General features: G+C 36.4%; 1 protein-coding gene across 7 annotated transcripts; it reads right to left on the reverse strand.

Annotated features, from left to right (window-relative positions):
* Nucleotides 1-15,603: 15,603 nt before the first annotated feature.
* CBLB (Cbl proto-oncogene B) lies at nt 15,604-231,362 on the reverse strand. 7 transcript variants are annotated; one of them, XM_032852097.1, is made up of 19 exons: nt 231,224-231,360; nt 229,649-229,830; nt 216,890-217,140; nt 141,751-141,897; nt 122,812-122,968; nt 113,545-113,666; nt 110,315-110,452; nt 106,755-106,842; nt 103,841-103,972; nt 92,015-92,218; nt 75,113-75,298; nt 72,599-72,964; nt 63,468-63,562; nt 51,329-51,475; nt 48,218-48,315; nt 47,971-48,102; nt 45,253-45,393; nt 37,288-37,407; nt 15,604-16,544 (listed from the first exon to the last, which is right to left on the reverse strand). In XM_032852097.1, the coding sequence occupies exons 2-19, from the start codon at nt 229,814-229,816 to the stop codon at nt 16,285-16,287; spliced, it is 2,952 nt and encodes a 983-aa protein (XP_032707988.1). In that variant the 5' UTR covers nt 229,817-229,830; nt 231,224-231,360; the 3' UTR covers nt 15,604-16,284. The 7 variants fall into 7 exon arrangements, with proteins under 7 accessions (XP_032707988.1, XP_032707989.1, XP_032707991.1 ...); XM_032852098.1 differs by lacking the exon at nt 231,224-231,360 and adding an exon at nt 230,167-230,623; XM_032852100.1 differs by lacking the exon at nt 51,329-51,475 and having other exon boundaries at nt 231,224-231,361.
* Nucleotides 231,363-288,358: the final 56,996 nt, after the last annotated feature.

The raw sequence follows: 288,358 nt of genomic DNA on the forward strand, positions 1-288,358 counted from the left end.
TACTTTTAAAAATATATTTGTATTTTCAGGAAAGAATTTTTTAAATGAATGCAATTAATATGTTAAAAAAATAGTTGATACCTGGAATTTATAAAAGCAAGTCAAAGACAAAGTCAGTATTTTTCTTAAAGGTTTTACTTATTTATTTGACAGAGAATAAGCACAAGCAGAGGGAGCATCAGACAGAGAGAGAGGGAGAAGCAGGCTCCCGCCAGAGTGAGGAGCCTGACACAGGGCTCAATCCCAGGACCTTGGGATCATGACCTGCGCCAAAGGTAGACACTTAACAACTGAACCACCTAGGTGCCCTGAGAAATTCAGTTTTAAGGCAGATAAATTTAATCTTAAATATTCAATAGTTGTAAAGGATATGTATTGTAATCTCTAAATTATTTTTAACTACCAATAGACTAGTAAAAAATTGTATTAAAAGCTGAATATGGAAGAAAAATTGGAATAATTTTGAAAAGTTTTATTTATGCAAAGAAAGGGAAGAAAACAAGCACGTAACCAAAAACATATGGAGACAAACAGCAAGACCACAGACTTAAAGGATCTGAGCAATTATAATTCTTCTGGAGTAAACACTCCAATTAAAAGACAAAGATGGCCATACTGGCTAATAAGATAACTATATATATACTTAGATGAACTAATCATTATGTGGAAAAAGAATGGTTGAAGGTAAAGTACTTTTTTTTTTTTTTAAGATTTTATTTATTTATTTGAGAGAGAGAGCATGAGCGAGGAGAAGGTCAGAGAGAGAAGCAGACTCCCCGTGGAGCTGGGAGCCCGATGCGGGACTCGATCCCGTGACTCCAGGATCATCACCTGAGCCGAAGGCAGTCGTCCAACCAACTGAGCCACCCAGGCGTCCCGGTAAAGTACTTTTTTAAAAGATTTATTTATTTTAGAGAGAGAAAGTACACACCTGGGAAGGGGAAAAGGGGAGGGGAGGGGCACAGAGAGGGAGAGAGAGAATCGTAAGCAGGTTCCTTGCCCAGTGCAGAGCTTGACACAGGGATAGATCTCACAACCCTGAGATCATGACCTGAAGCAAAATCAAGAATCAGATGCTTAACTGACTGACCCACCCAGGGGCCTCTGAAGGCAAAGTATTTTTAGAGTGTACCATGAACATGTTAACCAAAAGACAGCGTGTGTGGCTTTATTGATATATGAAAAATATTTTTTAAGAAAAAAATATTATCAGAGATAGGGACATTTCATAATGATAAAGGTCAATTCGATAGGAATCTATAACAGCCCAGACTGATATGCATTTAATACCATAGCTGCAAACCACGTGAAGTTAATAAAACAAAAAGGAAACTAGAAAAAACACAGCTAAAGATTTTAATGATCAAAAGATGAGTAAATATGTATAAAATATGAAAACAGAGGACTAAGCAACTTGACTTCATTGGCATCAGTTAGAGTTAAAGAACATTGCACTATGTAATTGCAAATATTCTTTTCAAGTACACATGGAATATTCATAAAAATAGTGTATACACTGGCATCAAAGCAAATATAGCCAAATTTCAAAGGATCAAAATTATTCAGAGTATGTTTTCTAAGTACACTGAAATTAAAATAAGGAAAACTACCTAGAAAATTTCATTTGTTTGTAAATTAAGCAATGTAACTCTGAATAACCAAATTCACTCAAGAGAAATGAATGCATACGTTCACTAAGAGACATGTGAATGTTTGTAACAGCTTTATTCATAATACTCCCAAACAGAAAATAATCCAGATGAGATCAATGAACAAATTATATTCCCGTATAGCAACTCAAAAGAAGAAACTAGTGCTATGTAGAAGTATTTGGATGTATTTTATAGATATATTGTTAAATAAAATAAGCCAAACACAATAGAATACACACTGTATGATTTCATTTATATGAAGTTCAAAGACAGGCAGAATTTATCCTAAAAGAAGTCAAAATAATGGTTATTTCTTGAAGAGAAGGTAGTGTTGATTGGGATTGATTGGGATGGCACATGATGGAGCACTTGGGGTGAAGGAAAAATTTCTAGATTTTCTAGGATGAAGTCACACAGGTGTGAATGTGTTTGTGTATCAATTTACTTTCAGCATGTTAGTCTCCCTGTTATGGACTGAATTGTGTCCCTTCCAAAATTCATATGTTGAGGTCATTAACTCCCAGTACCTCGGAATGTGATTGTATTTGAAGATAGGGCCTTTAAAGAGGTGATAAGGTAAAATAAGGTTCTGTGGGTGGGATATAATCCACTCTGACTGCTCTACTTACAAGAGAGGAAGTTTGGACTCTGTGTGTCCAAAGACACTGTGAGGAAACAGTAAGAGGACGGCTATTTGCAAAACAAGAAACAAAGCTTGGTGATACCTCAATCTTGAACTATCAGCCTCCAGAAATGTGCAAAAGTACATTTCAGTTGTTTAAACCACGTCATCTGGGAATTTTGTTATGGAAGCCCTGGAAAACTAATACAACCCCGTATTAGGAAATTAAAGTTGACATTTTTTAATTTTTAATTTTTATTAACATATAATGTATTATTTGCCCAGGGTAAAGTTAACATTTTAAGTGTTTATTATGTGCTCATTTAATCCTTTCAACAATGCTGTGAAGTATATCCAACGGCCTTTATTTTACAGATAAAAATACTTAGGATAAGTAACTTGTTAAAGGTGATGGAAGTATGCAGTCCAGCGATTTAATTACATGTTGCCTGACTCCAAAATCCCTGTGTTTAATGTCTAGATCATATTCATGAGTTTCTTTTATGTCATTAGAGAGCAGTGGTTCTGCAGAAATTTCCATCAATGTTCTTGGACATGAGCACTAACAAAGTAAATTCCAGAGCATGAGGGATTGTCAAAAAGAGTAGTGTTAAAAGGACCTCTAGCTTTGTGAGTATGGGTGACGGTAGATGCTCTGAGAGGGCCCATCCTCTGCGTGCCTAACCGCAGCAGGAAAGAGGCTGTTCACACTTATAAACAGATACTTGACTCATGCTATTCTAACTAGTTATGACTGTTTCCCACCTTAGCCCTACATCATTGAGGTAGGAAGGTACCTCAAGAACTCTTGAGGTAAGGACTGTCTCATTTCCATTATTTTATATAATATGGGACATCAAGTAAACACTCAGTGAGTGTATGTTTAATTAAATGGAAAGAACTGACAGATCTTCCCAAATGACCTTCTCCACTTTACATTTTTCCCTTGAAACTAGTCCTCCTCTCATCTCAGATCTCTAATGGTGGACAATAAATCGCAGACTCACATCCTACTTCGCGAGTTCTATTAAGTTTTATTCGCTAATGTTAATCAAGTATGCTGAATCTGACAGATGTCCCTGTTGAAAATAAAATGTGATCCAGCAGTGGATTTTGGGTGCCATATTTTCTCTGTTCTTTTAATATCTTTATTCTCCTCTAGAGCTTTGTTTTATCTGTTTCTTGCATTCCCCAGTTCCCTTCCCCTATCTGCAGTTGTCTCTCTGTCTTTTTCTTCCATTTCCTCTGATTTACTCTCTTTTTTGGTGGATGTCACTGTTTCAGCATGTAGAGATTGATAATAATGTCTTGTTCTTGCACTGTAATTGCTGTGTCAAGACGGCAGGCACAGCAGGCGGCCACAATTTTAACACTGACTAAAGAGCAGATTTGCTGCGTGCTGATTAATTTCAGGGGAGGGAGGATGCCTCAAATGAGGAAATGGCTTGCAAAAAAAAAGCCTCCTTTCTTCACTTTAGAGACAGTATTACTAACTGTGCACTAGTGCACTCATTCGCAGTGGTCAAAGTAATGTATCTTTCAATATGTTATTATTAATTGGTCTTGAATCACCTTTTCAGAACTCTCAAAAGATCGTGCTTACTTAATTTTTCCCAAGTTCTTTTTTTTTAATATTTTATTTATTTATTCGTCAGAGAGAGAGAGATCACAAGTAGGCAGAGAGGCAGGCAGAGAGAGAGAGAGAGAGAGAGAGAGAGGAGGGGAAGCAGGCTTCCTGCTGAGCAGAGAGCCCGATGCGGGGCTGGATCCCAGGACCCTGGGATCATGACCTGAGCCGAAGGCAGAGGCTTAACCCACTGAGCCACCCAGGCGCCCCCCAAGTTCTTTTAAATAAATGAGAGATGTACTACCATTTTTCTGTGTAGCCAAGGAGACAAGGTCACAAATGGTGCCTTATCTTTCTCACTGTCATGTGAAGAATCATCAGTGATGACTCAGCGAGAATTGAAGGGTATTCTTCCATTAAACCAGTTTTGGACTGCACATCCCCAATTTCTTTCTGTCTGTCTGTCTATCTATCTATAAAATTAATAGAGATAATTTATGATAATTTGTCTCTAATGAAGTTTTCCAGTAAAGATCTTCCTTATGGAATTTTGTTAGGCTAATGCACACATTCCATACCATTAGACAGTGAGTCCCTAAGGTAGGTATTTTTGAGAGAAGCAATTCTTTGGGGCCTTTAGCAGTAGAAGTTGTGTTTGCAAACATGAAGCATGGGATTGTAGCTGGCACCGTGTTGTAGTCCTAGTTTGTGCTGAAGTTTGCACACCACCACTGACAGTATCTGAATTATAGGTAGCCAGAATATCTATTTTAATCTAAGGGAAACTTAATTGTGTCTAAATATACATAAAAATTTGCGTATGACCTCAGTGTTGGATAGTCTTGCAATATGTCAATGTTTCTTTGCTTTCGATTTACATAACTGAAAAATGTTGAGTGCTTTGAACACCCCTTTAAAGTTGGAAGGAATATTATGAAACGACCAAGAATAGCGATAGAAATCCAGGCAGGCTTGGGTCTGGCTTGCACATGGTGTGTCTATCTCTTAGGATGACAAGGACAAAGCAATGAGGTCAGGAAGATGAACACAGTGAGCTCTTGAGGGCCCTTCCAGGTCTACCCATCGATGAAAATAGCTCATCAGTAACTCAAGTAAGTTCACATTTAGCACATGGGCTTTAAAGGTTTCTTCAAGTGGGTAGGTTTTGTAGTGTGTGCTGTGGGTGTCTTCAGATAACACGAGTGAATGTAAAGCCCTTAGCGGCTGCTTATCTCTAGGCTTCCAGATTTTAAGACTTGGGGATTTATAGCAAACCCACTGCCCTGATGGAAACAAAGGTCAGTCATCCTGTTCAGAACTAAACCAGTAAGTGCTTAAAGTTAATCTCCCTAATAATATACCAAAGACAGCAGCACAGTGAGCTGAAAGCTGATGCAAAAGTCTCCCAGAAATTCTGTCTTAAACTTTGTTGGCTTTCAAATTCCTACATTACTGGAGTTCCACTGAAATTATATCCTCATCCAAAGAAGTTTCACACATATTGCTTCTGCATTATCATTCATGGGGTACCAACAATCGGATGTAGGTATGTATGACTCATGTGTCATTAAGATAGCCCTAGGAGTCCTCTAATGGAAAGGAAAATACACGTTTTTAACCTCAAAGAAATATAAGGTTTGATTGTCTTCACAATTCTGATCAAGAGATGAAGTAGTTTATATAGAATATTTGCCCCCAATTAGATTTACATTTTCACATCTCTATTTTTGTCAGGTTTGAGGTATAACTGACAAAGTAGTATATTTTAAGTCTACAGTGTGATTATTTGCTATAGACATTATGAAAGGATTCCTACAATTAACACAGCCATGCCTCACATATTTACCTTATTTTTGATAAGAACATTGAAGTTCTAGCAAATTTTAATTATACAATTCATTATTACCAAATGTTGTCACATTAGATGCTCAGGCCTTACTCATAACTAAAAGTTTGTCCTCTTTTACCAACTCCTTTACTCTTCAGGGTACAGCTACAGGTTAGGAGTTCCCTCTGAATTGCATGATGCTATGACTGATGTGGGGTTTATGGCAAGAATGCATCTTAACTTGTCCTACCTGTTTAGATGTAGGTATTTAGGTATTTTCTCACTTGTCTGCTCTATGGGAATAACTTATCTAGTTTTTGGAATTCTCTCAGAGAAAAATGATCCATGTGTAATGGTATAATCAGTGCATCAATGGGAATAGGGAGACTCAGAAGCCATTTACATTGCCATCTTGGTGTTCTCCTTCCATATAGATTTAGAACTGAAAGAATATATAGAAAAAAGTCAGTCTACACTTGATATGTTGTAGTTGCAGAAATGGGCCCAGAGAGATAATATGACTTGTTTATATGGGTCAAAAACCAAAATGACAGTCACCAATTTGATTAACATTTCTCCTGGGTCTTTATATGACAAGGCGTTAATAGTGGAATATCATGGACTAATGACTTCTGAAGTTATGGGCGAACAACATGGTGATATCATGGTATGATGACTTCTGAAGTTATGGGTGAACAATTCTTTCTGGGGGCCGTTCGCCCTTAAACACACACACAAACACACACACACACACACACACACACATAAGATTTTAGAACTGCTGAGAACTTGGATGAGATGAAACTATATATGAAAACCATGCATTAGGGAAGTTGGGGAAAAATGAGCCTGTAAACAATGAAAGAGAGTCTCAGTTCTTGATCTTTGTAAAAAATGTTAAGAATTTAATAATATAAATATATTTTTAAAAAATGTAGAGAATAGCACTGTAACCATTGAAAGTCCTTTAAACTCAGTGCAGATTTTCACAGTATCCTGTGGCATGTATTTTTCATTGTAGATGAAGACATTTGTGCATGAAGTAAAATCTTAGGATGGTAGAGTTTAAAGAACATAAAATAGAGTCTGACCACTGGTAATTCTACGCTGTGATTTAGAATTCTATCAGTAATGTTTTATCAAATCCTTGACCATTCTTCTGAGGAAAGCGCAGTTTGAATCTCCATAGTCCTATCTGAACAGATCGTAATCAACACTGGAGGGTTTGAATACTTTTGCATGCTTGTGAATTTTCCAGGTGGAATGATAGCGTATGATCTCTAAAGGGAAACAAGTGCTCTCGTTCCAATCTTCAACTCCAAGTGAATTTAATTTAAGGGGTTAATACCACAAAGGATTGACAAGTCACGCACTAAAGTGGTGTAGTGGTCCTCTGAGAAGAGAATGAGAACATTGGTCTCCCCAAGGCACTGAAGTGATGACAAGAGACCTAAGTGCCCTTACATGCCATTAATGTGAAAAGCAAAGTATATTCAAGCTGGATTTGCGGCGTCCTTAACACGACAAGTTTATAGCCTCTCAGAGATTAATAGCTTGGTGGCCAAAAGTGCTTCTGTGTTACATGTTGAAGCTTCATAATGAAACAGCTGCTTTTGATTTAACCTGTGAGAATATTTATTTGTTCCCCTTCCCTGCTTTATTGGCTTTTCACTGAATCGACCAAGTATCTGCTTTGCTTTTGTGGAGAGATGGTATGCTGTCATGTAATTTTTTTCTTTTCCTCTTTTTCATATACACAGTAACAAATAGGTATTTATACACATTGAAAATGGCTAGTTCAAATGACCCGCAGTATGGAGCTAAGCCCTTTTGGAATGCAGAGGGATTCACTCCTGCACGTTTTCAAGTGGCTGCTGCATTGCAGAATTTGCAGCGTCTGGTTCAGCTTCAGCTACACGAGCCGGCTCACTGTGCAGAATAGTGTTGACCAATTGCCAAACCATTCTTAACACAAAACAACTGGTTGATAAACATGTTTATCTTTCTGGCCCACACTGCTGCCATATGCAATAATGGTAGCAGGTGAAAGTCATCCTTGCTCCTTTTCAATTTCCGTTCTTGCCCACAAAAAGATTGCTTAGCTCTTGCCTGATTGTTCTGAGGTCTATTTTTAATATTGAATGTGCAGACTGGGACTAATTGATGGGTTATAATTCTAGCCCTTCGCGTGAACTGTTGAGTGACCCAGGGAAAGTTATTTTTGACTCCGGCCTTATAAATTCTCCTAATGTGCAAAGAGAAGATGCCAAGTGGAATGTACCTATTTCAAAAGAGTTTTGAGGACTAGAACTTTGAAAGCAAAATAGAACACTGTCCCAAATCCAAAGGACTCGATAAATGTTTAATTATGTCAGCACTGGTTACAAAGCCTGAAAGAGATACATTAGTCTTGCTTTCAACTTTTTATGCCACCCCTTTATTTGTAAGAAATTCCAGATAAATAACATTGCACATTGTACTTGATTAAGCATTTATACAACAACTCTCTTGCCATTGCTGTTTTTGATTCAAGTCTGAAAAGCCTAGAGCCTAGATACTTGTGTTGTTTAACTGTCTGCAAAGGTATTTTGTATCTTACACAGGCACATTTCTTCAGGGAATTGTAGAGTTCCTTTTGAGAGTATATCACAGTCAGTGATATTCTAGTTAAGTGGATGCCAGATGTTTTATTTCATGCCCCACATATTTACTCCATAAACCAGCTAACAAATGAGGTTTGGATAGTCTACTGGGAGAAAATGAGTGTCCGCAGTGAAGGGAGACTAGGGGACGAGGCTGGACCCTGCCCTGTTGGGTGACAGAGCAGAGTCTCCACTGCAGAGACTGGGGGGAAGATAACCTGAGTTTGTAGCTCCAGGGCTGGACAGAACTGAGGTTGCCAAGCAGGAAGTTTCTCCAGAGAAACAAATGGATTTGCACAGCCCGCAGCTTCTTCCCGGAGAAGCACCCTGTGGTGGTGGTTATAAGATTTTGAATATATATATATATTTTTTAAGCTAAGGAAACCACCAAAGTCCATTTTAAATAAAATGATTTTTGTTTTCTTTTTAGTAACCAATTTACTGAACACGTTGAACCTGATGGGCTGCCAACATGGTTATAATTTTTCTCCCCCTAATATCACTATGTTTGACTATTAGTTCTCTTTCTTATTTGGTCATCAAGGTTCTAATTCAGTCCAGCTGGTCCAGTGTCAGGCTTCAGTCTCAGGGGCCAGAATAGGAGCAGCAAGACCTACTCTTTTCTATGGTTCCTCTAGGTTTCTGCTGCTTCAGGGTTGGGACAGGAGAACGAGACTTAATGGAGCACATTCTTTTTCTTCACAAGTGCAATTGTAGTTTTTAATTTCTTTCTTTCCTGTGTGTGTTTGTGTGTGTGCGTGTGTGTGTTTGGTAAATTGTTCATTGTGCTCATACGTTCTTTAGGAAGTCACTCACTAGGTTATTGTCTGACTCACAAGATATCCATTGGCTGCACTCCCTCATGCCTGCGTTGGTGGCATACACCACAGTCTTTTCCTGCTTGGGTTACTGTGGCTTGTCGGTGGCCTTCTTGGGTCCCATCAAGATGGCTCAAGTTCAGCTGTCTTGGAAAGGGTCTGCTTGCTCCGTGAGAATGGGGCATCCTTTCATCCTCGCCCCCACCTCGCCCCCGCACACCAGGGGTGGGGCTGCTTGTCAGTGACTCACTGCAGATCATTTTGTTCTTATTCGCTCAAATTCTCACAGATGGCAGATGGGGAAGCCCACTGCCCAGACATCTAATAGGAAGAAATGACAGTTTTCTAATCTCTGCAATCGGTTTTTTGGAGATATAATGACTTGGATTGGGAGAGATGGATTCAGTCCTTAACATTCTTATCCATTACTAACTTCTCCCAGGCCAACCCCTGAATCAGCCCATCTTCTGTTTATATACTTTGGAGCCTGCAGAAGAAAATTCTGCCACCAGCCTCTTAATGGGTCCTACAGAGGTTTGTCCGGTGAGTTTTTAGAGTATGGATGCATTTCATATGTTGTTTTCAGCTTTGGAGCGTTAACTTCTTTCTAGGAGAAAAGGAAAAGTCCTTTCAACATCTGGCTACATTTGATATGATGGCACTAAGGAAACTCACTAGTTTTGCCACTTTTCTCTATATCCTAGAGACAAAATTATTTTTTGTGCACGAAATAGATTTTAAATGAAGAATAAAACAAAAACCAAAAAAACCTTTTTGTCTGTAAATAAAGAGGTTTGGTTTAGGTTGTAGTCAATGGGGAAGAAAGCAGATCTCAAGGAACCCAGACTGGGGTTGGCAGTCCAGCCATCTCACCATCTCTAATCTCTACCCTCACTGTACAGGGCTTTGAGTAACAAGCTCAGGACAGAATGCACGATGGTAGTAAAGGTTCTGTTAAAAACTCCTCTCTGCAACTTTTCAGCAGCATGTATAGACCATTACCCTTAAGGTTTCAAATTTCCTCAGTTTAGCCACACTGGTCTTGTTCCACTGTTGTCTACCCTTTGCTTTGTGAAGTGATGGGACAAAGTGATGATTCTCTCTGGAGTCCACTCCAGGGATTCTAGGAGATGAAATGGGGCTTAAGTTCCTAGGTAGGAGGGTATATGGTAATGAGAGCTGCCATTTATTGAGCATTCAGTGGTGCCAGGCATGTTCTGAGTCCTTTATTCGGATTCGCTCATTGAGTCTCCCTATCAATCCTTTACGGTAGGTGTGGTTGCCATTCTCCTTTTACATATGGGGCAACTAGTGGACAGGGAGGTTAGGAGACCTGCTTAAGGTCACATAACTCAGAAGGGGCAGAGGTAAAGATTGATTGTGGGCATCCTGGTTCCACAGCCCGTACTCTTTAACCACTGTTCTGTTGCCATATGAATGTGTGAGCAGTGATCCCTTAAGTAGACATTTATCATAATCTCCTTATGGAGAACCAAGTATTCTCTTAGCTTCTCAAGTTCCTAAAAGGCACATTTGAGATTTACCAAAATAAATTTTAAAATCTCCCAGTTTTTACTTGGTGAATCTGATTTTTTTTCTTATTAAGTAATGTGTTCCCCATCCCAACAGTGACCCGAAGCTGAAGTCTTTACTGTAGTCACTTTAGTGAGTAGGCTTATATATCTTCCGGTCCATGGGTGAAGAAAGCCGGAGCGAGAAACAGAGATACCGGTCCATGCAGAGAGTGGCAGAGCTGAAACCAGAACTCAGGACCGTTTCTAGTATTGGCTATTTAAGCGTACAATTTTTATTGATTTCAAATGTTTTATTGTGCACTATGATGTACTGGCTTCTGTAATAGGAGCTTGGGACACAGCAATTAGATATGCTACCTCTACTAAGGAAGTTCAGTCTAGTTGGGACAACCCATGGAATGAAGTGATTGCAGAACCACTTATGTATGATGGGACTATCGTGTGTGGCATAAAAAGATGACCTGCTCAACTCAGCCTGTGCCTTCTCCAGAGGCAGCACTTGAGCTGGATTTTGAAAAACGAGAGTTGGGCCGGACTGAGAAAAGGGAAAGGCATATTCCAAACTAGCATGTACAAAGACATGAAGAATGTCTGGGCAACTGGAAGCTCAGCAGAGGTGAAGAGGGCCGAGGGAGGGAGGCAGGGGTCAAGAGGACTGCAGACAGGGAAGTCCCACCATGGAAAGCCATAAAGAGTTTTACATTGAGGAGCAACATCGGATTTGATGTTCAGAACCTTCTTTCTGTCTTGCACTGGAGCCAGGAGATCAAATTCTAAGGGAGTCATAATTCAGACCTAAGAGAGTGTCGTGGCAGCAGGGATGAGAAGGAAGCAAAAATAGGTAATTAAGAATACTGTTCAAGGTTCATGTGCCAATCAGACAGAAGAGGGACGTGAAGAAAAGGCATGGAAACTAAATTTTCCTCAGCCTGTTGCCTGCCATTTGATGTGCCAATTCCTGGGAGGCACACCCTCATCCCTCTGGGTATTTTCATGGTTACTGTCAACTCTGACTTCCAGCAACTGATTGCTAATCTTATGGTTCCTAGAAATCTTAGATGTCTTGTGTGGTCCTTTATCAACGGGCACCAACGTCCTCTCCCTAGCCCTTTCTGTGTTCCTCGTCCCACTACTTCTCCTCTTTGCCTAAAATAATTGTTCTATGATGTGTGCCGCTCTTAGTTGAAATGTCTTACCTCTGGAGTTGTTTTTTTTTTTTTAAGATTTTTTGTTTATTTATTTGACTGACAGATCACAAGCAGGCAGAGAATCAGGCAGAGAGAGAGAGGGGAAGGGAAGCAGGCTCCCCGCTGAGCAGAGAGTCCGACGCGGGGCTTGATCCCAGGACCCCTGATCATGACCTGAGCCGAAGGCAGAGGCTTTAACCCACTGAGCCACCCAGGCGCCCCACCTCTGGAGTTCTTAAAAACAAAAATCGTGATCCTCCTTTAGGCTGCCAAAATGCTATTCAGCCTTATCATTCATCGAAATTTCCAGAAGGAATGTATCATACCCTCCTTTACTTCTTTGTCCTAGAAGAGGCCTAATGGATGTTGAGAGGATTAAATGTTTTATTACTAAGTTCCTTGCAAAAAGTAAGGGCCCAATAAAAGTTCTTTAGCACGTACTGTAAATACATAATTCCAGTACAATGTGAAAATTTATATATGGCATTTATTGTATTGGAATTATTTGCTTATGTATAATCCCCCAATTTTAATTGTATGTGCTTTGAGAATATAACTATTACTACTATGTGTGGGATATTGCACGTATCAATTACTTTCACATTTTATGGTTCTTTATATGGTAGTAGTTATTAACATTTTTTTTTAGTCTCCATTGTTCCCTCCCCGTTTTATACTGGCCCATTTTATATATTCTTCCTTATAAAATAAATGATTAGAAAAACCAAGAATTTAGAGAACAGATGTTACAATTGTTTAGGAATTCTGATTGTCATCTGAAGACATTCAGCCTTTCCCAGATATGGTTCTTACTTGGAACTTTAATAGAACTTTTGCAGTTCAAAGACAAGGAAGGAGCTTATTTATGTAAATATCTTAAAATGATATGGTTGGTATTTAATAACCACCTGGGATGGGTATTTTATACCACTCTGTCCACTCAACTCTTGAATCCAATGTCTTTTTCCTTAGCACCAAAAAGAAAATATAGAAATGCTGTGAAAGAAATGTTTGTGTTCATTTGAAAAATAAAATACCACCTCTGCATTTTGTTAACTCATTTTATAAAATACCTTAAAAGAACAGATAAAGTACTTGAGTTTACATAATAACCAGAATTGAAAAAAGATGAATATAAATTAATTGAACACATAGCTATTTTGCCACATTAGACAAGTTTAAAAAAGGCATTTAAAAAAAGTAGTAATTGGGAAGAAAACCCTTCACTCTATTGCTGTCTTTTTTTGGAAACTTTTCTTAGAAGCACTACAATTCCAGGTCAACAGACAGTGCCTATGTTGTTGAAAACACACTGTAATTTGCTTCCAAATCTGTCAGCTTAAGAGAAAAAAATTAAAATTTTAACCAGGTCTGATAATTCAGTGCAAATTAAAGCTTCAAGTTGAAAATTCTAGAGGAAAAGTAATGTCCAAACTGTAGGAAATGCTTCTGGAACTGAAAAAGAAAAGAGTTCACATTATGAAGAAATCTTTGCAAGTGTTCTTGTGTGTGAGATATTGAGTTAACAAACGGGCCCTTTGAAGTTGCAATTAGGGCTTTAGTAAGACTATTTGCAATGTGGGCGACAGAAGAGGGGACAGGGAAGAGCTAAAGGTCATTTTGTGGAAGGAAGCTCAAGTTAACCAGAAGGACTGCTCTGATTCAATTCTAGAAAATTTGGCCAGGATATTGTAGACATCAAGAGGAAAAAAAGAACTTATGGAGACTAATTTACTGGACTGTCATTGAGGATAAGTACTTCTATCCTCAGAACATGTTGGGGGATGAGGGAGAGCAGGTTAGTGTTGGCCATGATTTTGTTTTAATTATATGGATTATACTGTGCACTGGCTTAATGCATGACCAAGTCTTGAGAAATGGGAGGAATGTCTTTCTGGATAACAGTGAAACCAAGCGTTGATCATTTCCAACAATTAATGGATAGTCATTTTTATAATTTAAAATATTTTTAATTATTTCCACACAAAAAAATTTTGAGGTTATCATTGGTAATAGGTAGCAATGGGATTTTCATGACCGTGTTTGATAAAAAGTTTTCCTCTTTCCATTCTATTCCATAGAAGTTTCTGATTCAATCTTTTAATGATAGAACTAATGGTTGCTATTGAATACAAGATGCAGAGATTTTAGTGGAGGCTAATGTCTTCTTTGCAAAACAGAATTTTTTAAAAAAAGGTCTAAATTTCTATCATCTTCTTCTAATTCTCATTGGAAATTTTCACATAGTATTTGAAAACTGTTTGAGGACGTACTATGTTTTTCCTCACATTTGTATTTTATATCACTCTATTAAGTTATAACAATATTTTCACAATGAAGTGGCAACTTTTGGCTTTTAGTTGTACCTATGATCAGCAAGTCATAAAAAACACAAAACATATAGTGCTATTCCAACATGACATCAGAGACTGATAAAAAAAAAATAATCACGATGATGTATGCAGAGTTCCTAAATCAATGAAGAATTAGCTGATGCCATTTAAAAATGGACGCATATATCTGCTCACAGGTGAAACATCTAAGAAAAAGTGAAAATTCCTCTCTGAGGACACTGACCAGTGTGAAATCACTTGAAAAATTAAAACACCCAAGCCCGTGACTCCTCTCTACCTCCTATCGTGACAGCCAAACCATCAAGGGCACATGTCACACATCACTTTGCAAAATAAGGCAGTAGTTCCTCTCCCTGGTCAACTTGGTGATCGCTCCAGGCTTGAAGATTAATTTCCATGGCATCCTGCTGGATGTTTGGTCCTGTCCTTCTGAATCCCAAAGACAGGCTCAGTGTCAGGTGCATCCTTGTACATCACACCCGGGGTGAGGCTGAAAGAGGAGTGGCGGAAAGGTGCTCAACCCTGCCACGAGTCCCTATTTAGAAAAGCTTCTGTGGGCTCACGCATTTCGCACAGACCTGGGTTTTGTCCCACTTCTCCACTAACTTCTCATTAGGCTTTTTCAGAGAGAGACTTTTGCCATCAAAAGCACAGATAAAGAATAACAAAACATTATATCGCAATCAGCTTGTGACAGTTTGTGCTTTGAAAACACAGTGCATCAAGCACATCATAGATGCTCAATAAATATTTGTAGATCTATTAAAAGTAATAACATGGTTTCTGAAGGACAAACTTCCATTTTGGGGGAAAAAAAAAAAACAAAACTATATAAATTTCTTTTCCCTGACTGGATGGAACAATGAGAATCTACAAATTAAATGTGAACTCTGATTTGATTGCAGAGACTTTGCCCAAAAGGGGGGGTGGGGAGAACACTGCCGCAGTAGCATTGGCACTTAACAGTGCATCAAAGATTTAACTTTTTCCACTGCAGTATGTACTGGTTCCTACATTTGTTAGGTACCAGCGTGTAATCACTCATATAGGAAATGAACTCTATTCCACTTTGGGAAAGGTATGATCATAATTTTATCTGAAAATTATTAACACACTTCAGGGAGACGGCCCTCTTATTAAGCATGCCTCGAAGTAATGCAGGCGTAACAGTCAAGGGACCTCATTATATAACTTCAACATGGCATTGTCATATGCAAGTGTATTTCTCCCACATCTGCAGTAGCTGCTTCCTAATATTTTGTTTTTTACAGAGTCGTGACACCCCTGGGATGACAAAGATGAGAATAGGGGGTGGGGGTTAAAGATCACAAAACTTACATTAAAAAGGGATGTTCCTCTGTATCATATGAAAAACCCCTTATCAAAAATCAGTGAGTGCATGGATGAAAAAATGCTTTATACATTCATAACTTTCCCATCTCACAACAGCAAAGGTTTCCAAAGAAAAGACTCAGTAGTGAAGGCCACACACTTTTCTTTTTCTTTTCTTGCATTAGTTCAATACGTTGAAAATCAGAACCTTTGAAGCATCTTGTAAATGGGAGAAATGGAACTGGACCCAGCTGGTCATGGGGGGTGGGGTGGGATGGATGAGATACAAATGAACGTGTGACTCAGCTGCTGGCGTGGACAGCAAGGGAGTTGGTGGGAAATGTTACAGCAGACCTGACCACTCTACCAAGGGTCTGTCAAGAACACAGTACAGGGATCAAAAAAAAAAAAACCCCAAAAACCCTAAAACAAAACTAAAAACAAAAACAAACTGCAACTTCGCCAACTTGTAAACAAGGAAAAGCACTTCACAGATTCAAAGTTCAAGGGAAGTAAACGTTTTTAAATTATTTTTGTCAGTTCAACCCTGATTTAAAAAGTATGGCTAGCGGAAATAAGGAAGCACAGCTGTGGCCATCCTGCGCGAGCAGCTGTCTTCTGAGAAGCAGCCCTTCCAAGCCTCTTCTCAAGGTGCCATGCCAAGGAGACACCTTCTCTCGCTTGTCTCTTTTCCACGATCCTGGGATATTGACTGCTTGCCATTTTGGTGTGGACAGGTCCTGGCTGCTATAGATTTAGACGTGGGGAGACTGGAGGCGGGTAGGCAAATTCTCGGAGGATGCTCCGGGCCACTTCGACATTATTCTGGGCTATTTCTAAGGCTCTCTTCACTTCTTCAAAGGCATAACCCTCTCCCATGAGTTTCGCAATTTTTGCGTCAACATTTTCCAATGATGCGTCGGGACCGTGGGGTTTTCTGTGGTGGATTTCCGGTGCAGTCCTGCGGGGTCGTGGTTTAGGAGGTCTGGCTGGTGCCTGTGAACCATCTGGGTAGATTTTGAAAGAGGTATCATGTCAATAATGGAATAAATATACAGATATCATATCAGCTTGATCTCATTTTAGATGAAAACCCTATTTTTCATTATCCCCAGAAATAAACTTTTCCCCCATTTTTATTTATTATTGCAGGGCAGGCTGTATTGTCTCCATTTTGAACATTAAAGAAACGGACTAAGAATGTGTGGGAAGTTTAAAAGATTAATGCAAATTTATTCCCAATTCCAAGTATTATTCTTTAAGCCATAGGGACTAACAGGTATGGAAAGGAAAACAATTGAAAAAGAAAGGCCTTCATTATAGGGACACCAGCTTATTCTTTCCTACGATGGTGGAGGCTCTTTTTTGGGAAGTTTCTACCAGAGGAAAGTGTTAGAAGGTTGTCGACGTTTCTGGAAGCACATCCCCAGCAGGTCCTCCATCCCACCCTGGCCACAGCACAACTACTCTGAGCAGCAGGCTTTGTGGTATCTCTGCCGGTCTATTTTTTCAAGTTAATCATCCTGTCAACTGATTCTGAGGTGTGGAGAAAAATAGTTGATGCTTTGAGTCTACTGTTAGTTAACAGGCTGAACAGAAGTAAACTCACTGTTTTGCTCAAATACTTTACCCAGATTCCAGTGTAGGAAGTTTTGCTAGAGAAAAGGCAAAGCCAGCAGAAACATGAGCAATGGAGATTTGGGCTCTGGATTAGTCCTCTGACAAGTTTCTTAAAGTTCAATCAAGTGACACTGGCGCCCATGAATGGAAAGCAACCTTATTAAGAGGAAGAACTAGAGACCACCATCCCTCACAGATCACCGGGGCATGGGCTGGTAACTTGAGAAGGTACTTTTATTATGGATGTCCATAATAGCTATATTTGGTACTGTATTTCAAAAGCCTAAATTTAAAAAAAAAAAGATTAAAATAAAAATTACCAAATTTATGCCATGCAACACATTTATGTGTTTAAGACTATTTAGACTTCGACACTTCTTTAATAACTTTCTCAGACCACTGAAAAATGCCAAACACTAAATCTAAGGACATAAGTTAAGTAGATGAGGAAGTGAGGCTACAACCCAAATGCCTTGTGACTCTTGTCCCCATCCTTGCCCTCCTGGTCTCTGCTGCTTTGCCAACTTCCCTGATATCTTCATGAGAAATTGTAAGCTGATACCTTCAATAATAATCAAATCTAAATACAATAATTGTCTAATGTGTTTTTCTCATAAGTCTTCTTCTATGAGAAGGTAAGTTGCTAAAAACATCCTCTTCACAATTCCAGCAATATAGTGGTATAACATAGGCACATGAAAGCCTCCAGTTTGAAGATATTTTCTTCCACACCAAATTAGGTGATAGTCTTCTTTTTAATTTTTCCTTTCTTATAGAATAATTCCCAGTTTGAAAAAAATATATAGCTATAGATAGAGCTTATTAAATTATGCTCATATATAAGAACACACATTAATTTCTGGTTCTCGCTCAAATCTGTATGTGCTGCTTCTTGTACCTATAACTAAACATCTCAACCTACTATGGTCTGATGAATTTCATTTCTTAATCTGTTTTCAGGTTCCATTTATTTTCTATTAAGTATTTCCATTATGTCATGCAGGGCTGGGCAATAAATTTTACTTTGCTTCTAATCATTTCCAAAATACTGTGAGAAATTCTAGCAAGCTATCCTTTAATCAATCACCAAAGAAGTCATACATTGAAATCTTATCTGTTCTGATTTAATTTTTGGTTAGAAAAAGTACCTACACTTAAATGCAAGTCTAAATTCCCTGTTTTCTACAGGTAAGTCTCAAAGAGTTTTTCTAATACAATTGTTTTGCTTTTGTCCAAAATACTGAGAAGGGCACATGAATGTCAAGTGTCATTGAAAGAACAGCTAAATATGCTCCTAGAGTGGGAAGGATGCTATGGCAGCCGGAGACACATCTGATGGTATAATTGGCAAGGAAGTGTTGAGATTTAGAAATTTTAAATGTAATAAGCATATGTATTTTTAATTGAATATACCTGACACACAATACAATACTTGTTTCAGGTGTACAGCAGTAACTTGACATTTATATACATTATGAAACATCACAGGAAGTGTAGTTACTGTCTGTCACCATACAAAGTTATTACAGCATCACCGACTCCATTCCCAACGGTGTACTGTTCTAACACGGTGTACTGTTCTAACTGCAAGTCTGTACCTCTTAATCCCCTCCAGCTATTTTGCCCATTGCCTGAACTCCACACAACCACCAGTTCTCTGCATTTATGAGTCTGGTTTTTTTTCCATGTTTTTTTAGATTGTACACACAAGCGAAATCATATGATATTTGTCTGACTTATTTCCCTTAGCATAATATCCTCTAGGTCGATCCACGTTGTTGCAAATGGCAAGATGTCCCCTTTTCTGGCTGAGTAAAATTCCAGTGTGTGTCTCTGTGTGTGTGTATGCATCTTTACTCATTCATCCGTTGATGGACACTTACATTGCTTCCATGTCTTGGCTACTGTAAATAATGCTGTAATGAACAAAGAGGTGCATATATATTTTCAAATTAGTGTTTTTGTTTACCAATGTCTTATAGTTTTCAGAGTACAGGTCTTTCGCCTCCTTGGTCAAGTTTACTCATAGGCATTTTATTCTTTTTGTTTGTTTTGGGGAGACTTTTTTTTGGCATTTTGTTCTTTTTGATGCAACTGCAAATGGGACTGTTTTCTTAATTTCTCTGATAGTCCATTAGTAGTATATAGAAATACAACAGATTTCTATATATTAATTCTGTATCCTTCAACTTTACTGAATTTATTTATCCTAATAGTTTTTTGGTAGAGTCTTTAGAGTTCTCTATATATGGTATCATGTCATCTGCAAATGGTGGTAGTTTTACTTCTTCCGTATGAATTTGAATGCCTTTTGCTTCTTGTCTGATTTCTGTGACTAGGATTTTTGGTACTCTGTTGAATAAAAGTTGTGAGGTGAGCATCCTTGTCTTGTTCCTAATCCTAGAGAGAAAGCTTTTAGCTTTTTACTGTTAAGTGTGATGTTAACTGTGAACCTGTCATAAACAGCTTCACTATTTTTTTTTTTCCCAAAGATTTATTTGACAGAGAGAGACAAAGCTAGAGAGGGAACACAAGCAGGGGCCGTGGGAGAGGGAGAAGCAGGCTTCCTGCTGAACAGAGAGCCCGATGCGGTGCTTGATTCCAGGACCCTGGCATCATACCTGAGCTGAAGGCAGACACTTAATGACTGAGCCACCCAGGCGCCCCTAGCTTCACTAAGTTAAGGTATATTCTCTACTCTCTTTGTTGAGAGATTTTATCATGAGCAGATGTTGAATTTTGTCAAATACTTTTTCTGCACCATTGAGATGATCATATGATTTTATCCTTCATTTTGTTAATGTGGATCACACTGATTTGCAGATACTGAATCATCCTTGTATCCCTGGAGTAAATCCCACTTGACTAGGGTGAATGATCCTTTTAATATATTTTTGAATGTTGTTTGGTAATGTTTTGTTGAGGATTTTTGCATCTATGTTCTTCCGGGATATTGGCCTGTAATTTTTTTTTTTAAATAGTATCTTTTGTCTGATTTTGCTATCAGTCATGCTAGTATTGTAGAATGAATTTGGAAATGTTCTTTCCTTTTCAATTTTGGGGAATATTTTGAAAAGGACGAGTATTAATGCCTCTTTAAATGTTTGGTAGAATTCACTCATGAATCCTTCTCATCCTGAACTTGTGTTCCCTGAGAGTTTTTAAGTCACTAGTTGAACTTCATTACTAGTAATTTGTCATATTATCTATTTCTTTCTGATTCGGTCTTGGAGGGCTGTATTTCTAGGGACTTAGCTATTTATCATTTCTTCTAGGTTGTGTATATTGGTGGCAAGTAATTTTTTGTAGCAGCCTTTCATAATCCTTTGTATTTCTCAGTTGTAACTTTTCCTCATTCATTTCTGATTTCATTTGAATCCTCTCTTTCTCTTGATTAATCTGGATAAAGGTTTATCAGTTTTGTTTCTCTAAGAACTAGCTCTTAGTTTTGTTCTTTTTTATTTTTTTCTTTTTTAGTCTCTATTTTATTTCCACTCTGACCTTTGTTATTTCTTTCCTTCTTCTAACTTTGAGCTTTATTCTTCTTTCTAGTTGCTTAGGTGTAACGTTAAATAGTTTGAGATTTCTGTTGTTTTTTTGGGTAGATTATAATCTTCCCTGTTACAACTGTTTTTTCTGCTTCCCAAAGATTTTGGGAATTTGTGTTTCATTTGTCACAAGGTATTTTTTTTATTCCTCCTTGATTTCTTCATTGACCCACTGGTTGTTTAACGGAATGTTGTTTAGCCTCCATGTGTTTGTTTCTGCCAGTTCCTGTAATTTATTTCTAAATTCATACTGCTGTGGTCAGAAAAGATGCCTGATATAATTTCAATCTTCTTAAATTTATTTAAAGTTGTTTTATGGCCCAACATGTGATCTATCCTGGAGAAAGTTCCACGTGCACTTAAAAAACATGTACCTTGCTGTTTGGGGATGGAATGTTATGTATAAATCCTAGTCAATTTGGTACAGTATGTTGTTCAAAGATACTGTTTCCTTATTGATTTTCTGGATGAATAATCTACCCATTGATGTAAGTGGGGTATTAAAATTTCCTGCTATGATTTCATTAGTGTCAATTTCTCCCTTTATCTCTGTCAATATTTATTTAAATGTTTCTATGTTAGGTGCTTAAATATTTACAGTTGTTATAACCTTTTATTAAACTGATCCCTTTATCCTTATGTAATGCCCTCTTTTACATCTTTTGTGTATGATGTCTGGTTTTTTTTTTTTTTTCATTTTCATGGAATATCTTTCTCCCATGCCTTTACTTCCAGTTTGCCTGTGTCTTTAACGTGTGAAACCTCTTGTAGGCGGCATAAAGATGGATTCTTTTTATGCTTTCATTCAGCCTATGTCTTTTGGTTGGAGCATTTAGCTTATATTTAAAGAAATTGTTAAGTATGTACTTATTGCTATTTTGTTAATTCTCTGTTCCTTTCTTTTGCTCTCTTACATTGTGATTTGATGACATTTTTTAATGTTAGGCTTGGATTTCCTTCTCTTTACTTCTTGAGTATGTATTATAGGTTTTTGGTTTGTGATTAGCATGAGTTTCCAATATAACTCCCTATTTATATAGCAGGTTATTTTGTTTGTCCCTTAAGTTTGAACCCATTTTGAAAGCACATTTTTATTCTGTACCCCACCTTTTATGTATTTGATGTCATGTTGCACTTATTTTCATTATGTGTATACATTAACTAATTATTGTAGATACAGTTGATTTTACTACTTTTGTCTTCTGATCTTTGGAGTAGTTTTATAAGTAATCTAGTTTTACTATATAACCCCACCCCCCCAGCCCCCAGAAGTCCCCTTTAACATTTCCTGTAAGGCTGGTCTAGTGGTGAACTCCTTTAACTTTTGTTTGTTTGGGAAACACTATCTCTCCTTCAATTCCGAATGATAATGCTGCCAGGTACAGTATTCTTGGTAGTAGGGTTTGTTTGTTTTCTAACCTTTCAGCACTTTGAATATATCATTTCATGCCCTTCTGGCCTGCAAAGTTTCTGCTGAAAAATCAGCTGAAAGTTTTACACGTGTTCCCTTGTACATAGCTAGTTGCTTTCCTTTTGTTGCTTTTAAGTTCCTCTCATTATCTTTAATTTTTGGCATTTTAATTATGTCTGTGGGTGAACCTCTTTAGGTTCATCTTGTTTGGGGCTCTCTGTGTTTCCTGGGCCTGAATAGGTTTTCTTTACCAGGTTAGAGAAGTTTTCTGCTTTTATGTCTTCAAATAAGTTTTCTGTCCCTTTCTCTTCTCCTTCTGAGACCCTTATAATAAAAATGTGAGTATGCCTGATGTTGTCCAAGAAGTCCCTTAACCTGTCCTCATTTTTCCTTTTTGCTGTTCAGCTTGGGTGATTTCCACTACTTGGTCGTTGAGATCACTGATCCATTCTTCTTCATCCTCCGAGCTACTGTTGACTTCCTCTAGTGTATTTTTCAACTCAGTTACTGTATTCCTCAGCTCTGACTGGTTCTGTTTTATATCTTCTTTGTTGACATTTCCACTGAGTATCTTTAAGACCATTTATTTGAATTCTTCATCAGGTAGATTGCATATCTGTTTCATTTAGTTTCCCTCACCTCTCCCCCCCCACCCTAAGGTTTTACCTTGTTCTTCCTCTGTCTCCTAATTTTCTCTCTGTGTTTATTTCTGTGTATTAGGTAAGTCAGTTACATCTCCTGGGTTGAAGGTAGTAGCCTCTTATAGACGATTGCCCAGAAGTACAATCTCCCCTGGTCATCAGAACCAGGTGCTTCACAGGTATTTCATGGGTGAGCTGTGTGTGGGGGGATGTCCTCTAGGCAGTGTGGGAACCACTTCAGGGGGACATCTGTAGAGCAGGGCAGGCTGGGTCCACAGGGAATGCCAGAGAAGTGAGAAGTGCTAGGAAAGTAGATAGAGAGGATCCAAACTGGTGGCCACCAGCATTGGGCTAGCTAGGCTGAAGGAGGGTAAGGAAAATGGTGTCTGCCAACACTTCCATTCCAGGAGAAAAGTTTCTACAGATGTCTGCCCCTCCTGCACATACCCTAAAATAATCAATAAATCTTCACTAATGGCCCTCGTGCTTTTCAAACTGCTGCCTGTGTTCTGGCTCTTGGTGTAAGTTTATGTATAAGCCCTTTAAGAGATTTCCTCATGGCCCTCTGGCTCTCCTGGAGTGAAGCTCCACTGATTTTCAAAGACATTTTGGGGTTTCATTTTTTTTTTTAATTAAATTAATTTTTTTCAGTGTTCCAAGATTCATTGTTTATGCACCACACCCAATGCTCCATGCAATACGTGCCCTCCTTAATACCCACCATCAGGTTCACTGCCCCCCCAACCCTGTTTGTTTCTCAGAGTCCACAGTCTCTCATGGTTTGTCTCCCCCTCAGATTTCCCCCAACTCACTTCTCCTCTCCTTCTCCCAAAGTCTTCCATGTTATTCCTTATGCTCACAAGTATTCTTGACACAGATCCCTAAGGTGTTGGGGGTACCCAGTGTGGGGCATGAACTGCTTACTCCTCAGAGATGACCTCTGTACCTATGATATCCCTTCTGCTTTTGGGTTGCTGTGTCAGGGGTTTGGTTCCCAGACACACTGCATCTCTGCCCCTTCTACCCTTCTTAATGTGGAAGAGTTGTTTTGCTGATCTTCAGGTCATTCTCAGAGTTGCTCTATATGTAGTTGCAGGCCTAGTATGTCGTTGGGAGGAGGTGAGCTACGTACTCTACTATCTTCTGTTACCCTAAACATATGTATTTTTGGATCCTGGTAGATGACACTAAAACAAGGCACCTTTCACCAGGAAAACCCCCAAGAAACCCATCTGTTATATAAGGCTGCTATAATTAATACTGGCAATGGAAGTTGCAGATGATTATTCTTTTCTTGAAAAAAATTAGTAAACATAATTTAGGAAACCTAAGATAACAAGGAAAAACACATACACAGACCTGATGATTAAATCAACTCTAGAGTAGTGAAGGTATCTCTGATCCTGGAACTGTTATTACTATTAGTTTTTTGCATACAAAATATATTTGAAATATTAACTATGGAAAGTGATTCAAAAAACCTCTGTAAAGAATAATGATAGATTTTGAAGACTTTTCATTAAAAAAAAAAAAAAAAAAAGACCTTCCTAAAGTAAAGATTTATTTTCCTCATAGGTATTTTCTCTTGAACTCCAAGTCACATATCCCAGCTCATTTAATCCTAGTCTTCACTGCCCTAACTCAAAATTTATTTCCTCAAAAGAGTACTGACCTCTCTTCAGAATCTTACAAATGCTTGGGAGTTTAATTGTATCACATATTTGAGCCTACAAATAGGAATAAAATGGAATCTGCTACAACTTTGGCCACTTGCTATAAATTTCTACTTACTGATGAATATTTATTCAGTTTGGCATATCTTAATTTTTTGTTCAGTTGTTTTAATTGGGTAGAGTAGCTCCACACCAGGTAATTGACAGCTACAACTGAGACTTTTCTGGATGTAGACAAGGAACATCACAGAGAGATAGGATTGGTTAGGTGCATCAACTTTGGCAACTAAGATTTTGAGTGACCTTGAGTCAAATCATTTATTTGCACAATTTTCACTCTCTAAATCTACTTTCCTTTCTCATTTTTAGAGATTTTATTCAGCCCTTCTCATTGAGGTACTATGCAAATTAATTAATGTAATAGTCTTTTCACATGTATTGAACATTAAAAATAAAGGGCAATGAATTCACACCTATGAGAACTGCTATACTTAAATGCCATGAACAGCAATTACTACAAACAGTAATGTCAGAAGTGTGGAAGAGGAAAAAAACATGGAATTTCTTGTGAGTGCTAATTCCATAGAAAGCTTTTAAGCAACATCTTAAAAGAAATATGTTACAATCTGAACTAAGAGTAGAAACTATTTTTAAAAAGGGAGGATGGGGTGCCTTGGTGGCTCGTTTGGTTCAACATTCAACTCTTGATTTCAGCTCAGGTCATGATCTCAGGGTTGTGAGATCGAGCCCCTTATCTGGCTCTATGCTGGGTGTGGAGCTTGCATAAGATTCTCTTCCTCTCTCTTGAAGGATCCTATTTTTAATTAAAAAAAGGGGGGGTTGGAGAACAGATCATTTTCATGCTCCTCCTTAGAGCAAACTGCTTAAAACTAATCCTTCTTTCTACATATCACTTCCCAAAGCACCTTCCAGCTTTTTCTTTCTTTTTTTTGTTTTGTTTTGGTTTGGTTTTTTTCCCCCACAATGTCTAAAAGAAACACCAGGTCCTTTTGCCCTTTAGAATGGGTAAGTAATAGAAAGGAGCAATGAAACAGAAGATGAAACTATCTTATAGTTCCCCGAAAGTTATTATACTTTTGGAGTACATTGGAATTACTATGAATCTTACCAACTCTATGGGAATTTTTGTACCCAAATAAATGTCCTTTCAATATCTTCTTAAAGATGCCTGTGTTTATGCCAGTGCTGCTGCCCATGCTCATCCTATTTTTGAGCAATGGCAATGATATAAAAGTAAGTGCAAGAATACACAGAGCCATATGATATAAAAAGTACACCTTCTTGAAGCACCAATTTTACTCAAGGACTACAGAATTACCAAAGAGGAAAATATAAAATTTGCACAAGTTTTTAAGGTAAAACAGACTTGGAATGACACTGCGCTTTAACCAAAAATGGACAATCAGGATATTGATTCACAGTTAACTCCTTGGGCTGAAAAATTTGAGAAGCGGTGGTTTAGGGTTAAATCCTGATTCGATTTTCATTTCTGAGCATATAAAAGAGCAAAGCGACATTGAGAAAAGTCCTGGATGGCATGGGAATTATCCCGATGAACACATCATTAGAATAATACCTTAAATTATTACTCTAGGTCATGCATTCTAAATGAGGGCAGTGTCCCCAGGAGGGCGAAAATTGGTCCTTGAGGGACAAGAAAAGGTCTTAGATGCTAAAAGGATGCACAGAAATAGTATATCTGTGGTATTAAACTGTCATTGTTGCAGGAGAGCAGGAGTGATTAGGAAAAAAAGAACAGTCTGAAAGGGTCCTTAGGCAGATTATGATTAAAAAAGCAAACGCAAAGTCCAGCTACACTGCTGTCGGTCACATTCCTCAGGGCTGATGGCACTTCTACTTCAGAGGCTACCAACTATTTCACTCCAAGAGTTCCTTATTACTCCCTTCATTGTCTAAACTTTGGTGGTCTTTTAAGTCCATATTTTGAAAGCTGTGTCTAATAAGGAAATGTCATCACATTGACAAATCCATTTCCTATCTTTTTATATTAAGCCTTATTTAACAATAGGTATAACACCAAGTTTCTGTATTTCCAGACAAAAGCAGAGGCACTTGATTCATTAATGTTCTTGCAAATAAAGTTAGTTTCTATTACACTTCTAAAATACTAGTCTGTGACAGCTCATAAAAATGATGGACCATCATACAATAATTTAAAATGACACTTATTTCAAAATTTAATGATGAGGTGAGATACTTATAACACTATGTTAAATGGAACTGAGATAGGATTGATTTACTGAGTATGATCAGGATTGACTTACTTAGTATGATCACTGTTGTGAACATGTACACAGACAAACATTAGAAGGAAGTACGCCAACATGGCAACAATGTTCCTGACTGATGACAGGTTAGAAGTGACTTCTCTTTGTTTTTGCATTTCATTCTCTAATGTGCAGGTACTACTTTCATAATTAGAAAAAAAAAATAGTTTCAGATCCCCTCTGCTAGCTTTACAGGTCTAAGCTGCTCAAAGATCTAATATGGAGAAATAGCATGATTCTGTGGATATAAAAAAAATAGAAAGCATATTGGGGGTGGCTACCTAAGATCCTGAGAAAAATGACTAGAATCCAGGTTTTGAAATCTCCACTACCACTTCTAATACTCTCTTCCATCCCTCTGTCATCATTACTATTCCTTTGCTTCTATCAGACTTTATCATTAGGCATCTCCAAACTCAGTTTAACAATCATTGTTATATGCATGTGTGTGATTTTTTTAGACTTAATTTTGGCTTCGCTACTGGCAGGTTAACAACAAGCTTTGTTAACAACAACAAAAATGGACACATAGCTTACTGATAAAACACAGAATTCATACATATCCTATTACATGGATACTGACTAGCTGTTGAGACCCTGGGTAATTTACTTTCTTTTTCTATAAACTGACATTAATATTATTTCAGATTCATAGGGAGGAATAAAATTATGTCTATTTATATAAACTACTCAATATATCCAATAAATGATATATATATACACATACATAATTACATAGTTATATATATTAAATTATCTCTAATCTATATGTCTATATTGAAAATTCTGAGCTTAACATTTGGCCCATAGTAACTGCCTAACAAATATATGTACAATCTGAGACATCATCTCTAAGTTATTTAGAGTTACTAGTTCATGGATATTTGAGACTGACATCAAGTCTTTCTTGAGTTACTTACTACTTTGTGGATAATATTTGAGGATAGACATCAGGACTCAGATTATTGATTTTTTCAACTATAACAGTATCAGAATTAAAATATAAATTTAACTGATCAAGGCATTAAAAGAAATTTTAAATACATCATTATGACTCTGTTATTCTACTGGAAGTTGGATCAATTCTAGAACACATTTATGCCAAAAACTTCAATTGCTATTAGTACAGATGCATTGATTTTATAAGGTCATGTTTTAATATAGTTTTTACTAACTTACAAATCAAAAAATCTTTGCATATATAGTGGTAGATAATTATGATAGTTAAGGCTAAAGTTACAAAATTTTGTAATACATCCAGAAAATGGCTATAATAGAACTATATTACTATTAAATTTGTAAGAAAAAAGACTCCAGATAGTGTGGTTTGAAAACTACAGCTGTGTGTAAGACATCTCAGGTTGTTGAACTGTGGTTAAAATCTCTAACACTGCATTTTCCTTTGTGGAGACACAAAACAAAATGTTATAAACACAATTTATCTTCAAACATCTTATCACTAATGACCATACACAATTCCAACCCTTGAGTGAAGTGAAGCCATGTTTTCAACTGAGATCTTAAGAATCTATCTATGGATTGATAGAAGATCTCTATAGAGATCTCGATAGAATATTTGGTCTTATAATAAAATTCATTCAATATTCCATTACTTTTCCTTTAAGCTAGTAAAAAACACTGTATTGGAATTAATTCCTTTTGTGATGGGACCTCCTTTATTTTGTCAGTGTATTTGGTAATAGAGATATTTTACCAGTTACAGACACATTTAATGTAAGTCATGTGCTAAAATTCTAGGTGTTTCTTTAGCGTTACCTTGAACTGCCTTCTAAATACCCAAAACATGAAAAAGGTTCCCATGAGGTAACGTAGCACTTCATCCGCATGAGCACAAGCACTTCATTATGACTATTATTCTATTACAAGTTGGATTCTCTGGATTTTTAAAGAATGGTATACACACCATAGCACATTATATCTTAAAACAAGAGAAAAGCAAACCAGAAAATTTACAGAAACTCACATGTAGCTGGTGTAGACATGAACCCCATGTGACTAATATCCCCATATGAAGAAATGAGATTATTAGCAAAAAAAAGTTTGCCCCCCAATACAGGTATATGTGAATTTAACAGAGTCTAGTAAAATCCACTTTTTAAAAAAACCCACTTATTTCTGATTAACTGCTGTGACATTCATATCATTAAATATCAATTGTTACATCTAAGAGTATTATACTTTTGGGGGAGGAATAAAATATTTGGAAGGTTGTTGGTATATCTAGACATACATGCATACATTCTTCTTAGGTAAGATAAGGAAATATTTTTAAGACAATGAAAAAATATTTTTTAATTTTTTAAAATATTCTTTTTCACAGAAAACCTATATAAATCACTATAATTCATTTAGAACATCATAAAAGACAAGAGAAATTGAATTTGTAATATAAAGCACTTATACCAGAATCCTTAAAGGTCATCTTAAAAAGACTTTAATAAGAACACGTCATGCAAAATAAGAACTTTTAGAATCCTAAAAGCACATGGCACCCCGTCTCCAGTTTTTAATAGACTTAATCTGAAGGACAAGCCCAGCCCCTCAGCTGGTGTGAAACAGACCAGTGGGCAGCCTCTTCGTCCTGTAAGCAGCACGTCAGCAAGTATCTTGATGGAAAAAAGTATCTTATTTTCTGTGTTCCACTGTGTTTGTAAAGAGAGTTCAGGGAGTAGGTTGAAATATTTGATGTTACGGCTAGCTGAGGCCCTCAGAGTAATAATCAAGACGATTTTATCACTCAAGTAAAAGCCAGTTCAGGCTTCTGGCAAATGCCTATTTGGGGATATTTCAACAAGGTTGGGACTCGAAAGTTCTTCCTTGAAATTTCTAGTGTAATGCTAATCAGAATTCCTACCATTTGAAATCATATGTGAATGATGTTCCTCTGGGCTCTACAACACCTACATATTATGGAGCAAAACTGTAAAGAAGCTGTGTAAATACAGCCTTTTGGCCACAACTCTTCAAGAAACCTGAATGTATGTTTCTTTTAATCTAGAGTTGGTGGCAGTGAATAGATTATTTTAAGTCAGTCATGGTACTTTCCTTGAAGTTATAGTTTAATGTTACTTCCTTAAAGGGATTTGCTTCCTTCTCTTAGGCAGAGGCTGTCAGATAATGTCACTCCTTCTTGAGTTCCACATTTTTTCATCTATCTGGAATTCTACCCTTTCAACTGGAACTACAATGTTTCAATAGTTACCCAGGGATATATCTGACATCCTGGAAGGACTAAACGTAAATAGGCAAGACAGCATGGACCAAAATTTGAACAGGTTAATAGAATTTTCTATACTTTTCTGAGATCTCTTTAAATGTTAGAACATGTAAAACCACAGAGGGGCTTACATGTCATCAAGTACATAAGAACTACTGTGTTCATAATTCCCAAAGCAACTCATGAATTACTTTGATTCAGACATTACAGAATGGATGGCTGTCATTAACAACACATCTTTTTGAAAGAGGACAAGAATCTACATAGGAAAAACCTCTGATGTTTATAATTATGAGGCAAAAATATTGCTCGAAAAATAGATGTGTTCAGTTCTGGTCCAAAATGACAATATAGGAAGACACTGAACTCACCTCCTCCATGCACACACCAATTCTGAACCTACTTATAAAGCAATTCCTCCTGAAGAACTGTGGGCTGACTGACCAGCTTCTGTCCAACAAAACAGATCACAGACAGAAGAGCAAGAGAGACGGAGACACAGTCATGAAGGGAACCACCACCCCGATGCTGCCAGCTGCTGTGTGGAGGGATGGTTTTGAGGGACCATGAGCAGATCTGTCTGCCCTAGGGCACAGAAACAAAGCTGTGGCTTAAGCCTCTTTTAAGAAAGCAACTAGAATATAAAGGGACTAGACCTAGAGCCCTGCCAAACAATGGGAGAGCTGCTAAAACTCTCTCCAGGTTGGAGAGGCTGGTGACTAAACAATTTCCATCCCCCCTCCACCTTGACTGAGCGGATGGGAGTGGGGTCCAGGCACCTTGACTGTACCTCATTGAGCCCAGGGACCCTAGCCCACACCTGCCCTCACTGTCCCACTGAGGCAGCCCCAGAGTGGCGCACCCTGGTTGGCACTTGCTGCAGCTCCAACTGTTGCACTGAGGGGACACAGGTGCAGAGAACCCAGGAACACTTCCCGTACCACTTCAGCTTCAGACAGTTTGCTAGGGCACCCCCCAATATGGAGCACCTTAGGAATCCCCAGCCCATGCCCATCTTAGTTCCAGATGCCCTGCTAGGGCACCTGCTGAGAGGGTATCTTGGGCCTCTGCAGCCTGTGTTGGCTTCAGCTCCAGCCAGCCCTTCAGGGCACATCTGCACTGAGTACCCTGTGACACCCTGGCTTGCACCCACTTCAGCTGTCCTGCCAGAGCATTCTCTGCTTGAAGAGCCCTAGGATCACCCAGCCCATGCACACTTCAGCCTGCAGCTAGCCAAATCCACAGGTACACAGTCTATACAAGGGAGGACTATACATAAGAGTGTTCATTCAAGTTTAGGAGAAGTTGTGGTTCTACCTAATTCATGGGCATAAAAATCAACCAAAATGACAAGACAGAGGAACACGCTCCAAGTGACGGAACAAGACCAAACCTGAGGAAAAGAACGAAATGAAAAGTAGATTATCAGCTATATTGCTTTAGAGTTTAAGGTCATCATAAAAATGATCATTGGGCTGCAGAGAAGAGTGGAAGAACTTAGAACTTCAACGAAGAGATGAAAAATATAAAAAAGAACCAACCAGAGCTGAATAATACAATAATTGAAATGAAAAATACACTAGAGGAGATTCATAGTAGTTTAGCAGATGTAGAAAAATGGGTCTGGAAGACAGGGTAATGGAAAGCACCCAAGGTGAACAGCAAAAAGGAGAAAGAATTTAAAAATGAGGACAGGTTAAAGGATCTCTTGAACAACATCAAGCAAACAAATATTTACATTATAGGGGTTCCACAGGGAGAAGAGAGACAGAAAAACGTATTTTAGGAAATAGCTGAAAACGTCCCTAACCTCCAGATTCAGGAAGCACAAGGAGTTCTGAACAAGTTGAACCCATGGACGTCCACACTATGACATGTAATAGTTAAAATGTCAAAGGTTAAAGATAAAGAGAATTTTAAAAGCATCAAGACAGAAGCAAAAAGTGATATACCAGGGAAACCCCACAAGGCTTATCTCTCAGCAGAAACTTTGCAGGCCAGATAGGAGTGGCATGATATATCCAAGGTACTGAAAGGCAAAAGACCTACAACCAATAATACTCTACCCAGAAAGGCTGTCATTCAGAATTAAAGATAGAATTTCCCAGACAAACAAAAGTTAAAGAAATTAATCAGCACTAAACCAGCATTACAAGGAATATAAAAGGAACTCCTTTAATAAAAGGTCAGAATTAGAATAAAATTATGAATAAAACATATACATAAAATTTAGAGGAGGGGGGAGTAAGAATGCTTTTTTAGCATAGGTTCAAACATAAATGACCATCAACTTACTATAGACTGGTATATACTTAGGATGTTACTATAAACCCAAAACCTGTAATAGATACACAAAAAATAAAGGGAAAGAAAGCTAAGCATAATACTATAGAAAGTCTTCAATCACAAGTAATGAGAGAAAGGAAAGAAGAACATAAAACCAATTAACAAAATGGCAAAATGCACATACCTATCAATAATTAAAGTAAATGATCTAAATACTCCAATCAAAAGAAATGGGACATCTAAATGGATAAAAAACAAGACTTATCTATATGGTAACTACATGAGATCTGCTTCAGATCTAAAGACACATATGGCCCGAAAGTGAAAGGATGGGAAAAAATATTCCATAAGAATGGAGATTAAAAAAAAAAAAAAAAAAGCTAGGGTAGTAACTTACCAGACAAAATAGACTTTAAAACAATGACTGTAACGTAAGATAAAGAAGGGCACTACATAATGATAAAGGGGTCAGTCCAATAGGAGGATTTAATGGTTTTAAGTATCTATACCAGCAACACTGAAACACCTAAGTACATATGACAAAGAGAGACAGACATGAAGGGAGTACGACTGATGGTGCTACAGTAATAGTAGGAGACACTGACACTCCATTTACATCAATGAATAGATTAACCAAGCAGAAAATTAGTAAGGAAATAATGTCTTTGAACAACACCTCAAACCGGATGGACTTCAGATATATACAGAACATTCCATGCAAAAACAATAAGACATATTCATTTTAAGTGCAAATGGAACATTCTCTAGAACAGATCACATGTTTGGCCACGAAACAAATCTCAGATTTAATAAGAATGAAATCATATCCTACATCTTTTTAAACCACATGCTATGAAACTAGAAATCAATCATAAGAAGAGAAAAACTGGAAAATGTACAAACACATGGAGGCTAAACAACATGCTATCAAACAACCAATGGGTCAACAAGTCAATGGTGAAATAAAATAATACATGGAAACATGAAAATGAAAACATAACATTCTAACATCTTTGGGATATAGAGAAGCAGTTCTAAAGTGAAATTTATGGTGATACGGACCTATCTCAAGAAACAACAGAAATCTCAATAAACAACCTAAACTTGAACGTAAAATTTTTGGAAAAAGAAGAGAAACAGAAACCAAGTTAGTACAAGTAGGAGACAAAAACAACCAGAGCAGAAATAAATGAATTAGAGACTAAAAAAAACACTGTAAAAGATTAATGAAACCAAGAGCTGGTTCTTTGAAAAAAAAAAAACAGACAAAATTGATAAACCTTTAGCTGGATCATCAAGAAATAAAAACACAATAAAATCAGAAACAAAACAAAAGTAACAATTGAAGTCACAGAGTACAAAGTATGAGTATAAGAAACTATTACAAAAAAATTATGTGCCAAAAATTACATGCCAAAAATTTATATCGTCACACAGTGGACAAACTAGAAGAAATGGATAAATTTCTAGAAACACCAGATCTTCTGAAACTAAATTAGAATGAAATAGAAAATCTGAATAGATCAATTACTAGTAATGAAATTGAACTGATAATCAAAAACCTGCCAACAAAAATCCAGGAACAGATGGATTCACAGGAGTTCTACCAAATATTTAAAGAAGAGTTAATACCTGTTCTCCTCAAACTATTAAAAAAAAAAAAAATTGAAGCTTCCAAATACATTCTGCAAGACCATCATTACCCTGATTGCAAAACCACCAAGACAAAGACACCATAAGAAAAGAAAATTACAGGTCATTATCCTTGATAAACATAGATGCCAGAGTCTTCAAAATATTAGTAAACTACATTCAAAAATACATTAAAAGGATAACTCACCATGATCAAATGGAATTTATCCTAGAGATGCAGGGATGCTTCCATATTTACAAATCAATCAGCATGATATACCACAACAGAACAGGATAAAAATCTTAATAGATATAGAAAAAAGCCTTGTACAAGATTCAGCATCTGCTCAGGATAAAAACTCCCAACAAAATGGGGTTAAAGGGAACATATCTCAACATAATAAAGGCCATATGTGAAGAATACACAGCTAACATCATACACAACAGTGAAAAACTGAGCTTTTCCCCTAATACCAAGAGGAACACAAGGATGTCCACTCTTGCCACTTTTATTCAACATAGTCTTAGCCACAGCAATCAGAGAAAAACTGTCACTATTTACAGATGACATGATACCATGTACAGAAAACCCTAAAGATTCTACCAAAAAACAGCTAGAATAAGTGAATTCAGTAGAATTGCAGAATACAAAATTAATCCACAGAATCAGTTGCATTTCTATATACTAATAATGAAGTAGCAGAGAGAGAAATTAAGAAAATCTCATTTACAACTGCACCAAAAAGAACAAAATATCTAGGAATAAACTTAACCAAGAAAGAAGTGAAAAATCTGTACTTTGAAAACCACAAGACACTGGTGAAAGAAACTGAAGATGATACAAGAAATTGAAAAATATTTCATGCTCATGGATTGGTAGAATTAAAATCTCATACTACTGAAAGCAATCTACAGATTCAATGCAATCTCTATCAAAATACACAAAGCATTTTTCACGGAACTAGAAGAGATAGTACTAAAATGTGTATGGAACCACAAAAGACCACAAATAGCCAAAGTGATCCTGAAAAAGAAAAATGTAACTGGGGGTATCGCAATCCTAGATTAAAGATATACTACAAAGCTGCAGTAATCAAAACACTATGGTAGTGGCACAAAATTAGACCCAAAGGTCAATGGAACAGAATTGAGAGCCCAGAAGTAAAGCCGTGGTTATATGGTCAATCTGCAACAAAGGCAAGAATATACAATGTGAAAAAGACAGTCTCTTTAACAAATGGTGTTGGGAAAACTGGACAGCTGCAAAAGAATGAAACTGAACCATTTTCTTACATGATACACAAAAAAGAAACTCAAAATGGATTAAAGACCTAACTGTGAGACCTGAAACCATAAAACTCCTAGAAAACTTAGGCAGTAATTTCTCTGACATCAGCCTAGCAACATTTTTCTAGCTAGGTCTCCTCAACTAAATGATTGGGATTACACTGAAATAAAAAGCTTTTGTACCATGAAAGAAACCATCAAAAAACCCCCCAAAAGTTAACATACTGAATGGGAGAAGCTATTTACAAATGATCTATTTTATTAGAGGTTAATGTTCCAAATATATAAGAACTTCTACAACTCAACGCCCCTCCCCCCAGATAACAAGAGGCAGAGGACCTGAGTGCATTTTTTCAAAGAAGACATAGAGATGGGCAACGGACACATGAAAAAATGCTCAACGTCACTAACTGCCAGGGAAATACAAGTCAAAACCACAATGAGATCACCTTGCACCAGTCAGAATGGCTAGAATCAAAAAGAGAAAGAACAAGTGTTGGTGAGGATGTGCAAAAAGAAGCCCTCCAGCACTGTTGGTGGGAATGTAAACTGGTACAGCCATTGGGGAAAACAGTCTGGAGGTTAAAAACAGAAGTACCATATGATCCAGTAATTCCACTACTGTTATTTGCCCAAAGAAAACAAAAGCACTAAATTGAAAATGCACCCCTATGTTTTTTGCAGCAGCATTATCTATAATAGCCCAGGTATGGAAGCAACACAAGTGTCCACTGATCAATGAATGGGTAAATGTGTGTGTGTGTATGTGTGTGTGTGTCTGTGTGTATATATACAGAATATTTCTCAGCCATAAAGCCATAAAAAAGAATGCTATCTTGCCATTTGTGACAACATGGATGGACTTAAACACTTTATGCTAAGTGAGATAAGTCAGAAAAAGACAGATGTATCTGATTTCACTTATATGAGGAATCTACAAGAAAAACAAATGAACAAAAACCCTAAAAGCAGAAACAGGCCCACAGAGAACAAACTGATGGTTTCTAGAGGGGAGGGGTGTAGGAGGATGGGCAAAACTGGTAAAGGTGTGTGGCTTCCAGTTATGGAATCAGTAAGTCACAAGGATAACAGGTATAACACAGGGAATATAGTCAGTGGTATTGTAAGGACACTGAATGGTGACAGAGGGTAGGTATGGTGAGTATACCATAAGGCATGGAGTCATCAAATCACTATGTTGTACACCTGAGACTAATGTAACATCGTGTCAGTGGTACTTCAACAAAGAAAACTGTGTGTCCGGCGTAACACATACATCTGCTACTCTCCTTTCCTTCTACCCATCCACTCCCCAGCTATCCACCTATGCAACAATCATGCGCTGGGCACTCTTGTGAACATACGGGGACAAAGCAGTGAAGCAAGCAAGACTCCTATCTTCAAAGCATTAATATTCTAGCAAAGAAGAGAGACAAATAACAAATCAAGCAAACAAATGAATGGCATTGGGTAGTGACAGGTGCACTGAAGAAGAAGCACAAGATCCATACAGAAAATGACTGCATAAGGTGTAGGGAACCATCTGAGCTACGGTGTAGGGGAAGGCCTCCCCAGGAAGCACAGCAGCAGCATTTCAGTATCAATGGCCAGGAGCAGGACCGGTATTTACGAAAATGGAACCTCCTCCTCCCCCATTCTGCTTAATAGTGGCCAGTGGAACACTGTGGCACAGCCCTTTGAAAATTAGTAGTTTGGTGCTGATAGTAATTCTAGAGATTTCTTCCTTTAGTCAAAAAAATAAGAGAATGCAGCATTTTGATGCACAAAGAGATTTTTCCCACTTCTCCTATCCGGTAAGGCAAAACAAAAGTTAGAGAATGAATAGATTCTGAATCAGAATATGTGCTTAACTGAGTGAACAAAGAAAATATGAAGGTATCTTTTTTTTTCCTATTTCATGAGGCAGTTTTGTAGGCATTCCTCTCATCACACAAGCTTTATAAGCAAATTGTAAAGTGATAAAAATACTTTTTTTAGGCTGGCAGTGCTTATTAAGTTATATAATGAATAGAAAGGTGCTCTGAAAAGCAAAGAGCACTATATGAACATTAAGGAAGCATTATTACTATTATTAGCCAACTCACCTGAAGAGGAAGGAAGCTGATCATAGTCCTGTGATGTTCTGTTGGATTTGACATTTTCACCTGGTAATCTCCTAGCAGGAGGCAAAGGAACTTGGCCACTTGCTGGATCAAAAAAGGGATCTTAAAAGTAAAGATAATTTTCAAATTAAAATGATTATCTCTACAAAGTGGGTGAAGAAAAACATTCTAGAAAGAGTAAAGGTTTTGAAAATAAATTAGAACAAGAATTTCATGACTGATATTAACCATCTTCTAATCCTATTTTCTAATTTATTCATTACTTGCTCAGATAGGCTCTTCCCATTTATTCCTAGACAATACGAAGTACTAATTATATATTTTTCAGATCTTAATTATAAAATTCTTGGTGATAAAAGCTGCTTTGAATTCTTATTTTCTGTTCCATTCTGTCCTGTACTATGAATAGAAACTGTTGCAAAGTAGGGGCGCCTGGGTGGCTCAGTCAGATAAGTGTCTGCATTCAGCCCAGGTCAGGATCCTGGGGTCCTTGCATGAAGCCACAAGGGTCCTGGGACACACCCTGAGTCTGGCTCCCTACTCACTGGGGAGTCTGCTTCTCCCTCTGCCCTTTCTCCTGCTTGCTCTTTCTCAAATAATCTTTTTTTTTTTTTTTTTTAAGGAAACTTGCATATTTAAAAGGGAAAAAATGTTTTGAATTTTGCCTATAAGAGTCATTATCAAATCAGTTAATCTCTAAGTGTTAGGCATAATCTGTAAAATGAATCTGACATTTGGGATTTGTGAGGATTAAATGAATCCATGTGTGTGAAATCTCCTGTATATACAAAGTGCCTTTTAAACTACTACTACATTGGGCTTCTTATGCTAAAAGTCATTTTTAACTGGGTCACTGGAGAGTAGACTCAATTGTTAAAAATTGTGCTATTAGTAACATTAAGCTTTGCATATACAGTAAAAAGTGATACTTTTAACCACCTTGGTAATCAGAGTGGGGGCTTCTGCAACAGTGCAAATTATAAATTATACACAAATTAAAAATTATTTTGTTACTTTTAATGACATTTATTAACTGGAACCGAAGGCAGAAAAATAAATTTTGTCAGTGGTACCATATTAAATTGTTAGGACAATAAATCTAACTGGTTTAAAATTAGTAGTCTATGGAATTAAATCCACAGAACTGGTTTCATTTCTGAGTACATACACATCACCTCTGCAATGTCTGGTTCACTGGTAATTTATTTAGCTATCACTTCTATCTCTGCTCCTCTGTTTTCTTCTCTCATATTACTTTCGTTTATGTCTGCCAGTATCTCCAGAGGTATAATAAGAAGGAGTGTTATGTTACTCATCATGTTTGAATTATATCCCCTGACACAGAGTACCGAGCACACTGCTTGGCAAGTAGCCTAAATATTGTAAATATTTGATTTTAACTATCAAAATAAACCAAAACCAATTTATATTTTTCATAAATTCAAAATCAGTGAAATCTGAATTGCTACCATAAGCTTAAGATTGTAAATATTAAGGATCCATTATATTTCATTTTTTAAAAAAAATTTATTTATTTATTTGACAGAGAGAGAGAGAGAGAGAGATCACAAGTAGGCAGAGAGGCAGGCAGAGAGAGAGGGGAAAGCAGGCTCCCTGCTGAGCAGAGAGCCCGATGCGGGGCTCAATCCCAGGACGCTGAGATCATGACCTGAGCTGAAGACAGAGGCTTAACCCACTGAGCCACCCAGGTGCCCCTATTTCATTGTTTTAACATCCCTTGAAGTTTATCATTAAGAATACATAAGAATTTGATTATTTAAGAAGAAAATGAACACATATTTATGCTAATTTTTAACTAGATAGCCTAAGTCAAGAGTTGAAGTCTTTGATTATTACTTTCCCCATTTTGAGTACAATAACTATCCCTAGGTTTGCTGGAGACTTTTTGACCTAAGTAAGGTTACTTAACTTGCTTTCATTAAATTCAAGCTTAAAATTAGTGTTAGATTTTGCACTTTTGGAATTTGAAGAGTCAATGGTTCAGCCTCATTAATTTTGCTGAAACATTTTAGGAAGCAATGAGAAGATAAATCAAATCCCATGCAACAAATGTTAATCTTTTGATTTGGAAGAGTAAAGTATTTGGAACTAGGTATGGTGATTTCTGCCCAAGTTTAGAAATTTCTCCAAAGATTTAGATTAGAATATTCAATAAAACCTACCCTCCGTTATTGTGCATTTTAAGCATCACTGATATAACATTAGGTCTGAGGAAAGATTGCTTATTACAATAATACACTTTAAAAAAATTTCTTTAGGGGTAAATGTAAAGGTTTGTCAAATATACTTATGCTGTTACTAATCGTGCATTTAAGTTCCAGATATACTGCAGGGTCATAAATAGACTACAAAATATATAGTTGTAGGATATTGCTCCATTAAACTATTTTACTTTAAAAGTCACTAAGTACACTAAAAATATTACCATAAATAGCAAAATGCTTAGTTTAGTTCTGTCTCACTACCATATGTGTCTTCCTTCATGCTAAGTTTGCTACTGGTCAGGTATAGGGCATACTGAGCTTCTAGAGCAACTTGTAAAGTCGAAAGTATTCATGCTTCAATGGGAAAAGATACACAACCCAATTACTACAAACAGTACAATAACCACCGTCTCCTGATAAAGAAACTTTGAAAAGCAATCAAGTTTTTAAAAATAAGTTCTTCAAAAACTAATTAAAGTAAAATGTTATATCCACAGTTAGAATTAAAACATACAAATCAAAAATACCATAGCCAATGCACCATTTACATAGTAATAAATGTTCGAGAAATGAGTGAATAAACACGATGGGATTAATCTGTTCTAAAAAGTAAAGTACTATTGCCTGTGATTTACAGTATGGTAATGCTAAATTGAAATTTTAATACTTAGAGATTATAAAAATCTAAGGAAAGACTGGGAGGAAAGGTTTGCTCACTATAAAAGAAGTGGGAAAATACGTATTGATTGAAATTATGCTGTGTAAGAAGGAAACCTATCAAATGGTTATAGGCGGCAGCACTATGGAATGTTTTTCTTAATTCCTTTTTTTTTCCTTCCCATTATCTGAAACACTTCCCAAATATTTACTCAAGTGTAGAAAAAGAGGCAAATAAAATTGGACAGTTAAAACAGCGGCATCTTTCCTGCAGGGCTGTCCAAAAACCATCTGGAAGATTTATCTGTTATCCTCCAAATTAAAAAAAAAAAAAAAATTAAAGCAGACTGTAATTGTTAGAGGGGTCTGAAGAGTATTTAGGTGAAACAAAATTCCTTCCTCTCTGTGGCCCTCACTCTTTAACTTGCATTCATAAAATCCCTACTAGGTAGTGATCCGCCCACTGATTAAATCCTTCAGTGTTAGAGAACTCACTGCTCCTCTGACACAATAATTCTTTAAAAAAATGTTTAAGAATTCTTACTTTAGGAAATTACAATGACATTTTTATTCTTAATCATCCTTCTCACTGGTCTGCCCTTCAGAGGAAACACTGAGGAAATCCAGCCCTTCCTTCACAAATACAGTAACTAGACACAACCCCCATATATATATCTCCAAGGTCGTCTTGCTCATTAAGCACTGCAGTTCTTTTAATCCAGTCTGGTTCCTGCAGTCAGGTATAAATTCCCTTTACCACCCCGGCTGCCCTCCACCATGAATACCCCAACTCAGTATTTCTCAAAATCGAGCATGCCTCACAGTCCCCCAGAAGGCTTGTGTGAAGATTGCTGGGCCCTACTCCCAGAATTTCTGATTCAGTAAGTGCTCTGTGGAGCTTAGGAATTGTAATCTTAGGTAAATCCCCCAGTGACACTGATGGGGCTGGTTTGCAGACTACAATCTGAGAACCCACCACTGCTCTAGCCCGTCAGTCCTTCAACATCTCCCCACAGTGGTCTCCATGCCAGCAGAGCACAGGACCTCACCTCATTCCTCCTCGGGTCTGAACTCTGAGTGCAACCTTCAAATGGCAGGAGCTCCCTTGGTAGCCACATGGTGATGGTGGTTCATAAAGGTCAGAGTTAACCACCTAAATCCTCTTCAGTAACTCTTGCTAATGACCTAAATATCCTATTTTACTTATGACCTTGCATTTCTGGATGGAACTGGAAAATATTCATTTAACTGTAATCAAGTCAAATGTTTTAGCTTTTCGAATTGAATTGTGACTTGAAGATCAGATAAGGAATTCAAAAGAGATTCCAGGTTAGAAAAATAGTGGAAGCAATGAGGGCTGCTGGATATGTTGTGTATTTTGTGCACTGCACAAAGACATATAGTTATGGGAATGAGCAGACTGTAATACAGCCTTGGCTTTGTTCCTGGAGCACTGGCCCTGGCACAAGGGGGAAGGATGGGGGCCGCTTTCAACCCACTGGCACAAAAGAAGTGCCTTTTTGTAATCTGAACAAAAGCACAGATACGCTAGCAAAGTATAAAGCCTTTTTTTGAAGATTCTTCAGGTTTTGTTAAGATAGGACTAGCCCATCCGGAATAGATGCTCAGGCACAGCAGTGGGCATGACTATTTGCTGAAAGAAATCTCACCTGCAGGCTGAAAATGGAAAACAGATAAAAGAAGCATCAGAGCCGTGCTCCTGCTTTGTTTGCCCCCATCATCCTGCAGGAGTCCTGAGGCTCCTTCGCAGAAACACAGGACCCTGCAGTTTGAAAACTGTTGCTACACAGAAGTCAGTGGGCTTAGAAGGCTGGAAAGGTGAACCTGACTCAAGTGTGCAAGGGCACTAAATGCTGGGAATAAAGAGGGAGGTTTGATCAGGGGTTTAACACAACACCGAGAGAAAAGCAATCTTTTTTTTTTTTTTTTTTTTTTAAGACCTCTATCTTTTGTCTTCAAGTAGGGACAATTATTTCATTAAGGAAATCAAAATCTCAAACATGCCCCGTAGAGGTTTACCATTATACTAGACTAAAATCTTCCCGAATGAACAACAGGGAAAGCAACAGCTGTACAAAACTCATGCAGTTGCCTTTAACACAGTGAATCCCCTCTACTTCCCCTTTATGGCTCTACAACTAGTGAGTCAAACGTTCATTTATCATTTATAGAGTGTTCTTTAATGAAGTTCACTGAAATAAGAGTGAAGAAAGGCCACAAATCTTCTACTTTAGATGCATAACGTATTAAATCATTTGCAAAATGATACTTAAATATTTATTTATGGGTCAAAAGAAACCTTCATGTTCTATTAGTATGTAAGAAGAATTAAAATAGTTCTTTGAAAAGGAGGAGATCTAACAGATGTGGTTCAAGGAGATTAAGAGAGTACAAACTTCCACGTATAAAATAAATCACAGAGACTCAAAGTACAGCATAGGGAATAGAGTCAATAAGACTACAACACTGTATGGTGAGAGAGGTGACTACATTTATTTTGGGCAACACTGAATGGCATATAGAATTACTGAATCAATGTGTTGTACACCTGAAACAGTGTAACACTGTATGTTAATTATGCTTTAATAAAATATAAATAGAATTGAGTAAAAGCAGTTGTCTTTTAACGCCTCGGTGGCTCAGTCGGTGAGGCTGCTGCCTTCAGCTCAGGTCATGATTGCAGGGTCCTGGGATGGAGCCCTGCATGGGGCTCCTTGCTCAGCAGGGAGCCTGCTTCTCTCTCTGCCTCTGCCTGCCACTCTGCCTGCTTGTGTGCTCTCTCTCGCTCTCTCTGACAAACAAATAAATAAAATCATTAAAAAAAAAAAAAAGCAATTGTCTCAATGGATCTCATATAGGATCTGGCAACAGACTAGAAGTTTGTCACGTTATTGCTAAGAAAGGCTGGAAGAGGAAAAGAAGTTACTATCTTTTTTTCTTAGAAGTATTTATTATCAAGAGATGTCAACATTATGGAGAGTGGAATTAGACTCCCCACATGTACGAAAGGAGGTCAAGAGATGGTCAGCAGGTCCCAGTGACAACACCTTGGCCCCATACAAGCTTCATATTGTAAGTCAAGGATGACTGTTGATGAGCTGCCTGCAGCCAAGTAAAAACAAAACAAGCAAACCTTTATATGAAATAAAACGGTTTATACAATTTATCTAATAAAAGGGGCATTTTCATTTTGTAATTTTTTTTAGTAATATCAACAGCATTTTTATGAAGTTTTTTTATGTAAAGCACAATAAAAAATAACTAAAACATTTTACAGTTAACTCTTTTGATTAAAAACAGGTAAACGTGTTTATTTGTGTAAAATGTTCTCTTCCAACTCCTGGAAAGCTTGACTTAATTTTAAAAAGAAGGCACTACGTTGGTTTTTATTTAATGGGGCTTAAATCACATAAATAAAAGGTGATAGGTACCTTGTAGGAATCTGACCAGAGACTTACACAGAAGTTAGCCTTGGTTTCAAAAGGTTAACTAAGGTTTAGAGTGACTTTTTTTTTTTAATGTTAAAATCCATGTATAAAAGATTTGAATAAGTGAAAAAGATAGCAAATGTTATTGGTGTTTATAAGAATGAATAGGAGCCCAATAGTTGCTTTTTTTGGTTGTTGTTGTTGTTTTTTTTTTTTTTTTTGTAAGATTTTATTTATTTACCTGAGAGAGAAAGCGCCTAGGAGAGGGGGGAGGATTGAAGGGGGAAGCAGACCCCCCACTGAGCAGGGAGCCTGAGATGTAAGATTTATAGGAGACTCGATCCCAGGACTCTGGGATCATAACCTGAATAGAAGGCAGATGCTAAACCAACTGAGCCACCCTGGCACTCCTAGGAGCCTAATAGTTACCATGCTTTCTCCTTGGATTAGAAGGGGTATGGCCCTCGCTCTTTGATTGGTAGTATCCAGTGAATTCATGGATGCCAGGAGGGGAGCGAGGCATCTCATGGTGCGTGTGACACAGAGGACAATTCAATCAATATTTACTGAAGAAAAACTAAATTCAAAATTATATCTTAAAAAATTAATCTCTTTTAGAAGCTGAAGCTACCTATTCCAAGTTATAGGTGTATAATTTGTGTGTCTCATCCATAAATCACCTCAAATCTTCTAAGTTATTAAACTGAATGGAAAAAAAATCTAGGAACATGAATACCAAAGGAGAATGATAATGGCTAAGTTTCCCAAGTTTTCACTGAGATACAAAGGCAGCCCAAGGTCAAACTGAGCACTTATTTTCAGATTTATTTAATATAAAAATGTAAAGTAATTCTTAAAAACAAAATTTTTACCCTATGTTTATCCAAACCAAATTGAGACAAAGGTTTCTGAGCACCGATTACAGTCTCACCAACATGACAGATCGGAATAGTTAATACCAGTAGATTCAATGTAACTATTTTTTTCTGACAGTTCTGACTAGTGGAGTGGATGGCTTATGATAAGTCTCTTTGTTTTTATTTCTATTCCTCACTTTAAAGGCTAAAAAAAAGAGTTATGTTTTAATTTTTCCATGAAAAACAATAATTTGAGTTAAGATATTAATAACAATGGTAACAATAAAATGCAGATATTTCAGAAAAACTTATCTACTGATGTTGTAATAATGCAATTTACCAAAATGTTATCTTTTTGAATACAATTATGACCCGAAGCCATAGCTAGTAAAATTAAAACTTACTAGGAAAAAAATACGACACTCAGGATTGGGAGAGTCTGAATTCTGTCCTCATCACTACTCGCCCAACCATGGAGCCCTTTCGGGTCTCAGGGATGCCTTCTGTGGCACAAGGATGTTATCTGGATTGGACGAGCTCTACAGCATCTATGACTCCTACTGCTTCTGACATTTTTGTAATCCTTTGCATTAAATCAACCAATTGACAAGCAAAGCTAGACAACTGCTGGTTTTCTCTACCCAGATTTTCCTGCTAGAGAGTTAGAAACTGGTACATTACTGATGTTTATTTGACAGTATGATCCTAGAAATATTCTTGCTTTAGGTGAAAAGTTTTCTTTGGCTTTTCCCCTCTTACCTGAAGGAAGAAGGAAAAGGTCCTGTCCTGAGGATGGTCGGCTGTTGGAGCCGGGAGGTTTTGAGTGTTCGATGAGGCTGTGTCTTGCGGGAGGTGGGGGAGGTGGGAGGGATGGGGGGAGGGCATCAAAAGCATCTTCACCTGCATTTGAAGAAAGGTGAATATCAACAGCAGAACTTCATTAATGAAAACACAGCATCAGGCCAAAGTAATGATTGATTTTCTCTTGCTGCTCATAAAGAACTTCACCTGCAGGGTTTATCTCGCAGTTTACCAACTTTGAGAACGAAAGCTGCTTATTTTCTGGGAGTGTCTGAAGAGAAACATAGGCACACAAACACACATGTACATGTGCGAGCTTTTCAAACTCCCAGGCCTTTCTGGTAAAAAGCACCACTGCAGGTTATGAAAGAGCTTATTATCTACTTGTAACCTTTATCATGTTAAGACACGAAGTTTGAACTAAAAATTATTATAGGTCATACCATCAAAACAGAACTTATGTAACAATACGAGTTCACAGCCTCTTACTAGAAAATCACACTGTGCACAAGAAATTTAATGTCACAGAACAGATTATCTTTTAAACTTTATTCTTCAGGATTTTAATTCATTTAAACTAATGTTCCATATATTTCATTGTCAAAATACAGAAAATGTACCTATAGTAGAGGAATGTATTTTTCTATTTATCAGATATCTCTAAAGAGGAACAGTTAAATATAGAACTCTCTTCTGTGGTCCCCAAACTACTTATATTTGCATATTTCCCAGCTTTAGTAACTACAGAATATTGTAGCATGCTTTTATGTCTACTTATTTTCCCTTGCCACATCTTACTATTCTACTCATATTTTCCCCATCTCAATTCTTTAAAACAATAAAACTGCAATGTATGTATTTTTGTAAGTAATCTCAAATACTCTGTGAATAAAACAGGGTATAAGCAAACACCTACATATTCCAATAATAAAAATTCATGTATTTAAATTTATTGACTTAAGCCAAAGGTATATTTTATAGAAAAATAGTTTTTATCATTCATCCAACTTGCCTTATAAAACATATTCAAAATATTTTCTCTAATGATCATAAGTCTTTTCCTAACTTAAAATATTTGAAGGTGTGGGGAAGGGGGAAGAGAGCTTTGCTATCCTTCCAACCTTCAGCTATCTGCTACACTCATTATCTTATTCATCCAAATCTTTTTTTTCAGCCCCTAAATGTCAGGTACCATGCTAGGCACATGGGTAATGTGAAGATCAAAATCACAAGGCCCTGATGCAAGGAGCTTAGATTCCACAAGAAGATTGAAGAAAAACTCACAAAGAGGTATGATTCACAGGTGAGAATGCCTCAGGTCTCACAGAGAGAGCTCTGCATTGTCAGGGGGACAGGAAAAGTAGAAAGCGGTACTCAGCCAGGTGTTACAAGGATGGAGAGGTCTGGCTATCAGAGGCTCAGAAACATTTACTCATTAAATGCAAGGACGGTGTCTTCCAGACAGAGGGAATAGCATAAAGAGTATAAATAAAGCATGAGATGTGCGTGAAGAGCGAGAGGAAGGCTGAGTTAGAAAGACAGGCTGGAGTACTGATCTGCATGGTCTGATACGGTAGTCACCGTCCGTATATAGCTGCTTCATTCAAATTAAAAGTCAGTTCCATCCACAGTCGCGCAGGTGAATGTATAGATTCTTTACATCACCACATAAAGTTCCACTGGACAATGCTGATCTAGGTCATTTAGACTTGGGTAATAGGTCAAAAACCGGCACGCAGGAAGAAGTGGGAGGGAGGAAAAAACAAAACAGAAACACCCCATAGGTAAAGAAGTTAGCAGTTGCCTGTAATTGACGTAGGTGGGAACGAAGCACTGAGTACGGAAAGTGCAGGAACCAAAGACACTGCAATTACGCAACTAGAAACACGAGGTGATGGTGTCGGGAAAACATCATGAGGGTCATTTGACAGTTCTGGGTGTCTAGCAATCGATTCAGGGAAGCTTATCGATGGACCTTCATTAGACATTATGTTATGGTGACTTGTTACTGTGAAGCCTAAAGGTGTGCGGAGATTCTGTCTTCCTCTAGAAACAGGGTGAGAAGCTTCCTACCTAGATTTAATAAACACAGATACCAGCACCAGCCAGCTTTTACATACACGTGTACCTTCCCACATGCACACACACATGCACACACACACACTTTTTATCAAAATTCAAACCAAAGAAGACGGAGATTCTCTGAATGTGTAATTGATTATAAGACAGAATGTATTTCTCAGTTCTTTACAATAGAATATTTAATTTACCATAATGTAATTAGCTAAGTAAGTGGAAAGGGACCATGTTATGCTGAAAGAAAGAGTAAGTACACATTCATTAGGAATTGTACTTAAATCTCAGATGAACACTTCAGGTCTACTAGAACACAAGGGCTCAAGGGAAGAAAGGATGCTCTCACAGGTTTTTTAGACTACATTTAGTACGTGAAGAGAGGACTTGATAAAATGCAGATTGATGGCCAGCCCTGTACACCACTGCTTCAATCATGTAAATGGAATGAACCCGAGAGCCACCACTACCTAGAGAAGCCATTCTAATTCAGACAAATTCATACCCTTGTAAGTCTGTGTTACACTGAAATCTGATAATTCAGATATTAACTGAAAGAAGAGGCAGGGTGGCTTGTTTGAAAATTGTTTTAAAGGTTTCAACCTAATGGAGGGATGAGAAGATCATAATCAGAGGGCGTCCTGTTGAGTGAAGAACCATGCTTTGGATTGTCCCGAGTTGGAGGCCTGGCAGGTGGTAATGGCACTGGATCAGAGGCTGAATCAAAAACATCTCCTAGAGGATAACACAAAATCTTAATGTATTTTCAGTACAACAATGGCATGGAATTTTGCCTTTAAATTCTGACCATTAAGATGTAGAGCACAAAGAGAATATGTTTTATACATACCCTTTAAATATATGCCTAATTCAGGGATGTTTGATTTCTTCATCTCTGAAGATGTACCATGGGTTCCATTCAATATACAGTGACCATTATCACAAGACCTAAGGCGGAGATCAAAGGACAAAAATCATAAGGGAAACTATTTTCTTTTTAAAAGTAATTTGGAGGGGTGATAGGAACTAGGAATCCTGCTCATATGCTACAGCTTGAAAAAAAATATAATTTCCTTTTTTGGAAAAAGAATAAGAATACCTCAAAGTATTCTTATTCTTATTTAATTATTTTTACAAAGAAGAAGTAAATATCTTATGGAAAACAATCTTTTTTTAAAGTGAAATCAAGAATTACAAAGGCCACAAAAATTACTGATAAGCTAAACAAACCTGTGAAAATTAACATATATTTGGACAAGTTCAATGATACCTTGTCAAGTTTTTGCAGAAAAACATGTAGTAAGGCAAAAATAAATATGTAATAGTCCCAATGACTTATTTGTTGATGGTATGTAACATAGTATTTCTGTAATTTAAGCTTTCCTTATAATAAACTAGAGCCCATCGAAGAATTATTAAATGTTCTGAAATTTCATTAAAATTCTGATAGGCATATTTGAAGACCTAGAGTCTATGTTAGAATTTCACTACTGCTATGACCGAAACTCCCAGCACTTCAGATAGCTGTAGAGAAATGACTTTGGCAAAGGCCTTGGGTACACAACAAACATTTTAATCTGTTTGTCTGCAAAGAATAATACTTATTAAGAAAGTATTTTTATTGTTTGTATTCATTACTGGAATCCTACCATATGCATAATGGACAAAACTGGGGTACTAGAAGATAGCAGGAAGAGAAAGTACAAAGCACATTTTGTCTTGAGAATATAGCTGTGTAACAATCAACTCTCTGTCCACCAAGTTATTCTGTTCACAAAAAGCTATAGAAAGCAGAGTTTATATTTTCCTTTACTCTGGTTTACTCTGAATTCTTGGGGCATAGTAAAAGTACATACATAATCGAGGAGATAGTGGACATTTAAATAGTTACTGCAAGAAAGCTTCATCTGAAATTCATTTCCATTCTCTCTGGTGGCCACGTCTGTTTCAGGGGCCAGAAATGGTTCATTTTAAAATAGTTATCATGTATTGAATTTTCATAATAATGATGGATTTTTACTGAAACTGAATTGAATTATTCATCTACTCCACATATTGACAATTTATTTCTTCTGATGTTCCAAAGGGGGAAAACACTGGGAAAGGAAACGTTTAAGCTTAACGAGTGCTCTGTGGAGGACATAAGAAGTTACTTCATCCCTCGGCTTTCGAGAACAAATTAGATAAAAAATCCACTCCAATTAAGTTTAGGGATTATCAACATTTATTACTTCTCTGTAACAATAGGAAGATAGTAATGGTGGTCATAATTCAAATTTATTTTCAGGATTTGGGAAGCCTGCCACCAAAAATCTCATCCAATATGATCTGACAATTAAAATTTAAAGCATTTAAATTATACCTCTCACTTTTTCAGCAATGGAAAAAAAAATGAAATCCCAAGGAAACCAAAAAAGCTCATCTTATTTCAGTCTTTAAAAATTACTATCCATTTATCAGGGCCAAAAGGACTAAAAATTGTGACAATTTGTATTTGATGTGAAGGAATAACTTCCCTCTCTAATAAGAGTAGTAGACATTTGGTTCTTCTGATATAACAAATTGCCTCTCAGTTATTTATCTTCTCAATGATACCGTTTTATCAACAAATGTCTTAGACACCACTGATTAGCAAGAAATGCTTTGGTTTTCTTGTTTTGAAATATGAAGCCCTAGATGCAGAATGTTAGTAATTCTGGTGAAGAATACTGCAGAGTGTTGATAATTCTAACCAGGATCACTCATGCAGACAGCTCTCTGGTGAAAATGAAGAGTTGTTCCTCTTTTCCAAGTATTGCATTTTCACCTCCATGTGATACTCAAAGAAAGGCACTAAAACATTTTTTGGATCTTTCATCTGTAAAGAAGGAAATACTTCACTCATAAAATGCTTTCCACTGATTGACTTGACCTTGAAAAGGAAATAGCACACAAAGTAGAGATGGCCAAGATGGCTGAAGTGCTGGGCAGTTCTATCCTCAATCAAGAGCTGCTGGAAGGCAGGAAGGCTGGGCCACCAGCCACGGTCGACCCCTAGGCTGTGTGCCGAGCATCGCTCCAGGGATTCCGTCTCACAAAGGCAGCGAACTCACAAAGAAAGTTTTAAAACCGGGATTTGACTTACTGAGTACCTCACGTACGTCAGATGAGAGAAAAGAAAAATACCTGAGATTACAGATTACTAAATCAATTATGTAAGGGAAGAATCACCCTTCTACTTAAGCACATACTAATATTTCAATATATGCCACCCATTTTTAATAACTGTTATATACCTCAGTGGAGCTGCCACTTCAAAGACCAAGGATGTCTCCGTTATGAGGAGAACAAACAACTGACAAGAAGAAAAAAAAAAAAGATACGATCCCTCACGATCTTATTCAATCTAAGGAAAAAATAGTTTCTGATTAAAAAAAAAATAGCTAAGGAAAATACTTTTTTTTTCCTCCTTTTTACTTTAAGATCTGACGAGTAGAAGTAGGTAGCATATCAAGAAGGGAAATGAATATATACTAGTCTTTATATCATGAAAAAAATTCTAAGGAAGGTTCGGTAATACTTTAGTGTCCGAGCACTGATTTTCTTCATGAGATATGGGCTTAGAACTGATAAAATGCACCGAAAATAGTGTATTGAAAGCCACAATAGGTAATACACAGCAAAGCCTTATTAGGCTATGACTTGTTTTGGGGGGGTGCAGGGTGAGAGAAGGGCAACAAAATGTTCCATTAGATTTACTAGTCAATTAATTTAGCTAAATGACTTTCTGATTAATGAGAAATCTGTATCTTTTAGTACTCTCTGAAAATAATGCAGAAAATCCTATATAGGAAGAAGGGGCTTGGACCAAGAAATCAAGGATTTTAATTAAATACATGTGATTCAGCTGCTTAAAAACAAAAACCACATATGATAATGCTTATGCAGGCATGAGGTGATAAAATGCTGCCCATATGCTTACCTAGGAGGAGGTTTTACGTTATGGCAATGAGATGGTTGTGAATTCAGGGAAACAGGATGGGATGAAGGAATCTTGTATTCATCGTCATCTTCCTCTACTGGGTCTCTGGTTTTCTCTGAAAGGGAATTTGCTAACGGGCCAGTACACCTACCAGAGAGGGAAGAAAATCCAGTCTGCTTTAAGCATAACAATTCAGAACAGGTAAGTCAGATGTGATATAATCAAATCAATAGAGCCATTTTGTCACTTGTATTCATTTTTCAATTACAGGCTAACATCAGAAGGACTGTTCTTCGACTAAATATAGATGAAAAGGATTTTTCAATCTTTTGTTAAGATTCCATTGATGAACTAAAAGAATTTTCATACTTATAATTTTAAATGGCACAGTAAGAAAAACTAGTATCCTGTCAAATTAAATAAAAAGGTCTTGAAGTTAAAAGAGAATGTATAAAATTATCTATACCAAAGCTATTAAAATATTAACATTTTGTTCCAATTTAACTTAAATGGGTAAATTAAGATAATAAATATATACACATGGTAGTTTTATGTATTAATGAAGTCTTTATAGAAAGGTCAAACTTTCTGTCTCTTGTGAATATTACCTATAAGCTGAAAAAAAAATCCAGTTCAATTAAATGAATTCCTTCTCCTACAAAGTTCAAGTACAATTCAAATTGTTAATTTTTTTCCCCAAGAACTACTAAGAACTAAAAATGATTGGAACAATTAGAAGTAGATAATAAGCGAACTTATTAAGTCTTTGAGGTATAGTACATTATTTTTATGGCTTCAGTTCTCTGGCTAAATAAAAAAGAATGAAGATGAGTACAACAATCGCCTAATACCGAAAGAAATTTTCAAGTATTTTACTCATCCATGAGAGTAAATAAAAAAAAAATAAAACAAAGCCAAACAAGGAAGCAAAACCTGGCTGATTTTCACAGTTGTTGCTAACGGAGTTTAATCTAATCCTTGCTTATGCAAGTGAAAAATATAAAGTAGTAACACATGAACCTACCCTAACTTTCTGACACCCAACCAGTTTGCAAGACACTGTTGGTATATATAAACCCAAAGCTTTTGTTAATCATGGTGAAACCTCGGTTTCATTAAAGGTATTTTTTTTTTTTTTAAATGTCTGTGACTGCAATTTTGAAGCACCTTCTGTAGAGGGAGCAAAAGTCCTTTGGTATATGTGCCATCGAGCCTGAAATAACTTTTTCATTTTGATTTTTTCTCACTAGTTAGAATGAGAAAATTTTTAAGGGCTTTTCTTTGTGCCCATTACAAGAAGACATTGTGAAAAATGTATAAGTTTTCAAGTTTCTACTATGTATTTGAATCCTAAGAAAGTTCATAGATTAAAGAGAAATCTCTCCTAAGACTTTTCAAAAGCATATTTTTGCCTGTCTTTGAAGACTTTTTCAGTACTGATTTTTGAATTCTTGTTTGTTTGAAAAATCTCCAAGTTCAAACAACAGTTTACAGTCAGGTGAAAGCACAGTGACACAGTGACAAAAAGCCTGCCGTCACTGCCCAGAGCCCAAGCTAATGACTTGATTAATGACCTGAGGGTTACACCTCCTGTCTGGTGTAACCTTAGAAGAGGTATGTATATTCTAAATGAAGGTGGGGAGTACGTGGACTGCCAAATGGGGACCTGAGAGGTATTGGGGTAGGAATTTCAAACAGGACCTTTCTATGAAGTCTAATAAACATGGACATCGATTTACCTAACTCAAGGATCAGAATGGGTCCTACTGACAAATGAAACAATATACATCCTTTCTATATCCTAATATACTTTCATTCATAATAAATTCTTTTTTCCTTTGCAATTCAAGCATATCTTGTATAAAAGAAAAAGACGTATTAACCAAATGTTCAACAAAATCGACGTCAGAAATCTACCATCTGCCTGTTGTGTTACTTCCAAAGATTTAAGAGTTCCCAAAGTAGCACTACACATTGAGACAAGAATGGACGGTTTTTAAAATCACATCTGTCATGCCTGAGTCTCTTCAGTGATAAAGAATTTCATCTGGGTAACTCCTGCCCCTACTCTTTTGCTTTGCTGCAAATCAACAGATGGAATGTTTCTGAAGAAAATGAAAAGTAAAGCCCACCTAAGATTTTATGGAATAATAAAGGCTTACTGCTAAAATTTACTAATCATAGATTATTAGCTTAAATGGATTTTAGTGGATTATATCCAGAAGTGGAAAATGTCTTCAACTGGCATTTGTATCCAAATCCAAAAAAGTGATTAAATATTCTATTTATCACCATTTTAATAAGTTTGAAAGTCAAATTTTATTTTTCATCTTTGTGTTTTTAAGGCAAACTTCTTGTATCAGTATAATATTCTACTTCAATAAGCCAGTTTATAAGAATATCATTCTAGTGCATTTTTTAAATTGTTTGAAAGATTTATCTTATTTATTTTACAGAGGGAGAGAACACATGGGGGAGGGGCAGAAGGAGAGGGAGAGAGAATTTTTTTTTTTAAAGATTTTATTTATTTGACACAGAGAAATCACAAGTAGGCAGAGAGGCAGGCAGAGAGAGAGGGGGAGGAAGCAGGCTCTCTGTGGGGCAGAGCCCCCGACTCGGGGCTCGATCCCAGGACCCTGGGATCATGACCTAAGCCGAAGGCAGAGGCTTTAACCTACTGAGCCACCCAGGCGCCCCGAGGGAGGGGAGAAATTTTAGCAGACTCTGTGCTCAGCAGAGAGCACGATGCCAGGCTCGAGCTCGCAATCCTGAGATCACGACCCCAGATGAAAACCAAGAGTCAGACGCTTAATGGGATGTTTAACTAGCGATGCCACACAGGTGCCCCTCCTTCCAGTATATTTTATTCAGCATATGTTTTTATATCAAATTAACCTCATCCAGTTTTTTTTTTAAAGATTTTTATTTATTTGTCAGAGAAAGAGAGAGCTAGAGAGCACATGCACAGGCAGAGGGAATGGCAGGCAGAGGGAGAAGCAGGCTCCTCGTTGGGCAAGGAGGAGCCCAATGCTGGACTCGATCCCAGGACTCTGGGATCATGACCTGAGCCGAAGGCAGATGCTTAACTCACAGAGCCACACAGGTGTCCCTAATCTTATCTAGTTCTGAAGGTAAAAATAAAAGCAGTTTCTATCATAAAAAAAACAAAACAGGAATGTACAGTATGAACTTTGGGTGATTATGTGTCAATACGGGTTCAGCTGTTTTAACGAAGGTAGCACTATTGTGGAATGTTGATGATGGAAAGGCGAGGCATGTGTGGGGTAGTCAGTATAAGGGAAACTGCTGTACCTTTGCTTTAATTTTGCTGTGAATTTTGCTTTAATTTTGCTGTGAATCTAAAAAAAAAATAAAGTCTCTAATTACACTTCTCTAAAACGTGAAATTTTATAAAAAAGAGAAGGTACAAATAAGATAAAGAATTTGTATATAAGATACCAAAAGAGAAATCTTGATTCATGTAAATAATTACACTACTTGTAGTTATATGTGGGATTTTTTTTTTCCCCTTCACAAACTAATTCAAAAAGCAGGTTCAATTTTACTTGCCACTAAGTAAGTGGTAAAAGAATTAGTTTCACAAATTTCATTGGCTATCGTGTATGTTTACTTTTGGCAGTGGAGAAAATACCAAACTTATGGGACACAAGAAAATTTTCAGTCATTGATATGGCTTCTGGGAAATGTTTAGGATATCAGAGGAACAAAACAGAGCAAATCATATTTGGCTGGTTCCAAGTTAAAGCTGCCAAGTAAACCAACTTATCATTTACACCCATTACTTCATTCCCTTTATATCATCATCATACCCAGAGCGGAGTGCTTTGCACTGTGGCTGTCATTCGGAAGTTAATACGCTGGTAATGTACAAGGACACACCCTCTCAAAGATGCACAGCCATTCTCTCCCCAACCTGCACCTCTTGTTAAACCCACTGTATGTTAGTTATCGGAGCCTTCAGTGAGAAACACATCCATTTTCTGCAAGTGCACACTTGAAACAAACCAAGAATATATTTTCCAACGCTGTTCTTAGTGATTGTACATTTCAAAACGAACTCACAGACACACTCCTCCACAGCATTTTATATTCTTGGTATAAGGCACATAATCAGAGGGGTGACCTGAGGATCCCACTGGCTTTATTTATGTAACTTATAACTCAAATACCACCATTGCCACGTACTTCCTTTCCTTCAATTGAACAATTCTTGATAACTCACTTAGTCCATCAACTTTTCCAGAAAAAAGGCAAAGTAGAAATATTCATTTTCACTGTCTATGAACCCCCTGTGACATTGCCTGACAAAACAGTTTTCTTTCAACTTTAATTTGTTCAATTATAAGTATTTGGTACATGTTCTTTTACTGACATTGTGTTTTGTATATATTCACCTACACCTGTCACCTATTTCTGTCCTGAACTGCAAAATGCTTAAGGGTCAACAAAGGCCTGGCATGGTATGTAACCAGGGGAGCACTCACAGCTTTTAGACAAAAATGAGTGCTTATCGGAGAAACAGATGACCAAGCCGTTAAGGGGAAAAGAATGATCATTTTTATGATTCTTTCATAATCTAGAAAAGGATTTTGATATATTATTTATATATTATTTTATATATTGTTTTCTACATGGAAGAATGTTTATTTAATCATATCTGAAGGCAAGGTTTTAAAAAATAACTTTTCTTAAAACTGACTCTTCAGAACCTGCTGTATACATCAGTCCATATTTCTTGTATTAATTATCACAAGCCTAACAGGGAAAATACTTAACTCCCAGAAATCATAGCTTTGGTAAGTGGTGACACTAAATAAAGCTCTATTTGAAATGATGGCATGTATGCCACAAAATAGTAACTTCCCCAGTATATCAGAGTGAGTTTTATAATACATACTGATTTTGAGGTTTCTTTCAGGACATCAAGAAGAGTTGGTGTGGCATACTATCACGTTTAACAAACCTTTCCTGTAAGCTTTAATTATAAGCATTTCATGGACTTAAATATAAATTGGAGAAACAAATTTTAAGTTGTATTTTTAAGTTAACTTATTCAGAACCAATGTCTACCTTTAAAATTTTTAGGGGATCTGCTTTAGAAATCAAAAAGATACTGAGGAAACACATACCTTCTTGAGAATCTACTTTTCCAGTATATGTTGTACATGAAAGACTTCATGATATTTAAAGTGGTATCATTCGTAATCACCAAAAACTAGAAACAACCCGAATGTCCCTCAGTGGAGGTGGATAACCAAGCTACAGTATGTCTTACAATGGAATACTTAGTCTGGAGCAAGACAAGGAAGAAACTACTCATACACTTGATAACACGGATGAATCTCAAATGCATTACACTAAGTAGAAGGCAGCCAGACTCAAAGGACTAGGTACCACATGATTCCATTTACATGACCTTCTAGAAGAGGCAAAACTGTATGGACATAAATCAGATGGGTAATTTCCACGGGTTTGGGATGAAGGGAACTGACAAAAGGCACAAGGGGACTTTTTGGAGTGATGGAACTGTCCTGTATCTTGATTGTGGCGGTGATTAGGTGGCCACTCATTAGAACTCACAAAGCTGCATTTTGCTGTACATAAATTACGCTTTAACCAGGGAAAATTTTCATTTTAAAATTAAAAATTCATTTGACTCACTTTAAATATTAGTGATAAGCATCTTTCACAAATATGCTGAATATTCTTAGTGGCCTTCAAATAACCTATTGAATTCTACATGAGATGACAGAAAAATCTTAACAGAAACTAAGAAATGCCTGAATGTTGTGGAATATGCAAAGAGGCCCTCACTTAATATGAAAATGAAATCTCATTCTAGCCCCACATGTTTTCTATCAACAGATTGATATGTTCATGGAGAAATGGAGAATATATGCTAGATTATGCCGCTGTGAGACCAAAAAGAGACAGTATAAGGAGTATATTTTACATTGTATATTTAAATAGCATCCAATTTTCTTTTGTTTGAGATGGAGAGAGGGAGAAAGAGAGTGTGTGAGCAGGGGAAGGAACAGAGGGAGAGGGACAGAGTCTCACGCAGGCCACACGCTCAGCACAGAATCCAATGTGTGCGCTCGATCTCAGGACCCCAAGATCATGACCTGAGCTGAAATCAAGTCAGACACTCAACCAACTGAGCCACCCAGGCAGCCCTAATGGCTCACATTTCTACGGCTACCTAATTTTTTATGATCATAAATGAGTTCTTTTTGTAAATTATAAGTAACAGGTTTGTCAGACCACTAGGGCTAGTGTTATATCAGTTCTCATCATAGTTTTTAATCAGAGAAAATTAAAGATTAGTGGAATTAGTGGCATTCCCTCTATCCAGATTATAGCCATCCACCAAATATTGCTTTCCACAAAAGATGAGAAGGGACTGCCATTCTGTGTGAATTTAGAAATTATAATATTATAATAAAAAGGAGAAAAATAATATTCATATATCTTTTATACACTTTCCACACATTATTGCTTTTCTGTTGAGACTGGTTTAAAATAATAGACTTGCAACCCTCAACTGTTTTTTCATCAATCTTTCAACAAGTAGGTTGTAGAGATTCACCAGAAAACCTACATTAGGATGGTTAAACTGCTTTGCAGGAGATTTGAACACTTCTTCTTGCATAATCTCATTGATTTACAAATTAAGTCTGAGTTTCAAATATTAAGTCATATCAGCAAGTCCAAATCAAATGCACAAGCATTCTGCACAACACAACAAGAGAAGGATGCCGCAGCAATCCTAGTGGACACATTGAAAAGAAGGACCCTCTCCACCGTCCCTATGCATCATGTCAATTGTTATTTATAGGAGACTGTCGTCTTCAGGAATAGTGCACCTTTCCATTTATTCAAGGTAAAACAAACAAACAAAAAGTGCAGTATCTTGGCAAGCCTTAAAAAGATTTTAAGGTACTAGAGGAAAGTTGGTTCTGAAACTAATAAAAGAGCAATCATATTCAATTCACTTGCTATGATTAAGAAAATAGAATAGCTCTTAATTACAGCTTTACTTTCCATTAAGAAGTTTTCTACCACAGTTTCTTATATTTAAATCAATAATACTGATTTCTTATCACTAAGAAGGGATTCATGTAAAACTGAGGTACATATTGTCTATACAGATCCTCAAGGGAACAACAACAGAACATGTTTTCCTGCTCTTTTGATGCTAAGCACACATAATAAGCCTGGTATGCACCATCTACAAAATGAAAAATTCCAATCCAGCTCATTCTCTTTAAGTGTTTTTAAATGACGATGAGGTATTTGTATTAATCTCTTCCGTGGCTTAGTACTTTTTCCTTTTCTATGTCATCCACTTTCTAGTTAAAAACAAAGCAAAACAAAACAAACCTCTCCCTCTACCATGAATTCACCAGATCATTTCATTCACATAGAATGAAATATAGCTTTATAGTTTTACACTTCGACTTGTACACAGACCATTCTGGCGACAGTCTAAAGACAACCACAGTCATATGCGCGTTCACATGCACAAATACTGATGTTTGGAAGCGTGATCTCTCTGGGAGCAGTCGAGGCGACATTCACAAATCTACATTTCTAGTTTATTTTCCCTTGCAATTTGGCATATAAATGGAGATTTTTTATAATAACCTATAATGCTTACTAAAATTTTACTCTACAGCAGTGTTCTAAACATATTTTCTCCAATTAACATTTCAGGGGTAACTGGTATAGTCTACTTCAAACTAATACTTTAATAGTTATCAATCTATCAAACTAAATTTGAGCATTGGTATGTAGTAATAAGTTTATTGGCTTTCGACAGCACCTACTGAAATATTCACCTGAACATAATACAAGTTTTAAGCATAGATGGTACGTTTAATTGTTCCCTCAAAACTTCTACTTTCGTGTGTGTGTGTGTGTGTGTGTGTGTGTGTGTGTAATACGCATCCCAAACTCAGCAGATCCCTAAGTCTCAATTTTACACCTCTGTCCTGTTCCCACATCTGCTCTTCACCAGTTTCCCTCTTTGGAAAATGGCACTGATTTACTCTGTTTCTTTAGCCAAAAACCTATGTAGGGTTTGTCACTGACTATCATACCTCACAGATATCCAGGTTATTAACAGGTACCATTGGATCAAAATATGCCCCAAAGCTGACCCAGTAACTCCATCACCGTGACTCCAAAGCCCTGACCATCTCTGACGGGTCTACCATATCAGATAACAACAGTAGTCTCCATTGGTCTCCCTGCTTTCATTTCTGTTGTCCTAAAGACAATTGTCCACAGAGCAACCAGGGAAATTCTTTAAAAATGCAAGTTAGTATCATGTCATAATGCCAATCAAAACTTTCTGAAAACCAAACCAAAATTCTCATCTCGGCTTTAAAGGCAGTGTACTATTTAACCCTGGAATACCTTATTCAACTCTAGTCAAATTATTTCAAGACAAAGATAGTTTAGTAAAAATTTACACTACAAAGTAAAAATAACCCACATAGGATTTTTTTCACTCTCCCCTAGAAAATAATAAGTACCCATGCTTTAAGCTTTTTAGAACTTTACACTTATAGCTAAATATCAATGATGTTAAATAGAAACCATTTAGAAAAACTATTTAAGAAAAAAAATAAATCTATGTACACTAGTACAGTTTCAGCTTGCTTCAGCTTGCAACAACATTTTTTAAAAAAATAAATTCTATATTCTTCTAGGTCTCAAGATAAGTTATACAATAAAAGTCACATAACTGCAACATACAGTTTCATAAGTAAGTAACGCTATCAGACAGTAGCCTCTTACATCAAGTAAATGGGAATCATGGTAACATCAAATAATTTAACAATTATGCTTTAGTAAATATTTATAACAACACAATGTACATTTAAAAAGGTAAATGCTAGCTGTGACTTTATTGAATTCAACACTGGGATTTTCAGCATTTGTGAGAACTATAAATCTGCGTTAGGTAATAATTTGTGATTTTGCTTTGGGCTGATTTTGAAACACGCAGAAAGAGTCTAACATGGAATTAGGCACTTGAACATCCAACATCCCGATTTCATTCCTATTTGCGGAGACCTCTGTTCTATGCCCCTGTAGTGCTAAGGGTCCATACTCATTGGACTCTGGTTATATACTCTAATGAGGCCCAAGTAGACCAAACATAAAAAACAAAACCAAAGAAAACTAGAGCAGTAATCCAACTCATACTGGCTTCAGCAAAGAGATGCAAACAGCCATCTACAAATGCACACTTAAATTGCCAAATGTTTCACATATAATTAACATTATAGATGAGCACTCCTTAAAAAACATATTGCACAGAATCTAAAAAGTTGAAGCTCAAAAGTTGATTTTGGAGATCATTTAAGATAAACAATCCCTTCATTTATCAGATGGAGAAAGTGAAGGCTTGAGAAGTTACCTTGTTCAAAGATAGACAAATACTTAATATGCTGGAGTCACGTCTGATTATTTTAATGTTCACTTCAGAATTCCATGCTGGTTTTATAATAATACAGCCCATAAATGATTAAGACAAGTGCTTATTAAAATGTTAAGTAACAAAGAAGGGCATGACATGATCTCTACAATATAATGTAAATCATGTAAAAAAATCTGAAAAAAGGTCAAAATGTTAAAACTCTGGACATTGATATTTTGAGTATGCAGATGCTTGTATTTACATATTTGTTAATTTTCTTTTTTCCTACAGTTTCCATATTTTATACAATGAAGAACTGCTACCTATATAGTCAGAATAAAAAACTGAAGAGATAAATGTAACATTAAAAGTCAACACTTGTTAAAAAGAAAAAGTCAACACTTGTATTGTTAATTATGGTTAATTTGCAGCATGCAAAAATCAAAAACTAATTTGCTGTTAAACCTACATTGTTAAAATATTTCTCTGGGTAAGCAACTAACTGCACTCTTTCTGAGGGAAAAATCAAGAATAAATGGGGACAACATATATTCACATGTACTTACAAACTGAGGGACTAGAAAAACATTAATGAAATACATTATGCTATGAATTTATTCTTAACTTATAGGAGAAACAGGTATCTAATATCAGATATATAAGAAGGAAACTACAACTTCTGTTTCTCATTCCACTCGATGGTATGAATTTAGTAAACAGAATATACAAATTTAATTTCTAATTGGCAAATTTTTATTTACTTCATTTTCTGAATTATCAGAGTTAACTGAACTTAGATGTTTTATTACATATGTGTATCTATCTACCTATCATCTATCTATATCCAGAGTTCATGTGAGGCTAGGATATCATAAGTTCTTACTGATTTAGAGCCTACTATACAGAATATGTACATTTGCTTCCAACTTTTATGTCAGCTGCATTATCTGGCAGTTCCCAAAGAAGTTACCACTGGAGAATACTCCAATTAGCTTAGTTTCCCACTGTTTCCTGTCCCCTGAATGATGTCACATTTCACACTCTTGCTTTTCTTGTCCACTCCCTTTTTGAACTGTGTCTATTCTCTATGACTCAGGAAATTTCCATCCTCTCTATGAAACATCCTTGGACTTGGAAAGTCTGTAGCAATCTTTCCTCCAAGCATAAGTAAAAACTAACAAGTTAGAAATACAATTTAGTGCGTAATGTTCTCTGGGGATTTCATGTATGTTCATTTTATTTTCTAAAGTCGAGTGTAAATTTCTTGGGGGCCGGGATTTAGCTTATCCTTCCTTTTTTATTCCTATGTATAGGGGAGGTCAGTGACCAGCAGAGGAAGGACTGAAGATGCTCTAAGACTTTCAGTTAGAAGTGAGATCTTAACCAGATAATCAACGAAGCAACCAGGTACCCTTGGTGTATTTAATACACAGCAAAAAGAGTAAGGTGTTATGGAAAAATCAGAAAATTTAAGAAAAAGTTTTTTGCCTTTAAAACCTTATAATCTTTTTTAATATGGAAAAACACTTTAAAATTAGAAGACAGTGAAGCAGAGTTCATAGTTAAATGTGTAGGACATAAACTGTAGGAAGAGAAATGAGAATTAGTCTTAACACTTACTATCATTGCTAATGAAGATGTTATACAAGTTTTCATAAAGAAATACAGCCTGAGACACGGACCTTTAGAATAAAGATTCTGAAAGGTAGTGCATAGGAGGAAACAGCTTGAAAAACTCACCAAACCAGGAAAAAAAAAAAAAAAATCAAGACAAGATTGGAGGGCAAGCATTAGGAATTATTTTAGGAAAAATATTTTAGTTGGGTAAAATCCCATGGATCTTACTGCTAGGAGAAGAACAGAGAATTAACTTAAAAGGAAAGAAAAAACAATGCCGGGTTTTAAGTAGGAAAGTAACCTGGGGAAAGCAGAATTTAAATTCATTCAGCTGTGTAAACAAAATATATTACAGAAAAGGCAGGTAGCCTAATGTAACATGAAGAAAAGGAAAATGGGAACCAGAAGACTTGGTTTTATCCTGGTTTAACTTGGGTAGATCTATCACTTAACTGTTCATTGTGTCTCATGTCCCCATTTTTCAAATGAGATAACCTGGATTAACTTATTTTTCAGTTAACTCCATTTTAAAAATCTGTTAATACGAATTCTAAGATGATGACGTATCATCATGTGTAAGATTCATCCTTTAAGTTGTCCAGCTAGGAGGCAACGGGAAAGATGAGCAGATTATAAAAAAACTTTCAAAGAACAATCAATGGGACTTGGTGGCTGAATGGGTTTGGGAATTGGGAAAACTGACAGACTCAAAGACTATTTTCTGATATCACACTGGATAGTTGGGATAAATGTGACACCCCTCAGGGAGAGAGATAAACTGGAGGGGAAAGCTCATTGTGCTACTCTGTTCTCTTCTCGGATACAAAGAAGACAAGTTTTCTCTCCCCGAGCTCCTTGCTTGAAGTTTAGGTAAGTATCCTAGATGCTGTGCTTCCCAGCAAAGAACCAGGAAGGATCTTGATTGCTGGTATATTAGTTTATAAATCTGACTGGATCATTTTTACTGATGTGTTTTTATTCACCTTGCACTTTCTGTACTGAGTACCTCACATCCACTATTACCATCACTTAATGCACGGACAAGAGATGTCCAAATTCAACAGAACTCACTTGATGCTAGGGAGGAGAGTGGCTGCGGGAGGAGGAGGAGAAAGCCGGGGAGGAACATCATATTCTTCACTTCCCAGGTGACCATTGGAAAAGACCTGAAAGGAAATCAAAGGGCTGGTTTAAAATTTAACTTCTGGAGGACCTAAAAACAGTAGCAGCTCTTAGGAAAACTGTAATTTTGAAAAGCAAGGGTAATGTCAGTTTATTTAAACAAGCGAAATATCATATAATTTACCTAGGTGTCAGTAGCACCATAGCGATCATTCACCATTACCCAAAGGAGTACAACGTTATACATAAAAAATACAATACAACATGATACTTGAATACACTGAGAAGGGATATGTACGATAATTTCTATAAATCTGAAACAGGTAGCTAGATACACAGACAGTAACATTTCCCAAATACCAATCAGTTTTTATGGAAAAGTTACCATTCTCTATAGGATTCCGTGAAGAGAAAATGGTGCTGGTGCAATTCTTTCAAATAAAAGTGTTCTAAATTATATCTCTCTGGGGTTAACAGAACATTTTTAAACTTCTTGATAAGACAGTACATGAGTACTATCAGAAATGCCTTTCATCTTCCAAGGCTGAAGCTTCAACACTATGGGCAACGAGAGACCTGTTCTGGCTTTCAAAGTGCATGCAATTTTAAATGAAATTTTCCATGTGAACAGCACAAACTAAAACTGTTACCTTGCTTATAAGGTACTTAATTACTCAGGGTAAGAAATTCCGATTTCTAGGTTTCTCAGTTACACTACAGAGACTGAACAATTGCTTGTTACTAATGCAACAACTTGAAATTAAAGTGATTTAAAAAAAGAGAGAATAACATTGTATATTCATACACATATGGAAAAGGTGAAGTGTATTTTAAAATCTTCAAGTAATCGTTAAAGTTTTATCATGAGGCTCTTACTTAAATTCTTATTAATTCATAATTAAAAGGTAGGCTAATGAGGGGGCAAAAGGCTGTACTATGACCTGAAAAGCCCGATAGCCCCATCAATGACCTACCAATTTCTTTTCCTCCACTGGTATTTCTAAAATGGTATCAAAGCTTTTAGAATGCAAAATGAAAGTCCATGCCCTTCTCTATCTGTTTAAAATAAGAAACATAGTTTAAAGAACACATTTGAACTATATCAATGATTGCTTTTCAGAGTTATACAATCTCAATTTTAAAGCATTGAGGTGTCACTCTAAAAACTAGGACCTATGCTGGAGTTCCATTCTCTCCTTTGCCTGTTTCCCTCATTAGAGGTGATATTAGAGTTACATGGTGACAAAACAGATCCCAACACCACTTCGTTCTGAACGCCCTGCTCCCACCTGCACACATTCCAGCAGACTTAGAATCATTTTAGCTGCCACAACCTGAGTGAGTGCAATAAATTACAGGTTGAGCTAAAAATAAATATTTTATGTTCTCTGGGAATCTGAAAAGCCCGTTTATAAATAGGAGAAAAAAAACTGTTCCTCAAAAGTGCAGATTGATAGCACTGATTGAGAGTTTACACTGAACTTCACGGATTCAGGCCTCTTCCCCCCCCCCCCCCCCCCCCCCCCCCCCGCCGTTAGGAGAGGCAAGGGAGTTGGGGGTGGGGAGTAGGGATGGGCAGAGGAAGAAGGAGAATCTTCAGATCTCAAGCAGGTTCCACCCTTGGTGTGAAGCCCCACAAGCGGTTCGATGTAACAATCCTGGGATCATGACCGGAGCCGAAATCAAGAGTCAGACCCTTAACCAACTGAGCTACCAGGTGCCCCAGATTCAGGTCTTCTTCTTCTTTAATTCTTTAACTAAGGAGACATCTTTTTTCTTCTGCCTTCCCAGCTGACTGTCCCCAAACTACCACAATTTCATTGAAAATGCCACCAATGTAAATATTCTGATCCTATTACTCTTCTGCCAAAAAGCAGTAACAACAACAAAAACCTTTAAAACCTCTTTCCTGTCTAACAAATGAAAGACAACTGAGTGTAGAATTCAGGACACTATATTATTGGTTTCAGTCTGCACTGCTGTAATTTCATCTACCCTGACTATAGTTTCTCTACGTCGTATCCATCCCAAATGGACTTCCTTCGCTATACCCATTCTCCCTTCCTTCATGCCATACTTCCCTGTCATGTCTACAGAAACACCCTCCAATCTTTTCATGTCTATAAGCCAGTGACCTTCTTGCACACAGCTTTCTTTATTCCTTCTTTTACACTGCATCTCAATTAGATTTGCTTTTCTTCTTGAGGAGCCCGTATTGTTCTTTATGAATGCTTCTCCTATGCCTTATCTTTCAGTGAACTAATCATACACCCATCTCATTCTCACTAGACTTTTGCTTTATTCATTTCATATTTCCCCTGGTGTCTTGAACATTCTAAGTACTCATAGAGCTAAAAGAGGTTGAAGAAATAAAAAGACATTAGGGGAAGCTTAGACTTATGGAAGAAGTTAATCAGAGTTATCAAGTAACTTATTATAAATTTTAGGTTATCCTAGATTAATATGTTTTTACATGCCTCAAGATAGCATCAGTGCGAATCTTGAAGTTTGAAATGCCTTCTTCTGATTCAAATATTGTCTAAAAATTAAGCTTAAAGTATTTGGGACCCTTGAGATACACGGAAAAATGCATGCTTTTGTGATAATCTTAGGACAATTAAGACAAAATTTTTTATTTGTACAAAACCCCAAATGCAATCCCTTTTCTGTATCCCAGTATGGGGAGGCACACAAACACTACCCAAAAATATCACTACAATTTGTCCTTCTACAACGTCAGATTGGAAATGACACCAGTGTACATTGGGAACTTATTTCTTGATAGTCCTTCAGATTTATAGATAAGCTTAAGGTCATTCATATAAATATGTGCCTCTCCACCAAAAAGCAAAAGCCACAATCTCAGAAAGGGGAATCTTTCTATGTATTTATCTAGCAGCATCTTCTAAAGATTATTGTACACAGGGTCATTTTAGAATAATGTCATTTGAAGTAACATCATAAGTCAGAGATAGTTTTTATCATATTAGAAACAGCAGTATTCTTAAACTTTCAAGAGGAACAAATAAAGATACTTTAACATAATGTTAATATCTGGATACAAGCAGATAAATTTCAAGTGTCCAATGATATTTTAAAACATATTTAACGCAAATATTTTTACCTCCGCTATTTTTTAATTTTAATTTTATTTTTTTAAAAGATTGTATTTATTTATTTGACAGAGAGAGATCACAAGTAGGCAGAGAGGCAGGTAGAGAGAGAGGGGGAAGCAGGCTCCCTGCTGAGCATAGAGCCAGATGAGGGGCTTGATCCCAGGACCCTGAGATCATGACCTGAGCAGAAGGCAGAGGCTTAACCCACTGAGCCACCCAGGCACCCCTTACCTCAGCTAATTTAAACAAACAAACAAACAAACCACCACCAATGATAAATATCTAGCCAACAAAATAAAAATTTAAGGAGCAGGTTTCTAATGTGGCTAGAATCCGAGAATTTCAGAGAAAGAAAACAGTACTACAGGAAAGAAATTTCTTACCAATCAAACAAGATAAATAAACCTAATAACTCTTGGCTTGAAGATTCATGTTAAAAGGAAAGTATTACCTTAGCTAATTTGAGGATGCCAGGCGGGAGGGAGGAGAGAAAGGGAGTCAATGAAAGTCACAGAAAATTCTTGCACTTCATTTTAATGATGAGCTGAATGGCTCTTTCCCTCACAGCTCTCTACAAGTAGCAAATGGTGTAATTAGAATTTAATTTATTCTTGCTTCCCTTACCATTTATCTAGCGAAGATGCAAACAGAAAGAGCAGATGCCTCTAATGGATGATGGGAAGCGGCACAGTGACAGAGGACACAAGATGAAGGAAAGTGAGTGGTCTCTCCATTTATGGGTGTTCACTTTATGAAGTCTCCTGCCGGTATATCGAATTCTAATCTAAGCATGTCGTGCTTACTCAAGTTTTCTTATCTTGAAAATGGGAAGCTAATAGTTCATTTGAAGTATTCCCTCTAATGAAAACAAGTCTAAATGAGACTTGTTTCTATTTCACACAAGCGTGTGTTTGCTTACCATTGGAGAGACTGACCGTTATGTGAAGATACCTCAACTTCCAAACATCTAGATCCCCTTCCCCTTTATTCCCTTGATAAAATGTTTTAAGAACTGCACGCCAGGTATGGAGGGTGAGGATACATTGTAACCTTTAGCATTCTCATGAAAAAGAGGAGGAAATGACTCCTATTTCAAATGAGAAAATTACAGGCTACCTTCGGCTGAAGGCCAGTGCTGGAAAAATACATTAAAACACACACACACACACACACACACACACACACACACACACCTGTTTTTCCTCCTTGCATATCATGGATGTCCTCTTCCTCCAAGCCCTTTCCCTGACCTGCCCTCGCCTGCCCCAACCCCAGCACATACGCATTCTCTTGCTTCTACCATCAGCTTAAATACTGCACTAACTCAGCAACCAAGTGCTTACTATGTACTTAATAGGAATTATGATAAATAAAAAGAGAGGAAGGAGAGAAAGAGATGATGATTTGGGTTTCAAATTTGTTTAAAAAAAAAAAAAGACAAATATTTTGAATGAAAATGTCAACTATTACAACTTCTACTGCTCCTTCATGTCTACCTGTGACTTTTGGTTTTATTCCAGACCTGAGGAATAGAAGAATTTAGGCATTTGGAAGGTAACTATTCTCCTAGATAAGGTACTATTAGTCTTCCATTTTATAAAGTAAGAAAAATAAGATAGACAAACCAAGAAACACTATTAACTCTGGTTCCCAGAGGTACCAGGTGGTTCTCCAGAGGGGAGATGTGTGTGTGTGTTTGGGGGGACAGGGATTAAGTAGTGCACTTGTGATGAGGAGTGCTGGGTGATGTATGCAAGTGCTGAACAACTTCTACACCTGAAATTAATATAACACTGTATATTAATAATACTGGAATTTAAAATAAGGAAATATTTTTTATGTCCTAAATCAATCTTCCTGTTCATTTAAAAAAAGGTAAGAAAAATAAGTTGAGTCGGGGCAAAGATGTACTTTGTTACTTGCCTCCACAAAGTAAATTCTAGAGTAGGAAGTAAGACTCAGTTCTGACAGACCCATAACCAGTAAGGAGATTGAAGCAGTCATCAAAAATCTCCCAACAAACAAGAGCCCAGGGCCAGATGGCTTCCCAGGGGAATTCTACCAAACATTTAAAGAAGAATTAATTCCTATTCTCCTGAAACTGATCCAAAAAATAGAAATGGAAGGAAAACTTCCAAACTCATTTTATGAGGCCAGCATTACCTTGATCCCCAAACCAGACAAGGATCCCATCAAAAAAGAGAATTACAGACCAATATCCTCGATGAACAGATGTGAAAATTCTCACCAAAATACTAGCCAATAGGATTCAACAGTACATTAAAAGGATTATTCACCACGACCAAGTGGGATTTATTCCAGGGCTGCAAGGTTGGTTCAACATCCGCAAATCAATGTGATACAACACATTAATAAAAGAAAGAACAAGAACCATATGATACTCTCAATAGATGCTGAAAAAGCATTTGACAAAGTACCGCATCCTTTCCTGATCAAAACTCTTCAAAGTATAAGGATAGAGGGTACATCCCTCAATATCATCAAAGCCATCTACGAAAAACCCACTGCAAATATCATTCTCAATGGAGAAACACTGAGAGCTTTTCTGCTAAGGTCAGGAACACGGCAGGGATGTCCATTATCACCACTGCTATTCAACATAGTACTAGAAGTCCTAGCTTCAGCAGACAATAAAAAGAAATTAAAGGCATCCAAATAGGCAAAGAAGAAGTCAAACTATCACTCTTTGCAAATGATATGATATTATATGTGGAAAACCCAAAAGACTCCACTCCAAATCTGTAGAACTTATAGAGGAATTCAATAAAGTGTCAGGATATAAAATCAATGCACAAAAATCAGTTGCATTTCTTTACACCAACATCAAGACATAAGAAATAAATTAAGGAGTCAATCCCATTTACAAGACTCAGTTCTGATTCCAGAACCTGGTTCATCTGTGTTGATAATATGGTTAGCTCTGTTAAAATTCAGCTACTAGGTTTGCCTTATCCTTGTCAGTTTATAAAAACTTTTTGTTAAATTTGAAAGGGAACAGAACACTGGGATTCCAGTTATCCTAGACACCAGGAGGGTCTTGCATCTAGAAAGCACTTAACGAATGTGAAATTTAACCAGTTTGGATGGAGGAACTATAAAGATATAAGGTGAGAAGCAAACTCCAAGGCAGGATCACAGAAATTGAGAACCCCAAGATCCCAGATGGACTCAGTCTTCTGTCAGATGTTAGCTGAAGCCAGCCTCTTAGGTTTCCCAACAGAGAAATGGGAAGAGGAGTTAGGCTTTTTCTACTGTATGTAAATTATGATGTACCTTGTGGTCTACTGAAGTTCCTTCATAAAGAAAATAAAAGAGAAAAAGAGGAGACATCTCTTTTACACTCTTTATTACATTAACTATATGTAGATCCTTCTTTATAATCCACCATAGAAGTTGAACAACTAGACTGAAATCATAAATCTTAGACATCTAATTTTGGTTAAAACTTTATGTCTGATTATAACATGAAATTTACTTTGAGAATATAAACACTGCATTATTAATATACACAACACATGAGATTAAACCTTAAAGAATCTTAATGAGGATATTTAGCCAGAACTAAACAAGATTAAAATTCAGCTTTCACTAAGAGATATTGAGCAATTTACTCAATGTTCTCTGGGACATTAATATGTATCAATGATTAGGACATGAACATTCACATAGAAAACATTTAAAGGAATCTTCAAAACTGAAGTCACTATTAATATTTCATACCTCCAGTTAACATAATAAAATTTCATACCTATAGCCTACGAAATTATAACACCAATTTAAAAAATGGTAACCTTCCATACAAAAATTAACAGCCAGGATGTTCTAGGGCTTAAAAGGGCAGGTTTATATTAGTGCCAAAACTGTATAACATATTATGTAAAAGAATCTGGAAATAAGATGTCTTCAATGAATTGGCTAAAATAATTCCATAAGTATTTCCAAAATCCATTAAAAATCCATCCAAAATCCATTACAAAATAAATTGTAGTATGTAGCGAAATGTAACCAATCAATTCATGGCAGAGCTCATTCCAACACTCATCTCAAGACAAGTATGATCAGGTATGAATGAAAAATAATAAAGGCTAGGGGCACCTGGGTGGCTCAGTGGGTTAAGCCTTTGCCTTCGGCTAGGGTCATGGTCTCAGGGTCCTGGATCAAGACCCGCACTGGGCTCTCTGCTCGGCGGGGAGCCTGCTTCCCTTTCTCTCTCTCTCTCTGCCTGCCTCTCTGTGATCTACTTGTGATCTCTGTCTGTCAAATAAATAAATAAAATCTTAAAAAAAAAATAATAGAGGCTAAAGGAAAAAAAGAAAAAAAAAGAAAAAAACCCAGAAAAGAAAAAAACCCAGCAGATCCTTCCGATACAGGCTCTAGGTTGTAGAAATATACAATCGAAGATGATAAGCACTCCATTTTCAGAAAACATTATAAAAATGCTTTTGTAAGTACTTTTTCTTCCATTTACATGTTTAGATGACCTTGGGAGAAACCTTTACAGATCTTTATATTTAAAATAGATGATATATTTAAAATGCTGAATGAAGGGGGGCGCCTGGGTGGCTCAGTGGGTTAAAGCCTCTGCCTTCGGCTCAGGTCATGATCCCAGGGTCCTGGGATCGAGCCCCGCATCGGGCTCTCTGCTCAGCGGGGAGCCTGCTTCCTCCTCTCTCTCTCTCTGCCTGCCTCTCTGCCTACTTGTGATCTCTCTCTCTGTCAAATAAATAAATAAAATCTTTAAAAAAAAATGCTGCATGAAGGTACTGAGGTGAGTCATGGCAACGAGTCATGGCAAACTCCCACTGCTCCTCCCCTTTGTTTTGAATGCCACACTAGATATTTTGACTCTTCATATCCTACCCTCGAATCTCAGAAGTTAAATATTATTATACAAAGTTTTCATTATCACTTAACCTTGACACAAGAGCACATGTGCACACATATGCACAGGCACACATACACAGACACAGACACACAGACACACAGAAGTTGAATACATGTCATAATTCACATTTCTTTTTTTCTTGAATATATGCTGAACTCATCACATGCAAACCATTACTTTGAAGGAATTGAATACTCTTCTAAAATAACAATTAAAGATCAATAGAAAGGCATAACTTTAATATTACAGTCTTCAAAAGAAGCAAAGCCTCCTTCCGCAGAGGGAAGAAGACAACCATCTGATCTCAGAGCCAAAAATATCATGGAAGCAAATACTAGAAAATATTAGAGTACAACTTGCCAAGGGCCTACCAAGAATTCTAAACTCAGTGATTTTTGCTGCTGCCTCTTTGGTTTGCTGCAAGCTAAAATTCTTTCCTCGATCTATAAATGATAGTGGTGATATCTTTCAAGTCAGAGCTCAACACACGTGCCGTCTCTTTCAGTTTTATGGAGAAAGAGTTTGCTCTGTAAGAGGGACATGGAAATGGTGTCTTTATGTCTGGGAGAAGTTCATTTTACCTGGATGCACGAGGTGACTGTCCTTGGCCACAATTCCAGTGACCGATTTATGATATGCTATAGTCAACTTTTTTTTTCAGATTAGATAGGATCAGGTGAGTTAAAAAAAAAAAAAAAAAAGAAACAGTGCTGATTCTCCCACCAACAAGTTATTAATAAGAAAAAGTTTTGGCAGATGAAATAAGGGAAGGTGAAATAAATCTCCCACAAACTGTCTAGTGTTTTCGCATTAAAACTAAATAATTACTTAGAACCGTCTTCCTGACTTCTTTTAAGTTTTAATGAGCTTCTGATTATTTATAACTTGGAGATAATTAAAGGTCTTCAGGGAAGTGCCACACCAGGCAAAAAAATAGATAAATAAATAAACAACAACAACCAAAAAACAAACCACTCCCAACCCTTTATACTACTTTACTACCTCCTATCAGTAGAGTTTGAGAAGACTGTTTAGCTTCTGCTTTGCTTATTTCTTACCTTGGCTCCTTCTAAAGGCAAATCATGGCGTCTATGTTTCCGCATAAGCACGGGGTCAGAGCCCATTCTACTGTGCCTTCCATTTACATTTGAACTTGCTGTGATTCCGGGCTTTGGAGAGCCATCCCCTAAGAGTCGACATCCCACTGACTGATTAGTTGCAAACACATCCCGGGGGCACCAGGCTTCAAGAGGCATTGGCTGGTCTCGGGAAGGCACACTTTCCACATGATGGAAGTGACGACTCAGTCTATTGTCAGGTGGGATTGGGGGAGGTCTCTCAGGTGGAGGAGGAGGAGGATCTCTTAAGGGAGGAGGTGGTGCCGGGAGTGGTTTATCTTGTTTTCTCACCATGCAAGGAGAAGACTGAAGATATACAATAGAAAAATAAATAAATTAGAAGTTGTACCACACACTGAAAAGTGATTTCCAGACTAGTCTATTATCATTTTTGTTTTCTAAGCCATAACAGAATTTTAGCAGATTCCTGTGTCACCTTTTAATGTTTCTTTTTATCAATTTATTACATTTTTCAAAATTAGTGAAAAGCTTATATATCTCAGAATTTTTTGTAGAAAATGAATACATAAACTTAACATAAAATGTTAAGGACTATACTAAACATAAAATGTTAAACTAAACATAAATGAATGAAAATGAATACATAAACTAAACATAAAGCGTTAAGGACTGTAAAGACTCTACAGGAAAAAGTAGCAGAGTATCAAAATTATGTGATGATTTTGACTCACTGAAAAGAATATCTTTCTTTTTTTTTTTTTAAAGATTTTATTTATTTATTTGACAGACAGAGATCACAAGCAGGCAGAGAGAGGGGGGAAGCAGGCTCCCTGCTGAGCAGAGAGACCGATGTGGGGCTTGATCCCAGGACTCTGGGATCATGACCTGAGCCAAAGGCAGAGGCTTTAACCCACTGAGCCACCCAGGCGCCCCTGAAAATAATATTTAATTGTTAATTTATTTGCACCTTTACACAATTAAGGAAAGAGAAAGAAAACTATCAAAGCAGCTGTTGTTTTGCTTTTGAAAGAGCAGCTTGATTTGTAATATTTCCGAAAGAATGAAAGTGTTGGTTCTGCCATTTTCATATTTGCTACTGCAACATAAAGCAACTGCTAAGGGGCAAATCTGCTTTGATCCTATTTTACCAGTTATTACCAGAAGAGTGGAAAATCACAAATAATAGAGCAGCATTATTTGTAGAACTTATCTGAATTTTTATGGATCCTTAAAATGAAAAAAATCAGTCTAAATCCCATCTGGAACAATGAAGGTACATGTACCTGAACTAAGTCTATGTGACTTTTATGGTTTTGTTTTTAGATACACGGTTCATCTGATGAATGATTTTGTGCTTTTATGGGTAGAAAATACTATAGAAAAAAGGAATGTGCTGTATGTTTACATAATTCTAACTAAATACCATCCTACAAAGTCTTAATCTAATCTTACAACCAAGTTAACTGTAATCAAGATCAACTACTACTAAAATATTGTGCTTCTGATTCATTTTAGACTCTAAAGCATATTAGCAAATGGAATTAACTTTTTAAGTCTTATATTTAATAAAGCAAAATAAGCTCTTATCAAATTTGGGGAAAAAAGTCCTCATAAAACTAAAACAAACTAATATGAGGGAGAGGAGATGCAACATGGGGGGTTAAGGGGGTAGGAGAAGAGTAAATGAAACAAGATGGGATTGGGAGGGAGACAAACCATAAGTGACTCTTAATCTCACAAAACAAACTGAGGGTTGATGGCGGGGAGGGGGGTTGGGGGGGTGTTATGGACATTGGGGAGGGTATGTGCTATGGTGAGTGCTGTGAAATGTGTAAACAAGGCGATTCACAGACCTGTACCCCTGGGGATAAAAATATATTATATGTTTAAAAAAATAAAATTTATTAAAAAAAAAAAACTAAAACAAACTATAGGCTTAGATTTACAGTTAGAATTCTGTCTTTGAAATTAAAGAGTAAAGTAATTACTTTGCAAATATTGTAATTCTTTGTAATTAATTCCTTTGGGTATAAAAAGTACTATAAAAATAGCTCCCTCTTCTGAGTCACCTTGAGATATGGCTACTTTATCACATCGTAAGCCCTTATGCAAATATACCCCCATTACATTTTTTCTTGTCATGACATGGTGAAAATGAGTGTAAAATATCATTCGATAAGGGGATGCAATTTGTCTTAATACTCATAATGACTTTTTAAATCCATTTTACAGAATAACCATGTTTACTCTTCTACGCATTTTTGCAAATCAAGTAGATATTATAGACATATGTACTCTCTGAATAATTATGTAACTTTTACAGTAATAAAGCAAAAATATGGTAGTAGGCTTACCATAAACAAAATGAGAAACACATCAAAGTTCTTCATAAACAATTAAGAGCACAAGAATTCGAGGAATAGAATTCAAAGGAACCTGAGCAATCAATTAGTGTCACTTAAATTACCTGTGTTTCTAATAAAATCTGTTTACCTTTGGTGAACCAGTTGGGCTGCCACAGGGAGACCGAACTATGCCTTTCTGGATTAGATCCAGGCGAGGAGGCACTGGTGGCAGGCTTAGATGAGGGATCTGGAGAGGATCTGGATGTGGCTTTCTTCTCTGTGCAAGGGGAGAGGATCCTGGCGATGTGACTGGGGAATTTTGCCTGTCAGTGCACTAGAACAGAGAAGGAGAAAGATGACGTTGATTTGATGTGTAAAGTGTATGCCTTTCAGTTCTTAAGGAAGACATTTGGTTTGAGAAGGTGTCTGCCATTGAACATCTGTTAAACTCAGTTTACTCTGATTAATAGACGGAAAGCGCTCACACTGTCCCTCAAGGGCAGTATTATGTAAAGAGTAAATGTGTAAATTTCTCTTACATACTGCAGACAAGGCCTAGGAAAAAAGAAGAGTAAAACCATCGTTTAAAAACAATGAAATGGAAACATTTCCTACAAAAAACCATCCACATTTTATGAGGAAGCCAGAAATACACAATGCAGTAATGCACATTGCTCTTGGTTTCTGTACTATAGAATTTTCTTAAATCTTTGATGTATAGTATATTCTAGAACTTAGAAGTCATTTTGCTCCATACAAAGTATCCACTGCATGGCCCACTTTCCTACCAACCAATTAAATCAGGCAGGATCTAAAAAATAAAAATGTGTATGTAAAATAAAAACAGCCCAATTGTTTTTTCCCCAGGACTTCACATGGAAAAGAAATCCTCAAGTGAAATGCTTTTCTTTGTTACTAAAGGTTTTCTCCTTTGTCTTCTACATAAAATGGCTTCGAAAAGCCAGTAAGTAACAAATACTTTGATTTGTACATATGTAACCTTCTTTTATTTTGGAATTTTTCTTTTAATGTGACACAACTTGATTGTGATTTCATACAAAAACCATACCAATTAATCAAATAGCCTTACCAAAGTAAACAATATTCTGCTATGAAATATCAGGCAGTTTCCTTTTCAAGGCTAAGTTACTAGCTCTTTGGAGATCTAGGTTTTACTTTTATACCTACTATGCTTTGAAAGTCATCTGTTTCCTAATGCTAGTATTTTTAGAGTGTTAGGCTTGTTGTTAACCATTTTTCTCCTAACATTACTCACCTTTTTAAGAGCAGCCAATGTCAACAACTGATGATTTAATTTGAACTGTAGCAACAGTGACAAAGATTTGGCCATTCTGTCTTTATCTGAGAGGGGATGATAGATTTGTGTTCATAGCACACTTAGCTACACTGTGTAAAGTTTTTTCTAATTAACTAAAATTGGGGTTTGTTTGGTGTTTTTCTCAAGATTAGACTAGGGCTATGGGGCTTTGGAGGGAAGACGAAAGTGAAGTAATATATTAACCACATTATATCAAGGGACACACCACCAATAAGATTCATCATTGTTGATACTGACCTTGATTACATGGCTAAGGTACTATTTGTCAAGGTTTCTTCCCTGTCAAGTTACTCCTTTTTTCTTCTCCCATCCATTCTATACCCCCTGCAAGGAATTCAGACCACACTTGAGGAGTGGGGAGTTATGGTCCCTACTGTAAAGGCTTTTTTTAAACAGATTTGTTTATCTATTGGGAGGGGACAAGGCACAGGGAGAGAAACTTCAAACCGACTCCCTGCTGAGCAGAGAGGTCAATGTAGGGCTCCATCTCAGGACCCATGAGATCACGACCTGAGCCGAAACCAAGAGACAGATGCTTAACAGACTGAGCCACGAGGCACCCTGAGGCTTCTTAAAAATAAATTTGAGTGGCTACACAAAATCATCTAGACTGTACCTCAGATATGCCTGAATGTTGTCATGACATTGCTAAACTGCCAATTCTTTGTTTCTCTCAAGGGTGCCAACTAATAAAATAGGTCAACAAATTTACCCATTATTTCACATGACAATTTTAAGAACCTTTTCTTCTCTTTAGTACTTCCACGATTCTTTTTTATATTTCTCACCCTGTGATGAGGCAAAAACAAACAAATAAACCAAAAAACCAAACTCAATTGTTATTAAATTAGAAGAGAAAAAGTAGAAACTCTGTAGTCATAACAAACTGATTTTAACATAGCCAGTGATTCTTAATAAAATAACGATTCTACCCAAAAAGTGATGGAGCCTCACATGGCCAGGAATCTGAACCTTCTGGAATAAAAATGATCATACACATAAGAGAAAGAAATCCTGATATAAACTATGTGCGTCACAGTATCACACACACAGATCAACAAAGATCAACAAAGCATTTTTAACACTCTGTGTGTGTGTGTGCAAGTGAATATATAGCACTTTATCCATTCAGTTGTTAGCAGAGAAAGTTTTCAGGGCTAGGTGCACACAAAGCAGACTGCTGAATAAAACCTCTGCCCCTCTGAGCACTTTTCTTCCACAACTCTCTTCCTGCTTCCTTCATTACCTGAAAAAGAGAATTCTGACATAGCCGACAGCCCACCAACACTATTAGACCTTGACTTTTGCTTTAACTATTACTATTTAAAGTCACCAAATTCCCAATATGTTTAAATAAAGAGTTGGATTTGATGTGAAATGAATGAGCTGTTAGTTATTTATTGAAAGGGTATACTGAAAATCCTCAGGAGAGACATCCAAACCCATGTGCGTGGTGCAGCAATAACCTTGAACTTCTAGATACCTCCCAAAAAGCACACTCAACAGCTTCGTGAATATAACTAGAAGCAGACCTTGCTTCAGCACAATTCATACTGTAGTCTCAAGGTGATTATATAGCATCCTCCAGAAAAACTAATTCATTTTGAAGCATTACAATATCTGTAAGTTGACTTAGAAGGATTTTATGGAAGATGTATTTGTAAGTGAAGAAAAAAAGAACATTTCATCATTATTGATTATGTGGACTAAATTTACCATAATGTATTTATTTTCCTGAGTTCTCCTGAATTATAGTAAAATCCCCATGTAAGAGTAGATAATATACAATGCCTTTTAGATTAATAATGCATTATTATTTGCTGAACCTTTCGCTCTATGAACAATTCTGTAATTAAGAGTACTGTGGAGTGCCTAGATGACTCAGTTGTTAAGTTTCGCTTTCAGCTCAGGTCATGATCCCAGCATCCTGGGATGGAGCCCTGCATCTAGCTCTCTGCTCAGCGGGAAGCCTGCTTCTCCCTCTCCCATTCCCACTGTTTGTGTTCCCTCTCTCGCTGTGTTTCTCTCTGTCAAATAAATAAAATCTTAAAAAAAAAAAAGAGTACTGAAACTCTGCATTAACTTTTATTGCTGGCAAAATTCAATGCTAACTATGAACATCTGTAAACATTCTTAGTAGGCAGTTTTAGTAGATGGTTACGTAAATGGCCACTTTTAATTTATTTGGATAATCACCATTTTCCTTCCTATTTGATAGTCTAAGGAGAAAAGACACCAAACACAATGCTTCACACCCCAGTTCATAATTAAATTCTTCGATGAGACATTAAAAATTCATGACATCAAAACTTATCAACTCAATGAGAATGGAAAGTTGGCCCTTTTTTTCCCCTTCTGAAAATAAAGAGAAGCAAATAGATTGATTTAATGTAGATCTAAAATTATTTCTCCTTTAAACTATACCCTGTCAGTATATAATATTGGAATATTTAATGGTCTTTTAAAGGACTGTGATTCCACAGTATCAGAATTTTCCCTTGTAGGTAGGAAGGACGAATGACTCTAAGGCTGAGGTGTGACACAGGCATGCAGCCAGTCACCTTCAGTCGGCCGATTTGTATTCTTTTCCAGATAGATTCTACAGTCAGACACTTCCGTCAGCTCTTCCTCCTGTGTCTTCTCCCACAGGTCTAATCCCCATCCCAAGATCATTTGGGCCATTTACTGTTCTCTACTTCTGATGTGTGATAAAGGGAGTTGTGGGGGAAAACAGCAACAACAAACAACAAGCCTGGAACTTATTCTCTAGCTTGGGTTTCAATTCTAAGACTGAACTGTGCTAACTCACACACCTCTTACTGATGTGTCCACAGTCCTCACAATCACTACCATCTCCATTCTGTATAGAAATACAGATTTAGCGCATGTACATAGAACTCCTTGAGTGGAAGAGTAGGAAAACGTTTATTTAATTCTGAATAGTAACAGTGAGGTATTTTCGTGGCTAGGGATACACTTGATTGGAATATGTGAATTTCAATTGTGGCTAACTGTCAAACTGAAGTCCTAAAGCCAACTGATTATAAAAAACAATGACCATAAAATTAAACACATGTAATCTGACTTCCTCCATGTATATTTTCCATATGTAATATTTGAATCGCAGCTAGAACTTTAAAATGCCATGCAGTCTTACACAAATCACCCCCATGTTAATATCCACCTGTGGATTTCAAAAAGGTTAATCCATTTCATGGAGGCCTTATGGGCTAATAAAATTAAATGAAATATGAAATAAAAGCTGCTACAAAACATTTGATTTTTATTTGGATGATATAATTAGGAGTGTTGACTCTTTTGATATAGAACTGATAAAATACCATCTATTACATCTCCAAAGTTCCAGTCAAAGTTTGCTCAACTTCACTGCCAAAAGACAATTCTATTAGAGATATCCATAAACAAAAGGTTCCCACCCTTATTTCTTATTTTGTCCTAGACAATTCCTCTCACTCTCAAGGCCTAAACAAATACCTAAACAAATAATTAGACTAAAGTCTTACAATGCATTCAAAAGTCAAAAATGTCACTTGGATTATTTGCTGTTATGAATTCTGATCATTAACACAAGCTTCTAGAATTTAACAAGCATTTTTATTTTTTTCATCTTGATCTGGAAAGCATCTTAAATATAGAAATAAATAATAAGAGCAGAAGTAGTAAAGAGGAGGTTAACAGGTTGAGGGGTATGGGTGTTGTCAAACTGTTCATAATAAATAAGTTGTATTGATTTTGGAGTTCATCTCCTTTGTCTTCACAACTACATTTTTACCATTCCACTTTTTCCCCTCTCATTTTAAAGAACATGATTCACTACATAAAATTTGGAATTATAGGAAAATATAAAGTGGTTTTGAGGACATGTACACATAGCCAATGGTGATCTTTCTTAATCACACATACACATTTTTAATGTACACTATTTTGGCTAACAGTATTATAGCAAAAGAATTCTAACTGCCATTAAACATTCTTCATGAATATAATTTTAAAGGATGAATTATATGGATATGCCAACATTTACATAATTATTTCCTGCCATGAACACTTGGGTTATTCTCAATTTTTTTCCATTATAAAGTGATAATATGAAGTCTTTGGTCATACACATTTTAATTTTTTGTTGAGACTTTGACTTTATTTAATTAAAAAATACTCTATTTGACTATAGTTGACATGCATTTTAATTTTTAAGGGCAGAATCACAGAATGTTTTGAGCATAGGATAATAGGCTCATAACTAAACTAGGTAAAAGTTTATGAATATGCATAAGATCCTTTGCTGTCCAGATGTTAAAAACAATTTATTCTTCTACCAGTTATGTGTGATGGTTACCACTGCACAAACCTCAAAAGCATAAAGTATTTTTAGTTTTGAATTTGTTCACTTCAATAGTTGACTGGCATTTCAGTGGCATATGTTGATGTTTCACTTTGAACTGCTTTAATAGTTAGAAATAATGCAATCTTTTTTTTTTTTTCCCCTGTGCATTTCTTCTTTAGCTTACTGGCTTTGTATGTTCTTTGTCTTGTTATCTATATTATTTTAGGTACCTCTCATTGGAATGAGCTCTTTATTTATTAGGACAGTGAACCTCGATTAATGTTACAATTGTTGTAAATGCTCTTTCCCCAGTTTAATTTATATTCTTCATTATCTTATTGTAGAGACTTTACCTCTGTTCTTCTGGTTTTAATCTCCTAATGAATAAATAAAATCTAATTAGTGTAATAGGAAGGCACAGTAATCAAGGGATACTTTAAAAGATCTTGTCCATTCTGCCACTTCCTTAAATGGAGTCCTTCTTTGGTCACTCCATCTTTATCTGCCTATTCTATTAAGTTAGGATAAAGAAATGGAAAGCTATGGAAAAATTAGTTAAGAATAGGAAGAGGGTATGGACATGGAATTAACTGTAGAGAATTTATTGCACCATATAAAACAACCATTTCACATAAATGCAACTACAAGAGTTGGGAAGATGGAACCATACTTTCACATTACAGAATGTTTGATTTTTATAATTCCATTCCTTTATCTTGATCTTGGGTAATTCTCACTTTTTTCTACTATTACACTTGCTTTCAGAACTTTAGAATAAATTATCTTTTTTCATTTCAGCTCCTTTCAAAATGCAAAAGCCGAGTACCTTAACTCCTGCCTGTATTACCAGCATACCAGCATATTCATCTAACAATTTCTCCTAAGTTCTTAAATACCGGTAGTGATGAGTATGTCTTTAACAAATTGGAATCCTGGTGCTCTAGAAATTTAAAGACCAAATCTGATTCTTTTATGTCTATATACTTACCAATTCTTCCTAGCCCTTTGCTTCCTGAAATGAATAAATACTATTCTTTATTTCTCTGACAAACTTTACAGGATTCTTTAGCACTCAGAATAAGGATGCTAATGACCACCATAATGAATAGGGAAATCCAAATTTGCAATTTTAACAGAAAATCCTGAGAGAAAAGGCCCAAGAAGTAAAGTAGTCAAAAGCCCATCTCAGCACGCTCAGCAATTACCAATAATAATCGGGGATTCATTCTATTTTAGTCACTCTTCATTTTATCCATACCTTTTTAAAAAGCAACTTTATAAAACCTTTAATAAGATCCATTATTATGGAAATAGCAAAACATTTGGTAGGAAACGTCAAACCCAGCCAGGCTATTATTAAAAATAGGACAAGAGAAAACCTCTCCAATTACTAATAAGATGAGAGTACTGACAATCCCAGAGATAATCAAAGTCAATTTTATAATATTTCTAACAAGATTTTTACTTAATGAATTTTCATATCTGAACAAGGTAGATCCACATATTATAAGGAAGATGAGAAGGACTCTTAGAAGGTCAACGTTTTTCTCTAAATGCAGAAAAATTAATAAAGGACACTAAGAAAACTTTTATCATTAAAATATAACATTTTAAGTATAGTTTCCTTGCTGCTAACTATCCTCTTGATTCTTTTCTCATGTTAATTTGTGAACATAAAACCTAGAGTCTTTTAAAGAACAGCATATATTGGGGCGCCTGGGTGGCTCAGTGGGTTAAAGCCTCTGCCTTCGGCTTGGGTCATGATCCCAGGGTCCTGGGATCGAGCCCCGCATCGGGCTCTCTGCTCAGCAGGGAGCCTGCTTCCCCCCTCTCTCTGCCTACTTGTGATCTCTCTCTCTCTGTCAAATAAATAAATAAAATCTTAAAAAAAAAAAAAAAAGAACAGCCTATACTGAATATTTTTCTGAGGGTATCCATTACAAAAATATTTATCACACACACATGCACTGATTCATATGCAAGTATGATTATGTTATCTATTCTGGAATACCTGTACCACTGTTCTTAGATAATAAAAAAAAACTTACATGAGGAATGTGATGTAAAAGCAATATAATCATGCCCTGCTTATCCACAGTCCCACTTCCAGAAGCTTTAATATGTAGGAATTTAGGGAGAAACTGAGAGTAAAAAAGTCCTCCCAATTTGATTTACAGATGCAATGCAATTCCAATCAAAATCCTGGCAAGTTATTTTGTCTGTATCATCAAACTTCTAAAGTTTGTACCAAGACAAACGACCACAAATAAACCAACATGATATTGAAAAACAAAGCTGGAGGACTAACACTACCTGACCTCAACATCTACTATAAGGCTACAGTTATCAAGGCTCAGTAGAATTGTCAAAAGGATAGCCAAATATTTCAATGAACCAAAGTGAAGAGTCCAGAAATGGACCCATATAAAAAGAGTCAACTAATCTGTGACAAAAGAGCAAAGGTAATACAGTGAAGCAGACAGTCTTTTCAACAAATGGTGCTGAATCAAGTGGACATCCACATGCAAAAAAAAAAAAAAAAATTTTTTTTTTTTTTTTGGACACAGACTTTGTACCTTCACAACAGTTAATAAAACCCCTAGAAGATAAATAGGAGAAATAAAGACGACCTTGGGTTTGGTGATCACTTTTTGGATACAACACCAAAGGCATGATCCATGAGAGAAATAAGTGGTTAAGTCAGACATCACTAAAATTAAAAATTTCTGCTATGTAAAAGAAACCATCAAGAGAATAAAAAGACAAGCTACAATATGCGGAAAAGACACATCTGTAGAGGACTGTTATCCCAAATACACAAAAAACTGTTAAAACCCAACAATAAGAAAATGACTGAATTAAAAATGGGCCAAATACCTTCACAGATACTTTTCCAAAGATATACTGATGCCAAATAAGCAGATATAAAAAGATCCCGCTCCTCATCATATACCATTAGGGAAATGTAAATTAAAACAATGAGATACCACAATATACTTCTTCCATGGCCCAAATGAAGAACACTGACAACACTAAATGCTGGAGAGGATGTGGAGCAACAGGAACTCCTATTCATTGCTGGTGTGAATATAAAATGATACAGCCACTTTGGAAGACACTTTGGTGGTCTTAGAAAACTAAACCTATGCATATCATACCGTGAAAGAAACCAATCTGAGAAGGTACATAGTATATGATTCCAACTATATGACATTCTAGAAAAGGTGGAGCACAGAGGATTTTTAGGGCAGTATTTGAAAATACTCTGCATGATACTATTTTAGTGGATATGTGTCATTATACATTTCTCCAAACCCAGAGCCAAAAGTGAATCCTAATGGAAACCATGGACTCTGTGTGGTAATCATGTATCAATGTAGGTTTATCAGTTGTAACAAATGTGCACCTCTGATGGGGAAAGTTGATCATGGGGAAAGCTACTACACATGTATGGGGATGGGGGTGGGGGTATGTGAGAAATCTGTACGTTCCCCTCACTTTTGCTGTGAATCTAAAATCACTCTTAAAGTCTTAAAATACAGAAATGAAACAAAACAAACAAAAAAACAACCAGCCCGCCATCCCCCGGCCCTAAACAAAGTCCTCAAAAGAGGGGGAAAATTTCTGCTGCATTTTTTCCTAGAAGAACATAATGTAAGGCACCTTGTTACCTCACTAAGCATATGCACATCTGTGTATAAAATGAGGTGTAGGGACGCTTGGGTGGCTCAGTTGGTTAAGCAGCTGCCTTTGGCTCAGGTCATGATCCCAGTGTCCTGGGATCGAGTCCCACATCGGGCTCCTTGCTCGGCAGGGAACCTGCTTCTCCCTCGGCCTCTGCCTGCCTCTCTGTCTGCCTGTGCTTGCTCACTCTCTCTCCCTCTGTCCCTGACAAATAAATAAACAAAATCTTTAAAATGAGGTGCAATATTTTAAATTATTATTACTATTTACATTCCACTAACAACTTCCAGAAATTTTCAGATATTACAAATTAGAAGCAGTGAAGAACACATAAAGGGTTACAAACTTAAACTTGAGGAGCTACTGAGTGGACGAAGAGTTGCCTTCCCTAAGGTTTGACAGGGAGCTGGTGGATAAAACTGCACTTTAAAGAAGGGCAAACAGCCTCACAAGTGGAATAACCCCAGAGACACTGCTCCATTAAAACGTTAAACACTGTTAACTACACTGAGCTACACTCCTTCCCCCTGAAGTACCTTAGGAGGACCTAATCCCCTGGCTTGTGACCAGCATCTACAGCCCTGAAATTTCTTTGAAGTGTATATTTTACTTTAAACATCTACATGATTTTTACATCCTGATCCAAATATTATATGCGATTTTAATTTAAATGTATGGCTCCCCTCTCTTCGAGAAACCTCCCCTGAAATCTCATAGCAAATGTAAGCTTCAAGAAGTACGTCAGGCTGATTGTAGTGGCTTCTTATGCCCTTTGATTCCCTCAGCCGCATAACCAATTTTGAAAAGTCAGGAAGGGTGACATATAACTCAGAAATATTTCCATAAAAATGGCTGAGAAACAAGAACATTCTGGGGATTAAAGGAATAAACTTCAGTCACTGAAAAATGCCTTCATGTGAAACCCATACTGGTTCGCAAAATACCAGGTATAGCTGGTGTGAACAACAAACAATTACTATTTAGTTACTGTGCTCTTCACTGTACTTTAGAGACTACTCAATTATTTCAATTTGCCTATGTGAAAAACAAGACTATTGTAAGCTTATCTAAATTATTTAGTGTTTAAAACAGGATTTCAGCTGACATGTTGGCAACTTTGCATTTTCTTTGAGTTTTAAACCTAAAGGATGATTTTATGATAAATTATTTGACTGTAGCCATGTCATGAAATTAAAACTATGTAGATATTAATACAGCAATGAAACACAACCGACCGCTTGCCAAACCACACAGTTTTGGTGTCCAGTTCTTTCTAAATGACGATAGCTAACAGTATCTAAAAGAAAAAAAACAAAAACCTTCCATAGACATCTCAAAAATACTGATCTTTAATTCTCAGAAGCACAGCAGTATCTCCTCTTAAATACCTATCTACAAAATAATATTAATTACAACTAATACTTAACATTTATTACATACCAACTCTGTTCCAACAGCTCTACATGTATTAACTCATTTACTCTCAGTAGGGTTTCACAGACAAAGTCACTGAGGCACAGGGAGTTAACTAACCAATGCAAAGCTCATCGATTATTAAGTGGAACATAAACCCAGTATGCTGGGCTCCAGGGAACTTAAGAGCACTGTTCTTCAGTGTCACCACTGATCATTCAGTTAAAACAAAACAAAAACCCCCTTCTCAGTGGCATACTGTGTGTCAGGCACTATGTAAATCTCTGGGAAGGAAAAGAAGGGCAAAGGCGAGGAGAGCAAGCGCTGCATCTCATCTCCAGACTACCATAAGGAGGCTGACTCAAAAGAGTCAAGTGCTTGCTTCTCCCAAACTACTCATTATTCAAACTATTTTAAAGCAATCTGTAACATCTTTGCAGTCACCTATAACATCATATAGACCTTGGACAAAGGCAGATTTTCCTTTGGTTAATCCCACACGAATAAAAAAAAAAGCGCTACTATTTTGCATGGAGGGCTCTAGGAAAATGAGTAAACAATGTAGTTAAGTGGCAAAGGAACCTGTTGACATTGGATTGTCTAGTGTCACCCATGGCCACCCGTACCACCCAGTGGGGGAGGTGAAGACCACTGGCACATAAGCAGAATAATTCTTCCTGGGTGGGACTGATCCATGGCTTGCTGGAGGTCTTGTATCTCAGGCCACTAAATGCCACAGGTTTCTCCCAGCCCTCAGTCACTGTGAAAATCAGAATGTCCTCACATATTTCTGAATACCTTCAGGAGGTAGATCTGCCTGCAGTTGAGAACCATGCCCTATATTTGAATGTCTATTGTTATTTTTGTATTTCACTGTTCTTGCAAGTTTTGTCTTTACTACTCCCACGTGGACCTGAGCTCTGTGGTCGGAACCCAAGTCACATTAAAACAGCAGCATTTCCCTGAAAACACTGATGTGTGCACGTGAACACTTTCCTCGGGTCCTATCCTCACACATTAGTATTGGGAAAAGCAAGAATTAGGTAATATATGAAGTTTTTAATTAGTAACATGTATTTTAACCAATGCTGGCAACATTAGGAGAATGTATAAAAAAGATAAAACAATAATTCCCTTGATCTCTGATTACACCTGTATTTCTTTTCACATGGCCATTCATTAAATTTTTAAATATGGCTTCAAGATAATGTAATGCTTAAGACCTAAGGAATTAATCTCAGTTCATATACATGTTTAATCTGTCAACATTTTCATTTTGAATGAAAATCTTTTTTTTTTTTTTAAAGATTTTATTTGTTTATTTGACAGACAGAGATCACAAGTAGGCAGAGAGGCAGGCAGAGAGAGAGGAAGGGAAGCAGGCTCCCTGCTGAGCAGAGAGCCCGATGCGGGACTCGATCCCAGGACCCTGAGATCATGACCTGAGCCTAAGGCAGCGGCTTAACCCACTGAGCCACCCAGGCGCCCTGAATGCAAATCTTTATTTTGTTTGTAATTTTACATATTTGGTGAAAAATATGTTCTATCAACATAATTGCTGAGGAACTGTTAAGATTCCTAAAACCTTTGACAAAATGAAACAAAACTTTGACTGACAATAGATACCTTTTCTTTGTTCTGATCTAACTGAAGTCAGAGAGAAGGACATGATCTTACCAATCGCACCCTAGACTTCATCTGAGGACTCACTCAGATCCAGTTATCCTAGAAATTCTGACAGCTTGAGAACTCAGGCAGTGGTACAATTTCAAGCAAAAATCTAAAACATCTTCTAGTTAAAATCATAAAATAGACTATTTCCAGGATGGTAACCCATATGCTGTCGTGTAGATTTATCCATTCTGTTCACTTCTGTAAGATTAGCATTAATATATTTATAAAACAAATAATAAAAGATATTCTATACGTTCAGTATGCAACTATTTATAAACTCCAGCTACAGGATATCACCATGGTAACAGGAATATACAAACAGCTCAGTCCTCCATGCTATGATAGAAGCATTACTAATTTAAAAAATGCAATATGTTTAAGACAGGCAAGAATTAGTTCATAATATAGTTGTCACCCTGCTCATAAACAGGAGAAAGATGGGTATTTGAAAGAGCAGACAGAAGAAAACTGAATCATTCCACTGGACAATGACTTACAGTCATTCAGGGAGTTGAGAGGATGAAATATTTTTAAAATGAATGAATGAATGAGTGAGTGAATGAGACAACAGAATAAAAAAACAGATAGGAAGAAGATTCAAGTCGAAGAGCTATTGTGTCAAAATGACAGTGTGATATTTATTATAACCTCAGCTGTAAGAACTGAATAGAGTCTATAATTTGGTATTTTGTACATTTATATTCAGCCTTCAGTTTGGAATAAAGAAAGATATGTAAGATCAGGTCACTCATTTCAAAGAACATATGAGCATGCATGTCCATTTACTATTTCATTTAATAAATATTTACTGTGTGTGTTGACATACCAGGAAACATAAAGAAAGAAGACACTGACACCAGCTTTAAGAATTAACAGACCAATGGAGAAGGTGGTCCTCTAAATAAAACAAAACAATCTCGTGTAACTCCTGAGACAGAAGTTACATATAAAGTGCTACGAGAAAATGATATCCTAGCAATGTTTTTCCCAATTACAAAGAACTGATGCTTGCATCTACACTAAAATTGAGATTTTACTGAAAGTTAAGTGGCAGGAATTTATGAAATATAAAATTTACAATCTGTTTAATTGACTAGAAGCAGATAAGTGCACGTGAAGATATTTAGTTGAAATACGACTCTTCAACTTAAAAACAAATAATTACGAGTTGTTTAAATTTCTCCAATATCTAACAACTGCCAGAAGGAAGGAGAGAAATCTGCAGTGGCGCTTTATGAAATGACACAGAGGACTGCCAACGAAGCCACTGAAGGGGGACTTCTGGAACAATGAATGTCTGAAACCACCATTCTTCTCTTGGTAAACTAAAAAGAAGTTCAGTGTAAAAACCTCAGCTCCCTTGACAGAAAGCTTCCCAGTGTACCAGGGAGAAGAAAACATGCCCAGTCTTGCGAGTGGGTGAGAAGAGGTGGGGACACCACGAGGGTCGCCCTGAACATTCTGCTGCACATCTTTTATGTCACCAGTCACTCCCTTTGGAATGCTAAAGCAGGGCTCAAGCTACAACATAGTTCAGTGGGAAATAGACCAAGATGGCAACTTTCCCTAAACTCCTGGAGGGCAGCTACCGCTCCCTACAAGCTGTTAAAGGATAGAGTTCTTGAAAGAATTCCTCTTAAGACCCCGCTCTCCTCCCCTGACATCAATCACCGCAAGAAGAAAATCCATTTAGTAAAGAAAAGTGAAATGCCTTTTTCCTAGCTAGGAAACATTACCTCCTAGGTCAGGTGAACTACTTGAGCTGCTGTATATTTCTTAAAGACTTTTCTGTCATTCCCTATTATCCATGCATTCAAGAAACATTCTTTATATGCTTGCTGTGTCCTAGACCTAGGGCTTGCAATCTTTTTTAAGGGGCTAGATAGTAAATATTTGAGGCTATGCAAGCTAAGTCAAGATGCAACAAACAAACAAACAAACAAAAACAAGGAAAGTATGTAGGTACTTATAAACTCATTTAAATATATAGCTGTATACAATGTAAAATCATTCTTAGCTCAATAAAAACAAACCAAGAATAATGGGCTGTAGCTTGCTGATTCCAGTCCTAGATCACTGTCAAATATCCAGGCCAAGCTAAGACCATTAGGTTATCAAATTAAAAGGAAAGGTCTTTTGCATCAAGACCTAGCTTCTTCCAATAAGAATCTACAGGGATGATCTAACAAAGCTCTGCTCAACAGAATTATCTATTGAAGAATAGATGTTTTTATTATATCAATAATGTCTACAGAAAACGGTCTTTATTTGTACAGGTCAATATGGTAGCCACTAGACATAAGTGGCTATTGAGCATTTAAAATATGTTCAAGGGGACTGAGGAACATTTTATTAAACTTTAATTATTTTAAATTTACATTTAAATCAGCCACATATGGCTAGTACACCAGAAAACAGTTTTAATAGTCATCATATTATCAATTGGCAGGTCTTAAGTGAATGTGCTTGGGTTTTTGGTGACCCATTAGGTAGGTGTGGGTATAAATATTTTTATAGGGCATAAACATTTTTAGAGTTTTATGTTTTTATCACCAGATCAAATTATTTTTAACTTCTGGTTAAAATTGTATTGGGGGGTCAGTCATTATTCATGATATACATTATATTATAGAACCCAGAGGATAGGTAGTTACACTCTATCAAGTACAATGTATGTGACATGATCCAAAGAGGGCAAAAGAGGCATACGGGGTGATGGCTCACAACTGGAGTTTTGAAGTTAAGAAGGTCTGGAATAAAGTATTGGTTCTGCTCTAGAGTACTGCTGGGATCTTAGGCAAGCAATTTCACCCCTTTCTTCCTCAGTTTCAATTGTCGTAAAATAGGACAGTAACACTAGCTTCTTCATTGGATTGGTGAAATAATCAAATGAGATTAAGGATTTAAGAACCCAGAACAGTGCCCTGCGACTGAAATCATCAATGTTACTATTTTATTATCACTATTAATTAAAATTAATATTGTATGAGGACTGTTCAAGCATACACCCTATACTCTGACTTAGTAGAAACCATTTCATGACTCAGCATGATAGAGAATGAAACATGTGGTTTGGGATATATCGCTGTATTGTTATCCAGAAAACATAAGTTAGACTCTGGTCTCTACAACCTACTAACATAGCCAAGTGGCATGTGTAGTCTGCACCTCACTTCCTTATCTGAAACATGAGAGGAATATTTACCTCTGCAAGTTATTCAGAGGATAAAAGTATGTAAAAAAGCTTTGCTCATAGAAAAGATACTGAGGAACAACTACTTCCTTTCTTCCATCTCTTGGGTCAAAGGAATTACATGCTTCAAAACTAAGTTGTCAGGATTAAAGGGTAGAATCAAGAATAGTTTCTCTGGGAGTTAAATTATGACATTTATGAAAAATGAGCTGAAGAATAGAAATAATCTCAGACGGAAAATGTCAGAGTAGCCATGTTGGTGATGGTGATATATCTGCACGTGTAAAAAATACCAAGGGTATACACGTCTTTGTTGAGCATGGAACCCAAGCGATGAATTTTGGTATCTTCAAGAAGCAGTAACCCAAATAAATGCTTCCTCTGTTTCCTGCACCAAAGGTTTTCCCACTACGGAGACAGATGCAAACGATCTGATGCCATTACATGTTATTATCACTCCACCTAGATGGCAAATAGGTTTCACGTCACCTGCCAAGTCCTAATGAATTACTGTGGAGGTTCTATAAGGCTGTGACCTCAGCGGGGATGAGAGCCATGATTGATTAGCCCTGTCTGCCATGAGTCAGGAGGAGGGCTGGGACGGGGCACCTTCACACTCTATTTGCAGATCCTTTCATACCACGCATTGCCATTTCTCTGATTTTGAGAACACAGAACTTCTGAGTGTAATCCAAATTTCATATATCTTTCTGTGCATAGCATAGAATAACCTGATACCTAAGAGTCCAGCTCTCTTAATCATTATCTTTCTGGCTTGTAAATTATTCAGTTGGCATTCTAGTTCATTGACTAGTCTTTTGTGAGCTCAGCTACTCCAACTGGGCAGTAGCATCCATTCTCAGTAAATTGACAAAGTCAATTTTCTGAGTCAGTAATTTTGATAAGCAAAGCACACTATGAGAAATTCACAAAGGTAAATCTCAGTGACTTCTCAGTCACATAATGGAAGACTGGCTTTCCTGGTAAGAAAATAACTCAAACAGATACTTCCTTTAGACTTCAACAAAGACTGTTTTTATTCAGTTTCATCATTTCCAATTTTTATATTTTGTCTTAAATTTTGTTTTCTTAATTCTTGTTAATTTTTTCTTCACAGATCTGTTCTTGCCAGTCTTAGACTATGTTTAATTCTATATGAAAGCTCTCACTATCTCTCATTTTGAAGTTTAAAACCAGCAGGAGTGCTTGGAGTAGATACTAGTTCTTTCTGTGTAGGATTTCATCAGCTTGTCAACATTACCTAGGTTCTCACTTTCCTTTTGATTCTTCCATCTTTCTTTCCCAAGCCCAAATCAACTCAGTTATAGCCTATGTGTGACAGCATCAGTCCTTTTTCATGTCCCTACACCACCCTGATGAAACCTGTGCTTTATCATTTTACCTTTCGAACATTAGCCAACCGATTCATCATCAGGGACTCCTCTCGGTCATCGTCATCATCTAGGTCCAGCATGGGCATTCCAAAAGGGTCGATGATGCTACAGCACCTGGAGCCTTCATCTCTTGGATCAAAGGGGTCCACGATTATGGGCTCCGTTCCTTTTATTTCACAGCGACAGAAAGGGCAGCCCTGGCCGTCTGACTCCTAAACAACAACGATAACAAAATGTGATCGGTCTTTACTCAAATAAAACAGTGAGGTACCAGTGTTCTTCAACTATAAGAAGCTGCAAACAAGAGGTTTTAGGGTAGGCAGCGAGAGTGAAGGAAGATCTGTCTTAAAGGAGTAATACAGTAGAACAGGGAGCCAACAAAATATATGATAAATGTGCAGACTCAGATTTTCAAAGAGAAACTTGTCTTAAAAAAAAAAAAAAAAGTTTGATGTGCCAAAGAAAAGGAGCCCAACTTTATTTTCCTGAATGTTCACTTACAGTTGTAATGTATCAAAACTTGAGACTCCTATAGAAAACTAGAAATTAAATCATTTCCCTCTTTACCAAAAGGCTCCAGTGCTAATTAAACATTCCATAAAAGACATTTTGGGGGCACCTGGGTGGCTCAGTCTGTTGAGTGTGTGCCTTCGGCTCAGTCAGGTCATGATCCCAGGGTCCTGGGATTAAGTCCCACATTGAGCTCCCTGCTCAGTGAGGAGCCTGCTTCTCCCACTACCTCTGCTTTCTCTCTCTCACATAAATAAATAAATAAAATCTTAACAAAAATACATTCAAAAAAGGACATTTTGATAAAAATTCATTACAAATAAAGTACTAGTATTAATTAAATAAACTATTCTGGAAAACTTCCTATGCATATAATTATGGCTAAATATTTCCATTTAATTGCCTAGGTTTTTAAAAAAATCTTGATTTATAATCGGTGGGAAAAAAATAAAGCAAACAGACATCCAGGAGCCATCAACTGTCCTGAAAGCCTGTCATTCTGGCATAGTTCATTTGGAAATAGACTACCAGGTAAAATATTAAATTTTACCCCTCATCATGCTTTCAGACTAGATAATACTAGGATCTAAAGATTCATGCTAATAGTTTTGCGCCAGAAACTCGTTTATTGGTAATTATTGAAGATTTTGTTCAAAGTCTCCCAATTCCATTTCTCAAAACTAACTGAATTAAGAATTCACGATTGGCTGGGAATACAACAAGTTTCCTCATCCTGCCCATAATGCTGACTTCTAGAGCTCGACGGGGAATGATACCACCACTTTGCTGTTTCTGCATTTTACCCTGAGTTTCGTAGTGTTATTTAAAAAAAAGGAAAAATCATAAAGTCATTTTAAGGCAAAAATGACATGAATTGGCACCATTTCAGAGAAGAAACAAGGGATGTGAAGAGAGCTAACACCCTTAAAGAAACCATCCGGTGCTTAACTCAACTGCCCCACCCACTTGGTATGACGGGAAACTGGTTATTTGCATGCCTCACATTGACGCTCTGACCACCAGTGGAATAGTACTTTTGCTCTCCTCTTACTGGACAATTGCTGGGCATCCACGTCTGGCAGATCCTGTGGTCCGTGGGTTATTCTTTTCCAAACATCATTCCGATTAAAGCGCAAGAATACAGAAGCAGACCATGATGACAGTGATGAGATGATACTGGTATTTATTTGGATTTTTACCTAGCATGTGACTGGGGACTGGGCAATTTTGGAACCTGAAGAATTTTTTTTTTCTGTTTTTCTGTCAAGTATTAATTGGTTCTCAGGTTGCCTAGCCTGATTAGGCAATCAATTCTAATTAATCACTTTGTTGACTAATGAAGTGAACATCTCCCTTTGCCACACACAGTGTCAAAAAAAGAAAAACAAATGCTCTTCGCACTAGTCAATGAAAAGAAAACACAACATTTCCTTATTCATCTACTGTTAGATAATTTGGGAAGGAAAGCTGGGAGAGTAAAGTAGGTAAACTAAGGTGGTGTAGAAATACAGGCAGGCTGATACAAAATCCTTTGACGTTTACTGCTATATATGCTTAACCTGGTAGGCTTCAAGGCAACTTAAAAATTTTGCTCTATCATTTTATAGATGATAAAACTAAGACTTAATTCTTTTATAGGACATTAACATTTCCTAACACAGGAGTAAATATTTAAGGAAAGCTAAATCTTTCTCCTGTCTTTTGATGACAAGAACATTAAATGCCAAGTGCATAGTTGAAATATGTTATCATCTAGATAAAATCCCCTTATTATTAAAGTCAAAAGGGATCCATATTCTGTGCCTGTGATAGGATTTTCTTATAGATCTATGTAAAATAATTTCAAAAAGATAGTATATCTGATATATAAGAGCAAGATGGGAAAGAGCTGATGTTCCCTGTGTGTCTTCAATGCACAAAGGTTGGAAAGTAGTACTCTGAGCCCTAAATAGATAAATCATTCATTCATACATTTTTTAAAAAATTACAGAAAACTTCAAACTTATGCAGAAGCACAAACAGCAAAGTCTAATGAATCTGTATGCACCTACCATCCAACTTTAACAATTATCAATTCTTGTCCAATCTGGCTTCATTGATACCTTCACTTGCTCCCTCCACCATTGGATTATTTTGAAGCACATGCTACACATTACATAAATTCATCCATAAGTGTCTTGGTATGTTTATCTAAAAATAGAAAATCTTTTAAGACCTAACTAAAGTATAATTACCGTAACTACAAATTAGTCGACTTGAACTAAAACATCAAAGTCGTTATATTTTTAGCACAGTGCCTGGGATGTTTATGCCACAGTATTCAGCTACAAAAGCTTCTCTTAGAACTTCCAAGGCCAATCTGCATGGTTTTGGTTTTTTTTTTTTTTGGTTAAGGATGACCTCCAGTTTAGGCCATCCATTTTCCGAGAGAAGGTAACTGACAAGAGGAGTCTGGAGAAGGGGAGAGGGAGAGGGAAAGGGCAATAATAGTATCTTGATGGCACCAAGGAAAGGAGTAGGAATAGTTCATCTATAACTAAATTAGTTTTTCTCCATCTCTGCCATCTGACAGTTTAATACTACAAACATTACTGATGTATATTCGAGTTGCTGTTTTAGGATTATGTATCAGAAAGCGTATTTTCTGTTTAGCTTTGTGTCTTTTGAAAGTTCACATGACCCACTAAATTAACAACAACAACAACAAAAATCCCCCCAAAAGCCTGAGCTGCAATGTACACCCACTTTGATTTGCAGACACGGATCACACTGAATCTGTCTCCTTAATGTATGACTTCACCCATCACTCTGTCTTTGTAAACTGACTACTGCCACATGCAAATTAAGTTTAACCATAAATTCTCAAATGTCACTTTAGTCCTCTGCTCTAGTTTCTGTCAGATGGTTGATTGAAGACACATGAAGAATGTCTTCAACAGACATATAACTCATCAGGACTGTGCCTCAATAATTAAAATAATGTTTCTGTCAATATATATTTAACGCAAGATCAAGGAACATATGTTAAGAAGAAAGACCAATAAGTAATTTCTAGTCCTCAACATATTCACATCCTGAGAACGTTAAGAGGAAGTACTTGGGACTCCATCCGTTCTGACTCTGAAGATTTTACTTCCTCGAATAAGAAACACTTCCAGACCAAAGACACAGAAGTGATCAGTGAATGCTACTCTCATCTGCAACTTAACAATATAATATGCTCATGACAAAATAATTCAGACTCCTATGACAACCATTAATACTAAGTTAATGATATTAAATATAACTTTAGGCAACCTGAGAACCAATTAACACTTGACAGAAAAATAGAAAAAAAAAAAATTCTTTAGGTTCCAAAATTGCCCAGTCCCCAGTCATACACTAGGTAAAAATCCAAATAAATACCAGTATCATCTCATCACCATCATCATCATGTATTGGTCAGCTTCTATATTCTTGCTGCTTAAATACTGTTCTGATGGATACTACCTCTTAAATACCTTCTTCAGTTTTTTTTTAAGATACACATTAGAGGGGCGCCTGGGTGGCTCAGTGGGTTAAAGCCTCTGCCTTCGGCTCAGGTCACGATCCCAGAGTCCTGGGATCGAGCCCCGCATTGGGCTCTCTGCTCAGAGGGAGCCTACTTCCTCCTCTCTCTCTGCCTGCTTCTATGCCTACTTGTGATCTCTGTCAAATAAATAAATAAAATCTTTAAAAAAAAGATACACATTAGATGTAGTCCAGTTTATTTGCTCTCAGGATGATTACTAAAAGTCACATTTTAATTTAAGGTTAATCACTTCATGGCTTCCCATATATTCAATATACAGAGAACCCTGAAAAATAACTAGGACTTCCTGAGTCTCATTTTGGAGTGCATTTTATATTTTTTACTGTGTGTGTATATATGTGCTTTCTGTATCAGTAACTTCTAATTTATATTACTTTGCTATATTTCACATAGATTTGAAGTTCCCATAAATCATTTGGGTAAAGCATGGAACAACTATAAATAAGGAAATAACTGGAAAAATACATACATATACTGAGCATAAATTGGGTCCTACAGAAATTTCCTAAATTCCTAAATTTCCTACAGAAATTCAATAACTTCTTGTTAAAAGAACGGGTGAAGATAGTTAATAGTAGAATAAAGAGACCCAGAGTGAAAGAGATGGTTGGTTTTGGGGCTCTTTCATGAGGAGCAATGAAAAGAAGATGTTGGTGAATCTAGACTCTTCTAGTTTTAATCAGTGAGGATCATGAAAACAGTAAATCAGAAAAAGAGCACAGTCATTCCAAATCTGGAAACATGAATTAGAACCCCACACTTAACAATTACTGCTGTGGGACACTACATAAGCCATTTCATCTTATTTGTGGGAATAAGACGGAATGTACAGCTTAAGGGATATCTCACAGATTAAGATAAGATAATTCAAAGTTTTCAAAGTGCTTGCAAATTTTGGCATAATTATTATAAATATAATTTCAAAAGCAAAAAAGTAAGATAACTGAGGAAACATGTTTATCATCTGAAAATAATCCACAAGAATTCCCAACTTATTATGAAATGAATACAATTTTAAAACCACAGAATCACCATTGTTCATAAATTAAGAAAAACCAGAAATAGGAGACAGCTTCGTAAGTGATACTATCAGTTACTTCCATTAGGAAAAATACTAACTAAAATCTCAGGCACTGTTGTAAGCACTATCCATATATTAACTAATATAACCCTATGAGGTAGGTACCATTATTATCCCCATTTTACCAGTGAGAGAGTGGAGAGTTAACAAAATTTGAAGGAGGTCACAAAGCTGAGCAGTCGTGTAATGAGCCTAGTCATTCCGTCACTAACCTACCACTATCCTACACGATAGCATCAGGAACTAGTGGTTCCTCAATATTGGATTCATAACCTAGGTTAAAGTTTTAAAATAGCTGCCTACTACTGATCATTCAAAAATGAAAAAAAAGTGACTATTATAATCAATATATATTGGTTGCTCTACTTGAAAAGTTTCAGCTTTTAATAACTTGTCCTAGTAATTAGAATATTCCTTGGGTGATATATATATGTATGTGTATATATATATATATATATATATATTTTTTTTTTTTTTTTTTTTTAAGATTCTGTTTATTTATTTGAGAGAGAGAGAGAGCATGAAAGGAGAGAGGTTGGCTGGAGAAGCAAACTCCCTGCTGAGCAGGGAGCCCGATGTGGGACTTGATCCTGGGACTCCACAATCATGCCCTGAGATGGAGGCAGTTACTTAACCAACTGAGCCACCCAGGCGCCCCTTGGGATATATTTTTTTTACATAGTAAGAGCTTTTAAAATGTTTGTTGCTAGAGTCCAATTTAAAATGTTAATGCATGAAGTTTATGCATTTGCATTCTAAAGATGTTTTATTTAATGGAGTCAACTTTTAAAACACCTACGGAAGGCCTCTGTTAGGACCAACCAAAAACCTTCCCAAATGCCAATACCTTTTACTGTCCAGGCACATCACGATACAGTCAGTATGAATTTAATGCAGTCAAGCATTCGCTCTACAGGGATTTTATTTTCTCCTCTTTTTCATTCCTACTGTCATCACCGTCATTCAGGAAATAATTGTAACATTTTTGGATGACTCAGGTAGCCCCTACATTACTCCCAAAGTGAAACAGGAGCTCCCAACATTTTATTTGATCACATTTATACAAAAAGACACAACATGTCATCAAGTAGAGAAATACCAATTTATAACCATCTTAAAGACAAATATAACCTTACAAATTTTCACTGAGGCTAGAAATGTGAAGGTTGGTTCCTTTTGAGGGAAGATACAATAAAAGATTATTCTTTGTGCCTTCAGTGTGATCATCTGAGCTGGCTTCTCACCTCTCTTACACATTTTTCCCCCGACAGTACTCTCTAAATACGGGACATCCATAAATCTCTTTAATCATATTCTGTATTAAAATCAGGGCTCACTGACTTTGTATAATTTTATTTTGAACATTCCAGATATCTTTCTTTTCAAATATTTGAAAACGATGCAGAAGACATAATCACAGGAAGAAATTAATTTTACTTTTAATTGAATTAAAGTCCTTGGCAGGAATTCAAAACAAGGCTGCATATCCAATTGATGTATGTATATCCATTTCTATTTTGAAAAGAAGATGTGAAGAAGATAGTTTGGAATTTGTGCCATCCGTAAGCTCAGAAGCCATGTTCTAGATTCCTCAGGTGGGGGAGGAGTTGGGGACCACAGTATGGAAACTTCCCTCACTTCACACCTCATGTGGTAAGCCTGCACCATCATGGCTGGGCAATATGCTACTACAAAAAGATGTGGAGGAGTTCTGGATGCAGAAGGAAAAATGTTTTTTTAAGAAAAATGTTTTGTGGAATAGCGAGGAGGTGAAAGAAAACTGCGAGTTTTATTGCCGCACCCAGAGTGATACTGCTTCAAAGGAGGTCTCCAGAGAGGTGATTATTCAACTTACTTAGTATTCTGTTCAAACTCTGGCTTGCTTATTCAATTTATTAAATAACACAGATGTTTCAGAAGGAGAAAAAAGTATGTGACACCTCTTCAGAGGCATGACTAATGGGCCATTAGGACAGAAATGAAAGGGTAACGACTCGCCGCCTGGAACAGCTAAATGACACGGCGACCATGCATTTCTGAGGGTTTCCGTTAATTACATAAAATTTCAGTTTCCAATGAATTCAATTAAACCAAAGTAGGGCAACAAATGGAAGGAAAAGTTGGTGAAGAATGACTTGCTAAAAATGCACCCTGGCTGAACACATAATGTTTTATGGTCAGGGTTTAATATTTCTTTCCTATTGGACTCTGACTGATTTATCAGAGCTTCTTGGCGGCCGCGCAACCTTTAAAATCCTTTTCCAATAAGCATGCCCATCCAAAGTAGCAAAAAGTAACAAAAGATGTCTCGAATCTATAATTAAATTTGAATGATAACAAGATGTTCATTTCAAGTAATGACTATTAATACCATGCCCCTTTATAAAACTTTCAGATTTAATTTTACCTTCTGGAGGGTCAGGCCTGGGTCTTGTGTTCTTCCTAGCTCAGAGATTAGTACAGAACCTGGGACACAGCAGCTGCCCAGGAACATTTCCTAAATATATGGATAAGTATATGGATTTGAGATGTTGCAGAATGATGGATAAAACAATCCATGTCTGTTCCCACCAAGTAAAGTAACAAATGATCTCTATGCCTAATTAAGTTTGAAAACAACCTGTCCTCTAATAGAAAAAATAAACAAGCATATAAAACAAAAAGAATGGATTTAAAACGGGGTGCCTGGGTGGCTCAGTGGGTTAAGCCTCTGCCTTCGGCTCAGGTCATGATCTCAGGGTCCTGGGATCGAGCTCCACTTTGGGCTCTCCACTCAGCAGGGAGCCTGATTCCCCACCTCTCTCTCTGCCTGCCTTTCTGTCTACTTGTGATCTCTGTCAAATAAATAAATAAAATCTAAAAAAAAAAAAAAAGAAGGGCTTTAAAGTCAGAAAATATGGACTCTAGCTCTGTACCAGTTTGAATAAAGAGAACACTGAAAAAGAGAGATATATTGCCCTTTGGAGTCATGTCCAGACTTCATGGTCATACAACATTTCCCATTGCATCTAACAGGTTTAGATACAACCTTTGACAATATCCTGCAGAACTATGAAAATGTTCACTAACTGTTTTTTTTTACTTCTCATATTCACCATCGATTAGCTGAAGTCCTGTGAGCAGCTTACTGAGGTCCCAATGTGAGGCTTTTAGAGTATCTGTGGTTTGTCACTGCATTTTAACCGGATTAACGTTGTAAGTTATAAGAATTTTGTTTTTATTAAGTAACGGGCATTTTGCAATAACATGCTTAAATGATTGTCAAACACTGCTACCCATATTATATAAAAACAGCCAAAACAGATCTGCTGGTTGGCAGGAAGCACCACTTTGTGAAATCTGTATGTAAAGGTAGGAATATTCAGGTTAACCCAAAGTGGAAATGTTCAAAAATTGATGCTTCCTTTAACTTCTAAGATCCCACTGAGATAGAACAAGTGTTGAATAGCACTTTGCAATTCGCAAACCTTGGCCTAAGAACAATTTTCTTCAGGGTAGAGAAAACTTGAACCAGGGATCACCATACAATGCTTCTTGATGTAAAAAAGTAATAAAGAGAAACTCACAGTTTTACTGCCTCTAGCTTAGTGCCAGTATTATTGCAAGTGGTAACAGTATAACGTGCCTCAAAAATAAGTAGACAAAATCAAAATGTGAAAAGTTGAAGGGAATCATCCAGCAGCTACTGAATGGAACAAATGGATCTTAGGTTTAAAATTCTTAGAACTTATTTTCAGATCTTGGGCATAATAAAAGGTATTTGAAAAAAATACAGATATTTTCTCAAAAAAAATGAACAGAACTAAGACATTTGATCTATTATATCAACAATTTATCCAATTTATCTATTTAACATCTTTTTAATGTAATCTTAAGTCTACTCTTTACACTACCTAGCATACAGTCCATAAACATTTACTAAGTACCTACCACGGAGGAGGCCGGTAGCACGCTAGAAGAAAGGGATTCCAATTAGGTTCTTGAAGAGAAACAGGTAAATACGTAATGTTTACAGTACAAATACAATGAGGTAAGAGTTTACAGGGACATATACAAAATGTATCAGAAGAATATTTATAATTACAGCATGTCTTGTGTGGGAAGAATTAAAAAAATAATGTTGAAATAATGCTTTTGAATATTTTTCATTAACCTATACGCAAAATTTTTGATCAGATTAAAATAATCACATTATTTGCTAGTAGCAGGAGTCTGATGAAATTTGAGCATTATTTCAACCTTCTGAGTATTTTTGTATTTGTTATTTTTTGGTTCCTACTTCACTTAGTAAACCACTACTTCTTGATGACCTTCTCTTGAAACTTTACTCAAAGACTAAGTCATCAGTGCTTGGCAATTTATGCACTTCCTCAATTTCTAAAAGTAAAACTGAGAAGTATTTCAGACTAATAAAGAAAAAAAAAAGTGAATGTTGACAATTTACAATATGATTGGGCACATCTTTACCTAAGGCCATTAGACCAATATGAAAAATCATGAAGTGAATCAAGGAACTGATTAGCTGCTGGCAAGAGGAACTGTACTATTTGGAGAATGCACAGTAATATACAGAAAAGCTGTGGTGATGTGAGGGACAAAGGATTCATAACACAGCCCTGGCAACAAGGAAACTCTCTTGGGTCTTTGGCATACAACGTACTTATTTATTGCAAAGAGTTCACAAACTTTACTACATAAAATGTGTTGTATTGTCCCTGAAATTGTAGAACATAGGTTTCTTTCAAGAAGTATACAAAAAGTAAAATAAAATCTGTTTTATATTCAGTCATACTCTCTTACTTACTCTGGGCTACAAGGTAAACAGCTACTCTGTATGATGCTTTCAACAATAATCTTTAGTGAGCAAAGATTTTGCCAAACTAATGGGAGCTTCTGACTTTTAACCTACTTAACTTCCAAATACTACGCAGATATCAAGTTAAAGCTGCTAAGTCCTGCCATAGGGACATATGCATGTCCTTGCTCCCAGACTGAGGCCCCAAGAGTAAAGGCCAAAGACATAGGCCATCTGTGGGGCCAGAGAGTACTGGGAGTTTGTTTCAGCCTAAAATTCTGGTCTCTTTAGGGTGAAATACAAAGTTTTTAGCTTCTCTGTACCGATGAGAACCATACCACCACTTCAAAGTCATAAGTCAACCCAAAGGGGTGACAAACACAACTTCCTTCTATTTATCCTGAGATACTGAATGGGTATCAGGTAAAGCCAATCATAACAGTCCCATCTGTCAGTCAGGCACTGAGTCAGTTTCCTGGAAATAGTTCCTATTGATTGATGTGAAATACACTTGCAAACATAGTTCTCTCTTCTACCAGAAAAACTTACTGAAAGTCATTTATAAAAAAACACTGTTAAGTCTGCAGAACAATTAACATAACTTACATAGCAGTCAAGTGCCTATACAGCGAGAGTAAGTTTGCTGATGCCACACTGAGCATACCTCCTCCTCCAACTTCTCCACGTATTGCACAAAATTCACCGACATCATGAAGGGAAATTAGAGCATGGGTATCAAGGAAAACCAAAGTAAAATATAAACCAAATGTATACTGAAAAAGACAACTGTAGGGATACTGAACAATTTTTACTGAGGTAGGAAAGATCTCTAGGAGTTCAGAACAGGCACTGAAAACATAAATCAGGGGCGCCTGGGTGTCTCGGTAGGTTGAGCATCGACTCTTAATTTTGGCTCAGGTCATGATCTCTGCGTCCTGGGGTCAAGCCCCTTGTTGGGCTTTGTGCTCAGTAGGGGGAGTCTGCTTAAGTGTTCTCTCTCCCTCTCCCTCTCCTTCTGCCCCTCCCCCACTCATACGCTCGCTCTCGCTCTGTCTCTCCTCTCTTTCTCTCCCAAATAAATATTAAAAAAAAAAAGAAAGAAAGAAAAGAAAACATAAGTCAATTGTAATTCATTTCTTTGTTCTTCCTCTTTTTCTTCATTTCTCAAATCTCCCCAAAGGAAGAAGGAGGTCTTTTTTATAAGATTGTGAAAATGTGAAAATCCTTGTATTTAATTACTAAGTAATGAGTTCAACAGCACCAGTGGTCTCAAGAGACTATTCTGGGTTGGACAGATCAAGGACTGAGATGGCTCAGGAATGGGGTAAGGTTGTCAATTATATACTCAACAGCAAAGTCTTAAAAAGGTTTGAAAATTTAATTATTTGCTTTCTAAACCCTATCAGTAATATTGACTTCAGTATTGACTGTATTAAATAGCAGTTAAAAAATGACTTGATCAAAATATCCTGTGACTCCTTCAAATACTCAAAACTGGGAATTTGTCCAAAGATCCATTTTCAAACCCCCCAGCCTCTGTTACAGATAAAGAAATATAAGAAAGCCCTGACGGAAGCCAATTATTCTCTAGATCTTAGTCTAAAACATTAAATCAATTTATATTTATTGAGGTACAATGACTTATGGCTAAATCCTAAAATTAAATTATATAGGCAAAAGAAACAACATAAAACAGCAAAAAAATGAAATTATATAAAACAGAAAATCAAATACATGAGATTTTTTTAAACAACTACTCAAAGAAAGCACTTAACAGACCATCTCCTGACTCATTAAGATGAAAAAAGCTGCAAGGAAAAATAGTAAGAGGGCACAGAAGGACGACATCAGTGTTGCTCCTTAAACCTGGATCATACCTGCCATGCTGTGAGGCAAGAGGTGCACATCAAATGCCCACAAGGCTCAATCTTGACATCTTTGTCATTTTCAGCACAAATTTTACAGAGCTGAAAAGTGGAGCCCATTTCACAATATAATTCATATTGTTCCTGGAATTTGGGAAGGGAAAAAAAAGGCAGTGTTAACGTATTTCTAACATTAACTCTTAATATTGAATTTTCTCAAGTACAACGACTTACAGTAAATTCCTCACCCTTGAGCCTGTCAGGAATATGTTATCATTTAAGACATGTTTTAAACTGTTAATCACAATTTGGTCTACAAAGTTATTTTTTTTAAAACATTTGAGCTTTTATCTGTAATTGTATAAGCTTTTTTAATACTACAGATTATTTAATGTTTTGTATTGTTCCTTTAGGAAGGGACTTGCTTCAATGGTGACTCAAAAGACAAACTTACGGTTTTAGAAATTATAAATAACTTTAACTTTAAACTTTAAATAACTTTGTCTCAAAAGACAAACTTACGGTTTAGAGATTATAAGTAACTTTAGTTTGTCAGTGTCACATATGCATCTAATTTTACTGTAAAATTGCAAATACACACACACACACACACACACACACACACACATACACACATATATATGACTCTGACTGAACATCAAATTTTATTTCCGAAATACCTTTAGAAATTCCAGAACAGAAGAGAAGCAGCATTGCCAAGCACTTCTTGCATGCTGTGGACTGTGGTCCACATTTATTATTTCATATAATCCCCAAGGCATAATAAGATACATCGAATTAAAAAAATACCTGAGGCTCAACAAGTTTAAATTGTTTTCCTCAAATTCTGTATCAAATCTCTAAACTGCATACTCTTTTCCCAATACAGTACTGTAAGGAAAACTAATCACTTCAGCAACCAAAAATTGTTTCATTAAATATCTATTCTCTTGATATACTAGTTTTGAACGTTTTGACATAGTAAAATTCTTGGTGTCCAAATACTGAAAAGATCTATGTCACAAAGAAGATATAAATATATCAGTATGTGTAAAGAAAATATGAAAAAATGTTAATAGGGATAGAAAAAAAGGAATTATGGAAATAAAAATTTAGTTAAATAAATATTTAACTAAAAAACTTATTATTTCAGGTAATAAGTGTCTCTATTAGGTACCTAGCCCTGGGCATGATAAATAAGTGACAATATTTAACCACTAGTCTACTAAAAGATCTTATACTCTGGGTGAAAAAATATATATATACATATATATACACACACACACAAAGATACACATGCACATACACACACATTCATATATAAATTGTGTCCACCATAAAGTGTACATATGTGACTATTTAATCTTTAAAGAAAATAAGAAAAAAAAAGACAAGAATGGATCAAGATGAAAAATAAAGAAATCCAAAGCAATTAAAAATAAACTGGAAGTCACAGAAATCTCTAAAATAATAGCTAAGGATTTATATTGTTATGACACCCAAATGACCGATTTGCAATTATTAAAAAATTACAATGAGCTAAAAGCACAGATACAAAACTTAATGGAACCAAAGCCGTAAGTTATTCAAATATTTTATTTGAAATATTTTATTGAATAATTTAATGGAATTAAATAGTGAATACGTATTTTTAAACCATGGTTTTATAAAGAGGAACTGTCTTTTGTGAGTATCCTTTTACATGTACTAAAACATAAGGAATCACTACATAATTAAAAAAATGTCAAATATATTTTATACTTTAAAAACCGTCCATCAGCTACACATATGTCAACAAATATGTTTCACATAATAATACCAAGACCACTGGGATGAAATCTGGAGAATTTGAAATAAAATTTAAAAAGTTACCTTTTGTCTTCCTCCAAATCTATAATTTCTGGTTCTTATTTATTATACAAAGCACAAAAATATATAAATTATAAAATATTTTAAAAACTAGAATATATGTAAAACAAAATACTCAGGTTCTCCCTTTCACCTTCTTCCTAATTCCCCAAACCTTCTTAACTCCTCAGTTAAGTAATATTACCAGTTTGGTATTTCTTAATTTTTATTTTTAAAAAATATATTCATATGTTCATACATGGTAATTTCTTTCTTCCTTTATTTCTTTTCAGAAATTGAACTTACATATAATGTAACTTTACAAAATGAAATGTTACATAATTGAGCTTCTCAGTAATGGAACTTTTTTACATAATAATGGTGCCTAAGTTCCCATGTGACTATGTGGAGCTACCTCCCTCCTCTTAATGACTTTACAGTACACTGCAGTATGAATATACTATGGTTTACTTAACCTATGATTAAATAGTTTATAATTTTCCCTTTTAGGAAAAATGCTAAAGTGAATACCCCAATGTACAGATCTTTCTGTGTATATGTGAGTGATATATACAGAATCCAGAGTCAAAAATGTTTTTATTTAGATTTTGATAATTAACTGAATATTACCCTTAAGAAAAGCTTACTAAGTTACACTCCCATTCAATCTATGAGGTTGCCAACGACGGATTTATAAGAATATAATTATTATCTTCAATAAGCTTCAAGTACTAATTTGACTCTAAAAGCTAATACGTATCATTACTCTAAACTTCCTTGGAGTTTTCTAAACCTATGGCTCTCTCCTCATATCATTTTACTTACCAATGTATTTACCTATCTATCTATCTGCATAAATGACAATATTATATTGGAAGCAAGAATATTAACAGAGAAACTTTTATCCAAAAGAAGGAGAAAATAATGTATTTTTTTCAAACACTCTTAGAATCCCTTAAAGTATGTTTTGCATGAAACACCTGTACATAATTTTAGCTACAGTATAAGAGGATGCTTTTTATTTCAAAAGCATTAGATACTTAACAATTATAAAGGGGTTACCAGAAATTATCCTTACCTGTGTAACTTTTATATGGTCATGGGGTGTGGGTTCACACAATCCAGTTAAATCAGGATTATAACTCCTCCCATCAGGATAAAGATAGCTGGGTTATAAATAGAAACCTTATTACCACAAATATACATTCTTAAATTGCATCTAAGATCATTTAATCAGATTCTTCTATATTCAAACCTACATGCTGAAGTTTCCTTTTTATGTAATTTATTACAAGAAACTTTGTTATCACTGTTTCCATAATATTACCAGTTATCTTAGGACATTTAAAATCTAGAAATCATATTCATATAAGAAATACATAATGAATATGGCCTTGGCCACTAAGCAACTATTTCCAGTTAATACCTTTACTAAAGGTCCTTTAGGTAAGTTATGATTTTATTTTTCTGGTCATTCATGGTCTATTCCAAAATACTATGAATGTAACACCTATTTGCAATGTGTCTTTAAGTGTGAAGCACAGTTAATATTAGATACATCATTTAACAACATGCTTAATAACATGAGGGGAAAAAAATGAAATTAAAGCCTGCAAATTTCCTACAAAAGTTATGCAAACCCCTCCATGGTTCCTGTTTCTCCAGTTTCCCATCCTCTGCCTTTCCACCTCACCTTCTGGTCACTCCTATGTGCACATGAGTCCCCCCGCCCCTCCACACGTGCTTAAAGAAATTAGAAAATGCTACAATTATATGTTTCATTTAGCTACAAACACAGAATCATTTATAAATGTGAGGCTCCACTGTTACAAAAAATTAAAATAAGAACTAAAAGTTATAGCAATAAGGCCATCTTGTTAAAAGGTTTTATTCATTCAGACATTGATTTAAAAATGAAGTTTATGGTGTTGGTAAATACCTATTTTTTATTTTAAAAAATGGTAATATTACTGCTGGGTCATGTTAATGATTAAGTTACAGAGTTAATTTTGTTTGGTAGTACTCTGTTCTAGGTTGCCTGAATGAAAAATTCAGAATATATTACTACTATGATCAGTATTTTAAGGGGCAAAACCATACCAAAACTGTTCTGTGAAGTAACAAAAAATACTTACCTTAAATAGTCTAAAAATATGCTTGTAAGTGTTAAAATTTACCTAGTAAGACCAGAAAAAAATGAACTTCAAGAACAGACAATTCTCGTATTCTCGCAGGGTAAGACACAAATCCATAGATTAGTGAGATATACACATATATATCTATAAATATACTTATATAAATTTATATAAATATATTTATAATATATACTTATATATATTATATGTATATATTACAATTTAGGAAAGGGAGTTGACTACATCTAAAATGACAAATGTAGAGTGTTTTTAGAGATGGATTATTATAAATATTAAGTGAAGAGTGCTAAGTGAGAGTTGATAAGTAACTTTCTTCTTATACCCTAAATAATGGCCAGTTTTAAAATTATTATATAATATTTTGCTAATCACACTTAAAAAGCGTGTAGAAATTCTATGAAGAACTCAAATCGGAAAGATTAAAAAAATGACAATGAGGTTGCTAGAGGAAAGGTTAAAAGGGTCTAACTAATGTATATTCTCCTTAGTAAAGAAGGGTACTACTGTTGAGACCCTCTCAATGGCAGGCAAAGAATAAAGAATCTCAGCTTGTTATGGAAGTAAACTTCTTAATTACCTATGTTATACTATACTGGATTAGCGGACCCCGATGATACCTAGATCAGATAATATCTTGTGTTTTACTGATCTTAGAGGAAAAAAAAATCTATCTGATATATCTATTTTAATACAGATATATAATACATCTATATAGATATATAGATATAAAGATATCTATATTAAAATAGACATAATATATATTCCATTATATCTCTTTTAATAAAATCTAAAATCTGATCTAGTTTTAAATAAGATTAAAATGTTAATCTGACCTATTTTAATGTAATCTATCACTAAAGTTCAAATTCAACTAATTAAATGCCTCTGAAGGGGTGTGTGTCTGTGTATGTGTGTGTGTAAATATTAACATCTGATTTGCGTTGGAGTTCAGAGGCTAAACTACTGGTCACAATATTATAATTAGTTTTTTTTACTGGCTTTTAAAAAATAGATGGAAGGCATTATAAACAAAATGAATAAGCGGTATCAAAATTAATACATGTACAGAGTTGCTCACTCATAACCTCTATTTATAAAGTAAAACTTTACAGCGTATTTTCTTAAAAACAAAATCCTGTAATCACAGTGAATCCAAAGTTACAAAAATGATCCTTAGATGCATTACAAGTAAGGTATAAATAACTGAGGATAGCAAATGTATGATAAGTTTAAAAAAACAGAAATACAAACTTGTTACCAGTTTGCCATACAATTCTTATGTAACTATTTTTTGAAAGCTCATAACTTATAAAAAAATGCATTTTTTCTTCATATGTATGCTATCACTTTTTCATTCTTCTTTGCAATTATTAGAAAAGGTGTAACTTAAATTATTTTCTCTTTGCTAACTCTTGTGGGCTTTCTCCTGCTAGGTTTCTATCACAATCTGTGCTGTAACAAATAAAGGAACATCCATCCCCGAGTTACTCAGTAAGGGCAAAGGTCAAGAAAAGTGAGCATGATGATATGACAATGGAACAAAACAACACAGAAAAGAGAATAAAAAGATGAAGGGAATGGCACAGGACTAAAACAAATGAGAGATATTTACTAGGAAGGCTCCTATCAGATGGTCTAAACTTTGTGGAGAAAAAAAGTCACTCTTATTCTAAAAGACAAAAGAGAATTTACTTATTTTTAAATTTTAAAAAAGAATAGCTTAAGTTAAACTAAATTCAGCTCTTAACATATAATTCTGGAATAGGGACTGAATATCAGTGTGACTAAAGGAAGAAAGACACAGAGAGAAAAAGCAGGGAAAGGGGTAAGAAAAGCGTAAGAAGAAAGAAAATCTGGTACTTGTAGTCAAACAAAAAGGAAAACTAGCAACTTGAGGGTTACACGAAGCAAGAGAAAGTCATTTATTTTAAAGAATTATCTTTTTGGGAGGCCTGGGTGGCTCAGTTGGTTGGGCGGCTGCCTTCGGCTCAGGTCATGATCCCAGGGTCCTGGGATCGAGTCCCACATCGGGCTCCTTGCTTGGCAGGGAGCCTGCTTCTCCCTCTGCATCTGCCTGCCACTCTGTCTGCCTGTGCTTGCATGCTTTCTCTCCCTCTCTCTCTCTGATTAAAAAAAAAAAAAAAAAAGTAAAGAATTATCTTTTTAATAAGTTTTTTCATCTATTTTAAACTACTTTTAAGTGCTTTTTTTTTCCCCTGTGAAAGATACAAACGCATGTTCTAATCTGATACTGGAATTTACTGGCTGTCATATATAGTTTAGTTCAAACCAGTTACTTTAAAATGAGTATTTGAAAAGAAGAACGATTAGAACTCAGGAGCACTCCATTCTTCAGTCTTGAAATAAAAAAAACAAACCAGCCAGATCATGAGCTTCACTATCTTTTCTCTCCATCGCAAAGCAGTGTCTGTCTTTCACTTGGTGAATGATAAGCACCCTGACTCCCATTTCTCATACTCACAATCCTTCCCTGCTGCCGTCAATCAGGGCTTGAAATAAGGGCTTATTATGTGGGATGGTCTGTAAGATATTGCCGTCCCCTGTCACGTAGCCGATGGCCCACTGTCCCAATCTGGTGCAGCTTAACCGGAAAATGTAGCTGTAAAGCATGATAAAATGATGTTTAGTCACATTCAAAGTGTATGTTAACTACTACACATCTGTTGGACTTCTTTAAAGTCAAAGAATAAATGGAATCATTTAGAATAACCGAAATAAGGTTTTATCTTCTGATTTTTACACCGTTGTCCTTCTCTGTTCATTGATCTGTAAAAGCAGCACTGACAATAATTCCACTTAAACACCTCCAGGGCTATCGGACAAAGGAACTGAGGTGGATCCACTTCAACATCAAAGGCTCTACTGCCATCCCCACCAGCGGGTGCTCAGGATGAACCAGTGAGGACAGAAGTCATTTTTTTGGAAAGCAAAGTAAAAAATTTAATTTGTTCACTTCAGAGGGAGGTTGAGTCAGTTTCTACCATGGAATTTAATATATCACTTTGTAATTTAAAATTATGCATTTTAAGTTAATGACTTGTTTAAAAACATTTTTTGGTCTTTGGAACGTTCCAGCCGTTCACCTCACCTTTAAATGAAAGATCAAAAGAGATGAGCTATATTAATGAGAAGACAAACTAGATTAAGCTCATGGCTGCCCCCCAACCCTGTCTAGTTCAATGTCTTGCAACAGGAAGTTAAAATAGTTTAAAAATAGAAATCAAATTAAAGACAATGACAAGGAGACTCTGACTTGGTTTTAAATTCATTGTTATTTATTTATTAATATAGCTATCCGCTTATTTCATTTGAGATCGCTTATCTTTATTTAAGTGTATTGCACTCAATCTTGCCATCATGATAACCATATCTGGGTTTTATAAGCCCTTGAGCAGCTCAAAAGTAGGTCAACAATTTGTTGGCTATATTTGAATACCCTGATCGTTCTACATACATGACAGAAACTTTTATCTCCTAATGTACATTAGTTACTGATGAACCAAGTACTATAAAAATAACTTTGCAGGATAAATTAACATAAATAATAGCTGTACAGTCATTCAGTTTAATTAACTTGTGTATCTGGTACTGCAAGTTGATTTCATCTTTGAAGAAAACGGGGTTCCGAAGGAAAGGAGGAAGTTGTGATTTCTAAATAGTAAGAACTTCACACTTGTTTTAGAACCTTTGGAAAGAACACCTCAAGAAAAGTCCAAAAATGTATTCTTCCACAGAGCCTGAAATAGGTTATCAGCCTGCCAATTACTGGAACCCTTAATCAGAATCACAGATGAAATAATTCCACACAGACTTCGAGTTCTCAACTGGATCCCTCCAAAAAGCAAAACCTGAGAAACTCAAATGTCCTTGCAATAGGTCTTACTATTTTCTGTAGCATGAAGCCAAAGAAGAAGAAACACTTTCCAAGAGGAAGAAACCATTAAACAGGTATTCTGCAAAACAAGTATTTATCAAAATCATTTGATCTATTCACTGAGTTTTCCTAAACTTTGCATTTTAAATACCACATCACACTTTAAATGATTTACCACAGACTGACCATTTCATCTTTGCCAAAAACTTAGTAGAATAAACTGTTACAGGTCAAATTGGGAAGAAAAGGCAGACATCCTTTTGAGGGCACTGTCCTTTTATTAAAAGAACTAGTCCCATAGTGATGAGGCCTGGCTTTTGCTCCCAACAGTGTTCTCCCCAACATTATTTATCTCCATAATCTTGAACAAGAAAAGACAAAAGTGACTCAGTTTCTTAATTTCATAAATAATTTCTGCATTAAATTTGTATGATTGTGTAATTCCAAACACAGCACATCATTCAAATCAGACTCCAAAAACAAGAAGATACTTTGATCCCAATCTACAGAGCAGAAGTTATGGAAAAATCTGGTTATGAGAGATCCCTGACCAAAACAGAATGACTCCTCTAAGCCACTGACAGCATCTCAATGAGAACCAACTGTCCTTAATCTAAACAGAAGTCTTCAATAGGAGCCAAACTGTTCTCTGTACCCACTACCTTCTTTTTATATTATCATATACATTCTTAAAAATAAAAAAGATGGAAATTTTTATCATGGCAGAAAAAAAGGAATTGACAGTATTGGCTTGTACTAGAAACTACTTTGTTAAAGGACAAACACCATTTGCATAACAAATTAGATTAAAATGGCATTAGCAGAAAAACATAGCCCTAAAAAAACAACCAAATGCATTCCTATAATGAAGTGCTCCTATATATGGAAATCAGAGTACTCGTGGATGTTGGGATGGCATCTCCTACTAAAATATCACTGTATGAGGAGGACAGGTGTCCACCGTCACTACTGCCATACCCAGCACACTGCTTGCCACAGCACAAATGCCTACTATGTAATGCATTTCTAAATGGCACATGGGGACAATGCATGAATGAGGAAAGAAACGGATTTTCTGATCCCAGATCTGTCATTGATAAGGTATGATATCTCAGCCAAAGCCACATGGGCTGACCAAACAGCCAATCTCTGAGTTTCACCTAGTTTCATCATCTGGGAACTAAAACATAAATTCTGAAGCTACAAAGAATGACAAGGTACTGCAGAAGAAATTCTTTTTTTTTTTTTTTATTTCAGAAGAAATTCTTAAGGACAAGAAATTGGTTGGATTGTAACAATGGGCTTATGTATGTTTATATACTTATGTGTGCTCAACATACACATATATGTATACTTATATGTACTTATATTTGTTTATATTGTATGTAATTATAAGTGTTTATCATAGAACCAAATTGAAGATCTTGAAAAATACCCTAAAATACTGAACATGAAACTGATTTATTTTGTCTTCAGCAAAATATTCAAGTATTCCAATATACACATAAAATTTTATACACAAACACAGGTGTCATGAAACAGACAATACCCTCTACCAATTTGAAAATCAGAGCACTGAGACTTAATGAATTTCTAAGTTTATCAGATTACATGGGACCATATCCTCCTTCACTACATGAACACAGAGTTTCAGTATAAGTATAATGAATGGATTAAAAGGATTCAATTAAGAATGTGGTCTATTAGCATTTTCTTCCCTCTGCCCCCATGGGTGTTACTGATTTACTTAAAAATGAACAAGAGAGGACTTTTCCTCATTAGATATACCACATAATATTGCTGCTGAAAAGTCTTACCTTCCAGGTTTGGTGCTATACTTCTGCAGTCGTGCTTTAACTTCATCATATGTGAGAAATGCCATGTAACCCGGATGTGTGACAGCTAAGAAATTCCAATTCCGTAAAATAGAGCCCCAAGGCTAAAAATATGAATAAATGAAAAGATATTATCTAGATAACATCAACCACCAATTATACCCCAACACATCATTTAATATAGTTACTGAAATCTCCTAGATATTTTTTAAGTGAATCTGAGCTTCAGTAGCTTAGGTCAACCTTTACCATCTAACAGCAAACATGCAATACCTTGCTCTCTTTTTAGAGAGATATTAGGCAGAAAACAGGACAGAATACATAGAACAAAAAGAAAAACTACATACTTTCATCACAAATTCTATTCCCAACACAGCATTTGCGGTAATTCTGAAACATAAAACACATCACTTTTCTGTTCAAAACCCTCTAACTTTGAGTAAAAGCCAAAGTCCTTACAAATGGTCTAAAAGGACTTTACAGGGTTGATGCCCAGTTCCCTTTCCTCCCCATCTGTTGTGACTTCTCTACTTTCTGCCTCTTCTCCAGGCACCCTGGCTTCTTTGTAGTGGGCTTGAAAACAAAGGTACTCCCCTGCCCCAGAGTCTTTATATTTGCTGGTGCCTCTACCAGAATTCTTCCTCCAATGACCTAAGTGATTGCTTTCCAGTGTTCCTTCCTCAATGAAGCCTTCTCAGACCACTCTATTGAAAACTGTTAGCTCTCATCATATTCCTTATCTCCCGTGGTCTGTTTTGTTCACCTCTGTACCTTTAAGGTATCTAATTTTATAGAACAAGAAGCTATACCAGGAATGTAAGTGATTTGGCACTGGTCACACACTAACCAGAAGCTACATGAGAATAAGGAACGTGCCTGTCTTGCTCACCAAAGGGATACCAGCACTGATGCAGTCTCAGAATACAGTGATCAGGGAGGTGTAATTGTTGAAAAGCTCCTCTAACTAGTAACTTGTTTAAAAGGCCTTGGCTCCCAACCTACCATTCTTTCCATGGTAACATACTACTGGGCTCACATTTGGTTAATTCTTGCACAATTACAGAAGGTTTATGATTTAGTAGTGAGTACGTTAAAGATCTTACACAGAAATACACAAATGAACACACACCGAGTTTGTACCATTCTTTCAGGTGCTCAGTTACCCCTCCAGTTACCAGGGCAAGAAAAAAAAAGGCAGTCAGTGATAGACAGTTTTGCTTGAGGATGTGCATGAATCATCTCGAACATAAGGCTGAAGCTACATTTATTCCAAGGACTTGGCAGCATACTCTTATCTGATGTGCCAGATTATTAACTCATATCTTCTATAGAAAAGAAGAAAAAAGGTATTTGATGTTGCCAAGTGAGCGTTACTGAAGTGGTCATCCTAGATATGATCATTGGTAGAGGGCTCTTGCTTTTGTTTGCTTTGAGACTTGTTCCTCATTATTGTTAAGCAAGTTTCAGATTCACAAGGCAGAATTCTTCAAGGATTATATCTCTTGAGATGAGGATAACAGGGAAAGAAAGATTTAGTAATGAAGAGATCTTTAACCTTTTCTGACATAACAAGAAAAACCTTCGGGGTATTCCCCCGGCACGCTAAAATATCTAATTGGGCAAAAAGGAGCTCTGGAGGACACTATTACAAGAGGTTGTGTCCAAGTATTTGGTGGGGTGGGGTGGGGAGGTGTTTCTAATTTTCATCTAAAATCATGACTAAAAATTACATAAACAATACTTGGAATATCAGTGTATATATATATATATATTTTTTAATGAGAAATAACTGCTAGTAGAGGCGATGGGTTTTGTTTTGTTTTGTTCTACTTCCCCATCTACAAAGAACAAGGATGGAGAGAATATAAAATATTTGGGTCACTTCCATAAAGTCTACAAAAACTAATGGAAGAGTTGTTTAAAAAAATGCTGAACTTTACAGAGAACCAATGTGCAGATCGGAATACAACTTAAAAAAAAAAAAAGAAAGAAACTGTAGTTCTGAGCCAACTGCTACAGTATTAAGCAACCATTTCTTGGTACATAATCCAGAGGGCTAGCTTCTAACTACAAAAATATTTGTGTAATAGAAAGAGTCTGTGTCCTGTTTTTCTAGTGAATGCAACCCACATTCAGAAACACATGGTAGTTACGTGTTGTTGGTTTTTGTTTTTTTTTTTTAAGTTTTGTTTTGCTTAAAGAATTTTGCCAACTAATGGCTTGAAGAAGGCAAAATAAAATGCTTTGGAGAATAAGAATATTTTTGCAATTTGTTTTTAGATTAAAGGAAATGTTTTCACACCCACTAACACAAAATTATTTAGAGATTCTTAAATGACTACAGAAATTGAGTGAATTGAGGAAGCTATTCCATTCTTCCAAAATACTACTATTTCAAGAATAGCCCTTTACTGATTTATAACTTCTGTTAAAAGAGGGGTCTGGACTGGTCTGTCCAGATCCATTCTCTTATTCCTCACTATAACAGATGACTTTCCTCTTCTTGTTTTGCTCCCTATTCCATAGTCACAAATAGATTCCCCCAAATCACATATTCCTTATGCCACCACCCCTCAGATCTCTTGCCCCATTTCTCAGTAACCCAATCTTCTCTAGTAGTGGGGAAATGGAAGGAGAAGCAGAGCAAAAGCCCCAGGGAGAGGGAAAAGAGAAGAAAAATCCCCCTATTTCCGTTCCAGGATTTTAGCACCTGCCAATCGCAACATCTCTGAACTACCTGGAGAGGAGAAAGAGAAGATTAAAGGCAGAAGAAAGAGGAAATGAGGGAGGTAGCCACTGCAAGACTGTTCCAATGACTTCCCAGCATTTGTTCAAGTTCTCGCAGAATGTGAGGATAAGGGAAGCAAGGAAAAGAACGTAACTAGTAACCAGCTTTATGGTCTTTTCTTCCCTTCTTTCATTTCCCAGACAATTCTCAACTTCATCTCCTAGTCCCCAGTGATGAGTTCTCCAACCCTTCTGCTATGTGAGATTCTAATCTTGAGCATGTACCTCACCCACTTTCAGAGCCCATTCTGCTAAATATCCCACTACCACCAACTTAGAGGTGTTAGAATTCACTGCTAATGAACCATCACCACTGTGACAGCAGAGGAATATATGTTCATTCAGTTACAGTACTCATAAAATATTTTTCATACAGGATGCATAATTATAACTTAAAACCTACTACTCAATTTTTAAAGTTGTATAAAAATAAAATATCAGTAAAAGTTAATACATTTACTTTTCTATGCATGAAACTAATTTTAAGGTACATGTATGATTAGTTAAAGCATCTGAATAATGAAACCAAAAGAAGTGAAGAATCACAGAGGTGTAACGGAGCTAACGAGAGTTATTCATTTACTTCCACAATTATATCCTTTAAAAGAGACAGGAAAAAAAAAATGAAAAAATAAAAGAGACTAGGCATGTTTGGTCCACAGGTATTTTTCGGTTTTGTTATTTAAAATTTCTCAAACTCAATACCAAAAAACAAGTCAAAAAACGGGCAGAAGACATGAACAGATACTTCCCCAAAGAAGACATATGAATGGCTCACAGACACATGAAAAAATGTTCATCATCATTAGCCATCAGGGAAATTCAAATCAAAACCACATTGTGATACCACCTTACTCCGGTTAGAATAGGAAAAATTGACAAGGCAAGAAACAAATGTTGGAGAGGTGTGGAGAAAGGGGAACCCTCTCACACCATTGGTGGGAATGCAAGCTGGTGCAGCCACTTTGGAAAACAGTGTGGAGATTCCTCAAAGTTAAAAATAGAGCTACCCTCTACCCTACTATAGAGTAGTACAACAATTGTACTACTGGCTATTTACCCCAAAGATAGAGATGTAGTGAAGAGAAGGGCCACATGCACCCCAATGTTCATAGCAGCAGTGTCCACAATAGCCAAACTGTGGAAAGAGCCAAGATGCCCTTCAACAGACAATGGATAAAGATGTGGTCCATAAATATAATGGAATATTACTCAGCCATCAGAAAGGATGAATACCCAACTTTTATATCAACATGGAAGGGACTGGAGGAAATTATGCTAAGTGAAATAAGTCAAGCACAGAAAGACAATTATCATATGGTTTCACTTATTTGTGGTAAATAAGGAATAGCATGGAGGACATGATGAGAAGGAAGGGAAAAATGAAGGGGGGGAATCAGAGGGGGAGATGAACCATGAGAGAACTATGGACTCTGGGAATCAAACTGAGGGTTTCAGAGGGGAGGCGGATAGGAGGATGGGTGATAAAATGATGATTTAAATATCTGGTAATGGGTATTAAGGAGAGCACGTATGGCAAGGAGCACTGGGTGTTACACACACAAAATGAATCACAGAACACCACAACAAAAACTAATAATGTACTGTAGGGAGACTCACATAACATAACAAAAAATAAATAAAAAATTTTTTCATGGTAACTCTACTTAAAATGATTCTTTTCCTCTCATCTCAGGAAACATAAATAAGACACACATAACTTAGAGTATTAAGATTACCTGCACTGTTTTTAAATGAAACAGCTTATAAGAAAATATGTGCACATATTAAATAACAGTTGGGATAAGTGTTTAACCAACATTAAGGTGCCCGCATAACTTTCACATATAACTGAGGCATTCTAGTATTTAAAAAGTCATCCAGGCTCCCCATAAAAAACACACTCTTCCTAGAATGAACAGTTAGGTTTAAGGCAGGAAAATAATTTTTTTCTCTTCTTTCACAAGGGAAAGAAACAAAACTTCTACTACTTTAAATGTCTTTGTGTTATGTGAAATGAACTATTGTAAAATTATCAAAAACCTTTACAGAAAGGAGAGGTTCTATTATAAAATGGTATTATAAAATACTATAAAAATAGTATCGGCTAACATAATCTTTTTACAAAATGTATCATTAAAATCATTGAGAAGAGTAAGCTAATGGCGTACACCGGCATACCTCGTTTTATTGTGCTTTGCTTTACTGCACTTCATAGATACTTTATTGTTGTTGTTTTTGTTTTTTTCAAACTGAAGTTCTGTGGTAACCCTACACTGAACAATTCTATCATGCACCATTTTCCAATAGCATTTGTTCACTCCAAGTCTCTGACATTATTTTGGTAAATTTTTTTTTAAAGATTCATTTATTTCTTTGAGAGAGAGAGAGAGAGAGCAAGCAGGGGGAGGAGCAGCGGGATAGGGAGAGAGAATCTCAAGCGGACTCCCCACTGAGCACTGAGCCCGAGACACGGGGCTTGATATCAGGACCCTGAGATCATGACCTAAGCCAAAGTCAAGAGTCAGACACTTAACTGACTGAGCCACCACTGCATGCCATATTTGGTGATTCTTAAAATATCTCAGATATTTAAATCATCATTCTATCTGTTATAGTAATCTGTGATCTTTAATGTTGCTACTATAAATTTTCAGGGGTATCACAAACTGCACCCACATAAGATGTTAAAGGTAACCCATAAATGTGTGTTCTGACTGCTCCACTGACCAGCTGTTCCCCCATCTCTCTCCTTTTCTTTGGGCTCTCTATTCCCTGAAACACAACAATATTGAAATTAGGCCTATTAATAACCCTATGATGTCCTCTACATGCTCAAGTGAAAGAAAGTCCTCACACTTAGCTTCCTTTAAATCAAAGACTAGAAATGATTCAGCTGAACGAGGAGGGCAAGCTGAAAGACAACACAGACAGAGAGCTAGGCCTCCTGCACCAAACAGCCAAATTGTGAAAGCAAAGGAGAAGTTCTTGAAGGAAATGAAAAGTGTTAGGCCAAGGAGCACACAAATGATAAGAAAGCAAAACAGCCTTATTGCTGATACAAAGAAAGTTTCACTGGTCTGGAGAGCAGACCAGACCAGCCATAACCTTCTCTTAAACAAAAGCCTAATCTAGAGCAATGCCCTAACTCCTTAATTCTAGGAAGGCTGAGAAGGTCAGGTAACTGCGGAAGAAATTCTAGGAAGGCTGAGAAGGTCAGGTAACTGCGGAAGAACTGCCAGCAGAGGTTGGCTCATGAGGTTTAAGGAAAGAAGCCATCTCCGTAACATAAAAGTGCCAGGTGAAGCAGCAGGTGCTGACTGATGTAGAAGCTGCAGCAAGTTATCCAGAAGATCTGGCTATAACCACTAATGAAGGTGGCTACCTTAAACAAGAGGTTTTCAGTGGAGATTAAACGGCCTTCTGTTGGAAGAAGATGACACCTAGGACTTTCATAGCTAGGGAAGAGAAGTCAGTTCCTGGCTTCAAAGCTTCAAAGGACAGGTTGACTCTCTTGTTAGGGGCTAATGCAGCTGGTGACTTAAGTTGAAGTCCATGCTCATTTACCATTCTGAAAATTCTAGGGCCCAAGATTTATGCTATATCTACTCTGCCTGTGCTCTAGAAATGGAACTACAGAGCCTGGATGACAACCCGCCTGTTTACAAACTGGTTTACTGAAGAGTTTCAGCCTACTTTTTAGACATACTTCTCCAGGCAAAAGCTCCCTTTCAAAAATATCAGTGCTTGTTGTTGATGCACAGTCATCCAAGGGCTCCGATGGAGATGTACAATGAGATTAATTACTTTCATTCTTGTCAACACAACAGCCCATGGATCAAGGAATAATTTCACCTTTCAAGTCTTTTTATTTTTTTTAAAGATTTTTTTTATTTGAAAGAGAGAGAAAGAGCATGAGAGGAGTAGAGGGAGAGAGTCCTTGGAGCAGACTCCCCACTGAGTGTGGAGCCTGATGCAGGGCTCCATCTCATGACCCATGAGATCATGACCTGGACCAAAAGTAAGAGCTGAATGCTCAACCACTGGGCCACCCAGGCACCCTCAAGTCTTATTACTAAAAATATACATTTTGTAAGGCTGTAGCTTCCTTAGATAGTGATTCCTCTGATGGATCTGGGCAAAGTTAACTGAAAACTTTCTGGAAAGGATTCACTACTCTAGATCCCATTAAGAATATTTGTGACTCATGGAAAGAGGTCGAAATACCAATATTCACAGGAGTTTGAAAGAGGTTGATTCCAGCTCTCATGGATGACTTTGAGGGGTTTAAGGCTTCTGTGGAGGAAGTAACTGTAGATGTGGTGGAAACAGCAAGAGAACTAGAATTAGAAGCGGAGCCTGCAGATGGAACTGAATTACGGCAATCTCATGATAACAACTGTAAAGGCTGAGGAGTTGCTCCTTAGGAATGGGTGAAGAAAATAGTTTCTGGACAGAGAATGTATCCCTGGTGAAGATGCTGTGAAAACTGCTGAAATGACAATAAAAGATTTAGAATATTAGTTGATAAAGCAGCAGCAGGGTTTGAGAGGATTGACTCCAATACTGAAAGTACTACTGTGGGTCAAATGCTTTCAAACAGTATCATGTGCTACAGAAAAACTGTTGGTGAAAGAAGATCAATGAGCGCAGCAAACTTCATTGTTATCTTATTTTAAGAAATGGCTGCAACCACTCCAGCCTTCACCACCCTGATCAGTTAGCAGTCAGCAACACTGAGGCAAAGACTCTCCACCAGCAAAAAGATTACAATTCATTGAAAGCTCGGGTGATGGTCAGCTTTTTTTTTTTTTTTTTTTACCAATGAAGTATTTTTAAATTAAGGTGTATACATTGCTTTTTTAGGACATGATGCTATTACACATGTAATAGGCTACAGTATAGTGTAAATGTAACTTTTAGATGCACTAGAAAACCAAAAGAAAAAAAATTCTGACTTGCTTTATTGTGATATTCACTTTATTGCACTGGTCTGGAACTGAATGACCCTGTAGCATCTCCTAGATGTGCCTATATATACCAAGGGAATAATCATGAAACTAGTGTAAACTGAAAAAAAGCAAAAAGCACAATTTCTGCAATCATTAATCTAGTTTCTTATCCTATACACCCAGGTAGAATTATGATCTTAAAGTTGTAATAAAATAAAATGTATTCTATAAGTATGGTTGACAAGAGTTAATTTGCCTTCTGTTAACAGGTCCTTTCATAAATTAAAAGTTAATCCCACACAATTTGATTTTCTTACATAAATCAGTCACCAGATCCTTGTAAAAGGAGAATCATAAATCAGAGAAGGGAAATTCTTATAACAAGGGAAACATGAAAACCAATATTATACTCCAAAATTTGTTGAAAGCATGTTTCAAACAGAATAAATCTTACTACAAACTAAAATAATAAAAAAATTGCAGCAGAATACAAGCAAGTCTGTTTTCTGATCAATTTACCTCACTTACTACAGAATTTATATTACTACAATCATAAAGATTTTAAGTGGAATTCTTTCATTGTGTGACTACTTGAATTGAATGTCATAGATGATATACAATTTAGTGGCAGAGTCAAATTCAAGACACAAATTTCAAGTCTTCATGTCTAATTCCATGAAGATCTACAAAAGAATAAAATGATAGCATCCAGCTTTCATCATTCAATGACACTTGCTTCTGAAAAGCTATGTGAAGAAATTTATAAAGGACAGATTAAAAAATAAAAACAACAGGACTAGAAGGTTAATGTCACAGTCATACATATTAGTGAAGAAACAAGAAAGGAAAAACAAAAACAAAGCCTAAATTTTCCAAAAGAGGAATTTGTTAAATTAAATGTAGCAAATGAAAATTAATAATTTTATTAATGAAAAAGATTTACTGACATGAAAAAATGTTTATAACATATGATTGAATGAGCAATATAAGTTGTAAAACAGTATACACCATTGGAATCTCCTAGAGAGAACCTGATAAATTTACTCTTTATGGCCAAGTTTACTATTTCCTTTTTCACCAAATGAATGTAGGAGACAAAGGGTTCGAGAAGTTGGGATACAACCTCAGCAAACACCCACCTGTAAAATTTGCATTCTGTTAGTCACCGGGCTAAAAAGACAAATTAAAATGAAAAACTAAATAGGAAATTCAGAAACCAAGCTCTTCTGCCTGAATCTTCTCAAAGCTAACAAGCAATCACCAGCCTCATACCACTTGGTCCTTCGAACTTAAGCCCTCAGCATACAGCAGTGATACAGCAGTGACCAAAAACTTACACCAGCGACTTCAAAATTAGAGACTACCAAAAATGAGATGATTTCTCATATGTTTGTGTCTGTGAGAGAGCTGTACATGCACACGTACACACAAATGAACCCATGCACCTCCCATGCACACACAGGGAGGGAGATCAGGAGAGAGGAAAGGATGAAGCACATAGGAAGCTTACCTGAAAAAGCCTGGTAAAAATATCAAATTCAAAAACTGAAATGTAATCATTACAAGTTAAATCAATTGTTGATTTCAGAGCCATTGCTTCCAGGCCAGAGCTAATCTGATGAACCTCATGAAGGCACTGTCTGAATACTTTCCATGGTACAATAGTTCTGTGCAAGGAAAAGGAAAAAAAAAAAAAAAAAAAAGGAATTGAATCAAGTGTCATTTAAGACTAGCTTCCACTGAAACAGCACAGTTCAATCATAACATTAATATAATCAATTGCATTTGTACTAAAAGACAAATAGTTGACAAAAAAGACTAATAGCTGTTCATAATTTAGAACACCGGTAATGGGTTTTGCTAACTGGCTTATTTTCCATTTGCTAAGAATGGGACAAAAATCTAAGTCAATTTCTCTCTCAAACAATCCTTGGCTATCAAGATATTTCCAAAAATACATCCAAAAGAAAGGATGAGGTCAAAGTTCTGTGTGTCTGACCCCTTGTGTACATAAGATCATTTGCCTTTGAATCAAGTTAAAATTTCCCCCTCTTTATTTCCTTAAAATAACTCTAAGACTATGGGTGCACACAATAATAGGAATTCTTTATTCATGGCACAAAAGAGTAATCCACCATTTTGAGAAAGCTCAGGTGGAAAGTCAGGAAGGCATTTTAGCCATTACCCCCCTTGTATTCTGCAGAAAAAGAGTGCATTATCTAACTTTTTGTATTAATACAAAGGGAAATTTTAAATTGTTTAACCGACAACACTGGCTAGCATATAGAAACATATTTATTCAAAACTTTTTATTTTTCTTAAATATCATGCAGCAAAATTTTTATTAAGTAACAGATTTACATAGTTTAAAAATTTAGAAGAGGAAAAAAAATGATATCCAAGGAAGTCTCCCAGTCTGTCCTCCACCTGACCAGTTTCTGACACTCACCACCTCCTAACCCACCATGAAAATAAGTAATACTCATTATTCCTCCCTTAGTTCATTTTCCTCCTTTTGGAATGTTAAATGCCTACTCCTGAATAGGTGAAAGAAAGAAATCATTCACGTTTTTAAAATTTTAAGCTGCTGTTTTCACAATAGGACATCATAAGAGCTATACATACCCTCTTATGAGATTATAAATATTTAAGCCTTAGGTTTTTCTTTATTAGTATCTCTTAAGAAGTAAAAGACTCGGGCAGAATGGAGTACGTTGGCCCTATGCTATACTAATCCTCCCGGTGAAGCATTGCCATAAGTGTACAATTACATATTCATTCAGTAATTATCTACTGCAGTGGTTGTCAAACTTGAGCATTCATAGGGATCACTGAAGGGCTTGTTAAGACAGAAATTGCTGGTCCGCAACCCAGAATATTCTAACTCACTATGACTGAGGTGGGGCTGGAGAACTTAAAGTTCTAACAAGTTCCCAAGTGATGCTGACGCTGCTGGCTGATCTGGGGGCAACACTTTGAGAGTCACTGATCTCCTAATTGCTAAGGCACTGTGGATAAATACAATTATGAAAATACACGATACCATCTGTCCCTGATAAAGATACACACGGGGTAGAAATAAGACGTGTAATACTTAAAAAAAAAAAAAATACCTGGGGTGGGGTGGGGTGGGATATACAAGGAAGTACTGGAGGAATTCAGAGGAGTGATCTACGGCAAGACAAATAAATGAATGGTGGGGCAGGCTGACGATACTATGCTATTTTATAAGAAAGTTTAGGTTTGATATACCACTAAAAGAAAGAAAAATATGAGGCTGAATACATCAAAAGGCTTTCCTCTATGTATGAAAAAAACAGGAAACCACAGAGAACCGAAGAGACACACCACATCAGACGCCGTTTAGAAGAAACACACGTCAGGCTCTGATTAAGGTTAACAAAATGCTGCTGTTTTAAGAAAACAAGGAAAACTTCTTATGATAATGTTAAAAGGCTATTGATTTATGGCAAAGTGAAAATATGCAATTGTGTCCAGTTTCATTACAGTTACCGCGAAAGTAATGCTTAAGCAGCACATTTTTCTTTTCCAAATTAAGGTTCAAATATTCAATGCATAAAAGGGACATAAACCATAATATTCAAATTTTTAAAAAATTATACAAAAACTACTGATTTAAGAATATGTTTTACTTTTGTATGCACATGTTAAGAGAAACTGGTCTTGCATATGAAGAATAAAAAGTAAATCAACTGGTTAGACACCTTTGATATGTTATCATAAAAAAGTTATCTTCATCCCAATATTTAAGGCGCTTGCAGATCATAACTCTTCTCAATACGCAATGATTTCCCAGAACAAATTCTTAAAAAATGTATGAACTTCTAGTCTCACATACCACTTTGGAACAATAATTTACAAAGGAATAGGCCACATTTCCCTGGTACTTGTGTAAATGACACTTGTTCACAGTTCACTTGTGATAAAGGTCCAAACAAGCTTAATTAAGGGTTTTAACAGGGATTAAGAAGAAAGGGCATTATCGGGTTAACTAACTACATATAAAATTTGTACAACAGATACTTTTTCTTTATCAGCTGAGCCACCCACCATAGAAAATGGTGGGAACGAAGAGGTTTTCATGAGTGAAGAACAGAAATGGCATGCAAGGACTTCTTAAAAAAAAAAAAAAAAAAAAAAAAAGTTCTAAGACTGTTGCACTAAGGAGCTAACCTTTCCAAAGAGGATTTCAAGATTTCAGGTTGCTACCTTCTTTCCTGATGTGTGTGTGTGTATGTGTGGGGGGGGTGGGGGAGGTGAAGGAGAGGATAGATTTTGACACCTTTAATTAAGCTATAGCAACAACAGAGAGTAGTAGTTTCTATTCTCTTTCCCTAGAGATGAAGTCAGAGAAAATATTAATGAAAATTGTTTCACAAATACATACAAACTTCATTGTGCTGGCAGAGACCTGGGAATAGAAACGAGGAAGAAAAAGAAAAGGAATAGAACAGAACATAAAAGCTTCAAGCTCTCACCAACCCAAAAACACTTTAATCGGTCCTTTTTGCCACTTACAATTATAAATCACTTTAATTACAAGTTGAATTAACTTTAAAATCTACTAAAAGTACAAGTAGTTGTTAATCCACAAAGAATGGAATACAAGGCCAATGGTTAGCTAGACACTTAAAATAGTAATGATTTCAGGATTTTTTAAACTTCTAGTAGGAATAAGAGCTGCCATTTATTGATGTCATTTTTATTGATTCATTGATTGGTTGATTATCTACTCTTTCCGCCAATCACCAAATGCTATTAGAATATCTATTACTGGAGTTTGTCACAATAATAGCATGAGGCAGATAATATATTTATTTTCATGATACAGATGGGAAAACTGAAGGCTAAGGAGGTTAAATAATTTGCCAAAGAAAGACTATATATGTTCAGGCATTTTGGTAAGTTCAGAACAGAAATATAAATAAAGTCACAATCTAATTAAGTGTAAAGACTTGTAAATAAGTTGTGTTGTGCCATGTGCAAAAGTTATTATAGAAAAAGATGGATGTGCCTTAGAAACCCCTCCTTAAGAACAGGAATTGTATCTTATTCACCTTTACCCAAAACAAACAAGGTGTGCAACTAAGATTTGTATAACTAAATTAAACTGTGTCTAGGGAAAGCAAGGGAGTGTTACATGGAGGAGGAGCCCAGTATTTGTGCTCCACCTGCTATCTCTACTACATAGAAATCTTTTGAGGACTGAAAAAGAGTAACAGTCTGTTCATATCATGTCAGGAAAGATAAGAACTTAATACATTATTTTATTGTTAGATGAGAAGTCTTGGTCTGTTTACCAAGAAAATAAGAGTAACTTTATTTATTGTCTTGAAAACAGTGTGAGTGTCCTTTCAGATAAAAATAGATACGCGGAAACAAAACTGAAAAGGTGTCAGTAGGTCAGCAACTGACATGTCACTCAAATCTTTCAGGCTTTTCTCCTCTTCCACAAAAGTAGAAGAGTGTATTGGGTATTCCAATTTGAAAATCTTGCAGTTTAAAAAAATAAAATAAAGTAAAAGGAATGGAAGACAAAAATTGTTAGGAGAGTGTCACCAAAAAAAAAAAAAAAAAAAAATTTCAACAAAGGCTAGTGTTTGAAAAGTCATATACTTCTGGTGTGAATGAGAATTTATACAGAATTTCTAAAAGGCAATTTGGCAGCAAGTTTCAAAAGCCTATATTTTTTGACCCTGAAAGCCTACTTCTAGGAATTTTACCTCACAAAATTATGTCAAAAATAAATAAATAAACACACAGCACCACATATATCCATCCATAAGTCTCTTCAATACAGTGTTGTTCATAACAGTAAAAAATTAAAAATAAATATGCTCAATGGTAATCATAAGACATATTATATTCAAAGATTATAATATTTTAACAGCAATTCACAGTTGTACAAAAGAATATTGTCATGGAAAAGTGTCCATGACATACTTAAATGGGAATAGCATTTTTGAAATTGTATGTCCTTTATGATCCAATGCTAAAAACTATCTAAAATGTCTGGAGAGATCAATACAGTTTAACTGATAAGAACTGATCATGGTGGGAGTTCAAGTGATTATTTTATTTTTCTCTATAGCCAGAAGTTTATTAGAAATAAAGACATAAAAGACATGCTACAACTGTTTTAAAATATATTTCATAATCATAAGAAGAATCAAAAACAAAAATTATAACAGTATTTGCCTTAGACATGATTTTATATGAAAGAAATACAAAATAATTTACATGTTAAACTATGAGAAGAAATAAGAGAATTCAACATAGTTTCAGAATATAAAACTAATATAAAATCAGTTGTATTTCTATAAATAAGCAACGTATCATTAGAAAATAAAGCTTAAAAATACTTGATTTTTACAAAAGCATCTGAAAATATTAAATAAACAGGAATGAAGTTAACAAAAGATGAGCAAGGCCAAGAGATAAACACAAACACACACACAATCAGAGATATAAAAGACACAAAGAGATTGAACACTTTAATGGACTGGCAGATTCAATATTCTAAAGATATCAATAATCCCCAAACTCACTCTTAGATTTAATATAACCCTAGTCAAAAATTCTAGGAGATGTATCTGTAGTAGGAAATGGTAGGCTGATTCTAAACTTTATAGGGAGATGTCAAAAGCCAAGAATAATCAAGCCCATCTTCAATAAAAAACAACACTGACAAACTCACACTCTGTATTAATTAAGACAGTGTGATAACTACACAAGAATAAACAAATAGATGGAACAAAACAATAATTTTAGAAAGAAATACAACCATATTTGGAAATTGGATATGCAGGTAAGATTTAAATAAGATTTAAACAGCAGTGGGGAATGAATGATGTTTTCAATAAATGCTGCTGGGTCAAATGGATGTACATATGGAAGAAACTGAATCTTGACTCTTCCCTAATACTATATAAAAGTTCTATTTTAGATTATTGTTTTATCTTTGATATTTAGGTCTAAGGTTAAAGGGGTGTTTTTAGTAGAAACTAGAGAATATCTTCAATACTTTAGAGCAAGCAAAAAATTTAAACAGGATCCAAAATGCTCAAAGGATAAAGAAAAAGAGAAATTAAAACCTGCGTTCATGAAGAGAGATCACTAACAAAGGGGAAAAGGAAACACACATTGGGAGAAACATATAATTGACAAAAGAGTCCTATCTAAATATTAATAATAACTACTCAAAATTAGACAAATGATTTTCACATACACAAAGAAATCAAAATGTTCAATAAACAAAGATATGTTCAGCCTCACTGGTCATCAGAGAAGTGTACATTAAGTGTACATTAAGTGTACAGTGAGATTCCACCTGACCTCCCTAGTATGGTTTATGAAGAAAAAAAAAATCACAAAGGATATCAAAGGGTTGGAGAAGATACAGAGCAACAGGAACCTTTCGGCACTGCTCAAAGGTGATTCGGTTGGTAAGCCACTTTAGAAAACTCCTAAAAGCTACTAAGTCTAAAATTATGCAGAAACTAGAAGCCAGCAATTCCATTCCTAGATACATCCAACAGATATGCTTATATGGGTTTTTAAAAATATATTTTAAACAAGTTCATAATAGCACTACTGATAATAACCCAGAGGAGGAAGAACCCAATGACCATCATGAATAGAATCGATAGGTAAAGTATGGTATAGCTGCACAATGGAGCAAGAAGAATGAACAGTCTGCCACACAGCAGAACCTGGGTCAATTTCATAAACAAAGAATGAAAGGAGCCAGATTTTTTTTTAAAAGAACATAGTTGTAGAATTTCAACTATGAATGATTCCATGAAGCTAGCAGTCAGGATACCATGAGCAGACAGTGACTGTATGGAACTTGCTGAGAAGTTGGGGGGAAGGGGTGCTCAGTGGCATTTACACTGGTGTGTTCACGTCATGAAAATTCTTTGCCTTACACTTATGCTTTGTATACTTTTCTGTATGTATATTAAACTGAATATATAAGCCTTTACAAATTTTTACATAAAAACTTGAAGATGAAAAAGAAGAAAATGTGGGAACAGATGTAGTACTTGTCATAATATAAACAAGGAAGTCAATGTGTATTTGTTGGTTGCTGGTTTTGTTGTTGTGGTGGGGGTGGGGTGTTGATAGTAGTTGTTTCAAATTCCTTCTAGCTAAAGGAGATAAAATGTCACCTTGATTTTAAACAAAATGAAAATCTGTTCTATCTGTATTAACCCATTCCTATTTTTAATTTCATTTGAATTTGGTCAGAAAATTCACTTTGACCAACAAAGATATATTCAGTGTCAATACCTTTAAGTTGAGGGCTACTTTTGTTCAGAAGATAATGAAACATTCATAAGACGTTTTAAATGTTTTGATTTTTATTATGGATGCAAATATTAGTACTGTGACTCCTAAGTCTGTTGATATATTACATTTAGTTATTCTCTAAATTCAATATTTTTCTGCAATTATTTCTGTATTTTGTTAAAGAATATGAAAATAGATTGTTATCAGGCTCTACTGTTCTTACTCTTCCATCACAAATGTTTCTAGACACGGAAGTTTTTGTTTGTTTTTGAAAAGCAAATATTTTCCAGCAACCCACACAAAGAACATATCAAAATTCTCATCAAATAGTTACCTTACAACTCCTCACGGACACAATGGTAACCGTGGTTATCAAGGATATTCATAATTAGATCTAATCATTTCTGTGAAAATTCTTGACTCTCATATAGAAAGACACATATGTTGGGTATTTAGGTTTGGTTTTTTTTTTCCCAAAACATTCATAACATTTGGTCTATAGTGTAGACAAGCATTACTTCTCTGTAAAATGGACAAGTATCATTCTCATTTTCAGATTCTGAAAGTAAAATTTCGAGACAAATACTTTTTATAAAATTGCAGAAACAAGGAAAATAGTTTCTTCACCATTATTCCTGATTTTCTCAGTAAGCTCATTCACATGATAGATTCGATGCTTTCTAACTTCTCGTCTCATGACCAGACTTTTGAACATGACAAATTTACTATAGGCATGACATTACTTTGGACATAATTCCATTTATTTTCTGGCTTTGAAATAAATAAAATTTATTGGTGAAAAGGGATAGGAAGAGGAACTGTAAATATAATCCGTAAGAACATGTCAAAATTCCATGTTTAATTTTTCTACTTAGTAGTCGTTAACCATAGACAAAGATTCTGGTCTTAAAACAATGAATATTTGTTCTTTTCTTTCTACTGCACAACTTTCTTCAGTATATTGTTTCTGAAAGGTTAATGATACTTGGTAGGTTTTAAGACACATGAGCTACATGGATCACAGCAAGATAACCTTTTATCTTCTAAGGTCAGATTAAAGAAAATCAGAAAATTATAGATCCTAAAATTAGAAAATCCTGTCACAGAAGGGCTTAAGCAAGGCTTTAAAATGATCTTCTTTTTAGCAATAAGAGCCCAGCCTATCTTATAAACAACAAAGTCCATAATTTTAAAAATTCCTCATAAATCTCTCTACAAAGGTGAAACGAGTTGACAAGCAATAGGCAAAGTCTGCTAGATCTAAGTTAAATGGAAGCAAAAGAAATATCCAACTTCAACAACACTTCTAAAACCCTCACATAAGAAACTGCATAAACACATGGAGCCTATTAAAGCTTTGGTTATGAAGGAGACTTAAAGAATTTCTTAAAAGAGAAAATAAATCAGATGTTAAGTGCCTTCATGTTACTGCAACTAATGGAAATGTTAAGGTCTTTATCTAGCTTGATCTTTAAGTACTATCTGGTTCATCTCCTTCTTTCTTTAAACACTGTCTTCCTTTAGCATGTGTAATTCTGCCATGCTCCTCATGTTTTTTCCCCTGCTTTTCTGGCAATTCCTTCATTTCCTTAAATTTCTTCAATGAACACTTCATTTATCAGAATTCTTTTTTTCTTTTTAAGATTTATTTATTTCTTATAGAGTGAGAGAGCATGAACAAGAGGGCCAGAGGGAGGAAAGAGAGAATCTCAAGCAAACTCTAGGCTCAGCTTGGAGTCTGACTCAGGGCTCAATCTCAACCTGAGGCTCAATCTCATGACCTGAGCCAAAACCAAGAGTCCAATTCTAACTGACTATGCCACCCTGGCACTCCCATTTATCAGAATTCTTTAAGCATCTGTCCCTCTTCATTCTCCCTGCACATTCTGCATGGTCTACATCAATGGCTTCACATAGCTTTCGGAGATTACAAACTCAAATATCTGGGAACCAGGCAGTTAACAGAAATGAGTAAAGAGATCCAGCTAAGGATTGCAATGAACTGAAGGAGAGCATGTCTCAACTGGGCAGCTGGCACCCAGGTCTAGAGAAATGTTGCCCTGTCAGAATTCCGATCTTGTGGTGCCATCACTTCCAATTATTCAATGAAATTCAATATATTATTTTTATGGAAAATGAATTTTTAAAAGTTACTATTAATTTTTTAGTCAAATATTTCATAAAGCCAAGAAATACTCCATAGGCTATCAACCTGCAAACTCTCATAAATATACCATCAATTCTAAAATCTCTACCCTATTCTATATTCTTTCCATAGTCTTAAGGTTGTATATCCAACTTACTAATGCTTATCACCACATAGATTTATCTAGGTACACAAAATCAAATATAGTCTAAACTGAACTTATCTGGATGCCAAATCCCCTCTTCTTCCTATTTTTCCTCTCTCACTGAAAGGGCCCCAGTTGTTCAAATAAGAAATTGAGAAATCACATTTGACTCCTTTCTTCTGCCTCATATAGCTTAATAATCAGGTATGCTTCAATTTATCTTTATATCATTCTCAAATCCATGTACTTCTTTTACACACACACATATATATATATATATATATATATATATGTATAAGTTATTTGGTGTATTGATTCCATTTCATGTATTATTTTATATATGGATTATTTTATGTATATTATTATAAGTGCTACCTAGTTTTCTACAATGGCATGCTACCTATGAGTCTTCTATTTCTCTTCTAATTTTTCAGTTTCTAAAATATGTAGGGGTGGGGGAGGCAATTAGACCCCAGAGGGTACACAAGATGATCCTTTTTGGGAAGAGAAGAAAATATTGAAATTCTACTTGCATATTTATGTAGTTTTTATTTTAATTTTTTGAAAACTATTTATTTGAGAAAGAGAGGGAGATAGAGGGAATGAGTATGAGTCAGGTGGAGAGAATCTGAAGCAGACCCTGAGCTGAGCATGGAGCCCGAAGCAGGGCTCAATCTCACGACAGGAAGCTTATGACCTGAGCCAAAACCACGAGTCAGATGCTTAACTGACTGAGCCACCCCAGTGCTCCTTTACATAGTTTTTAAAATTTGTATTTTATCAGGGCTCCTGGGTGGCTCAGTGGGTTAAAAGCCTCTGCCTTTGGCTCAGGTCATGATCTCTGGGTCCTGGCATCGAGCCCCACATCGGGCTCTCTGCTCAGTGGGGACCATGCTTTCCTCTCTCTCTCTCTCTCTCTCTGCCTGCCTCTACCTGCTTGTAATCTCTGTCTGTCAAATAAATAAATAAACTCTTTAAAAAAAATTTTTGTATTTTATGTCCATTATTTGTCTTACATATGAGATTACATGCTATTAATACAAAAATATATGTATGTATGCAGATGATAATTTAATAGATGGATATTGGGGAGGGTATGTGCTATGTTGAGGAAAAAAAAAGTATTTAATAAGTTAGTAATAATGAATATAATCAAATGGGTTGGGAAGCCACTGCTCACATTAATTATCCATACTTCAGCAAGAAGTCACCCACTTAAAATGCAAGAGGGACCAGTTCCAGGCCTAAAACCCATCAATGGGTTCTCATTGTTCTCAGGGCTGGAAAGAACAGAGTTTTAAAAATGCAACTTTGTATAGGGAAAAAGAAAGTACAAAGGGGTGGAATAGGACAGAGCTTTCAAAGCACAGTTAGAGTAACAGTTGCAAGTACTTGGGTCCTTGAAAGAGGGTAACTCCTACAGTGGGTCATAAACCACTACCCCTTATTTGGATTCCATGTTCACCAAGAATTTTGAAAGAGCTCCACCGATAATTTATTGATGGTGACATATACATCATCATCTGCCTGATAGTGGCATCAATCATTGTAAATTAAAAAAAAAAAATCTGGGTTATAGAGGAATTTATGAGCTCAGTTAAATTGTGTCCACTCTATAAACATACTCTTGGTTCCATGAAATCATGGTTTCAAGGATGAGAATCAGAACCTAAATCACTGGGGCACCTGGGTGGCTCAGTGGGTTAAGCCTCTGCCTTTGGCTCAGGTCATGATCTCGGGGTCCTGGGATTGAGTCCCGCATCCGGCTCTCTGCTCAGCGGGGAGCCTGCTTCCCTCTCTCTCTCTGCCTGTCAAATAAATAAATAAAATCTTTAAAAAAAAAAAAAGAACCTAAAGCATGGTGATTTCACTAGGTAAAAGTCACTTACTGAAGCACTCAGAGTGAAGAGAAGTAGAAAGAAAAAAATAACAAAAAGGAGGAAAAAATGAAGGCATTTATGTAACCTTGAAGTTATCTCTATCTTTCTTTTGATCTCCAGCAGACACTGTAATAGTTCAGTCTCAATCACAGCATTTTCCATGGAACAGACTCCTTCTTAACATATGTGCAACCCATACAACATACCAGCTCCTCCATGAAGCCAGAGTGGTCCTCTGACCACGCTAGTAAATAATTTCATATTTGTAACATTATTTAGGAATCTTTCTAAGGCACAGAGCTGGTTTAAATATTTATTAACTTTGTATATACTCTCTTCTCCAAATTGAATACATATTCCTTAAAGGTAGAAAATTAAAATTTGGCATCTTATTTGCTTTTTGTATCTAAGATCTTGTTATAAGGAGTTATACAAAATAGACCTCTAATTTCATTTTCCTTATTAATATAAATCCTTAGATTTTTTTTAAAAAAATAGGCAATAATAGAAGTTGACTAAATAAGAGAAATATTAAACAGCATTTCTTGAGTTCTAGGTCAGTTTTTTCCTGAGCTCCTGCTGTCCAGTTACCTTGTACAGGTCCTTAATTTCTATTGTGGATTAAATATGATTAAGTTGCCTTTTCTTTGACTAGAGGAAACACTGACCTAGTTAATATGCTAAAATAATATGTATCTCACCCATTGGAAATGTAAAGAAACTATTGTCCTTCATTTCTTATTAAAAGTGAAAGGAGAATACAGGAAACCAAAGAAGGTCCATACCACTTCCCCAGGAAATCAAAGGTAGAGGCAGTAAAATGAGCTTTAAATAGATAATTTTTTTCCACGGTAAGCAGGACAGTTTCTTATATTCTATCCTACACCTAATTTTAGAAAATTTATTATTTGTTTTTGGTTTTTGCTTTCAGATTTCTAGGGACTATAGAACATCCATCACATAAAATTGAATATTAACTAAATTATTTGCATAATAATTAAGATAATAGAGTTTAGAATAAGATGAAAAGTTTGAATTGGTTAATTATTCCACAACACAGAGTACTTACTAAATGCCAGACACTGATCTCTAGCTTTTAGTAGCAGCAGATTTTAACTCTTCTAACCTTTATGACAACACTACATAGGAGGTATTATTGTTTATTATTATCGACATCTTATAAAGAAACTGATGCATGGAGAAACCCAATAGCTTGTCCAAAGTCACAAAGTTAGTAAATGTTACAGCCAGACATGAACATAGACAACCTACCTGCATACCTACCTGTCAGCCTGTTGCCTCCCAATCAAACAAGCAAACTGTGTCCCTGTCATATCTCACATATGCACACACCCACATCCAGTCCTTTACTCCTCAACTCACTTGAATTAAATAAACAACAGCTCCTGAAATCTAAATATGAGACATTGTGCTAAGGTACTTCAGGAAAAACAAGGATGAATACATAAGCCTGATTTCATGGAGCTTATCGTCTAATGGGAAGTAAAATAGCTAGACAAATAATTTTAAAACAATAAAAATAATAAATACAAAGGATAAACAAGAGCTTAGAGGGGTTTAAGAAGAGATCTAGGGACAACAACAATAGGGACAGAATCATAAGCAAGATTCTCTGTGAGGGATTAATCAGAACATATATGTCAGAGCAAATAAAAACCATAAGCGGGAGGAGCATTATGAGCACTCAGACACCTGTAACTGCTGGTATGTCAGGAAACATCCAAATAATCCAGCTTGACTGAAGACCAGGACATAAGTAAAAGAAAGGAATGAATTAGAAATGAATGAATGAATTAGAAAAATACATGAATTCATCCAACAATTACTGTCTGTTATGTATACAGTACCTAAAGGATTCACTCAATACCTTTAAAGGATAATGTTTAAAGATTATATTAAAAATGAAGTTAGCTTATAAGAAAACACTGGACACAGAATTTAACATATAATAACTGCCAATGTATCTGGATGAAATTTTTTGGATAAAATGTCAACAAAGAGCTTCACAGTCAAGCAGGAAAGACCCACAAAGCAAACATACCTTCAATAATACAAACATGTCTAAAACACAACAGGGACACGAGGCATGGAATAGTTAAAGTTGACCTTACAGAAGGGTGTATATTAGTGAGAGCAGTACATAAAAGGGGGCTTCTGAACTGGACTTGAGCAATTCTGGGATGGTAAAAAAGAAAGAAGAGGCTAGGGTGCTTCCAGGGAATTGAACCATAGGAACCAAAGATTAAAAAAAAAAAAAAATCAATTTGTAAATAATAAAGTCATTGAAAATTTGAGCAGAGAATAAATATCCTCCATCCATCCATCCAATTATTCATGCAATCTGTTAACATTTATTAGTGCATACACATTCTAGGAAATGTGTCAGGTTCTAAGAAACAAAAATCAGGAAGGCAGGTTCTTGCTTTCAAAACACCTTCCTCATCTTTCAGGAAATGTGATCATGTCAGCAGTTCATTGCAGTCTAATAGGACAGATAAGAGCAAAGGCACTTAGAAGCGAAGAGTTTGGATATTCACTTTAGATTAGGGTAGCTTCCAAAGTGGCATGGGTAAGTAGCTTTCCAAACAGTGGATGCAATCTAGGAAAACAAAAACACAAAAAATAGGGCGGGACATGCACATCAGGAAATACATGTAACAGTGCTGTGTAGTTAGGCTCTTTCTTTGTGCATGAGCAGACTACAAAGAGATGAAGCCAAAAAACAAACAAACAAACAGTTCCTAAAGTTTGTCATATTAATAGGATTTTACATTTTAATCTAGAATCAATAATAACTCATACAAACATTTCAGACCAAAAAAACTAACAAAAAATAGAATGATTAGTTCTGGGGGAGGTTTGTGTTTTTTTGTTTTGTTTTGTTTTGTGAGAGCTCTGTGGTCTAAGAAAAACAACAGGACAGGTTCTTACTGAAGATACAAAGACGGGTCGGAATGCTGTTGCTGTAATACACAGAAGGATTTGAACCTGAAACTGAAGGACAGAACTTGAAGTAAGGATGGAAAGAAGGTGACACATAAAAAGATGCAGGTTTAGAATTCACGGTTCTTGCTGAATTATAATTTGGCTGGAAATGTATGTCTAAAGCTCTTCAGTGTAAAGAAGTGCTTAGCACCAGTGGCCCAAAACCTGCTATCTGACTTGCTTAGAAAAATGACTGTCAGCCACAGTCTAATCCCATCAATGGATTTTTGTTGTTTTTAACAGTTAGTAATCTACTTTTTGAGACTGGTGCCTAGAGTTTCTGGACTCTAAACTACTATTCCAGAGTGCAAAGATTCAGTTTGGTATTGATCTTATTTTGCAGAATTTATTTAGACACATTTATTCAATGATGTCACTTCTCTTTCTCTACATATTTCTACTACCTCCCGGTCAACAGACTAAGAAAGCAGAATCAGGACTCAAGCATTGAAACATTTAATGAATCTGCATAAAAACCTAACAAATGCAGACCTTCCCAACCAGTTTACCATGGGACATCATTCTTATTGATCGACTTGGGACTCCAGTCAGGCACAGCCTTTTGGCAGCTAGACAGAGCAGAGAGGTGGGCCCGGCCATGACTTTGAAAAGGTTGAGAAGCACAGAAATGAACTATTAGGCATGGCACCTAAAGATTTTTGTCTGCTGGGATATGAAATCATACACAGAAATCTGTTACATTTCTATACACATATAATGAAGTAGCAGAAAGAGAAATCAAGAAAATGATCCCATTTATAATTGCACTAAAAAGAATAAAACACCTACGTATACACTTAACCAAAGAAGTGAAAGACCTGAACTCTGAAAACTATAAAACATTGATGAAAGAAATTGAAGATGACACCAAGAAATGGAAAGACATCCCATGCTCATGGATTAGGAGAACAAATATTGTTAAAATGTCCATACTACGCAAAGCAATCTACAGCTTTAACATAATCTCCACCAAAATACCAACAACATTTTTCACACAACTAGTACAAATAATCCTGAAATTTCTATAGAAACATAAAAGAACCTGAAATAGCTAAGTATTCTTGGAAAAAAAAAAATAAAACTGGAGGTATCAGAATCCTGGATTTCAAGATATACTACAAAACTGCAGTAATCAAAACAGTATGGTACTGGCATAAAAATAAGACACACGATCAATGGAACAGAACAGAGAGCCCAGAAATAAACCCATGACTATATGGTCAATTAATCTTCAACAAAGGAGGGATGACTATGCAATGGGAAAAAGACAGACTTTTTGACAAAAGGTGCTTGGGAAACTAGACAGCTATATGCAAAAGAATGAAACTGGACCACTTGCTTCCACCATAATAAACAAAACAAAAACAACTCCAAATGGATTGAAGATCTACATGTGAGACCTGAAACCATAAAAATCCTAGAAGAGAACACAAGCAGTAATTTCTCTGACACTGACTATAACCACCTTTTTTCTAGATAGATCTCCTGAGGCAAGGGAAATAAGAGCAAAAACAAACCATTGGGACTACATCAAAAGTAAATTAAAAGCTTTGGGGGCACCTGGCTGGCTCAGTCCATAGAGCAGGATACTCTTGATCTGGGGGGGCATGAGGTCAAGCCCCATGTTGGGCACAGAGCTTACAAAAATAAACAAAACAAAAACAAAACAAAAAACCTTCTACACTGCAAAGGAAACAAAAAGACAATCAACTGAGTGGGAGAAGATATTTGCAAATGACATATTCAATAAGGGGTTCGTATCCGAAATACATAAAGGACTCATACAACTCAACACCAAAAAACCTCCCAAATAATCCAATTAAAAAATGGGTGGAAGACATGACTGGACATTTCTCCAAAGAAGACATGCAGATGGCCAATAGACACATGAAGAAATGCTCAACATCACTAACCATCAGGGAAATGAAATCAAAACCACAATGAGATGTCACCTCACACCTGTCAGAAAGGCTAAAATCAAAAACACAAGAAACAACAACTATTGGTGATGATGTAGGGAAAAAGGAACCTCGTGCCCTGTTGGTGGGAATGCAAAACGGTGCAGCCACCGTGGAACACTGTATGGAGGTTCCTCAGAAAATTTAAATTAGAAATACCATATGATTCAGTAATTCCCCTACTGGGTACTTACTGAAAGAATGTAAAAAGATATATGAACCCATATGTTACTGCAGCATTATGTACAATATCCAAGATATGGAAGCAGCCCAAGTGCCCATCGATAGGTGACTAGATTAAGACGTGTATACATGTAGAGTGAAATATTACTCAGCCATAAAATAGAATAACACCTTGCTATTTGCAACAACATAGATAGATCTAGAGGTTTAATGCTAAAAATAAGTCAGAGAAAGACAAACACCAAATGATTCTACTCATATGTGGAATTTAAGAAACAAAACAAATGGACAAACAAAAAAAACCTCTTAAAATAGGGAACAAACTAGTGGTTATCAAAGAGAAAGGAGGTGGGAGGACTAAGTGAACTACGTGATGGGGATTAAGACATACTTATCCTAAGGGACACTGCACTGAGTTATGTGTAGAACTGTTGAATCACTATATTATACACCCGAAACTAATATAACATTCTATATTAATTATACTGCAATTAAAATAAAAAAAAAAACATTTTTTCTTGCTTCCTGTATTTATGAGGCCTGAATACAAAAACTGCTTTTAGGAGTTTTACAAAATCTTTTGAAAAATAGTTTTTTTCCCCAATTTTAATTCAATCTTAATATCTTGTTCTGACAGTTACTTTGAAAAAAAAAATTGCAGTAATACCTTAAGCTAAAAATCATAACCCGATTGGCTCTTTTTAGAACTAACTGCTCAATGATTACATTTGTGGAAACAATACTGTTCTCAAGTTTAAAGGCACTGGTTAGATCAAATGAAAGCATTCTCACATGGCTTCAATGTGTAGCTAGATAAATGACAGAAATGCTTCCATATGAGAAGTTATGCAAAAATATAAACTAGTATTAGAGCATAAGGAAGATAAAAGAATTCAACCTTTTGAAAGGCTACATCATTCATGCATTTGCTTATTCATTCAATAAAATATTGTGAAATAAGGCGAAAACCCACAGAGAATATAAAGATGGTTTCTCCAATGATCTAATAAAAGAATCATTAATTTTGATGACTATGGAAATATGTCTGAGTTCCAGAAGGAGCTTTAAATTTGGCTCTCATCCCAAAAGTAAAATGTTAAAGAAAAATGAAACAGCTTTCTCAAGTAAGTGAAGACAGGAGAAAAAGGCATAAAAAGGTTTGGGAGGTAAGGAGACTATTTAATCAGTATTTTAAGACTGCCCCATTTGATTTAATAGTGATTTCACTCATGTAGCAGTTGGAGAGAAATGTCAGCCCCTTGATATCTATGGTTATAAATAAAGCAAAACGAAGAAGTCTGAAATGCATAATTCTCTGTGGCTTGAGGTACCAGCAACACAAACTTCTCTTAAAAAAAAAAAAAAAGTGTGTGGGCAATCTTTCCATTTTTTACTGACCTTTTGACAAGCGAACAATTTCATGATTCACCAGAATTTTCAGTTTTCAAAAAGAAATACCACAAACATTTTGGCCTATAAATGTTCTTAAAATTTTAAGATAAAGTAGATGTTGAAGGTTACCAACTGTGTGTGTTAGGCTCAAAGTGTTAATATATGAGCTGTGACTTGAAGAAACTCTCTCATTTTGGACTCCCGGAATTGGGCAATGCCTTTCTGCTTTCTATGGTCCACAAGTATTTAATTAGCATACTTTTGGCTGTTATTCTAATTTAGAGGAGGATGAATCTTTCCTTTTAATTTTGCATTTGTGAATGGATATAGGAGTATTATAAATGGCTAGATTTCTGGAACACAAAACATTCATGTTAGTGGCAATAACAGTATTTCACCCTTTAGTGCCGAAAAATCATTCAGAATACATTTTATTTAAGAAACATGGAAAGGGCTTTAACATCTCTGAAGCCAAAAGTTAGAAAGCTTAACCACTTAGTACTGAGATAAGCATAGCACTTCATTAAGAGGAAAAAAAAAAAAGAAAGAAAAGAAAAGAAAAAAGGAAACACATTGTTCGAGTGAATTCACCAGCATCAAAGGACTAAGACCATCAAAAGTATATACCAACATTTTATAGGTCTCATTTCACCAGTTAACATGTAGACTTTTAACGAAGGCATGAAAACAATCTACGTGTAAGCAATCACTCTTCCCCCTTCACACTCAGCCAGGGTTCCGCCGGCATTCAAGGACTTTGAGTGTGCTCGCCAAAGTTCATGTCTGGGGAGGAAGTACCTAAAGGAAATCATCTCTATCTGCTACTTTGTGATAACATGATCCTCATTTCTCTATCTCGTTTACACACTTATTCTCTGTGCAGTGACACAAAGAAAGCCTGAACTGGGGCGCCAAGGCTTTCTCTCCCACCTGAATATCAGGTTTCAACCAAGCTCACACACCACCTCCTGGGAGAAGCAGTCCTTGATTCATTCAGTCATGAAGCAACTGCTGCTCTCTCTGTATTGTCCGAACAATTTCTTTGTGCCATTTTGAAAGTATCTGTCCTTCTCTGCCTTCTATTGTGCATGTGTCGTAAGTGTGTACTAAGTCATAAAAAGCTGTGAGCTTTTGAGAGATTCCGTCTTATATACCTTTTACTTCTTAGAGCAAGCTATTTCACTCAGTGAATGCTCTTCAAGTAAATATAGTATAACTGATATTTGCTTTGCAAGGATATAAAACTATTCAGTTATTAAAGCATACTTTTGGTGGCTGAAAAGGAAAATTAGCAATCAAAACACTCATAAACAATGTGCCAGTACAGTCTCAAAATATTCGAGTGAAATCCATAACCATGTGGAACCGGAGGCAGGACGAGGTCGTTCTTCAAAATCGGACACAGACTATAATGATCTCTACTTACTTGTCTCCAAAAAACTTTCTCCAGAATTCAGCAGCATCTGCTTTCGTGATACGAAAGTTATCTCCCTGGAACTGCCCATTGGGAAAGATGGCTTTGATTTCTGCCAGCATGTGACTGAAGATAAGGGACAGTTTCGTGAGATTTCGTCTGTGAACACAAGGCGGTAAATGAAAAAAATAAATAAACATATGTGCAAGTTTTAATGGGAATATATATTATGAAAGATAAAATTATGTACAGTATTAACATAGGTCTTGGGGGCGGATCACGAACCTCAACTTAAGAATGCATCTAAAAACAGTGTTCATACAAACTATCCACTTAAATTCCCAAGAGGCTTTCACTTTATGATTCACCCATGTGTTCGTTTAACATAAACATGAACAAGATAAATTACACGATTTCAATGGGCTCACAGTTGAATGGGAGAGTTGCACTCCTGTACACACAGAAGATAGAGTGACTACTTCTACATGGGGGAGTGAGGAAAGATTTGTCATTAGAGGAGAATCTACGAAGATTAAGCAGTTTGACAGATAAAAGACCTGGAGTGGAGGAAGGGAAGGAAGGAAAGGGAACCAGAAGGTATTGATGGGGCAGTAGCAACAGCTTCCATACAAAAGTATAGAGGGACGGGATAGAAGGCTTTGTGTCATAGCCGGGTTTAGCATGGCTAGAGAAGAGGAAGCTATTGAAGGAAATGGCAAGACACAGGATGAGAAATTTTGGTGGGGACAGCACATAAAGAGGCCCCTGAAACAATGAACAAAACTCGTTGTCAAACAGGCTTTCTACTCCCACCAAGAAATGAGAGTTTCTGGTGATGGGTTCCAGGTATGTGCATAATTCCAGAAGCTCCCTGAGTGATTCTAATGTACTCCCCTTGCTAAGGGCTACTGCTGGAGGCAACAGGGAACCAAAATGGATTAAAAAGATGGAGCAGAGGATTAAATCTGCTTCAGAAAGAAAAAGTTACGGTGGTATTAAAAAAATGGTTTGGAATGGAGGGAAAGGCAGGTGTGATTTCCGGAGATTCTGACAGGATTCAAAATATGATTCACACTTCAAAATACTACTATCACGGGCATTCCTTCCCACCACTTCCTAAGAAGTTTACAACATTATGTTCATCAGTCCAAAACTGCTAGTGCAAAACAGTAAAGAAGCAACTGAAACACAGAACACTGAAGAACTGGTCAGTTTTGAACTGACCTTGCTTCTTTATATCTCTGTTTCTTCAGAATCACCAGACCTCAATAGGTACACATATAATACTCTATTTTGAAACTTCAGCTGCTTTTGTGGGTGTGTTGACGGGTCAGGATGTGAGGATGGGATGAGTCAATTGCTTTAGGACTAAAAGTAAATATAGACGATAATTAGAGAAAGTCATCAAGTCTGCACTGCATTGAAGATCTTACAATGTTTCAGTAGGCCCAGGACACTGAGAGATGTGGTTCTTTACCTCATAGTCACATATCTGTGCTTAATAACTCTCAGATAATAAGTGAAAACATGTTAGGTACCTAAGAGATCATATAATTTGCACCTGTCAATAAAGTCAATGAGTACCACTCTTTCTAAAACATTTCAGAAAGAAGCCAACAGCTTCCCATGTAAGATGAATACAGAATACATGAAGGTACTCATGATAAAAAGTGGGCAAAGTAGGAATGAAAGGAAAGCAAGAGAATAATCTATACCTCAATGAGTTCATCTGTATTGGAAAACCAAAAATGTCCCAATTTCCACAATGTTTATAAATCTATGAGAAGATTTATGAGAAAGAAGAGTCAGAATTTTAGGCCATATTTTAATGCTTGACTGGCAACAATAAACAATCTGCAAAATCGTTATGGTTGCACACATTGTTCCATTATTTTCTTAGATTCAGCCACACTTCCACACAATTCAGCCTAATCCAAATGTGAGTGTTCTTTAGTTGAGTCCTTGATCTTTTCATTGATGTCAACACATCCTCATTTAGATGATGGTAGATACAAGAAATTCAGTTGTAGGAAATGAAAACTGAACTACTGAACCAGATCAAAGGGAGGAACTGTGGCCAGTTCTGACTTTTGAGCAACTGACTTTTGAAATTGGAGTTTAAGGAAGGGCATAAAGTCCTTTTAGAAAATCTGCAACAAATTTATTTATATCATTAGGCAAAAGGGTTAATTTTCCACCAAACTTCCAATTGATACACACAGGAGAAAAAAGAAAAATCAAGATGTCTATAATTAGGGTAAACCAACTGTTCCTTATGTCTGAACTGGTTGCTCTCCAACCCTTTATGTCTTTGTTCTTTAATCATAATCCTATCCAAATGTTTTTCATTTTTATTTGTTAGATCTAAAGTCTGAAGCACAATGTCAATGATTACCCATCTCAGCTATGTGATCCACTGGCTATAAGACACCCTACTTTAAAGCAGAAATAGTAACATGATAGAGTCTAGAAGCTCTAGTAATCACTAGTACCTGTAGAACTAATCATCTACTTAATTATAAAATGTTGGGAAACAGGGGTGCTGGGTGGCTCACTTAGTTAAGTGTCGGACTGCGGCTTGGGTTGTGATTTCAGGGTCCGGGGATCAAGCCCCACATTGGGCTCCCTATTCAGGGAGCCCATTCAGTGTGGGTGGGCCTACTTCCCTTCTCCCTTCCTCCTTCCAACTCATGGGCCCTTGAGCTCTTTCTCTCATAAATAAAACCTTTATAAATAAATAAATAAATAAAATGTGTGAAAGAATTCAATTTTCCCACTCCTACAAATGGATTGCCACACTTTTTACTTTTTGTACAAACTACGGCAGTGGAAAAAGATACATTTTTTTGCCCTTAGTCTGTCTGTCTGTCTTTCTTTCTTTCTTTCTTTATTTATTTATTTATAAAAGATTTTATTTATTTATTTGACAGACAGAGATGACAAGCAGGCAGAGAGGCAGGCAGAGAGGGGGCGGGAAGCAGGCTCTCTGCTGAGCAGAGAACCCGATACGGGGCTCGATCCCAGGACCCTGGGATCATGACGTGAGCCGAAAGCAGCAGCTTGAACCCACTGAGCCACCCAGGCACCCCTGCCCTTAGTCTTTAAAGAAACTAAAATTCAAGTTGTTAAAAATATGTGAATGCAATAGTTTTGCATTACCTTAATTTTCACACAGACCAAAATATATATTTATTTTATACCTAATTTTTAAATACACACATGTACCACATATATGTAAATGATCACCTTGGAAATCCATTATTTAAAAGGTCCATGTTTTTAGAGGCTGCAATCCGTAAGACATGAAAAGAAGAGATGCCTAATTGTACTATCCAATGTCATTTAAATTTATTATCACAGCATGTGGTTTTGTCTTTTATATAACTGTGGAGTTTTGCTGTTGTTTGCTATTATTTATATTATGTGCTTTAATTCCCCATCTTACTTTTTCTTTAAATAACTTCCAATTTTGAAAAAACAAAATCCAAGAATATATCTCTAACCATCTAGACACAGAAGAAAAGCAACAACTATACATCTTCTTTATAGATGAAATGTTTGTTCCTATTATGAAATTTTTCCATACTTGGCCAATTTTCCCTAAGCCCCCTGCTCGCTGCTCACCATTTCACCAAAATGATGACTGTTTAATAGAGGATAATTACTAATTAAGAATATACTTCTATCACTAAAACTCCCCTACCTCCAAACATCTAAAGAAATAAAAAACTTTGCCCACTCAATAATCTTGTAAACATAACTTTAACTTTACAAGGAATTTTGCAACACTCTCACATGTAAGAAATATTTTATTTTGACTATTTACTGCCACATATCTGCTATTAATCGCCACAAGCTAAGCCACTTTTACAATTTTGTTAAGTGTTTTATAAAAATTGTTAATTAAGAAATAGGCTCTAGAACAGAAGCATTTTGAAATACCAGGTGATCAAAAAGTAGCTTCCAGATGGCAATACTGTGTAAACCAGTAAAAGATGTAAATATTAGAGGAAACCTGAAGAAGAAGAAGGGAGGAGAAGGAAAGCTAGCTGTATTATTTAAAAAACCATGAAATGCATTAGCAGTGTCAAGAATATTGCCCAGAATGGGGCATCTGGGTGGCTCAGTGGGTCAAGAGTCTGCCCCTTGATTTTGGCTTAGATCATGATCTCAGGGGCAAGAGAGGGAGTCCCATGTAGAGCTCTGTGCTAGGCATGGAGCCTGCTTAAGATCGTCTTTAAGATCCTCTCTTTGCCTCAGCCTCCCCACCCAACCTGCTCTCACTTTCCCCACCTCTCTCTCTAAAAAAAAAAAAAAAAAAAAAAAGAATATTCCCTACCAAAGCAAGGTGCCTCTTTTTGTCTTGGATTCAGCTACCCAACACTGTATTTCTTTCAAATGGTATGAATCAATTCATCCAAAAGTCAAGTTACATTTAACTGAACAGAATGCGAGGTTGAATCAGAGTGAATTAGCATGATTCTGGAATGATGAAGTTTCTCTGCTTATGGTAAGTCTCAGTAGGTTTAGGTGGCTACAGCCAACATCAGAGACTGAGGCACACACTATTTGATGTGAGATGACACAATCCCACCCTTAATACACGCAGCACGTTGTATGGCAGAAAAAGACATGAATAGATTATCATGATACAATATCAAGGGGCAACACATCAACTGTAGCCATCTTGGGGTGATAAATTAAACTTGAAAAATGAATAAAAAGTACATCAGGATTTGATGTGTAGCCTCCACTAAATGTGGGAGACACATGAAGAATGTAATCTAATCAGATCACATGTAGTTCTTGCATTTTCTCCATTCAGGAAACAGCTGTGTCATAAATCAAGGAAGAAATAAAAAAGCTTTAAAGGCTGCATTAATGAAAAACTTCAAGGGACACTTTGGATCAGTGAGGTCCAAAGTTTGTGAGAATATACTACCTTTGGTAGAAGAAAGAGAAGACCATTTTTCATCCCCAAACTATTAATAATTCAATTCTCACATTTAAAAGGTAGAACATGCTCCTCCTAATCTTTACAAGGTGAGACAAATTCAACATAAAAAGAAAGGCAGGACATAAAGAATATAAACAGCGGCATTTAAAATGAGACTCACGTCCAGTTAAAGAGCAATTTCCATTCACTGTATTTCTGAGGCGGTGCCCTCCAAGATAGGTTTACAGAGTTACTTCACACTATCTTTGACCTTGGGAACATTTCGATTCCTAAGAAAGTGAGGAGACCAAGCTGATGTAAGACTTGCCTTTCATTTCTCCCTCATGGGAATTCAGACTATTATTGAGGTGGATCCTGAGAGTCTTAAATAAAACTGGATCTCACCCATTTGCTGCCCAAATGCTTTAAAGTTCCCAATATTGTTAAGGGGAGTGTGGGGCAGTTACCAATGAAAACTCAGAGTCTACTCCAAGTCATAAGAGAAATAAAGAGTGTGAGCCGAAACTCACTCACCTGAGCAGGGGAAAGGACAATTTTTCAAGCTGTCCCAGGTTACTTTTTAGAAATTGAACTGCTCACTTAAAAAGGAAGTTAGCAAACTATGTCAGTCCAAAAGCCGCACTAAATTGGGTAACTAAGGAGGACTTTTTCTTTTGTTAAAGGATACATCGTCTACCACTAACATGGCCAGGGAAGCCAAGCTTAAAACTGTGGCTGGGAAAAGTCCAACCCTGGGCATCCTCTGATCTCTCTGTGACATCTTAAATGCATCGCCTGTGAAGGTCTATTGAGAACAGCAAGAAGTTAGCTCTCAAAATAAGGATGCTGCTCTCACGGTCAATGTATTTCCTTTCTAAAACAGTTTTAAATGGGCAATTTACAAATGCCTTACTTAAACCTAACTCAAACATGAAAGATGCCTATTATAATCAAATACGGTATCCTTTGACAAGTTCCCAGGTGACATTCAAAACATATTCTGCTTACTTTGTCAACAATCCTATTCTGAAGTTTGATAGTACTAGGTTTATATCCTTACTCTTGAACAAGTTGCTTAACCAGTCTGTCTGCATCAGTTTCCTCACCCTTAAAATTTTAGATAAAAATGCCTGTCTCACTGAGTTGTTACATATAAATAAGGCATGTAGGTAAGAGCCTAACACATCAAATTTAAAAAACAGTATTATTATTAATTCTACTTACCACTTTTGTCTAAAAGTATAGGTATCATTTTTTCCATCAATTTTCCATCAATTTTTCCAATATTATTGTCCATTAAATTGATGGCCATCTTAATGAGGCAAAAATCATCATTCCCACTTTATTAAGATCATCAATTGTCAATGGTGGCCTTTTACAGTCCCATGGCAAACAATGGACAAGTATTCAATTCATCCATTCAGTCACTTATCCCATAAATCTTCAGTATCTATAGATACTAGGTTTGGTTTAGGCCCAGATAACACAAAGATGATGGCACAATCCTACTCTTCGTGAATTTAGGGGGCTGAGACTTCTCCAAAGGCACAGGACAATGCAGTGGGAATAACTTTATGAAAGAACCAGAACAAATGTGGTAATCAGGAAGAGAGGCAGAGGAATTTACGACTCCTGTGGTAATGCAGAACTGGCAGAATGTGGCCCCGCATCAATAAGGCACAGTAGGGTGAATGCTACTGAAGCTAGGAATTTGATAACTCCAAGGTTGAATGGCGGTCATTTGTATAGATCTTGAAATTTCCTAGGATTATGACAGTTTCCATGAAGAAAAGGACAATAAACCTTATCTCAAAAGAGCTTCCCAAATAATTTTTTAATATCAGTTAAAAAATATTGTGGCGATGCCAAAGTGGGGTTAACAACATCTCTGTGGTGATTTCAACAATTTTAACAACATCTCTTTGGTGATTCTTACAATTTTATATGGAAAATTTATTGTAAGAACCCACTACTGTATGATATGATTACCAGTACTTTCAACTGGTTTAAAAGCTTAACAATATCCACTTCAATAAAGAAAACCCTTTTGTCTTTAATACGGGACATCTTTTGATTAAACCTAATTCGTAACAAGTATCCTTTCGTAAAATAAATCTTAAAAACATAGACCAATTACTTGAGAGAGAAAAGAAAAAATCCATTCCTACATTCCTTTTTATTTAAGATAAAATGCAATGAAAGTTCTGTGAACTAGGTGGAAAGTCAACGTCGCTATGAGATTCATATAAAAGCAATCAGAACATAGAACTCTGTTTTCTTTGTTAGGGTTCCCCCCCCGCCCGAAGGAAAAAGAAACATTGAAGTTCAAGCTATACTTTTGACCTGGAGTAATGTGATTTAAAAAAAAAAAAAAAAAAAAAAAAAAAACCAGACTCATCAACAAACAAAAGTTGACCCTGAAACAACACTTTTTCTTTTATTAATAGATTTTCAGTTCTTTGCAATTCCCTGTAAACCACCATGAGAAAAAAAATTACAGTGAAGTAGCAAGCTGAATTATGTTAATTAGTATTTATTGCTTCTAATGGAGAATTCTCAATTATCTTTCAGTTATTACACTCTCTATTCCACATTTTTATTTTTCATCACAAGGATGGTTTTTGTTTTGTTTTTTTCACTCAGTCAAATATGGTTTAAATTTTTCCTAAAATATTTCCTTCAAGGATTTCAATTCTCCGTGGGAGAGGGCCACCTTTCTGACATTTCTCATACCACTTCTCCATCCTCTCCCTCTCCTCCAACTATCCGATAGTCTCCCAATTTTCCTGCTCCACACCTTGTGCTGACCTGTCTCTTCCTCCCCTATGATAACAAAGGTCCTATGCATTAGTCAGCCTGTTGAACTTTCACCTGCACCAATTTTATGTCAAAGTACTCCCATGGTCCCTTCCCTGTACTCCTTTCTCAGCTATGATCTATTGGACACTATGCCCACCACTTCCTACGACCTGCCACACCACAAAGGTTTCTCTGCAGAGCAGCAATGGTTATTTTATATGCACACTGAATTTCATTTCCATCGGATCAAAACTTTTTTTTTTTTAGAGAAGAGAAACTCGTATTATTCTTTTACGAGCTTCTTACATGTAACAGATATTCAGTAAATGTTCATTTCAAGGATCACAGAAATATTTAAAGAACTATAAATAAGAGTTTTTCCATGGGGCACCTGGGTGGCTCAGTAGGTTAAGGGGCTGACCTTTGGCTCAGGTCACGATCCCAGGGTTCTGGGATGGAGCCCCTCGTCGGGCTCCCTGTTCAGCAGAAAGCCTGCTGCTCCCTTCCCTTTGACTGCTTCTCTACCTGCTTGTGCTCTCTCTGTGTCAAATAAATAAAATGTTTAAAGAAAAAAAGAGAAAGATTTTCCAGAATGCAAAACAGGGCCAATAAACAGATAGAGAGGAGCAATATATAAAAAGAGCTCATAGAAATGCCACTTAGTAAAAGCATTAACTTTCCAAACCTTGATGAAAAGAAATTTTTACTAAAAGCTGCCTTAAGAATTAAAAATCTGGGGTTTATGTATAAATTGGGAGAAAAAAATCACTGTTCTAGGAGTTTTAAGATCTTTTTTCTCCCCATTTTTTCTAAATTTCCTCATGAATGGAAATATAATACCAGCAAGCTAAAGGAAATTAGTGCTATATCCCCCATGTGTGGTTTCCAGAACCTCAAGTAAACTGAATACATTTGGATTTTCTGAGGAAGCGTTACATAGTTTCCCACTACATTACCTGTTCCTGACAGTTACTTCCTCCTTTTGGTTCTGGAAATTTTCCTTACTGATATCTTTGTCCCATTTCAACCCTGCTTTCTTGGAGCAAGTGAAAGACAAAGGAGAATAAAGCTCATCTCTTCCGTGCTCACATTGTGCATTACCAGCAGAAAAAAGCTAAAGTCATGAGATTTTTTTTCCATCTTTCCACTGGGATTAAAATGATCATCATTCAAATGACTGCGGGAAATATAAACACCATTTTTCCAAGCAATTCTCATTTATTTTTGGTATCATCTGGTGTGGATACCGCATTCTAACACTCTGAACGTGTTGTGTATGTGCGTGCATATGCCACAAAATAAAAGAATGCAGTGAAAAAAAGGGTAATAAATAGTAGGCCCAGGACAGTCTTAGTTCTATTAAAAGCTGAATATCACATTATAGATAAATAGAAAAAATTATAGGATATACACAAAAAGACACAAATAGTAGTAATCTCTGGGTAGTTTATAACTGTTTTCTATTTTTTGTCTTTAAGTATTCCAATTTTCAACAAGAAACAAAAACGTCATTGAAGAGCCATTCTACTGATGTTCTCAAGCAAACCTACAATGTACATGTGGGACAGTGAACAGATTTCCACGCCCATGGCACTGTCCCCATCCTGTGGCCCCACGGACTTCCAGGCTGCTTTGGCTCTCAAGTGAAGAATGCATCTCCCGTGCAATCACCCCAAACCTTCTATTTGACCTCTTGAGTTTCAATTTTCTAGATGTATTAGCCTTTTGGCCACAGTGCATTCACCAATGGCACACTAGTATTTTTCCAAATCCCTCTCTAAATGAAGGCCTCAATTATAATTTCACTTATTTAGAACATTAGGCAGGGAACACAAAAGTCAGACAATCGAATAACGGCTAAGCAGAATAACGAGTCATCTCACTCTGTTAGGTTTCATTATACTTAAATCTAGTTGGTGAATTTATCTCCTAGCTTTATAATAGTCTCTTAAAAAGAAAACTCGATTCAAGTTGAATTACTTTTAGGAACATAGTTCGATAGCTATATAGGCAAATTAGTACATCATATATATATCTTTGTCATAAAACAGCATGAAAGTAATTCTAGTTACATAGGACCAAAGGATTCAATTACTCACACTTTTTCTTCAGCTTACCAAATATATAATATGCATATATGCTAATGACTCAAGAGAGAGGGGCTGCTTTAGAGGTCTGTGGCCTTGCAGAGAAATGCTGGGGTTTTTAAAGGTACTCCATGAGTACCTGGAGATATTTTTCTCTTTCAAAATGAAAAACAAAAAGGTAAAGCAATCAGAGGAAAACATGCCTGTCATAGTTGTTAACAGTAGGATTTCCCTGGACCACCATCAACCTCTTAAAATTTCTGAACATAGAAAGCAACAACAGGTATATTAAAAATTTTTTTTAAGGTCTAAGATTTTCTTAAACTAGATTTAACTTATTCTGTAGCTGAGCGGTGGTGATGGGCCCTTCTGAGACAAGTGGTTTCTATATGGCCAAAAACAAGCTCCATGAAGGACGAACTCTAATACAGTGGAGGAAAACATGGCACTGTAGAATAGGGTTCTAGACACAGTTCTGCCTGTCTCATTGATCCACAACAGCAGAAAGAGCTGAAAGCTTCTTATTCAAAGGGTTTTCCTCTATAAAATGAGGTGAATGCAGTATCTCATTACTGAGGTCCCATAACATTTTAGGAGTAGATCATCACTTTCAATCCGCCAGTAGGAGGGGAATAGAGAGCCCTAGCACTACAAAGCCCATATGCTTGAAACAAACACTGTGAATCCATTTCATAACCCACAACTAATACAAGTAGGAGATGCTCTATAACCTCTCCAAGTTACAGACTTTCCTTAACAGGTCTTCCTTAGAGAGTGCAGAGATCCTGGAGTCAGGATTCAAAAATCGAACATAGAAAATTGAACTTATAGTAAACATAAGAAATCATTAGTATATTTGGAAGCCTTAATTTTTATTCTGTTCCTTACCATAATAGGCATCTCTGACATTTATCTTTTTTCAACAAGAAGAAATCTTTGAAAAACACTGGCTCTCAAAAGAAAACCACCAAAGCAGCAGAAATAACAATGAAAAGGGCAATTTAAAAGCCCTGTGTTTCATCCTAATGAATAGTTAACTGTAGGACACTGAAACCATACAAAAAATATAGACTGCTAAAAAAGAGTATGCCCAGGGGAAAACTTATAGTATAAAAAGTTAATTTTGCTTGTTTTTGGTAAGGAAATGTGTTAATATATGTAGTAACCATAGGATAATAGCAGGTATAAGAATTTTAACTTTCATCTCAACCAAGAGTTTAGAAATATCCAAATTTAGGGAGACTATTATGTCTCCCTAGGCTGGCTGATCAATAATATGAATCAAATGGGATGGTTGATCAATAATACGAATCAAAGGGTGGCTGATCAATAATATGAATAAAATCCGTTTACTATTTCAGCCTGATTGCAAACTGAATAACCCCTACATCAGTAAAACCCCCTCAGATACTGGTTTTGGAGAAGACAAATAGATCTCATCTACCTACCCCCTGAAGGCAGTATATGACATTAGTTAAAAGCTCCAGTGTCAAATTAACCTAAATTTGAGTTTAAACCATTTAGTAGCTGAATGACCTTGGGTACTAAGCTATGCTCTCTAAGCTTTAGTTTCCTCATCTCTGAAATATGAATTATGACTACTAATCTCATGGGATTTGTGGAGGATTACAGATGGCCAAATATTCTTTACCACTCTTCCCATCATGGAGTGGTGTCTACTTTTCCTACCCTTGTAACTGGTCTAAGGTAATCCTGGCCTTGATCAGTAGAATGTGGTAGAGATGACTCTGCCTAAATTCGGAGGCTAGGCCTTACGAGATCTATAGTTTCTGCCTCTGCATCTTGGAAAATGTTCTTGGAATGTAGCTGCCATGTTGTGAGGAGGCCCAAGCAGTCATGCAGAAAGGCCCTAGTGAGTCCCCAGCTTCAAGGCAGCAACACCTCACCTGCTAGGTATGTGATTGAGGCCATCAGGTGTTGAACCAACACCCAAGCCAACACCATAGGAAATCAACGTACAAACTCCTAACAAAGAATAATTGTTGTTAATTAAGCCACTAAGTTTTGTGGTGGCTTGATATACAGCAGTTAAGTAATTGGCTTAGGAAACTGACACAAAGCAAGCATCTGATAAATATTAATCATTACCAGTACTATTAAGTGCTACTAACTTATTAAAATCATTATCATCAATAGTAGCAGTTGAAAGGATTGGACACTCTTCCGTCAGTATGAATAAATAGCATGGATTTTAAAAAATCAAACACATTATTTAAGAGTTGTATCCCTACCTAACAAAATATTTTTACACATTGAAAATTATAAAATTTACAACCTCTATTTTCTCTGATACTAAAACAAACCAACCAAGAGAGACTTTTTAGACAAAATCTGGACTATACTAATTGGAAAACAGCCTATTCAGATTTGGATCAGAAGGAATTTTACTACAGTTAATTTCCAAAGCATATTTATTTACATAACCACACAACGAACTGAACTGTGAAAATACCATTAGGCTAATCCACTGATTTATACTAACAAAAGACTTAATTTCTTCAAGTCTTAAATGCTCAAAGGTAGAGAATCCCCTTAGTATCGCATGTATGTAAAATGTAATCATGGACCTGAAAAGTTTATAGACTGTCTACATATAGTAAGATCTTTTGATTGAGCTGCCATTTAAATCCCTTGTTATTTGAAGATGACATCATATAACTAGATTTAATGTATATCTAGGTTAGAAATCATCCTGGATTTTGGCTTACCCAATTCTACTCACTGGGGTCTCTGCTTAAAAGTCAAGCACTAGTAATAATCCCTTACTTAGCAACACTGAAGTATACACACTGATGATTTTCTTTTTAGGCATAATTCTTTTGGCTTTCAGCTGTACTGACACCATCCCTATAATGTCATTTGAGAAGACATCTAAAAATCCTGCTGAACAGATCCTGTACCTGTCTACCATGTAAATGCTTTTAGTGAAATGGTTATTCGACAGAGAAAACTGCTATACCAACACATTTAATTTATAAGCAAAGCACAAGAATCAGTCATTATTCCTCTCCTGGAGATACCCAACATTTAAACTTAATAAGAAAATCCAAATATTTATTTATTTATTTTTTTAAAGATTTTATTTATTTATTTGTTAGAGAGAGAGAGAGAGCGCGCGCACGTGAGCTCAGGCAAACAGAGTGGTAGACAGAAGCAAAGGGAGAAGTAGGCTCCCCGCCTAGTAAGGAGCCCAATGTGGGACTCGATCCCAGGACGCTGGGATCATGACCTGAGCCAAAGGCAGCCGCTTAACCAACTGAGCCACCCAGGCATCCCGAAAATGCAAATATTTAAAAAGACGAAGCTATATTTAATATTTCAGTTAAACATCAGAATGATGGGAGAAAGACTGTGTATTAACTTACGAAAATCTTATTTCCTGCTTAAATCAAGTGTTTCTTAAGGAATCAAATATTGGGAGAGAAAGAAGAGCTACAAATAAGTCAAAAAGATGAGGCTGTAAAAGCAGCATCAGTTCATCTTTCCATTTGTTGGTGTATCTTGCTCAGGATGCAGCGCCCCCTTCCCTGAAAGTCTAGCTTGTCTTCACAAACGTAAGTTCTCCCTGTTTTTTAAAATAATTTTATATGCACAGAAATTGTGACCTATAGATACAGATACATATCTATATAGCTATATAGCTCTACATCTATCTATATCTATATATTTGGAATTCCAGTGACTGTAAATAAAGTTATTCACTCAATAAATATTTTTTGAGGCTCTACAATGATCTGCCATTAGCACCAGGCAGTGGGGATAACAAGATGAAAACCAGCTACACCCCAGCCCTCCAGGAGTTTATAATTTAAGTGGGTAATTATGTATGAAAACACACAATACAGTATAATTGTATAATTGAGGTGCATTCAATGTGCTTCAGGAACACAGAAGCTAAAGGGAAAAAGTTCTCAACCATGGGCCTCTTAAAAGGAGTAAGAGGCAGGGGAAAGGCAGAAGAACATGCCAGAGAAAAGCAGCAAGCCTAGTCGACAGCAGCAAGCCTGTGGGTGTAGAGGAGTCTGGCAATGTGACAGACGGCAGGGTCAGAAGTAATCTGTATTCGGGGAACGGGGGGATTGGGTAGCAAGACCATGCTACAGATACTGAACTGCCCTCCTATGAGGCATGCCCATTGCACCAGCACAGGCCCACCGTCTCCCCAGACTGCCCAACGGTACAGGGGTCTACATATCCGACTATGAGTCCATCAGGGAAGGCTGCATCTGCGAGAGACTGGAGGGAAAAAAAAAAAACAAAACCCAAACCGAAAAACAAAACCACTTTTAATAAAGTGTAGCACAAAGTGTAAGCTTAATAACTAGGAATTCTCAGATCTTTATTTACCCAAATTTAAAAGCTTTTGTTGAAGATTTCTCAATTGTAATAACTGAATTTTGAGGGTTTCTTCCTTGCATCCTTGATGGAATATAATCTAGATTTAACAAACTGACAAAACAAACAAAAGAAAACAATAGCACACAGAGAGTAATGCTCCAGAAGCCTATGTCTTAGAAGCAGATGTTCTACTTTGGCATACTCTCAGCCCCTGGTGTATTACCATTTGAAACAGACTCCGATCACATTGCTGATGCACATCTGAAAAGATGTGTTTCTATTTCAAAATACCACAGTAATTCCCTCACTTCCAGAAATGATTCACCAGATAAAAATTTAGTGAAGAAATATGTCCTTCTCCATGATTTAAAATAGAATACTGAGCTGAATATGGCCAACACCAAACACAACATTGTCAATAACCAATCAAGTACCATGCCACCAGGTGACATTCTCAAAGGGAAATCTCTGGATAGGGAGACTCCGCCAAAGCTCTCAAGAATAAGGCCCAAATGATTCCACTGATCGTACTGCACTCTGTTCTTTAAAAATGGACTGCAGTTAAGCAATACATTTTTCCATTAAGTTTTATGGAGCCTGATGTATTTCCTGTGTCAAAATCTGTCACAAAAATCTGTTTCGCAGACATCTGTTAGGTATAACACACATGTGAATATGGCACCACATGGAGAGGTCTGCAAATAGCAATGTGTAGCCTAGCATTTGGTTTCCGATCAGAAGGAATTTCTAGTATGTTGGTTGGTGGATTTAATTTGGATCCTATTACTATTATTTATCACCATTCTTCCCATAATACACCTGTAATATAGACACTACAGGAAAAAATAAATTATATCTTCTTCATTACAAATAGGGTTTTCATCATCAAGTGTTACGAAAGACTACACATGAAGACTAGGTGATAATGTTACTTAGTAGGCCTTAGATTTCAGTTCAGCATTCAAGATCCAAGGCAAGAACAAAAATAAATGTCTAACAGTTATACTCAAACTTCAGTCCTTGGACAGGAAGCAAAAATATCACCTCCCAGTCTGTTAAAAACGTGCAATTTCAGACCCTAGCCCAGAATAGCTGAATCAGAGTCTGCACTTTAGGAAGACCCGCAGGTGATTCCCAGGCCTGTTTAACATCTGTAACCCACTATATAGCAGCAACCTCAGAAGATCTTTTATTTGTCATTGCTCAGTCTCTAAGTTAAACTGCATCTAAAGCAGCCTCAAGATCTAAGTACCTAATTAAAGATTTGTGAGAAATTCCATTCTGTTTTCCAAATCACGTAGCTATCAGTCCCTCTCATGACACAGTGCGCTGGGAGTCAGCTAATGTCATCACAGGGCTGGAAAGTCATTGTTTTGGAATGATTTAGCTTCTCTTTCAGCACAGACTCAAGGGCAACCACTGATGGGCTTTCATTGTCATCGCTCTTGCTCAATAACCCTGAGGAACTCACCCTGAGTTCTGGATGGCCCAGTCCTGGGACAGTCTGTACTTTTCACATGCGTAAATATCAACATCAGGCTGATAATAACCTCATCACCACACCCCACTTCACCCCCACATCTCTGTCCTAAGAGAACTAAATTCTTCTGAGTGGTTAATATATTGCCAGAGGTCAGAGAGAAGGCTTGCTTCCTCCTACCACAGGAAACAGAAGACGACCACACACATCACTAGCTCAGCGTTAAGTGTGGCTCACCTGTGCCTCACTTGAAAAAGGAGCAAGTGAGTGCTCCCTTCAGTAGCCTCCCTCCAACACCACTCACAGTTGAGATTCCTAAACGTAAGCAATCATTGGCTATGTTTGGTTCTACCCTTAGGAACAACAGAGGGTGCGTGTTTTTCGGGGGAAGAGTAGAGAAATTTTTCTGCCAAGCCAAAAAATTAAAAATATCTTCTCCAAATGCCACTAAGGTGCTTTCTCCACCTAGAACCGATTTCTTCCCACTGCTATATATCTCCTTGTAACTTAATAATTAAAGAGCAATCAGGGCCTCCCTGCCTACCCACCAGCATAAATATCCGTGGAAAACGTCAATCAAGCCCAGCTAACTAATTTTATCATGAAAACCTCTAATCCAAGAGAAAAAGATCTTGGCACTGCCTGTGGGGGAGTGATGTTCTCAACACCACGGGCTGGAAGAAGGCCAGGGAGCATCCAAGTTTGAAAGGAGCAGCTGCGTTATCCTAAGGGTGTTGCTGCTCCATTCTGGCACCTGAGAGAAGGAGAGTGAAAGGCAGAAGAGATTCTCTTGGCACAGAGCATACAGCATGCCCAGGGCTCTTTGAGAGGCCAGCTTGGAGGAATAAATGGAGGGTAAAATTAACTAAGGCGCTCTGAAAAAAACTGTGATGCCGAGAAGTTAACCTTTTCAATACTGATGGAGGAGGATATTCTATGAACCACTGGTTTCCAGATGTTTTTATTTAAGAGACCTTGAAATGTTTCACAACAAAAATAGGGGAGACTAACAAAGGATTCCTATGTATTTCATCCACCAAAAGGGCATTAACACAAAACCTATCATCTACTTGATATTAAATAATATTTTCCACACCACCAAAAAAAAAAAAAAAGAAAGAGTGACAATTTCAGAAAGAAAAAAAAAGATGTATTCCTTTTAAATGGAATACATTTAACTCTATGAAAGATTCACTAAAATGCCTGCCATGACTTCCAGTTCCAGGCCAGGGATGGGTCTGTGAGGAGGAGTTCAGAGACTCCCACCAAGTTTTGGGTTTCACCCTACAGATCTTCCACACACCCTTAATCGCAGTGAAGAACAGAGCTAGACACACTACAGGCTTTGAAAAGAAATGAAACAAAAAGCAACAAAGAAGGTTCTCATGAAAATGAACTAAATATGGCCTGCTGATAACTAATTACTATTCACCTATTAAATATTAGCTCATTTTTCTCTAACTCCGAAACTGAGTTGCAGATACAGATTATACATGGGAAAACGCCACACAAAAGAATGGATTATTAAAATATACACAGCCGACACTAAAAATAAGCCCAAGCACAATGGTTCCTGTTTGATTCACTTAGCTCAACTAAAAGTTTACCGTAAAATTCAAAGATTTCTTTGGATATGAAATTCTAGTTTATCAAATTATTTGGATAGTAAAATTTAGTACTGTAATTTTCCAATATTCTGTGAAACTTCCTGAAAACTGTTACCATCTAAAGGAAAAAAAAATTATTTGAACATGGTCCTACATGAAATAGCCTATTATTTAAATCATGCCTGCTTACTGAAAAGTCCAAGTAGATTCTCGCATATCCCAACACTACTTAATTATTGTGAAAAAGACAGGATCAGAAATTAGCCTTACTAGGTAGTTTTGTTCCTCAAGTTAGCAGATATCACAAAAGCACACTTAGAAAACATTTTTTAGAACATTTCAAAATAATTTCAGAGATGTGGAGATGAAGTCACCATAATTATAAATCATAATTTTTCTATCTTCTCAGTTACAGAAGTGGAACTACAAACTCAAAAGGGTTGAGACTGGCCCCATATAACATACCAATTAGGGGCTAGAACAGGGTCTTTGAACTCCTAGCTACACTGAAACCACATACACAGTTAGGCCCTAATATAAACAGGCAATACTTTCACGTGGGCTAACCAATTAATCAAGTCATAACTCACTCTCAAATGATCAACAGATGCCATGTAAACATATTAAAATGTCAAAAACGTATACATATATTCTACTAAATCAGAATGCATTCATACCCTGTGACCCAGCAATGCCATTCTTACATATATTCCACTCTGATATATATCTATCCAAAATGCATGCATATGCGCACCAAAAGACATGTTCTATGTATGTACAGTATGCTGTACATGTACAGCAACATTATTCAAACCAAAACTACTCAAATGTCCATCAGTTACAGAATGGATAATGAAATACTCACAAAATAGAACACCAAACAGTAATGAAAATGAACAAACTACAATAACATGCAGCAATAAGATGACTCAATCATAATGTTGAGCAAAAGAGACTCAAAAAATGTATACCACACGGGGCACGAACATTGCGCAGTTAAGTGTCTGACTCTTTATTTCGGCTCAGGTCAGGACCTCAGGGTTGCGAGATAGAGCCCCAAGTAGGGCTCAACATTCAGCGGGGAGTCTGCTTAAGATTCTCTCTCCCCTTCCTTCTGCCCCTCTCCCCTGTGCTTTCTCTCTAAAATAAATAATCTTTTAAAAAATGTCTAATTTCAGTTCTCTAGTGATATTTATTTAGATTATATATGGATCTACCTACTATAGGTAATACCTATACCTGTGTATTACCTACTAACATAGACCTCCATAAATGTGGATAGATAGGTTTTGAATATGTATATTTTACACACACACACACACACACACACACATACACACACATTTCCCCCCATTCTCTGAGTAAAGAAGGAAGAAAGACTTCTGCTCCCATTCCCTTCTTGCAACACAAGCTAATAACCTCAAGAGACTGACCTCCCCACTGGCTAGTTTTCCATCCAAGCTCACTGCCTGTTTAAACAAGACAAGAGGCTTCAAATGGAGTCACTTGTGCTAAGTCCCATGTCACCAAACTGAGACTTAATTATAGGTTTGGAGCTCCCAGAAATGGACTCTTAAGCCAGTCAATCAGGAATCACCTGACTGGCACTAGTTAGGTAATCTGATAGACCCCCGCCATCCCCTAAAGTAAACTAACTTCGGAATAACCAATCCACTTTCTTGCCTTATATAACTTCCTTATTCCCACTTCTGACTGTCTATAAAAATCTTTCCTTTTCTAAAGCTCCTTGGAGCTCCTTTCTGCTAGGTTGGATGCTGCCAGATTTGAATTGATTTTCGCTCAAATAAACTCTTAACATTTTTTATATGACTCGGGTTATCTTTTAACACCCCTAAAGCTAAATGTGAAACTGCCAAAGTCCATAAATTGAGGTTAATATCAGAAAAAGCAGTCTCATCATTTTTTCAACCTGCCATTGTGGATATTATACCTTTTTTTTTTTTTTTTCAGTCCATCTTCTTTCCTTTGAAACAAAATCTAACCACTAACTTCCCATAATAAACTCAAAATTTCAATAAAAAATTCAATAAATAAATAAATAAAAATTTTAATAAAAATTGTTTTCTGGGGTGCCTGGATGGCTCAGGGGGTTAAGCCTCTGCCTTTGGCTCAGGTCATGATCTTGGGGTCCTGGGAATCTCTGCTCAGCGGGGAGCCTGCTTCCCTGCCTACTTGTGATATCTGTCTCTTTGTCAAATAAATAAATAAAATATTTTAAAAAATTGTTTTCTAAAAAAAAAATACTTCTGAATTTCTGATAATAAACATGCAAAACAATGTAGGTAAAATTAGGCCTAATTTAAGTTTGTAATTTATAAATTCAGACATTAGGGCAGCTTGATTTTTCTTGGGTACGAATCCTTCCCTCTCAGACATCTCCTAATTCTGCACATCGAAGCAGAAAGAACAATTTGAGAAGTAGAAGCTCTATCCTTTCATTAACCTATTCAAGCTTAAGCAAGGCAGTTTTCCTTGGTTATATTCACTACAATGGTAAAAGTAAGCCAAGACTAATTACTGAGCAAGCATCAGGTGCCAGGTGAAAAGCAGATCAGGACCACCTCGTTTCAGGCATTCCAAATTTTAAGGTGACACCCATTATCAAAAACACAGATACTGTGAGGCACCTGGGTGGCTTAGTCAGTTAAGGTCTGACTCTTGATTTCAGCTCAGGCCATGATCTCAGGGTCATGGAATCAAGCCCCACTTTGGGCTCTGTACTTAACAAGGAGTCAGCTTGTCCCTTTTCTTCTATCATTTCTGCCCTCCATCCCACAATCCTCTACCTCCGGGCTGTTGTGCTTGCTCTCCCTCTCTCTTTCCCAAATAAGTAAATAAAATCTTAAAAAAAAAAAAAAACAAACCCACAGATTTTGTAAGAGACAAGGTAACATACAGAATGATCTTGAGAAATTATGACACATTTCTTTTTTAAAAATGCTATATTAAACTACTTATATTGATGTAAAGTGCTATTTAAAATATTTTTAGATGTGTAGTTTTAAAAAATATGCAGATATCCAGGGATGCCTGGGTAGTTGGTTAAGTGTCTGCCTTCAGCCAGGTCATGATCCCCAGGGTCCTGGGATGGAGTCCTGCTTCAGGCTCCCTGCTCAGCGGGAGGTCTGCTTCTCTCTCTCTCTCTCTCTCTCTATCTATCTCTCCTTCTCTGCCCCTCCTCCCTGCTCATTCTCTCTCTCATTCTCTCGCTCTCATGCTCTCTTTCTCTCAAATAAACAAAATCTTTAAAAAGAAATACACAGATATCCAATAGCACCATTTGAATTCTGCCCATGTGAATTCATTACCTATTCAAAAGTTAAAATATAAAAATGAATTATTTTTACAGTAGATGAAATAAAGGTCTGTTTTTATTGTTTCTAGAACAAGTAGATGTTTTAAGTTTGTAGATGATTTAAACATGTTTGTTTTTTATTGTTTCTAAAACAAGACAGAAACATAGGGGCTCAACAATAATTTCTTTCTTTCAGAGTTTCATTAAAGGATGATTAAATTTAACCCTATCCAGAATTTGAAAAGCTGGCATTTTGCATTACAACAATTCAGAAAATTATAAGGCATTGGGCACTCCCTTTAGATCTCCTGTTACAAGTCATTAACCAAAACATCTGACCCTACAGACCACAATAAAAATAGAAATGTTATCTGAAATCAAACTGTTTGGGGGTAAGATCAGGCTGAATGGGGATTTGAGTCTGTTTTGTTCCCCCATCTGTAGTCAGAACCAGATGTTAGAGATTGAGATTAGGGGTGGGTAAGAAAACTTCCTCTTTTAAAACCCAAGAACTACCCTTTTTTCCCTCCTTGCTGCTTGTTTTGAATGACATGAGTTTAAGCAAATGTACAAGGTTTCAAATGAAAAGTTCCAGCCTAGAGGTCAAACTCTCCTATTAGTGAATGAATGTGTGTGAGGAGGTCAGGAATTTGGGGAGGCATTTATGGGTTGGTTTGTTTGGGGATGGAAGGGCATCACAGAAAGAGCAGAAAGCTGACTAAGTTGGACTCCTCAGAAGAGTACCACATAGTGGCAGGGCTAAGCAGCAAGGAAGGACCTGACTCCTTTTAAAAGAAACATCAACACTTATAAAAAGAAGAAACAGTGAAAAATAAAAAGATCCCCAGGTGCTAACTTGTTGCTAATTTGTTGCTAATCTCTCAGAATCTAATACCATGTCTAGACTGAAAAATAAAATGTATAAAAATGACCAGAGTAATAATGATGGAAGGAAATGCAAGAAAGAATAACAGTGGAAGAAAACCACACGTGGTAAATATGGGAAAGAGTAAAGAAAGAACAATAGAGAAAACAAAGGAAAAACACCAAGAGGGAATTAACAAAATAAATTAACAAATAAAGGGTAGGGAAAAACAAGAATTTTAATGCAGAAGTTATTAAAAAAAAACAGGTAAGCATGGAAAAGTTACCTTTTGACAGTCTTTACATTTTTATTAACTACATATAATGGGCATAATTAGCAAACATTTATTAAATAGATAAGGCAGTAGTTGCATTCTCAAGTTTTAGTAACTCATATATACACAATAATCCCGACTACAATTAAAGTATTTGTATAAGAAGCAGAGAAACAAGAGCATTTCAGCATCTGATTTAGAAATAACATTTGGGCTATGTTATCTCTGGATGGTAAGATTATATATGTGTGATTTTTATATCTTTGTTTATTTCTACTTCTATATTTCCAAATTTTCTATGCATATTCATTCACACTTTAATCCAGACAAGAATAAAACATACTTTTAAACATTAAGTTTGAGGTATGAGGTGAACACAGACAGCATGAAAGAATGTTCTCTTAGCAATTGGGAGTTTATTGTGTACCTTGAATAAATGTCTACACCAATTACCTACCTATATTCAACTTAGAATCGGGTTTGTAGGGCCTTTTTTTTAAGTAGGCATCACACCCAATATGGGGCTTGAACTCATGACCCCAAGATCAAGAGTCACATTCTCTAGGGACTGAGACAGCCAGGCATCCCCAGGTGTGTACAGTCTTAAGGCAATTGTTATAACTGACAAACCTACTCCAAAGAAGACCTCCACCAAGACTCCAAAACAAACATCCACAAAAGCACTAAAATTAAAAAAAAAAAAAAGTATGCTGTACTGAAATATCTCAAAATTTGAACCTATTATCTATTGTACCCATTTCTGTTACAGATCCAGTTTTTTTTTTTTTTAAACAAATAAGGTCCCCAAAGACCCTTTTTTCTACAGAAGAAGGAACAGAACATTTCTCCATGATAAAAAGAGCAAGATGTGAATAAATCATCACAAAGGGAATTATTTTAAAAAGTCCCTTTTGTTTTCAAAGGATATATATCTTGCACCTTTAGGCCATTAATATTCTACAAAGAATCAATAAGTTGTAATCCATCAACAAATACTTACTGAATAAATTACATAGCAGCAACACATTCCTTCCATACCTGTATGCACGCAACTTTGCAATGTGAGTGCCCCCTTCATCAAGAGGCGGAAACTCACGCTCTACTGCTTTAAGCAAAGCTTCGTCATGTGACTTGTTTCATCCATGAGCCATTATTAAATGCAACAGAGGCAGAGGCTTATAGAGCCCTCGTGCATTGGTGGGTCCCTTCTACTGCTGCTGAGAACCATTAAGCAATCTTGTGAACATGCTCTCGCTATCCTCCTTAAGGATGAAACACATGGAGAGAAGCTCCAGCCACCCAGGTGAGGCCCCACACACCCACCCTCATGTTCATGAAGGTGCTAAGCTAAAGTTAACAGAAAGACAAGTGTAATGAGTAAAGTAAAGTTCAGGTGTTGCAGGGGCTAGAGGTATGCCTAGAGAAATCCTCATTTGTGTTCTGGAGAATTAATTAGATATGGGCTGAAAGATAAAAACTGCCTTACACCTTCCCTTTGCCCTAAGAGTACCAAATACACGATTTTTGCCAAATGAGACTATATAGTTAGCCTATAACATTTTCTCAACATTTCTCTTTTTCTGACATTCTGAATATTGTATTTCTAAACCACTGCTCTAATTTCTACCTTTGCTGTTAAGGTTATTGATAGAGTACACTTTGTAATATACATTGTAGTTATAACTCCAACCATACAGTCCTGGGCAACCTTCTCCTAGAGAATGACCCAAGTTATAAACACAAGCATTATAATTCCTGCTATAGAAATAATGGCATGAGGCTAACCTGGCTTAACACATTTCACTTTGGTTATCTCTTTGTCTAATTTGCTTCTAGATAATGTGCATAAATTCTAGAATACTTCAAAGCTCCAAATTTCTCTTACGTCATAACTGAGATTATGATTCAATCTTGGCAATGAACTTTCACCTTTTCAGTGTTAAAACAGAGAAATATTTGTCATCTTCTGGACTCATGCACCCAAGGAACATAATTTCGGGGGTACTTATGACATGCCCAAACCTCCACTTTCATAAAATTATGTGATGTCCTGGTAATAACACTGGGCTACAAATAAAAAAATTGGAATTCTAGTTCTGCTCTATGAATCTTGGACGAGTCACATAATAATCTCTTTGGTCTGGGTCTCAGGTTCCTCATCTGAAAAAAAAAAAGTTGGTGACCAGTGGTTCTCAATTTTGCCTTTGTGTTAAATCATGGGGGAAGCCTACAAAATCCCCATGCCCAGGCAATATCCTAGAACAAAGAAAACTTCTGGGGGGTGGGACCCAAGTTCCAGAGTTGCTTAAGCTCCCCTCAAGTGATTCCAATGTGCAGCCAAGGTTGAAAAACCACTGAGTAAGAAGATATCCAGGTACCTTCCAACAGTCAACAGTTCCAATGGTGGGCTGCCCATCCGAATCACTTGAGGAGCATGTACAGCCCATAGTTGCCAAGGCCCACTCCAGCCCAAGTCAATAGGACCCTCAGAATATCAAGGCCCTGGTACTTAACACTCTCCAAGTAATTCTGATACAGCACCATGATTGGGAATCACTGTCAAGACTCACATTTATTTTACAGAAAAACTAACTTTAGAATTCTTGAAGTGGCCAGCACTTAACTGGTTACAATGGGTTTGTTGACAAAAACCTGGAATTACAAATTTCTTTTTTTTTAAGATTTTATTAAAAAAAAAGATTTTATTTATTTATTTGACAGACAGAGATCATAAGTAGACAGAGAGGCAGGTGGGGCGGGGCGGGGGGGCAGGCTCCCTGCTGAACAAAGAGTCCAATGTGGGGCTTGATCCCAGGACCCTGAGATCAGGACTTGAGTCAAAGGCAGAGGCTTAACCCACTGAGCCACCAGGCACCCCAAGGAATTACAAATTTCTAAGAAAACAAAATATGTATAAAACCACTACCCCAATCCAAAACTGTGAGCCAAGTAATATATATCCCAGGGATACCTACTGATAATTTTTCAATAAATCCCTAATATGGCCTGATTTACTGGGCAATTATACTTACAGAATTGATATAGAGGAAAAATAGAACAAGTATAAAGACACAACCTGGGTTTTAGCAAACAATTACACAAATTTAGTAAATAAGCATAAAAACAAATTGTGAAAGACAGTCAATTGCATACATCATTAAAAAAGAACAATGACCCATTTGACTTATTCAACTATTTGAAAAGAGAACAAAAATACTACTTCAGCATATTAAAAAAAAGAAAAATCCTGCAAAGGGATTTAAAACACTTACACTTTTTGAATGTTTGACCAAAGAGTTTTCATTAAAAATATTTTTTTTTTATTCATGACTTGAGTAGGTTGAAAGCCAAAGTTTAGAGAGGATTTACCCTCTCTCTGCCACTGAAATATTGGCTTAGTAATAAAAATAATCTTTAAAGCACCCAGGAAAATAACATAAAAAGCAGCAGCAGCCATTATTAACACATAAATGGTCTATAACTTTAATAGCTTGCAAACCCAGGTACAGGAGACTAAAATGATACTTAATTACTGTGTTAAATACCATACTTATAAAAGTGGAAATAGATAGTATTTTTAATGAGCAAGCATATCATATTTTTAATATTTCAATTTATTACAGACTATTTAAAATGTTTTGCTACTTAAAGGATAATGAACTCAAAGGTTAAAATGAGTAATCTAACAAATGGCTAGTCCAATTAGTCATTTAGCCCTTTAAGTAAGCCTTAAGCATTAAGACAGGTCTGAACAATTTTAATTTTCATTTTATAAAGAACTTTGTTGTACTTAACCACATCACTGAATTCATTTACATAAAATGGCCTTCTTCCTTCATTCTGTATGGTACCATGAAGAGTGAGGGGACTTCCTAAAACAGGTTGGGCCTGGGCCTGCCACCATCTTAAAGGCACCCCTCCAATTTGTCATCTTTGTTGGTATTGCTTGGGCATGGGCAAGATCCTCTCAGCTCACAACAACAACAAAAAGCTTGTTAAAACTCCTAAGAGTAAAAATTAGGAATAATGGGACTTCCTCAAAAACATGCTTCAGAAATGAGGACAAGCTCAGGAGTCCCTCCTCTGTCAGGGCGTCACTTTGACCCATAGCCTAGGACACAATCCAGGATCCCAGGGATGTTTAGAGAAAAATGAGGAGGTTGCCTGGATTTTAAGAGGGAGTTGAAACTGCTTTCTTCAAATACATAAAGAAAATATACATAATTAAATCAGAGGTGATAAAGGGTATCAATTTGCCAAAAATAATTAGCTGAATCATATTAACAATTTTGAGGATAATCCTGTAAGCAAGCCACTAATGGAACATAAATGGAAAATACCTCAAGGAGGAATTCACACGCCCCCACACACCCACGTTGTACTGGATGGCAGATCCCTGTCCTTCATTACTTGATCCCTGCCTCCAGCCTCATTCCTTACTACAACCTACACACACACAACTGGCAGCTCCCTAAACAAGTCATTCTGTTTCAGGCATCAGTGCCCCTTCTCACAGTCAGTCGTCTCTAGCTGGAACAGTTCCTACTTGGCTTCTTAGCCTCATGAATTCCTCCTTAGTCTTATGCCAAAGTATTTGTGTGTTTACGTACATCTTTATGGGGGAAAAGAAGCCATAGGTCTCTACTACAATCTTAAAGGTGTCTGTGAACCAAGAGGTTAGGAACCAGTGCCCTCCGGAGTTGCCAATTAAAAACTGAGGTGGAAGGGCCATACAGCATGTGTGCCAAACGCCAAATTACTGTCCCAGATGCTAACGTTCACTCCCAATGCAGGTCCCACACAGTTTCCAAAGAACTCCCCAGCCAGGACCAAAAGATGAAAAAAATATTCAAATCCCAAGAGAGTCTACCCCTAAAAAATCATTCACTTGCCCATATGTTTTAGGAGGGAAAGTCAGAAAAGAGGAAGATGTTTTGGCGACTCGCTATAGACACACCTTCAATCTATGCTCCAGGATGTAACTAGCTCTGCTGAAGCAGCTCAGATACTTAATAGTACCAGAGGATTCTACTATTAAATTAATTGTCCCTGAAAGCATTTAGAAGACGCTGAAATTTTCTATATATTAGACATGGTATTTATATTTGTTTTAGAAGACACTGAATAATGGGGAAATTTTTTTAAGACATTAGCAAGAGGATTAACTTATGATCAAAGAGGTTAGTATTTTCTTGGAATTTATAAATACATTTGTACGGATTTTAACCTAGTTATCTATTTCACCAATTTAACTGCTTTATTCTAAGAGAAGGACAACTCTCCGACATAGATACTGAAGCGGCTAACATTTAAACCTGGAGTGTTGATGAAAATTAGAGAAATCAGTGAAGTCTTCATACCCGCCAATGCTAGCAAGCACTCCCTTATAAATAGCTCTCATGCATAGTCATGCTATGTACAAATTTTGGTTATGGAAAGATATTCACTGAGCAAGCAATTCCAGGTAATTTACTAGTTGTGATTATTGTAATGTGTAATTTTTAGTTGCGATAATTACCCAAGAGATTTAGAATACACAATTCATGGAATAATTATGGAACCTCTGTTTATTTCTTTAGGCTCAGTATTTGAGGAGAGAGCCTGAATTTATGAGGTCTGAGATTAATCCCTCAAGCCCCTACTGAGTTACCTTTGTATGGCGGTTTGTATGGCTCTGATTCCCCACTGTAACTGCCGCTCATTATTAAATCCATCTCCTTTCAAAAGTGTCAAGGGTACCATTAAAGACATTCAGAGTTTATTTTTGTACGTGAACTACCTCCTCACGATTCTCAAAGCTCAGTAAGAAGGAGCCCGCCTCAAAGCATTCTATGCACAACTTCCACCTTCCTTGAACTGAAAGTCGGGGTTAGGCATAGTGGAGTTGTGTAGGTTGTATAGCTCAACTGCCCTCTCAGCTGTGTCCCAGAATTCTTTCCAGGGCTACTTTTAGTTATTTGTTCTATTATTCTCATGGGTGGAGGGTGTGGGGGGAGCAGTTCATGCTTAGCAGAAAATCAAATTAAAATAATCTGGAAATTGATTAATATGACAAAGTCAATAAAGCTATGTATATATTCTTCTAGATAATGGAATAAACTTAAATTTATGTTATACCCCTTGAAGTGGCTACTTATTTTTTCATTATGCTCATTCTTGTTAAGTTACATTTTCCCCTCAAAAAATGTACTGCTGGCTTAAAAATATTTGAAACTAGGAACAGTTACTGGAACTAGCATGACATTCAATTACAGGAGTGCTTTTTAGGTTAATGCTGAAAGGAAGTTTCTTCCATTCGGCCAAGAACCCGTGTTTTTTTCGCTCTAAGCTACAACTTTATTCCAAGAAATCAGCAGTTTTCACTTAGCTCTCTGCATACTTAAGCTCCATAATGCCAACATTTTTAGTATGTATAAATTGCAGACAATGTAAAAAAAAAAAAATGACTTCCCAAACCTGCACTGTCCTCTACAAGCAGTCATTAGGCATGTGTGCCATTCAGCACTTCAAATGTGGTTAGTCTAAACTGAGATCTGCTGCAAGTATAGAGACATACTGGGATCTCAAAGACTTACTGTGAAAAAAAGAATGTAAAATATTAAGAATTTATAATATTGGTGACATGTTGAAATGATGATATTTTAGGCTAAATAAAATGTTATTAAAGTTAATTTCATCTACATCTTTTTACTTTTTTGACATGGTCACTAGATAATTTAAAATAATGTGTGCCCCGTGTTAGATTTCTGTTGGACACAGTTGCCCTTTGAGGTCAGCTGCTCCTACTTTCTATTCTATCTATTGCTTTGTTTCTGTTTTTCTTTAGGTTTTGTCTCCCCTTTAAGGATCCCTGAATCCACTTAGATATTCCTGTAAAGTAGCTGTTCCTCTAACCTCACTCCACAGTGAGAGAACATCCCATCTCTCGTACCTTTCACTACCAGCTATCTCAAAAAATAAGCAACACTATATTCCTCAGTTTCTTTTCCTCCCTGCACAATAACTTCCACATCTACCACCAGAATAGTTGTTCTTCAGAAGTCAGACCCTCAGTATCTCTCATCCAAACAATAGCCATGAGCACTTATCAGTACCCCTACCTCCAATCTATCCCCATGACTTTCATACTTCTCCATGATCAACCTTCTAAAGCACAAGTTAAATGACTTCATTCACTTCCTGAAATAAATGTCATTGGTACCCTAATTTTAATCATGTTCATGTTTCTGAGCATCACATTCATTCTCTCTAGCCTGAATTGATAATCCCAGCCACACTTTTTCATTATCTCTCTTCTGAAAACATCTGACTCAACTTCCATGCCTGGAATTCCCTGGCATGCCAAGTGCACTCAGAACCCTTTCTTTTTACACATGCTATGGCTTCACACTGTAAGACCCTTCCTGCCAATGGCCACTATCCAAATACCACTCCTTCCCATTGCGAACCTATTTCCAGTCCCCAAGCTGCAGGTAACTGCTCTGCTCTCTGAAGCCCCCAGACCACTTTGCCCGTATCAATAATGTAGCATTTATATTTTTTCTTCCCTTGAATTATATTCACATATCTGTCTCCTCTGCTAGGATTCTTTTCAAAAAAAAAAAAAAAAAAAGAAAGAAAGAAAGAATGAAAGGGAGGAATAGGAGGAAGGGAAAGGGGAATAAGAAAAGAACAGAAAAAAAAAGGATTCTTAAGGATAGGAAGCATGTCATGTTAACCACAATGCACCACAGTACCTATTCTCATGATCTGCACATAGCAGGGACACAATAGGAAAAATGTCTACTATATACATAACAGGATCAATGAAATTTGTCCTGGTTTTAAAAAGTCAGAAATTCAAAGAGATTTTTAATTGTCACTTTTGTGTGGCGTTACATGTAACATGTGCTGAGTTAATGAATACATGGATTAGCTTCTTACACCCAGATACCTTGTGCCTGGAGAAGTCTCAACAAACATAACCATCTTAACCACACAAAATTTAAGGACAATGGCACACTGGCCTCCAAGCTGCCTATATTCTCAAATATTCACCAAACTCTATTTCAAAGAAAAAGTAGAACCTTTTATTTGTTCATATTTCTAAATGAACTGACTTTAGAACTTCTCAAAAAAAGGGCAGAGATAGTAACTATGAGATCCGTATCTGTTACCAGCAAGAGGATACTCTTTTTAAAGGTCACAAAGATATGGTGAGCCTTAACCCCTCGCTAAGCTCTGCCAAATAGAGGGCTGAAAAGCCACTCAAAGAAAATAGATGTGCCACAGGAAACAGCACGTTATACCGCATTATTTTTAAGTTAAAAATTAATGAGCAGAAATTTCCAAAAAAGAGCTATAGAAAAAAAAAAAGGAAAACTGTTAAAATATAGATCAATAATATAGAAATGTTTAGAAACTAAATTTTAATTTATCCAAAGCAAAGAAACTTAAATGGGGCCAATTCTAGCTATGGATTTGTGTAAAACATTCATTGTTGCTTCCAAAAATTAAAAAAAAAAAAAATTAAAGCAACTCATTTTCATTACAAACCTAAAAATGGAACCACAGATATTACTAGGCTACTGTTGCTGAGCTATTCACAGACACAAATCAAGATTTTCTTAGGCTTACTCACTGTCTAACTCCGGCAATGAGATAGTTTTGGTTAAAACAAATACCATGTTAAATACTTAAGTCCATTAGTACTTTGAATAGTAGACCATACATATATCTATTAGAATATCATTATACAAAGGGAAACTAACCTAAGTAAATTTCTACTATATATCCAAATTTCACTGAAATAAATTTTACCACATAAAATTTTACATAAAGACTAATCACCTACTTTCCTAATGAGTCTACTTTTCATCAAAAAAATCACAAGAGATATATCTTTCATTCTCAGCAGTTTAATTACTGTACTCACTAGCAATGTAATTTTGTAAAGAATCCTGAGAATTTACTATGTGTCCAGTATGCATTTTTAATAGTTCATTTTATAGTAATTTTATTTGTGAAATAATGCCACAATATTCAGAAAAATATGAAGGAAAAATATATATAAGTGAAACATATAAAACTATATAATGATATGTGTGTGTGTGTGTGTATATATATATACATATATATATATATATATACCTAAGAATAATAAGAATTTACAACCAAAATTTAAAAACTCTTTTGTATTAAAAAAGAAAACAAAACAAACAAAAAGCAAAGATCAGGCTGTTAGTGCAAAGATTACTCAGAAGCACTGTTTTTGAAGTAAGAGACGGAAAGAACTTCTAGAGATTCTGTGGTACAACTCCATGAATATACAAATAAGTAAAAAGGCCCCAAAACCTTGCCTCACACAAGTTGGAAGCAGAACCAGGGCTGGCATCAGAATCTCAAGATACTTCATTCAATACTCATTCGTTATACTATCACTGTGTGTGTAATAAATGCATATTTGCTTTATGTAGTAAAATCAGAAAACCAGCCACCAAGAAAGAACTTGTGATGACAAAACTTTTCCCCAAAGATATTGCTGATCCTTTGTGTGTTGGCTAGCTTGGTTATTTAGGTTTTAGTACTAACATAATCTACTGAGCCTTCTAAAACCATAGGAAAAGGATTTTGCATGTAAGTTTATTATCATCCTTCTATAAGACATTAATCAATTTTTCCTCTAAAATGGTATCTTGTTAAAATGCTAAAGAATTATATAAAATTTATTGTATTTTCTTTTATTTTTTTAAGATTTTATTTATTTATTTGAGAGACGGAGATCACAAGTAGGCAGAGAAGCAGGCAGAGAGAGAGGAGGAAGCAGGCTCCCTGCTGAGCAGAGAGCCTGATGAGATGTGGGCTCAATCCTAGGACCCTGAGATAATGACCTGAGCAGAAGGCAAACAAAGGCTTAACCCACTGAGCCACCCAGGCCCCCCTATAAAATTTACTTTAAACATTCTTGGCATAACATTAAAGCTATAAGACTAAATTACTAATTAATTATCTCCACCTCAACCTTAAGTTATGCTCAATCCATGTCCCATATTCCGCTGTAATACTTGTTTCTCTAAGGATCTATATGTGCATTTGTTTTACAATCTATTTAAGTGGAAAACTGTTCAAGCAGTTATTCATTCACCAGAGATCCTATTAAGGCCAACTCTGTGTTTTCATAATACAAACCTCACACCAGTTTCATGCTGTATCATAGACTTTCTTGTGTTGTTGTAGTGTATTTACCCAAATATACTCTTAGGTTTTTGAAGGCAGGAGACATAATTTCTATTTCTTTTGCTTTGCTCTACATGCTTTGTACATAGTATGTAATAACTTAGTGAAAAATAACAGAATATATGACTTAGATCTCACTCTTGAAGACACCAGCAATAACATACATTCAAGGTAAAGTACTTGAAACATGAAAATAGCAGTAGTAGACATTATTCATTATCAATATTTCTAAAAATTAAGTTACTTATTTGGCTTATTTTATTTTGTTTAGAGAAACTAGTATCTATTGATGTGAATACTCTCATAGGACAAATTTTTTAAACTTTTTTTAATTTAATTTTTTAAATTTTTTTATAAACATATAATGTATTTTTATCCCCAGGGATACAGGTCTGTGAATCGCCAGGTTTACACACTTCACAGCACTCACCATAGCACATACCCTCCCCAATGTCCATAACCCCATCATATGCCAATTTTAAAAATCATTTTAGGACCAATTCACGACTACATTATATCCAAAATCTAGGAGTACTGAAAGTAAGTTAAGAAAAATTCCTTAAACTAAATAATAGCTACAATTTAATTGTAGCCTTTAAATTCTAAGATTGGAATCAGTGCTCTGCCAACCTCTTACCTAAAAGCACAAAGTAACCCAAAATTTAAGCAGATTCATTCATTCCTTCTTTCACTCATCAAATATTGAGTCCAGCTATCTAACAAGCACAATTCTGGCCAATAGTGATACAGGAGTGAATGTATAGAAAAATGCTCGGATAAGCAAATGAATGGAAAGTCAGATGAAAATACACAAATGCACAGATCAAACAAATTTTGAAAAAGAAAACTTTGGTTTCATTAAAGTCTACTTTGTTATAATAAAATCAGAGGTAGTTAAAAGCACAAGTATATAAGCAACACACTGCATCTAAGAAAAGCTGAGGAAAAAATACACTCAACATTTGAATTTAATCATAGGTGATTATTAATATAATCCAATTGAATGATACCAGTGGATGATCATTACTTGAAAATTGTGTCATGAAACATAAGACTGCTGTGTGACGTTTGAAAAGTTGATGGGAGATTAATAGGACACCATACAACCAAATCAGTATGATGTATCCGTCACATAAACTTTGGTCAGCCTATAAGTCATACCTTCATATTTTTCTTATTTTTAAGCATACACATTGTCAAGATTAACAAGCAAAAGAATAATTTAAGGCAAAACTATGCAGACACTTAAAAAGATCAGTGGTTGCTAGGATGCTGGGGGAGGGGAAAATGAGCAGCAGAGAACAGAAGTTTTTAGGACAGTGAAAATACTCTGCATGATACCAGAATGATAAATATATGTCATGCATTTGTCCAAATCCAAACCCTAATGTTCACTCTCTATGTCCCTAACTATGGAATGCAGGTAATAGAATGTGTCAATGCAGGTTCACCAATTATAACAAAGGTGCCACTTTGATGGAGGAGGGTGGGAATGGGGAAAGCTATGTATGAGTGAGGGCAGGTAGTATATGGGAAATCTCTGTATCTTACTCTCAATTTTGCTGTGAACCTAAACCTAAAAACGTACAGTCTATTAAAAACAAACAAACAAACAAAACAACCTTATCACTGTCTTATATTTTTTTAAATTACAACATATCTAATAAAAAGCATGTTTTATGCTCACTTTTGTTTACAATGATTTTACGTCATAAAATCAAGGACTGGTAGACAGGAATGTGTACAAATCCCAAGCAGACCAAGCAAACTGCCAAACACTGTTCTTATTTTCCTTTCCAAATCCTGGTTAACTGCTTTCTCAAACAGATGAGAGCTCAGATGGGGCAAAGGTCACAGACTCTGTTTAATGATATGTAGCAAAACAATAAAGCAGTGGTAAACTACACATGTGGTTTTAATGTCCCATTATCATCTTCTGAAATGAAGAAATTTAGTAAAAAATGAAGATGGGACATTTACAGAGAGTCAGCACTCTCTAAGTATAGCTAGCATCACAAAATAACAAGTCTAAAATTCCTAAAAAAACATATTTGTAGATATTAAAAGAAAAAAAAAGCAAGAAAATTTGAAACTCCACTGACTTCAAGGAGAGGAATATAAGCTAATGATCTATCAAATACACAAAGCATATACCCATGAACATGCTTTCAGCCTGGCTAGGAGCTCTACAAATTAAGTGAAACTGGTTTTGTTATGGATTTATGCCCATTTAAAATCAATGACCACCTGGAAATGGTGCCAATTCAAAGACATTTCCTACTGGGAATTTTTTTCCTAATTTTTATTAAATGAAATTAATGATAGAGTCTACATTTTTTATTTTATTTGATTTAAGATTCTCTATTTCATTATTAGAAGTTTCTCAGCTCAAAATCTTTTAAAAAATTCTTGTAAAAAATTAAAACATTCAATTAAGATACCCAGAATTACTTTTTGTGAATCAAATTTATTTGAAGCGGTTTAATATTTTTATTTTAAATTCATGAGAATCACATATTTAAAAAGACAAATTATATTCCATAGATAGCCTATCCTAGTGAATTACAAAAGCAAACTAGGTATAACGTGAACTTAGGATAGAAATAGCTAATCCTGGTAATATTTTATTCCAAAATCTCAAAATTAAAAATCCAAGGAAGTATAAATGCTGTACTGGTCATGTTAAATGCTAGAAAACTTAATGACCCTAACCAAAGACATTCCACAGTTTGAGAAAATACTCCATAATCATGAACCATTTTTTCTACAATCATAAAATGAAAACAAGATTAAATAGAATGACTTGCAACACAGGGAGAAATTTGATTATCAGATTCTAACACCAACTCAAACTCTTAGGTTACTGTCCTCATACTTCTTGTTAGGCATAAAGGCCTGCTACTTCCCAGAAATATTCAGGTTGCCCATGGATCAATTATAAACCTTAAGTACCTCATAGATATAAGTTTAAAATATGGCCTAATGCATTAAGTATACATATTCTGTAACATATATAGTCCAGAAACAACATGTGTAAAATCCATTAAGTCTCCATTTTTATTACCACTTTTTATTATCAAGGCAATTAGTTACCAGAAGAAAAGCATTAGCAGATACGTATGTGATTAAAAATATTTCTTTTTTACTCTAATCCAACTGATTGAAGAGTAGTTTCAGGAAACCTTAATTAGGCCTTTCCCTGAATATTAGGGGAATCCTGCTGGGCCAAAACAACAGTCAGGCTTTAATTCCAATTTCTTGGACATAGATCCAAGTTTATAAAATTAATTTTTTTTTAATCTGCATGAACATAGTTGGCTAAGAGGCATAGTTAATATCTTTTAGGATAGGAAGATTAGTCAAATTCTGGCACTAATGCTAATGAATGATCCCTGATGGTGGGAGAATTCTATGATAGAACTCCACAGTAACATGGAACTTAAGAATCAATTATTTAGTCTCAAGGCTTAGTGACCTTGAGCAAGTCACTGAAGCAAGTCTATAAACTTCTGTTTTCTCATCTCAAAAATGATTAGCTTAAAAGTAAAAAATGAACTATTGGGACATCAGCAAGATAGAAAGCTTTTGCACAGCAAAGGAAAATAGTAAAAAGAAAAAAAAAGACAACTGACAGAATGGGAGAAGATTTTTGCAAATGACATATCAGATAAAGGGCTAGTATCCAAAATCTACAAAGAACCTATCAAACTTAACACCCAAAGAACAAATAATCCAATCAAGAAATGGGCAGGAGACATGAACAGACATTTCTGCAAAGAAGACATCCAAATGGCCAACAGACACATGAAAAAGTACTCAACATCACTCAGCATCAGGGAAATACAAACTAAAAACCACAGTGATATACCACCTCACATGGTCAGAATGGCTAAAATTGGGATGCCTGGGTGGCTCAGTTGGTTGAGCAGCTGCCTTTGGCTCAGGTCATGATCCCAGCATCCTGGGATAGATCCTTGCTCTGCAAGGAGCCTGCTTCTCCCTCTGCCTCTGTCTGCCCCTCTGTCTGCCTGTGCTCGTGCTCTCTCTCTGACAAATAAATAAAAACTTTTAAAAAAATGGCTAAAATTAACCAGTCAGGAAATGACAGGTGTTGACAAGGATGCGGAGAAAGGGGAACCCTCCTACACCTTTGGTGGGAATGCAAGCTGGTGCAGCCACTCTGGAAAACAGTATGGAGGTTCCTCAAAAAGTTGAAAATAGAGCTACCCTATGACCCAGCATTACACTACTGGGTATTTATCCTGAAGATAAAAATGTAGTGAACCAAAGGGGCACATGCACCCCAATGTTTATAGCAGCAATGTCCACAATAGCCAAACTATGGAAAGAGCCCAGATGTCCATCGACAATGAATGGATAAAAAAGATATGGTTTATAGATACAATCAAAAAAATGAAATCTAGCCATTTACAATGACATGGATGGAACTAGAGGGTAGTATGCTAAGCAAAATAAGTCAGTCAGAGAAAGATAATTATCATATGATCTCACTCATATGTGGAATATAAGAAACAAAACAAAGGGTCATAGGGGAAGAGAGGAAAAAATAAAGGGAGATGAAACCAGGGAGGGAGACAAACCTGAAGAGACTCTTGTTCTCAGGAAACAAACTGAGGGTTGCTGGAGGGGAGAGGGTAGGTGGAATGGGGATGTGGGATGATGGACACTGGGGAGGGTATGTGCTATGGTGAGTGCTGTGAATTGTGTAAGACTGACAAATCACAGGCCTGTACCCCTGAAACAAGAAATACATTATATGTTAATTTAAACTTAGCTTACACACACACACACACACACACACACACACTCTCTCTCTCTCTCTCTCTCTCTCTCTCTCACTCTCCCATGAGTGCATGCATAACTGCAGAAAACTGTATGTGCTCTGTGGAGGATGCCAGTGTCAATTTCAAGCTATTGCTACTGTGCTTCAGTTATAAAGGTATAAATATTAGGGGAGATCGGGTGAACTTCCAAATATAAAGCTGGAAAATAAAAGACTTGCCCAGATAAATTCCAATATTGTACCCAGCTCTGAAATTCTGTAACTCTGAAAATTCCCTCTTTTTTCCTACTTGATTTGCCTCCCTTTCTTCTCTTTTCCTTTTGTATACTTATTTTTTGTTTGTTTGTTTGTTTGCTGTTTTGTTTGACCCTCCAATGCTGGAGCCTACCGGTTATAGCCTCATTACTGCTTTGCTATTAGCAGCACACAGAGTAAAGGAGGACAATGCAGACACTGACAAAGATGACTGACTGCACAGGTTAAGAGACTACTGTGGAAATGTCAGTTCAGATAGTTCTAGAAAGCCTGATATTTTAAATACCATTAAAACTGACATTTTAAATGATATTTTAAATACCACTGAGACTAACCTACAAATACAATATTTTCAAATGAGTAAAATGTGGCTAACTCAGTCAATACAAGGAAACAATGGTAGGTCATTGTCTCTGAAAGGAAGAAGAGTGATTAACTGATGAAGAAAAAACACTAGAGAGTATTTCACTATATCATAACACATTCTTCCTAAGTGACAGATACAAACATAAAACACGAAGAAGTCAAATTAACTTGATCAAACCAAATCTCCAATATGGGTATCTTAGAGCTCAGCTCTACAGGCTTGTTTCATAGAGGAAAATATTTTAAATGATTAGCAATGACTGATAGGGAAATAAAAGAAAACCCACTTTACAGACAGTAGTTATTGGTTATTCTAAATTATTTTAAAATATAAAATGGTTACTCATTGGCCACTTTATTATATTTACAACATAATTTTTATCCAGAGGTTTTTAGAGTAATGTTACAAAACCCATCATCAGCCTTTCTCCTAAGCATTAGCATTTTTTTTAACTATGAAAATATTAGTTCATATTATAAATACAAATTCATCTTTCAAGGTCTGTAAAATCAAGTCTCCAAGAGCCAAAATAATACTGCATTTATAATTTATCACAGAAATATTAGAAAACATATACTTTTGTGAAGGATGATGCACATCAGAGGCACAAGTAAACAGTTGTACATACAGAACCAATATTTTGTAGATAACTGGTAAGTCTATACCAAAAAATTCAGTAACAAGAATTCCAAGCTGGGTATTACTCAAGCACACTTAGAAAACTGCGACCGTTTGTTTTTCTTCCCCACTCCTGGGAAATCTGGTTTTCTCCTCCTCCTTTCCAATGGCAGTAATTCAGTAAAGAAAATCTGTCTTATATGCTGCCTGCAAAGCCTATTAGATTCACCTATGAAGAAAGATCCTAGGCAGAAAAAATTGATTGATGATATTGAAAATGTAAATGCATCTTGCCTTGAAAGCAGTTCAATTAAGTTAATTTTTTTTAATCTAATGAAAATTAAAAGAAAGTTCATCTGGCTTTTATGCTGAAACATTCACAACTCAGAATTTGAGAACAAGGAGTAGGACTCAAAATATGAATAGGAATTTGGACAGGATTAAATGCTCCCAATCAAAACTTTTATTACTTTATACGCTCATCAAAGATAATCAGAAAAATATAATTTGATGAAAAATAAAGCTTACAAGATAAATATAGCTATGAGAATCTGTTGATATACCTAAATTAACCAATGAGCATCACTGAGGCTAAGTAAACCTGTTGTTCTCATTTTGTTTTGTTTTATGCGAAGTAGTATATTTAAGTTGAATTAAATTTTGTAACAAATCTGATCTAAGTTATTTGTCATGAGAATAAATAGACTTTGGTGCTATAAGAAAAATCTTTTAATCAAGTCTCTTTCACCACTGGCCATATTTGAGAAGGGTAGCATAAATGTGTAATATATCCTGAAAAAAGTCACTAAACATTCATGGAAGCATAAAGGAATGTGGTGCTAAGTTTCACTGATTTTTCTGAAATCACTCTTATGCCATTCCTTATTTCCCATTCTCACTGCAACTATCATTAATTTAGGCTTCAGGGGTGCCTGGGTGGCTCAGTCAGTTAAGCATGTGACTCTTGATCTTGGCTCAGATCATGATCTCAGAGATGTGAAATCAAGCCTTGCGTAGGGCTCCACACTGGGTGTGGAGTCTGCTTAAGATTCTCCCTCTCCTTCTTCCTCTGCCCCTACTTCCCCTGCCTCTCTCTCTCCCTTAAAAAAGAAAAATGCCACAGCAGTCTCTACAGAAGCCTCCCAATCACCAACTTCATCACACATCAACTTATCCTACGTAGTAGTGTCAAATCTTCATAAACACAGTTCTGATTATGTCACTGTTCTTCAGTTATTCCTCAGGTCCTACTGAATATGAGACATATTCCTCAGTATAAGATTCAGGTACATTCAAGATCTGGTATCACCTACATCCAGGGCCAAATTTTTTTACCCCTTCCCTCCCCCACCTCTACCACATACCTTGCACCAGCCGCCCCTACACCTTACACAGCATAGTGCCTCTATCTCATACCATGTCCCCAGTAATATCCCCTCTATGTCTGAAGCTGGAATCAAGTGCTCTTCCCAGAATACTCCATGATCAGGCAAGCCTGGCATGAGAAATCTCTCTCTCTTCAGGAATTCTTTCTTTATACTTCTTTCAAAGCATTTTCCATCACCCTTCCAATGCAAAATCATAATGACTTCTGTATAACTATATTATTTCCCTAATTTGATCATTGCTTCAGGGAAGGCTGAGCTTTAAATCTGAGAGTGCCTTATCCATCTGTAGGTACCTCTGTCTTCACTGAATAAATGATAAAAATATCTTTGTTCTCTTTGAGTGCAATAGCGAAGGACAGACAAATAAAAGCATCCATCCCATTCAAAGGATGATAAACAAAAGCCACAGGAAGAAAGGTTGTTAATGGATTTATATTACAATGAAGTATCAATGATAGTCTTTATTAGTTCCAGTGAAACATACATAAATTGCATGGTGTCATCTGATTTAATCTTATTTTCTACTTTGCTAACCTACAAAATTAATAATAACTAGCTGAGTGCCACAAAGCCACTTGAAGCAAACCTGTCAAGTAATTTCATCTAAACCATTTAAGACAACTACTAAGCAGATTTGTTCAACCTTCATATTTCGTACTTAAGCTTTTCTTTCCTCAAAAGCTTAATTTTGTTATGTTAAGCTCTTGGGTACACTAAAAGTTCCCAAGAATCTTAACTAATGGAACTTTTACAAGTGCTAATCATTATTCCCTATACTAAAAAATACATTTATTAAAAAAATAAAAAATAAAAGCACTCCACAAAGTAGTCTACAAAAAGAGAGAGAAGCAAAAAGTACTTTTTAGGAATAACTACAGAAGTAAATTGTACATGCACTGGACTCAGCTCTACGTGTTTGTGCACATGGGCTGTTCACCTAACGTCAAGCTAAGTGCTTTCAGGAAACAAAGTCTTTATTTGGGGGATGCATGATCACCTCTTTAATTAATTCCACCATCAAGTTTACTAAGCACCAAAATATGGACCCAGCACTACTGCAGTGGATACCTAAAAATAAATGATCTCTGACAAAGGAATCTAAATTTCAACTGAAGTAACAAGTCTACCACAATTTCAAGCAGTGTAAAACAAAGTATACTTTGGAATACATCAGCATCCAGCTCTTTAAAACTAAAAACAGGTTCAGGAAAAGAAGAGACCTGCAGGCCCTTTAGACTCATGTTAGAGCTGAGACAGGAACTCGGTGGATAGAATGAAGTTTCCAGATGCATGGGAGAGCAAATCATGACCAAGGATATAGTTACAAGAATTAGTGTGACATGTTTCCAGGACTGAGGGAATGAAAAAAAGATGGAGATAAGACTGAAGCAGTAAGAAATGAGATGGGGTATGTAAGGAAAACCAGATTACAAAGAAGACATTCCATCTTTTTCAAGAAAGGCAAATGCTCATAGCTGTGTTAAAAAAAAAAAAAGTGTTGAAGAAGACTTTCTAGCTTTAGCACAACAGAGGAACAATATACTAAGGCCAGCCATTTACAGTAATCTAGCCATAGTGGGGGAGGGCTGAAAAATAACACAGTTGCAAGAAAAGAGGGAACAGGAAGGAGCAGAAAAGCTTATTTTTAGGGGAGAAGCGAATTACTACAACCCAGGACTAAATGTAGAGGAGAAACAGATGAAACGGATGAGCAGTCATAGATGACTTGAAGCTTGATGACACTAACAGAAAGAAGCAAGGATGTTGGAGAGAAAGAGGAGGAGTTCAAAAACATTAAGATAATGTTATGGGTTCCAAGCATAAGTGTCCATAGACAATATGGAAATAGAGCTAAGTTGAACAGAAAGAATCACAAACAAGAGAACCAGAAATATGCTCATGATAATTGAGAGTTAAGTAAAATCACCAAAAAGAGGGTAGACTTGGGTCAAAGACTGAGCTTTGGGGACCACTGGCATTAGGAGGGAGAGAATCAAACAAGAAGATGCCTATGGGAATGGTTTAGAGGTAAGAAAGGGGTTGGGACAGATAATGTTACTAAAAACATGGGAAGTGAGTATTTCAAAAACCAGTGGGAGGAGAGGCCAGCACAGCAGAGGCCAAGCCACAGAGTTGAACAATAAGGTCAAAGGAAATCTTAGAGGCACTTGTGAAAACTGGAATATACTAAAGCCCAAATCCAAGACATAACAGAGTTGTGTACACCACTAATTTGGAAATAAAGACAGGCAGAAAAGTGCCTCATGGTTTCAGGTTGATGTGAGAGAGAAGTTGGTATTTAATAAACATATTGAGAGTTTGAGGTACTATATACACTTACACACAAAGCAATGTACACTGTCTTGGCCAATAAAATCTAAATTGAGTTAATTTTGATGTCTATTAATTTATCGTTTTAAATCATTGTGCTGAAAATTGTTTCCAGGAATGAAAATGCCTTGTGAAAATAAGCAATTATGATTTCAAAGGTTCAATTATACTATCTCTTGTTTAAATATTCTGTTTTCTAAAAACCCTTGTGATTTCCTTTAAATATGTCACAATGCTATTAAAATGGCTTTTTTAAAAACAAATACTACAAACTAGGTCAGAATTAGTGAAAGCTTGTCCTAAAAAAACTTTAGATAATCATTATTCCAAAGAATGGAAATTAATAAAAATTGCTAATAATAACACGTTATTTATGGGCATACTCTTATAAAATCAAATTCTATACTTCAACACCAAAACCCTACATTTCATAATTCAACTTGGCAAATAAGCCATGAATTTTAACAGTTAATCATCATCAATGATCAACATATACTGAGATTATACTACTGTACTGATAAAAAGGCTTGAGACAGAAAATCTCCAGATATTTTAATGCAGGTAGGAAAACTGGAGACACATCAAAACGGTAATAAAATGGGTTTGTGTTAATAGCATTCCCTATTGAAAGTATAAGAGCAATTTAAAAATAAACCACACTGACAATACAATGTTCTCACATCAATAACAATGCTGAGAAACAGCACTGACATTTTTTAAAGTAATGCAACAAATTAAAACTGAAAATTAAATTAAAAGCAAAAAAACTCATGCATGCTTTTGATTACTTTTGATAATAAATACGCCATAAACAACGGTATATTAGCCCTGAATTTAATGTGAAGTGTTTAAATAACTCTAAACACAACAGAAACTATGAGAATCCCTCAACCAATAAATTACACTATAAAAAGCCTACAGAAGTTTAGAAAAATGTATAATTGGGAAGGTCAGTTTTATTTAAACAATTATAAACAATATAGTATAAGCCATTTTAAGCTACTCTGTTAGTAGCTTATTAAGAATAGTGTAAAATTCTAGAAATAATAGAAAAATTAAAGCCTAAAGAGATAAATGGAGAAAAGTGAGGATCTACTCTGTGCTACTGACTTGTAAAAAAATCCTCAGAGAAACTTGTTATGTCAGTGAGCAAAAGGAAAGTGAAAACAAAGTTTGTCTCAACTCAGCTCCCCCTGATTTAACTTCACAACCGCACCTGTCAATCCACAAAACAGAAATCCTCCTACTGATATGTAGACAATAACTCCATTATGTTTCAAATATACTTGGCAAAATGATATAACTTGACTAAGCCTAGACTCATATCAGCTAAATATAGTCAACCATGGTGTAAAGTACTTGAAAGGAATAATTATAAATATTTAAGTTGGAGCATTAGGTTTCTCTAAAAGTCAAATTAATAGAGTCATCAAAATATACTGAGGTAAAAGTAGGTAATACAACTCAGTGTAGGAATTGATTGGCTCTACAACTCAACTTCTGGTCAAGAGTAATCAACAGTAATCAAACAATGTTGTACTCTCGTGTTTTTGTTTCCTTGCTCCTGAAAGTCTCACTCTCATTTCTAGAAATACAGTATTATCAGAATTTTGCACTAATTGCTATTACAACAAAATTCTTTATTTTCTTGTTTGTTTATTCATTTGTTTTTTTTAGATTTCACATGAGTGAATTCTTACAGTATTTGTCTTTCTCAGTCTGACTTATTGCACTTAGCATACCTTCTAGGTCCACCCATGTTGTTGAAAATGGCGTGACATCATCCTTTTTATGGCTGTATAATATTCCTGTGTATGTCTGTGTGTGTGTACACGTGCTTGAGTGCACGTGAGTGGGTGGGAGGATCAGGTAATTGTGTGATGGGCATTAAGGAGGGCATGTGATGTGATGAGCACTGGATAATCTATGCAACTAATGAATCACTGAACATGTATCTGAAACTAATGATGTACTATATGTTGGCTAATTGAATTTAAATTAAAGGACACAGGTTAATTCTGTATCTTGGATACTGTAAATAATACAACAAAATTCTTTAAATGGATGCCATACTTTCAGTTTTACTCACTCTACATACAGAATAGCAAACAATTTCAAAATTCCCTTGACAACACTATTTTCCTCTTATTACATAGAAGAAAAAAATCTTAAGATGAAAATGTTATCTTTATATAATAAAATCTACTTATCCTAACCACACTAGGAGTTAGGAAGAAGCAGCTAGCAGAAAGGGTTTAAAGGAGTAGAACCAGATTAGAGGAGAGGGGTACATTTAATTTGATCTGAGGTATCAAAGCCAAGATATCAAAGTCCATGCTCATCAATCGGTGGGACTCCCTGTGCCGCCATCCCCTTCTTTCTTCTTACAGTGACTAGTGAAAATAATCTGTTCCAGCTTAGAGAGAGGGCATCAATTCATTTGCTTTAAGCCCATCACCATAATTAAGTTGTGAGAATTTCACATACACACAAAATTGAGAATATGAAACCTCAAAGAGCACAAAAAGAAATTTTTTAAGATAAGTTTTAAGAATTTTATACCACAAAATCAAAAAAATACATACAAAAAACCTAGACCTTATCCTATTGTAAGGAAATCAATGTAACTGATAACCTGAAAATTCTTTCATCTTAAATAGTCCTAGAAAGTTTTCTTTTTCCATCTTTGCTACTCCCCACTCCATTTTGCTCTTTACCAGGAAAAGTGAAATTCTAATTTTAGAAAAACTAAGAATTCAGCAATTTTAATGGAGGTTCATAAGATCTGGTTTAAAGAAAACATTTTCCCCATAACCTGAAAGGTAGAATAGGAAGTGACTGTAATGGACTATAAAACTCCATGATCTCCAATACTCAAAATTGTATACAAATGCCAAGTAAAAACTAAATATTCCATTGTTTCTATTTTTCTTAATTTTATAGGATTCAGAAAATTGAACTAGGTACTCATTCTCTCCCTGATTATCCAAACACAAAATAATTTAGGTGCCTGACTACCATTATTTAAGAATCCTCCTCCCTTAAACAACCTCGTATTCAAATGGTAAGCATCTGTCTAAGAGATCCATCAGTATTTCAATGCCAAACACTTAAAAGGTTTATACACTTACCTCCTAAAAGTCAGGTACCAGAGCACATGATCTAGCTAACTAGTAAGTCCTTTCCAGTTCTACCAATAGGTAGCATCATCCTATCACAAAAACCAGTGTGTACACAAGATGTTAACAATATAGATTCATACAAAATGCTACTGGGGAAAAAAAAAAAAAAAGGATGGGAGGAGAAAGAAAGACATAAGAAAACTTCTAGAAGGCAAATAGAAGAAGAACCTGATTACAAAGCTCAGTAGCACTTTAGCATGCTAATACTGAACGCCAAGCATGCCTTTGTATTCTCTGCCCTGAACATACGAGAAGGTACTGCAATCAATCACCCAACCAATGTGCCTGCCTTCTGAAGATTCCCAGGGACTGGTATGTGCATTTAAAATAAAATGGGATTTTTGTTCACTGACTTCCCTTTCTTTCTTCCTCAACTAATTTTTCATCATTTGAGTATTTCTATCTTTACCCAACTTTTTCCCTCCTACCTCAGGAAGAAACAAAGAGGCTCATTTCCAAGGTCCTGACTCCATCCCTTCTCTTCTCTTCTCATGGTCCAAATGTAAACAAGCATAGATGTTAATGTGTGTCACTGCATGTATCCCTGTTCACATCATGTTACTGTACTAAACACACATGACTGCAATTTGTCTTCTTTTCTTTTTGTGTAAAACCTTGAAAACTGTTTCATACCAGCACATATCGATACAACTCATACTTTTATAAAAGGAGATATTCCACTGTATGGATGTGTAATTTCCTTAACTGATTTTCTGCCATTTGCTACTATATATTATTTGTTATTTATAATTAAGTTATTTTTATTCCCATGCATTTATATACAAATATATAAATATAAGTGCAATGGTATGTCACACAGAGTGACAGTGTTGAACCTATTTAACAACAAATTCAACTTCTGAATGGGATACCATGTTAAATGCCTCTCAGCACAAGAGGCATGGGAAAGCTGGCAAAGATGAAAGAAAGAAAATGCTTTAGCAGTTCTCAAGCCTGTTAATTCTTTAACAACTCCAATAGCTCAGATCCTATTCTTAGGATGAGCATGCTAACAAAGATTCTACATCTTTCCATGGCTGGTCAGTTCTGGAACGAACCAGTACTCTCTATTTTGAGTGCTGTGAATGAGATCTCCTCCCTTTGAAAGTGAACTGAAATAATGCTCTCACTCAGTTATATTTGCTGGAGGGTTAGTTTCTCTTCAGGCACACTCAGAGCCAAAGTAAACAAATAAATTAAATCTAAAATAGAGTGAAGGGGTAACAGTAGGGCCCTTTCAAACATGGATGGGAAAATAAATCTCCCCTGTGAGAGGATTTAAAATTGTCTTCAAAGTCTCCTCTGCTATTCTTAGAACCCAAACAATCCTACCCTTTTTGTTCTGTCTTTCATCTTATGGTTTCTTTAAAAAGCAACATGTGTTTAGTCAATATATAGTATTATTCACGTATCAGCCAGGCACTGTCTAGCAAACTGAATACTGGCAGTTAGGTACATGAGCATTTTGAGTCATAACTTCCGTGTTCCTTAAATCAAAGATAACAGAGTTGCTCCCCAGATTGGGGCAGAGAAAGCTCTCCAACCTGGGCCCCCTCATCACATCCCCTGTCTTGTTGACATGATATCATTGTGAAGCTGTGTTCCTGTTTATGGCTCAGAAAAGTAGTTGCTTATAGAACCCGTTCAATGCCCTATTCATCCCCAGAAGTTAAGTGTGTTGAAATTAAAAGGCTGTGCTTGAATTTGATAAGTAAAATGACAGAGGACAGAAGGTCTAAACAGCTTTAGCGGAGGCCCTTATAAAAGGCCTTAAAACTCAAACATCACCTCTGACATTCTTCCTGTTTCTACCAAAAATAGATGGCAAGGTTGAACTTCACTGAAACAACTGTTTCTGGCTAGGATCAGTGTCACTGACAAACAAAACCACACAGAACAGAAGACTCCCTGGCCTGATCTCATCCCTGCTTCTCTTGGAGACCTTCCATCCCCATGACAAGAAGAAAGGGTAAGAACAACTCCCCCTCCAGACTGAGCCACAAGGATTTACACCAGACCCCTTTGGGGCCGCAACAGCATGGCACAGACAAGTTCAGATCCACAAACCACTACTATGTTACAAGAAAATCTTGAGTTCTAAGTCATCGGTTTAAGAAACACATAGGACAGTTCATGTTTCTTGATCAGTATATCCTACTTCCAAATCAATCAATCGATTCCAAATACCCTTAACTCATTCACCTACACACATTAATAAAGAGCCTTCCTACTGGGTCACTATGCCTACTGCAGAACATGGGCTGAGCCCCGCACCTCAGCAGTCTGGACCTTTGAAAAGGAAGATGCTTTTCTGTCTTGGTCATAATTATCCTTTGTTTCAAATTGCAAATCGCCCTCTCTTGTTCTAAGCTCTAACTTGCCAAGGTCCCATAAAGTCTGCACTCAGAAATTCTCCCCTGCCCAGGGTGACAAGCTCCCTTGAGCATCCATCCTTACCATTTCTCCATTACTCTCCCCCTCCTTGATGCCCCCACCAAACCCTGGCCCTACTACTATTTCTAAATAGCTGACTCTGGGTCTCCTCTCTATGCTTCCATTTCTTCTTAAGAAATTCAACTACGCTTCTTTCTCCTCAGTTCTCTCCACATGGCCACTGGTCCTACTTTGCCTTTAGAACTCAGTGGTTCTCTAACCCCTGCAGAACTCTTCTCCCTAGCTTCAGCCCTCCTGAGGAGCAGGCAGTTAACAGGGAAGCCTAAACACAAGCCTACTGGTCTTTTCCTCCTACAGAATTGCAATGGCCCAAAGTCCAGTTCGATAAGATGTCAAAGCCACCCAAAGTTCCCCTGCAGCCCTGCTCACTACTCTTCAGGGAGAAATGTGAGGTAGCTATACAGCCTTCTTTGTTTAAGAGGCAACTTTATGCATAAGGGGCCTGGTCAAGGGTACTATTTGTGGAAACTGTTACTGCCTCGATTTCAAACCAAATACGCACCTGCATGGGAAATGGACTAGAGATTGGTTTTCTGCTGTCCAAGCAAGGCCGCTGTAGTTAACAAACATGTACCTAGAACCTAAACCAAATGCCACATGTTTCTGTCGCCTTGAGGGGTCGAATACCACAAACCTAGCCCTGGTTCAGGGAAGCTGTGACGTTGATTCAGGCCGTCTTTAATGAATTCTGCCCTCCCCCAAGCCCCATTCTTCTCTGTACAACTTCCTGGGGCCTATCACCTAGCCCGTTCCTACTCTCACCCGGCGTAAGGTAATAACAACTTAGCAGAGGATGTCCACGCAGGCTGTGGAAGACCAGGCGCCAGAAGTGGAGAAGGAAGCTGATAAACTGGCTACTCCACTTCACACCAGCTGAGAGGGAGGTTTCACTCTTCTGCTTTTTCCCTTTCGGACTTCGCGGAAAGGGAGAACTACCCCTACTCCCTGAGAAAGGCTTGGGAATGACAGAGCTGGGTAGACAATACTAGATGGAACCAGAATAGTACCTAGGGCATTACTACAGAAGCAACCCCTCTTCTATGCTCTTACCCTAAATCACCCTTCCTCGGAGAGCTTATCAGTAACTGAAACCATAGCATTTGTAGGTGTTGTTTTCATGGTTTGCCTCCCCCACTAGACTGTATGCTCCATGAGGACTGGACCTGCAGCTGGTTTTATACCACGGAATCCCCCATGCCTGGAATATGGCTGGCACACCAAGGGCCCCCAGTAGACAGTGATGGGATGAAGGAATCAATCTGGTCACAGGCATCTCCCCTTTCACGGATCTGCAGCTAAAGTCTAATGAGACACTGCCATGATTTAAACCGGGAAAACCGTTCCCTTAAACCAATCTTCCACTCCAAATTCCCACCTCCTCATCTCCTTGAATGCTGAGATTGGGGGGGAGGGGCAGGGAGCAGGAGGCATAGAAGGGGAAGGAGAGGAAGACGACAAAGAGAAGAAGGAATAAAGCATTCAAAGCAAAATGTAGATAGTGTTCCATTTTCCTGATATTTTCTGTCTATTCTCTAATATACATGAAAGAGGATTCAAGCTCAATAATTGATAATTATCCTGTGTGGCTAAAAAAGGGCCAGGGCAGAGCAGGTGCTCAACAAATCCCATTGAAGGAACCAATGAATAAATACATGAATTACTAAATATTTGACAGTAAGGTAAACACACAATAGCAGATTTTACTACCATGGGTCTCTTGCCTCAGTTTTCAGGTTAAAAACAACTGCTCATTAAATTGTTTTAAAGACACAAAAATGGTTTACCAGTAGCTGAAATTCTTATCTGCTTCTGACTGACTATTCCTGGTATAAAGGTATGAAGGCTGTAACTTAAGAAGGCACCATCCTAGGCTGATGTTAAGCATTCACTTTCTATTATAATAAACAATACACTATATCATAAAGTGAACCCCAATCATTGTCACTCATATGTCACTTGAGATCTGAATGGCATATTTGAGAGTATTCTGATAACCTAGAAATTCATGGAAATTATGCAAAATCAGTTTAATAAGATTTAAAATCTTGAGACGCTTGCTCTAATTAAGCACCAAAACAACAAATCCAAATGCTTTTGAAATTTAAAGCCAAGCACCTTGGGTTTCTAAATGGTTCCAAAACGACATGTCTCATACTTTGTTTATGGAGACTCAAGATCACTGTACAACTCAATTAGGGCAATAAGACAGTAGATACTTCAAAAGAGATCCGTCATCTCCCTGACCAAAGAAATGCACTCACATTTACTACATACATAAAATTTTCTCTATTAAGTCATTCATAAAGAAGTAATAAAACCATGTGGTACAAAATATAACAATATAAAGCATGATCTACATTAAAAGGAAATAAAATAAGAAACAAGACACGCTAACCTGGAACATTACAGCTTCAGCATATAATCCAACCAATTTCTTACTCCACTGTCGAGCACTCACCACTATCAGAGAAACTGTGTAACTGAATCACCTTTCACGTGCATTATTTAAATCTCACCACTTCACTGCTGAAGAACCCGGAACAGTTCTCCACAGCTTCTGCAAAATCGAACCTACATTCCATAACCCTCCCTTATTTTGTCCCCAACTTTATTCACCTTTTCATCATCTTCTATCATTCTCTCAAATAATACTAAAGATAAAAGCAGCTCACATCAATTTAATAACCTCTAATTGTCATGAGCTATATTGGGCGGTTAACCAATGTTTTCCTATATACTCTCAACCTTGCCACTAAATGGATATTATAATACCTTTCTTACGAGCAAAGATATTGAGACGTGGAGTTAGGTAAATTGCCTAAATTACCATCAGCAACTAGGAGAGCTAGAGTTTGAACTCAGATGTGTCTGACTAATGATTAATGGAATCCAAGCTAAGTTTGGTGATGAGTGAAGCCTAAAAAGAATCAAGAGACCAGAAGAATGAAGTAGGAATAAGAGATACTACCAATGACTTTTAAGAGTAGATTTCAAGGGTGTAAGGAAGTAAGAGAGGTAGAAGGACTGAGGCTGTGTTTGCAGAATGAGATTTTAGAATTAAGGATTCCCAAGGGTAGCATGACTTGGCCAGGGATATACATGGCCAAGTGGAATAAAGGTCAAGAGTCCCTGACAGTGAAGTCAGTAAGGTGAGAATTACGGTTGCCTAGAATGAGGGTAACACCTAGAGTGCAAAAAGACTAGAGAAAAGTTCCCTTCAAATGCTGGTGTACGCTGTGAAGACTAATACTAACATCTATGAGGATGTGCCTGCTACAGGAGTCAGAAGATTGTGGAATTATTAACAGGAACATTTTTTGAAAGTAAGCAGAAGAGTTATAATACACAAGTGGCTCCAGTGAAACAAGAGGCTTCCAGTATTGCTTCAAGAATCAGAGTATAGACTCTGGTGCTAGAAGGTTTTCTACACTGATATGGAAGGTAACGTACCCTCTACTTTTCCATGCACATATAAAATGAAATTTAAAGTGAGGGTGACTCACAGGCAAGAAAGATTTTGGCCATTCCCTAACTTTCTTTAAAATGCAAGATGCCTGGTGTTTGCACACAGTTCTATCTATGCATACAGAATGTGATGGAATTTGGCACAGCCACAAATAGAGAGCTTAGGAAGGACACCAAGAGAAGCATATGCATTGTTCTTGTAATATAATACTGCCCTTCTTTCAACTCTCCCACTTAGAGCCTCACACATAATTTACAATGATTCTGCAGGGGCAGAGTATTTCAATATAATGAAACATAACTAAATAACTCGGGAGCAAACCACATCATTCAGTTAAGCTATATCCCATCCCTAGTGTAATGATGTAAGTTGCCTTTTGGACTGAAAATGTCAAAAGACACAATGCTTTCTGAAAATTTCTCACTCATCATTATGAAACATATTTTTCCTAGTACTCATCTCCCACACAGAACTCGGTTCCTATAACATTCACAATTTCTTGTAAGTGTTATTACTTAGTCTAAAAGGTTGCAAAGCACAGGGCATTTTTCCATCCATTATGATATAAGCCCACAAACTCCCTAAGCAAGTAACTAAATTTCAACAGTACGCGTATTCAGGAATAATGCCAGGCATCTGGTCACTATTAGGGTCCTAGAACTCTGGGGAACTGGCCGGGCAGAGCTGCACCAGAGCTCCCCCAGATGCCGGCCAAAGGTAGAAGGGGAAGAGAAAGATGTGGGGGATGAATACAAGGGGAGGTATAGTAAAGCAGACACAAAGACTACAAATAAAGGAAACCTGAATTGTCAACAGAATATATCTGCTCAAACTCTCAATGGGTCATGAAATCCAACAGTTAGGGATAGTCACGAAACAGTGTAACACAGAATAACTGTACAATATAATCCACAGCAATATAATATAGAAGAGCCTCATTAGCATGAATTCAGTGCTTACTTTTAGCTAAATGAGGCATAGTTAGTAAAGCATTATTTCACAGGCCATGCCTTCACTTACAGCTATTTCACAATTCGAAACTTAAATCTCAAAAAATGGCAGCAGAAATGGTTAATCCTTTCAGCATAAGGGTAGATTCTAGTATACGGTTTTGACTGTATGTGACAGTGACACAGAACAACAGTGACTTATGCTGATGTTTATTTCCCTCTCATCTAAATGTATGGCAGCTCTAGTCTACAAAATGGTCAATGACCAAGGTTCTTTCTTCCTAGTTCTGCCCTCCTATGTCATCACTCTCCTCCATGTGGCCCAGCATGACTCATAACCATCTTTACATTCTAGCCAGCAGCAAGGGAGCAGGAAGAGAGGGAGGAGGGTATATGGCCTCCCTTTAAAAGGCATGACCTAGGAGCTGCACACCTCACTTCTAGTCATAACCGATTAGTCAGAACTTACTCATAGGGCTACATCAGCTCCATAAGAGCCCCCAAAACACTCTCTATTGTGAGTCGATCACAATGGAGGAATATATTATAATAAGAAGGTGTCAAATGAATCTTGGGTTAATTACTTACCCTCAATACAGATGATGGTGGAAACTACAAAATGATTTCCATTAGACAGAAATGCAGTTTCACTGAGTGAATTAAGCCAAATCAGATAATCTTTCCTTTAAGGAGAAAATTTTGATACATGCCAAGACATATTAAAGATAGGATTTTGTGAAACACTGAATATTTTTTAAAACACCAGAATAAATATTTTTTGCATTTTAGTCTCAAATAGTTTTACTATAGAGTGATAAATAATAAATACATATGTATCAATAGTGGCAAAATACTCACTACCTTTAAGTGATAAATTTACAACAGAGATGATTGTAAATGAAATATAAGTTGATGCATTTTAGTAAGTAAACTTATCTGAACACAGATTAGTAGTTGATTTTTAAAGTAATCAGCAGATCTAAGGCATCTTACTTAGCCTTTAGTATAAAAGGTCAAAGGAAGTTTTACACAACTTTCTCTTGGCACATCTCAAAGTATCACCTACATCAGCAGTAATGAAGTAGTCTAAAAAGGTGAGAAAACATTTCAACCACAATGGAACAGAAGCTTCTAGGGAAATTCTGTGCCACATTTCTAGACCAGAAAATTTAACATGTACAACCTGCTACAGTTAGTTTTAAGCTACAGTCTTTCTGAAAGTAAAAAACAATTAAATAATAATTTTTTATCTTCTATTCCCATGTCACAACTGCTAAAGAGACACTTTAACGTCCTCTAATGTAATGATAAAATAATATCTTAAAATACCATTTTTATAAAGCTCATGAAATATGCATACTTCAGAAAATACAGATTACTTTTCTAATCTGGTTTTATAGCTTATGGCAAAATAAACACTTTGGTATCAAACACAGGGGAAAGAAATGTAATGTATGCTGTCTATCTATATAGTTTTTCCGCAGGGAAGGCAGAAGATCAACTCCTATACACAAAACTGCAGCAATCTTTAGGATATGAAAGATTTCCTTTTAAAGTCATTTTTTTCCATGTCCTTCTCCTCTACTTCTGTTGGAATGAGACTTCATATCAGTAATTCCTAGCCCTGCATCACTTCACAATTCTCCCAGTTCTCTTTAGGATGTACCAAAACTCTAAAAAGAAAATCCTTTGAAAGTTAATTAGCATTTACTTTAACTTGAAGTTCTCTATCATGGGGTGTCTGGGTGGCTCAGTAAGTTAAGTGTCTGACTTTCACCCATGTCTTGATATCGAGGTGCTGGGATTGAGCCCTTATTGGGTTCTGGGGGAGTCTGCTTCTCACCCTCTCGTTCTGTCCCTCCCCACCCCATTTGTGCTCTCTCTCTCAAATAAATAAATAAAATCTTAAAAAAAAAAAAAGATAAAATTCCCTATCACTTCATCTAGCATATCACCACAATTTTTAGAAAATACATTATTATAATTTTGGAAACATCTCTTCATATTGCTAACTGTCCCTCTACAAGAGAAATTCTTGCTACTGAAAGCAATTACGGGAGGTGGAATAATTCATCACTACTGAAAACCGAGTTTGGTATAGTTCTGATAACAATATTTGAAGTGCTATTTTCAAATACTGACTGTATTAACTTTAAGAGCTAGATCATTTTATATGTAATTAGCACAAATGTAAACCCAAAAACCCCAACAATCAGGTATGTTTGCCTTGACTCCATTTTCACCTAAACACTTACCTGGGAATTCTACTGCTTTAGATGTTAAGAAATAAATAGATGGGGTGGCTGGATGGCTCAGTCAGCTAAGTGTCTGACTCCTGATTTCAGCTCAGGTCAGTATCTCAGGGTTGTGAGATCAAGTCCCGAGTCAGGCTCTGCACTCGGAGTGGCACCTGCTTGGGATTCTCTCTCTCCGTCTCCCCTTACCCATCCTCTCCCTCCCTCTCTCTCTCAAAAAAAAAAAAAAAAAAAGAGAGAGAGAGAGCAAGAGCAATAGTGTACAGTCATAATCTGTACTTTCTACCCCTCCCCTATAACACATTGCTGTCAACATGAAAACAACTTATGAGACTCTCTGTGGTATATAACTACTTGATAAATCCTGGAGAACCATGATGGGAAAAGTCTTTTTTTTTTTTTTAAGATTTTATTTACTTATTTGACAGAGAGATCACAAGTAGGCAGAGAGGCAGGCAGGGTTGGTGGGGGGGAAAGGCAGGCTCCCTGCTGTGCAGAGAGATGGATACAGGGCTCAATCCCAGGACCCTGAAATCATGACCTGATCCGGAGGCAGAGGCTTAACGTACTGAGCCACCCAGGTGCCCCATGGGAAAAGTCTTCTAGGAAAGCCACTGAATAGGTGTCCAAAATTGCCTAATAAGGCTGTCCCTTGTTTATATGACAGAAGTTTAATTTAGATCCTTAAACCTCATTTCCTGGAGGAAGCAACAGTGCCTATCAAAGGCTTTTCCTCTGTATGTAATACTTTCCCCTGAGTCAGTAATATAAGAATCTGAATATTTTTCTTCTGTGAGGAAAAGTGCTGGTAACTTTGACTCAGGATCAACCTTGTGAAGTACCATATCATTATACAAAATATCAATCAGATTTTGTTATGAGAGACAGAAGAGAGATGAGAACTACTTGTTATTTTTTTCCTTTTAAAGAACCAACTCTGTCACTAACAGTTTGTTATATATATTTTTAAAATCCTGCAGTTTTAAGATTATGTTTTAAGGTTGAAGTTATAAGATAGGAAAATATCTGATTATACAATCTCAGAGACAAAACCAGTTTAGGGTGTGAAAATGACACATACCTTATTATCTCATGAGCCTAATATGAAGTGCAATGCCTTCTGCAACCTCAATCAGGGCATAAGGAGGAAAACTCACCAAAATTAAAGGTCAAACTCTTTTTTCAAAAGTTGGTCAATTCTTTTAGGTGTTAACTGAGTTCCCATTGTGCATATGCACATGGTTTAGGATAAAGCATTTAAAACAAATGAAACATCAAAAATACAAATCAGCAATACCAAACTTCAAAATAAACAACTAACAGGTGAAATATCCAAAAATGCAAAACTCTCATTTAATATGAAATTGCGGCATATATCAGGGTGACATCCTTTTTTTCCCTCAATACATACTCCTCTCCATGTATCAGAAACATAAACTGACACATAGTAGAAAAGTCAGAGGAGCAAAAGAGAAAAAGCCTAAAAAAGGAAATCCTAATTCCAAGATTCCCACCCTTCTGAATGCGCAAGATCACAAACCCTAACAAAATACGCTTTTACATACTCCTAAGGTAGGTGGCTACTCTCCACTCCTTTCAAAGATCTTCCATTGTACCCTCGCCCTACCTATACCTGACTGCTATTCAACCCTGAAGCATCAACTCATACATAATTTCCCAGCAGACATCTCCCCTGACCCCCAGGTGGGCGCAGATGCCCTCCTCTGTGAGTCCTCGGGACCCTAAGTTTCATCACCTGGCTGTAGGACATCCAAAGAAACAAGACAGAACTCTGTTTCCACACAACCAGCCACAGTGTTTTAACAAATAGTAAAAGCTCAGAAAACTCAATTTCCATACTTAATTACTGAGAAAATATATTAAGAATAAGAGCCTCAATTATATCTTGAAAGAAAAACGACATAATTGGGGAAAAGAAGGAAGCATCAGCAAACATTCAAAATACTAATTGGGTGGTCAAAGAAGACCCATTAAAGGAGGTGATATGTACACTTAGATCTTTGTCCCAAGCCCTAAAAATGTAAAGAGTGAGGGGAAGAGCTTTTTAGGAGAGGAAAGGTATTTGAAAAGGCCACAAAGTGGTAAAGATCTTGGTACAATTCAGAAATTGAAATTAGACAAGTAAGGCTAAAGTTTAAATGCTATTTGAGAGAAAGTGAAAAAGTAAAATGGTAATTCTGAAAATTATTTCAAATTAAGGGAACTAAATAAACAAAACTATATGGAGAGAATACTGTAGTATGAGATACTGAGTAATAGATGGAGGTCGAGAATATAGTTCAGAAGAGCAGGGCAGAGCCAAAAAGCTAGTCAAAGTAGTTTCAGGTTGATACAACTGGAAATAAGGAATCATTTAAAAACTGTTATAAAAATAATCACGCATGATATAATTTTTAAAACAAAAGATAGCAATTCATTTAGGAAGATAATAAGTAATACCTAAATATTGTTCACCGGCTTCATGAAGAGAGAGATATATCAAAGATCCATGCATTTAATATATTCATAATATTATGTTCATTAACTTAAGAGTTAGAACTAAGAAACTGCCCAATAACACTTTTGCTATAGGGATTTTTGAAATTTTACTTTACCTTGCATGAAGAAAAAGATTATATGGATGCACAGGATTTCAATTTCATATTTCTCAGTAAAACTTTTAAATGCGCTAATCTGAACCAGTAAAGGCCAACAAACAAATATGTGAAAAGTAGTTTCACTTGTAATTCTTATGTTTCTGTGCTATTTAGTTCTATGCTAAAACAGATTCTAGACACTGGTTCTAATTATGGATCAACAGGCAAAAAAGTGATGCATGTGGCCTCAAGGTCCTTTTCATCCTCTCCACAATGTCATATGAAAATAAAATCCTCCCATGATTAAAAGAAATATCTCTGGACCATACAAGATTAGTAAGCCCAATTTAATTAAATTTCTCCGGCTCAATAACTACTAAATTTCTCTTTCCATCCCAGAAAGAAAACAAAAGTGAACAGAATAAAAATGCCAACAGCTTCTGTCTGTATATAGGTTGAAGAATGCCTGCCAAGTTCCAGGATGTTCCTTAGCCCACAGCTTGAGATCAGCATACATGCAGCCTCGTGCCAGTCAGATGCGCTTCCTGTGGACCTACTGTGTGTAGGATTTGAAGTAGGTGCTGGTGAGAAATGGTGAAGAAAATTAAGATTATATAGACTACAGCAGAATCTGGAGAGAAGAGAACAGAGTACTGTAGAGAAAATAAAGCACAGAATCACTTAGAGCAGTGGGTCAAGGAAAGCTCTTCTGAGGAACACATTGAAACAATGACCCGAAGGATGAGCAAGAGTGAAAGAGCTTAAAGAGCTTCCAGGCGGGTGAAGCTGCAGATGTGGGGGTCCTGAAAGCCTGAAAAACTGAAAAACGAGGGGTTGAAGCAAAGACTTGAGGAAGACTGTCTTAAGATGAGGCTGGAAAGGAAGAGAAGGGAGAAACAGAAATGATATACCACTCATATGAATAAATGATGTTTTTTGTTGTGTTATGACTCCAGGTTCTAGCCATCACAGCTTCCACTCAGATCAACAATATGGCCTTGGGCAAGGAGAAGAGATTTTGAGGCTTGCGAATAAAAATGACTCATTTGCACTGACGGCCTGGACAGCATTCCAGAGGCTGGCTTCAAACAGAAGAAAGCGCACTAAATACCTTGTTCTGGGGTCAAACGGGCTCATTAATTTCCATGACCAGTTAGTTAAACCTTAACGTAAAAGTTGCTCATTTGTGTTTTTTTTTTTTCTGCAACTCATGGGGCTTTCTAGCAATCGGTAGGATATTTTTGTTCTGCTTGTGAGCACTTTCATTTTCTGAAAAAGAAACACTGTTAAGACTTGTTTTCAGTATCCTGAGGAGGTGTTATCATAAGTGTCCAATTTTAATTCTGATTCGACAAAAAAAGGAAAACACATTCTTGGGCATTTTCCTTAAAATTAAAATAATTTTATTAATCACAGAAATTTCAAAAATCAAATCTGCTCTTTTAAATCTAGTGACATCAATAATGAATAATTTTGAGATATGGCTTTTTTTTATTTTTAGTCCTGGAATAGCATAAATTATAAAATAAAAATTCTGAGCTTTATATAATAGCTTCCTCTAGAACAGTTAAACAATCACTAAAGGCTGGTATTCTAAAGGAATTAGAACTTGATAATTATGTAAAACCTTTAATTAAAAAAAAAAACTGAAAGTCATTCTTGTCCTAGATCTTAAGATTTCCAGGTCCAGAATAAATGGACCCTCTCAAATCATTAAGTAGCCCCTCTCTACTTCACTACTGATGTTTTGGGTTTGGTTTTTTTTTTGCAAATGATAATTAACTCTACTCCTTAAAAACTGTATCAATCAAAACTTCCCAGTTGTAGATTAAAATGAGCTGAGTAATTCGAAAACAAATTGTTAAGGACTGGGGTCATTCTGATAACAGATTACGTGGAGAAGATCTAACCCAAATAAGAATGTCATGACTGTGCACTTCTTTCACCCTATTGACATCATCTGGAGAAATAGTTCTTAAAATTCTGTAATGTACAATTGGTATAACAGATTTCCTAATGATAATTTTCTAGGGCTTCTCTCAGAATCTGAGAAACTACTTCTTATACAACTGTACACAGTAGGTGGTATTGTTCCTACAAAACAACGCTAAGTGCTACTTAAACAAACAAAAAAGCTGAAGGAAACAAATACATTCCTAGTAATTGAGAGAACTCAGAAGATTAATAAAACTAACTAAGAAGGGGAGAGGATTACATAATATTGATATCATATTGCATTTAGAACAAATTTTAGCACAAAATTCACTATGTACATTGATTACAAACCCAAAACGAAAAAAGAAACAAAAAGGACTCATATTTAAAAAGACAAAAACAAAAACAAAACACATAATGTCTACAGGCCTTTCTCAAAACTGCAATGTAGGGACTTTTCAACTTTTTTACTACCATATTATGATACACTCTGTTCTTCAGAAATGCTATAATCTTGAGGGGGAAAGAATCATCTATAGAACTTTTCATTTTAAGATTTTTGTTCACCAGTTAAACTATGAGCACATGCTATCTCCAGAGCTGGTAACTGTACAAACTATGCAACATTTTGCAATTCAAGAACAGTCTGCCTTTTGCCTATATCACTTACTAACCTCCATGAACTATGTATGGCACCAGTCATATTTCAAGGCTCTTTCTTTGTATTTTAATGGTGAGAACCAGCTGTTATTTTAAGAACTTCATATTATTTGTAGAGATAAAGAGAAATACATAATTTTACAAAATATAACCCGAGAAGGCTTCCCATGTGAATTTATTTGCCTATACCGTGAATAGTTCTAAAACTAGTTTCTATCTGGGGAAAAAAAAAAAAGAAAAGAAAGAAAGAAAAAGAAAGAGAAAAAACAAACAGTGACTTTGCACATATTTCACAGAAATTCTTTCAGAAAACTAAAGAACTGAATTTTGAATTACGTGTAACAACTATTAACTCACAGTGGGGAAAACCTCTAGTAGAGCTGTGGGAAAATTAAAAATAATCACCACAGAGAAAAACAAAAATGAGCTTACTAAAAAGGAAAGATATCAGAAGAAAATTTTCAATCTTCAAACCAAACATACTTGATTTTGAGCTCCAATGAGAAGTTTCAAAGAGTACTTAAGAAAATTAGTTTTGCTCTAAGATACACTGGGACCCAGTTAAAATTTTTACACTCTTTAAAATATAACCTACTAGATCCAGACCAACTTTCAGCCACATGAAGTAGATTGCTGGTCTACTAAAACACATGGTATACATTCTGCTTTAGTCCAAGCTTCAGTGACCTGCAATGAATTGGAAACTTCCTAAAATAACATCTAATTAAAATTCTTTACAGTAGTTTGAGATTGTAATACAGCAAATAAAGTCCTACTCTTACCTTGTTTACATGCCATCTGTCTCTCTCTTAAATGTCAAGTACTGAAAATGCTAAAATTATTCTAGTTATTTTAATCCCACATAAATGACAGTTTATGGTAAACGCATACAGGGAAAAATTTAACTTGCTGCTGGAATAATGTCACGTATATAGCAGAGAAAACAAAGAGCAGTTACATAATGGAAAGTTATCAGGGATGCAAGACATTTTTGCTGCTCTCTAAACGTAATGGTTACCCTGGGTGATGAAAGAAAAACATTTTGCTTTCCGTGTCTTATCCTCAGGCTTTACTCCCGCACCTTAGAGTCATGGAAAAGAGGTACCAAGGGCATCATGTTGCATTACTCCCTGGAGTGCCATATCTCTTAGAACATAGTAAAAGGGTCAAGATGTCTCTGCCTAGACCACCTTCTCTTTATAAAGGTTCCTGAAATCAGAAGACCCATTCAAATCAATTTCAGGAGCTCCAGCTTCTCCTTCAGACAAAGACATCCTCATCCCTGATCAAAACAATCTATTGTGTTTATATATGTCTAAAACCACCTCCCAGGAAATGAGATGTGGATTTAGGTGCGTTCTCTTGACATTCTAAATAAAAATAAATTTAATTATGTAAGAAGAACTATCAAGATAAATTGAAAAGGACAGCTCAAGGAAGTTCCCAAACTGGTCTGGGAAAATACCATGAATATATCACAAAGGGATCGTGAGACAACAACAAAAAAAAAGGGTATACATCCTAAGAATCGGGTTTTGTTACAGAAAGAGAAAAACTATTTGGCAAATATTTTTAGGGCAAGTTTCAGAACTAAAATATGGCCTAAGAAGTGGATGGATCATAGCCAATCAAAATGGTAAAGTTGAGATTACTGACATCCCACACTAGATAACTTACAAAAACACACAAAACCACCCCCACCTTGGTATAGTGAGTCAAAACAAACTGCTGACAAACCCTAACAGCTATGTGAGGGGGCACAACAATAACACACAGTGAGAACACACATGCCTCTGTTTTCCTTTCAAGTCTGCTTCTGAATCTGCACGGTTGATGTAAGAGAACAGCAATTCCTTTCTTTAAAAGCCCTCTCTACAAATTCAAAATGTCTCAGATGTCCCTCAGAGCTAGTACGCTTACGAAAAAAAAGAAAAAAAAAAAGGCAGCATATATGGCAGGAATACCAGATTCAACCATCCAAACTCGCCTTTGGAAAAGGAAAGAAAAAGAGGGGCACCTGAGTAGCTCAGTCAGTTGAGCATCTTCCTCTTGGTTTTGGCTCAGGTCATGATCTCACAGGTCATGAGATTGAGCTCCCCATTGGGTTCCATGCTCAGCACAGAGTGTGCTTAAGATTCTCCCTCTCCCAGATGCCTGGGTGGCTTAGTTGGTTGAGCATCTGTCATGATCCCAGGGTTCTGGGATCGAGTCCCACACTGGGCTCCCTGCTCAGCAGGGAGCCCGCTTCTCTCACTGCCTGCTGCTCTCTCTGCTTGTGCACGCTCTCTCTCTCTCTGTCAAAAAGATAAACAAGATCTTATAAAAAAAAAAAAAAGAAAAAAAGATTCTCCCTCTCTTTCTACCCCTCCCCCCTGCATGTTCTCTCTCTCTCCCAAATTAACAAATGAAATCTTTTTCAAAAAGTAAAATAAAAGGAAAGAAAAAGAGATGGCACTTAAAGAAATATAGAAACATTTTAGCTAAAATCTGAAAACTGATTTTCAAGTTTGAAAATCCTTGTATGTAGCAGAGAATTCCATCCATGAGAACACAAGATGACTGGCATAGAAAGACTTCTTCAACTGGTGCCCATGTACTGAGACAACTTCTGAAGAGTCGTGAAATGACGTAACCACCGCCTGCTGCACAGCAAGCTATGAAGAGGATGAAGAAGGACTCCTGGCAAGATACATAACAAACGAAACTGGACCATTCATGTCGAAAGCATAGATTTTGGGGGAGGATCCCCCAGTTTCTGAAAAGTCCTGTGTTTTCAGAGGCATATACACAACATAGCACAGAAACAAAACAGTCTTTGAAGAAATGTGAAAATCAGAATAAGAGGAAGTGAAGACACTCATAAGAGCTCAGATGGAGAACTAATAAGTCAATAGGAAAGCCATGAAACATGCTTGTTGCCATGAGCAGTTTGTGGGAACAGGCAGAATAGTGAAGATGTGGGTTTTAAGGGCTTTATCTTAGAGGTGATAAGGGTAGCTACAAGGTCACTCCATTAAAGAAGTGCTTCCCAATCTTTGTAATTTCACTAACTTGATCCAGAAAATGTCACTGTATTAAAGACATTTTGTGTACACACAGAATTAAAAAACTGTTTTAAAATCCAAATAATCTAAATAATAAGGGTGTGACTATGCTTATAGGCATTTTTTTCCTTCTAAAACCAATGACACTCGTTGCTAAATATGAAATTGATATTCAGAGCTCACCTACAAATTCTAAAAGCTAAGCCTCTGGACACTTCATTGGATACTTTCCAGTATGACATTTTCACTTTCTCCTGTTTCTGGGACCTTGTTGCCCATAGTCAAGAAATAAAGCAGGATTTTCAAATAATCTTATAGTAATTCTAAAGCAATAATATATTTTATGAGCATCAGGGCACCTGGGTGGCTCAGTCATTTGAATGTCCAACTCCTGATTTTGGCGCAGGTCATGATCTCAGTTGGCTCAAGCTCTGCATTAGGCCCCACACTAGGGGGTAGTCTGCTTGAGATTCTCTCTCTCCCTCTCCTTCTGCCCCTCCCCCCATTCACACGCTCTCACTCTCTAAAATAAATAAACCCTTTAAAAAATAATATATATATATATTTTATGAGCATTTGCCAACAATGCAATACTGTTAAAGATTACATAGAAGAAATTAGTTTTGCCTTAAAGATTAGGTAATGAAATGTTCAAAATGATTTTTCACAAAAGATAGTAATATTTGGTAATATATAATTAAGTGCTACATGAAAGCCCTTGATAAAATGTCCACGGGAGAAGAGACATTTTGGCAAGTCATCAGAAAAAGCTGATGAGGGTGGGCACCAAGTGGGGGCTTTAGTTATATTAATAATAAGAAAGGATCTGCACAAACAGGGGATGGGGGAGAAAATGGCCCGATACAGAGTTGGCATGCCAAGGTAAATTCTCAGGGTAGTGAGCTGGCCAATCTGAAAAGAATGTAAAAAGATAATTTCAATCCTTCGTTTCCAATAAAATTCCTTCAAAGACTTTACCAAACTTCTCTCTCCTGGGACCCTTCAAAATGACATACAGCTGGGAGTGGAGCCCTGCAGCAGTGATAAAGGAAGTGTAGTGAAGTGCAAAGAGCCCTGTCAGACCCAGGATCCTCGTCCCCTGTGCTCTCTCAGGAGGCACTGGTAACCTCACACTGAAGGTGACATACTTTCATTCAGGGAGAGTCAGGGAACAAGCACGACATCAGAAGTAGCAAGGGCACTTTTAAAAAACGTGGATACACAGATGCCAGCTGGTAAGGACAGAGGTACTGTCCGAAGTCAAAGACCTGCACTTTATCATTCTAGAAGATTAGGACGCATCACCTGGTCCGTGGACTCTAAGGAAATTACTAGATAGATCACTGCCAAACATATTAGTGACATACCTTGTGTTTTAAAAAAAAGAAAAGTTTAAATTTTATGCACTTTTAAATTACACACCTCAGAATACTGACACAGGATAGGTGATGGGGGTCTCTAAGAACGTTAGCCCTCAATTACAGACAACCTGCAATTAATATTTTATTACCCTTACAAGATCACAATGGCCAGTGGTTCAGAAAGCATCATGGGCAGAAATGGGGGAAAAAAGAAAAAGTGAAGAAAATGTTTCCTTTAAAAAATGTCAAGTTTGTAAGATGTCATAAGCGATTTATATCAGTCGTGAAGAGGTTAATAAACATTCTCATTGAAGATCCACATAATAAATTTTTCAGCTCTGTGGGCCATATATTCTCTGTGGCAGCTACCCACTTCTGCCATTGTAGCCACAGAATGGATATGTCCACGTACTCCTGAAATCTTATTTACAGAAAGAAAAAAGGACTAAATTTGACCCGCAGGCTATAGTTGACCAAATACTGATAAAGTGGAAAAAAGTAATGTGATAAATTACCAACTTCAAACTTCAGCTGCTTTATACAAACGTAACTGAAGTATGTGCAGCATCTATAAAATGAGCTAACAATTATTTTCAGAAAAAAATGAGGTAAATTTTCCAATTTCCCTAAAGGAAAAAAAAATACTTTGCTTATCTAGAAAAATTAAAAACATAAAAAGTCACCAGAAGTACTTTTTTCTCTCTCAAGCAACATTCCTCATTCTCTCTCTCTCTCTCTCTCTCTCTCTCACACACACACACACACACAAAAGCATGTGAAATGAAGCTTTAAATAAGCAATCTTGAATTTAACAAATATAAGCTGTCTTATTAAAGTAAAAGTCACATTTACTGACCATTTGACATACAGGATTAATACTGGTTTAATGAAGATGAGAGAACACCTCATTTTCACAAATATAAAATGTGCTAATTGTTCAAATGAGTTCTCCTGAAACAAAGGTGAAAAGGTTTGCAATACTGATACCCTTCGGATGCCAACAGCTGTAGGCTCACACATGCCAACTTGGTAATGAGACATCATTTAGAAATACAACACATGTTTAAAAAAAAAAAAGAATACATCACATGTAAATATATACAATCCTTGTCAAGTCATGTAACCTCCAAACAAGTTAGCTTCTCTAGATAGAAAAGGGAATTGGAATACTAACTACTCATCTCTGAGGTATAGTCATTGATGACAAAGATAAATAGCATATTCCTTCTAAAACATAACTTCAATCTTCCTTACCACTAAAGCAAAGTATTTGCTTTCAATTATTTGTGTCTAAACCTAAGTTTACAGTAATCGAAGTTTAAAAGAGGTACTACTCAATGAAAAAAGAAAAAATTGTTTTCTTTTATAGGATAATGAGTTTGAGAAGAAACTTGGTAATTTGTTCCTTGTTTTATTTTTAAATACTATTTTCCTACAAAGCTACTAAGAATAGAAAAAGTTCACTCTAAAAAGTTTTCACTATTGCTTCCAGATGTCACAATTATTTCATATATATGCGATTCTTAAAATATTTGATATTTCAAAAAACACAACTTATTACATAAGGCAGAACCCAAGATTTTGATCTTACTAACAATCTGAAATAGTACCATAATATCTTATTCGTAAGTGAGATTCAAATTTTATAACTTAAGACACAATTATGGTTTCTAGGAAAGAAATGAACATATATTTTTGAGATAAAATTCTCCATGGGTCTCTCACATGTCTGCATGTATTTTGATCACAGATACTGGCACGCTTTGTTTGGGACTATCCTTTCAGAAACATTTATATGGCAAACAGCCTTGGATGATAGCAACAGTGTCTCCTTCTGGAACAAAAACAAGACTTACTATCCAATGTCTCCTTCTAGTGCAAAGGTTAGGCCAGTTTACCTCCCATTGTAAAAGATGCAGGTTCCTTAAGCTCAGGGTTCTTTCCTAATGCAACCCACTGGATGGACAATTGTCACCTGCCCTTTATATGCCCATGTAGGAGATGGGAGTCGAGGACCTGCACTAATGGTGATAGTCTGCCTAATGCTATAACTATGACTACTAAAAAGTCCTTTTTCTCCAACCATTCTTAGGCCTTTCTCAGCATTTATGAGGTGGGGCTGATTACCTTCAAAATTAGTTCCTGACAACATAATTAAAAAAAAAAATAAGTCCTGAAGTCAAGTTACACTATAAAATGTGTCTAAATTAATTGTGTCCATGGATGCTGGGTCGTCTCTTTCGGCAGATACTGCAGACTGACTGAACACCCTTTCCCAATCCTTTCCTCCCTTGTCTTTCACAATATGAAAGAATGCTGCTATTTAAAAATATCAAGAGACCAGCCACCTCTGTAGCAAGGGGAGACTCGGAGGCCTAAAAAGGCCTGAGAGAAATCTGCTAGAAGGAGCAAGTCAGGTGGAAAGCTTCCCAGCAGCTTTTCGATCTATGATAGAGGACAGACATATGTGGTACTGCCCTGCCCTTCTTTCCTGTCTAGCCTTAACAAAGATGAAACCACAGCAGAAATTTTACAACCATGAAGTGACTAGAATGAGGACAAACCTAACTAAGGAAGGAGATTACAAAGTCAGAAAGACCTTGGGTCTCTAACAGCATTGTTGAGAAAAATATATCCCCACACTCGTAAACTACTGTTGGTCAGGTTTTGTTACTTTTACGCAAACACATTCTTAATTCATACAACTTACATATTTGGTTATGTTGAAAAAACACTTTCAAAATTTTACTGTCCAAAAATGAGTTTAATACTTTGGGCCAAGAACTGGCAAACTACAGCCCACAGCCAATTTAGTCTACCACATGCTTTTATAAATAAAGTTTTATTAGAACATAGCCATGCCAATTTATTTACATATGGTCTATGTCTGCTTTCCTACTATAAAGGCATAGCTGAGTAGTTGCTAGAGATCGTGTGGCAAAATCTAAAATATTTACTATCTAGTTTTATAGTTTGCTGACCCCTGGTCTAAGCTATTCAACATGCCACTTGTAGAAACAATTATTCTTGTTTAAACTAAGATCCTTGAATTGATTCCCCAAAATCTTAATTTGAAATCCATACTTAACAAAACTCTGTATCTTCATATTAAAGATACAAAGTAGATGTGAAGTGTAGCCCTCTCTATGCCAACACAGAGCACACCTCGCACCTCTTTTTTTTTAATTTGCAATACAGAAAACTTTGTAAACAGATTTAATGATGATGTAAGTCATAATCAACTATTTTAATTAATCCTTCTGAGTTTTTATCATAAAATAAAAGAGTAAAACAGGGATTCCTAATCAAGTGATAATCAGGGCTATTAATATTGTAACCTTTAATTAAATATACAAATTCATAGCAATAATTTCTAAAGAGAGACAGATAGCATTAAAATCAGTAAGAATGTTTGTTGTAATAAGGTACTTATAAATTCATTTATGTCAATATATATAAAAATACTGATGAAAGTGTAAGTCACACCATGTTTTTAATTGATGCATAAAAATTAATCAAGAAATTAATTTACTATGCTTTTTATTATAAATCTGAAAAAAACTACAAAAACTATTCGATGTACAGGTCTTTCAAAAAAATGTTTTAAGTAGTTTTATTTGGTATTATCTTCAATAGGAAAAGTCTTCCATATTTCTTATGACCTATACTCTAATGAATTTCCATTTTCTTCTCCTGAGTATAAATTTTATACTACCATCTATTTGGTCACTGTTAAGGTTGATTTGTGTCCCTTAAAAACATATACTGAAATCTTGGGGCACCCGGGTGGCTCAGTAGGTTGAGTGCCTGACTCGTGATTTTGTCTCAGTAACGATCTCAGCATCATGAGATGAAGCCCAAGGTTGGGCTTGCACTGGGTGCAGAGTCAGCTTGAGATTCCCTCTCCCCACCCTCTGCCCTTACATGCCCTGCCCCTCCACCCCATCTCTCTCTCTAAAAAACAAATCTTAGCCTCAAGTCTATATTAAATGTGAACTTAAATGTGAACTTAGGATCTTTATAGATGTAATAAAGTTAGGATGGGATCATCAGGCTGCGCCCTGATCCAGTCTGACTGGCGTCGTTGTAAGAAGAGGGAAATGGGGACACATAGAGAGGGATGAGAACACCCTGTGAGGACTGAGGCAGAAATTAAAGTTGTGCTGCTAGAAGGCAAGGAAAGCCTGGAGCTGATGAAACTGAAAGGGTCCTAGAAACTTCTGCCCTAGAGCTGAAAGGAGTACAGCCATGCTGACACCTTGATTTTGGACTTCTCAGCTCCATTAGTGTGAGAGAATCAACTTCAATACCATAAACTGTTGTTCTAGCCACTCAGCTTGTAATATATTTTTATGGCAACCCTAGGAAACTAATATACTCGCATATGTTTGATTACATAGGATTACATGATCACATGTTCACAGTTCAGTAATAAATCTATATATCTTTTCTTCAACGGTCCCACCAAACCAAGCAGCCTCGACTCTATTATCTGAATCACTGAGTACTTCTTGTAATTCCCTCATAGGTGTATCCTAGCTATAATCAGCACATCTATAAACGATTGATGTATAAATGCAAATTCAAACAAGAACTCATGTTCTAACAGTCAGCTTAATGAGACAAAAGATTAATATTAAAAATAGATTTAGAAAACTGAATATTTCTGAACCACTTTATTTCAAAATAGTCAAACATGAGTACTATTTTATGACCTACCCAATTAGTGCTGGATGCTAATCTGTTTGGATTCCTAGAACTCCACTTTGTTACATTACTGGAAAAAAAAAAAAAGGCGCTTCTTGGGTTAGATTTCCAAGCATTCCTCAGGCTATATGATTATTACTGCAGCTTGTCTGTTTTATAAACAGACTTCAATTTAGTTTTTTAAGAAACTGCCAAAGGAGCTGTCTTTAACTAAATAACAAATCTGCTGCTTGAAAGACATCATTCATCAACCTTCTTTGTTGGGAGTATTGTTATTATGAAACTAAAAACAAGCATTCTTTCTTGAGTGCTTCTGGATTTTAATTACCAAATTTGAATGTCACCAGATATTTACTGAAAGGAAATCATCAATTTTAATAAGCTGCCTTAAGACGGAAAAACATAAAAGGTATTCAACTGTAAAGCCAAGTTCACTTGAGTCCTGTGAGCTGGCTTGCTGTCTTATAATACAATACTTATTGCTCTCGGGAATTTGTAAACATTTAATAAACTCTAAACTGGAGGGAGAAAAAATTCTCCAATTATAAAATCAAAATATATGTGTATAATATATCATTTGATTTGGAAGGAACTTAAATAAATTGCAATAAAATTTTTAAAGGCTAATAAATCAGGAGTTATTTAGAGGCTGCTTAATATTAAAATAAGGCAGGGAAAAATAAAATAGAATGAATCAAATGTAAACATTTTATTTAAAATTAAAAAACAATGAATTTAGTTTTAAATTATATTTAATAACTTCTTTAGATTTTAAAAATATACTCCAAAGAAGAAATTGTTGGCAAAACCCCTTTCACTTTTCACTCACATGAAAACTAGTAAGAAAATTACTTCGTATCTACTTAGCAAAAGCAGCATAGATGTAGTAAGTCATAAAGTCCTTAACAGCCAAAGATTCTTCAAGCTCTCACCTGCCCACTCTAACAGACTCCCCTTGTTTAACTCTGAAAACATTTGTCTAACTAACTTTCTTATGGTCTCTCATTTCACAAGTGTGTTAAGAAATAAGCCCCTTCATTTCCAAACTTTAGAAAAGTATATTCATATCTCTCAGATGCTTAAAAATATGAATGAAAGCATTCTTACCAAGACTAAATAAATTTTCTAGTCATTTATGATAAGTCAATCTCAGGAAGATGTTTAAGTTTTCTAAAAAAAAAATTCCATCTCCTACCTGGCAGACACGGCTAATCAAAGGGTTGACTACTATTTGTCGTCTCAATCCAAGTTACATATTATTTTAAAATATCAAACATTAATTTTTCAGTTCCTCTCACCTTCCATCAAAAAGAAAAAAATTCTTAGAATGCAAATGTTGAAAAATTAAACGGCAACTGAATGTTTATACTGAAGTACTTGTGTTCAAAAAAATCAGTAACCTATTTTGATGTATTTAGAGGTCATATTTTTCTACTTGCATCTTGTCCCTTGTCCTCATGAAATGCAAAAGCACTATAATTTCCACCACTGATAACAAAAAAAAAACCACACACAAAAAAAGGAGAGAGAAATAGAAAGACTAGGTTATTTTTTTTTAATGTCAGATTTTTCTTTAAAGAGTATAAACCATTCCCTCTCATGCATAAACAATAGATATTTCATAAAATATATGAAATATACTGTAGAAAATATTTATAAAGGAAGACATAACTTCCCTAAGACTAATTTTCCTGAAAATGATTATTATAATTATAAAAACAGCATTTTTACTAGAAACTACTACTGGATTTGAAAAATTATTTAATAGACTGATATGGCAACAGTAGCCTTTAGTTTGAAACAAACTGCATCTTTGTTGATGATGTTGAAATGTCTGAACCAAAAAATACTGCGGCCATCCAGAAAATAATTTAAAAAGACTGAAAAAACATAGATTGGAGTCAAGAAACTAACCAAGGCTACAAAGAACACTTAGAGCAGAAATGGCATCAGACCATTCAAAGTTACTTCTTTCCTTATCTCCTTCTCGCAACATATAGAGCTGCCTATGAGAAAATGTAGAACTTAATGTGGCATTTTAAACAAGGCCATTAACCTGAGAATTCTAGTAATAATGAAAACTATTACATGAAGCCCAATTTGTGCATATAGGTAGGTCTCTTTACGATTAAACTGAAAACCCAGAAGGAATTTCATGACTACTTCCATGACCAATGCAATCAACTGAATTTGCATTTATAGAAATTAAACATCTAAACTGATACATTATTATTTGGCCAAAGCCACGCTGGTATACGGGGTATCAAGAAACCTAAATAGGCTTGTTTGCAGTTTTGTGTTTTTGTTGCTCCTGTTACTGTTGTTGCTGACACTTTTTGATTCAACTTTTTAACTTAACCATGTATCTTTAAAATATCAGTTCCAAAGGTTCTTAGTACACTCTCTCATAAATTATAGCACAGGTATAAACAGCGAGCATAGTGATTTGTAGTCCTTTAGAGGGAAAAGCACTTTATTAATCTAGCAGGTAATACATTCTTCTTTGTTCAGTCAAATGGTCAGTGGAGAGAAAGATTTTTGCCTGATACTCCTGAATGATTTTAAATAAAGACTAGCATCTTCCAGGACTAATTTTTCTATGTTGAAATACTTAAAAAAAAATTCTTACTTGGAATGCATATTATTATACAAGCTATGCACACTCTGATTTTCTACAATTCATGTGCATAAGGAATGGTCCAGCGGCTTTGAAATGACATCAATAACACAACAGCATCTATGTATTACTTTTCGGGCATGATTTTTTTTTTTAAAGCCTTTATTTTCTTGACAGATAGGCCATCAAACCCAGAGCTATTTTTCCACCTCAGTTGACTTTTGGTTTTGTTTCAGTGGTTGTAAACCAGAGTGTGGGAGGGGAAAATGGGTTGTTGCACTCTGGTTCACTGAAGCAGCTCTGAAAAATGGAAAATCTGAGTATCCTCAGGCCATCCCCTCTGGGTGTTCTAAAACAGTGTCCCAAACCTGGCCCTGCCGAGCAGGTGATTATCGCATAACTTTTTATATGAAAGAGTAAATTTCACTATTGAAATGGTCAACTGATGAAACCGAATCTCTGAAGAAAGGCCCCCTCCTGTCAATTCTACATTTGTTAGCAATAACTACCTTCACACTCATTTTGACTCTTGCCACTAAAAATTTAAGCCAGATGATAGAAAGTTTCACCTCTCTTCCGTGCTTGAAACTACAGATTCTCCCTTCTCTACGTGACCCCCAGGCTCAATCCCATACATACACACAAAAACCTTCTGTGTGCCAGAAATCGCTGAATTACTCTTCCCAAAAAGAGCAGCTCAGAATGGTTTAGGCGTTCAGCTGGAGATGCACTAACTTAGTGTGAGGTTCAATTCTTTGTAGGAGGGAGAAGGAAAAAAAAAACAAGAACAAAAACTTGGGAGAAGTGATACTAAAGAAAAGGTTCACTGTAAAAGTCCAGCAAGGCATGTAGCACGCCTCTCACCAGAAATCATCATTCCACCCATCCTCAAGGAAGTTTCCACAATGCCTATGATACCTATTTCACTAGCAAATAAATCCATCTATATTTCTACCTCCCACCTATACACAAAAAATACATTGCATGCCATGGCTATATTTTTTTCATTTATCCTTCTATTTATGATATTTGTCGCATTTCTGTGAAATCGCTTTAAAAATTCAGGTTATAGGGACACCTGGGTGGCTCAGCAGATTGAGCTGCCCTGGCATCCCATGGAAAAATTTTATAATATTCCCAGCAATCAGTGCATCGTCCATATTCTATAAAGCTTATTCTACCAAACAGAATACTTTGTTGCCCACCATAAGAATATTCTAAGAAGTTTCTTTTATTTTCTATAGAGCAAAAGGTCCCAGAGTTCCATGTACAATGGCACACTTTAGCCTCACCTTGCATTTAAAATCCTAAAAGTGAATGTGTAAAAACATATTACTACCAAAAGAAACATAAATCAAAATCTATATCCTTGTTATGGTATAGCAAGAATGGTCCATTATTATGAATTCTGATTAAACATGTATCAAATGTAAGTTCTACATAAGAACAGCTGGTCACAGAACACTATCAGAAAATGAACATGGATGACGGTAAAATTCATTTAGGAATATGCTATATCAGCACAGAAACTAATAAACTTTGTCTTACAGTTGAATTTAGGAGAGTGACAAAATTTACTTGGACACGTAAAACAAAGAATTTATAGAGTCAACTCAACATGATCGATCAGCATTATGCAATCTATCATCATCTGTGGGAATCTACCACAAGCAACCAACATTTATAGAGATTCCCTCATGATATGCTCCCACATAAAAAGCCAAAAGTATCAAAATATATAAATGGTAATTACATCGACTGGGTTAGAAAATGTTTTAGGTTTCTAAAGAAGTCATTAGAGTGGGGTACAAGCTTATCACATATGACTACATCCAATGAAAATACTTTATCTGATCAAATTCCTGGACCGAGAAATTAAATGCCTTCTCACTAACCTGATGTCCTAATAAGTGAAATTAAATGGATTTTTTTGCTGGTTCATGAAGAATTTCAGGGCTACTAAATTTGAATAAGAAGTATAAATACAGTCATAAAACAACCTGATTTTAGGGCGCCTGGGTGGCTCAGTGGGTTAAAGCCTCTGCCTTCGGCTCAGGTCATGGTCCTGGGGTCCTGGGATTGAGTTTCGCATTGGGCTCTCTGCTCAGCAGGGAGCTTGCTTCCCTTCCTCTCTCTCTGCCTGCCTCTCTGCCTACTTGTGATCTCTGTCTGTCAAATAAATAAATAAAATCTTTAAAAAAACCCAATAACAACCTGATTTTATTAAGTCACTGGTAGAACTACAAAGTAAAAATATAGTTTCAAACATAAACAGCTGGCCTCCGCATAACCTGGGTCATTCTTGAAAGAACTGTAAGAAGAAATAATCACTATGATATTTCTCTACTTTGCTTCTGATACCATGTGGTGATTCACATTCCTCTTGGCAGTCCTGGAGAATCTAAGAGCTTTAAAACTAAAAGGCAACTGAAAGATTCACCACCTTCAAGATATGTACACTGTGATCTAAGTATATTAAATGAGGAGCCTATAGTTATAATTGGGTAGACATTTATGATTATAGAGTTCATCACTAATTTAGAGAACAAATTATAAATAAGCAAACATTTATGCCATTTTACATCTTGGCAAAGGGTTTTTCTGTGTTTGATTTTTATGGTTTTACTCACTCTGGGTATTTGTTTGGCTGTTATTTACAGACAAGTTCAGAGTCTATACACCTAGATAACTGAATTTGCTATTATACAACCCCATGTTTTATCAGACTACATGAGGCTAGCTTTTCTGACCTGAAAGAAAGATTAGCAGTTTCTTGGAGGTTATCCTATATGTAAAGAAACTAAAATCTGGAAAGATTAAGTGTCTTAAACTAAAATCCAACTAACCTATATTAAGATAGTATGAATTTTAATTAATATTTGTTTTCAAATGTAGAAATGTAAATATACTATCACTATCAGTGAATATTCTAGATAAACTTAAAATATCCCAGAAATGGAAAACTACTTTTCTTCATTTGATTTAAGATAGGTAATGAGATGTAACATTGAAATAGCCAGACAACAGACTTTAAAGGGGAGTCTCTAAGTCTGGAATCCTGGCTGGAAAGTAAAGATTCAGTTGATATCCCTCCAGTCTTTGCCACCCCTGTTCAGTTTCTCACTTAACAGTCAAACCATGAGAATCCAGTGTCATCTCCCACCCACACCTATGACATGCACATATCCAGTCAAGACTGTGTCTTAAAGACAGTCCCACCAAGACCAAACACTGGTGCATGGAGAGCAACAGGAATTCTCATTCATCGCTGGTGAGAATGCAAAAACAGTATAGCCAGTTTGGAAAACAGTAGGAGTTTCTTACAAAGCTAAAACACGGGCTTACCATAAGACCTGGCAGTCATGCTCCTAGGTAGTTACTCAAATGAACTGAGAGCTTATGTGCACATAAAAACCTGCATATGAATCTTTATAGCAGCTTTATATATAACTGTCAAAAATTGGAAGCAACCATGATATCGTTCAACAGACGAATGGATCAACAAACTGCAGTACCTCCATGCAATGGAGTATTCAGTGATAAAAAGAAATGAGGTATCAAGCTACAAAAAGACAAGGGGGAACCTTAAACACATACTGTTAAGGGAAAGAAGCCAGTCTGAAAAAGTTACATATTATATGATTTCAACTGTATGACACTCTAAAAAAGGAAAAACTATAAAGAGAGTAAAAAGATAAGTGGTTGCCAGGGATTCAGAAGTTGTGGGATGGAGGTGGGGGAGTAGAGGGGCAACGAACAGGCAAGAGCACAGGGTATTTCTAGGGCAGTGAAATTATTCTATATGATACTGTAATGGTAGATACCTGACGTCATATAGTTTGTTAAAACCCACAGAAAGAGTGAATGCTAATATAAACTTTGAGCTTTAGTTAATAATACCATATTAATATTGGTTTATCAATGTATCACACCATGAAAGATACTAATAACAGGGCAGTAGATGAGAACTTTGGAGTAAGTTTTCTGTAAACCTAAAACCACTCTAAAAATGAAAGTTTAAGAAAAACCAGGGTCTCATGAAGTAGCTATTATCACAAAAAAAATTAAGTAAAACTACAAGGTTTAAGTAACGTGAAAAGCAAATACACAAATGCAGTATTTCTTCTGCAACAAAGATACTGTGACATTTATGCTGTGAAGCCAAAAGCCATGGAAATTATGAGCTTACCATTAAAAACAATAAAAGTTGAAACATTCTTACCTGTCCTGTGACTGTTCTTCATACATCCGCTCCTTGCCTTCTTTAAAGAGTCTTATTGCCCGCTTTGACTTTTTCATTAGACTATCGATGTAGATTTTAAAATATTCATTCTCACTGAGTTGGACGAGTTTCTGGTTGTCATCATATTTACTCAATATAAGTCGCAAATGCTGATATGTATCAGGTAAAATGTCAAGTATATATGGTGGGCTATTTTTCAACTGAAGCTTGGGATTTTGGCACAGTCTGACCTAAAAAAGAGATAAAAATAAAACATTTTCATAGGAACCACAATAATTCCTTTCACAGAAAAGTTAAGAAATATATCAAACTCTATTTCTTCATTTCCCACAATGTAAATTTTCATTTAAAACTACTATCTCCAATCTACAAACAATTGGTAAATATCTGCATCCCTCTGGATACAATTAAATCCAATTTTCTTCTCCTCCTATTCATTTTTTTCTATGATACACCTTTACTTTCCCCCTCTAAAGTTTTCATTCTCTCTTCTACAATATCCCGTTGTTCATGGCTTCATAGAACTCCAGTGTGCTAAGTGTTGTACACTAACAGTCTCTTTTTTTTTAAAGTAAAAATTGGGAAATGGGCCTCTTCTGCTGGCAACCAATGTCTCACATTTAGATATTATCCAACTACACTGAACTCCCAGCTAACCTTTCATAGATTTTAATTAACGTTTTGGTATTTTGTTCCTGAACTCTGAGGAGAATAAAACAAAGAGGTGCAATTTTAATAACTGAGTTATTAAGTAGTAAATGGGTGTCAGGCCCAAACAAGTCTCTTTCTCCTCCCCACATTCTATCTCGTGCCTATAAACATGTGGTACCTAACGGTTCAGTCATTCCATCAGGTGCCACCCAACCACTGGGGCATGTAGGGCTGCCTGTATAACTAAGTGTAACTTCTGCAAAAAGTAAGTTAACCCATCTTGTTCCTACCCCTCCAATCAGGGTTTAGGGAACCACCCAATCACGCAATTTTTAAATGGAACCATTAGATACTGCACAGGAGCGTCCAGAGTGTAAGGGTACACGCACATGCATAAAGGCAGCTTTCCTGAGAAGCCCATGAAGCACAGGCTTGATGGTCCCTCTAAGAGCTCGTCCTCTTCTGAGGCCTTCATCATGTATCCTTTGTAACACTTTCAAGAGCAAGATATTCTAAACACAATTGGCTAAGGTTTCTGACTTTTTCCAGTAGGACTTCCCTTTCATCACACTTAACCTCCTGCTGTGGGTGTTTTTCAAATCTGGCTGATGGGGATTTGAGTTGGAAATAATACACTGAGTGTGGCTTTGGTAGAAGGTATGTGAGATGCCCAGTCGCTTCTGGAGCTAGCTAAAAGGCTGCCAGCAAACGCAGTAAGAGAATGGATTCGGGAAGACTTCAAGGCCCATGGAGCAGCACACAGCATAGGAGCAGGAAGATCCAAATTAGATTTGGTCATTTACATGTGTCCAGAGGTACCCAGGACTGGAAACATACAGGGCAATGAAAGAGAATCAAAGTATAAAGTGTACAGAGTCAAGATCATTTCTCTGATGTTTGTGGATTTATCAATGTTTAAAGATGTATAACTTGTGTCTTATTTATCAGTCTAAAAAGTTCACCTTCATACCCAATTTTGTATTTATACTTTTGTATTATTTTTCTTTAAAAGGACCTCTCCAAATTTCAAGTTCAACAAAACATGGATTCACCCCTGAGTGCTCACAGAAGGGCCTGGGCCAAATAGAAAACAGTTGAACAGTAATAATTTCAAGAACCACAAACACAAGAAATCCAGGAAACAACAAATGAAAAAAAAAGTATTCACACTTACGAGCACACTTGCTTTAAGAAATAACCATATGATTTTTGTGTGTGTGGGGAAAAAAATCTGACTCAAACTCTCAAGCAACAGTCCTTAAGTTAAGACAACCATTTCACACATTAACAGAGGGCATTATATCTTCCACCTTGCTATTGTATACAATGTAGAAGTATCTAGCATATAGTACAGATGTGACAAATGGATGGCTTAGTTGATTCTGCAGAATACTTCAGTACATACACACACATAAATCATATTATTATATTACTGCCTTATTTTCATGATTGAATATACTAGTGTTCAAATCAATAATCCAAAGGCACAAGCAAAGATTAAATATAAGAGTATTTAATAGGGAAGATGCCATATAATTAATTAAATAACACCAAATCATGAGAAAAGTATAGTTAAAGGGGTTAATAAAGCTTTTTACCTTCTTTCTACTTTTGGGACTTTGATATAATCAGAGAAGCTCATTCTGCCCTAAAGACTGATGAAGTCTCAAATATGTCAATGATTTGACAAATCCAAACAAGATACAGTTTTTTAATTCTTAAAACTGTAAGATAGTATCACAAGTATATACAAATTGCAAAAATATCGCCAGCCACATCCTACAGCAGGCACAGTTTAATCTCAGCAACATAAAACTTGGTACAGCATGTCACAGATTGATAAATTATTAACTTAGAGTTAGGAGACTAGGCAATTTCAAATTAATTTCGTCTACTGGTGAACATTTAACTGATAAAAAAAATTCTCTCAGGTATTTTCTTCAGACATTCCAAGTAAATGTTCTTTAACAGATTATTTTAAGTGTAACAGATTTTTAATTTACTATTCTCTACGTGAGCTTTTTCTCATTTGCTTTATTTGAATTGTAATTCTATCTGGGCATTTATTGCTTTAGTTGGTACAACTGTTTGCATAACTACTATATACCAGGTACTGAGCTTACTGCCAGGAAATTATAGATGACTAGAACATACTTCCTCCCTCAAGGAGTCTGGCAGAAGAGGCCTAGTTCCCTATAATTAACTTAGGAGCAATGTAATTCTTGCTCTAAGGGATCTTTGGAAAGATCCTGTCCAATTCATTCATTTTCAGATAAAGAAACGAAGAACTACAAAGATTAAGGGACTATTAAAAAATCATTAATCTAACACAAGAGCCTGCATCTTCTGAATCTCAGGCTGATCTTCTTTCTAACTATATCGCAACTTAATTAGAATTAGGCATATAATTAATGATCCCTGGCTAACCTCATTTACATTTTTATTTTTACACCATTTGCAAATTTCCATGAACTTCAGGACCCATTTGTTAATTCTATAAATGTTTATGTGTCAGGCATTGTTTCAGGCCCTAGGGAATTCAGAATGAAATAAATCACAGACCTGTCCTCAAGGAGTCTTCCAGTGAAAAAGACAGATGGCTTAAAAAAGAATTACAGGACACATTAAAGGCTTTAATGGAGGAGAGTACAAAGTGCTGGAGGAGAAAAGCAGCAGCTCACTCATAACTTGCCATGAGTATCAAAAAAGGCATACCTACATTTGCAAAAGGAATATTCCAGGCAAAAGGGTGGGCAAAGGCTTGTGAGGCACCAGAAAGTAGAGCAGAAAGAAAAGAGTTAATGAAGTCATTCTAAGGGGTGAAGGCATAGGGAGCCTGCAGGTGAGTGGCACAGGCAGATTTAAAATGAGCTAGATTCCATTCATCAGGGCTCCTATAGGCCACACAGTTTTCTAAATGTGCCTTCAGGAAAGTATAACATACAAGCTGAACTATGAAATGCTGCTGAGTGTAGAGTTCATCAGTTGGATTAGTATTAAACTCTGTGATTTATGACAACTCCTGCCCAAAACGAGTAACTCTGCACCAGGACTGACTTCTAAGCAGGTCAAATTCAATTCAATAAATATTTATTGAGTGCCTGCTATGTGCAAGGAACTGAGAAAGCCAGAGAAAGAAAAATTGCTTTTCTAAAAACAGTATGTTAAGGAGAAAAATCAAGCTCACCACAAGGTTCGAGTTCAGATTCAAATGACTTAGATGTCTTCTAGAAATATCTAAGTTGCTCCCTAGAATGCAAGCGGTTCCTAACACAGAAAAGCTTTAAAAAGAACAAATCTCCAGTCATATTATACAATAACAAACTTTGTAGGGCATCAACTAGTGCATAAAAGGATTGGTTCATTAGCAGGGTTACTCTTCACTCTTGAACTGAAAGGCAAAACACTTAGTACTGAATTAGGCTACAAATTCCATTACAGTCATTGAGTCAAAGGATTTTAGAGCTAAAGAGAACCTTGGAAATCACAATGACCAATACCCTCCTTTTGACAGAACAATATTAAAACACAGACATGGAACATGGCTGAGTTTACTGCTCAAAACCCTTCTGTCTAGAGTTGAAAGTCAGGCGCTCTCTCCTTAACACTATGCAATTGCCTGTTGTATTTGTTTAAATTTATTTAGAGATCTTTAAAGGGGCCTCTCTATACATGTCTTTATCATTTCACACACATAAAAATATGTGTCTAATCTATACATATACTATATATTCACATATGTTAAATATATATTTGACTATATCAAAGCAAAGGCACAAATATAAACACAGGATTTGTGAGTGCTGTAACTTTCAAAGCCATTAATTATTCTTGGAACACTCCTGTATTTAAAGATTTTCCCCACTGTGCCTTAATTAGAACTTCTAGTCAAAAGTTAACAAAGAGGTATTAGGTCAGCTAACATATTTCTTAGGTTCACCCCAGCCCCTGAAATGTATGAAAGAAATTCTACTGAAGCAAATGGAAACTTCAACAGTAAGGAATGGTACCTAGACTGTAACAGACTTTCATTATAAAGCACACCTCACTTCATGGACGATGCAGTTATATTAAATCAAGCAATGTACCCACGAAGTGAAATACCCCATTTTTCACAACAGTATGAAAAGCTTGAAAGAATCCCTTGTCTGTTCTCTTCATGTAAATGTTTTAAGAGGTTCCTTATTGCAATTACACAAAGGATATTATTATGATAAAAAGCATCCGTGAGTTCTTTGAATTCTTCCCACCTTAATTTAGCAAATCATCTTAAGTACATAAAAGTATATACATGTATACAGTATAAAATGTAAAGAGTATAAAAATAATATAAAATTCTTTCTACATAAAATATTGGGCAAAACAAGGTTAGCCTATAAAATTGGTTATGAATCTGGTATATTAATTAAGGTAGGATTTGGGCCAACTACCAAATTATTTATGGTTTTCAATGAAGCTTTCTTTAAAAGCTTTCTTTAAATATAAGCATCATTAAATAACTGACTAGCTGTAATTAAAATATCAATTTTCAATTGTGTGTTCATATCAATTGTGTGTTCATTTGTTCACTATCTTCCTTCCAAATGAAAACTGGTCTTCCTTAAAAGTGGAGACATATCTCTTATTTGTCTCTTTCCTTCACCTAGTGTAGAATTTTGCATAGAGTAGATGCAAAATAAATACCTGATGGCGGAAAGAAGAACTTCTCAGAAGAGAATACTACAAATAGGAAAACCATACCTATAGTGAATAAACCTAAGTGAGTACAAAGTTTCAAGAATTTGATCATATCAAATATTAGAAGGTAAAGAGCCTTTTGATTTCCTTCTCATGGAAAGAGGAAGAATCATTTATTCCATAGAATGGTATGCTTGAATCTTCATACTATGAACACAGAGGCTAGAATCGATCAAACCTAGGATTTGGTGCTACCATTTATTAGTTTTCCAACACTGGGCCAGTTTCCTCTTCCAGAAAACTCAGGATGTTATGATTCTCAGAAGAGGAAATGTAAAGTGATCTGCACGGTACGTAGCACACAGCTGGTACTCAGTACTTCTTAGTACATCTTTTCCTTCTTTATTTTATATTATACCACATCACGGTAAACTGCAGACTTTGCCAACATATGAGAATCAGACCAAGGGCACTGACTGCTCTGCTGGGGATCACTAAGAGTTCTTTCAGCTCCTGAAATTCTTCATACTACCTGCAGCTCTGTAAAAGTCTGGAGTGTTTTATGCAGGAAAGCAGCAAACAGTAAGAAGCCCAGGTTGGTATTCCTGATACGGAATTAATACATCAGCTGTACTCAGCTGATGCAGTATCTAAACAGGCAGAAAGAACATTTAGTTTAATAACTATTTTTGTTATTGCTATTGGAAGATAGCATGAGTGAGCTTAACAATTATTTAAATATTTGTATGTTAAAGTGCTAAAAATTTGGTCAGTTATATTCAAAATGCTTCCTTCATTACTAGGAAAATATCAGCAATTAAAAAATACCAAACAATAACAAAAGCAATGACAACAAAAAACCAACTTCCCCATATGCCCAAGCAGAGTAGATAAAAATAGTATCCTGACATCATTTAAGTCACAACATGTTTCTAAAATGAGCTTAATACACAGGATAAGAACTTACTTCCATCTCCATGTTTTACTTATTTGCCCACTTAACTGCTAGAAGACTGATTAAAAGGTATATTGTTTATTCTACAATATACAACTTTAAGACGTGGTTTGAACATTACAAATGTTATTCCTTAAATCACTTCCTTACAACCCAAAATAAAATTTACAAATTCTCTCAAAACTCTGTAGATTTTCTTACTTCCCTCTTATACAAGTAGCAATTAGTTATCTACCAAGGTTTACTCTTCTACTTGTACTTAGCCTTTTCCTCCCACACTGTAATCTAGGATGACACTTTATTAATTACTTCTTCTACCTTTACATTTTAAATCACTCCCTATCTACATACCTCTCCTCAATCTATAAACCTCTCCTGTAGCACCACACACACACAAAGTTATGCTCTGCTCAAACCCTCAAGCTATCTCTCAGAACTTCCTTTTCACCAGTTGTCACTTAGAGAACAACTGTTAAGTTACCCACACATTCTTTTTAATCTACCCCCATCATGGAAATGAAACTATTCTGAAAGGTCAACGATTGGCCTCTCTTCGTGAAATTCAGCGACTTCTTAAATTTTCATCCTGCTTGGTTTTCTCCACTTGGACTTGAATCTGGTTTTCTCAGAATTGGAAACTGTCTCCTTAATTGAAGCTGTCTCTACCCAAGAAATCAATCTGCCCTAATTCTTTTCCTACCTCTCTCATTGCTGTTTTTTGCGGGATTCTCTCTCCTTCTCTGCCATCTAATTATAACTACAACCCCATACACAGACAAAATGCCAATCTCTGACTTTTTCTCTAACTCTCATCTTCTACTCTACATTGCAAATCTCTAACTGGTCTACAGCTTGAAATACTACCTCTGTGGGCATATCTACCAAACATATGTCCTCAGTTTCAACTTCTCTCTTTAACTGCACATTCAACTTTCTGATTTCAAAATGGATTTCGCTCTGGCATGTCAAACTCAACATGGCCCAAAACAAACTTATGCACCAGCTCCCAAGCTTCCTCTTTTTCTTACTATGTTCCTTATCTCATTAAAAGCATCACCGCCTTCAGGCTAAAAACCTCGAGTCACTTTCACTTCACCACCGTCTCTTTCATCCTCTATCTCTAAAGGGTCACCCGCACCTGTAAATTTTACCTCCAAAATGCCCCCCACGGGGCGCCTTCATGCCTCGGTTGTTAAGCGTCTTGCCTTCCGCTCTAGTCCTGATTCCGGGGTCCTGGGATCAAGCCCCACTTGAAGCCTGCTTCTCCCTTTCCCACACCCCCTCCTGCTTGTGTTCTCTCTCTCACTGTGTCTCTCTCCATCAAATAAATAAACAAAATCTTAAAAAAAAAAAAAAGCCTCCCGCATTTGAACCTACGCTTGCTAAATTGACTCTCAATTCTCTAGTTCAGCCCTTCATTCTTTCTTGCCCAGTGTGTTTTAATTCTTCTTGACCACTACTCCTACTTTAAAGTTTCTTTTCTCTTAATCCATGATTTGTAGAGTCAAGAGAATAATCGACCACAGCATAGCCTTGACTGTTTTTCACACTCTGCTCAAAGATAATAACACTTCTCTTCTACCGAATAAAGTCCAAACTCCTTGAAAGAGCAGAAATCCTCTTCACCTGTCTCTAACTTACCTTCTCAACAATCTCCCTCTACCCACATTCCTTCAGCCTGTTGTATCCTACACCTCACTGGAATCCAAAACATCCTTGAAAGAGTAGCTGGATAACACCTCTACCAGCTGCATTCCTGATCAACCCCTCAGCCCCCACAAGCACATCCTCCCCAACCATATCCTACGTCACAGCACTTTATTTATACCCCATTACAGCCTTATCGCATTCTAGAGTATGCAGTACACACTCTACTACATAGAATGGAATGGGTGTTTACAAATCTCTATCTTTCCATAGATGGAATTTGATAAATGAATGGTGAAATCAATAGATAGCGTATAAAGCAGCTTTGAAGAAAAGAAGAGTTGATTTAAAATCTGAATGGTAAAGATTTTATGAGAGTTGAAAAGATGACTCACTGATTAAGGCTTCTGTTAAATGCGTGTCCTAAGTCACAAGGATAAACCAAGGTACCTTGGTAGGATTCCTTTAATCTTTTATTTTATAAAAAATTTTCCCTAAAAGGGGAAAGGAGCAAACTTCAGGATCACTCCACTTAGCCGAGCACAAGCTCAAAATCTCAGTATTAAGCAAAACTGTTCAGACACTGTATGTGTTATTATCTACCCAAGTCTAAAAGTGCCCATGATTCTGCTAACGTAGAAGAACTTCACTGAAGAAAAGGAAATACATGAAGAATGATTCAAATAAATGATATTCCCTATTCCAAGGGCCCAAGGATAGTGACATCTCAAACCCAACAAACATAAACAAGAGGCTTCCAAAACCTATGCTTTATCCCACATAAAATATTTTTCAGAGGTATAAGGAATTCATCTTAGAAAAGAATATCGACTATTATTTGTTAAAATAATATATATTATATATATACATATATATATATATATATATATATATATTCCAAGCATCTCTGATTGACAACCTTTAAAAAAAATTATAGCTGCAGTAAAAGTATAAAGATGGAGAATGAATTACACTCCAGCCTGACAAATGTACTGAGTGTACTGAGGGTAAAAGGCAGGAAAAGGGTATTTGGCATCATCACTTTTTAAATGCTTTTAAAAGTCTTTCAATAATGTAATTTCAAATAAATGACAAGGACAACAAGAGAAAATGTAGGCAGGTACTCAAGTCGCTTTGCTCTTCGGCATCAATTAATTCTTTTCTAATTTCCTGAACATCCGTGTAAGCTCAGTACATTCAGTATCTATTAGATGGAAAACTGTTCCTTCCACTTTCCATCACCTGGCTAAGGCGCTTATGAAAACCAGGCTCAGGAACCTCACATTAATAAATTATCATTTCTCCCATACTGATCAGCAGTCCTTTCCTTACCCTCACCTCAGCATTTCCAACAAGAGTACAATAACGCTGTTCCTAAGGGCAGTGCCCAGCAGAATCCAGACAGGCAACTGTCTGAACAACAGCCAAAAAAACAAGGAGGTTCTTCTTCACGTTGCCCCCACTGTACTTCCCATAGGTCTGTATTACAGCCTTGTCCATACTACATGGCAATTACCTAATAAATATAATATAATATAAATAATAGATTACCATTTATATGCCTGGCTGTGATGTCAGTGTCTGAGTTCCTTGACACGTCAGAGGCCGAATTATACATCTTATCTAGCTTTGTATCCCTAGTAACAAGCACTTAGTAGGAACATAGTAGGCCCTCAATAAATGTTAGGTGTTTAAGAAACCCACCTCTGTAATAGCTTTGGAATAGATTCCATATTTCAGGTACATCTGAACCTGGATATATATTCATGAGTAATAGCTCTGTCACTATATCAGATATCCAGGGACCAGAAGAGTTTGGGGTTAGCTATTGACTTAAACTGACACATAGAGCCAAGGACAGAAAATATGTCTAAATGGGATGCTTTGGGATATGCTACATCCTTTTTCTCAATAAACTGATTTTGGGTTACAGAATACTTTACATCTCACCAAAAAACAAACAAACAAAAAAAAAAAAACAAAAAAAACCCACAACTGAGTATTGACTCTCTCCTACGCTCAGTGACCGTATATAGAAGTCTGCCCTCTGAAAACATAACAATTAGTTGGAACTGGAGTCTCGGTTGACTGTTTTAAATTCTAGATGCCAGGGAATGGTAAAACTACACACTTACTGGGAATTTCTACTACAGTCTGGGACTGCATCATATCCACTGTAAAATAAGTTCTTTGATTTAGTAGGTAACTGCAACATACTGAACTTAAAGTTCATTTCATATTTATCCTTCTAAGATCTGTCCTTGTAGAAGAGGCTTCCCAAAGAAAAACATGCTAACTAAACACCTAACCCTGCCTATCACGTAACTACCAGAAGGACTTGAAAGATACTCTTTTCTGTTATTCAGAAGCTAAACTCAGGCTATTGCTGTTAGTTTATAAAACAGGTGATATGTCAAGAGATTAACATTTGGACTCATAATGAATATCCTGATGTAATCACCAGGACAATGTTGAGGTGATGAACCACTTCCTTCACCACTGACAAAGGGAAAAAAAGGGTAAACACATGTGAGGGACACTTCTGTATTACACAATTTAATAAAATATATTTTCAGTTAGTAATTATCAATGTCTTTTTACTACTGTGTGGTAGAGTAGTGATGAACACGCTGAGGTCTTTCATAGCGATTCATGTGATTTCCCTCCACAAAGCCCATGAATGCATTCATAAATGAACACAATTATTTTCATTCTTGACAAATAATGAAGACAAAATAAGAAAAGCCATTCCAATGCACCTTTGCCAACACCCTTACCACATTCCACTAGTAGAGACTTTCATTAATAGTTTTCCTTATGAGTCAGTTTTTCAATTAGAGAGGCTAAATCCAAACTCACAAAGAGTTAGTAAAATAAACAATGGCAGAGGCTTAACTATCAAAAACCATCTATTTCACCATAACCCATGGTGAAATAATTAAAAGTGGATAAAACTTATGTTAACAAGCAGTTACAAACCAAAATTATGAATATATTCTTTAATGTTTGAAAAACAAGGACTCTTATATTAACTACAGCTCACCTCTTCCTGATACCAATATTTTTTATTTTCTGTGCTAACATTCACACATAAACCATAAATGTACAAATTCTGACCTCTTGCAGAAGGGAATGGGGAGGGAGGGGCAGCTCCTTGATAGAATCTGACCCATGTGTTGCCCACTCATATAACAGGTATAGGGAAAAACCAAGAATTCCTTCTCTTATGCCCAACTAATGACTTAGGTAATGAAAGTGACCTTAAATCGCATTCTCTTTAAAATCAAAGACAGTTACTTGCGCCTGCTTAATATATGCAGTTCTTCCCACTGCAAACTCCTCATTCTCAAGTATCCAATGCTAAAATCCAAACCTGACCTCAACCAGCAAGTTGCAATGTTCTGACACTATGACATCATTCTGTCTGGAGCATTTTAATATCACAATTTGAAAAAATTGGAAGAAGCTTAAATAGGTCACAATGAAGCCCAAAACTACGGATATTTATCTGGCAAAATTTTCTGGCTCTGCATTTGGCACCACTGGACCTAGAATGGTAAGCCTATCATTCATCTATCCATCTGTACTATACATAAGGATAAATGAAAATAAAGCAAATCTTATCACCTTCCTGTGCCACTAATACCACACTGACAGTGGCTTTTTGTGGCAAATATTCATACACACTTAAAAGCCAAAGTAAAGGCAACTGCTACTATATGATTTCATGGAGGCTTTAGCACATCCCTACAGAGGATATTTTTTTAAAATTCCATTTCTACAGTCACAAAATATCAAGAGCCCTGCATCAACTAAATTCATAATTAGCCCCAAATATCTATGAAATGAAACCAGATGGTGCTACAAACATTTACCAATATACATGGGATGGTACTAACTGCTTCAAAACCAAGAACTATTAATTCTGCACAGCAGCAAGCCACCTCTTAATCATATTTATTTCATAATCCTACTTAGTAAGAGAGGACACTGACAGCTAGTTTCTCAGTAGTCTCCAGTAAAATATTCAGGTTGCCTAGACTTCTCAGGGTACTAATATCCAGCTTGACTTCTTCTTGTAAAATTATTATTCGTCTGAAAGCAACATGCAGAAACCACAGAGGTTTCTGATACTCTCAGCCCCCCCCCACCTCCATCATAAATTTTCCTTTCACAATAAACAATGTGCAATCGAAAAGGTTTCCTGTTTCAAAATGGAATAGATGAAAGAAACTGTAACTCTACATTAACAACAACAAAAAGTTTCTTAATGAAGATGAATTCTCACAGATGGAAATGGAAACTCTCTCAAACGCTGCTTCCCCACTTAAGGACTAATCTGGTTCTTCCTCTAGTAAATACTCTCAGCGTCATGCACTGTGGTTGTCATGAGTGGTCCCTCAGAGGGTTTTCTTAAAACACTTGTTTGCACTCGTTTGTTATTTAACAGTAATACAACTTCACATAAGACAGAGCAAATACTTCCAAACTATTCTATGGCCATGTACTAACAAAGAGCAGCCAACAGTAAAAACTTTGCATATCTGAGTCATATAGAGGAACTTTGAACCTTGAAGAGTAGGACAAAAGGTAAAAAGAAAACACAAACAAGTCTTTGCTCTGAATCCAACTTTTTAAAACACACAGAACAGATGCAGGAAAAATGGTCAATCCAAATCAAAAGACTGTTGCCATAACAATAATTATTAATTAATGGTAACAATAATATTAATTAATGGTACAAATAAAACAATAGAAGAAGAAACCATATCCAGGGCAAATAACAGGCACAAGCATACAGAACTTACCACTTTGTCCATGAGTTTCCAAGTTTTCTCAACAGTCCTGCGATCTGCTGCTGCTTGCTTAGGAGGTCCAACTGCATCTTGAATAGCATCAATAATACCCAAAATCCGTCCTTTTCGGGGGTTTCCTCCTCGACCACCAGGGTTTCTGCCATTCATAGAATTTGCCATCTGGAACCTTAGTTCTTTGAAAGGCAGATTAAGGAAAAGAAAAAAAGAAGTTAGTTGGTCATGAAAATGTTTACCCAGCAGAAAACTGAACAGGTTAATTTGTACCCACTACATCCTCCACCAGTGAGAACAAAATCCAGTGTCCCAGGTTCAACTTCTCAATAGCTATGAATCTGCACTCTCAATTTGTACGCACAACAAACAGTAACCTTAGATTTGCTTTTGGAGCACTAAGAGTTAAAGATGTATCCTTCTCGAATTTCACCTGGCAAAGTCTTGATTAATACCCAACTCATAACCAAAAAAACCAAAACAACAACAAAAAAACCATCCAAAACGAAACAACTTACAAAGGTTTCCTCCAACTAGATAAGAACACAATGTTCTCCCCATGCCTGCCTTAATCTCAATTCAATGTATACTAGAACTAAAGCTCCCAGAAAACATTTTGAGAGCCTCACTTGAAAACCTCACTTTCACTCTCTTAGATTTCGCCGAGTTATATAAATGTGAAGATTATTCTACAAGAGCGCAAGGGACATAGCTGTTGTCAACAAAGGCTTAGAACTTGGATTTTCCCCGCTAAAACCAACAAGTACGGATAGGGGAACATGGACACACGAATACACAGTTCTTAAACCAAGGAGTTAGCCCCAAGTTAAGAGCCAAATAAACCAACAAACAACCCACTAAAAAAAGAGGGGTGAGAACCTGACAAGCGCGGACACAGAAAGGAGAAGAGTGTTCACTTATTTTGCTCCTTTCCTCTCGTCTCACGCAAAGGGAGTGGGGGTCCAAAGCTTTGTTTCGGGACGTCTGTGTCCCCTCCTCGTTCAGGCCCCTCCCCTGCCACTCTTGGACCTCAGCTCGGGGAGGAAGGTGGACGCAGAAAGGCCAGAGTACCCCCTCGCACCTCCAGCGCCCGCAGACCCGTCGGTCTTGGGCGCCCCGCATTCGGCTCCCCGGCAGACGCACCCCACCCCCCCACCACACACACACCCGGGATGTCTGCAATCCCAGCCGCCCGGCTCCCTTCACTCCCTCTCCCTCCTCTCCCGGCCCAGCCCGGGTTCCGGTCTTTAAATACCCCTCTTCAAACTGTGCCGGCCGCGGCGACAGCAGCTGGAAGCCAGGGCTGTCCCCTGTACCTCCGTGTCCCGCGGCTGGCTGCCCCAGGGTCCCCTGGCCGGAAAGAAGCGGCAAGCCTCCCCGCCGCCCCCTTCCCTCCCGGCCTTTCCCCGCCGTAGCTATCCAGAGACACGCGTGTGCGCGGGTCCTACTTTACACGCACGAGCCCAGGGTGCGTGGGTAGCCAGGGTAGGAGTGTGTGATCGCCGTAAAAGCACGTTCCCGAGGAAGGAGCAAGCCCGAGCGCAGGCCACCGAGACGGGGAAACGCAACAATTACCGTCAAGACCAATCCACGCCCGCTCTCCCCTCCCGCCCGATTCTCGGGGAGGCCGCGGGACGCCGCAGCAGCACTAGCTGGAGGTGGAGACCACTCGCTGGACACCCCACCCCGTAGGATACACACACATAGAGACCCAGGAGCGGGGCGGAGCCGAGGGGCGGGGCCGCGCGCCTCTAGGCCAATCCCACGCGCGCCTTGCCCTGCCCGACAGCGGGCGGCGCCAATGGGCGGGAGGCGGCCGTCCTTCTCGCACTACCCCCCCAAGTCCACGTCTCCCACAGTACACAATGGCACCAAAGGAAGGCCCGCTCGCGGCACGTCCCAAATAGAAAGAGACTCGGAGGGAAATGGGGGCACTGGACTCACCGAAGAACGAAAGTGGGAAAGGGAAAGGAGATGGAAGAAAGGATGCCAGGCACTAAGGAACTGACCAATAAGGAGTGGGCGGGTGGGCGTGAGCATTGGGAGCCCGAGCCAAAGCCAACTGGGGCTCAAAGGCGGGACTTCCTGCTTCGCTCACCTTCCTAGTCTTTTGTTTCATAGCAACAGAGTAGTGGCTGAGAGGGTGTACTCTGGGCGGGTCCGAAGCTGAAGAATTTCATCTCCCTAGGGCTGCCAAACTCTTCTACCCAGGACAGCAGCCAAACAGGTCTAAGGCACAGCTTCTTGCCGGCTGTCAAAAAAAGAGCAACAATCACCCAGCTAGTTTCCGAGGTGAAATATAAATCTCGCATAGAGCAAATGAGGGCTAACACCTGACTGCCAACCAAAACTTCCTAAATTTCTGTCTCTCTTTTCCTGTTAGTTTTAGAGAGTGCAGATCAAACATTAGGCTGATGAAAAAGCATACAGTTGACAGCGCTGACCAGTCTCTACTAAACAGGCCAGGGCAGTAAAAGAACCAGGTTATGAAAATTGCTAATATATACATCACACCTTTTAATTTAGTGCAAGTTTCTGCATAAATGACTGAAGAGGAAATTTTTTTTTTTGTTGTTTGAGTCAGCTTTATATAGATTTCTCTCCGTCTTAAAAACAACCTTATGGTATCTGCCATTCTCTTCTTACATTTGTGATCTCTCTTCTGTGGTTCCATCACTATACCCTTATCAAGAACCACATCTGGCTAATCTTAAAAGGAAAAATCTACTGTGCTGGGACCCGTCTTTCAACATGATCAAAAGTTAAACAAATGTCTTCTATTTCTTTCTGCTTAATTTCGATCCTACCACAGGTGCTACTAACAATTGCTCTGGACTGTCATGCTTTGGAATTTTCTTTCCACTACAGTTGGTAGTGCTGAATGCACTTTACACCTTAGGCTTCTCAGATGTTGTGCTATTTTGTGTCTTTAAAAATATATATATATTTCTATTCTATATATCTATTTCTATTCTTTCTCTAACCTGTTAACCTGATAAAATATTTCTCAATGGTTCTAACCACTTTCTAGCTAAATCAACGTTTTAGTACTGTGATTACTACAGTCAAGAATCCTGAGTTGTTATAATTTACTCTACAAATCTACATTCAGATGGATACGATTTTCATTTGGTTAAAACAGGCAAAACGAGCTCTTTGCAAGTAGTCAGGTGATAGAATGTGGTTCAGGAAGTAATTTTGTTTCTTGGCTTTATTTCCATGTCAATAGTTTAAGAGTAGTTCCTTGTTTTCACATTGTGTTTATCTACAATAGTGCTAACCTCTCCATATCTCCTCCACCCATTCCTATCTCCTTTACTCATGGTAACAGTAGCTATCTTGAAATGGTTTTTTTTTTTTTAAGATTTTATTTATTTATTCGACAGAGAGATCACAAGCAGGCAGAGAGGCAGGCAGAGAGAGAGGAGGAAGCAGGCTCCCCGCTGAGCAGAGAGCCCGACGCGGGGCTCGATCCCAGGACTCCGAGATCATGACCTGAGCCGAAGGCAGCGGCTTAACCCACTGAGCCACCCAGGCGCCCCTAACAGTAGCTATCTTTACTAAGGGAAGACTGCAAAAGGGAAAAATTTATTAGGTCACCTTTTAAATAAATTTTAAAAATGTATAAACTCTGTATAGAAGGTTTTCAGCGTGTAGGAAAATAGTGGCTTAAGGGAACACTGTAAGTACATTACTCATATTCACATCTGGGTAAATGTAGAGTAAGTAAAATACATGTAACAGCATGTGGCATTCTCCTTTATTAGTTTTGCAACTGAGAGAGATGACTTAATGAGAAAATGGCACTGCCTACATTTCAAGCATATTATATTGATACAAATTATAAGCTTTATGGGATATGCTAATATGTTATGTATATATGTAACACATATATAACACTCACACAATTTCAAGAAATTACAGCCTCATTCTCAACTTTATCAAAATCATCTAAAGTCTAAGTTAAGTTGTGACATAGCGGAGTTCCCATTTGAACTCATACTAGAATTCATGGTTTAGCTAAGTCTGATTAAGTGATGAGGCAGTAGCCATTTCTACAAGATGTTAGCTTAAGTTGATGTATGGGAGAATAAAGATCTGTTGGGATAAAACTTCATATCCCAGGAACCTCCAGTGGAAACACAAGAGACTGAGTATAAGAAAGGACTGCATACTGGAGGTCTATAAATATGAACACACACACACACACACGCACATACACACACACACACGCAATGTGTTCACAGGAGACTTTGGAGCATAAATGTGAGTATTTCAAGGTGTCAGACCTGATTGGAGAAATACTTTTCTCATTTCTACACAGAACAAGTCAATTTCCAACACTGTGCAGTTCAACACGAATGCAGCATTCTTTGGCAGTGTGGTGATTTGTAACCTGAGAGAACTTGAACATGGCATCTTCACAGGAGAGTAGTGTTCTCCTGGAACATCCTGACCTAAGGTAGAATGGTGAGAGACTCCTGCCTAAGAGTCTTGCAAGCACCATAGCAGCCAGTAAGTGAATAATATGAAGAGGTTGACCATTAGCACATGGGAGACCCTTCCCCTAGGACTCTCAGAAAAGACTGGGAGACTTTGTGACAGGAGTGCTGAGAAATTTTGTAATGACAACTATGAACCCTTGTAATTGGATCATTAATATTTAACATTAATATCTGTACTCACTGGCTGGTGCCATCCAGGGAAATGTAGATTACAGTCTTGTCTTTGAACACAGGGGAAAAAAATTAAAAAGAAGACAACTCTTTGGGACAAATTTTTGGACTTTTTTCATTCAGTTCAATCTTTTTCTTTTCTTTTTTTCTAACTTTGCAAAATTCACAGGTGTCCCATGTGATAATAGACATGAATTGACTAAATAACAAAGCCTTCTCATAATTTATTTGACTCATAATAGCTACTCAAAAACAAAATACTTGTTGAATGAATGAATAGACTATTTAGGGTCTCAAATAGGAAATATAAGGCTGTCCCTGTTCCTGTGCAAAGGAGAATCCACTGTATTCACAATTCTAAGCAAGATGTTACATTTCCTACAAGGCAGATTTTCAATGCCTCTCCTAACATAAAAATAGAAAATGACACATCACAAAAAAACGAATCCTCTAGAGATTCGTTTGGAATGGACACAAATGCACAGGCTAGAGAGAAATAAGAGCATTACTACCTCGTCATATTTGGGTTTAACAAGTTATTCCTTGTTAAGAGGAATAGATGTCCATCTGTCTTTAACAACACATACTAATAGCTAGCATTGAGGGTTGGTGGATATATGGTTTCATCAGACATAACCAGACTCTCGAGCACAAGTTTGGGCTCAACTGGGATTCTTCCTTAACAGTGATAGCAAAAACAAAAATAAGAATGGTAAGAAAGATAGAACTTTATCTACCTCATGCACAGAAAAGTCTGAAGGTAGGAATTACAGATAGGAATGGTGGGCCCACAGTTTTCTCAAGGATCCAAGTTAGTATCTTCCGTATCATCCCAGAACCCAAAATGGTTGTTGGTGCTCCAGCTACTACCACTGATTTTCAGACTACAAGCTAAGAAGAAAATGAAAGGCTATATTGAACTTCCAGCTCAGTCAATCCCTTTTAAGCAATTTTCAGAGAACTCCCCAAATATTTCTCTTTAAAGGACAGAACCCAGTCCCATGGCCAAGCTTAGTTGCAAAAAAGGTCTGGAAGACAATGTGCTTTTTATAAAGGAAGCAATATAACCAGCATAAAATTTAAAGTTTGGGTTCTAAAGAGAAATGGGTGAATAGGTGTTTGGCAAGAAACTGGCAACTCTTACCACAAAGATCTTGTTCTAAGAATTAAACTTATGATTAATAAATCAGTTCTGGAAGCAAAAACTAGAGTTTCCAATGCTGGTGGTATGAGATAATGAAAATTTTGGATACTCGGTTGAAATTCAGAACAAATATGTGTATATATACACATACATTTATGTGTATATGTAACATGTAACATATATAGATATTTATAAGTTGTTCCTTAGCAAAAACTAGTATCTGCTATTATTAGATATATATGTGCTTAACGTTTATTGTATGAAAATATGTATAGTAAATTATATATAGTTTTCAATACAGCATGTGGGTTCAGTAATCCTGAACAATTCAAAAGCACAGGGTGCAGAATGGGCAAAATCAAGAAAGCAACTGCCTTAATGTATTTCTACTCTAAAGTGTTTATCAGGTGGCGCCTGGGTGGCTCAGTGGGTTAAGCCTCTGCCTTCGGCTCAGGTCATGGTCTCGGGGTCCTGGGATCGAGTCCCTCATCGGGCTCTCTGCTTGGCGGGGAGCCTGCCTCCTCCTGTCTCTCTCTGCCTGCCTCTCTGCCTACTTGTGATCTCTGTCTGTCAAAAAAAAAAAAAAAAAAATCTTTAAAGTGTTTATCAGATTAGACAGCTATTTATGTGGGGGGAAAAAGAAACCTTCAAAATCACTCCACTTCTTTGTGATTTTCTTTTCTAGACAGTTGATTCCCAGGCCCATCATTTCAATTATTCTCCGGAAAATGATTTGACAGTTGTTATTTGTAATAAAAAGGATTTATACTAAAAGTGTTACATATAGCTACTTCAAAGCTTGGAATAAACCTATTACTTTGCCTCAGTTCTGTATTCCTTCGTACTTCCATTGCATTCTTCATATTTCACAGTACATTTTCCATGTTTCCCTAACATGTCTTTATTCAGAAAAATGTGGATCATTTTCTTTTCCCTCAAGAGAGTGTATAAGGAATGTAAAATTTGATAGAATTTGTCACAATAATTTCTCTACAGTCCCTGTACATTTTGATTATACCAAATTAATACAAGATTGAATTTTTATTTTAATTTTTCAATTAAACAAAATATAAATTCAAAATTTCAACGCTGAAGGGGATCTTGGTACTGATCACATGACGCGGTTTGGCAGAAAGTTTGTCCATGGTAACAGAACCCTAAAAAACATACATAATAGGGGTGCCTGGGTGGCTCAGTAAGTTAAAGCCTCTGCCTTTGGCTCAGGTCATGATCCCAGGGTTCTGGGATCGAGCCCCACATCTGGTTCTCTGCCAGTTCTCTGCTCAGCAGAGAGCCTGCTCCCCTTCCTCTCTCTGCCTGCCTCTCTGCCTACTTGTGATCTGTCAAATAAATAAGTAAAATCTTAAAAAAAAATACATAATAAACTCATAATGTGTAGTATACAAACTATGTAATCGTGTGAGAAATATAATTGCTAATCAGACCAGTATTTATATATACCAGCTATATATTCATTTTTCTACTCAAGAAGTCAAATTATAACCAGAAAGTTCTGAAATGAACATAAATATCAGAAGCCCATTACCTCTAGGAATAGCTCTAATCATGTCAGCAGAGATCTGATATATTCTAATTCCGCAAAAAGTCTATCCATTGGTTCCCAAGTTCCCAATTCCCAAGTTATCCTTTTCTATTTTAGGTCTCTTGATTGTTTTGAGACAAAACATCTACTAGGCATCCAACTTTATCAGCTATAACTACTAACTGCTCATTTACTCACTTATTCAACAAACCTTTTTGAGTATCTAATATACGCCAAGCATTATGCCAGACATCAGGGAATACAAAGATGATTAAGCAGTAGTCATTGTTTTCAAAGAGAAAGCAGGCGTATTCAGAGATCGTTATAAACTCAAGTGGTAAAGGCAGTAATTTCTTGAGGCAGAGATCATTATGAGAAATTGAGGAAAGGCAACTAACCCAGCTTGGAAAAGTGATTACAAAGCTGAAACATATAAAATAAACAGGATTAGCAGTTAATCACAAAAGGTCATTACTAGTCAGAGGAGGCCTCATGAGCAAGGACATAAAAGAAAGAAAACAGCTTTGTATGCACAGGGAATAAGTGGCTCCATTTCGTGGGAAGCAGAGAAAGATAAATCAAAGGGAAAACGTGGTAAATAACAAGTAAACTAAAATGAGGCCTCAGGTGCCCAATTAAAGACTTGGGATTTTATCTTTTTTGATGGGGAAACATTGAAAGGTTTTAAGCCAGGGAAGAGTACACAGGATTAGAAAAGTGAGGCACATAACATTGTAATATTCATATTCCTGAGTGTTCATCTTGGTGGCGAGATGGATAATAGATTGCAGAGGAATAAAACTAAAGGCAGGGTGGCCAGGAGGATATATGTAATAAGCAATGAAGATAACCTAAAATGAAGCAGTGGTACTGGAGGTAAGAAGAAAAGAGTGAGATATTTGAGAAACTTTGAAAAAATTGGTTTCCAATCCACTCTGGCCATTAGAATAACAACTTTCTAAGCTGTCCTCCCAGAGATTTTGCTTTCATTGATCTAGGGTAGTTTTAAAGTTTGCTAAGGTGTCCTAATTAGCAACTGAAGCTGAGAACCAGATTAGTTAAGGTAGTAATCACTGATAAATTCAGGAATATAAAAAGTGCAGAAAATGGAGGAGTCAAAACAGGTTAATATTCCAGTTTTAATGACTTAGCAAAAGAGAACCTCAACAATTATCAGAGAATATCAAAGGACAGTCTATTTTGGGGAAAGGGAAAATTAATTCGGTTTTTAAAAATAAAAAAAAATTAGGTATCAATCAAGTAAGCAGAAGGATATTTTTAGTTAGATGATTGGAAATATATGATCTTACATTTGGCAACATTGACAAATGAATAATAACAGAGAAACCTGATGGCATGAAGGGAGACTATCTGGGATAAGAAGAGCATTGAGTTGAGACATGAATCTTGAAGATCAACATTCAGAAGAAATCAGAGAAAAAAAAATATCACAAAAAGATGGAGGATCACAAAAGAAACCAGCTGGGGATAGTACCCTAGAAACCAGGAGAGTCTAGTGTTTCTATGAAGCAAACAACAATTTCAATTGTAAGGAGAGGGGTCCAATAAGGAAAATGCAAAACACCCACTGGAGTCAATAATTGAGAGATCATTTGTGACCTAAATGAGAACAATGTCAATTAAAGAATGAGTTAAAAAGAATGGGATATGAAGGCACCTGGGGGGCTCAGTTGGTTGAGCGTCTGCCTTTGTCTTGGGTCATGATCTCAGGGGCCAGCTTCAGGCTCTGCCCTCAGTGGGAGTCTACTTGTCCCTCCGCCCCTCCCTCCCACTCGTGTACTCTCTCTCTCGAATGAATAAATAAAACCTTAAAAAAAAAAAAAGAATGGGATATGAGGAATGAAAAGTAGAGATTAGTCTTTTAAGAAATCTGCGTAAGGATGGAGAAGAGACCTTGGTGTCTACAGATGAATGCAGAATTGGGTGGGGTTAGGGAGGCCAAAATTTTGGACTGAAAGAAACTAAAGCATGAGTGTGGAAAAATAAATTAGAAAGAAAGAGATTAAAGGGCATGTAATCCTACAAGAATGGAAAAACAGGAGGCCTCTGAGAATGAAAAGGGAGAAAAATGAAAATATTTAAATAATAGTATCTATAAAAGAATGCATAACTTTATTATAAATATTTTTAGAGGTGGTAAGAGTTTGAGGGTGGCCATGTTTGTTGGTTTCTAACTCCACTAGATAAAGTGGTAAACAAAATAGACTTCTCAAAAAAAGGGAACTTAAGAGGGGTGAAGGTTTTGAGTTGAAGAAAAGAAAAAGGAAAAGTAAGAGAAAAACATGGAATCCATTCTGAGAACACAGTGGAGTTTGGAGACCATGAATTAGACCATGATAGCAAAGTGGAAGAATTTGTATATTTCTCTAGCAGGGTGCTGGGGAAGTAAGATTGTAGCTTTAAATCAGGTTTGTGTTTCGATCGAACAGGTTTTGCAAAATGCAAGAATGAAAGAAATCAAGAAATCAAAAAAAAAATCAAATCTTTTGGTGAGAGAGTATAGTTCAGATGATCAGCTAGATGGTTCAAGATAGTTCAAGATGGGTCAGGAAGGAAGAGAGCACACAGCACAGAAAAGATGGTTATCTTTTTCACATAGAGTGTTAACACACCTCAGCATCAGCAAAGTCATGTTATAATAATCTTGCCCCAAAAGAAATTATTCCACTTGCTCATGCCTGTGTGCAGGTGCTTGTGAAAAATTTTACAGCTTTATATGGATGTTTATACCATTAGGTATGCTTTTATGTACAGTCTACGTGTAGTTAAATAAATTTTTAAATACTCTGTTTCTTTTACAGCATGTTTACTGTCCCAGTAACCAGAGTAAAATAATAATAAAAAAAAGACACTTTCTTACATTAATAAAATTTTTATTTAAAATGTTCATGGTAGGGGTGCATGGGTGGCTCAGTTGGTTAAGCATCTGCCTTCAGCTCAGGTCATGATCTCTGGGTCCTGGGATCAAACCTCATGTCAGGCTCCCTGCTCAGCAGAGGGCCTGCTTCTCCCTCTCCCTCTGCTGTTCCTTCTGCTTGTGCTCTCTCTGTGTCAAATAAATAAATAAAACCTAAATAAATAAATAAAATAAAATGTTCACCAAAGGGCACCTTGGTGGCTCAGTCGGTTGAGAATCCCACTGTCCAATGCTTGGTTTAGGCTCAGGGTGGTGAGATTGAGCCCCTCATTGGTCTCCCTGCTCAGCAGGGATTCTGCTTGAAATTTCTTCTCTGCCTTTCCTGTTGCTCCTCCTCTTACTCACATGCGTGAGCACATAGGTCCATGTGCTCTCTCTCTCTCTTCCTGTCTCAAATAAATAAATCTTTAAAAATCAATCAATGTTCACAGAATGTATTTTTCACAAAATAATGAAACATTAAAAAAACAAAACTATTAACTTCATTTTACTATTTTTAAATGGTTGCCCAGACTACAAAGGACATTTTTAAAAACAAAGAGGGTTATTGGCTTTTTACCCATTTGTATATTTTAACCACTAACGTTGTATGTGCCTTTTCACACTGAGTGAAACAACAATCATCTAGAAATAAAATATCCTTTTAAGATGACATACAGAAACATGGGGCAACCCAAGGACAACTTTCTGGGCTACCACTTGCTCAACCATTCATTTTAATTTCTTGATCTATGAGTAAAGGGTATATACAATCATTAGTGGGACTCATTTCCATTAATAGGGTGCTGAATGTCAAAGAACCAGAAAGCGTACTAATCAAGCTCAGGCTCTCTCAAAGCAGCATCTTAAAAAGTCAACGGTATTTTTTTAAAAAATAAACAGTATTAAGTCTATCACCAAAACTCTTGTTTCTGTCAGTTGTCAAGCACCGCTCCACAGACATTCTATCAGACTATGCCATGTATGAATTAGATTTCCAGTGTTTTCGATTGGGGTTGGACCTGGGTATGACTGGGATTGTCAGGCCATTTTCAATGGTTTCTCCATTTTTCATTCCTTTCTCACTTTGTGGCTTTGCCCCCACACACCGTGTGCAAACACACACTCACACCTTTAGTGCAGCCCATCTGACTAAACTTGCTTTACTTAACCAATCTTAAATTTCTAGGACTCAGCTGTCCTGCTCCTTAATGTCTTAACCCACATTGTATACATTGTATTCAGATTGTATTCAATTGTTTCAGGCAAGCTCCTGTTTTTTTCTCTCTGCCCTCTTTCTTTATAGCCCTCCCCCACTTGCTTGGTTAAGAAATTATGACAGATTTTCTCTCCTGATTGGTATATAAGCTCAAAGTGTTATCATTTTCCAAATAGTTCCAGTTTATTTCAGGGTAGTAGGATGTTATCATCAGGTAGCATTTTATGAAGTGTTAGGCTTGGGTTGGGCTACTGATTTGGGTTCTGTGCACCCCACTACCCCACCACCACATCAAACACCTCCCCAGCAGGAAGTCACTTGGTCCACTTTTATACATTTTTTTTTTCCTCTGTCACATCTTGTTTTTGTTTTCCCTGCTAGTCAGAGGAAAGTGTCTATTTCCGATATTAAAAAAAAAAAAAAAAAAGATCAAGAAGGCTTCATGTTGTTATTTAATCTGTAATATTAATGAAAAAACAGATGTACTTTTAAAATATAATTTTATGACCAGCAAGCAGGATGAGAGGCAGAGACCTCAGTCAGGAGATATATAAGAAGCTTATATTTTCTACTGTCATGAAAAGGAATATTCACATGAAAATACTGACCTATGAAATATAGATCAAAGGCTTTCTTACCAGCTACAGTTGCATCTAAATATGAAGAAAAATGGATTTGAAAATAAAAGATGGCATTTTGGAAGGCATCCTCTGAGAAGTGACTGAGGTGATGAATACAATTAATTTCCTACTCTTCTTCTCCTTATGCCTGCTCTCTAAATGACCTCCTCTCAATTGTCCATGTTACTCTCACAGGTCACAAAAGATTGCTGAGAAAGCAATCAAAATTGTGAGCATTGATTTTTTAAATGTACATAGAAAAATAAATGAGGGGATTGTATGAGTTGAATGTCAACAGCAGAGAGAGAGAGAGACCTAACTACCACCTGCTAAAGTTGGTCAATTTCCTAAAGAAGAAGTGGGGAAAAAATGTTTATAAACATTCTTGGGGTAAATAACCTTCTTGATTCTTCTCAGTTGCTAAATCTCTTGATGGTCTTCCTCTTCCCTTCAGTTACAATAAGTCTGCCCAAAAAAGGAAGGAAGGAAGTTAATTCATACCTTAAAAGTCTCTCTCCTTCTTCTCACATTTAATCCTTAGTTGATTTTCTTTAAGCATTAAACCATTCTACTATTGCATCAGTGCATATAAAGAATAGCCAGAGAATCTTCACTCTGGGTCAGGTACAAGGTAATTCTTGCATGAAATTATCTATTTCTAGGCAGAACTAAAAATAAACTGAGATACTACCACGGCTCACCCAGCTTTCAAGCAAGCTTCTTTTCTAAGTTCTGGTGTAGATGGCTTATCCTCTGCCTTTTAGCCACAACGAACCAGATGGAAACATTTCTTCTTACCTGTGCATATTGACAGAGATGTGTTGTAGGAAATAAGTGTTATTGTGAAATTGAGATTATATAATGCACAATTAAGCCATATTATTGGTGGGAAATGAACAGGACTATGTTATATTTCTGGTGTTTCTCTCATACATACTGTAATTACCTGCTACCAGTATATTCAACAAGTATTTGATGTAAATATATAATTACAGTGCCTACTATAAAAGTAAGAAAGAAATGAGCATTAACTTGGGCAAGGGATGTGAGGGAATGCCTCATGGAGAAAGTAAACTAGACCTTCAAGGATGTTGAAGGGGGAAAACATAAATTTGGAGATGGGGGTTAAATGGAATGCACAAAGGAAGCATAACAAACAATTAAGTCTATGTGCCTAAGGGAAGGAAAGGTGCCAGTTCCTATGGTAGAAAGTTCACATTAAAAATGTCAAAATGCAACAGACAATAAAAAACAATTACGGAAAGTTATTTTAAATTATATAATTGGGAGTTTGTATAAATTCTGTAGACAAAAGGGAACTTTAAGGTGACTGAAGAGGATAAAGATAAAATAAAATCAGTATTGGGACGCCTGGGTGGCTCAGTTGGTTAAGCAGCTGCCTTCGGCTCAGGTCGTGATTCTGGAGTCCTGGGATGGAGTCCCACATTGGCCTCCTTGCTCGGCAGGGAGCCTGCTTCTCCCTCTGCCTCTGCCTGCCACTCTGTCTGCCTGTGCTCACTCTCTCTGACAAATAAAAAAATAAATAAAATCTTTAAAAAAAAATAAAATCAGTATTTAAGGAACATCGTTGTTAGTGTGGTAGACTATCTAAGAAAGTATAGAAATGAAGAGAATGGTAGTGAGGGCTCTTATTATGACACTATTGACCCAATTTGGGTTTCAACAGTTTAGGATTTAGAATGGGTAGGTAGTAGGAAAAAATTAGAAGGATGAATGTCAGACATACTTTAAAGCAGAAGAAAGATTGTGACTTTGACTCTAATTGAATATAAACTTAATTGAAGTAAAAAATAATGGGGTGCCTGGGTGGCTCAGTGGGTTAAGCATCTGCCTTCAGTTCAGGTCATGATCCCAGAGTCCTGGAATCAAGCCCCACGTGGGGATTCCGGCTCAGTGAAGAGTCTGCTTCTCCTCCCCCTCTGCCACTCCCCTGCTTGTGCTCTCTCACTTTCACTCTCTTGCTCAAATAAGTAAATAAATAAATCTTTTTAAAATTAAATGAAGTAAAATATAACATATCTGAACATATGTGTATTTGATAAAAATAGGAAAGTCAAGAACAGGAATAGACTTAGGGTTATAGGTTAATTTTCATACACATGGGCTTGAGGCTGTATTTGATAATAAAGAGGTATTTCTCATGGAGATTTCCTGTCTTCTTCTGTATCACAATATCTAACAATATCTGGCAAAATAATTGTTAATTTGATAAATGGGAAAAAATCTGAAGATAGAGGAAATCTCTGGGTTAAGAAGATCTAATGCTTTGATTCCAAATACACACCCCTTACTTAGTGATGTAATATAGCCTTTGATTAAACATACTAAAAGAGGATTTCATTCCTATCTAGCCACTTCTGATGTTGAGAAGAGAGCTCTTTCTTACAGAGAACCCAAGTCTATGTATTCAAAGATAATTCAGTGACCTCAGGTCTGCCACTTGGAACCACAGAGAAAAATACAATCTTCTTTTTGGTTGAAACTTCTTCACAGTGTATCAGTATGACGATACATGACTCCCTGAACCTTCTATTCTTTCTCTAAGTACATATTTTTAAAAATTTTCATTATTATTTTTTTATTGAAGTATAGTTGACACAAAATATTACATTCGTTTTAGGTGTAAAACACAGAGATTCGACAAGTGTATGCTTATAATCAGTGTAGCTACCATCTATTACAACACTATTACAATACCATTGCCTATATCCCCTGCTCTGTACTTTTTGTTCTCATGACTTATTCATCCCATAACTGAAAGGTTGTATCTCCCCACACCCTTTCAACCATTTTGCCCTTTGCCCCATCTCCCTCTTCTCTGGCAATCATCAGTTGGTCTCACCTGTTCTCAGTGTAACATTCTCTAGGTCCATCCGCATTTTTGAAAATGGCAAGATCTCATTCTTTTTTAGTGGCTGAGTAATAGTCCATTTTTTAAATATATACCACATCTTTTTATCCATTCATCTATCAGTGGATATTTGGGTTGCTTCTGTATCTTGGCTATTGTAAATAATGTAGTGATAAATGTAGAGGTGTGTATATCTTTTTGAATTAGTGTTTTCACTTTCTTTGGGTAAATTCCCAGTAATTGAATTACTGGATCATACAGTATTTCTATTTTCAGTTTTTTGAAGAAATTCTATACCATTTTCCATAGTAGCTGCACCAGTTTACATTCCCCATCAACAGTGCACAAGGGCTAAACCTTCTATTCTTTAGGATAAAGTACTTTAGCTTCTTAAACTGGTCAAGTTATTTGGTTTCTATCCCTTTACCTTTTGGTGTTTCTTCCCTGGTCATATTCCAATTTGTTTAGATCTCTTAAAAAATGATCCTCATCTCAGGTAAACTGTGGACTTTGGGTGATTATGATACATCAATGCAGGTTCATCAATTGTAACAAATGTACCACTCTGCTGGGTGATACTGATTATAGAAGAGGCTATGTATGTGTAGGAGCAGATGGTATATGGGAAATCTCTGTACATTTTTCTCAATTTTGCTGTGAACCTAAAACTATTCTAAGAAAATAAAGTTTTTTAAAAAATACGATGCTCAGATGTGAATACTGTTACCTGCGGACTCACAGAGTATATTTGTATATTTGGACTTAGTCATTTTCCAGACTATAAGTTTATTAAGGCAGTCTTCTATAAGACTAGTTGTGATCTATGGGCTCATTTGTTTGTTTAAGCTCAAGTATACTTCATCCAAAATGTTACTCAGCTATTTTTTTTTTACCTGTCTTGTTAAATGCATAAATAAACTTTCTCACCGTCCATCAGTTAAAACATGCACACACATGTACTCACACACCCTAATTCGATGGATGGATGGCACAATTTACCACACAACAGGCCCAAATCCAAGAAAGTTAATCAAATATGCCTTAAATAAATTCTATACCAGAATCGAAGGAAGAGTCTTCAAATACACTTCAGGTAATTTCTTTTACTATCTAAATTCAACATTTACAAAAGAGAAGACATCAGATGACATTGAGCTAATGGCTGAAATGGGTAAGCTTATTTATTAGAAATACCTCAACATTCTTCTTGAGCTATCATCAAAGGTTAAGCTTTAATAAGAAATAGAAATTTAAGAAAACAAAAAACTTTACAATAACTTCATATGTAATACATAATTAAAGAGTTTTGCTGAATCTGGATTTGAGGAGAATTTCAATAAGTCTAATACTAATACTTAACTAGTTAAGGAAGCTTATCACTCTGGAAACAAAAACATTTACTTAAGTCTGAAATGGAATAGGTGGGATTCATTCCAAAGAAGTCTTAATGATGCATGTATCATAAAAATCCACATTAAAAATAGAAAAGAAGGTAATCATAGTCATTAAAGCACAATGTGTGAAAGTATCTAATAAACGCTAGCTTGTCCAAATAGTACAACAATTGGGGAGGGGTGCTGAGAGCGAAGGAAACTGCTTTATATCGATGTAAATTCAATTACTCACCCGACATGTAAAAACACAAGGCTGATCAGATTAGAGCCACCAGGAGAAGTGCAAGTAGAAACTGAATTAATAACTTTTGATGAAACAAAAAAAGTTAACCATAGAGATTTTTTTCTTTTTTAAAGATTTTATTTATTTATGAGACAGAGAGTGAGTGAGCAAGAAAGAGAGTAGAAGCCTGGGGTGGGAGGGACAGGAAGAGGGAGAAGCAGACTCCTTGCTGAGCAGGGATCTCAACCTAGGACTCAATCTCAAGACCTGGGGATCATGACCTCAGATGAAGGTGGATGCTTTAAACGAAGCTTAACCAATGCTTAACGGAGCTACCCAGGCACCCCGAGATTGGAGGTTCTTGAATATCAGTGGGACCCTCTCTGTTTCATGGCCAGAAACCAGATGTATTTATAGTTTGTGATGTCAAGATATGAGAAGTTCAAACACTGTAGTAGGTAGAATCAGAATATCAATAGGCCCTGGAGGTGGACACTTAAAAATACAGGGTCTATGATCCATGCAACAATTTCACTACCTCTGTCCTTAAGATAGTCCCAGAAAATAGTGGATTATTTTCTTTCTGATAATAAAAAAAGAAATGGTGTCTATAATCTCACGAGAGAAAAAAATGGCACCAAAATGATGGCCGTTATATTCAGAGTTGGATACAGAAGTCAGGTTTTTCATTCTGATCCCAATGGAATGAAGAATGGAAAATCTTACCCTATTTCTCACACAATGGAGTATAAGTACTTCTAATTATCTTCAGTCAAAATAAACCAATACAGGCTTACACAACAGCATTTTCAGAACAATGGGTTTAATAACAATGGTAACATTGACTATATAATAGTCATAATAACCTAATTTACTATTTATTTCAAAAGTTTAAAAGTTTTTTTGGAATTTAAAGATACAAAAGTATTATATTAAACATTTACAGTGAGGATCGATTCATCAAGTTAAACCTCAAGGGGCAGCAAGAAGGTAAATGTGGTGAGTACACTTTAAAGACTATACAGAAAGGGAAATGAAAACATCAGGGGAACACTGGTCTGAAATATTTCTTTGTCCACCCATCAAACTATGAAAATAAAGAGGAGGAGAAAAAAGAGAGCACTTTTAAATTAAAACAAAACAAAACAAAAAAAACCAACAACACAAATAAAAAAAACTAAGTTATTCCTTTCTCAAAGTGTTCACATTTTTAATAGACCAAATATTTGGTTGAAACTATTTTTCTTACATCACTAAATGTTTTTGAGTAGCAAAGGAAGGAGCAGATTTATTTATTTTTTTATTGTTTTATAAGATTTCATTTATTTATTTGTCAGAGAGATGGAGAGAGAGAGCGCACAAGCCGGGGGAGCAGCAGGCAGAGGGAGAAGCAGACTCCCCACTGAACAGGGAGCCTGATGTTGGGCTCCATCCCAGGACCCTGGGATCATAACCTGATCTGAAGGCAGAGGCTTAACCTACTGAGCCACCCAGCTGTCCTGAAAAGCTTTAAAAATCCTCTAATTTGTCTATGTTAAATAGCTGAACTGCTTAATTTAATTTAATTTTTCAAGAAAGATTTTATTCATTTATTTATTTGACAGAGAGAGACACAGTGAGAGAGGGAACACAAACACAAGCAGGGGGAGGGGGAGAAGGAGAAGCAGGCAGAGTCCCCACCTCCCAGCAGGGAGCCTGACACGGGGCTAGATCCCAGGACCCTGGGATCATGACCTGAGCCAAAGGCAGCTGCTTCACAACTGAGCCACCCAGGCACCCCTGAAGTGCTTAATTTTATTTATTTTGTATTTTCTTTTTATTTTTTTGGTAGTGAAACAATAAAGGAACTTATTTCAGTGAGGCCAAAGGACTAGCCTCTCAAAAAACTAGCTAAAAATTCAAGTTTATGTAAGGAAAATGGGACAAAGTTGGTGGGTACATGCAGGTGGGCAGTAAAAATCAGGTCACGATTGTCATGAGTAGGGTCTTGATGGCTCAGGGAAGTCCCTGTTGCTTGAGGGGATAGTTTCAGTTCCCATCAGGGGATGCTTTGCCTACAGGATCTTTTGCCTGAATGAAAATTAAGTTCTTAATCAATTAGAAAGCACAGACTGAGGTCAAAATGGGAGTAGCTGAAGTCCTCTTTCAAGGTGAGGGAAAGGTTAACTTGGAGGAAGAGGTAGAGTTTCTCTGCCACCTCTGTGTCTCATAAAGCACCATATCCCACCACAATGGAGCCCTCTAGAATTTTGTTGTGATCCCTGGTCACTGGGATCTTAATAAATTCTCAGTAATTACTGTAATAGGGATTTGGGTTAAGTGTTCAGACATGGTGATTAACTACTGTGGTTTTCTTGGGACCAAGGGGTTTTCCTGGCCTGGGAAACTCAGTGTTAAAAGACTGGTCACTGACATTTTTTTTTTTTTTTCATTTTATTTTATTTCTTTTCAGTGTTCCAGGATTCATTGTTTATGCACCACACCAAGTGCTCCATGCAATACGTGCCCTCCATAATACCCACCACCAGGCTCACCCAACCCTCCACCCTCCTCCCCTCCAAAATTCTCAGTTTGTTTCTCAGAGTCCATAGTCTCTCATAGTTCTTCTCCCCCTCTGATTTCCCCCAACTCACTTCTCCTCTCCATCTCCTCATGTCCTCTGTGTTATTCCTTATACTCCACAAGTAAGTGAAACCATATGATAATTGACTCTCTCCACTTGGCTTATTTCACTCAGCATAATCTTTTAATTTTAAATCAAGATACTTTATCATTAAACACTAACATTTCAGTTTTATTTAATGTACAAATGGAGTGTACTAGTATACAAACTAAACAAGAAAAATCATTGTACTAGAAAATGTTTAGTTTAAGTGGTGAAAACCCATCCCAAATGAGTATAAGTAAAATAATGAGGGAAGGGGATGTGGGAAAAGGTGCTTTGGGCTCAGGCCTAAGCCGGGTTCCAGGGGCTCAAACATTGTGTTGCCTCTGTGTTGGTCCTACTTAGTAGGAAGTTAGCTGCTGGCAGTTTTAACCTCCTCATTCACATGGCTTATTATCCTTATAAGGAGGCTCTCCTTCTGATGGTTTGAGGAAACTCACAGAGAAAGCCCTGATGACCTTGGCTTGTGTCATCATCAAACTTCCGTTTACTGGATCCAGGAGATTGAAGTGATGATTCAGGGTTCTTCCTGCCACTTCCTTCCAATCAGCCACATGGGAGTGAGAATGAAATGGGGAGGTCTAGATGCTAACTGGACAGAAACCACATGTCCCCTAAGATATCTCATGGTTACAAGAACTCTACATGGAAGATGAAAAGGAAGCTGAGTTTAGTCCGCACTCTATTGATTACTGCCTGGTAACTAGTCACCCAATCACATTAACTTCAGTTTCCTCTGAAGTAGAAACATAGACCGTTATTCTCACAAGATGACTGAGAATTCTGTTCATCGAATGACAATGCCAAGAAAATGACCATGCCAGCAACTTTCCTAGTTTCACTTCTACCCCACCAGCTACTCCATCTTGTCTTCTGCTGCATCCTCCCCTTGTAGTTGATCTCTGAATGCGGAACTGATGAGCACGCTATACCCTATATCCACTTCCTGCCCTTCACCAACTGCAACATCTCTTTAAATTACCTCCTCTTCTCTTGTGACTTTAGAGATCATTTCTATGTCCAGTCTACATACCTATCTCCAATTCTAACCTCTGCCTATAATTCCGGATGCATATATGCAAATATCTACTTGATATTTCTACGGGCATGTTTAATAGACACAAGGAGAATTTCTGATATCATAGACTCTCAATCCCACTTCTTCTCTCCTGTGTACCCCCCACATTAGTAAACAGCACTGCAATCCATGCAAATACTTAAGACAAAAATCTCGGAATTACTCTTGCTGCTGTTCCTTCATCCTTCAAATCCATGGTTTTGGCAAATCATGTAAATTCTATTTTCAAAACTTAACTCAAATTCACCCTTGTTTCTATCGCTGCTTATTAACAACCCAGCTCTAGAAACCATTGCCTCTTGGCTTAACTATGAGCCTCCTTGCCTTCCTATAACCTATTCTCTGCAAAACAGCCAGAGTATTCTTGTTAAAATACACCTTAGCTCACATCACCCAAAACTCGCACATCTCATTCGTCTTCCCAACACACTTGGAGTAAAAGACCTCACCTCTAATATTACCTGCAAGGCCATACTTGATCTGAACCCCAATGTCTTTCAGATATGACCATGCCTATCTCTCACCCACACTGGCTCATTCTTGCCTTAGGGATTTTGTTCCAGCCACTCCCGTTGTCTACCACTCCTCTTCATCTCATAAAGACTGATTCCTTCTAGTCAGTTATCAGAATGTTATCTAGGAAAAACTCCCCTGTTATTTCTTTACTGTTCACTCAGTACTTCTGAACTCCAAGTATGTGTGGGTTTTCATATGAAGCAGTTTTCCAATTCTGACCAACATCAACAGGGTGTCCTAAATTCATTCAGTTCCGACACTATCCATGGAGAGTTAGCATTAGATCATACAAATTAGGGACTAAGTCCTGTAAGATGTCCCTAACCCAGACTTCAGATGCCAATCACAAGTCTACGTAGGCGGTTACCTGTGCTTCTGACTGAATGGCTAGAAATGGGAGGTTCCCACATGTGAGAGAAAAACTCTCTAAAGGCTTGATATATAGGGAAACCATTTAGATTTCTAAGTCAGCATGATTGTATGTAAATGTTGTTTAAACCCAAAGCCTAATTTACGGCCCACCAAGAATACATTGTATATCTGCCTTGTAACTGAGTAGCCTAAAGGAAAACCATCCTGTTCTTAAGATACCCATCAATGCTCCTACTACTTCCTGCATTCCTTGATGTTAAAACTCAAGATTCCTGCCTATTTGTCAATCTACAATCTTTTGACCTTTTATAAGACGCAAAAAAGTATTTAACCCTATAGAAACTGCTCATTTTTCAGACACGTTCTTCCTTGTGAAGAGCATGTTTCCTGGGCTCCCATAAAACTTTCTTTTAGAGACTCTAAAAGGTTTCCTCATTTTGCATCAATACACAATCCCTTCCTTCCAGGGGGGTTTCATTAATTTGCTGTAGCAGTTTACAGAACTCAGGAAAACAGTTTACTTACTAGATTATCTATTTATTATTACAAAGGATTTTAAAGGAAACAAATAAATGGTCAAATGAAGAGATACATAGTGCCAGGTCTGGAAGTGTCCTGAACACAGGAGCTTCTGTCCCTGTGGAGTTCAGGATGTGCCAAACTTTTTCACTAACCTACAAGCGCTTCAAACTCCATACTTTTTGGGTTTTTAATGGAGGCTTCATTCCATGTGTATGATTAAATCATTGGTCATTGGTCATTAAGCCAATCTCTAGCCCTTCTCCATCTTGGAGGTAAGAAAGGGTAGGTGGAAGGGTGGGGCTGAAAAATTCCTATCCTTTAATGGCTTGGTGGTTCTGCTGGCCATCAGCCCCCTTCCTCAGTGGCTTTCCCAAACTCTCATTAACATAAACACTGTTTGGTTGAAAGGGACTTGTGAATAATAAAAGATACCTTTATTGCTCTTAGGAAATTACTGGAGTTTTAAGAGTGCTATGCAAGGACTGGGTAGCCACCATACAGATATTTGTTATAAAACATACCATCACAATTGTTCTCCAATTACTCAATAAAAATGGCCACCAAATCTCACTCTTTTACTGGAGTTTGCATTTTTTTTTTTCTGTGAAGGATCAGATAGCAAATCTTTTAGGTCTTTCTCCCCATATATTGTCTCCTACAACTCATTGGTATTGCATCAGGAAAGCAGCCATAGACAGTATGTAAAGAAATCAAACTTTATTTGCAAAAACATTTTGCCAATGCCTGCTCAATTACATCAAGCTGTTTTAATTCTCTGTTTAACATCATCTTATTTGTGTATAGTGTTTTCATACATTCAAAATTAAACTCTGCCCAAATATCCTCAAAAGAGCACTCTAGGAGAAACAAGTTTGACCACCCTACCATGATTAAGTTCCCTCTCACCATGGAATCAACCACAAAAAATATAGAAGATAACAATATACTTGTGTTCATTGTGGATGTCAAGGCCAACAAACACCAGATCAAATAAACTGTGAAGAAGCTCTGTGACATTGATGTGGCCAAGGCCGACACCCTGATCAGGCCAGATGGAGAGAAGAAGGTATATGTTCAATTGGCTTTTGACTATGATGCTTGAATGTTGCCAACAAACTTGGGATCATCTAAGCTGAATCCAGTTGGCTAAATCCTATCTAAGTTTTTCATCATAAAAAAATAAAAATAAAAAAATGAACTCTGTGAGAGCAGCAATAACTTTGATTATCTCCCTCATTGTTTCATTGTCTGTTTTCCCTAACACCTAGTGATTGGAGCATAAACAGAGCTTGGTTAGTTGGATGGATGGATGGATGGATGGGTGGATGCAAGAAACTGGTATATAAAATTCAAAACACTACAGAAAAAACAAAACACCTCAGAGCGTTTATTTTTTTTTTCTAATTTGTTTTTTAGGATAAGAACTATTGGGAAATTTTTAGTATAAATAAATGATTTTATTATTTAAAAGTCTCTATTTCTTCCTTAAATACAAGTATACTACATAACGACAGCAAGACAAAGGAAAATTTAAATTGTGTTTCCATAGTTCATATTTGACAAATCTACTCATTTTTACTTTACATTAAGGCCTTTCTTTAAGCCAGTCATTCTCAGTCTGGGTGATTTTGCCTCCCAGGGGATATTTGTCATGTCTGGAGAAATATTTAATTTTAGAACTTGGGAGGAGGGGGTCCCACTGGTACCTACAGGCCAGAAGCCAGGGATGTCGCTAAATATCCTACAATGCATAGGACAAACCCCTACAACAAAGAATGATCTAGCCCAAAATGCAGTAGTGCTGGGGCAAAGAAATCTTGCCTTACGCTTATTTCCCATGAAAATAGGTCTTTGTGTTTGGGAAAATTTTATGAAATTTCAATGTCTGTAGACTACTTGTGAAAATCTGTGAGAAATTCTATTTTATTTCCTAACATCCTCACGTTTGTATGAGACACAAAGCAGTTCTGAGGGGAACATTTCAGTTGGGGAAAAGGAAGACAAACCTCACTGTCACATTTGTATTCCAAGAACATTCAGCCAATCTGATAACCGCCTTAGAGGAGTCAGACTTCAGGCTGCCTGCTCCATGGACTCATACAAGGTTAAGTGCCTACCGCGTTTCATGATATTCATTGGCCAAATGACAACAATGACAGTAAATTTCAGCTGACATCCTATGGCAGCAACAAAACAGGAAAGGAAGGAAGGAGCATTCCAAGGGCAAGAACAATACAGCGAGTATCCTTTTATAGTTTTCGTGTAAGCCTATGACTTTGTTGTTGCATGCTGATACCGTCCATTGTTGAGTTAAACTGGCCCTATGCCACATTACTTCAACAAGTTAAGCTCAAACAATAGCTATAATTTCTCGATAGTTAATGCTAGAAATAATATTATACTTACTTTGATTTTTTAAAATCTTGATAGAAGATAGCAAGAATCTCTTGGTATAAAAACCCATTATTTAGGAACACAAAGAGAAACTTTCAAAACATTTACTCATACTTATCTCACCTAGCAAGAGAGCAGGTGTGTGTGTGTGTGTGTGTGTGCACACGAGTGTGTTTGTGTGTATTGTGTGTTGAGTGATGGGGAAAGTGTATCTAAAAGACAAACAAAGGCAATGTTCTGCACATTTTGATGCTGTCCATATCATTAAATAAATAACAGGGATTATATATAAATAATGTATAATTACATCTTCATGAACCTGCACAATATTTCATTATTCAAATTCTACTCCCATCTCTGTGATTATTCCTTCCTGCCACCTTCCTAGGGAGTTCTTCTTTTTGTTTTCTCATGCGAATATTTTTTAAAGGTCTGCCTTTGGTTCCCTCTTCTAATTATGTATTTATTTGAGGATTTCGTGTACTCTAACAGCTTCAACTATTGCTTTCCTCCCAGTAACTTTCAAGTCTTTACCTCCATTTTTCACCAACTTCAGGAATATTTATTCTTTGATTTTAATAGCTATGGATGTGTCTGTTTGGAAATCCTGTTTGTGCCTTAAATTGTGTGAGTCCAAAACTCAGTTCATAATTTCCTCCTTTTATATAGAATTTTTCCCACAGACTCCCATCTCACCCATCCCATTGGGTAATACAAAAATATGGAAGTCATTCCGACACCTTCTTTCTCCTTAACTTGCAATTTCCTATCCATCATAATATTCTACTCTTTTTCCCTCTGAAATATTTCTTAAATGTGTTTATTTCTTCCCTCTCCCTTACCACCAAATTAGTCTGTGTTATCACCTCATCCTCTGATTATGATACTTTCGTGTTTAAACATAGCTGATGTCATCCTATTGCTCTTAGGGTGGCCCTTTCACATGGACTGCAAAGATCTGTATGGTTTAGCTCTTTCTTGCCCTTCCTTTCCTTTGCTCTGCTCCAGTGACACAGCCATCTTTCCATTTCTGACACAAGGTGATGGTTGTTGTTTCTACACTTCTCTCTCTCTTTCTCTCTCTCACACACACACACACACACACACACACACACTCAGACTCTGCTTTAGAAGGAATTTTGCTGACCTGCTCTACTTTTGGCTGTCACTACCAACAATTCAGATTTCAGATTAAGAGTCATTTTATTGGGAGAAGCACTTCCCCAGAAGCACTGGAAAGACTTCTTTTATTGTAGCCTCAAGTGTAATGAGATATCTCCCCTTCATGGTGCTTGTCACATTTGTTACACTGTTTATATTTGTTTATATGATCAAATAGCCCAGCTGCCTTCACTAATAGACTATAATCTATCTGTTTGTGTTCAGCATTTTATCCCTAGCACTTAGCTTGGTTTCTGGCACATGATAGGATATCAATACATATCTGCTAGAAGTATGCACAAAATGAACTCCTCATGTCAGTCCATCAGTTCACTCCCTAAATGCTTATGTTTCTGAGTTCTCTTATTCTATCATGATTATCATCATCTACTAGACCCCAGGCCTAAATTTTCAGACTTCCTTGGCTTCTCTCTCTCTCTTTTCCACCCACAACTAATTATTTGCTAGCGTCATTGATTCTACCCCAGAGCACATTTCCCAAGAGCCTTCTCATTGTCATTACTGGTCTTCCCTGCTACAGGCTGTCCTCATCCTGTCTCTAGGCTACTACAAAATCTCTAGGCTACTGCAAAATCACCCAGCTGGGTTCTGTTCTATCGAATCTTTTCTTGTCCCTGTCTTTCTTTCACCTTCAACAACACTGCTCATGTTGCTTCTATGATCAAAATGATTTTAGCATTCCTGACCATGTATTCAAGACAGTATCCAGCAGGCAGCTTCTCTATAATCTTGACTCTGCACATTTTCTTAATTATCTCTAAACATTCTGATTTTCACATTTATATTCCAACTGAACTGAAATATTTCATGTTCCCTGGACATGCCTTATTTTTAGCATTTCTAGAATTTTATCTGTAATACTCCCCCTCAAACACACATTCAACTTTCCTTTTCTAGACTACTTTCTTATACTCAAGGATTCTTTTTTCTTTTGCTTCACATTTTCATTTTTAATTTAAGTGCAATTAACATTTAGTACATTATTAGTTTCAGAGGTAGAGTTCAGTGACTCATCAGTCTTATATAACACCCTGCGGCTCATTATATCACATGCCCTCCTTAATGCCTGTCACTCAGTTACCCCATCCCTCCACTCCCCCCACAAGGATTCTTTCTTACCACCATTGTATAGACTGGAGTGATCAACAAACAATGCTTAATAGATATATTTAACAAATTGCCTCATCCTTTCCTTTTTTCTTATGTAGCATTAGTTTACATATTTTCTTACATAGTATATATCTTTCTATCAGAGTTTTTCCATGCCTTTTTTGAAAAGACAACCACCAAAAGAAGGTTTTATGAAGTCTGCCTCCTTTGCTTTTTAAGGGTACTTCATTTTTTTTTCAAAACTGACAACATGATAAGAGCAGGATTTTAAAATTATGACCCAGGAAAAACAAGCACAAACACTTGTTAAAAATTGTGCTTTTTTATATTCAAGGATGACATGCAATTCATAAACTGATCAAAGACCAGAGAAAGATAAAGTTTATCTAAAATAATAATACACACTATAAATACTAAAATAGTAGCCCCGGAAAAGTTTAACTTGGCTTTCACTGCAATAGGTACCTTTTATCTCAGGAAATCTCTCAACTGTTTCTTGAGGATGTTAACCATGGGTGTTCTTAGCCCTTTAGGCTAAGGCAACTTATTATAGTATTGATTGTATTTATTTCCAGGTAGTCAACCTAGAAACTGTAATTTTGAATTGCTAACGCTACAGATATTTTTTCTTTTTTGCAAAAACACTAAACTTAAGTAAAAAAAAAAAGTTTTTCTAACAATTTTATATACACTCTACCAAGTGCTTTGTATATATTTTCCAGTAAGGCTCTACTATATTTTAAAGCAGATTTTACTTTAATTTTAAATAGTCTTTACACATAAACCATGTAAGTATTAAGATTTTTCTATTAGGGAGTTATTCACCTATTTTCTTTTTATCTTAAATGTCTTTCATATAGTTCATTGCTCCTAATAATACGTGCGCGCGCACACACGCACACACACACACACCCCTAAATACGTTAGTAAAGTGCCTACGTAGTATAAAAAATTTATAGATTAAAATGAGAATATGAAAGTATACAGTATAAAGTTTAAATACAATCTTTAAAGAATCTTCCCACATGAAGATCATGGTGGTAAAACCACAAACCAACCAATGAATGGAAATCTTTCTTTTTAAGTTTTAAGGCTTTTCCAAAAAGAGTTTAAAGCCATTGAAGGTTTTTCTGTGGAGTAAACTGAATGTGTATGTGTGGAAGCATCTAAAAATAAAACAGTGTAAACTTTACATCACTTTAAGTTTAACTCTTGTGATCATGAAACTAAGAGTGAGTGTCGTCTTTCAAAATTGAGATACAATGTGGAAACAGACCATTATCTGTTATGATGCTTTAGTATATGGCAAGAAAAAGGTTATTTACTTAAAAGTGATATTATAATAAAGAAACCCTACTCTACTGAGTTTAACATTAATTTAACATCTATTTATTACTTTTTAGGGTAAAGTTAATTTATGAGATAAAAAGTGTTATTTAAAACATTGACATCAGCAAAACATTGAGAAAAAAACTTTATTTTAGTAATAGCTGATTTGAATTAATGGAACATCCCACTCCTTAATAATAACAGCAGTGACAATTATTACTATTAGTGTAGTAATAACTTACATACCTGGCAGCATCTTATCATTTTTTATTTTGGCTTATAGAGTTAATTGAACCTACTTTGCAGCATCCAAATTTGCCTTGGGTTTGATAGGTTGACATCATTTATAACACTCATTAGCTTACATCTGTTGAATATTGACTGGGTACCATACACATATAAGGACATACTGCCCTTATATTTTTTTGATAATTCTTTAATTCTTATAACACCCTTATGAAGTAGGTGCTATTACTCTGATTTCAAGAAACCAAGATTTATAAAACTAAGCAGTTTACTCAAATCATATAGCTAGTAATCAGTATAATTGGTTCAGAACTAGACCATTCTGAACCCATGTTCCCAGCCCTCTCACAACATTATTGTTTCCCTAAACTGTGATTTCCTGATCTAAGACTGTTACAATATTTAATCCTAAAAAAGACACGAACTATAAAATGTTATCTCTATACTAAAAATTAAAATTGTGGCTTAAATAATCAATTATCTTGTACTTAAATGTTATAGTTAAAGATAAAAACCATGGTTTGTCTAAATTTAGAGCCCATGCTGTTTTCACTATAGCAGTCCAATTGGACTCTTGGCAAAGATGGAAATGATCCCTTTGGCTCTCTAATATTAACATGTGGCTATTGGAACACAGCTGATGCTAATGAAGAACTATGTCTTAAGTTTTAGTTAATTTTAATTAATGAAAATTCAAATTTAAATGCTACGTATAGCTAATGGCTACATTACCACACAGCACAACCAGGATTGAACTCTATTATCCTGACCTCCTAAAGCCATATATAAAGAAAGCTTTATGAAAAAATGTAATGAACTTAATTACTAAATAAATTTTAAATAAATTCAATTATCCCTCATTAGTTAATCCTTTAATTCAATATAAACAAGAATTTCCAAGTAAAGTAACCCAACCGTATCCAATGTTGAACTCAAAAACTTTCCTTCTCAATGTTTGTTCTAAGTTTACTTTTTCTCTAGTTGGCATTATTTCTACTTAACCTTTTTTCAAACTGCTTAAAAATAAAAAGATACACATTAAATCATGCTGGAAAAATATTTTGCTGTGCATCTTTGACAGTCTTTCCCTTTATTTTTTCTAGTGTCTAGAAAATGTGAGCTCCGTCTCCAATCTTTCTGCAGGAAATCTGTTTCATATTTTACTGGCTGTGTTGTGACATTCACAGATCAGTAAATCCCAATTTGGAGGACTAGGGGTCAGAGATGAGGCAGTTAAGTCAAAGGGGATTGAATTTAATGTCACAGTCCTTAGTCTGGGCAAACAACACAATGCAAGAAGATTTTGGTTTTCCACTCTTCCAGTAACATGGAAAAGCAACCTTACAAAATTAAACATTCCTAGGCTAAGTTCTGTGACAACAGTTATTGGCAAATGAGATGCCTTAGTACAGGTCTAAGCTGCTTACCTGATGGACGGTAAAAACTTTGTCCTCTTACTACCCCCGTTAACACTGCAGGACCTGAGGCTACATCAAGATGCTATTTACATCCTAGAGTTAGTCTGAGAATGTGGTATAATATCAAACCAGACTTCTGAGAAACATCAAATAAACAGTTATTCTTTAGCTTGTCAAATTGCCATAGATCCTAACTATGCTACTCTCTTTTCCTCTTGTCCTACTTACCTCCAGAATCCAGAGGTAACTCCCAAACTCACTGGGTTACCGAGAGGGATTGGTCTACACTAATACACATTCATACCTGCTAAACAGTTTCTACCATGCACATTTTCCTGATTTTTCTTAGAATCCAGATACCTTAGTACAAACTTTAAAATCTGGAGTCTTCAGGAATGGCATTTCCCTGGCACCTGCCTGGCTCATCTTAATAGCATGCTACTCTTGATCTCCAGGTCCTAAGTTGGAGCCCTATATTTTGTGTAGCGATTACTTAAGTAAATAAATAAAAATTTTTAAAGATTTTCTTTATTTATTTGAGAGAGAGAGAGAGAGAGAGAGAGAGTAGGGTGAGGAGCAGAGTGGGAGAGAAAGGGAGACAATCCTAGGGGGACTTAACCTTGGCTCTGAGTTTTGGGACTCAGGGCTAGGTCCCTGCAATGGAGACATCATGATCCAAGGTGAAACCAAGAGACATAGGCTTAACCAACTGAGCCACCCAAGTGCACCAATAAATAAATTAATTAAAAATAAATAAAAAATAAAATGTAACATTATGTTTGTTTGTTTTTAAAGAAGGAAATGGCATCTCCCCTGTATTCCTGATTTAAAAACCAAGCACCATTCTCTTGTTATAATCATTTCTTTTAGGTCTTTCTTTTTTTTTTTTTTAATCTGATTCCAGTTTAACATTAGGCAAAAATTTCATAATATAACTCATATATCAGCAGGATGGAGATGATTCCATTCACCTCTCCTGACCTAATGTGAATATTGTTATTAAATCAGATGGATTAAATGGAAACTTTACTGGTTTTCCATTTGTGTTTAAATCCTGACCCTGATTCTTGCAAGCCATGGCCTTGGTTGAGTTCTTTTAATTCTCTCAGTCTTCATTTCTTTTTCTGGAAAATGAGTGTGATAATGATACTTACTATATGGAGTTCCTGTAAGAATTACATAAGATAATTTACATGAATTACTTAAAATATAGTTTGACAGATTAAAAACACTTAATAAATGGTATTACTGTCCTTTTATTGTTGTCCATGTAAATAGATGTAGGAAAACTCATGACAGCTAATAAGTATACACTTAAGTCTATTTATATGTAGACCAAGACACAGTAATGAATATTCAACCAAAACCAAGGAAAAATCTTTTAGAGTATCTGTAAAGAATTAAACATGATAATAGGTTGCTAGTCACTGAAAACACATTTTCCTACTATTTGAGGAATACATAAATAAAAATATTATTCCTACTATTTAATTTATAATCAAACATGAATCAAAAAAATGACAATTTTTTTTTCTGAGGCTTTACCTGGAGCTAGTTAATGCCGATTGGTATATTTTTAAGAAAGAAAGAATTCTCAATGTATGAGCCAGAAATGAAGCACCATTTCTTACTGATCAAAACAATTCTTCTTCCTGGTTTTCTTTATTTTTTGTATTTTCTCAAAGAAGTCTTCTTAATGTCCAAACAAGAGTTCATTGTTGAGATGAAGTGAAACTCCAACCTCTCCATCACATGGAAGTAGTAATTAGACCAGGCTTGTGCATACAGCTTAGGTCTCAATCAACCCTGTTGACAAAGCCCAATTTGACATACACTCTAAACTCCAGAGATTATTTCGAAACTGCGTCTTTATAAATTTCAATGTATCGTTCTGCAGTACCTTCTACCAGGATTGTTTTCTGAATTTTACAGAATCATCTACGCTTCAATCTTTGTGAAAATGTAGCCATGATATTTCTATGACATGTTAGATTAACCTGTTCTTATTTTCTAGAATAAAGCAGGAAAGAGGGTTTAAAAAGGCAATGAAAATGGGATTAGAATACTGTGTATCTTTTCTATTTGCATACTGATGTACTATACTGCAAACATTTGGGTCCACATTGAATGTCAGCAATCAGAACACAGCAGGTTCCTCAAACCATATAGCCTAAGATATATAACATCCCACACATTTTGATTAAAAATTGAAAATACTATTCAAAGCAATAAAGCCCACTTCAAAACTAACATAATAACATATCCAGAAATCAAAATTAAGTTTTCACGGAATCTAAGTGCTATCTGAGTTAAATTAGCTTTTGCAGAAAAGTTTAAAAAATGGCATTGCAATTATTTCTGAAAATCCTGTAATATATCGAAGGACAACTTTGTAGTTCATTTGCAAGTACCTGAAAGATGTCAAGAAAATAAGTTATTCTCTGTAAGGAAGATTTGGTAACATGCTTTTGTCTTAACTTTAAATCTTTAAATGTAAAGTTTAATAAATTGTCAAAATGTTAACTGTGTTTCTTAACAAACAAAATACACCACTACCAGTTGAACACTTTTTCTTAGAAAACTCAGATTTGTGCTTAAGGTAATAATATGTCCAGCTACAGACTCCTTTGCAGCTAGTAGTGGCTACATGACCCAGGACTAGACAGGAAAATATATGAGAAGATCCTGGAGAAAGTACTCCTTCCCAAACAGGAGGCAAAATCGTGGTAGGATAAAGCATTTTTGCCATTTGTACACTCCACTGCCTGGAACACAGATATGATGACTAGAGGTATAACGTCAATCTTGCAATCATGAAGATAAAAGATTATCTGTCTAAGATGGTAAGAGCAGGAAAACAGGAGACTGAAGAATTGACAATATCATGAAGCTGCTTTAATTGTCAAGACTGCTCCCCTCAGACAACTTGAGAGAGAAAAATGAACGACCTAACTGATCAAGCCCCTATTGGTTGTGTTCTTTGTAAAATGCAGCCAAACACAAACTTAATAGTACCACACACTATAAAATTACAAACATTTTAAGCAGTGATGTTTAATTATTTAGCCAAGATCAATGAGAGAATGAGAAAATAACAATGTATAGAAATGGAAAAGAAAAACAATGATACATATTTTTTAAGATTTTTATTTATCTATTTGATAGATCACAAGTCGGCAGAGAGGCAGGCAGAGAGAGAGGAGGAAGCAGGCTCCCTGTGGAGCAGAGAGCCTGATGTGGGGCTCGATCCCAGGACCCTGGGATCATGACATGAGCCGAAGGCAGAGGCTTTAACCCACTGAGCCACCCAGGCGCCCCTGATACCATATTTTTAATATGTGCATGTTCTCTTAACTATTCTCTAACAAGTCTGTTATAAAATACAACTTCGGCATTTTTGCAAACTTTCAGTCATTCCAAAATAATGTTTTTTTAATAGCTTAAAACAGGCTACTCAATCATCAAGTGGATAATAAACTTTTTCCTAGTTTGCTCAAATCTAAAGCAGGGTGATAAAAATGATCAAAGTCCTTAGGTTAAAGTGATCCAATCAGGAGTACTGGATGAGAGAGAAAATTGAATTTCTACTCTCTTTGGTAATTATCTCTTTACACAAAAGAGACATATGCTATAGTGACAGAATTTCTATCTGTTAGTTAAAAGCAGCATTTGAAAACACTTACTAATCAAGGAATAATTTCATGTCTGAAAATTTAAAAAATGAGATTGGTTGTAAAAAGAGCAGGAGGTGTTGCTTCATGACACATCCAGCATTTATTTAAATAAAATCTTTATTCTCTGATCTGTACTTATATACACATTCAATTTTGAAACTGTATGTAAATGGAGTTTAACCATTTCTTCTGAAAAATTAGAGTAAGTTTCGATTTCATCATAAGAAAATCTTTTGTAAAAAATACTTGGGACCATTCTCTGTACCTATCTCCTTATGTGTAAAATGGGAGAATATATCCTACCCCATAGAGGTGCTATAAGTACATCAAACATGTCTGGCACAAAGTCAGGAAATATTAATAAAACACTGTTATTTCCATTGTTAGGGAAGGGAGATAGGATGACGTGTTTCCCCAAAATGTGTGCCTTCCTTCTGCAGTGTTGAGCTTGGCTGGATAGTGGCTCCCCGGCTAGGGACTACATTTCTTAGTGCCTCTTGCAAATCAGTGGGCCTTGTGCTTAGTGCTTGCTTGTAGAATGTGAGTGGCAGTGGAATATATCACTTCTAGGTCACAGAAGTTACCAAGTAGCTGTGTTTCCCTATGTGTTTTTCTCCCCATTTGCCCAGTATATATGGATAAACTCCAAGACTCTATGAGATGAAGAGGCATAAAGTGGAAGAAACCTGCATTCTTGAATCACCAAATGGAGGAAAGTCATGTATGCAGGACCAATAAACTCTAGAATGAGTCTATTACATGAGTAAGAAACAAACTTCTATGATGTTAAGAGACTAATATTGGGGAGTTAATTTGTTATGTGTTAGTCAGTTGTCAAAAGTTTTATGAAAGTGATGTAATAAAATTCATGTTTACCACATAAGCTGAAAGTAAAACTCTGATTTTTTTCCTATGAATTGGTTATGATAGCCTGATAGTCATATATTTTCTAATTAAATCTCAAAGACAAATTTTAACATCATTACATTATTTCTTCTATATGTTTTAAAAACATTAACTTTTATGATGTTCCCTTATAAAACCCAATTAATTTTTCTGGGTTTGAAATTTAATTATTGAAGATGGAGAGTGTGTTACAGAAGCTATTATAATTCAAGATTTTTTTCTTTTTTTGCAAATGAGTGGTCATAAAGGAAATTTACAATTTAAAAACCAATTAAAAGGAAGGATGTTCTAGTAATTGATGTTCTAGTAATTTTGCTGGTGAGCAAAAATCTGTTAATATAAGTTGAACCACCTTTCAGTTGACTTTTGCCTCAAATTATACTATTTGTGATTTTAGTTATGATGTTATGATCAGAGCAAATAGCTATTTCTTTTATATAAATCATTAGATTTTTATTTCAAAGCTTCTATAACTCAATTTTTAAAAGTAAAATGATAACAGTATAAAAAAGTTGTGGTAATACCAAAAATCTCATGACCTTATTTTTTAAAATAACAGTAGGAAAGCATTTATTATGACATATTTATGATATATTCAGATCCTGGAAGGCAGAGATCTATTTAATCTATCTTACCATATAAATATGCACACAGGTATAGTGTTTGGTTTTCCATCTGACCCCTACCCAAAGTATGAGTGGAGCTTCTATAATTTATTTTTTCAACTAAACATCCTTTAAAAAAAAAAAAAGATTTATTTGAGAGAGAGAGAGAGAGAGAGAGAGAAAGAGTGCGTGCATGAAGAGGAGGGGCAGAAGGAGAGGGGGAGAGAGAATCTTAAGCAGGCTCCACACCCAGTGAAGAGCCAGGTGTAGGACTTGATCTCAAGACCCTGAGATCATGACTTGAGTCAAAATCGAGTCGGATATTTACCCAACTGAACCACACAGGTGCCCGTAAACATCCTTTTATATACTTTTCTTTCAAGATGAGTTCCAGACTTGTATATGACATTAGCAGTATGTTATGCATTACACATTTTGTATGTGTATAACATACACATATGTATGTATTATACATTGATGTCTTTATATGCATGATTATGATTGTGCATTTGTATATGAAAAAGGATAGATGAGAACTCTTATTCGATATGTTTGGGTGTCCCACCCTCTTGGAAACACTTGCTTATAGAGAAGTGTAGAATTGCACGTCTCTGCCTGGAAGTATCTTAGGGCATTCATTTTTTTGGTAATAATAATTAGTGCTCATCTTAAGGGCATAATGATATGTTTTGTTTCAGCATTAACAATTCTTTTCATAAAGAGTTTCACTGTCCTGTGTTGTTGAAAAGAGTCAATGATTAAATTATGTCTAGTCAGGTAAAGAGACATGTAACCTGTCCAGTTGCTGTGAGAACTACATTTTTTTTTTTTGGGTTCACTGAAATAATCTATGCAAGAAAAAGACAGAAACTTTGTAAATGACTAAGGCAATATATACTTATTAAACATTATTTTGGGAAAATACTAAATAGTATTAAAAATGTTCATAATTCTTTCACCATATTTCTTTCACCAAACATACTCTGGTAGTATTTTGAGTTGTTTCCTCTTTACTTTACCACACACATTTTTCTGCTGTGGTAGTGCTCTTTGAATCATTTATCCATTTTTGCCTCATTGTTTTCCAGATAACATTATATCAGACTTGCTTCATTAAAATTATTCTTCAAAAAGAAACATGAGGCACATAGGAGTATATATTCTTTAAATACCATTTTGCCATCTTGCATGTTAATGCTTTTAAAACAATCTGTGATAAAGTGCATTTATATTTCTCCAACTGTTCTTTATAACACATTTATCTCAAAAATTACCCCATTCTCTGGTTTAGCATCCGTTTCACTCCTTCACCACTTATATTACCATAGATGGACTGGTTTACACAAGGTTTACTCATGGTTATGTGTCAGACTAACTTCTAATGCAAACACACTTTTAAAGAAATTATCTGTGGTGGTTATGCCATATCTCTATTCCTGATTGTTCACCTATCCCTCTCCACACTTATTCCTTCTTCTTTGGCTCCAACTTTCATTCATTTACTCATTGGGAGAACATTTATGGAGTCCTTTTCCATGCCAGGCAATGTGACAGAGACCCTGGGCCATGATGAATAGGACACAACTTTTGACACTAAATTACAATATAATGTGATAGGTGTCAGTTGTCATGAATAGAAGGTATTATGGTAGGAAGAGTAGAAGCAGTCAGTCTGGTCTTGGGTGATCAAGAACAGCCTTCTTGAGAACATGGTTTTATCAACTGGAGTACTGCCAGCTCAAGACATGCCTGATGGTCAGAAAAGGAAGATTTAGTTCTTTTTTTTTTTTTTTTAGACTTTATTTATTTATTTGACAGACAGAGATCACAAGTAGGCAGAGAGGCAGGCAGAGAGAGAGAGGGAGGAGGAAGCAGGCTCCCTGATGAGCAGAGAGCCCGATGCGGGACTCGATCCCAGGACCCTGAGATCATGACCTGAGCCGAAGGCAGCGGCTTAACCCACTGAGCCACCCAGGCGCCCAGGAAGATTTAGTTCTTATGAAGAATCTCCTCAAATATAAATCTGGTAACTCAGGTAGATTCAGGAATGAGACATTCTACAACTGGGATAATTCAAGGTGTTGAGGAAGGAGTAACCGAGCTCCATTCAAAGATTAAGGCAGAGAAGAAGGTGGGCAAACTCCTTTACCTATAGATATTGTCTCTGAAACTGCCTAGGCTGCCCAATGCATAGTGCCTAGTGAGCATAGCAAGCTCTCACAAATAATGTGTTGCTCTCATAATGTGTCCCCCGGTATCAGTTGTTTTAGCCTAATGGGTGGGGTAATGCAATAGGGAATTCGAGATGAGGTACTAGACATCAGGAACTTTCTATACTTGGGAGAACAGGAGACGTGATCCAGGCTTGGGAAAGGACTGCAGTGCTTGGCTTTGAATTCAGTAGGCTTCACTGCCAAACACAAAAGCAGTGAGCCTAGAAAACTTAACACACGTAGAATCTTAGGAGAGGAACCCCAGGCTGAATCCTGTCAATTAGCCTGGATCCACAATGCAGTGCACAGAAGTCTCTATTATTGGGAAGGGGGCACATTTTAAGCACCAACTATACTGACTCCATAACATGGTTAGGGAGATTCTTTCCTTCTGAAATAAAGGATGCTTGCAGACACACTAAGCTTTTTCTCTGTCTGCAATCCTTCAAACTAGAAACTATCAACTTTTAGTAATATTTTCAGTAAAATGTTGTTAAGTGATTAGCTCTCTTAGAATGAAGAGAGGAAACAACTAGAAAAGCCTCATCAGAGACACAGTCTCACAAAGACTCCTAGCTTTGTTGAATTAGAGGAGTGGGCTGGATTCTATTCCAAATTGTCCTGTAGAAGCCAGGATCTTTGGAAGGCAGCTTGTGGGGTCTCTGGGAAGTGACTCGGGGAAGGGCAGGACTCTCCACTCTGCTAGTTACACTTGTTGGTGAGCTCTGACAGATGGTGTTGACTTTGTGGATTTATGATAGACAAGCTTCGGAACTGAGTAAACTTTCGAGATCAATTCTCTCCCTAACTTCCATTACAGTAAACAATTTCTGCTGAAGTTCTTCATAAAAGAATCTGAAAAGGCCATAAGAAATTCCCACAGACTATTTATCTCAAGAATTCACTTCCTGACTCAACAGTCCCAGTCTATTAAGCAATAGGCAGAAGCTCAGGAATGGTATCTAGATTCCTGTGAGCAGTCACATGGATGAACTTCCTCTGACCACAAATTTTCCCTGCCCCACAATCCTCTTAAAGTTCTTTATTTTATTATTAAGTTTCCAAAAACTAATTGTCTAATTAATATATATGTAATATAAGACATTTTAATGGTTCAGAATAAATGCAGAGGGAGGACCTATCCATCTGTAATTATACTGGTTTCTTCCACTTAACATGTTAAGGGTCTAAGTGTTTTGAGTCTGTATTCTTAAAAGTAACACTCTCTAAGGCAGAACAGAAAATCTGAGACCCCCTACTTTTTTTTTGGTGGGTGCGCTCTTCCTTTACCTATAAGATTATTCCGAGAAGTGAAATGAACTTGAGACTGACCTGAAGGGAAACTGGATTTTTTATTCTTGATCCTTCAAATGCCAGTGTAGTTTCTACCCAAACCTACATAATGTTTGAGAAAAGGTTATTTCTAAAAGTATGGTTCATTCATACAATGGAACACCATGATTACAGTTTGAAAAAGGAAAAAAATTCCATATTCAATAATAGGAAATAATATTCAAGATACAGTAATTGAAAACAAAATTAAGTGGTATAATAGGTTATTAGGTGCTCTTATTAGTGTTAAAAAGGAGATAGGCAGATCTATAGATTGATAATACATATACCTATATATCTAGAGGGTTTTTCCAGCAAAATATACAAAAAACTGGTAACTGAGAACAGTAGCTCCTTCTGGGTTGTTGGTGGGGGAAGAAGACTTAATTCTTATTTAACTCCCCTTCCACTGTTGGATATTTTTACTATATAACTGTATTATCACTTTTATTAAAAATAGTTAAAAAATATTATCTATGAGCCTTATGAAATGGTATAGATTTTAATCTAAAACTTACTTCTTTAACATATGCTTATTATGAGACATCCAAATAATCGAGTAGCATTGAAACTCTAAATTAAGACTGTTGTTTGCTCATTTCTAATATACTACATACTTATAGAAAATGGATCTATGAGAGACTATCATGCAATCTTAGGGAATGATGTAATAAATTCTATCAGGACAGAAATTTCTATAATCTTTAAAATTATTGTTTAGGAGTTTAAAACCTTGCTAGAATTCTACACAGTATAGCCATCTTCTGTTTTATTTTCTATTTCTTACACTATTGGGAATTTAGATAAACTTCAGTTCATCCCTCACTTGTGCAGCCAAAACAGAGGCCTCCTCAGAATACCATCATTGCCCAACCTGAAAAAAACTGTAAGATGCAATTTTATTCCTTTTGGAAATGTAGCACATATAGGATGTGAATAGTTTCCCTATAGCCATTGATGACATTGACTTTGTGAATCAAGAGAGATGTAGGTACATTCATTTGCTTATTTTTAATCCTCTGAGGAAAAATATAGCATTTTAAAACCTCATCATTAGTCATTGAGATAATTGCAATTTAATATTCTGACCAATCTTCAGATAATTCTTGGGATAGCCCATGAAAGTATGCTATTTGTAAAATCTTAAGAGACTGGCCATTTTCTGGACTTCTGTATTTAAGAATATATTTCTCTTCTATTATTTAAAGTCTTCTTTTAAAGTCTGCAAAAAGGAGATGGAAACTAAGGAAATTTTATCTCATTGTGGAAGATACGGTCAAGTGTCAAGAAACAATGTTTCATTGGAAACATTACCTGAGCCTTGACAGAACAAAAATGCGTCCTGGCCCTGAGTAAGCAGACAAGTGGAAAGTGGAGGGGATTTGACTGAAATTGTCTATCTTTCCATGAAGCATTTTTCCCCTTAATTTTCTGACTCTAGACTTTAAAAATCTTACTTTTGATTTCCTAAGCATACCCATCTTTCATGGATCTTTAGTCTATGCCAGGCTGCCTCAACGTGGTCTAAAAAGTAAATTACATTACAGTAAGGTTATAGAAAATCACATACATAACCAATTTATAATCACAGAGACCAAATACACTTTGCATAGCAAAGTGTAATTTTTTCAGTTTTTGAAAAATCAGATCCACTGTTTAGAACATTTTACTAAAATATTCCAAAAGAATTGATCTGATTGTCCCATAGAGGCCTCAAGCTAAAACTGTCCAAAATTAAATTTAGTATTTTCCTTCACTCACTGTCCCATCAACTCCCTTTCCTGCTGTGTTTCTAATCTCAGCAAAGGACTCTACCCTTTCCTACCCTCAACTACTCCATCTCCTCCCCCTCACCCGGTCAAACTGACCTAAACATCTCTTAGGTCCACTCCTTTCTTCTATTCTATTAACCTCAGCCTAGTTAAGGTTCCAATAATATTGCCTAAATACTATAGCAGGTTAATAATTAATCTCTTTGTCTTCAGTCTTTTCATTTAAAATACATCCCCACAAATTCTTTTAAGACACTGATATGTCGGGGCACCTGGGTGGCTCAGTGGGTCAAACCTCTGCCTTTGGCTCAGGTCATGATCTCAAGGTCCTGGGATCGAGCCCCGCATCGGGCTCTCTGCTCGGTGGGGAGCCTGCTTCCCCCTCTCTCTCTGTCTGCCTCTCTGCCTACTTGTGATCTCTCTCTCTCTGTCAAATAAATAAATAAAATCTTAAAAAAAAAAAGACACTGATATGTCTATGTTGCTTCCTTCAAATGACTTCTTCATGAAAGATTCAAGACTCTTCACCAGCTGACATATGCCCAATTTTCCATGATCAAATTTTATCCTGTGTTCCACATGTTTTCTGAATTTTCAGGCATAATCATCCATGACAATTGTGTTTTTGAATGAGGCAATTTCTCTTAAGATTTCATGGAGTTAGAAGTGTCGTTGAGCAAACAAGAGTCCTAGCAAAGAACTTCTGCAAATATCCCCAGGAAAGGACACGAGTTTAAAAAAAAAAAAAAAAAAAAGGAAGAAGAAGTACTTATGGGAAAAACTGGGCTTACTCTCTAAACAAAATAAAGTATAAATATTAGAAAACTTTTTTCCTTCAAAGATAGACATTAAAGAGACTACCGGGAAATAAACCTTGGCCTTGCTAAAATGTACTTTTTTGTGTGTGAAAGTGTAAGAATAATATGGCCCTATTTTTGTTATTGTCCTGACCTTGAAGGGAAAAGAGGGCCCAGTAAGTAATTTGCATAAAAGTGTGAAGTGTCCTTGGAAGGAAGTGATACAATGATAATTGCGGCAGATGAGGAAATCCACCTTTCCAATGTCCCTTAAATTCTAGGCAAACTACACTCCTGTGTGAAGTTCCAGATGTAGCAGAGCTTTCCTTTTGAGCATGCCACTCTCTCTCCTGCCTAGAATGCTTCCCCTCCCTGCCTGCCAATTCCACTTCTGTTCATCCTTCAAGTTTCTATGTCAGTATCACCACCTCTGTGAAGCTTTCCCCATCCGTCTCCTCGGCTGTATACTTTCCACTGTACGTTAAAGCTGTTTACTCGCTTATCTCATCAAGGACATCGTGCTTTCTTCAAGGGCACTGCCATATCTCTAGTATCTGTCACAAAGAGCTCTGTTTGCTGAGTAAATAAAAGAATGAATCTACCACAAACTTTGAAGAAAAAAACAAATAGCAGCACTAGAAATATCAGATGGGTTTAAGGTTTTATAACCACTAATTTGAAAAAATTTTGGCTTATAGTATAAGTTTCAGTTAATTGGCTAAAAGTTTGCAGTCTCATAACCATTGCAAGGGAAACCATCCAGTCTCTCTGCCCACGTTCATAAATAAGGAATTCTTTGCTTTCTCAAAAATATTACAACTAGATCACTTACCTTTCTCTGACCTCTCACTTGTTCCTTTCCTTGGAAGGAGGAGTGAATTCTGTGATGAGTATGATGGTAGGAGTCTGACTTACACTGATCTATATTTCTTTTTTCTAATGCTCAATGTCAATACACTCAAGGTTGCTAACATGTGTGACCTTTCCTCTTGAGCTCTCTGCAGCTCAGTGGGAGGCAGCTACTTTGCAGACACAGCTCACTCCAATTTTAAGTTCCAATGCCTAGACATGTGAAGAAATCTATTCTGATTGCAAGCATAGGAGAGGTTTTCTAATCCAGCTTTATTAGATAAAAGTAAACGATACGTTTCATCTATATCTGGTCCTTTTGATAATTTTTCATTGGTACAGAATTTGTGTGGGGTGAGAATACCACTCGTAAAACCAAACGACTATTAATAAACCTCATAATGCATGTGTTTAGATGTGGTAAAGCCATATTTTGGCTCCCCAGATGGCAGAGCCGCTACATGTTGGAATCAGACTGTAACTAGGTGTTAAACTTTGATTAATTTGTGGGAGATATTTCATAGAAACAGGAATATTAGATTTTACTTTCAAGAAACCTATTTAAAACAAAAAACAAAAAACAAACAACAACAGAAATCAGATCTGGTGAGATTTAGGCGCAGCTCTTCTCTCTTACCACCGGCCCACTGGAAGCCCCTTAGACATTCCAGCAAAGTTACTTTCTGAGGTTGATACTGCAATTAGGACTTGGCTTTTGCTTATATAATGGTTCAGTTGGCTCCTTCATTTTACCGCCAAAGCTGAATTTTACCGAGCGGCTCTTACCCTGACCTACTTTCATGTAGGATCGCCTTTGTCCACATCGGCCAGATACCTCCAAATGACTGGGATCATAGAAAAAGGCAGGATAATATCTCTTGATCTAAACAGGATAATTACTTCATTTTTCTGATTTAGGACAAAAATAAGGACTTGGAGATGAGGTATTTGCTTTTCTATTCCATCCTAAAGAAGGGTCATTTGGGCAGTTAGTTGGTCCCTGTCTCTTCATTACCTGGTCAAAATCCTTCCCCTCAAGAACCTAGACTGTATAACTCAGATATGGGAAAACACACTGTGGAAGAATATATCCAGGTAATAGTTAGTGTTAAGTGTCCTGGGGAAAAAAAAATGGTGAAGATTAGTCTAAAGAAGTTTTGAAAAAGGAAACACTAGAAGAGACCCCTGTTGATGTTATTGTGGGAATCAGGGGGAGAGGTAAGTTAGGAAGTATGGGGGAGGTGCTTATGACTAGACTCCCTTGTGAAGAACTCAACTCTGCCTTTTCCCTTTGGAAATTGGAAATATGCTCTTTATCACAAAGCTTTAGTTTTTCTTCTTTTGTTTAGTTATCATCTTAAATTGCAGTAATGCTACAAAGAAAACCATTTGCAGATTATATATATATATATATATATATATATATATATATATATATATAGTGTGATGGTCTCAGGGAGGCTATAGGGATGAAGTAGTACAAAGGTAAAATGATCTAATTTATTCTCCTGCCAGAAAGCAGGCTCCTATGCAGACAGTGGCCATCATCTCAGGAAGATTGTGACCTCTATCCTTTCCATGTTGATCCTCAGGCTAGATACAGTTTTTCTGAAGAACAGGGCATGATGCATCCTGTTTGTCTCACAGATAAAAGATAATGCAAATCAGAAAGTCTAAGGATGAATTTCAGAAGATAAAACTGGTTAATTTCCAGGGGAAATATTGACTTGAATGAACATAAAAGCACAAACAAAACAGGGTCTTCTTCCACAATTGAGAGAGATCAAATAATAATAATATAACACACATAGTCAAAGAATTTAGAGCCAGAAAAAAAACTTAGCACAACACTGGCCTATTCTCAAGTGGCCCCAATGAGCTGTGGTGAAAACCAATCCATGCCTCAAATCATCAGAGCCAAAGAATGATCAGTTTTCTCGTCAACCGTGCTCGATGAGCTGTACGACCTGGATGTCTTCTGCAATGTCTCAATTTTTCCTTGCCCAGTTATTTTTATGACCTATTTAAGACATCATAAAATTATGTAGTAAATTAAAAAGACTATAACTTGTAAGACTATATTATGAGGATAATGCTATCAGTAAGAAATCCTAAGTAGACTATTACTTTTTTAATTTCACAGATATCTATAAGTTCTGCTTGGGAGAGCTGGTTTGGACTGGATACAAAGAAATTAACCATGCAACAATTTATCTCTTTGGCAAACCCATTTTTTTAGTTCTTCAAGATGACTCCTACTTCAAAAATGAACACATGTCTACAGCCAGTGTACAAATCCAATGGTCATTGCAGTAATACTGCAAAATACCATCTGACCTGCCCAAATACATATTTTTAGACAGTTCTATAAATGGATCCTTCCCCTGGGATACATATTTTTATTCCTTTTTTGTGAATGAATGTGTTCCCCACTCCCGCACCCTTCATTTACAGGAAGAGGAAGAAACATTGGAATTACTAAATGGAGCATGACTTTTTTTCCAGAAAACAGGCCCAACCATGAGAATTGGAACGTCACTTGGCAACCGGATCCCTTTTCTATCCTCAGAGACGATGACACTTCAGGAAAGAGCTTACCTCCACACACTTCCCAAAGCCTTATAAGGTCAGGAGTATTTGTTGAGAAAAGTTTATTTTCCTCTGCCCAATTTAAAGGTATCACAGTTTTTTCAGAAAGGTTTAAACTCTATGAAATGATTCAGTAAGGAGAACTTGGATGTAAAATTTGTCATATTAAAACTTCTAAAATCAGTTTATTGGAATTGGCTCCAATCTAAAAAATAATTAAGAGAATATAGCTCTTGTATTTGTATTTTTTAAAACACTCATCATCTTTTAAATCCTTTTAATATTATTTTATCTTAATTATAGTAAGGTTAATCAAGGCACAGTTGTTTTTTAGCTTAACTGGCAAAAATGGAGAAGAAAAGTTCAAATTTTTAAATATAATATTCAGAGTAAATTTATAAAGTAAAATGTTAAATTAATCTTATATGTAAATGGTTATTGAATTCTTTTAGAAAGCCACTGGGAAGCTCTGTTCATTAATCTGAATTGACAGTACCTTTAGGATCTCTCTTAGTAATGCTGCCTGCCTTGTTCTTTTTTCATCATAAAAGCCAAATCCTCACTAATAACTCTTGATAGAAGAATGTCACTGTGGAGGAGAAAAAGGAAATACGCATCCCAATGATATTGGAATTTACTCAGAAAGACAAATATAGAAAGCAAATTAGTGGTTGATAAATACTGAGAGGTCTTTAATGACTGAAGTCACATGTACTCAAATGTTATAAAACAGAGGCAAGCTGCCAGGAAGCCGATTGCTAGAAGGGTTTGTTGAGCTCATAAGAGATGATGTCACGAAAGCCTTTGGAAACATTAAAACATAAAAGTCACCACCCCACTTCCCCCTGAGAGAGATTATAAATGCCACTGAAAGTTCAAGATATTAAAATGTCTTGATCTCTTAAAGATCTCCATTCCTGAAATAAGGATCCAGGGTGTTTTAATTGTTACCTGGTTAGTTGATGAAGATAATCCTTAAGTCTTAGAATGCTCTTGATCTTTTTTTTTTTTTTAAGATTTTATTTATTTATTTGACAGAGAGAGATCACAAGTAGACAGAGAGGAAGGCAGAGAGAGAGGGAAGCAGGGTCCCTGCTGAGCAGAGAGCCTGATGCAGGACTCGATCCCAGGACCCTGAGATCATGACCTGAGCCGAAGGCAGCGGCTTAACCCACTGAGCCACCCAGGCGCCCAGAATGCTCTTGATCTTAACTCATTTCTCAAACTCTGTCAAGTTACCAAAAATGTTATTATAAAACTGCATAGACATTGATTACCTCCTAACAAATAGTTAACAGCTGAGCTTAATGACTGAAGCTTTGATAAATTTAATTCACCATCATTACCTTTTCTTTTATTTTTTATATTTGACATACATTATTGAGTTTATGAATATTTTTAAATATTTTAAAGCAGACATTAAATAGGAATCTCATAGTTTCTACAAGAGATAATTTTATTTTTTGGAAAACACGGTATTTTGATAGTTTAAAATAATATGGATCTGTGGTTATTGAATGGTGCTGTTTTGCTGGTGCTTCTAGAGACAGTCTTATACTATGTGGAATGGGAACTGAAAGTTTGGATGACCTTACTTCAGCTGCTGAATTCAAGTAATGGAGTTTTGTTGATTTAGCATCTCTTAATTTGACATCAATCAAAACATATAATTTGTGCTTTAATTCAGGTCATGCCTCTACCAATCATTATTTGCTTCATAAAGGGTCTTTCTTGGCTAATGAGAATAGTCATTGAATTACAGGAGAAGAGATACATTTTGTCATTGAAATGAACTCCAATTGCTACCCAGTATCTTAGTACCAAGGTATTCCCCTACTGCACATCTAATATGTATAATCTTGGAGAGATTATTTAGAAATTGTTTTTAGTCAAGTCCCACATTGGGCTCCCTGCTCAGCAGGGAGCCTCCTTCTCTCTCTGCCTGCTGCTTCCCTCTGCTTGTGCGTGGTCTCCTTCTGTCAAATAAATAAATAAATAAATAAAATAAAATCTAAAAAAAGCCACACACACAAAAAGAAATTGTTTTTAGTGTTTCTGATTCTTTGCTTCTCCTTATCTTCATTGATATACTATCAAACCATAAGGCAGGGAAACTTAAGGAAATTAAAACTAAAAATCATATATTTTATCTTGGATAAGAAGCTGGGTGCAGAAAGAATCTATAACAGGCTAATAATAAACTTTTAGATAATCCATAGATTTTTATTATGGAATATTTCATGTAAAACCAAATTTTGTTACAATCATAATTTTTTCCATCATAAAAATTTTTATAATTTTTAAACAATTTTATAACGTCATTCTATATTTCCAGATGTTGTGACAGGGTGCTTTCTTGAAAGAAAGACATAAAGACTCAACATTAATTTATTAAAATTAGCCTATATTATCATTAGTAAGAGAAAATCAAATAATGACAGCTCTCTCAAAAATACATAGTGATAGCTGGGTTTAGAGCAAGATATTCATAGAGGTGTTTTTAGGTTAAATTTGGTATGTCAATACTGTTCTTGGCAGAATATATTTACTTACACAATCATTTAAAAACATTTTTAAAGGTCTATTATCATCATTCTAGGTAATAGAAAACCATGGTCCTTTCTCTCAAATAGGGCATGGTCTAATGAATACAGTGATTGAGTACTTGTGAGGTGACTAACCTGAATTCAGGATGATCAAGAATAGAGAAGGGCAGTTTTCCTAGAGAGGGTTGAATTGATGAGCATGAATTGTCAGATAAAGATGGTTAGGCTTTCGAGGCAAGAAATAGAATCAGCCAAGATGACTGTAATCAGAGGCTTGAAACATGAAATCGAGGGTACTCTACTAATGCTACTAAAGCATAAAATAGATCAAAAGTGGCAATAGATGACTAGAAGCATGGGTAGAAGCAGATTATGGAGGACTTTCTATGTCATGTTTGAGATCTTGGTCCTTGTTCTTATAAGCAATGGAGAGTTGTAGAAGTGTCATAAGAAGGTGTAGACATATGGAGAATGAATTTGAGGTGGTTAGCTTGGAGCCAATTGGGAGGCTGCTAAAGTAATCTATTTTAAAGATAGTAGTAGGAAAGTAGTAGTAGGAAATAAGTAGATATATTTGAACAATACTTTGATGATATCAGCAGGATAGTTATTAAATGTGAAAAGATAAGGGTGAATGAATAATTAAGAATAAATATTTATGGTGTGGGTGGTTAGGTAGATGGTGAAGCCTGTCACCTGTATTAAAAAGTCCTAGAGGCACCTGGATGGCTCCGTTGGTTGGGTGACTGACTCTTGGTTTCCACTCAGGCTGTGGTCTCTTGGTCATGAGACTGAGTCCAGCATCAGGCTCTGTGCTGAACACAGAGTCTGCTTCAGATCCTCATTCCCCTGTCTCATACTTCTCCCCACTCTACTCAGTCTCTCTCCCTAAAATAAATAAATATGATCTTTAAAAAAAAGTCCTAGAGAAGTTTAGAGAGGAAGAGGATGGGCTGATGTTGAGACATTTTAATTTTAGAGAGGGTTTTGTCCATTCAGATGGTGGTATCTAGCAGATATTGGTATGTACATAATCAATGCTCAAAGGAGCCTTTAAACAAGAAATACTAATTCAGAAATAATCTTCATATAGCTGGTGGTTAAAATAATAAAAGTGTCTGAGATCTTCCTGTGAGCCCAAGAACACAGTTTTTGAAGTTTTACGTGATCAGAGAAGGAAAAGTCCAATAATGAGACAGAATAGAACTGGCAATAAGTATTAGAAAGTTTAAACTGGAGAATAAAATGCCAATGAAGCCTACTAAGTAGAAAGTTTCATATGTTCCTGTTTCTAGAAAGAGAGAACCATCGGTTTTGTTTGTAACAGAAAAGTCTAGAACAGTAGAAAGAATACTTACCTATAAGAACAGTAATAAAGAAGTCATTAATATCTTAGTGAGATCTTGTCCAGGGTTGTGATGGTAAAGAATCCTTACCATTGTGCATTAGGTACATTGGATGGGTGACATAGTGGAGACAGAAATATAAAGTAATCTTCTGAGAGGTTTGGATGAGAAAAGACTGAGAAAGATTTCCTCTCTTCTCCCTCTCTCTCCAAATTTAAAACAAAAACAACTCTCCCCCAAACTCAGACAGCAGTAGCTAATACCATCCTCTTCCTTCTCAGCCTACCTTCCATTTTCTTCCTTACACCCATCTCTCTGATACCCCTGTCATTAAAATTGGTCTTACTGGATTACATAGAAGTGAGGAAGAAAGTAGGAGAGCTGAAAAATGTACTAATAAATTAATACGTACTTTTCCTGTTAGCTAACGAGGAACAGCACTGTGATATCCAAGTGTTATTCTATGTTTGCAGATTTATATAGGGAATAAAGTAGCAAATGAAGAGAAATCTTATTAAAGAGGCTGTCAAGCTGTCCGTCTTTCTCTTTCATGTCTGTGGTTTTTTATAATAGTGAAAGCTTGGACTCTAGGGCCAGGCTGTTGGGTTTAAATGCTGGCTCTTCCTCTTATGAGATGTATGATTCTAAACAAGTTTTTTATCCTTCCTATATCTACATTTCCTCATCTGTAACATGAGAGTGGTGATAATATCACTGAACTCACAGTTATTATGGAGATTAAAGGAGATAATGTGAGTCCTCATTTGTTTTGACTACTAATACAGAGAGAAGAGGAAAAAGGAAGTTGGAGAGAAGAGAATTTAAAATGTGTGTCAGTTTACTTTAGAAATAGTCTGTGAAATAGAAAGCTATTTGAATTTTCCTCTACATTGAAACACTTAAAGCTAGGAGATCAGCAAACCTTTAGAGGTCTTTGATGACAAGTTCTCTGGAAATCAGATGGTTGTTGGTAGTCCCGGGTAGGGTTCAATTACACAACTGAATTCAGGGTGAAGTGAATTTTAAAGATGATTTCAATTAATAGATGGCTCTTAATAGTTAAATACAATACGAAAGTTAGAAACTGATATGAAAAAAATAAAAAGATTATTGAGAAAGATATTAACAGAAACCTTAACCATTTGTTATATTATAAATCTTGTTTTATAAAGACTATTTGATTCAGTGTTACTTATGTTTAGTTTGATAGAATTTTAATTTTTTATAAAAAGTAGTAGAAAATGTATGGTCATATAGTGTAGGTCAGATCTAGCCCATGCTTTATATTTCAGATTAGATGACTGGTATCCCTACTGCTATAGCTATTTTATGTTTTTAAGTAGTAAATAAAATTCTTAACATTTGAATCTCTAACCCAAAGCTATAAAAGAGCATTAAGTTCTATTTACATGACCAAAGCCTCTTACAGCTCTCTAACAAGTAACAAACAAGAATCTCTACTTCTCTGAATCTATTGATACTGCAGGCCATTTATTACTTACCATAATTGTCTTATATTGTTAATTAAGCTTCTTTGGTTTATTACTTGACTCCTCAACAGATACATAAATCTCTTGAAAGCAATATTATTTAGCCCCTAAGTGTGACTTAATATGCTACCTTACACCTCAGGCTTTAATCATAAAGAAGACAAATAAAACTTTTACCTATAACTTCTATTTGTTTGATTATATTCTCTCTGATGGTAAGGACTTTATCATCATGGCTCAGCATTTAGGCCTGGCGTAATGCATACACAAAATAAATATATGAGGGATGTAGGAATAAGTAACTATTGAAATGTTTTGAAAAATCATAAAGTGGATAAAACTGGTTTTATGTTTCCAGCCTCCATTTCTCATATTCTCTCCCATTTCAGAGACATCTCACCAAGAATGTGGCTTGATTGTCTAGTACTTGCTCCTGGCCACCAGGCTATTACATACCAGGAATGGAGAGGGAAAAATCCCAGAGACAGGACACTGGAGGCTAAACACCCTTGGTTGATCCAGGCACTGCAGGCACTCGCACGAGAGAAAATCTGTGTATTTTCTCTTTTTGGGTCTGTTTCAATAAGTGGAGGTTGCTCTGGATTTCGGTTTCTAGAGGGGTGGAAGGGAGGTTTTGTTTTGTTTTTATTAAGCAGATAGAATGTCACAGAGTTCTGGGCCCTCCAGGATCTGCTGGTTGTGCTGCTTAAAAAATACTGGCAGAATGAACTCCACAACTAAAGGTAGAGAAGAAGTCATGTTGAAGAAGTATGGAGTGTGGAGATGTGATTTGGAAAGGAAACAGATCATGGCCACTGTGTCAGAGAGGGAACTATGGTCTTGGAGAAGGGCAAGAGACAGACTAGAACACAGGGGAAGGCACTCAGAAAATGAATACACATAGTAATTGGCTTGGAAAGTGAGAGGGTCCAAATTGTGTGACTTCTGGCAACCAGTGGAGTTCAAAGCCTAGAGTTTTAAAGGTCATCAGGTTTGGCTGGGATAGAGCCCAGAGGGCATTGCACTGCTCTTGGAGAGAAGGTAGGTAAGCAACCAATGGATATATGGTGCGAAAACAGCGATCTGAAGAGCATCTGGGACACATAGTGGGGAGGTTAATGCTCATAATGGAATATGTCCCAGAAAGGAAGCATTCACGGAGAGTTCCCTCTGGGAACTGAGAAACTGGCAGGTACCATTTCCCTTCCATGCCCCTTAGCATAAGCAGAGGACTACCTGAGGGAACCAGTACAGCTTGGACATTTGCTACCTAATTTGCTTACACAAACTCCTGTTCCCCACACTCTTGTAGAACTGCTAATCCCAGTTCTGCTTACCTCAGTCCCAATGCAACGGGCTCCCTCTCCAGAATAACAGCCCAATCCCTGCCCACATTGCATCTCCCAACTTTTACAGAGCCTCAGTTCTGGCAGTAGAGGTGAGAGGTCTCATTTTACAAACAGGTTAGAGGACACATAGTTAAAACTCACCACATTCAGGCCAGGGACCAAACACTTCTCACAACAGGCAAAGAGAAGTTCTGCAGATGACTGACCTGAAGAATAAAGTGATCAGGACAAAACAGCAGAGCATACACAGCACACATTGGAGACACTTCCAGAAGTGCCCTGGGAAGCAGAGGATGCTACATAGTTGGGCACTATAGAACCTCTTCTTCATAAGCCTATTACCATCAAGAACACAAGACACACCACAGACTTTCCTAACACACAGAAACAGGCACAGACACTTACACAAATGAGAAGACAGAGAAATTTAACCCAAATTAAAAAAAAAAAAAAAAAAGACAAGGCCATGGACAGAGATCCAAGTAAACCAGTTTTAATTAACATGCCTGATAGAAGATTTAAAATAATTATCATAATGAAACTAACTGGACTTGAGTAAAGAGTGAAATACGTAAGTGAGACCCTTAGGCAGAGATAAGGAATAACATAGCAGAGATAAAGGGCTCAATAAACAATATGAGAAAAACACTGATGGAAAGAAAGAACAACAAGTTAGAAGAAGCAGAGAAGTGAATTAGTGACCTGGAAGACAGAGTAATAGAAAGTAATCAAGTTGAATATAATAGAAACAAAAGAATTATGCAAAAACAATAATAGAACTTAAGGAACTCAGTGACACCATCAAATGTAACAGCATTCATATTATAAGGAATTTTGGAAGAAGAAGAGAGAGGAAAGGGCCAGAAAATTTATTTGAAGAAATAATAGCTGAAAACTTCCCTAATCTGTCTGGGGAGGGAAACAGATATCCAGATGCAGGAGGCACAGAGAACTCCCATCAAAATCAACAAAAGCAGATCCACACCAAGACATATTGTAATTAAACTGGCAAAATAGAGTGATAAGGAAAAAGTTTAAAAGCAGCATGATAAAAGAAGACAGTAACACAAGGGAAAACCTATAAGGCTAGCAGTGGATTTTTTTCAGCAGAAACTTTCCAAGTTAGAAGAGAATGGCATGATACATTCAAAGTGTTGAATGTGAAAAATCTGCAGCCAACAATACTCTATCCAGCAAGGCTACCATTCAGAATAGAAGGAGAGATAAAGAGTTTCCCAGACAAGCAAAACCTAAAGGAGTTCATGATCAATAAAATAACACTGCAAGGAATATTAAAGGAGACTCATTGAGTGGAAAAGAAAGAGGGTAATAGTATAAATATAAGAAACACAAAAGGGGTAAAATGAATATTTCTGTAAAAAAATCAGTCAAGGAGCTCAAAAATTAAAAGGATGTGAAATAGAACAACATATACCTAAAATGTAGGGAGGAGAGGAGTAAAGAATGTGTTCAAACTTAAATGATCATCAACTTAATATATACTGCTAAATGCAGAAGAGGTTATATATTACCTAATAGAGACTATATATCAAAAATAACTAATAAATATATGAAGAGTAAAGGGAAAGAAATCCAAATATATGACTAAAGGAAATCAGGAAACCATGAAAGAAAGACAAGAAAGAATCAGAGAAAATCTTCAGAAACAAACACAAAAAAGATCATAAAATGCCAACAAATACATGCATTCAATATTTGTTTTGAATGTAAATGGACTGAACCCTCCAATCAAAAGGCATAGGGTGACAGAATGGAAAAATAAACAAGAACAATTTATATGCTGCCTATGAGAGATTCATTTTAGACCTGAAAGCACCTGAAAGTGAGAGGATAGAAAAACATCTATCATGCAAATGGAGGTCAAAAGAAAGCTGGAGCAGCAATACTCATATTGGACAAAATAGACTTTAAAACAAAGACTGTAAAGAGAGACAAAGAAGGGCACTATATATATAATAATAAAGGGGGCAATCCAACAAGTATATTGTAAATATTTATGCACCCAACGTAGGAGCACCCCAAAACAGTTAGTAACAAACATAAAGGAACTAATTAATAATAATACAATAAAGTAGGAAACTTTAACATCGCACTTAAGTCAATAGACAGATCCTCTAAACAGAACATCATCAAGGAAACAATGACTTTGAATGACACACCGGAACAGAGGGATTTAACAGATATATTCAGAACATTCCATCCTAAAACAGCAAAATGTACATTCTTTTCAAGTGTACATGGAACATTCTCCAGAATAGATCACGTATTAGCCCATAAATCCAGCCTCAACAAATTCAAGATCAAAGTCATATGATACATTTTTTTTCTGACCTCAAGGCTATGAAGCTAGAAGTCAACCACAAGAAAAAAATCTGGAAAGAACACAGATACATGGAGGTTAAATAACACGCTTTTAAACAATGAATGGGTCAGCCAGGAAATAAAAGAAGAAATTAAAAAGTACATGGAGGGGCACCTGGGTGGCTCAGTGGGTTAAAGCCTCTGCTTTCGACTCAGGTCATGATTCCAGGGTCCTGGGATCAAGCCCTGCATTGGGCTCTCTGCTCAGCAGGGAGCCTGCTTCCCTTCCTCTCTCTCTGCCCACCTCTCTGCCTATTTGTGATCTCTGTCAAATAAATAAATAAAATCTTAAAAAAAAAAAGTACATGGAAACAAATAAAAAAAAACCAAAAACAAACAGTAATCTAAAACCTTTGGGATGCAGCAGAAGTGGTTCTAAGAGGGAAGTTTGTAGCAATACAGGCCTACCTCAAGAAAGAAGAAAAATCTCAAATACACAACCTAAACTTATACCTAAAGAAGTTAGAAAAACAACAACAAACGAAACCTAAAACCAGAAGAAAGAAGAAAATAATGCAGATGAGAACAGAAATAAATGATATGAAATCTAAAAAAAAATAGAGCAGATCAATGAAACCAGGGACTGATTTTATGAAAAAATCAATAAAATGGATAAACCTCTAACCAGACCTATCAAGAAAAAAGGAGAAACAAGTAAATAAAATCACAAATGAGAATAACAACCAATGCCACAAAAATGCAAACAATTATAAGAGAATATTATGAAAAACTGTATGCCAACATATTGGACAACCTAGAAGGAATAGATAAATTCTTAGAAACATATAAACTACCAAAACTGAAACAGGAAAAAAGAGAAAATTTGAGCAGACTGATAACCAACAAAGAAATTTAATTAGTAGTCAAAAAACTCCCAATAAACAGAAGTCCAGGACCAGATGGCTTCACAGGGGAATTCTACCAAATATTTAAAGAAGAATTAATACCTATTCTTAAACTATTCCAAAAAAAAAAAAACGAAAAGGAAGGAAAACTTCCAAATTCATTTTATGAGGCCAACATTACCCAGATACCAAAACCAGATAAAGACACCACTAAAAAAAGAGGCCAATACTCTTGATAAACATAGATGTAAAAATCCTCAACAAACAGTAGCAAACCAAATTCAACAATACATTAATTAAATTATTCATCATGACCAAGTGTGATTTATTCCTGTGTTGTAAGGGTGGTCAATATTCACAAATTAATCAACATGATACATCACATCAATTAGATAAAGGATAGAACCATATGATCACTTCAATAGATGCAGAAAATGCACTTGACGAAATACAACATCCTTTGATGATTAAAAAAAAAAAAAACCAAAACAAAATCCTCAAAAAAGTAGGTTTAGAGGGAACATACTTCAACACAGTGAAGGCCATATGTGAAAAACTCACAGCTAACATCATTCTTAGTGGGGAAGAACTGAGAGCTTTTCTCCTAAGGTCAGGAACAAGACAAAGATGTTCACTCTTACCAATTTTATTCAAAATAAACTGAGAACCCTAGCCACAACAAGCAGACAATAAAAAGAAATAAAAGGCATCCAAAATGGTAAGGAGGAAGTAAAACTTTCACTATTTGCAGATGACAAGATAATATATACTCAGAAAACCCAAAAGACTCCACCAAAACACTGCTTGTACTGATAAATGAACTCAATAAAGTTGCAGGATACAAAATCAGTGTACATAAATCTGTTGCATTTCTATACACCAATAATGAAGCAGCAGAAAGAGAAATTAAGAAAACATTCCCATTCACAATTGCACCAAGGATAATAAGATATCGAGGAATAATCCTAACCAAAGAAGTGGAAGTTTTCTATTCTGAAAACTCTAAAAGTGTTGATAAAAAATTGACGAAGACACTAAGAAGTGGAAAGACATTCCACTTCTTACAGATTAGAAAAACAAATATTGTTAAAATGTCTTTCTAGCAATCTGTACTTTTAATGAAATTCCTATCAGAATACCAATAGCGTTTTTCACAGAACTAGAACAAACAATTCTAGAATTTGCCTGGAACCAAAAAAGACCCCAAATAGCCCAAACCATCTTGAAAAAGAAAAGCAAAACTGGAGGCATCATAATTCTAGACTTTAGGTTAGGTGGTGGGTATTAAGGAGGGCCTGCATTGCATAGAGCACTGGGTGTGGTGTATAAACAATGAATTTTGGAATACTGAAAAAAAATTTAATTTAATTTTAAAAAAAGGTGTAGTAATTAAAACAATATGGATTGGCACAAAAAATAGGCAAAGAAGATCAGTAGAACAAAATAAAAAACCCAGCCATGGATCCATAACTGTATGGTCAATTAATTTTTGACAAAGCAGGAAAGAATATCCAATGAGAAAAAGACAGTCTCTTCAATAATTAGTATTAGGAAAATTGGACAGCACCATGCAAAAGAAAGAAATGGGACCACTTTCTTATACCACACACAAAAATAAATAAAAAATGTATGAAAGACCTAAGTGTGAGCCTGGAAACCATAAAAATCCTAGAAGAGAACACAGGTAGTAACTTCTTTGATATCAAGCCATAGGAACATTTTTCTAGCTATGTCTCCTTAGGCAAGGGAAACGAAAACAACAATAAACTATTGGGACTGTATCAAAATAAAAACTTCTGCATGGTGATGGAAACAATCAACAAAACTAAAAGGCAACCTACAGAGTGGGGCAAGGTATCTGAAAATGACATATCTGTTAAAGGGTTAGTTTCCAAAATATATAAAGAACTTATAAAACTCAACACCCAAAAAATAATCCAATTAAAAAATGGGCAGAAGACAGGAACAGACATTTCCCAAATGAGGACATCCAAATGACCAACAGACACACGAAAAGATGTTTATCATCACTTAGCATCAGGGAAATGTGAATGAAAACTACAATGAGCTATCACTTCACATCTGTCAGAATGGCTAAAATCAAAAACACAAGGAACAGCAGGTATTAGGATATAGAGGAAAAGGAACCCTCGTGCACTGTGGTAGGAATACGAACTGGTATAGCCACTCTGGAAAACAGTATAGAGGTGCCTCAAAAAGTTAAAAATAGGACTACCTTATGATCCAGCAATTGTACTCCTAGGTATTTACCCAAAAGATACAAAAATGTAGATTTGAAGGGATACATGTATCCTGGTATTCAATATCCATAGTCCAAACTATGGAAAGAGCTCAAGTGTCCAACAACTGAAGAATGAAAAAGAAGATGTGGTCTATCTTTCTAGCTAGCTAGCTAGCTATCTATAATGGAATATTACTCAGCCATCAAAAAGAAAGAAATTCTGCCATTTGCCATGATGTGGATGGACCTGAGCGTATTATACTAAGTGAAATAAGTCAGTCAGAGATGGATGATGGGTTTTAAAGAAGGCATTTTTTATGATGAGCACTGGGTGTTATGTATAAACAATGAATCACTAAATGCTAATCCTTAAACCAATATTACACTATAAATTAACTAACTAGAATTTAAATACAAATTTGGAAGAAAAAAGAAACAGACTGTTAGTGATAGAGAACAAACTGATGGTTACCAGAGAGGAGGGACATAGGGGCATGTGAAGATGATGCTTTTCCACTGCAATGTTGCTAGCTATTAATTTAAATGATAATATAAATGATGATCACTTTTTAACCTATAATGATGAATGTATTTGCAAATATATGTAAAAAAATAATTTTGGGATACTTGTCAGAAGTGTACCACATCCTCTCAAATGATCATTTGATTTTTAGATGTCACTAATAGCAATAACTGATATTTATTTTATAGTAGTATACTAAGTAGTAATTAATTTCACACAACAACCAGAGAGATAGGCCTTATATATCTCAAAATTTTATGGATGAAGAAACGAAGTCAAGGTTGAGTAAAAGTCACCTTTATAGAAAGTAGTGTAGGGAACCCAACAAACTCTATGTTACCTCTCAAAAGCACTAAAGATAGTTCATTATATAGATCTTTAAATAATATATGAATTAAATCTTATTTTAATAAGGACTGGGATAAACTTAATAGTTCAACTCAAAACTTCAAAATTCATAGTTTTTCTATGTACTTAATGTAATTATATTTTTAAATCCAGGATTTCATCATTTACATTTACCATTTAATAGAAGTTAATTTTCAGAAGAAACTCCAGAGACAATGGTCATTTAAAAACCTAACTTTAAAAAAATTTTTTTTAAATGAAGTGAAATATAATTCATGGATATTTACTGTTCTAAACAGTACTAGCCTTGGACAGCAATCATACATTCTTAACTTAAAATGTTGACTTAGGCTTTAAGGGAAAAATAAAAGGACCATTGTTCATGGTTATTAATTTGATTAAAACTTTTGAAAAATTGGTTTCATCATGAGCCAGACAACAAATTGACTTATAGAAATATATTGGCTCCATTTAATATATAAAAAATAAAGCCATGTGTATAGTGTTTTGTTTTTCTAAACCACAGTCTTCTAGAGGGCTCAGATTTACAGAGGAACCCTGATGAGTAGCATGTGTTGAATTTAGAAACCAGGGCTTGGAAAATTGTGCTACATACACAAATTCTTTCATATGCAGCAGGAGCTGTGTGTACTTATCTTTCACATTATTTTCACAAATAGACACAGAAGCATGTTTGTCTTAATCTTTAGTCCCTATGGTATTATTAGGTCTTTTTACTGGGTGAGAGTCATTAGGGGACAATTCTGCTATGTCTGATGTATTTTCTTTGTCTTTTGCTCTTCATTTTCTTGCTTACCCACTGCACAAAACCCAGGGGAAAAGCATCAGCAGATGACACAGGAGCAGCAATGACAACTGAGTGCTTTGTTGTCATGGCCTCCAAACTCTTCCACTGGCCATTTTCCTTCAAAATTCTCCAACTCTCTGGCCACATTCAGGGGCAGCTCTCAGGGGACAATATGTAAATAAGAACTTTCAAACCAGTGGATCACAAACCAAATTCAAATACTAACATGTTTTGATTTGTTTGTTGTTTGTTGTTTGGGTCTTTACTGTGTGCTTTATTTTAATTATATTTATTCATTTACTTTTAGATCTTATATACAGAAAATTGGATGACAATACTCCCAATCCATAGTATGTTATTATCATATGTCCATGTAGGACTCCTCTTGATTTTTTAAATTGGTATTTCCCACTCATTTCTCATAGTTAATTCTGTCTCTCGTAACCAAGGCAGGACTCTAATGTGTCAGAGTTATGTTATTTAATATACACGAAATCTTACAGAAAACTTTGTGTTTTTCTATGTGAATGTGTTTTTAATTTGTATCAATGATTCTATGCCATAACTCTTGTTCCTTTCCTTTTTTTAAATCAGAGCTATATCTAATGAGAATAATAATTCTAATATGTGTTCCTTTGTGCCATAAACTATTTT

Source organism: Lontra canadensis, unplaced genomic scaffold (genome assembly GCF_010015895.1).
Source record: "Lontra canadensis isolate GAN:19392208 unplaced genomic scaffold, GSC_riverotter_1.0 scaffold6, whole genome shotgun sequence".
Classification (NCBI taxonomy): Eukaryota; Metazoa; Chordata; class Mammalia; order Carnivora; family Mustelidae; genus Lontra; species Lontra canadensis.

Bases quoted from the DNA above. Each gene is read 5' to 3' on its own strand.
- CBLB (XM_032852097.1), bottom strand. From the start codon at position 229,816: ATGGCAAATTCTATGAATGGCAGAAACCCTGGTGGTCGAGGAGGAAAC. The intron at 110,453-113,544 runs GTAAGACTTTTC...CATGCTTTACAG, and splicing joins TATAGCACCAAACCTGGAAG to CTACATTTTCCGGTTAAGCT. The intron at 92,219-103,840 runs GTATGATCCAGG...GTTGTTGTTTAG, and splicing joins CTTGCCTCACAGCATGGCAG to GAGTCAGACGGCCAGGGCTG.